The 232,352-nt window shown below is 38.9% G+C and overlaps 2 protein-coding genes across 3 annotated transcripts; both read right to left on the reverse strand.

The window, feature by feature from the left end:
• Window positions 1–5,084: 5,084 nt before the first annotated feature.
• Window positions 5,085–28,688, reverse strand: PYGO1 (pygopus family PHD finger 1). 2 transcript variants are annotated; one of them, XM_057724311.1, is made up of 4 exons: window positions 28,326–28,688; window positions 21,369–21,481; window positions 12,904–12,989; window positions 5,085–11,852 (listed from the first exon to the last, which is right to left on the reverse strand). In XM_057724311.1, exons 2-4 carry the CDS (start codon window positions 21,457–21,459, stop codon window positions 10,728–10,730), a joined length of 1,302 nt encoding a protein of 433 aa, XP_057580294.1. In that variant the 5' UTR covers window positions 21,460–21,481; window positions 28,326–28,688; the 3' UTR covers window positions 5,085–10,727. The 2 variants fall into 2 exon arrangements, with proteins under 2 accessions (XP_057580294.1, XP_057580295.1); XM_057724312.1 differs by lacking the exon at window positions 21,369–21,481.
• Window positions 28,689–49,115: 20,427 nt separating this feature from the next.
• Window positions 49,116–172,742, reverse strand: PRTG (protogenin). Its single transcript, XM_057722400.1, has 20 exons — window positions 172,643–172,742; window positions 170,130–170,432; window positions 111,113–111,257; window positions 109,972–110,105; window positions 108,411–108,548; window positions 107,989–108,147; window positions 107,210–107,369; window positions 106,180–106,427; window positions 103,939–104,103; window positions 99,984–100,289; window positions 99,066–99,254; window positions 65,954–66,049; window positions 65,117–65,303; window positions 64,314–64,441; window positions 62,908–63,078; window positions 55,502–55,684; window positions 53,992–54,112; window positions 52,016–52,181; window positions 50,069–50,173; window positions 49,116–49,575 (listed from the first exon to the last, which is right to left on the reverse strand). The coding sequence occupies exons 1-20, from the start codon at window positions 172,740–172,742 to the stop codon at window positions 49,171–49,173; spliced, it is 3,609 nt and encodes a 1,202-aa protein (XP_057578383.1). The 3' UTR covers window positions 49,116–49,170.
• Between the last annotated feature and the right edge of the window lie 59,610 nt (window positions 172,743–232,352).

The following is a 232,352-nucleotide window of genomic DNA, read 5'->3' on the forward strand; positions in this document are numbered from 1 at the left end:
GAAAGAAAGAAAGAAAGAAAGAAAGAAAGAAAGAAAGAAAGAAAGAAAGAAAAAAATAACTTTCCAAAACAGATAGATCCAGGCCCAGATAGGGGTTACTGGTAAATTCCAAACATTAAGGAAGAAATTATACCAATTCTCTACAATTTCTTTCAGAAGATAGAAACAGAGGATATACTTCCTAATTCATTCTACAAGGGTGAGTCAAAAATTATTCGCACTCCAGTTGTATTAAAACTTCTGTTGGCCTGCACTGTCTTATCAGCACTTTCTGTTCAAGGCTACTGTCTCCCCGGTCACTGCTATGCAGGCGTGAGCCTGTTACATCAGTTCATTTGTAACTGAAGTGCGAGCAAAAATGAATGCCCCACTTGTGATCTGCATTTCAGAGCAGCATGCAGTGATTCGTTTTTTGTGGTCTGAGGGTGTACCTGGTGCCGTTATTTATTGAAGACTGTGCACAGTATGGAGAAAGTGTTTCATCTTGAAGAAGTGTGTATGAATGGATGGAGACGCTTATTGAAGAGCTGAAGACTAAACTTCGGATTAAATGCAGAGGACTGCTATCCAAGGGTGTTGTGATCTTGCATGACAATGCACGTCTGCACACTTCTGCCCACACTGTTGACACTCTGCAAAAACTTTGTTTTGAGGTGTTAAAGCATCCTCCCTATAGTCTTGATATTGTTTCATCGTACTTTCACCTTTTTGGTCCTCTGAAAGCAGCCCTACGCAGATGAAGATTCACTTCTGATGAAGAAGTGAAGACAGTGGTGCATTTGTGGCTCACTGCTCAGCTTAAAATATTTTTTAATGAGGTAATATCATTTTTTGACATAATCTCCTTGCTTTTCAATATACTTTGTCCATCTGTTAACAAGTGCCACAACTAATGGGCCTGCGCTCTAGAGCCCTTGAGCCACAACTACTGAGCCCACATGCCACACCTACTGAGCCCTCATGCTGCAACTACTGAAGCCCGAGTGCCTAGAACCTGTGCTCTGCAGCAAGAGAAGCCACCACACTGAGAAGCCCACATACCACAACAAAGAGTAGCCCCAGCTTGCCACAACTAGAAGAAAGCCCTCACGCAGCAATGAAGAACCAACATAGCCAAATAAATAAATAAATAAATAAAGGAAAAAATGGTATAAAAAAAACCAGAACAAAACAAAAAGAACAATGAGATACCACTACTAGACACATATTAGAATGGCCAAAATCCAGAACAGTAACACACCAAATGCTGGCAAGGATGTGGAGCAAAATGAACTCTCATTCACTGCTGGTGAGGATGCAGAATGGTACAGCCATTTGAAAGACAGTGGACTTCATAGGTGGTGAAGTGGTTAAGAATCCACCTGCCAATGCAGAGGACATGGGTTTGATCCTTGCCCCAGGAAAATACCACATGCCACGGAGCAAATAAGCCTGTGCACCATAACTATCGAGCCCATGTGCCACAACTACTGAAGCCCATGCACCTAGATCCTATGTTGCACAACAAGATAGGCCACCACAATGAGAAGCCCGTGAACCATAATGAAGAGTAGCCCCTGCTTGCCACAACTAGAGAAAGCCCATGTGCAGCAACGAAGACACAACACAGTAAATAAAATAAATAAATTTATTGGAAAAATAAAAGAAAGATAGTTTAGTGGTTTCTTGTGAAATGAAACATACTCCTACAATTTGATCTAGCACCTCTTGCCCTACCAGGCTCAGCATTCCCTTTTTTATTTCTTTTTTGCACTTATTCTTTAACTCACTTTTAGTTTACTTATTTTCTGTCTCTACAGAATAAAAACTTCATGAGTATAGTGATTTTTTTGTTTGATTTACAGTACTGTTATATTCTTAGCATTTAGAATAGGGCCTGACACGTAAATAACACTCAACAAATGTTGAATGAATGAATATCTACATATTTGGTTGCATAATTTTTATTTTTATTCTTTAGTTTACTTTTCAGGATCCTGAATTGTATTTCTCTTAAAGTCTTTTTCAGGCTATGCTGTCATTTTCATCTTGAGTGGATTGAAATTTTTAAAAATGTTGGTTGGCTGTTTTTATCATTAGTTTTCTTCATATGTTTTGAAATTTTGATTTACAGTGGGGTTTTTTCCTTTCATTTTTGTTTCTTTCCTCTAGGTTCATCCTTTCCTTTCTAGCAGTTTTAAGTTGCCTCTAACTTGTGTCCTAGGGACTCCAATTCAGCCAAGTGTTATATGCTAATTTACTGTTTCAAATTCTTTGGTGATACTGTACACCAGTTACCAAACTGCAAAACTGTGCACTTCTGCCACTTTAGCCCTATGAGCTAGAGTCCCAGGTGTCAGCTGGATCTAGGTTTGCTTTTTAACCTTTTTTCACATGTGGGGCAGCAGTGCAGAGGAATCCCAGCTCCCTCCAGGCTTAAAATGGTGCTGTTTTTTGCCATTTTTCATTCCTGTTATTTCTGTCAACCAATAAAAAAAAAATCAGTTTCACTAGAAGCTCATCAATTTTATTACTTTTAAATAAAATAAAATCTTTTACCTTTTAAACATAAAGAGATTAAGCATTTAAATAAATCATTTAAATATTAAATCTTTTACATATTATCTTTTAAATATCCTATTTGTGGCCCTATTATTCCTCTCTAGTGTTTATTTTCTATTTTATTCCCTATTCGCTTCTTTATTATTTCCTTCCTTCTACTTTCCTTAGGATTTCTTATTCTTTTCTTATCCTCTTGAGATCAACACTTAGCTCATATTTTGGGCTTAAAAATTATCTAAAGCTATATATTTCCCTTTAACTATTGTGTTATTGCATCTCTTAAGTTTTAAAATGTAGTAGCACTTTAGACCTCATTACCCGGCCAGATTAGAAATTTTGACTGCAAAATTCTGCTTTGGACTCAGAGTCAGGCAGGATGCTGCTTTAGTATAGCTTATGCTTTTTTTCTTTATTTCTTGTCCTGCGATATATTTATGTAGGTTTTGAACCCAATTTTATCTTTTTATTTTTATCATTGCTATATGTTTGGAACAAAGGGATACCTCAGAGCATCATTTTATGTTATTTGATCAGAAGCCTCTGTACATCTTTTCTCTTTCCTACAACAGATAAGATACATTTTTCCTGTTTTTGTTTTCCTTCCACACATTTAAATAAATCTGTTGTGCATTCAACAAATTTTATCTTGATATACTTTTATTGTCACTTTAATTACTTCTAATACCAAGTTGCATCAACTAATACATTCACATTTTACACATCCTCTTTTTACTCAAGGCACCTGATGGTTGTTTCAAACAAACTTTGGATGTCTTTTCTAAACCTAAATTTATCATTCACACAAGTTTGTTCTTAATATTGCTACAGTGGTGTCTCTACTTCAGGGATCACTAAGCTGCTGAGATTGTAGAACCCCTCTCCAATTAATTTCCTATTAAAAAAAAACTGGAGTCCTAATTTGTAAAAATAAAAATAGACATATGTTCACATTTTCTTAAGGAAACTCAGGACTCAGTGTTATGTATACATGTCACAGGAAAAACAAGTTGTATATAGTAAGGCCTGTCCAAAAATACTGGTTTGCTCCTCAGTATAAAATTAAATTCCTGGTAAACTGTAGGCTATTGCCCTGCTTAATGTTTCCTGGGACATCTCCTACCCAAAGCCAAGACTGTCACACCTACTTATCTCGATGAAAGTCAAGCATTTAAAAAACAGTTATTTTTCTCTTTAAAAACTAGCTTTATTTAAAAGAATCTGAAGCATAACACTAATAGGAAACAAACTTACAATACATATTGTTCAAGAAAGCCTGCCATACATAATTTCTACTAATAATAGATCTACATACTGATAAATAATATTCTTTATGCAATGCACAAATGACATTTAGCATGATCCCTGAAAAGAATGGCCAACAATAACACGAACTGTTTTGATAGAACCTCTACACATCTTACTACTTACCTAGAGAATAAAAACTATAATGTAGAAAATAAGTTAAACTCCTCCAATTTTAAATCCTAGCATGATTTTAAGGAAGAAAGAGAAAGGATATGGAGGAAATTATGAGTTAAACATCTTAAAAAGAAAAATGAGAACTGGCTTATCACTATGTATAGTAATTATTAAAAAGTATTCAGAATTGTGAATTATTTGGTTTAATATTTGGAAGCCCTTAGACAAACTATCCATCATCTACTATATTCAATCAGTTACCAAGCCAATTTTATTTCTCTGAAAACTGTAACCTGTACATTAACCACATAAAGAAAATAAATAATTTGGGGGTAACCTAGTCATTTCATACTTAATTCAAAATTTTCCACAAAGTAATTCATGAATCATTTAATATGAATACTTCTTTAAATCTCTATGATTCAAATAGAAACAGACCCAGTTCTAAAAGACTGTATATGAAAATACTAGAAAAAAAAATTTCTAACACGTAAAACTAAATTTTTAATACAAAAAAAGAAACCCACGAAAACACTGGGCATTCAAATAAAATATAATGGGATTATGACACGGTATGGTATCTGGTATTTTTTTTAATTTAAGGAATCAAACTTATTGCTATGTCAATTCTATCAACAGCTGACAATCAAACGTACAAAATGTACCACAGCAACCATGCCAAAAATGATGCTGTATAGAGAGACCATTAGCATAACATTGATAGACAGTAATCTTGTAATATACATCACTGATATCATAAAACTTTGTTAATTCAGGATAGTTTAAACTGGTAAGTCTAAAAATTTGAATACTTTAAAAAGATATGCAGTTAAAGCACTCATAAGCATTTTTTTTTTCTGTTAAGCATGTAATTTCAAATATACAAATTTGCAAGTATTATCTATTATAATCTTTTGGGTACTTGGTTTAATGAAAAAAGAATGCTTTTAAACTAATATTCTGAAATAAATGCCTCTAAAATGCTTAAAATTTTTCCAAGATTAAACATTTTTCTTTAAAATCTTGATTATGACTTTTATTAACAGATCCTTCCATCAGATAATACAAAGTAAACACCATTCAAGTCTTGTATCAATGGTTACAAATTCTAAGTAAATTAGAGGAGTTTTACGGTATTTTAATAGTTCTTAATAAGTGAAGATTAATATTACTATTTATTTTGGTTATGGTGGAGTGAATGATATCCTTTTTGGTTGGAAGACATCAGAGTAAGTTCAAAGTCTGATATATGATTTTAGTGAAATGGGCTAAAAAAATCTAACATGCACTGTCAATTAATATAATTCCTTAGTAAATCATAACTGTAAGAGGAAGATAAAATTTTACGATGTATTTATTGTATTATGAGTGCTATGAATTGCCAACACCAAATTTTACCCCCTCCCATTTCAAAAACATCAGGCCATCTATCAATCCATAAATATTGATGTCTACTTCATAGAGTAGCTTAAACATACCAGCATAAGAAATAATTAGTATTACACAGTAATTTCCTTTGCCATAGGAATAAATGTTGGACAAAGTCTGGAAACATTTTATTTTCCAATTTGAATTACAGTAATTTTGCCACAGATCACAGCACTAGTGCATGTGTTACTTTAAACATGCTCTAAGAACAAAACAAAAATTTACTGCAAAAATACATGTCACCAATGTGGAACACACTCAGATTTGTATAAAAGTACTGAACTAATATCCCAAAAAGAGGTATATGTAAGCAGTACATAAGGAAGAAATAGTTTTAATATGAAACAGTCATTTAAGTCACATACATCATGATAAGAAGCAGGACTTTCTTTTATAAAAGGTATTTTAACTAACAAGCAACATCATCTACACCACCTACAAAACAAGAAAAGTACAGGTATTTAGAATAAGTTTTAATATAATTACAAGTAATGTTTTGACAAAATATGACAAAGATGAAGCTTATCCATTGGCTTTCATTAAAAGTTTTCGATGAAAACTTTCTTCCCTTTATTTGCCCTAGAGCACTTGTCTTGGGAGACACCAATGCCATCCCTAATCCCTTTACTCCAGGGGTGCCTCTAAACTCCCATCACTGTACCAAGAGTTGGAAAAATACACATGACTTCTATACTGCTTTATTGGATAAATAAAATAAAGAAAAAGGGGAAGTTGCTAAAATTTGGAAATGAGAAGAAAATCTCTGAGTTCAGAAGTAGAGGAAAATAAATTGTGAAAAGTCTCAACAGTCTAAAAGAAACTGGGAAGTACTCTCAAGAATCAGTCAATTTGATAAAAATACTGCTTCCCATGGTGCCTGAAATGTAGTCATATTGTTTGAAATCTAAGATATTAAAGATTCATTCTGAATAAAGTCTTTAAAAAAGAAGAAGTTTAATCTAACTTTCTTCATTATCTTTGTTCAGATCTTGCTGGAAAACACTTTCCCCTTAAAATCTAGTCACCCACAGCCAACAAAGAAATGAGAATTCTGATTAGAGGAAAGATGCGAAAATTTGAAGTACAGAGCATCCAGGAAGGGAAAAGGCAAGTTGGTTTATATAGCACTCCACTGGAGAGTTTAGGATGTAAAGAGGGCAACCGGAAAACACTCATACTAAAGAACTTAACCTTCCTGAATCAAATCAGGAAAAAGGAACGACCTCTGCTTCTTTCTCCTTCCTACATTTGATTGGTTCCCTAAGTAAGACTGAGCACTCAGCACGATTCTATTGGTTAACTACACAATGGTGTAAATAAGCCTTTATGAGCTTCCCTAAGAATCTAATCATCTTTTACAGAGTTCTAAACCACTATTTACAAATGAACTTTGGGAATCTGGATGCTTTTAATTAAACTTTTTTAAATTAAAAAATCTTAAATAGCACAAATGTTCATGCATATGAAACCTCTATACACTGCAAAAAAGAAATCCAAAAACTCTCGAGCTCCCTTTAAAAATCATTGCTTATATATGTTTTTACTATTAAATACAATTATTATAGTATGTTGGATAAGTACCAGCAGTTCGTTCAAGACAAACAAATTTGAAAGAACATTAGAAGAAAATTCCTGATATTTTATCTGGATGATTAAAGTCAGCAGATATCAGGGTGACCTATTATTGAAGTTTTTTTCCATACCACTAGGCAGAGCTGGGAGTCTAAACACACACACATACACACACACAAACTGGATTTCTTTATACTGTGTTCATCTATGAAGAATAAGCACTGGTACAAGAAAATCTTCAGTTTCATGTACATAATGTTCTAGTTTGGATAACAAGAATCCTAATAGCAGTACTCTAAAGTATTTCACACAAAAGGAAAACACTGATCACAAATCTAATTCTAAGCACTCTATCTGAAGAATAATTTCTTTTTCTTTGACAAGCTAAGCTGTTTCTGTATTAGTGCGTCCAGTAGCATCTAGAAGCAAGTGGATCAGGAATTGTCTAGTTAAATGAACAAAGCAAGTTATGAGAAGGTAACTGACGTTTTAAAACTTTCTACCAGTAATCTAGCCATGGTGAGAGAGTCTAGTTGCTGATAGCCAGGTTGAACTTTGGCAAAACTTGAAAGTGTAGGAGAAACCCCAAGATTTCCTGCTCAATTGCATGTATGTGTGTCTTTGTGTACATATGTGCATATGAGATGAGGCCTTTCAGTGAAGGAAAAGGATTACACCAAAAAACGTTCGATGCTACTGGAAGATTATGCCACCTGTGTGTATTTCTTTCCCTCATTAATATTTTTAAATGTTTAAGGCAGCTCATCACTTGTCTTAAGAAAGCCATATCAATTCATGTAACAGCCTTCTCTGAGTCACATTAAGCAAATTAATACCTGGCCATTCTTATAGTTCATCACCTTCCCTACCCAAAAGCCTCTAGGTAACTTTTGACAGTGTTATGTAGAGACAAATGTGGAACTAGTAAGAAAATTAATTCAAATACATGAAAACATTCATCAGCTATGACTATAGTTTGTCTATGATTCATTGTTACAATCAACCATGGGTTTTTCTTTCGAATATTTAACAGATTCTTATTTACGTAAGGTGCTTAAGACCTAAGTACAAGAATAAAAATTCACTTGTTTGTAAGTTTTTAAAAACAACTACTTGGAAATGGAAAATAAAAGAATCACATTATAAATAAAGGATTTTAAAACTAAGTTGGAGAAGTTATTTCATTTTCACAAAACAACTAATAAAACTGTAAGCAACAGAGGGCTTCAGAAACTGCACAATCAGTTTTAGCAATGAGTACAACTTGAGTACTACCGTGTAAAGTGTTAACTGCTGAGGACATTGGAAGGTTTTACTCAGTATCTAACTGTATTCAGTCACTAAAAAAAAAAATCACGATCTGATGCTAGAACTAGGCATATAGCATACAGTGCATCATATTTTAAAAATCAGCACTCACTGGGATTTCAAAAACAACATAATTAGGTCCTTAAACATTTAGAAAATTAAGTATCTTTAACAAAAGCTACAATGTAAGCAAAATGTGACCTTCAAGTATGCTACTGAACACACCAAATGTCAAGAGTCAGCCCAAACTACTGCATTTTAACCTGCTTCAACTGGTAAAGTTTTCATACAAAGGAGTACCTAGTATTAGAGTTTATATCATTTCATTTCCTAAAATTATAAAGATATTTATCTTACAACTATATTTAAAATATTTTGTACTCACCTCTAACTAGTCACAGGTAAATTGGAGAATACCTTATATTACCTTGTACCATATGAAATTGCTATTTTTGTAGGTCAAAATTAAAACACTATTTAAAAAAATAAGTTTTATTCAATCAAAATACACATCATGAGCATTAATAATTTTCTTCTAATAGGATATTAAATATTTCATTTTTATAAAATTCATCATTTGCTAGGCTGTATAAATTGTTCAAATCCTCCAATCACTGTTTCTCAATTGGAGAATATGTAGTTTCTCAGAAAAAGCTCCAAATGATGAAAACTATGCCAGTTCACTGGATAAAGTTCTGGTGACTATGCTGGAAAGAAAAGAATTGAACAATTCAATTAACTTTGCTTTAGTGGCTTGTGACATGTGACGCCAGTGCTGTCTGTAAAACTGTGGGTTCATGTTTATTAACCAAAGGACATATAATCAAAATTTTCATGCATAATTTAAATTTCTTGGCAATACTGCTGTTGCTGTCATTTCACCAAGGTTTAAATGGTAGTAATTATCCCTTTTGCAGATCACCACATAGTCTTCAGAACTTTTTTGGTCTCAAGAATAATGATGGCTCAAGTTTGGGAGCTTTACCAACATCCAACCATTGTATTAATTGCTATCAGCTGTTGTACAGAATCCTCTTTTGCAGTCACAGGTTTTGATCCACTCCAAAAACGGGTTTCTATCGTTTTGAATCTTAATAAGTGCACCTCCAATTGTCTCCTTTCTTAATCATCTCTCAAGAGAATACTTTCAAGTCCACTTTTACACTTTTCCCAGTCACAGCATAAACTCCTGTCTGCTGCAGGGCCTCGAATTGTTGTAAGCTCTCATCTTGGCTCTTAATCCATCTTTGCTTAAAATGGGTTTTGAACTCCCCTGAGGCTCATTTTTAAATTCAGATCCCCAGAACGAGATTTTTCAAACCACCATCGAGTAGTTCTTTTGTTAGCAGAGCCCTCTAAGGCCAAATTGATGTTTCTACCAATCTCATTTGCAATATGTCCCAGTTTGAAATATTAACTATTCGCAATTCTTCTGAGGATACTGTATTATTTCTCTGGAGAACAACAACAAAACAACTCAATAATCAAAGAAAGTTGAAGAGTGAAGAGCAAAACTGTCATATTTCTAAATTGCACAACTAAAAACATCCTTTATGACAACTCTACTAATTGTACTCAATTTTCAACTGATTTAATGTTAGCAATTTCATGTGGTACAATCCACAAGTTAATCAACAAATACTTATTGAACATCTACTATATGCTAACATCTGTCTCATATCTGTACAAACAGACATCCTGGAAAGACTGACTTGATAATATGAAAGTCACTAATTTCAAGGACCCTAGTAAGGGAGGAATCTGGTGTCATAGTCTATTATTTTTAAAATATCAATGAAAATGTATGCTTTCCTCCATGTTTTAGCTACATATATTCTTTCTGAAAACATGTTAAATGGATCCTCAAATATTTTTTGAACTAAATGTTTAATTTGATATTGCCAATGTTCAGCACTAAAATACACTTGACCCTTGAACAACTTGGGGGCTAGGGTTGCTGACCACCTCACAGTCGAAAATCTGCATACAACTTTACAGCTAGCCCCCTCCAAAACCATGGTTCCCCATCATGAGATTTCACCAGTCGTGGATCAAATAGTGCTATAGTATGTGTTTACTGAAAATCAGTGGACCCATGCAGTTCAAACCTGTGTTGTTCAAGGGTCAACTGATACATTTTTCAATGATTCTAACTTTTAAAAGTCAAAACTTGCCTACGTTTGCTCTATATTATCTTGAAGCTTCAAGAGGCTTTTATGTTTATGATTAACAACTAAAATTTATTTGTCTAGTACTTTCTAATGCACCCCCATATATTTAAGATAGCAAAGACAATACAAAGCTTGTACTAGCAAGGAAGTGGAGTATTAATAAAAACTAAAAGGTAAATAATCTTTTTGGGTGTGCATTTAAAAAAATAATGTAAGACATTAAAATCCTGTGTCACTGAACCTCTGTAACACACAGGGGAAAAAAAACACTGTAATTAATGCCTGTGATTAAGCATCACTGCCCACAGCAGGTGGAGCAAAAGTTTCTCTAGTGCGCATCAACTGGACATCTTTGTCAGCCATACAGGTATCACAGCCCCATACTGCTGATGCTTCTGCTGTTAGGAGGCCATAAGCTGTTTCAGTCATTCCAGTGCAGATCCGATGAAACCATTTCTGACAAGAGGCTTCACATAAGATGGCATCCTGATCATCATTCACTTCATTTGTACAAATTCCACACGGATACACTGGGTCAGAAGAAGAATGCCCATGACGGCTTGGGTGGAGAGAGGATTTATTGCTTTTCTCAGTGGTGCATGTATCTGCAGCACCTCTAGGTTGTCGTGGCTTATTCTGTGTTCCGTTTGCATGGTTGTTGTTTGTAGCTTCAGCGCTACTTGAACGGCTATTCTCTTGATTTACGACATTGTTTCGATTAACATTTTTTAATTCAATATTACTCTGATTCACTGTGTCATCCATATTTAAGTGAGGTGGATGAGCAGAGGAATTCTGATTAGTGCTTTTGGTTGCTCCTTGACTAAAGTCTTGTTTTGGGGGTGGTGCTTTTGCTTGACCAAAAGTGTTTGGGGGAGGAATAAAAGAATGATTAGATTCTAATGGAGAACTAAAATTTGAATTATTTCCAGGGACAAAGTTAGATGCCAAGTCAGGGTTAGATACTTGGCTAGCATTCTGTGGAGGAATTTGATTGAAGTTTTCAGCAGGATTTTGTCTAAAATGTTGATTAGGCATGTTAACATTCTGACTTAGTGCATTATTATAAGATGGGTTTCCAAAGCTTGAATTATCATGTGGCCCAAAGTTAAAAGCATGAGGTCGATTAAAACCCATGCCCAAAGGATTCTGAGGAAATGGGTGTGGCTGATTCCTGAGTGAATAAGGACCACAGTATGGGGAAGACATTCTTGGAGGAACGTGAGGTGGCATTCTGAATGTGCTGTAGCCTCCAAAGCCAGGATAACCAGGGCCAAGATACGGATTTGACGAAGGTAGTGGTTTATAGGAAATAGTATTGTAGTTGTCATCAAATGGATTAGCAGCCACTAGATGGTCAGAATTTGGATTTGGTGGCGGAGCATACTCAGACAATGGAGAAAAAGAAGGCCCCTGAAATGAGAATGTAAAATATATGTTTTTGATCAAAGAACTTATAAATGTTAACATTTATGAACTTAGTTTTAGTTAAATTTCTTTTGAAGTGTTACAAAAATTTAATTCTTCACTTGACCTTTCAATTCCAAATGATGTTTATATTTAATTATATTGAATGATAAAAATGTATAGCTTTCTTTCATTTTGTAAAGGAAATAAGGTATGCTTTTTTTGAGCTCAAATCAATTGTTACAAAATCTCGAAGTATCTAGCCTTCAAAAGAAGCTTCATTACCATAACTGTCATTTAATATGCTTGCCTGTAACTCTAGAATCTTTCACTCAAAATTTTAACTAAAAATACCTTTACACCTCCAAACAGTCATAAAATTAAATAACAGTAAAAAGGATCTAAATTTTTTTTCCTAGCTTAACTTCAGGGAGTAGCTATTAAAGTATTCCTAAGGCGCTAAGCTCTAGGCCTCAGACTGGAAAAATAAACTGCCAGTTTTAGTCACAACTGCAAGTTTAACAGTGTGGCCAAGATAGAAAAAAGTTATCTGTACACACTTCATACTTACTTGCAATCTTTATAATAAAAAAGATTGCTTCCAATTTACAGAGGCTAAAACCAAGAAAGTCTGTATTTATAATTGTTTATTACAACCAAAGGTTAGGGACAAAAGATGATTCCACCATGATTGCTTCATGATATGTACATACTACTGATTTATTATAATAATTGAATATTACTCCAGGTTAAACTTGTGTCCATACATTATTAAATCTTTTCATAGAATTACAGGCATCTATTCCTTTTAAACTAGATTTAAGAATAAGCATTTTAATTTATCTGCCTACACTTCTTTCTTGCAATATTCACTCTAGGTCTACAGTCCAATAATAGCAACTAGCTGCAGAGTTAAAAAAAAAAGAATTATTGAAGAATTCACTAATAGGTTCTGAATGAAGACAGGAAAAAAAACCCCATGACCAAAGTTAAATTTACTTCATAGCCTGATCATATCAGTGAAGAAAAACTGTTTTTAAAGAAAATGCCAACTTACCTGTGTGTTTGTCTTGCGTTTTTTCTTATCTGGGCTTCCTAGTTGTACACCTGGTCCTCCTAACCCATCCAGTCCACTATCACCACCTAAAAATAAATAAATAAATCCAGATAATATTTCTACTTATAAGTAAAATGTTAGATCTCTCATAGCAATATCTATTATAGCTACATGTTAATATATTTTCTATTTTTATTAGGTAAAAGGAATGCTAAGCTTTTATTATCTTTGTTCTTCAAAAAGTCTTCCCCATAATCTTAGCCAGAAACAGTCACTCACCTTTATTCCCACAGCATTTTTTATTATTCAATGAAAAAGTAAGTCTCCATCCCACCCTCAAACCTTCAGTTATCTGGTTTCCTATCCCTGAAGCAATCACTGTTACTAGTTTCTGGTCTATCTTTCCAAAGATAATCTAGATAAATTCCAGTATATCTCTGGGGAGTACACAAACAATGGTATGCTTAGTATTGAACAATGGTCTGTACCTTGCTTTCTTACTTGGAAATCATCCCATGTAATTACATACAGAACTGCTCCCTTTTCTAATAACTGAGTAGTATTTCACATTATGAATATACCATAATTCATTAAACTAGTCTCATCCCTGCTGATGGATATTTTGGTTGTTTCCAAACCTTTGCTCTTCCGCAATGAAAATCCATGTATAAATGTCTTTACACTCATGTAAAAGTCATTCCTAGAACTGGAATTATGGCATCATAGGTATGTGCCTTTTAATTCTGAAAGGTATTGTCAAAATACAACAATGTATGTGAATATGATTTTCTCAATATGATCAAGCAAAAGCCTGACTGTGAATCTAAGAAGTTAAAAAAAAAAAAGTTTGCCAATGGAATTTTTTTCCATTAAAAAAACACATTTTTTGTTACAGAGAATTCTGAACATATACAAAAGCAGACAGGATAAAATTATGTAGACATATGTAGATACACATTTGTAGTAACATATAATACAGATTTGTAATAGATTAATAAATAAATCCAATGAGTTGACAGGGAATTATAGAAGACTTGCTACATGTGGATTCCGAGAAAGATATTTAAACTGAGATCTAAAAGATGATAAGAAATCTCTCATGTGAAGAGCAGAACAAAAAGCCTCTAGGCAGAAAGAATAAATAGAAAGGAGCTTGAATGTGTCTGAGACATTTAAAAGAGGCCAGTGCATCACAGGACTCTGGAGAGTGCCTTTACAAGAGGCTGAAAAGATAGGCAGGGACCAGATCATTTTAAAGTGTTATGGACTGAATGCCTGTGGCCCTCCACAATTGCTATGTTGAAGTCCTAAGCCCTCATGTGATAGTATTTGGAGGTGGGGGGTTTGGGAGGTAATTAGGGTTACGTCAGGTCATAAGGGTGGGTCCCTGTTATGGGATTAGTGGCCTTATAAGAAGAGAAAGTGACCTCTCTCTCTCCTCACCCCCTCCCTCCCTTCCTCCTTCCCTCCTCCCACATGCATACAGTAGGAAAGTGAGGACGGGGCAGGAAGATGGGCATCTATCTACAAGCCAGGAAGAAAGCCCTCACCAGGAACTGACAAATTGGCTGGCACCTTGATCTTGGACTTCCTAGCACCAGACTGTGGGAAAATAAATTTCTGCTGTTTAAGCCACCAAGTCCGTGGCATTTTGCTATCGCAGCCCAAGCCAACTGGGACACAGAGCCTTACAATTTATGGTAAGGAATTTGGATTTTACTTGAAGAACAGTGGATAGTCATTTAAGGATTTTGAGCAGGAAAGTAACACGATTTATGTTTTTAAAAGATTACATTAACAACTGTGCTGAGAATAAATTGGTGATGGGAATGGGGTAGGAGCAGGGAGACCAGTAATGATATCTTTACAACAGTAGTTCAGGAAAAGAAATGGTACTTTTCAATAAAATGCAAAGCAGATTTCTGTAAGAGCTATTAGGAGAAGTTTAAATATTGTGGAGGTAAAAAACTATGACAAATAATAAAATTTTAGTAAGAATTCTGGATGTTAAATTAATATTTAAACATCAAAAGCTTTCATATATACAAACTATAACCAGTTAAATGATAAAGCAGAAGAAAAGCTTTTATTTACAGGAACAAAACTAAACTAAAATAGCTAGCAATGAATTTTAGAAATGCACAAGATCAGTATGAATAAAAACTTTTCAAAAGCCCTATTGAGGGCAAAAGGGGAAGACTTCTAATAAGTGTAAAGGTACTCTCTATTCTGGCTAGGCATCCGGAACAAAATAGCACTGTTTTTATTTAGCTCACATATTATCCCTGATAAGCTGGTAGTGCCCTCCTCAGAGACATCAGCACCAGGTGTTTGAGTCCCAGGCCCACAGGGCCCATCCTCCAACCCCGTAGGCATTCAAACCAGCCTAAGCAGCAGCCCCTTCTCAGAAGCCTGAGTTTAAACTCCACAGGCCCTCTCAACCTCTTTCCTATGCCCTTCAGCCTTAAGAATGGTAGCTGCTTCCCATGGTTGTTACAGCTGTAAAAACTTTAGTATCCTATTTTGCCAGTGTAATATGTTAACAATACTTTATATCAAATTCTTCCCATTAAAAATAACTGGTATGGTTTCTATTTCCTGACTAGACCCCGACTGATACATATTTCAAACCCCCCAGCCCGAAAATATTATTACTCCTAAATTAATATCATTCCAGACATTTAGCTTACTATCTACCTACCTACTTTTCCTACTGTGTATAAAGAGTGATAGTAATACCTTTACAAAGTGGGATATTATTTTTTAAATAAAAGCATTAAATTTTAACTTTATTAGAATTTAATAAAGGAAAAAGAAATGTTAAACTGAAGAATATGCTAAATGTTTCTTCACCAAAAGAGAAATTTTTGAAAACAATTCTCTAAGGCTAAGAAAAGACATCAAGGAAAACATTAAGTTGGAGAAATTATGGTTTTTCCTTTTTCAATATTTAGATATTGTCAACTGACTTCCTGCTTTGAAAGCTGAGAATAGTATAGTATCACAACTTACACTACTTTTTTCCTCCCTAAATTTAGCAGGGTATTTTTTATCTCTAGATTCAATTCTTTATTTCAGGTAAATTTTCTTTTCTCACATCTTTGAATACTTTTTTTCTGCTCTATTTGTTGAGTGCTCTATTTCAGGGGTATTAATTACCATTATGCTGGGGAGATTTTTACCTCCCATATGTATCAGCTCATCTGACTACTTTCTTTGTCTTTTTCATCTGCACTTAACCTGATTACCTGAAGTTTTTCTCTTATGTAACGTAACTGTTAATTATCTTTATTCTGTACCTAATTTGTAATTTATTTATTTTTTCTCTATATATGTTGTTTTAGTCAATTTATTTCCTTAGGTCTGCAATTTACCCTTCTTCTCATTGTGTTTTATTATAATTTTGTCTTCGAGCTCTTATTTTATTAAGTTCTACAACTTGAAGTACATGTGAGTTATTTCCTTCTGTCCTGTAGATTATGGGTTCTTCACCTTCTGCATGCTGTTTCTCTTTTTCTTTTTTGTGTTTGTTAGTTCATTAGTTTGCTGTGTTTGCAAAATCATCATGCTTTTATTTTCATCTTGTAACTTTGCCCAGACCTTTTGATCTCTGATTTAATGTATATGACTTTGACTCCCTTTTATTCACATCTAAGATTGTTTGCCTGGCTTAGATGGTTTGCTTGTCTTAGGTGGTATGCATCTATTGAGATAACCATATGATGTTTTTCCTTTACATTACTTTAATGTTGAAACCAGTCTGACATTCCTAAGTTAGTAAGCCCAACTTAGTAATTTTTATATGAATGTTATATCTATGACTCGATATGCTAATATTCTCTTTATAACACTTGCCTATATTAGTAAGATTAACCTGTTGTGTTTCCTTGAAACATCCAGGCTCTTAATTCTAAGATTTTGTTAAATGCACATCTACCTAATTGGAGGGTGCAGTAACCTATTCACATGAGAGGATTCCCTTGGTCCTCTGACTCAATTTGTTTTTTTTTTCTTTTAATATTTATTTATTTACTTATTTATTTGGCTCCATCAGGCCTTAGTTGCAACACGTGGGATCTTTGCTTGCTTGCAGCATGCAGGATCTAATTGAACCCAGGCCCCCTGCATTGAGAGCTTGGAGTCTTAACCACTGGACCACCAGGGAAGTCCCTTCTGATTCAGTTTGTATCCCTGAAACCTTCTTTTCTGTCAGAGAAAGTCCTTTAAAAACAATAACAAAACCTTTCTCTGTTTCACTCATTTTTTTTTTACTCAAAGGAGAAGACTACTCATTTAATTTGCTTTTCTCCAGACTTGTGAGAATTCTCAAAATTCTGTAAATCAGCAACAGCTTCCAATGGGCAGGATTGTTTTAGAAGCCTAAAACAGTGATCCAGATTTCACCCTATTCTAGATTTATGTTACCAGGCTGTGCCACTTCCCTTGTTTGTTACTATTGCTGACATTTTGCTGTTTTTTAAAACCTGTTTTGGTTCATTTCACTTGAAATTTAAGAAAAGAATCTGTAAAGTAGCTTTGTTCTACTATCTTATCTTAGAAGTTTACACCTAACTGTATCTATGTTCCTTCACTTAATCTTCATAGCAAACCTATGAGGAAAATCATCCCCATTTTAAAAAAAGAAATGGAATTGTAAAGGTAGAGATCATACCCCTGGTAAAAAGCAGCTCTGAAATCTAAAACTAGGATTTGTTTTCTTTTGCTTTTAGGTGTACAATTTAGTGAGTTTTGAGCATATTCACCGGGCTGTAACCATCACCACTATTTAATTCCAGAACATCAACACCCCAAAAAGAAACCTGTTAGCTATATAACATGTGGCTTTGTGTTTCGTTTCTTTCACTTAGCATAACATTTTCAACATTCAACCATGTTATTTTATGTATTAGTATTTCATTCTTTTTTTATGGCTAAACAATATTCCACATTATGTTTATCCAGTCGTGAACATCTGGGTTGCTTCTATTTTGGAGGGACTATGAATAATGCATTTATGTACACATTTTAAAATGAATATATGTTTTCAATTCTCTTGGGTATACACCTAGGAATGGAATTGCTGGGTCATATGGTATCTAAAGAGATACCATTTTGAGGAAATGCCCAACTGTTTTCCACAGTGGCTGCACCATTTTACATTCCCACCTCTAAAGTATGAGGGTTCTAATTTCTTCATATCCTCCCCAAGATCTGTTTGTTTGTTTGTTTTTTAACACAGTGACTCTAGTGAGTATGAAGTGGTATCTCTTGTGCTTTTAATCTGCATTTCCAAAATTACTAATGATGTTGAGCATCTTTACATGTATTTATTGACTATTTCTTTATCTTCTTTGAAGAAATACCTATTCAAGTTCTTTGCCTATTTTTTGGTTAGATTATCTTTTCTGTTAAGTTTTAAGAATATGTTAAGGATACTAGAATCATCAGGTGTAAAACACAAGTTTTTAATTTTGATGAAGTCCAATTTATTTATTTTTGCTTTGTTGCTTGGTTAAAACTAGGTTTATCTACTTTTAAGATAGTAATTTGCCTCCCTAAAATCTTATACTGTCTTCCTAAGTGACCCACAAAAGGCAAAAATTGAAACTTCTGGTTCAAACTAAAGGAACTTCTATCTTAGTATAATCTATAAAAAACACTGAATCACTATGTTGTACACCTGAAACTAATATAATATTGTAAACCAACTATATTTCAATTAAAAAAACTATAAACAGGGAAAGATATTCATTCATTAAATTAAAATATAATTGTGACCATTAAATTTTTTTAAATAAATAAATAATAAAGGGACTCCTATCTTTTAATTCTAATTTGACATGGTAATCCTATTTGAGTAAATGGTAAGTAAAGAACTAAGAGAGAGATCCAGCCCACTCCTCAGGTCATTTATTCACAATCAGATGGTTCAGGAATGACTCAATTACATACCAATGTACAACTTGCAAGAGCCTATATAAAATGAACTAGAGTTCACAGTAACAATTCGTATGGAGTTTTCCATAACAGTATACACTAACATACTGAACAGAGAAATGTGTTGTTCTTGAATCTGAATACCTAGAAATTCTGTGGAAAAGTATCAGTAATAGGCTTGAGGTCAAATAATAAAGTGGCTATATAAATAAACAAAAGGGCCAAACATCAAAGTCCTGTCCTTCCTAACATTTGTTACGGGTATTTCATTATAACAAAACTATAAACAGAAAAGGGTAATTCTTAAAATAGTTATTAACAAATTAGCCTCTAATCTAGAATATATAAATTACCACTCACAGCGTTATTAAGGCTACTGAATAACTGTAATTTTACTATTAAGATGCTGTAATTTAAAGATGTACAAATGTACTCTTAATGGTTAGCATCTACCATTTCTGTTCACTTTCTAAAACTAATACTAATTGCTGTTATTTACGATACGGCAAAACTCTTACATTTTGGAATCATTTAAATAAATTCATTATTTTCAAGTAATCTGTAAGCAAAACCACCTAAAATTCTTGTTTGAAAATTGAGTTTTATAGTATTAATTTAAGACTAATATTTCCCTCCATAAAACAAATCTTCAAGTTCCCACTCCTCTCTGTTGCCCCACTTACTGTTCATCTAAAAAGTTAACTATGTAACATTTCCAGTGGCTCTGACTCTTGGCCTTACCTAGGTCCTTCCCACTGCTATCTGTAATACTGGTGATTCTGTCATCTCCATGATGTAATAAGTAATGTTAGATCAGATTCATGGCCATCGGGGCTAATTAGAATATAACTTACCAAGAATTTCTGTAATTGTAACTCTTTAAAAATGAAGTGCAAGGTCAGAATCCAGGGGAGGGGAATGTAGTGGTTATAGAGCCAGTTATTTAGGTTACCTTAATAAGTTCTGGTAGCAAAGTGTCTCTCTATCTGCTCTACATTATCTGCTGTGGCTAACTCTGCAAGGTAAATCATAACCATTCAGCCAGAAGCTGAGAGCTGTGGGGCACAGAATCAAGAAAAGGGGAACTTCCAAATTTTGTTGTAACAATGGCTATTCTGATCCTTTTGTTAATATTTTAATTTCTTCATCTCATCTCTTCACTCCTACCTGCCCAGTGCCCTCCGAATGCACAGGGGAAGAGAAGTGGGAAAGGGTGATATCAACAATAGAAAAAGAAACCTCTCTCATCTTAAGAAAGTTAAGGAATTATATATATATATATATATCACCCTTCATTATGCCAATCAACCTCAATTAAGCACAATAATACTTTACCTCTCTTTCATCCTTTAATTTTCATCTACACCTGGAAGCTTAACTTGTTTCTCTCCTTATAGTCTTAGAGGAGAGTCCAACCTATTAAATGATGCAAATTTTTCCCACATAAAGATGCTACAAATTAATGATTTTTTGATATGAAATCCATTTAGAAGTAAACAGCCATTTCTTCTATTTGTAAGTATTTTTTATTTTGTAAAGAGTGGATTATTTACTTTAGGCCTTTTATTGTATTTTTTTTTTTAGGTCTAGTTACAACTTCTTTATTTTTTTCTATTAAAGACTCAATCTATTTTGGCCCCAGGTCCTTAAAAGGGAGCGAAGGCATTATTCTGTACACTAGATAGCACTGTGCCTTTTATATATTTAAAATTTTCCTTTATTAAACTCACTTTATTCAGAATAATGGTTTGCTCTGTGATAGTTACTGTTCTCATAAGTAATGTGACTGCATTATTTAAAAATATTTTATAATTAGTATTTTCGTTTAAAAAGACTTGCTTCATCATTATTGCAAATAAGTATGTATTTTAATACGTGTATGTATTGGTGAAAGTATGTATTCTAGGCTGATTAAATGACTCAAACCACATTTGTTTTCCCCCCAAATTCATATGTTGAAATCGTAACCTTCAATGTAATGGTATTAGGAGGTGGGGCCTTTGATAGGTAATTAGATCACCTGGGCTCTACCCTTATAAAACAGACCTGGGAGAGTTCCCTTGCCCCTTTAGCATGTTAGGACAGAGTAAGAAGACTGTTGTCTATGAACCACAAAGTGAGTCTTCATCAGACACCGAATCTGCTGGCACCCTGATCTTGGACTTTCTAGCCTGAATTTTAACAAATAAAATGTCTGTTGTTTACAAGCCACCCAGTCTATGGTGTTCTGTTATAGCAGCCCAAACGGACTAAGACAGTGCCTAACACATTGCCTGGCACACAGTGGGCACTCAATTACTAGCTGTCATTTTGCTTTCCTTTAGAGTAAACTATACCACTAGCGCACTTCATTTCAGTTTCTATAGTATTTAATATCCTATCAAAATATCTAATAGCCAGCAGTGTCAACACAAACAGTGGACACTCAAATACCAGTTTTTCACAACAGCACACAAGTCTAGGATATATCAGCTTACTCTATCATTTACTATGGATGTGAACATTTTAGCTAACAGCTTTATCTTTACCTGAAACACATACTTCTGTAATGCTGGTCTCTACCATAGCATGGAAATATTGTGAACGTGAATATAGCACTGTATGAATTCCATCAAGCATCTGACAAAACGGCCTTATATGACTGAAATGAAAAAGACATTATTTCCTTTCAGAACGCAAGGAGAAAGTGTCTGCTATGCGATGCTCTAAACCTAGATCAATCTGGGCATGCAATAAATATTAAATTCAGAAAGCCATCAACATAAGCGATTTAAAGTTCCAAATATCTGTGGTTCTTGTGCCAGCTGTTCTCCCCAAACTAATGATCTTTGCATTACTAAGGTGCATGAGGTTTAGGGCTGCTCACAAAGGTAAAGCTTAGAAGGGTGGGTGGATGGTGTCCAAGTGTGAAGCTGACTCTATAGAATAATACCTCTAATAATGGGAGCTCTCAACGGAGCTGATGCTTTGAGGATGAGTATCTTACCAAAGTCAGGAAAAAAAGAGGGCATGCCTAGCAGAAGGGAAAGAATGTGCAAAGAAAAATTTAAAGGCATGAGAGATCATGACAACACCTAGAGAGGAAATATGAATATTTCAGAACTGGAGCATGGGAGACAAGGGAGAGCATTTCATGGAATATGAAAAATGGAGGACTAAGTGGTAGGCCTGGGCCAAATAAAAATATAAGAGGTTTGAATTGAGTTAATATAAAAAGGTTGGATTGAGTTAATATAAGAAGGTTGGATGTTTGTCCTAAATGCAATGGGGAACCAATGAAGAATTTTACACAAAAAGAGTTAACATGACTAAATTGTGTTTGGGGAGCACTATGGCAACGGAACGTAGTGGCTAAGATGTGGGGCCCTAGAATTTAAGCTCTAGCTTTGCCACTTAGTAACTGGGTAAACGTGAATATGTTACTTATCCACATATTACTTAACCTCTCTGCATATCAATTCCTCAACTGTAAACCTAGAATGATAATAACATCTAACTTACAGGGTTATTGACAGGATTAAGCAAGATGACCCATTTAAACTAACTGGGAAGTACTCAATAGATGGTAGTTAATTATCACCATCAGTAAGTAGCAATGTGGAAAACGGGTTAAGGAAGACAAAACGGGAGGCCACTGAAACCAGTGACAGGGTTACTGTAATAATCAAAGAGAGAAATCTGAACTAAAGAAGTGTTGTGCAAAGATTGAGGAGATGATGGGTTCAGGACATACGAAGGAGACATAATCTAGGACTCTGGGACAGTGCTGAATTGCAGTGGGGGGTTGATTTGGGTCGCTAGATACAATGATGTTCATCAAGTTAGGGAATATGGGAGGAAGAGCACGCTGGAGGTCTCACAGGTAGTCACCTCTCATTCTACCTGCTAACAACGAAATCCATTTATCTCCCCCTCACAAATTTACTCTTCCTTTTACATATCTGTGACACCATTCTCTCATGTTTTTCTCTCTCCGGCTACTCCTTTGCATTCTGTTTTTCAGTGTCTTCTTTTCCCTTTTATCTCCTAAATGTTAGCGTTCCCAAAGGTGCTTTTCTCAATGCTTTTCTCTTCTCACTTTTCACTCTCTTGGGTGATCTCATCTACTCCCAAGGCATCAATTAGTATTCACATGTTTACTGATAACTGCCAGATCTCTATTTCTGGCTCAGACCACCCGGCCTCAAACCACATATATCCATTGCGTACACTGGAACATCCCAAGTGGGATATTCATTCCATGTGCTGAAAACCAAATTTGCTTTCCTAACACTCTGCCTAGCCCTTACATATGGGAATTTATAAACAAAACAAAACAAAACAACAGAACTCTCCAAATCCTTTCCTTTAGGCTTTCTCTCACGGGCTCTTTCCCTCAATTCTGTGACTATGTAAATTATGCTTCCTCTTCAATATTAATCCAAATCTTCCATACACTCCTCTGATCAAAACGGTCTATATTTTTTAGTACAATCTACTTAGTACAGACATTTCTGTGTTATTATGCCATTCTAACATACATGCTTACCTCACCAATGTCATTTCTAACTCTGGTTAAAAGCATTTCATGTGAGGGAGGCACAGTCTTTTTAAAGCAAATAGCTACGTAATCACTTTTGCCTCATGAATAGTGAAATTTCTACTTCTACTAAAGAACTTCATTTGTTCATAGTCTAGACGGAATTATCTTGACACTATATACTGCTCAGCATAGTTTTGATATGAGTCATAAAGTCTGCTGTCAATTTCTTCAGGAAAAATCAGTAATAAATCAGACACAATTGTACTGAAAACAAATGTGGCATTTATGTTAAAAAAAAAAGCATTTCATCTGAAATGAATGCTTCAACTTCTTCATCTCCAAATTTGTTTTTCTTCCTTCATTTTCTTTTTTTTCCCCCAAGACGAATTCTTTATTTGCATCCTTGATGCTATTCCTTCTCTCATATGCAAAAACCTTATATATGAGAGTAGAAGCCTTGTCTGTCCCATGCCCAGCTTCCACAACAGCAAGTGCCTAGCACATGGTAGATATTAAAAAACATAACAGGGCAAGAATAAAGATGCAGTTGTAGAAAATGAGAACGGACTTGAGGACACGGGGCGGGGGGGGGGGGGTGGGCCGGCAAGGGGAAGCCTGGACGAAGTGAGAGAGTAGCATTGACATATATACACTACCAAATGTAAAATAGATAGCTAGTGGGAAGCTGCTTCATAACACAGGGAGATCAACGCGATGATGGGGGATGACTTAGAGGGCTGGGATAGAGAAGGTGAGAAGGAGCCACGGGAGGGAGGGGATATAGGGATATATGTATAAATACAGCTGATTCACTTTGTTGTACAGCAAAAACTGGCACAACAGTGTAAAGCTATTATATTCCAATAAAGAGCTTAAAAAAAATAAAAAAATAAAAAACAAACAAAAAATAAAAAACATGTACTGAATGCTTTATTAATGAATTATCCTCTTTCTGCTGCTTTTTCAGCTTCTCCCATCTCCCTCTAAATCAGGTTCTTCTGTTTGTCTACTACTATGTCTGTCATTTTTCAAGGGAGAAAAAGTAAATAAAGAGAAGCCATACAAACTTTCTCTTGGCTCTCTTTCCCAGCTATTGGCTATGTCTTTCCTACTACCACCAAGCTTCTTTTAAATCACATCTTCACCACTTAATATTCACTACTTTGAAATGTGGTTTTCTCCCAAAAGTGCCTTCCCAAAATCATCAACTTCCTAGACCTTTTTATCATCCCTCATCATCCTTGCTACTCTTTCTACATCATTTAAAACAAAGGAACACCGATTGCTTCTTATAACTCTCCTCTAGAAGGCCTTCCTTGATTCCCTTAAAGACAGCTTATATTTCCTTTATTTACTGTAGATGATCACAGCACTTACCACGCTGTTTGTAACTGATTACTTATTTGTCAGAATCCCAGAATACACTAAAAGTTCCTGAAGACAGGTGTTACGTCTTCTTAATCAACGTATGCTCACTGGCACTGTAAATGCCCAACAAATATTTGTTGAAAAAACGAATAAATACTGTCATCAGGTCAACACCTAACAGTTCTAAGAATACTGGATAATGGGAGTGTGGGTTAAAATAAGGATGACAGGTAACAGTCTAAGGGAAAAGGGCAAGAAAGTGGTGGGGGGGAGGGGTATGGACAATCTGAAAGCAGCATAAAGATATGAATGAGTCCCCTCATGTATTCACTCTTTCATTCGTTTGGTATTTACTGTGAGCAAGGCAATTAGCGAAGAAACAGATAAAGATATTATACCTATCCTCATGGATCTGTCTTATAATCAAGGGTTGAGGGCTTGCTGGTAGTAAGAACTGGTAGGAAACAGGAGTAAGATATTTTGCCACTAAATAGCAACTCTGAATCTAATATTAAAATATCAGGACTAGTTTGGAAAACCACCAATCAGCTTCCTCCAGTCTACTTACCTTCGCAATCTAGGTCTACCAGCAACAGTTCTCAAACTTTAGTGTACATAAGGAACACCAGGGGAGCTTGTTAGAGATGCAGAGAAAGCTCTCAGAAATCCTAATTCTGTGGGTCCAGGAAGCTACATTTTTAATAAGCATCCTAGGGGATTTCGATGCTTCTGGTCTACAGAGTATACTACTGTAAAGCCCTTAGTCATTCACGTTGTCATAATTTTACCATATCTGAGTTACACCTATAATATTATTTTCTAATAATGCCTTTATTTTTTAAAAAATATTTATTTATTTAGGCTGCACCAGGTCTTAGCTGTGGCATGCGACATTTTTAGTTGCAGCATGCATGTGGGATCTAGTTCCCCAACCACGGATCGAAGCCCAGCCCCCTGCATCGGGAGCACAGAGCCTTACCCACTGGACCACCAGGGAAGTCCCAATAACTCCTTTAAATTTAAAAAGATATATAGGTCTCTCTCTATAGACAGATATATGTAGATATATCTATCTATTTATCTGCATCTTAGCCTAAGCAAGAGATTTAATGACATGTTTTTCATAATACACATGAAATAAATACATAACCATTAAAAAGTCTTACTATATATTATATATATTATGAATTATGAATATATATATATCAATGGATGAGAAACAGTTTGAGAAGCACTGTTCAAGAGATTATGCTCTGTAAACACCACATTCTACACAGTCTGATGATATAAATTATAACTAAAAGCTCCAGGGCAGTGAAGTTCAGCAGATTTGTGCTTCAGAAGAACTCATGTAGATATTCTGGTACCTTTATGGATTATAAAATAATTTTAAAATGTTTTAAAAATTAATGTTCTAATTAGTACAAAATGACATCATAAAAACCCCTCTTCTTATTGCCTTTTTAATTTAAAAAAGTGCTTTGTATTTTATTCTGGTACTTAACTCTCAGAATATTCTTGAGCTGACACCTGAGTCAACTCCCAATAACTAAGGCATCAACCTTAAAACCAGCATTTGTAACAAAACGAAGATAGATCTGTGGTCTTGACCCACAATAAAATACCCATTAATTTTATTTAAAGTTACATTTGGTTAAGATTGATAATTGAGTTCAAAGGTATAAACTTGATTGAGCTTTTTTTTCCTTCAACCCCAAAGTAATTTATAATAACAGGCAAAATAACATGACAAACATATCAAAGAAATAACTATCTCAGAAAGGTCTATTCCTTAAAGGGCTTTGGCAATTCATAACCACAAAGAGAAAAAAAAGTTGAAATAGAAAACCTTCACCAAATGAAAGATTGCGCTGATATTAAGCCTGTAAAAAACAATATTCTGCTCTAAATTGTTCTTGCTTAAATGGCTAAGAAAATCTCTAAACACTCTCTAAATACTCAAGTGATGTTATTTGGATATCACATTGTCACTGTGTCACAAGTCAGTTCTACAGATTTAATCTCCAGTCACAAGGAACAAAAACATAGATGAATGACTGTGGTCCTTGATCTCTATATCACTTAAGTCAATTGGAAATTTACCTTACTACTTACTGATTTATAAAGCACTTTGCCCTATTTGGATGAAAGGATTATTACAACAACCTAACTAGCCTCCCTGCGTTAGCCCTTATTCTCTACAGTTTACTCTCCACACAGCAGCCAGTCAGATCAGTCACTCTTCTGCGTAAAACTACCCAGTCTCTATCTCTGAGTAAAAGCCAAAATCTTTTAAATGGCTCACAAGACCAACACACACTCACCCTATCCTTCAGCTCAACTCAGCTCACATTACTCTCCCTTTGATCCCTCACAATAATAGCTTCTTTGCAGTTGCTTGAACACACTAGGCAAATTCCAGACCCAGGGCCTTTGCACTTGCTGTTCCTTTTGCCAACACTGCTCTTTCCACACATATCCACATGGCTCTGCTCTATCACCTCCTTTGGGTCTTTGCTCAAACATCATCTTCCAGGTGAGCCCTCATATGTAATTGCCACCTCCCCACCCCCATACATATTTTCTAACCACTCTCCCTGCTTTGATGTTCTCCACAGCACTTACCATTTGACATTTTATACCTTTTATTTGTTCTTCATTTGTTTACCCCAGGAGAGTGTGCGTTCCTGCTGGGTGAAGATGGTCTTTTGCTTTGTTCACTCTGGTATCCCAGTGCCAAAAACAGGGCCGGGCACACAGCAGATGTTCAATAAATATTTGCTTAATGAACAAACAGTATTACTTCAACTTTGGGACTTTCAGCCTTAACCCTATTGAAAGCTGGAAACAAGAGATGGAGGATACTCCCCAAATCTCCAGACGGCACTTGGTGTCTGTGAACTTACGTGCATTATCTTTTGTCTGGCACATCGTTTCCTCTGATATTTCTTAGTAAGGCAGCGGGAAAATTCCTAACTAGTGTGCAAGGAAGAAGCAAGCCGACCGTGCATAAAACTGATTTGGGGCGATTTGATTCTCATCCATAAGCCAATAGAGAAATCCTTTTGAATGAATATAGTTTCTCCTCTTAAGCCTAAGGAAAATAAGCTGTATGTCTGTTGCCTTTTGGAGGGTGGGAAGCGGGGCTGGAAGAGACGCGAAGGCCCGGCACACCTTGTGCAAGAGCGTCAACTCTAGTGCGATCCAACTTACTTTTTTTGGGGGGGGGGGGTATCATTCGTGGTCTCTGCCCGGGGGTGTTTCCTTCTCACCCTCTGAGCTGCCTATTGTGCTGTGTCTGGCCAACGAGGTAAGGTGGGTGAGGAGCGGGATATGAAGGGATGCTGAGTGCAGCTTCGACTGCCTCCTAACACAAAGTCGGGGCGACCAGGGCTCGGCGCGGGGGGTCTCGCGGGCGAGGGGTCGCCGGGGCCGCGCGCCTCGGACCGCAGCCCGGGCCCCGGGGCGCAGGCGGGACGCGGGCTGCGCGGAGTTAGGCCCGGACAGAGCCCCGTGGCCTCCCGGCGGCCGGGCACGCGGCCCCCGCGCGCCCCGCTCACCCTGCTCCCCTCAACCCGGCGCCCTTCTCGGTTACCTCGAACTCTCTTCAGCGAAATGGGATCCTTCTCCTGTTCTGCTGACATTACAGACCGCAAAGCATGACTTCCCCCCAGGCCGCGGGAATTCGGTCTCTTTGATGCTGCGGCGGCGGCTCCTCCTCCTCCTCGCGGGGCCGCTGCGGCTGAGAGGCGAGCCTCCGAGCCGAGGCGCGGCCGAGGGCGGCGGGGACGCGGGCCGACTTTGTAAAGTTTGGGAGGAGGACGAGGCCTCGGGGCGGCCGGGCGGCGTGCTGGGTCCGGCCGGGCTCAGCGGCGGCGGCGGGGGCGCGGCCTGGGGGCGGCCCCCCGCCCGGGGCCGGCGTGTGCGGAGGACGAGTGCGCCGCCGCCGCCGCCTCCTCCCACTCCTTCTTCTTCGCCGCCGCCGCCGCCTCAGGAGCCGCTGACAGGGGAGGCGGGAGGCGGGCGGCGCGGCCCTGGCGGCGCACTCACAGCGCCCTCTGAGGAGGAGGTCTGCGCTCTCGCCGCTCCCGAGTCGCAGACACAAAAGCCCCCAGCTTGGAGCCGCCTGCAAAACCCGCTCTGGGGCGGGCGAGGGACGTGGCGCGGCCCCGCGGCTTCCCCGCCCCGAGCTCCCCAGCCCCGCGCGGGGACGGACTTCGGGGGGCGGGGGCCGCTGCCTCGTCCCGCGGCGCCTCCCGCCGCTGCCGCCGCGCCTCGCGCTCCGCCTCGGCCCAGCCCCCACGGCCCGCGCGCGCCTCTCGCTCCGCGCGGGGCTAGCGGGCCCGCGGCGCTGGCAGCCGGGGCGGGCAGTGCGCGCCGAGGGGCCGCCCCGCCCAGCCCCGCGTCGCCAGGCGCCCGGCGCTCCCCCGCCGCCACCCGGCCCGAGGACGCCCAGCTCCGCGGCCGACGCGCCGGGGCCGGGCTTCTGCGAGGAAACGGCATCTCCGAACTTCTTCGGAGGCCGCAGCAGGCATCTTGGCCTCGCGGCCAGGGATCTGAAAGAGGAACGTACGAGCCGAGCAAACTTTGTACACGGGAGCTGGAGAGTTCTCGGCGGGCAGGTGGAGAGCCAGATTCCCTGACTGAAGTGTCTGTGGTCTGGACACCTGTTTGTAGAATGCCCCAACTGCAAGTTTTAACGACCTGACTCTTCAAAAAAGAGCGATGCGGAATTAATACAAGAAAGGAGGGTGGTTGGATGCGGTGAGGCGCCTGGACCTGACGTAGACGTTGAATTTTAGGAGAAAGGCCCCCCCCCCCATGTGATTGTAGATTGTATTTGGTTACTCTCCACATACATCATTTAGGCTGTGTGACCTGAGGCGACTTAGGTAACCTCTCTGAGTCTCAGATTTTTGATCTTGAAAATGCAGTGGGGCTACATCCCTGAGGTCTCTTCCAGCTTTGATATTCTTTGGCTTACTTTCACGAAACTGTTCTCCCTGTTTGTTAGGTTTCCAGTTCTCCTACTAAAAGGATTCTGTAGGTGCAGACTCTAATCTTCAATCAGACGCGGATTATTTTGATCCAGAATCACTGAGAAGCACTTATTAGTCATATGAGGGCTTAGAACTAACTACAAACAGGAGTCTCTTCCTTTCGGAGACAAGACCCGTAGAACTCACTCACTTGCACATATAATGTCAGAACAGATGTAAACATGAAGCCAGTGTACAGTCTTAAGGGCTGCGGGACAGACAAGCACCACAGCAGAGGAATCAGCTTTAAATGACAGGATATGGTGTGGCCATGGGAAAAATGTTACCCTTTCTCATTTAATAAGTTTGGGGGAAAATTCCTAATTTGAAGATTCAGACTAGGATAGGCTACGGAAATTTTTACAGGAGGCAAGTCTAAGGAGAGCCCTGTGCCCCACCCCACCCCCACCAGGGCCCAGGACTAGAATGCAAGCTCCAGGCAGGCAGGAATTTTATCCGGTCCACTCTCCTTTGCATCTAACAATGACTGGCAAGTGTTCACAAAAATTTTTGTTGTTGAATGAATGCATGAATAACAGACTGGAAGTGGCCCTTGGTCAACTGGATTGACAGAGTTTTGGTAAGTGATAAACTCATGCAAATGCTAAGTATTGGATCCTCACTCTACCTCACAGGGTCGTTGAGAGAAGATGTGAAAGCACTTTGAAAATATCAGGCAATATGGAAACAGAGTTTTATCATATGAACCTTAGTGCAAGAAAAGTGGTTGAGAAAAATCATTGCTAAGAGATTTTGAATTCTTTGTTGTATTCCCTAAAGCTGGAGACTCAGAAGTAATATCTAAATGAAGAGAAACGAATTGGCCTCTTTTTAATGATTCATCGAGAATAAAAAGACCATCTTACTTAGCCATGGGTTTTTAGATCCTTTTGACTTCCAAATCCTGAGTGCTTGCGACATGTCAGAATTACCTGGAAAGCATTCTGAAATTTCAGATCCCCAAGGCTCTCCTCAGACATACTGAGTCAGAATCTTTGGGAATGAGATCTAGCAATGTCTTTAAATGCTCTCTATCTCTAGGTGATTATAGCAAAGAGCCTCGTGCATTATACTCCTTATATTCCCAGTGTAACAGAACTCCTAACAAAAATATCCCTTCGCCTTGCTGTTGTACTCTATCCATGGGTCTTAGATATAAGTTCCAGAGTTAATCTTTAGTCTCTCATATGGAGAGATGCAGGTAAAGCTATTGTTGATGGGCCTACCCCTCTATTTAAAAGTACATGTTCAATCATGCCTAAACCACAGTTCAATGCACAGCTTAGGCTAGAGCAGGGGTCAGTAAACTTTTTCTGTGAAGGGCCAGATTATAAATATGGATTTTGTAGGCCATGCGTTCTCTGTCACAACTACTCAACTCTGCCATTATAGTAGGAAAGCAACCATAGACAATATGTAAACAAGTGGATGTGACTGTGTTCCAATAAGACTTCATTTATAAAAACTGTGCTGAATTTGTCCCATAGGCTGTAATCTGCTGACCCCAGACTAGAAACTAGATCACGTAAAGGACTTTGGAGCTCAGGGGACAGGCCTAGGCTGCAGATACAAATAAAGGAGACATTACCTAAGACTGGATAAACTCACCCAACACCAGTGAGAAATGAGAGCCAAGAACAGAATCCAGGGAAACACTGATATTTTAAAGGGTGGACTGAAATAGAGGAGCTTGTAAAGGAGAATGAGAAGGAATGAAAAAACAAACAAAACAGGAGTGTTAGGGCAATCAAGAAAAGGGAGAAATGATCAATATTATCACATGCTGGAGAAAAGAAATACTGATTTCTATCATCACCATCTTTGGCCTGGAATCTACTCAACCTCCTTGTGTTCTTATATTAATATTTTGAAATACTTTATAGTCTTTGCTTTTAATATTTTACATCTCAAATTTTACCTGTTTATATTGTGGAAGGTAGCATAGTGGAGCTTTTAAGCATAAAGACGCCATTATAAGTTGGTTTAGATTAAAACGTAAACTTTTTTTTTCAGAAAAAAAAAATTCTATAAACTCTGCTTTCAAACTTTTAAAATCATAGATTTGTTTCAAGTTGAATAAAAATAAAACCCAATTCTAGATATTTGGGAAATTTGCAACATGGGTTTGAATGCTTTAATGATATAATTGAAACCATGGTCAGTTTAGCAACCTCGGTACATTGGTCAGCCACATCCAGGAGCCCTTTGTTAACAAATATAGATGAGCTATTAAAAGCCAATTGTCGATGGAATCAAAACAGCACACTTTGGGGGGACTGTTTGTTCTGTTCAAGTCAGGATTCAATCAAAACACAAAAATCATATAGTAAGTTGAACAGTGTAAGTTTAATCAAAAAATTATTAACTACCACAGGAGGTTGCAGTAGGGAGGGATTGGATAGTAAGGAGTAAAGAGAAAAAAATATGAGAAAAGCAGATATAAGGAGGAGCTACTACCCTTAAAACTGAGATAGAGCCCCCACAGAAGAGGGCCCTCCCTCTCCAGGCTAAGACCCTGAACTTATTGGAGAGTGTGCAGCCGTGTACTCCGAGGGGGGTGCCAGAGGAGGCTGCTGGTCCCTGGGTGCTGCCTGTATTGCAGGACCCTGGCACTGGATAAGTTGCCAGCACTGCAGGACCTGGACACTGGAAAAGCCATGCATGCTGCAAGGAACCTACCAAGAGGAGCAATTGGAACAGGAAGAAAAGCCCCTTCCTCCTGTAACATCTCTCCAGCACCCTCTGCTGAGAAAGTAAAACCTGCTGCTTGGCAAAGGAAAAATAAAAGGTTCAGCTTTATTTTTGGAGAATAGGCAATAAAGGTTAAATTGGGGTTGAGAGGCAATTAATTGATTTTTGACACAATAATAGTGTGTACTTTAGGCTAGCAAAGCTCCCCAAGTGACCTCATAGTAACAGCACCTTTGATTGTGGAAGATGCTGTCATAAGAAGATGACTTCCAATGTTTTGCTGTCTTGTTCTAAATGTATATTTATTTTCTAGGCAATGAAATATGGGGCAAAGTTATACTTCAAAATACCCTTGAACTCATTTTCTTTAGGCTCTTATATCCTATCCATCACCAGATTCCTAAGTTTTACCTCCTAAATATTTCTCAGATGTGTCCATTCTTCTCTTTCCCTACTGCCACCACCCAAGTCTAGCCATGATCATTTGTCTTTTTCCTAGACTAATACAATAATCACTCAATAGTTTTCCTCCATATCAGCCTTAAATTCTACTCAATCCATTTCCTGCTCTGTAGCTAGAGTGTGCTTTGTTTCTTAATTTTTAATTTTGAAATAATTACAGTTTAACTGGAAGCTGCAAAGAAGTATACAGGGAATCCTGTGCATTCTTCCTTTATCCTCCCCCAGTATTAACATCATATACAGCTATAGTACAATATTAAAAACCAAAAATTTAAATTTTAAAGAAATTGACATCGGTAAGATCCACAGAACTTATTCACATTTTACCAGTTATGCAATGCATGGGTGTGTGTATGTGTGTGTGTGTGTAGGTCTGTGCAATTTTATCACATTTATAGCTTTGTATAACCACCACCACAGTCCAGTTACTTAACTATACTATTAGCATAAGACTCCCTGATAACAAGACTCTCTGGTGTTATCTTCTTATAGCCATACCCATCCACTCCCCTAATCCCTAACTCATCAGTGGCAGCCACTAATCTATTCTGCATTTTTATAATTATGTTATTTCATGAAGGTTACACAAATGAAATCATGCAGTATGTATCCCTTTGAGATTTTTTTCATGTAATATAATTTCCTTGAATGTCATCCAAGTTATGATGTGTGTCAATATTTTGCTCCTTTTTAACTACTCAGTAGTATTCCATGGTATGGATGTACCACAGTTTGTTGAACCATTCACTCACTGAAGTGCTACATGGGTAGTTTCTACTTTTTGGCTCTTATGAATAAAGCCATTATGAACATTTATGTACAAGTTGCTGTGTGAAAATAAGTCTTCATTTTTCTTCTGGGAAAAATGCCCAAGAATGCAGTTGCTGGGTTATATGGTAAATCTATTTTTAGTTTGAAGGAAATGCCAAACTATTTTCCAGACTGTGGAGTGCTCTTTTTAAAACACATATCTCATCCTGTCATCATTTACAAAAAACTCCTCAATGGCATCCCACTGCTATCATTAATTAAGGCTAGATTTTTTTCCCCCCTAAACATAGACTATAAGGCTTATACAGTGATTTCCACTGACTTCTCCAACCTCATCCTGTACCACTGCCCTTACTCTTTATGCTCACGGGCCTTTTAAAAGTTTCCTCCGGGGACCTCCCTGGTGGTCCAGAGGTTAAAACTTTGCCTTTCAATGCAGGGGGTGCAGGTTCGATCCCTGGTCAGGGAGCTAAGATGCCTCACAGCCAAAAAACCAAAACATAGAACAGAAGCAGTGTTGTAACAAATTCAATAAAGACTAAAAAATGGAAAGAAAAAAAAGTCTCCTCCAACATTTGCCTGCCACAGGGGCTTTGCAAATGCTGTTTCCTCTTGCAGGAATGCTCTTCTCCCTACTCCTAGTCTAATTAACTCAAACTCTTATCTTTCACTCTCAACTCAAGTATTTCTCTCCTCAGGGAAGCCTCCCTCTAGTCTACTTCAGATTCTGTTTTTTCATGTTCTTTCCGTCATCACTTCTCTCTGTTTGAAACTACATGTTCATTTCTGTGGCTATCTGATTACATTTTGTCTTTACCTCCAGACGTTAAAATTCATGAGAACAAGGGTTGTGTTGATTTTTGCTTATTATTGTCTGGCACATATTAGGTGCTCAATAAACATTTTTTGGAAGGAATGAATGAATTATATACTTGCTAAGAATTCAGTGTCAAAGTCTTAACATTCTATAATTTTGTCTATCAATTATTTAAGATATAGTAACTACTCTAAAGCTGGGGGAGAAAAAGATACATTAACTACTCATATTCAAGATGGTCAACTAAGTAACAGATTCTTATAGCCAAAAAAAATTTCAATCGTACAAAGTTAAGACTAATATATTCTGAAATATATTATTTCAGACTGAGCCATTTTCTAGCTATTCCTACTGGATAATTGTTATTGAAAAATAAAGAAAATGATTGATAGGGAATTTGTAATTCTTTTAAAATATTAAGGATGCTTGCAAGACAAAAAAGGGACAAGTGTCTATGTAGCTCTTCATGATGATCATTGTTTGTCACATGAACTCGACATACCCTTTGCAATAACCACAGACTTGAGTTTAACATAAGCATCAAGAAAGGCCCTCAGAATCTTTCCTGGAGCAGCATGGTTAAAACATTCATGGTTAAGTGAGGTGCCTCCAGCGGGGCACCTGTGTTTGATCTTTGATTCCAAAGACATAGTGAGTCACATACTTCTTATGTGACAGCTTATGTGGGAGTTTTCCCTTGTTTTGCTCTGTTTCTTACAGCAATGGGAAAAGAGGCAGATTTTTTTCAGGATATAAATACTGCCAGCATAGGCAGACTGCAACACTGTGGGTGCCTGAGAAATGTTTTTAAGAGCATGTGGCAATGAGCAAGATATATGCATATTTGTGAATGAAACACAGCAAGGCAGGACTACCTAAGAAACATGACAAATCTGGGTGTTAAAACAACAAACTGTAAATATGGAACAATTGGCATTTTATGAAATCTCTTAAAAAACAGAAAATGTGCCAATTTTAAGCCTTTTTTAGTGTATGTGTGTATCGGGAGGGAAAGATTGGGAAAGAGGAGACAAGATAATGACAACTTAGCACAGTAACATTTCTCTGAGTTCCCCGATTTTTTTGTACATTCAAATTTTTTATGAAGATATAGTTTATATATCATAAAATTCACCACTTAAATATGTGTGATTCAGTGTATCATATATTCACTTTTTAGTATATATTAGTACATTCACAGAGTTGTGCAACCATCACCACTATCTAAATCTGAACATTTTCATCATCCCAAAAGGAAACCTTGTGCTGGTTAGCAGTCACTCCCTGTTGCACCCCTCCACCCACCCCACCGCTCTAGCCCCGGCCACTACTAATCTACTTTCTGTCTCTATGAATTTACCTACTCTGGACATTTAATTTCATATAAATGCAATCATACAATACATGGCCTTTTGTGACTGGCTTCTTTCCCCTTCATAATGTTTTCAAGGTCCATCCATGCTGTATATGTATCAGTGTTTCAATCCTTTTTATAGCTGAATAATATTCCGTTGTATGAATACACCAGAACACTCACTTCTTAACTTTTTAAATTTTAAATTATTTTCAAAATTACAGAACAGGTACAAGAATAATAAAAAGAACTCATATATATCCTTTACCCAGATAAAGTAACATTTTGCTTCATTTGCTAATTTGCTTTCTCTTTTTTGTCTCTACACTCACACATTATTATTGTTGCTATTATTACTTTCTGAATCATCTTCTGAACAATCATGCCCCTCTACTCCATACTTCAGATTATATTCCCTAAGAATGAGACAGTCTCTTACATAATCACAGAATAATGATCAAATTAAGGAAATTTATCACTGATAAAATACTATTATCTAATATATTGTCCATATTTAAATTTCACCAATATTCCCAATAATAGCCTTTATATCAGTTTTCTTCCCCCTGATCAAAGACCTAGATTGCATTTAACTATCATGTCCTTTTGGTCTTCCTCAGTCAGGAACAGTTCCTCAGTCTTCCCTTGTCTTCCCTTGTCTGGGAAATGCTGATTTTTTAGAGTACAGGACAGTTGTTTTTGTGAATGATGCTCAGTTTGGACTTGTCTGATTTTTTTTTCAGGATTAGATTGATTATTGCATTCCTGGCAGGCATACGGATAAGTGAGTCTGTGTCCTACCCAGTGCGTCACACCAGGAGGCACGTGATATCAATTTGTTTTATTATTGGTGATGTTAACTTTGATCACTTGGTTAATATGATGCCCAATAGATTTCCCTACTATAAAGACATCATCACTGTAAAGTTAATGAGTACTCTCTGGGAAAATACTTTGAGAGTATACAAATATCCCTTTCCTCCTTAAACTTTCACCTACTAGTTTTTGCATTTGTTGGTGATTCCCACCTCAATCAGTTATTACTGATTCATAGTTGCAAAATGGTCATTTCTAACTCTGCCATTCCTCTATATTTCTCACTTGGCATTCTAGAGTAAGAAAGAGGCTGCCTTTCTCCTTTTTCCCTCCCTCCTTCCTTTCTTCTTTTCTATCAGAATAAACGTATTCAAGGGGTTATAATTGTAATTCATTGTTCATTTTAATACTCAATTTGTTCCAGATTTGGCTAGTCGGGGCCCCTTTGGGTGACTCCTATAATCTTTTGAACATATCCCATAATTTCTTGAGCAATTACTTACTTTCTGATGCAACAAGATGTTCCAGGATCAAATACCGTCTCTGGCTCAGCCCGAGAATTAGCAATTTCCCACAAGGAGCCCTGGTTCCTTCTAGTGGGACATGGTATTTAGAAAACAAACTCTGAGTGCTTGGTGTGTTCATTGCCACTAAACTGTCACTGCTTATAGACACTTTTTGGGGGGAAAAATGCAGTTTCATATGGTGCAACTAAATATATTAAATCATGAATTAATATCAATACATATGAATGCCCTTAATTCCCAATGAATTTCACATGGTTCTTCTTTGCCTTTACTGCTTCCCTTCTTGTATCTTTCTTCTCCTAAAATGAGAACCCTAGCTCCCAGGGTTCCCATTTTTATTATAGGTTTTGTTACAAAATAAGCAAAATGTGAAAGCACACGTTTCATTTCTAAGTTCAAAATTGTATTAACAATGCATACGCACTATAAGCATGTGCAGTCGTGCCCGTACACAGTTTGAAAGCATATGGTCATTAATTTGAATGAATTTTAGTCAGGGTCTCTCTCCCCAAAATGACCACCTCACCACTTGTTGCTCCACTATTATTTTGATGTCACTTCACCGTGCTCTCAGATTATAAAACTACTCTGGTTTTAAACAGTTATCTATTAACATATATCTTACCTATCTCTAACAGCTTTATAATTGGTTTATACCTTACACAGAAGGCTGAGCTGGAAGGAACTGGAAGTGAAGAAGGGTGAGAGAGAGGTAAGGACTGGCCGAAGTCAGGGAGGGTCTAATAGAATAAAAGGCTGTTTACTGTAAATATAGCTGCAAATTAACACTGGTGTACAAGTATTTGTTTCAGTCACTGTTTTCATTTTTTAAGGTATGAACCTAGAAGTGGAATAGTTGGCCCATATGGTATAGCTTTTTGTGGAATCCAAACTGTCTTCCACGATGGCTGCACCATTTAGTGTTCCTACTAGCAATGTGTGAGGTTCCAATTTCTCCACATCCTTGACAGTACTTATTTTCCTTTACAATTTTTTTTTGTTTTTATTATAGCCATCCCAGTAGATGTGAAGTGCTATTTCATGGTGGTTTGATTTGCATTTCTCCAGTGATTAAGGATGTTGAGCATCTTTCCATGTGCTTGTTAGCCATTTGTATATTTCTTTGGAGAAATGCTGAGCTGTTTGTATATTTTGGAAATTAAGCCCTTGTCAGTTGCATCATTTACAAATATTCTCTCCAGTCCATAGGTTGTCTTTTCATTTTGTTTATGATTTCCTTTGCTGTGCAAAAGCTTTTAGGTTTAGTTAGGTTCCATTTGTTATTTTTGCTTTTATTTCTATTCCCTTGGGAGACTGGGGTCATTATGTGATGTGATCATTACAATCAATTTCAGAACACTTTCGTCTCTCAAGAAACCTCATACCCAGCAGTGGTCATTTCCCATTCACTACAATCGTCCAGTCCTGTGCAACCACTAATCTACTTTCTGTCTCTATAGATTTGCCTATTCTGAACATTTCATACAAATAGAATTATACAATATGTTGGGTTTTTTGACTGCTTTCATTTACTTAGCATTTTAAAAGTACAGTATATATCAGTACTTAATTCCTTTATATTGCTGAATAACATTCCATTGAGTTAATATACCACATTCCATTTACCCAGTCATCAGTTGGTGGATACTTGGGTTGTTTCCACTTTGGGGCTGTTATAAGTAATGCTGCTCTAAATATGCCTGTACAAGTTTTTGTATGAACATGTTTTATTTCTCTTGGGTATAAATCTAAGGAGTGGGATTGCTGGGTCAAATGGTGACACTATATTATTTTTGAGGAACTGCTATTTTCCACACTGGCTACATCATTTTACATTCCTACCAGCAATCTATAATTATAAGGGTTCTAATTTCTCCACATTCTTGCGAACACTTGTTATGATCCATCTTTTTGATTACAGTCATCATATTGGATATAGAGTGGTATCTCATTGTCTTTCTGATTTGCATTTCCCGCTCACAGTTGTTTCTTTCCATATCTTACTTGTGTATTATATTCCCTTTCCCTAAAGTACATCCTTTATAGTTCATTTAGCAAGAGTTGTATGTGTGGTAAATTCACTCAGATCTGTATCTAGAATTGTGTTTACTTAACCTTAACATTTAAATTATAGTTTATCTGGGTACAGAACTCCACACTGCAGTTATTTTTCTTTATGATGTTTTGAAATACTATCCCACCATCTTCTTGCTTCTTTTATTGAGAAATCTTCTTAGTGCAATCAGTTTATCATTTTTCCCCCTCTAACTGCCTTTAAGTTCTTCTCTTTTGTCTTTGATGTTCTGCAGTTCATTAAGACATCTTGATGTGGATTTATTTTTATATTTTTATTTTTAAGAAATATTTATTTATATTTGGTTGCACTGGGTGTTACTTGCAGCAAGCAGGATCCAGCTCCCCTACCAGGGTTTGAACCCGGGCCAGCTGCATTGGGAACACGGAGTCTTATCCGCTGTGCCACCAGGAAAGTCCCTATTTTTATATTTTTAGGCTGAGGTTTATGCTTCCTGAATCTGAGAATTTCATAAATTAGTCAGTCATATTCTTTTCAAAAATTGCTTAGCCTTCATTCTCTTTCATTTTAGAATGACTGTCAGATGTATGTTGAATCTTCTGTTGATCACTTTTATATTTTCTATTTATCTATTGTACTGCATCCTGGATAATTTCCTCACAACTATCTTCCAGTTTTAGAATATTGTTTCAGTGTAGCTGATATGCTATTTAACAGATTTTCAAAAATTCAGTGACTATATATTCCTTTAATTTCTGGGAATTCTACTCATTTATTTTTTAAATGTACTTGTTTTTGGGGGAGGGTTTTTGTTTTTGTTTTTTGTTTTGGCTGCATTGTGGCTTTGTTGCTGCACGTGGGCTTTTCTCCAGTTGTGGCAAGTGGGGGCTACTCTTCGTTGTGGTGTGCAGGCTTCTCATTGCAGTGGCTTCTCTTGTTGTGGAGCGTGGGCTCTAGGTGCGCAGGCTTCAGTAGCTGCGGCACTCGGGCTCAGTAGTTGTGGCTCGCAGGCTCTAGAGCGCAGGCTCAGTAGTTTGTGGTGCACCAGGTTAAGTTGCTCCGTGGCATGTGGGATCTTCCTGGGCCAAGGATCAAACCCGTGTCCCCTGCATTGGCAGGCGGATTCTTAACTGCACCACCAGGGAAGTCCCTTGTTCTCATTTTTATAAGTATGTGGTTTGTTGTTCTCTTATGTTTCAATTCTTTCTTTCATGTTCTCCACAGTCAGCACAATGTCATTTCAAGAAGTCACTCTTCTATTTTTCAGTTCCCCTTTCATCACCCAAACTGGGAGATTTTTTAAAAGATTAGAATTTAGCTATCTTACAAAGCTTGTTTGGGTCATATTTTATCTGTTATTTCTACATTTTTTAAGTGAAAGGTTTTCAATATTTCTTAACCATTTTTTAAAGAATATTAAAAAACGAAAATTTTAACCTGAATTAGAAATGTGTTTATCTGGATGACCCACAGCTTTTAGGCTATTTAGTTCCTGAGGTGAGCAATCATCTACTGGAATGGGAAAATTGTTACTTTCTTATTGCTATTCAGTAAATGCCAAATGAAAACAATTCTTAGATGCTTTAAATAGGCTCTATTCCTATTGCTTGGAGAAGACTCTATAATCATCCCACCCCATGATATGAAAGCCATCATTCTATAAACTTAAAATTTTCATTCTCTATCACATAAAAGAAAAGTGAAGAGTAAAAGAAAACTTTTTTTTTTTAACTAAGGAAAACTTTTATTTAAAATGTGCAATCAATCAGTATTTAGACAGCAGTTTCATAAACATTTTGGCATTTAAACTTTTATTCATTTTTGGCATGACCTGTAGGATAGTATATAAACTACCCTGGGAGGGGGAAAGTACTAGGCAATATTTACTATGATGCTAGAAAAGGAAAACAGACCCACATTATTAAGCAAAATATGTTTTAAGAAGACATTAAAAAGGTACATTCAAAATCAAGGCAAACATTTGCTTTCTTCATGCAATGGAGTTCACAGAGCTGATCCCCTGAGTCAAGTATAAAATTAAAATAGCTCAGCTCTAGAGTCCATTGGCTGGTCTGCAAATGCTGCCCTTACAAGAAAATGGTATACAGAGTGAAAGGACCCAGAACACCCATAATACGAAATCATATAACTGGCTCCCACACTTTCATTTAATTCACATCTTCAAAGAAAATAGAAAAAAAAATCACACATACACAGATATAAAATTTTGTCCAACAACAGCAACAGACAGACAAACTTAATAAATGTCCTCTAGCTACAGATAGGCTAAGGCAATGTGTGTGTATTCAGGCTTTGCAAATTTCTGTAACAGGCTCATGTTGCTAATCACCGGTAATTATTTTCATTTGCAAACAAAATAAAGAATGTGGTAGTAGGGAGAAATATGTTTTAGGTAAAAATTTTAAGTATTTTTGTTGTTTTATTTAAGGACAGTTCTGTAGAAAAAGTAACTTCTGTAACATAAATTTTTAAAGATACAGTTTATAAATTAGAACTGTATCTACATTCCATGAACTACTTACAAGATATAAACCTGAGTAAATCATGAAAGGTGTTCAGAATCTCATGGATTATACCAAGAGTGATATTGGCTGGTTTATAAAAAAGTTAGGGAAAATATTTCCTTTCTCTAAAAAAAGATGATAATCATAATTCTTGTCAATAAGCCTTAAAGGTTGACTTGAGTAAACTAAAAGTAGGTGCCAGTAGGTGTTGCCCTAAAATTTATTCCAAATAGTTTAAAGAAATTTGGAAATGCTCCATAATCTTGAAAAAGTAGATCTGTTGGAGAGGAATCCTAAAAATACACCTTTGTCTTACCCATCTACCCCTCTGAGAATATTTGACTCTCTCCTTAAATCTTTAAAAGCCAAGATATCAAAAAAGAAAGGACTTCAATTAAGATAAAGTGATTTCACGGTTATCACTCTTGAAAGCACTGTGAATTCCCCTGTTCATCCTATAGATTTACCTACATTAAACATGAGTGTTTAAATCCCAGTCTACATCTTTAATCCGCCCCCACTTTCTTCTGTTAGTTTTTTTGGTGCATATACAGGAAATGCAAACATTTTTCATTTTAGCACAGGCAAAATGTATTGGAAAGGCTGCCCTGTAAAGCAAAAAAGAAAAATCTGTTAAGATATGTTTCAACAGCCTTACAGAAATGACTTTCAGATTATAATTATCTACACTTTCAAGTTTTCAAAGTACTACTGCTTCATTCTGCATAACACAGTATCCTCATTTCATGGAAACAAAAGGAACAAAAATAGGTTAAGAACTTCCCTACCAAACAATTCTCAAAATGGTCAAGGACTAGAATTTAGGCGTGCTAAAGACTAACCTTATACTTGTTCTACTATATGATTCTCCCTCAGCTTTGCTCCCTCCTAAATTAATTAGGTTGAATTCAAATATCAGCTATGCTCTTCAGATCTAGCAAGAAAGGATGACTGCTTACACATCTGGCTTTCTCTAGTTATTAAACTTCTATTTAGATACGGGGACTACAGAAAAATTACAAAAGATAAAATTCAATCCTGAACACCTAGTCTAATAAAGAAATGCTTGAACGGATAAGGACTCCAGAAACTATGCCTACCCTGTTTACTGCAACTCTAGGCACAAGCATCAGCTTTCAGACACAGTTTTGGCTACAAGAAGTTGAAGGTTTTAAAGGAGGAAAGAAGGGAGGTTAGGAGATGACAAAGAGTGAGTTACAGCCCAGCCTTCTAAATTTCTCCTATGAATAATTGAATGTAACAAAGACAGACTTCTCTCTGTTGACTGGCTATGACTGGGTGGACAGGTTGCGCTGACACAGTGGAAGGCACTATGAGCCTAGGTAAGGAAACATCATGTCTTAGCTGAGATGATGTATCACAGTAGAAATCCTATAGACGTTGGAGTTGGACCAACTTAGGTTTGTATCTTGGCTAAGCCACTTACTAGCTGTGATCTTTAGCAAATTAGACATTTTAAACCTGTTTCCTGATCTCTAAAATGGGGATAATACTTGCTTTGCAGAATGTAGCAGTGTGCAGGGATGGTGCATGTGTTTGGCGTATCACAGTGAATGGTCTTATCCCTTCCTAAGGAGCAGAGTCAGAAGTGGCTGAAAAATGACCAGCACTCTTAACCTTACTCAGAATAATCATCACGGTCTCTACCCCATGATGGAGATAGCTTTGTTTCATTCGTTGAAGAAATGCTGAAACTTCGGGTAGAATTATAAACTATCCTTCAAATCTGAAAGAAGTCTTGACATGATCCAAGAATCAGAACAAACTAGAGCTGCAGAATCTAAAGCTTTCTAGGAAAAGGGACAACTGAAATCATAGAACAACATGAAAGACAAAATTTCCTAGGAGTTGTGCATGCCGATAAGGTTAAGTGGAGGCTCTTGCTAATAAGGCTGATGGAAAATCAAGAGGCTATCAAACTGAAAACCAAACAGTGGCTGGTGAAGCTGAAGAAATAAACCCGATTTAAAAGTCAGAAAAGGGTGCATGTTGCAAAATGTTTTCAAAAGAAAATGAAGAATGAACTTAAGCCTTGTCCTGCTTATCTACTCTGAGTTCCTACATTTGAGGTCTTTCCCCCAACCCTACCTCAACGACATAATCACTCAAGAGAAAAGGAGAAAGCTCAACTTTAAAAAACAGTTTTCAAAAATATCTAATAAAATTCCATAAAGTTAGAGCCAAATATTAGGAAACTTTCTGTTAAACACATAGAACTGAGATGTTAATTTACAAAGCACATATTCAAAAAGTTTAAAGCTAAACTGTTTCTGCAAGTGATTTAGAGAGAAAGTTTAACGTATACATTTGATAGGCGATAAGCCAAGGTTTTCATAGCTTTGAAATTTTGAAGAGCACCAAGGGGCACATGGCTTCACATTTCCAATCTCTGTAATGCTATAGACATTTTATAGAGACCAGAATTCTATAGAAATAATGTATCTGTTGTAGACAAAAGAATGGCCACCCACAGAAGTGCATGCCTAAATCCCTAGACTCTGAATATGTTACCGTACAGGGCAAAAGGGACTTTGCGGATGTGATTAAGAATTTTCAGATGGGGAGAGTACCCTGGATCATCCAGATGGGCCCCTTCTAATCACATGAGTCTTTAACATTGGAGAACCTTTCCCGGTTAGGGTCAGAAAAAGAGATATGAAAATGGAAGTGGGGTCAGAGAGTTGCTATGTAGCTAACTTTGAAGTTAGACAGTGTGGTCTACAGTTTCTACGGGCCAGAAAAGACAAGGAAACGAACCTTGATTTTATCCCACTGAGACCTGTGTCAGACTTCTGACCAACAGAACTGTAAAATAATAAATTTGTGTTGTTTTAAGGCCAACTTTGTGGTAATTTATTACAGCAGCAATAAAAAAAATACAGTACCTGTCTGGTAAAAATGCAAAACTGTCATGTTAATCTTAAACACCTTCAAAAGCTTACCAAGGGAAACTGCCTGAGAAGATTAAAGCCTGCAAACATACACAGTGCATTAGCCTGTGATCTTATGTCCTGAGCATAAATCAACTTCACACAGAATTCTATGTATGTGTTCTAAATATCAATAAAAGTCATAATTAGACAACTGGTTGTATGTGGTGATCTCCAGAACCCTCTACTCTGTGCTCACAGCCCACAGAAATCATGACTACTAAACCAAAGCAATTTTAACAAAGACCCATGTGACAAGCTGTCAGAAACAAAGTCTACAAAATACATGTTTAATCTTGCATCACAACTCTTTCGATGTATTGGAACTTTTTTTTTAACATTCAGTATTAAACATTTACATTCAATGACATATAAATGTATGTGTGAATTACTACAGCCACTGCTGAGGTGGAACCACATCTGGACATTCTAGCGTTAAAAAAAAAACCAAAACCTTTCAAATCATCTTCTTTGTGACACTCAATTGTTTCCAAAGGTGTCTTCATGGACTTGAACAATGACCCTGAGTCGTCAACATGAGCACGTTTCTGGCATTATGTCCTTAATGAAGCCAAGACAAACCAATGCAAACCACTGTTCCCAATGTTGGCACTGCTCTTGTTTGAAGCAAAGGCAAATAAAAAGCATTACACTGAGGATCTAATTTCCCTGGTGTGCCAAAGCTGATTTTTTAAAGCCACTTAGTGGATAAAGCTGTGTCCTTACATTTAGGCTAATCAAAATATAAAACTCCAGATTTTTGTTTCACCCAAGTTTCCATTAAAGTTTGAAATACCAGGCTCCCTTGATGCAATTAAAATATTTCAATTTATGGACAACTTCAAAGAGCACACCTATCAAAGAACAGCCACTTAAACAGTGATATGATTCGTTTCCTTGTTATATCCCATTGCTCCCCAGAGATGAGAACATTCCTATTATTAAGGGACCACCCTCAAGCCTTCAGAATTAACCAGGTAATGCTTTAAGCAGGAGGAAGACAGAACAGGCTGATTCAGGGGTTGCCATAATAATGCTCTGCAATGGAAAAGCCTGCAGATATTTCTGTTGACGTCTCACACTCACGGCGCTTGGGAAAGTATCACATCATTTGGCAAAAACATCCTGTGGCTGAATCAGCAGACTTAATGGAAAGTCCCTATGTATTATGCTATTTGTATACAGAACTGGGTTCTGGAGAGACAAGTCTGGTTGACATAAAAACAAGAAACAACAGTTTAACGTACAACTAAATCTGCCTATATGCGGAGGTAACCTTAAATATCTTTGGTTTTTTAAAAATTTGCTGATAAAAAGTATGTGAATTAAAACACTGATAAACACCAATATACTTGTACTGCTTTTAATTATGTAAACTTAGCCCTTTGATATCTTTTGCTATGAAAGCTAGATTTCCTATCAGCCTCTAAATAAATTTATTTCAAATCTGCTCATCTTTACTTACTTACAGGCTAATCTATATACTTTAATGCTCTTTGGTATGAAAATACTGATGAGCAGTATCTTGTAATATTTGGCATAAAAATGACATGCATGTATTAGTACTTACAGCAAATAAGTCTTTGGAAAAGAAAATAGTTACTATTTGCATATTAGCCCCTTCTGAGTGAAAATACCATGAAGTAATACCACTATGAGATTTGAATGAGAACCTTCATGTTTTAGTTACAATTTCAAACTTAAGACTTCAAAGAAGCTAGCTTTGGCCAAGTAAAAAAGTCTTTGGTGTACACTCAATATCTTATTCAATGAGACCAAAATATTTATCTTTGGTGAAAAGATTTTTTTTTCTTTCCAACAAGTAGTTTCAACAATTTCAAAATACTTTAATACTGTATTGCTGAAGATTTACTTGCTGGAGAAAAAAAAATTACACTTGAAATTCTTTGGAACTATCTGCAGGTAAAAAACTTATTTTAAATGCTCTGGTAACAATAAGGTAGTTAAAATTACTAGTCTAATTAACTACAACAATCAATATAAACCCTATTATTCTGGGTTAGTAACTACTTGTACAAGCTTCATACCTATAGATGTTTCTAGTTAATTCAATTTGGGGGAAATCAGAGTCAAATTTTCGCTTTCTACTGAAAATTCTTTGGTAACAGGATTATTATGAAAAAATCTTACATAAGAACAAAATGAAAAGGTGAAAGAGTGAAAAATGTACTGGTAAATAATTAGCAAATAGTTACAACCTAAAGATCTACAGTAACTATGGGCCTACTCATCAAAAACAAAACAAACAAAACACTTTCCTTAAGGACTTCAGATTATCATTCCAGGCTTTTAAAATGATTCAAATTAATAAAGTCCTAGGCACAATGGATGATGTTTCAACTTTAGATTCTGTTTGCCTTTTAACAAAAGTTAAAAAAAATACAATGAACTCATTGTACTCCTTAGTTTTAGATACTGATAAAAGTTGGCCCCACATACTTCTACTTACAAACCCCAAAACGCCATACATACCCTGTCAATTTGCCCATGCTTCCATGAGGCAGCTCAAAAGTAACAAAATGTTCCCTGAGTACAGGAAAAAAAAATAACACTAGAATAAGTTTAAAAAGAGGTAGTATAAACAGGAGCTATAAAGGCAGGAGCAGCATTTTTCCTTGCCTCAGATTGTTCACCTTAAAGCTCTGCTTTTTGTTTTGCTATGAAGCCCATACTTAGATAACTAAATGGGGGACTGTGAGTTTAGTTCAGAAGTGCATGCTGGCACTTAAGGTTGGTCTACTTCTGAACACATCCAATTTGGCACAAAACGACAGATTGAAAAACAACCCAAAAATGTTATGTCATCAGACACTGGGACAGAAGATGATAGAGGTGGGACTGTCATCCAGTAATATTTTTTTGACCTTAGGACACCATTTAACACGACCCCTCCTCTACAAACAAAAGATTTCAAGGGGGATACCAATTCAGATTCCTTTTAAAAAGAGGGTCAAAAGTCATTTCTGGATAATTTAAGGAAAACTTTTAAAAGGATAAGGGGGTCCCCTCTCTACCATGTGTTTAATTTTTTATTGTCTCTCACTGCTGAGCACATAATAGGTAACTGTCTCATAACTGCCAGAAGGCCTATTCTACGTGGCTAGGTAAACAGTTCACTGATTTCAAACCAGCAAGAGGATTAACTCACTCCTGGAGTTAGAATTCCTCATTCACAGCACTGACACTGAAGGAAGATTAAACAAAGAGTACCAAATTCTCTTAAGAATTCAAGAAAATACAAGCAAATTGGTAGAGCTCTGAATACTTATCCCTAATACTTATCCCTAAACAAAATCTGCATGAAAACAAACCAAAATGCTTTGATAAAATACTGTATATCAAATAGTTATTGATAAAATCCAAGAAACTCTTAAGGCAACTTTTTGTACTCTTATCTTGAACAACTTCATGAATATTAAAAAGGTATAAGGCAAAGAACTTCATAATATATAATGAAGGCACTGTTACCATGATAACCTCAAGTTCATTTTACTGTCTACTGCTGCATTTATCTTCATTATCAATATTTAATGAAACTTCTTTACCCCTTTAAGCCAAGCTGGGATTAAAAAAAAAAGACAAACCACAAATCTTAACCTGTTCTCTTTAAATGTCTATTTTCTGCAAGGAGTTTTGCAACTAATCCTGGAAAGGTTGGGGATGCTTTGCAAACTAGACAGTGCAGCCTTTGGCAAACTGCCAGGCAAAGGGGCAGGTAGAAAAGGCACAACTTCTAGGCAGGCTGAGATTTGGGATACAGCAGATAAAGCACTCAGACTCTAATGCCCACAATATAAGGGCCCTAGACGCAACAGGATTCCCTGTATGCTAATGAAAAGTTCTGCTCTCGAGAGAGAGAAACTGTTTTTGTTTCCCTCATTCAGTAAAGTCAACAGCCCCACTTTTCTCTGTGGTTTGAGGTCTCACAGCTGGAAGTGTTAAATTATCCAAATCATACAGAGGTCATAGTTGTTGTTTTTTAAATCAGAGCTTCAGGTAAACATTCTTACTCATCTACCTATATGACTCCTTTGATCACACACATTACACATACAGCAATGAAAACAAAATGCTACTAGGAAGTATCATAGGTTATGTAGCTAAGATACACTATCACAACAAACGAGGTAACAAAGTTGCCTTCTGAGTTTGCCACCTGGCAAACTGAGGTAGATAGTCAGCAAAGGGGCTTTCAAAAGTCTTCCCTTTGCTCCAGTGATACATTTCACAATCCAGTCAAATATCTTGACTGTCTTTTCACATTGCTGACAATGAAACATTCAAAATACGTGAGCTTAAAGATAAAAAACAAAACACATTCAAAAAAGGTGAAATACCCAGTAAGATATCAAGATTTTCACAAAAGGCTTTGGCTCCCTGTTCATTGTTCTTCGAACAGACTTAAAGGTGAGAATACCTGGATGCGGCTGTCTAGACTGGAAAATCCTTTTTATCAAAGCAGAGCATGGCAGACGGTGGCTGAGGAACTGAAGAGGGAGTTTGCTCAGCATCCGACGGTACTGCACGCTCTTCACACTTTCTCATCAAGGGATCCCCACCCAGATCACTGCCAGTGAAGGGACTGGGGGTCAGGGGTGTGGTACTTATAACTGAGGACAGATGGATTTCATCATTGGACTCGTGGGAGAACCTTCCAGAATCCCCAGTTTCGTGGCTGCCTTCACTATTCGCTGAATGCTCAGTATCAGTTGCAACACCAAAGGGTCTTGGGAAGCTGGCTGTCTGACCTGGGGAGCTGGGGGAGTCTTCATCACTGATTAATACGGTAGTGCCTGGCTGGTAAAAGCAGACCGCTTGAGTAAATCTTCTTTGAGGCTAGGTAAAAATACATAAACACCATCAGTGATAACAGAGTGCTCTTAAAAAATAATAAATCTGGTTTTGCATATTCTATGTATTCTGAGATAACAAACTGACTGAGTACATGGGTGAAAGGTCCATCACCCTGAAGGAATTTTCTAGGCCAGTGGTTCTCTGAGGCGCGGGAGCACATCAGAATTACTAGGGCAAGGGACGTGTCAAAAGGCTCTTCAGTGATGCTGATGCAGGCTCCGGACCCATTCCCTTTCTCCACTGCCCCCCAGCACCCACTGAAAACCACAGCTCTGATTACTATTCCAATTGTCATTTCAGTCATCAATCCCCATGGCTTTCCATAGTCATGCCCCAAATTAATAAAATCACATCCAGAAAGAACACAGAAGTTAAAAAAGAAAAAAAAAAACACTTATTTACATTTTCCTCTTTTTGAAATTATCATCTCATATACCATGAGCAGCAAAAGATTTTTCCCATTTAGGTGAGTTACCTGCTCAGTTTTTATCTTCTTAGAATCTTGGAAAAAAAGCCATTTTTTCTTAGGGTTGTTTTTAATTATAGGACCATAGCTATTAATTATCAGGTCGGTTCCTCCCTGGAGATATAAAAGGGGAAATAGTACATATTATAGATTTCAATTTATTACAAGTAGTACACAAAATTTTTAAATGTTAGAAGAAAAAAATGATCACAGACATTATTATTTCTTCTTTTACACAAGCAGCACACAACAAATACAGGGCATGTGTTAGTGATCAAAAAGATATAACAGGCTTATTCCTAAGAGAGCTATATATGCTGAAATATTTGGGGTGAAGTCTAATGATTCCAAAACTTATTTTCAAATGACAGGGCAAACAAAAATATAGAGAGAGAGATACAGAAGTATGAAAAGATACTGACAATTATTTGTGCATTTAGTAAATTTTTTCAACCTTTCCACATGGTTGAAAAATTTAAAAAGGATTTCGGAAGAGGAAAATGGACCCATGTACGCTTGACAAAATGGCAGCAGACAGGGGATCAGCTCTTAGACTGACCCAAGGGAATTCAGAGTCATGACCTCCAAACTGGCTTCTCTGCTGCGCTTCAGGCCCCCACTCTGTTCTGTCTCCTTTCACTTTAGATTCTCCCTCTTTTTTCCCATGTCTTCCTCCTCACTTCACATCTCCTCAATCCTTTCTCATGTCTAGGTCTCATGTGTAGTAAGTAATAATAGAATGATAGTGTATTTTGGTATTTTCTGTGCTTATTTAAAAGTTTTAGCTTCTAATGTTCTAGGTTAATTTGAAATAAATTAAATGGCTTACATTTGTATCAGAAAACAAAAGCTAAATTAAGTTGCAAACAAAAAAGACAACAGGACTAGCAAAAATCTATTCACCATTATTTATCCATGATATATATAGTACATAGCACTGTGCTAGATACATGTAAATTATATCTGTTAAATATAACTGTATAAAATTTAATATCAAAATTGCCTGAAAATGTGTTATATTTTTGGTATTCTAAATTTTGGGAAAAGGTTGGGGGAAAAAGTTTATAGCAGGATTTGGCAAACTTTTTCCGTGAACAGGCAGACAGTAAATGTCTTCGGCTTTGCAGACCACACATGGCCTCTGCTGCATTTTCTCCTCTTCCTCCTTTTTTGTCCCCCCAAAACTACCCTTTAAAAATGTAAAACACATACTTAGCTCAGGGATGTCCAAACAAAAACAGGCTGTGGGCTGGCCTGGGCTGGGTTATAGTTTGCGGATACTTGATTTATAGCACATTGGTTGTGAGGGCTATTATAATAATGCACAATATCTAATGCTGCAATGCGACTAAAAATAACTTTCGGTTGCTGTTCACAATGCTTATCACTGTACTATTAACACACAGAGTGGAAAGGACATGAAGTAATATCCTCCGATGACATCTCTTTACTATATCCAACTTCCCAAGGCCATAAAGGGAAGGATCTTGAGACATTTAGATACTTCATATTTTAAAAAATTTCAGTCATACCTGGAATCTTCTGATGCTCCATCTAGTTCTAAAATCAAGTAAACTAAGTTTAGAATGGATTAATAAAAAACTGTCCATCCAGTAAACACAGAACAAACCAAATTATAGGAAATATGGACTGATGAACTTGGTGTCTTTATTTAAGACATCTCAGCTCCATATAACCTGAATGAATTGAATTTATGCTGCTTTTTCATTTTTTCTTTATCTTCTTCATCTTTGACTCTTTTATCTATCCCTATCTTCTTTTCCCCAAATATAATATGCAAGGAAGGAACTGAGTGAAACGGTTTCACATTTCACCATGTGGAATATGGACATAATATATTCTCAACACACAATTTTTTGCTAAGATTTTACGCATGAAGAGAAAACGAACAGTGGGAAGGATTACGCAGCACGACAGCCCCTCAGCTCAGAGTACCTTGGCATCAATGAAGCTGTTTGGCATGATCATTGGCATTAAGGACTCTTCATTTTCTAGAGCTCCTTCCAGGTTCTTTCCTACTTCATTTCCACTGGCTAGGGAGGCACTGGTACGAGACAACTGTTGAGTTCCATTCTGTGCCGTCTTGGAGGCAGTTGATTTCCTGAAATATTGCAAGAAAAGGAAATCTTCTAAGTCCACAAGAAGAGTGAGACAAATGTAACATATTTGGTCAAATCTGGGAAGTTCACAACTTTGCAAACAATGGAGTTCCTTAATGCTTATTTCTCAGATACCTCTAGAAACGATTAGATTTTTAACTCCAACTCACTGCTGCAAACTTTTATGATGTCAGAAAGCTTCTTTATTTCCTTTTATCCCAATGTCTGTTTATATAAAATTACTTTTTACAAACACTTAGTAAAAACCTTAATATTTACAAAGTACTATTATTATTGTTGCTTATTTATAATTTATGCAGAAATGTTTTAAAAAATTTACATGTTCTTCAGATCTGCAGGTTGTCACACTAACATAACAATTAATGATGACAAATTTATAGTAGCACTTCTGCAAGATTTGGGCATCACTAAAACAATGTACATAAAGATTTCATTAAAAAATTCTCGAAGTGAGAAAACTGGACAGTAACACTAACCCAGTTCCATATACAAAAAACTTTAGCACTAACTCTTTCATTAACATGTTTTCTGAGTGTGTTTCTATATACAAGTACCAAAAACATAGAATACACTCTGAAAAACCTATGATAATGGAGAGAGTCTAGTGAAGGAGATTACCTAAAAATGATGTGTATCTGACTTTGATTTTTGTTAATTTAATAAAGAAACTTAAGAAAATAAACAAAAGCAAAAGTCAAAATATAAAAGGTTAGAAACAGTCAAGTTATTACTCAGCCATAAAAAGGAATGAAATGGAGCTATATGTAATGAGGTGGATAGACCTAGAGACTGTCATACAGAGCGAAGTAAGCCAGAAAGAGAAAAACAAATACCGTATGCTAACTCATATATACGGAATCTAAAAAAATGGTACTGATGAACCCAGTGACAGGGCAAGAATAAGGATGCAGATGCAGAGAACAGACTGGAGGACATGGGGTTGGGGGGTGAAGGGGAAGCTGGGACGAAGTGAGATAGTAGCATAGACATAGATACAATACCAACTGTAAATAGATACCTAGTGGGAAGTTGCTGTATAACAAAGGGAGATCAACTCGATGATGGGTAATGCCTTAGAGTGCCAGGACAGGGAGGGTGGGAGGGAGTCGCGGGAGGGAAGGGATATGGGGATATGTGTATAAATATAGCTGACTGACTTTGGTGTACCTCAAAAACTGGTACAAGAGTGTAAAGCAATTATAGTCCAATAAAGAGCTTAAAAAAAAAGAAAGAAACAGACAAGTTCACTGAATGCTGAGAATTTAGCTGAAGTCAAAACCACAGATAAAATTGCCTGACAAGAGTTTACAGAGAACTAATCCCTAGTTATTACATTTGTTTTAATCTATGTCTGGAGAATCCCAACCACATGTCCTGTGGTGGTGAGGGTAGAGCTCTCAAGTGACTCAGACATTTCAGGCTACTTAAATATGAAAGTATTCCAGGCAGTAAGGAATCCTCTCAGTCAGCAGATACATCATATTGTGTGTCATTTTTTAAAAAAAACCAAAGGATATACTTTGTGTTTCTCAAAATAGCAAGGAAATGAGGAAACTAGGTCCTCATTTAAGAGTATTTTGTTGGCACAGTCGTTTTTTTCAAATGGTGAGAGAATAATCTTCCAAAGTGAGCACATCTCGATAGCTGTAAGAACAAAAGTAACAATACTTCCATTTTAAAGTGGAAAATCCCAGTTACTCTAAAAGGCACTTGATTTCGATTTGTTTCTGTGGTTACTGTAATTTAAATGTTTTTTTAACCACCTCAACATCTCTAGCAATGGAAACACACCTGGCTTTACTTCGGTATATCAAGATGAGAACACAGATGAGGATGCAGGTCAAGGCTATGCCAACACCTACAGCAATGCCGGTCATTGATTTTTGGTCCAGATGGTAATAGCCTGAATAAACTAGAAGGGGAAACACATGAACTCAGAATTAATCAGAAAAATAAATGATTTCATATCATAATTCTCCGATATTAGCTTTTCAATAACTTGTTTTCCTCTCATAGGAAAACTTTTGACAGTATCTGTGTCTAAGCAAAAAAGACGTATTACTCTTATCAGTGACCTTAAAATTGGCTTCTCTTCTCATTTTGAAGATTCTAAATGAGTTTCATATATTACATTATTATATCAAACATGAACATTAGTTCATAATTTATAATGCCAAAAGGCACAAGGCATAGATGTCCACTGATGGGCCAAAGGGTAGCTTTCATGTCATATTACCTTAAAAGCAGATCTGTATATTGAAGATTAGTTTTCCATTTATGTATTTTCATTTACATAGCAGTGCTTCTCAAACTTTAATGTGCGTAAGAGTCACTAACTAGGGGATACGTTAAAATGCAGATTTCTGATTTTCACAAGGCCTGGGGTAGGGCCCACAGACAATTCTGCAGCTCCTGGGTGATATTCACGCTGCTGGTCTCGCGGCACTTTGACTAGCAAGGTATCTGAGAAGCGAACGTGAGCCTTGCGCTTGGCTTCCCCTGATGATACGGCAGCTACCGTGGCTACCTCCTTCCTGTGCTTGAACTGACTGCCCTGCCTTTCTCTTTGTTCCTCTCTCCTTCCCAGTGTCCCCCCCTAAACACACACAGTACTGAATGCCTATCCTCTGAGGAACTTACAGCCCTTAAATCCTGCCCTGAGTTCATCTGGCATTTCTTCCACGTGAAGCTGTCCCTGCCACACACCCCCATCGCCACACAGGCTCACTCCCCCAGAGAGGAGGAAAAGGAGGTGTCTAGTCCTCTGTCACAGGGGACCCCAGCTTCCTTCAGAACAGAAGGATGATGCCCTGGGTAGAGTGAGAATGGCTCTTTAAAGATATTTTTTCCAATTGCTTTCTGGAGAGAAAAAATTCTTTCTCTGCAAAGACTGTTTTTTGTTTTTTGGTGGTGAAAACTCTTAATGAAAACCATGCTCTTCTTAGCTTGAACATCACAACCACCACTGCTGTTTATTCCCACAAACCTCCCAGGACACCTGCTCCCATCGGTTCACGGGTGGTGTAGCTCGTCTGTCTTGGGGGGTCACATAGCTGGGAGAAGTGACTGGGACACAGGGGTCTGAAAACTGCAGGTAACTCTGAGGCAAGTGTGTCTCCTTCTAGGAGTGCAGACAGAGCCATGCAGCTCCACCGCACCAGAGTCTCACCAGCAACAATTCAAGGAGCTGAGTGTGGGTTTACGGATGTGGTCACGGTAGAAGCAGAAATAAAGCACAGGGGAGCTGGAAAAAAATGGGTATTTTCTTAAGGAAAATCAGTGATTACGGCAGTATACAGACCTTTGGCGTCAGCAGAATCTAAACGCTTGGGCCTCTGATTTGATTCAGGAGTTTCCTTTGGAAGTACAGCCAGCTCCACAGAATTTGAAAAGGGTCCTTCTCCTACCTCATTGGATGCAGATATCTTGACAATGTATATATTTCCTGCCACCAGGTTTTCTAGCAAAGCCATGGTTATTGCCCCTATAAATATACCAATTACAAATTAAGAAAACATTATCTTTTATTTATTCAATCACACAATCATGGTCCTTTGTTTTTTAAATATTTTTCTAATTATAAAAGTAACACATTTATTGTAGAACATCTGCAACATAAAGATAAATGCAAGTAAAATGACAGTCTCCCCTTGTTAACATTTTGGTGTATTTGTGTGTGTGTACATGTATGTGTGCACCGTACGTTTGATTACATATTTACTACATGCATTTTTATATCCTAGAGTTTTCATCTAACAGTGCCATGCAAACTGCCCCTATATAAACCTTCTCTGTAATTTTGTCTTAAGAGTAGCTTGTAAAAGCAACATGTATTTTTGTTTCGACACATATAACCACTTATAAGGTGAGTCAAAAAATATCCACACACTGGCTGTAGAACTTCCCCAGCCAGAGTGCGCATAATTTTTGACTCACCCTCGTGTGTGTGTGTGTGTGTGTGTGTGTGTGTGTGTGTGTGTGTGTGTGTGTGTGTGTGTGTAAATACACACACACTTTTTTTTTTTACCACAAGAATACATAAATGTATATATAATGTTTTACTCTTTACATAGGTATGGATACAAATAACATTAAAAACATTTTATTATGGAATACTTCAAACACAGGTAAAGAGAAAATGACACAATGAACTCAGATTCAACAATTACAATTAGATTTAAAAAATCCAATGTGAGACTCTTTTTTTTGTGGTTGCGGGGGGGGCAGGGGTAGGGCACACACCTTATGGCTTGCGAGATCTTAGTTCCCTGACCAGGGACTGAACTCAGGCCACGGCAGTGAAAGTGCTGAGTCCTAAGCAAGGGACCACCAGGGAACTCCAATGAGATTCTTTTTTTCTTTCTTTTTTTTTTTTTTTTAAGAAATGTTTAAACCACTTAGGGTATGATAGATGATATTGTTCTTATTTGTTAAATTAGAAACAACACAATTATTTCTGAAAGTATGAATATGTTTTTCACCCTCCTAATCATTATCTAAAGTTTCTTGAATATAAACAGGCAAGAAAGGACTTTGCTGGTGGCTCGGTGGTTAAAAATCCACATGCCAATGCATGAGACATGGGTTCAAACCCCAGTCTGGGAAGATCCCACATGCTGTGGAGCAACTACTGAGCCTGAGCTCTAGAGACCACGAGCCACAACTATTGAGCCCACGTGCCACAACTACTGAAGCCTGTGTGCCTAGAGCTCATGCTCCACAACAAGAGAAGCCCATGCATCACAACAAAGACCCAACGCAGCCAATAAATAAATTAATTAAAAAATAATAATGATACACAGGCAAGAAAATGCCAAAGTTATGTAGGAACCTCAGAGTGCTGAAGGCCTAGACCCCAGATTAACTATCAAAATTATCACCAGCAACCCGGCGAGCATCTACTTCTCTCCAAAAGTAATCATCATTTGAATTTATATATATTTGGTATTGAAAAGTATCTTCTATGATGGCATGACTGCCAAGAAGGACTCCTACTTGGACACTGCTATTTCTTGAGGGGTCTTTCTGCTCTTGTCCTGCCACGGCACTGAAGTATTTTTCTTACAAAGTGACTCCCACCCTAAGAATTAGTCCTAATGTTAACAAAGCAGTCATAATAGATACTCAGCCAGGAAGCTGTTCCTGCACTACATTTGTGGGTGGATGCTCAAGGAAATCCAGCTTCCCTATGGTGATTTCTTCTCATTTTTTCCTGACACAGGGAACCCTTAGAATAGTTTCGGGGAGCTCATAACAGCTTCTAGCTGTCATCACCGGCTCAGAGCTGGTGACTCTAGCGCACTTGCTACAGAATATTTCATTATGCAAGTGAAGTAATATTTCATTATGCAAGTGAAATGCGGGGTGATCTTAGAGCTGAGGTCATGATTCAGAGCTACCTCTGCAGGTCACATGGTGGGAGGCAGCCGAACCCACTGACGCGGTTTGTTTTCATGTGCTCTGGTTTCAGCTTGGCCTAGAAAGAGTGTGAGCTACTTGAGTACATGACTGCTGAATAAACAAACTGACCCCTATTTAGAATTAGGAAGAGTCTTTCCACTGTCCACTGTTCTCAGGCAGGTGAATTAAAAAGCAACCATGTATTGTGATGTTACAATGAGCTAGAAGGAAGAACATTTCAATTTCTTCACAAAGAGACATATAAATAAATTGAGTTTCCATTTTACCATCGAATACTTTACATTTAATTTTAGAAAGTATTTGGCAAAACCAATCACTACCTGAAATTAAAATTCTTTCACTTAATTTAAACGTTACAAGTGGATGAGCCGTGTGTGTGTATGTGTACGTGAGTACATACACTCCCCCTCTCCCACAGAAAGTCTTCCTTCAGACAAAAAAAGGAAACTATAACATTCTGGTTCTCCTATGAGCACAGTTAAACAAGTTCCCAAATATTAAAGTGATCTGACTGTGCCTATATTCTCTCAACAAACAAGTCTCAATTCCAGTTGGTATGATTATTTCAGTCTAGAGCCTTTTACATGTGTGTGAATCTTTAGTGAGACTGGAAGTTTCACAAACCAGACAGTGTAACAGGCTCAGCGTTGGATCAATGTTGATCAAATCCTGGCATGTTACCAACTAAGTAATTTGCAACTTGGGGCACATCACTGAACTTTTACTTTCCTCATGGGGGCAATAATTCCCACCTCATATAATTATGATAAGGATGAAATAAATTATCATGGACAAGTGTCTGACACAAGTGAAAGTAAGTTTTCCTCCTCTCATCTTCCCTCTTCCCTTTCCAGAGGACAGAAAATTTTTTTCACATTTGAACAGCTGAAGGTGGGCAGCATAATGCTTTGCACAAGATAATTCTCAGTAAACACCAACTGAACTCATGCTAAAATATGAGCCATTTGTTACCAAAGGAATGTTCATTTAAAATATAAAAGCAAAGGGTAGGATTTTGCAGTTGGAGAAAAGCCCCAGTATGCAGTCTCATACCTTTCTCTCGTCTGTCCACACTAAGTGACTTTTTTTTTTCAATTCCACAGTCTTAACTTCGTCTCCATACTGATGACTTCTAAGTTATACCACGAGTCCATATCTCTCCCACGAACTTAACCCTCCCACTGCTTACTCAATCTCTCTACTTGGACATCTAAGAAGCATCTCAAATGTAACATGTTCAAAACCGAACTTTTGACTTCCCCCACCAGTTTTGCTTCTCCTTTTTCTCATGCCCCACATCAATCTGTGACAAATCGAGTAGACTATTCTTTCAAATTATGTTCTAGTAGCTTCTTATTAGCTTCCTTGTTATTATTATCCCTATCCAAACTCACATTAATTCTCATACAGACACCTGCGTATTCACTGGTTTCCCAGGGACTTCCCTGGTGGTCCAGTGATTAAGACTGTGCTCCCAATGCAGGGGGCACGCGTCAGGGAACTAAGATCCCACACGCCGCTTGGCGCGGTTAAAAAAATAACAAGGTAAATAATAAATAAATTTTTAAAAATAAATAAAATATACTTTAAAAAAATAAAAAAGACAAAATAAATAAATGGTTTCCCAATTTCTACTCTTACCTCCTTATAGTCAATTTTTCAGGTAGGCTGCTAAGAGGTTGTTGAAGTAATCTTATCAAAATGTACATCAGATCCATGTCTTCCGTCCCTCTTAGAAAAAAATCCATGGTCCACAAAGTCTGGCCTATAAGATCTTCCCTTGGCTACCTCCCCACCTCATTTCCCACTTCCTATTCTTCCCCTCACTCTAGCTCCCTGGCTGTCTTGTTGTTCCTCTAAAATGCCAATCACACTTCTGTCTCAGCACCACTGCACTTCCCCCAGATATCCATATGGCTCTGCTCAGATGTCATTTCTTTCAAAAGAACTTACCTCACTACCTCCACCACTTTGTTCTTTCCCCTGTTGCAGTTTTCTTCATAGCACTTATGACACTACCAGAATATTCATATGTTTGTTTGTTACCTGAGATGTAAGTGCCAATGAGAAAAGGACATTCTTTTGTTCACTGTGGTATTGCCAATGTCTAGAAAAGAGCCTGGCACACAGTAATCCCTCAATATTTAGTAGTCCAATTTATTTGGCAAATATTATGTTAAATGGATTCCTTTACTGAAGGACTTTGATTTTCAATGTCTATCTCTAATAGGAGGAAATGGTATATAATGTTTCTCAAACTTATTTAGTTATGGAATTTTTTTCCTTTTGAAGCAGGGCACCTTTATGATCTTGGGAAACTAATGCCATGAGGAACAGAGTCCAGGAACTGCTGTAGTAGAGCATAATTTCCTACAGTGCCTTGTAAATTTTAAAATTATTGAGTACTGTGTGCTGATTTACAGCATATCAGGAAGGTAAAGGCTGTAATTTCTGACCCACTTTAAATTACACACAAGCATAAGTTCATATCGCATTTCTGCTAAACCATTTTACCATGTCCCATTTTAGCCACAAATACGTGGTCACCAGGAACACTTTTTAAATGTGCTAATAAAAAAAAACTCTTGTTCCACTTGGCAATAAATATGTGAATTAATTATACATATAAATAGGCATAAACATAATATGTATGGAAGATTAAATATATATGAAAGAGATACTGATATTCTTTCTCTCCCCCCAATTTTTCCACACTACTATCTTTTCCAAAAGTTACCCTGATTAGATACTATAGACTACTTTTTTTTCTTTAAATGCCATGTTGTATTCTTTGCTTTTTGTTTAGAAGTGGGCAACTCAAACTCTTTATATTTTTCTCTCTGAAAAAAAGTAAACTCAATTGCTTTTTACTTACATTGTTTATTTTGTTCTCTATGAATTACTAGCATTAGCTATGAAAAAGGTTCCCTACGTTTAACAAAAGACAAAAGCTTTTCACTCATATAATGTTTCTTAAAATTAAACAAGCAGCATAATGGCAAAAATAGATTTTTCCCCCCCCACGCACTATTATATAGTTAGAAAGGCTCACATAGAAGTAAAAACCTGTAATTACAATTCATTTCGCTATTGGGCTATCAATGAGGCAAAAATGTTGTTTTCTGGGCCTTGTCTAAAACTGACAAATGAATGTAATAAAAAGAACCAAACCTAAATACTGTTTCTTTTTAGGCAGATACAAATGAAGAGCTAAAGGAAGTTATGTGCTCATGAGATCAAAATCCTTTTATCAGTACTTACAAATAACACTCATTACATCAGGTTAGTCACTTGGTCCAATGTGGTGTCAATAAATCATTTTGGAATTAATTGATGAAAACAGAATTATATACTTCAAGAATATTGTGGTCAGCTGTAAGAGGAAGAGCCCTGCATAAATTACACCTTCATCTCTCCGTACCTGAGGGCAGCCCCTTCTCACGCTAAGTCTGGGCTTGCCTGCGTGATAGGTTTGGCCAGTGGGATGTTAGCAAACGTGAATCAGGCAGAGGTCTGCAGAGTTCTGTGTGTGGGGCTTCCTCCCTCCCTGCCTGACTCTGGAACTCTCTCGCTGTTTTTATGCTACCCGCGCTATGCTGAAACGCCGAGATGATTACAGCCTCAGGAGTGACCTCGGGAGACACCAACAGAAGAACTGCCCAGCTGGTCCCAATCCAAACTGCTGACTCATAGAATCGAGCAAATAAAACGGCTGAGTTTTAGAGCGTTTTGTTAGGCGGAAATAAATAATGAATAAAATGCAAAATTGTACTGCTGGCAGGTACTTATTACTTTCCAGGCTGTTCAGTGACTAGGAAATCACTAGTGGGGCATCTGCTTAATGAAACATATGAATATACAACTATCAAAACTCCAGCTATCGTTACAATTTGTTTATTTTACAATTACAAAAAGTGCTATATATTAATTACATCCACACAAGTGACCTTAGAGTGTATTCTCTTAATTGGTAAATAGTCCCCTTAAAAGGTAAAATGTATGTGGAAGTGCCTGACATTGTAAAGTGTTTAGAATATGTAGATGGCCAACAAATTTCCTTCTCAAAATCCTTCTTAAGCTTTTAACTGCTTGGAAAACAGTTCTTTTCTTAGCATGCATGTCTGAATTTTAAAAGTATCAAGATCAATTATATTTCAATAAAAAGTTTAAAAAGTATCAAAATAATGAAATTATACTATTTATGTGATGGCCCATCCAAAAGTTGGTATGAGGGACCTGTCCAAATGAAAGATTCAAAAATTTCAAAAGGGCAGCATGAAGAATGTTAAGTTCTAGAATAGCTTTTCTTAGCCAAAATAAAACTAGTATTAGGCTTCCCTGGTAGCACAGTGGTTAAGAATCCGCCTGCCAATGCAGGGGACATAGTTTTTGATCCCTGGTCCGGGAAGATTCTACATGCCATGAAGCAACTAAGTCCATGCACCACAACTACTGAGCCTGCGCTCTAGAGACTGTGAGCCACAACTACTGAACCCATGTGCCACAACTATGGAAGGCTGCAAGCCAAGAGCCTGTGCTCCACAACAAGAGAAGCCACCGCACTGAGAAGCCCGTGCTTGCCACAACTAGAGAAAGCCCATGTGCAGCAACGAAGACCCAATGCAGCCAATAAATAGATAAATTAATTAAAAAAAAAACTAGTATTAAGAAACTTAAATTCAGTGTTCCTAAGCCCTAATCAGATTTTCCCTGTACTTAAGTGAACCTTAATATTCATATTGGTCAATTTACTTGCATATGGACCATCTTAGTAGCTGTACAAAGGTCTTCTCCATTAAACCAGGTCTTCTTCCAGTGTTTGCTACTCCAGTGCAAGACACACAAACACTAGTAATTATCTGTAACAATTCTCCCTTCTTTACCTTCTCTAGCGACCAAGTCCTATTAACTTTACCTCCTTACTGTCTTTCAACCACCCTCTCCTTTCCAACTCAATCCTCGCTGCCCTAACCTGGGCTTATCATCTCTTTCTTGGACCACAACAATCACTTCCTTGTTACTCTGCATTACTCTTTCCCCTGCTCTTCCTCTACCAAACCTCTTCTATTCATAAAACTCAGAGTGATCTTTCTGAAGTATGAATCCTGCTCATGCTTACAGTATGTCGATGGCTTCCCTGTTCTTTGAACAAAACTAAAATCCTTAATCATTTATTACTTCATAAATATAAATTCAAAACAAACTCTAGATTCCTCTTTCATTTTGTTTCTTTATCATTAATAACCTTACTTTTCATGCCTTTTGGTAAACTATGATCATACATACCTTCTCGGTGTAGGACCTGCCACTCTCCTGCAATCCAGGCCTTCCTGGATGCATACAGGATAGTGTAGCGTGTCACCACAGTCTCTGGGCCATCAGGAGGTTTCCAAGAAACCAGGGCAGTGTCATCCTCTATCAAAGTCACTTTTACTCCAACTGGTGGGCCTGCTGGTGCTGTGGACACATGCAGAAAATACTGTATTATTAGGAGAAGATGGTCATTAAGTACTCAAATACTTGGATAGGCACAGATAAGAGTTTGAAAAACCAGAAACTACTATTAAAAACACTTAAAATCACAGCTTTTACAGATCATTAGTGATAATATCAAAATATGATTTTTCTCCTTTTTACCTGAAAGCTAATTTCATTTTTATAATGTTTAAAACATTAAAACAATAAAAAGGAGGTGGCAGATTCCTAGATGAGGAAGTACGAAGTCAAATGTTGTCAGCGTTTTTAGGGCTGTTCATATTGTTTTGCCACAGTGACAACTAGGAAGGTTTACAGTTCCACCAGGGCACCTGTGTATTACTCACCCTATTAGGTATTGAATCTAAACTACATTTCTTCCTAAAATGCATAGAATGTATATTTCACCTTATCTAGAAAGCTACTCAAGAAAATACTTCTGAGACTGAAACATTCAGTTATTCTCCAAAACGTTGTGAATCAGTGAGTTTATAGAACAGACTTTAGACTAACATCTTATATCTACGAAAGGTAGTGAAGCCTTGGGATTTTAGTTGACCCATGTTCAATATGATCTAAAGGTATGAAGAGCTGGTTTTAGGCACCACATTATATATGGAATACTGCCAAAACCAGAGCAAAACAGCCCAATACTCACTTAAATAAGTATCCTTTGTTTTCTCTTAGCATCATTAAAATAGAGCTGCAATGGTCCTTAGAAAACATCTACACCTTCACCCTCAATCCAGAGAAAGAGAAATGCAGGTTTAGAGACATGAAATACTTCAGCAAGTGCTGTAGGTAAGCTACAGAATTGGTGCTCAATCAGGTATCCTCTACACTGCACCATGCACAGCATCAAGCTACGTCCACAGCAGGTTCTAATGTGGGCTCCTAACATCATTAAATATGTTACCCACTTACTTCCATTTCAAATTACTTGGGTGCAGCCTTGCAGAGCCACCTGTTTCGAGAAAAAAGTAGCACCCCCTAAAGAGACCCTAACGTTAAGCCCACTTGCTTGTGCAATACCATTGAGAGGAAAAATGTTTTTACTATAATAAAGGAAAAGAAACTTCAAAAGTTAAGAAACAAAAATACATACATGTAGACTGGTAGGTGGCAACCAGGGTAGTATCTTCTTCAAAGTGACATGTGTGTGTGCGTGTGTGTATGTGTGTGTGTGTGTATACACATATAGATGCTGCTTTCTTTACCTTCTGGAAGTGTAGAGTGGTAGACAACCGGGCTCCAGGGACTGGAAAGCTGATCCACATGCAGTCGAACAGCAAATTCATATTTGGTGTTTGGTTCTAGACCTTGAACCAACATGTGAGTTTCTGATCTATAAGGAGTAATAAAGTTGTTAACTCTGGTAGCACACTGTTTCTAAAAGACTGTATTTCCATTCAATACCAGTTACTGTTATTATTTATTACCTCCTCATTTTCTTAAAAAAAATGCTTTGAGATTAAAAAAAGCCATCTAATTTGACTATTAAAATGCTACATTTGATATTATAGAAATAAGCCTAAAAATTGTCTCTCTGAGAGGAAACTAGGAAATTGACAATATAGAAATGTCCCAAATCAAAGGGATTTCCTCTGAAATACCGGAAGTCAAATCATTCTTTTAAGGCATAATGATGGGTATCTTTCTAACTATAACCTAGCAAACAGAATAACTAGCTTTATTTTTTGACGCCAGCATGAAAATTGTCTTGCTTCTTTCTTTAAACACGCTAAGTTTAGCTACTTGAAAGTCTTAATAGTTTCTTGTCTAATCTTGTTGCATGAGGCTGGGGAAACAAACAAAAAATCATTTATGAAAATAAAATTTTAAAAAATGTGATTTTCAGAACTGAATATGGTAAAGATGCAAAATTGCCTGCCATCATATAAGTAAGACAAGCCCTGAGACAAATGCTTGCAGCTGAAGCTCAAGCTGGCCAAGACGGTAAAGAAGGAAGTGTGAGCGGGGAAGAGAGCAAAGAAAACAACCATTAACAGAAGCTACATACGTTTGAAGGTATAGAACCAAAGAAGCATTCTGCAGGCCAACAGGGTTACAGCGGATGGTGTAGTTAATTATTTGGGCAGTGGTGAACGCAGGCCTCCTCCAGTGCAGGAAGATGGAAGATGAGGTGTTAGCCTTCGCATAGAGATGGTGGGGTGGTGGTGGAGGAGGAACCATGCGATCACGAACAGCTATTGAAAAAGACAATGTTAATTTACCGCATGGTGTAACATTTAATGTAGAAAGTTGGTAAAATCATAACACCCCACCCTTTAGGTCTTTCTTCCACCAGAGGTTCATAGTGATCTACAGATATATCATTCAAACCTGAGCGACTCTTCCGAGTTAGAGAAGGAATCAAATGTTATCAACACTTAGAATGTAAAACGGAAGCACAGAGAAGTCAAGCTACCAGCCAAAGACATTTAGAAAACCAGCAATAGACTTAAAACTAGACTGACATCCTCTTTAGTAGCAATAAAATCAAACAGCTCTCAGTAGCAAAAGAACTAACAGCAAGTGGAAGGAAATAATTAGCCTCAAGGTTAAGGGAGAAAAAAGAAAATTCAGTGTATGTAGGTATTCAGGGTTATTTTCCCAGTTAAATTTCTAATAGCCTCTTGCATGCAAAACTAAAACAGGTTCTTATAATTACATACATCTCACTTAAATACTTACTGAGTATGTACTTGTTCAAGATACTATGTTAGGTATCCCGGAGGATATAAAAGTAATAAAACCACCAAGGTATCCAAGCAGTAATGAGACAAATTTAAAGAAGGAAGAGGAGAAAGAGTATGAGTCTTACACAGTGAAACAAGCTGCTAAAGCTCTTACTTACACACACATCCCGGAGTACTGACTGTTTGATCTGCCTGGTAGCCATCTTCTATGTTGCTGTAAGCCAACAGTCTCACGTGATATTTTCTTCTTGGGTCTATAAAGAAACCAACAGGTAATAATTAGGTCCAGCCCTCTAGATAGGAACCAAGGTTCTACAGCCTTTCTAGATTTTGGTTTAAAAAATCCTCTGAATGCATAAGAGCTCTAAGTAAAATGAAAATTTTCTCTCTCCTTGTTCTACACAATGACTCAGCAATTCACCTTATAACATCGTTACTGTGACTATCTACCAATTAATAAAATTTTACTTTATTTAACCTTACTTCAAACAATAACATTACCACCACTGTTCTTCCTCCTCTTCCTCAACTGATCAGACATAGACTTTTGATTTTAAACGTCTTGGGCTGCCTGATGGATTCTTTACAAATGGTTATGCTACATAGAAGTTTTCAGTTTAGTTATTTGAGGGTAGTTAACTTAAAAGCATGGAAATTAGACTGAGATTGTTTTCCCCCTAAAAGGTAAGAATTACAGTTGTCATTCTTTAGTACCTTTGAAAATGTCTATAACCACATGTTATTTAAGTTTATTTCACAGTGTGCCCTGTCCACAAACCTACATTTTCAGTTAAGAGCTAAATTTATCAAGAAAGATGAGTTGGAGCTCCCTCTACTGGTGTTCATTAACTGTAGCAACACGGAAACTAAAGTCCATCCCATATATTTTAAAATAAAATTTTTTTTCAGGTCTTTGAGGAATTAAATAGTTACAAAATTTAAATAATATACTTCAGAAGATATTCAAGAAGTTTAATGATATAAATACATTTCAATGTGTTTATAACATTTAACCATACAGCAATACTTGCTTAAGGCAAAAATAAATATTACTCAGAAATAATGTATTCCTTTTTCCCCCCAGCTTCACTGAGGTATAATTGACAAATAAAATTTGTATATATTTAAGGTATATAACAATGTTTGATATAGGTATACAGTGTGAAATGATCACTACAATCAAGTGAATTAACAGACCCATCACTTCACTAGTTACGGGGGGGGGGGGGGGGGGGTGTGTGTGTATTGAAAACATTTAAGATCTATACTCTTAGTAAATTTCAAGTATACAGTACAGCATCGATAACTATTGATATAGTCACCGTGCTGTACATCAGATCTCCAGAACCTCCTCATCTTGCTTAACTGAAACTTTGTACCCACCTCCCCAGTTCCCCTAGCCCTGGCAACCACCATTCTACTCCTTGCTTCTATGAGTTTAATTATTTTAGCTTCCATGTATAAGTGAGACCATGTAGTATTTGTCTTTCTGGCTTATTTCACTTAGCATAATGTCCTCTAGGTTCATTTATGTTGTGCAAATGGCAGGATTTCCTATTTTCAAAAAGCTAAATAACATTCCATTGTATATATATGCCCCATTTTCTTTATCCATTCACCTGTTAACAGGCATTTAGGTTGTTTTCACACCTTGTCTATTGTGAATAATACTGCAGTGACTATGGGGGTGCAGATAACTCTGAGGTAATGATCTCATTTCCTTTTTTAAATTAATTAATTAATTTCTGGCTGTGTTGGGTCTTCTTTGCTGCACATAGGCTTTCTCTAGTTGCAGCAACCAGGAGCTATTCTTCATTGTGGTGCAGGCTTCTCAGTGGGTAGCTTCTCTTGTTGAGAAGCACGGGGCCTAGGTGTGCAGGCTTCAGTAGTTGTGGTGTACGAGCTTAGTTGCTCAGCGGCATGTAGGATCTTCCTGGACCAGGGATCGAACCTGTGTCCCCTGCATTTGCAGGCGGATTCTTAACCACTGTGCCACTAGGGAAGTTCCTCATTTCCTTTTGCTATATACCCACCCAGAAGTGGGATTGCTGAATCACATGGTAAGTCTATTTCTAATTTTAATGCATTTCTATACTATACCTCATTAAATAATAATAAGACAAACACATACATTAAATCCAAGGAAACGTCACAAGGGAAAATAATCATCCTTAATAGACACATTGAATGTGAAAAAAAAAACCTTAGAATAATATAATAAAAATAGTTCTAGATTGAATTCAAACATTTAAAATCCAAAAGCAAGACGTGAAGTTTATTAAATTCTACAATGTAATTTAAGAATTTGTGTAAATATTTTTGAAACAGATATATTTTAATATAACTAATATTAAAATGCATTAAAAGGATGTCCTAAAATATAAAGTTTTTATTTCTATCTGTTTTAGCAAAATTACACAAGAAGAAAAATTTATACAACTTAGAACATTTCTGTCCTTTCTAGATAGAAAGGTAGGAAGACTAACAACATTTGACCATCCCATGGAAAATACTTTTTAGATACATTATCTTATTTGAATATCACAAAACCCTATAAGACATGAATTATTCACATTTTATGAACTGAGATACAAAGGTGTTAAGTAGCATGTCCAATGTCACACACGGCTGAACCAAGAACCTGTGGCTATTTCTATGACAAAGTACAGGGCCTTTAAATTTATACAGATACATGTGCCTTTGTCACAGCAAGTAAGTATGTCTCCTTATAATGAATTTTAAAACAGAAATGTTTTCAAACTTTTATAAAACAGTTATCAGAAAACATAAACACATTTGAATTTCATCACCAAAATGACTCCTAACATTCAGCACTGAAATTCTAAGATTCAAAAGGTTTCTGTTCAGATCAATGTCGACTTAATTTGAATCTGTTTTCTTCTTTCTTTCCTCCTATTGCTGAACTCATTAGTCAACTGAATCCTGAGTTCCATGTTGCAAATTCTCCCTCTGAGTGGGTACAAACGAAATCCAATTGGCTCTCTGCAGAAGTTCTTCAAACATATTTCTTTATTCTTCCTCTACTCAATCGGAAGAGTACCTTAGGAAAGCCTCCTGAACGTGAGGTGTTATGCCAGGAATTAGGAGATATGGAAAAGGAAGAATGAAACAGAATTTGACCAATGTAGCTCACACTCTCAGGGAGCCAGACACGGATACAGCCAACTCGCACAGAAAGCTGATTTTGATGAGGGTTATGAGCAGAGGTAGAGAGAGTAATCTTTTTTTCATTATGCAATCAACCAACACTTCATAAATACCTCTCTGGAATGGTTATTTATTTATTTTTAGCCCGAAAATCGATCCTTCGTTTTTCTCTTCTTCCTCTTTAAAAAAATGAGCTGCTTACACTAAATTTTAAGCTCAGAATTAACCTTTATTTGTTGTTGTTGATCAGAGAGAAGCAGCTTTTATGTCCTAAGAACATGAGAGAACAGAGTTGGTTCCTTACTGTGCCCAGCACCTGGCTATTATGCACTCAGCACAGACGTCAGTCAGCAAGCCCAACGCGAGAGGCAGCTCTTCTGACGCCCACCTGGAAATCATCATTCACTAGCCACAGCAACCATCTCCAGTGCTGGGCTCCTTCCCCTGCTAGTTTACGTGAGGTCAGGAAAATGCAAACCATCAGGCAGGCAAATCAAGTACACTGAGTGCACGAGTTTCCTTTCTATCCACAGGCAAAAAAGTAAAATATGAACCAGGATAATTCTGGAAATTATTTTAGTAGGAAAAAAGTAAAATTACAGGACATACTGGTAAGAAAAGTAATGTAAAGGAAAGGGGAAATCCATTTGTTCATGTGATCTACTCTTCATGCTCTATAAAGAATCTATTTTAAAAAATAAAAAGTGCTAGGTTGGGGGCCAAGCTCAGCCCTGGGCCACCTGCATTTGCCATGTACTCCTCTCTCTTAGGCTTTAAAAATAAGACTCCAATTTTGAAATCTAGTCACCGCATTATTTTGGTTTCTGAATCCAGAGACCCCAGAAAAACTTGGCTCATTTTGTTCATAAATTTGCTAGAAATTCAATTTCATCTACTTTTGTAAATTTAAGAGGGGACCCAAAGACCAGAGCCCTCAAATAATATTAAGATGAGCATTGCCAGGCAATGAGTTACCAGCTAAGAAAGAAAACAGAGAACAGCTGCACGATTAACAAAATTAAAGATACAGAGTAAAAAAATAAAGTTTAGGACCAATACATTAAATACAGTTAAAGGCACAAATAATGTACCTCAGCAAAGTACCACAAATCTTAAAACTCTACAGTTCTGCAAAGACCCCCCTGACGCATAAGGGACAAAAGCAGAGACTCAGGATCAACGCTGTGAAATGCCACAGGGAACCAGTTCCCAGAGCCTGTTACAGCCCTTCTTGAGTCAAGCACTGCCACGTATGTGGTGCTTGGTTACATGAGACTCAGCAGACTTAGGCTATGTGGTTTAGGGGGAAACCAGCAGAGTCAGGAAGAGCAGCCACAAAGAACAGCACAAGCCTCCTCAAAACCCAGCAAACAAAGGAAAATGAGAGAGGGGAGACAGTTGGTCCCAGTTCCTTCAAAACTCAACACAAGGGGCATAAAAACCACTCCTCAACAGGGCTAACTTCTTAACGGTCCCAGGGGTGACAGTTTAAGTTAATGTGACTGAGGTCTCAGCCAAATTAGCCTGTCGTTATTAGGAGGTCAACCTTGGCCAAAAATGAAGTTCCTCTTCCTGAAACACTACTATGGCTACAGCCTTCTTATTTATTTGTTTGTTTGTTTATTTATTTATTTATTGGTTGTGTTGGGTCTTCAATGCTGCGTGTGGGCTTTCTCTAGTTGCGGTGAGTGGGGGCTACTGTTCGCTGTGGTGCGTGGGCTTACTGTGATAGCTTCTGTTGTTGCGGAGCAAGGGCTCTAGGTGCACGGGCTTCAGTAGTTGTAGCACATGGGCTCAAAAGTTGTGGTTCATGGGCTCTAGAACGCAGGCTCAGTAGTTGTGGCGCACAGGCTTAGTTGCTCTGCAGCATGTGGGATTTTCCCAGAGCAGGGATTGAACCCACGTCCCCTGTATTGGCAGGTGGATTCTTAACCACTGTGCCACCAGGAAAGTCCCTATAGCCTTTATCTTTTCTCCACTGGCTCTAGCACCTGCCCCACCTTCTTCCCTTTCTTTCTTTTAAAAATTAATTAATTAATTGGCTGTGTTGGGGCTTCAATGTTGCACAAGGGCTTTCTCTAGTTGCGGCGAGCAGGGGCTACTCTTCATTGTGGTGCATGGGCTCCTCATTGCAGTGGCTTCTCTTGTTGTGGAGCACAGGCTCTAAGCACGGGGGCTTCAGTAGTTGCGGCACACAGGCTCAATAGTTGTGGCTCACGGGCTTAGCTGCTCTGCCCCATGTGGGATCTTTCCAGAGCAGGGCTTGAACCCGTGTCTCCTGCATTGGCAGGTGGATTCTTAACCACTGCACCACCTAGGAATTCCCACCTTCTTCCCTGTTTCACTCTCACTACCAGTTCTTCTACTTGAGTTTGTTTCACATAAGGAGGAATCAGAACCAGAAGTCTGGTTGGCCAAGAAAGAGTTCACAGGTATCAAATACACATTTATCAAGTGCCTACTAAAAGCCAGATACTGCATGGAAGACTTCAAGGATTAGGAAATTATAACTCTTGCTTTTAATTTCAACCTACCAAAGGGGGCAGACTGGGAAATGAATACTTTGCATGTACTGTTTACCAACTGTATAGCCTTGGGTAAGTTTCTTCATTTTGTAAGCCTCATTTATTTTCATTTGGAAAGTAGAGATGTAATCCCTTACAGGGATTTTAACAGTAGTAAATGAAATCATGCCTCCTAAGGACTCTGCACAGTTCCTATAATCAGTAAACACAACATTGCTATTGTTATTATATGAGTAAAGTACTGCCTGGGAGATCAGAAAAGGCACTACCAGAACTACGGTACACTTAAATTTGGGACTCATCTTTGTGAAGGCAAATGAATATGAAGGCTGTTTGTTCATGCAAGCAAGGTCTAGAATCCAGAATATCAGCAAATTAGCAATTAGCAGACACTGAAGCTGAGCTCTAACTGCTCTGTCCTCATTACCATTCCCTGGTTTGTAGAGCAGGCACAAGCTCTTAAGTGTGTGTCTGAGTTGTATACATGATTGAAGGGGCTGTGTTTTGTGTTTATGGCTACGAAGAATGCTTGCTGTTTTGGCAACCACGTCACATGGTGTATAATCCGCTCAGTGTCAAATCCACCCTCACCCATGTCTTCCATATTAATCTCATCTGCTAACAAAGAAATGACCAGATGATGATGAATGCTTTAGAAAGCAACTTAATAGATTTCTTTCCTAAGGGAAGAACAGTACATTGCTTCACAAAAATGAAACATGGAAAAGTTTGAGGACTAGCATTAGATACAGCAAGCAGACGGACACAACAAATTAATTCATTGCTAATAATACCAAGTTTTAACAATTAGGTGTTTATTACCTTCAGTGACAACAACTCAGAACAAGAAAAACGAAGATCTATAAAATGAGACTCCTTTTAAAGATGCACACAGATTAAAACTGATTAAGAACCTGTCTTAATTCCATTCCAAGAGCATATGATTTCATAATAACAGTGCATTAACTGTATCTTTGTGCAAAATCTTCAGTAACCTAGTAAAAATTTTTGGTACAATATAACTTTTTCACTGCAACATGTTTCCAAAGATCACAAAACAAAAAAAACCCCATGCCTTCTTCCAGGGTTTTACCTGAATAACTTGCGTTTCTCTTTTCAATCACTAGATGGCATCTGAGTGCCTGTAAGGAGAGTGATGACTCATCTAGCTATTAAGGTGAGAGCTATTCAAACACCAGCTGAAACTGATGAATGAGCAATTCAAAACAGGTATGCATGAAATCAGAGAATGCTTCAGCTCCACCAAATTAAAGACTTCATGAAATGCAAAGCTGTGGAAAGGGAGAAGGGCTACCTTGGATCAGTGTTTGTCTTACATAGAAATATTTCACATGAACATTAAAAACCCTGTGAGTGAGTATTGTTTTTGTCACCTGTCCTGTACAGAGGAGGATCCTGAGACAGAAGTAAGAATCCTCCTAATGACTCAGCACTGCTAAGAACCTAAGAGACAGTTTAGCACAGGGTTAAGGGATGAGATGTCAGACAGACTCCCTGGATTCCAATCCCTTCTTGGTCAATACTGTGTAACTTGGGAAGTTATTTTCTCTCTCTTTACCTTGGTTAAAATAACCTGTAAGATGGGTATGATGATAATAAAGCATCTATCTCTTGAGGTGATGGGAAGAGGATATAAACTGATTCACATAAAGTGCTTAAAGTAGTGCCAGTGTATAATACCATCAATAATAATAATAACCAATAAAAATAATATACAGATAAAAATATCAATAGCAATAATATAATTATTAGAAGCATCTCAAAACTCCTAATCCCTCCTCCCTCTCATGTAGAAGGGCAGGATGGCATAATGGTAAAAGGATACACCCTGCAACCAGATAGACTACTTGGGTTTGAACTGAGTTTCCTCTTCTATAAAATGGGGATTAAATGAGTTTATATATATAAAATACTTAGAAAATGTCTGGCACTGAGTAGGTGCTTTTTAGTTTAGTTTATTTTTTGTTTTGTTTTTTGGCATGTGGAATCTTAGTTCCCCGACCAGGGATCAAACCCGCATCCCCTGCATTGGAAGTGCAGAATCTTAACCACTGGACCGCCAGGGAAGTCCTGAGTAGGTGCTTCTTAGTGCTAAACAAATAAATGTAGAGGAGGGGGCTAGTTTGAAAATTGGGGGATTTGGATTTTAATCTTGGATTTAGTAGCCGTGTGACTGCAAAGGTGGTCTCCTGGAATTCAGTTTCCTTGCCTTTAAGATTAGGAAGATGAAGTATATCAGTTGCTCTCAAATTTGTTTAGGTAACAGTATACTGGGGGAGCTAAGACAAAAGTACAAATAAGCACCATGCAAGACAGGAGTGACTGCTGCAGAGATCTGTTGAAACTCTAAGGGAATTCAAAACAGGGAAAGGTTACTAGTAGTTTGGGGGATGGGGAGGACTTCATGGAAGAAATGCATTTGCGCAGAATCTGGCCTTCTAGTAAGCATGGGGAAGAGACTGAAGCCACGTGAAGAGTACAAGCAAAGGCTCAGGGACAGGAATACATGGATCAGGGATGAGTGACAGGGAAGAGCTCAGTAATGGGTGCATAAATGAGGGTCACAAAGAATAGTTGGGCTAGGGGTAGATCTCAGAGGGCTTTGAGAGGCAGGCTAGGCATTGTGGATTTTATCACAGACACACGGAAAACAGCTGACTAAATGAGATGGTTGAGAGAAGGGATTAATGAGAAGAAAGTAAGGAAGCTCCCAAGTTTCAGCCTGGGCTGACTGACAGAAATGGAAGAGGAAATGCTTGGCGGAGCCAACGACATGCCAAATCAGAGATGCCAGAGGAGCATTCAAGTGGAGCTGACCAGTGGGCGATTAAAAGCATGGGCTGGAACCAGCATTTAGGGTGGAGAACCACATTCAGCAATCATTTACACAGAGGATGGGGTGCCACGGGAGAGAAGAGACAGCAAGGACTAGAAACCTGAGGGCAAGAAGGAAAGTGGTCTTAAAGGGTCATGGGGAGAACCGGGAAGGTTGGTTGACAATATCCAAAGCTGCAGAGAAGTCACTGAGGGTAAGAATGACATCTGGTTATCTAGGTCCTTTAACAGAATAAATTCATTAGGAACAGGTGAGGTTAGGGGTAGCAGAAAACATAGAGTTAAGGAGCAAGGAAGTGGTGGGACGTCAGAGGAAGAGCTATTAAGGGGAATGAAAGTGCATTATCTGATGATGTGTCCCAAAATGTTAACAGTTGTATCTACATGGTAAAACTTTCAGTTACTTTGCTTCCTATACTTCTACCTGTTCTACAATAAATATGAATTACTGTGGTAATAATAAAATGGAAAAGAATTGTTGGGAAAAAGTGTTATCTTTTTAAATAATTAAATAATTAATTTAAGCTGCACTGGGTCTTCGTTGCTGCACGCAGGCTCTTCGTTGTGGTGCCTGGGCTTCTGTAGTTGCAGTGCACAGGCTCTAAAGACTCAGGCTCAGTAGCTGCAGCACACATGCTTAGCTGTGGTATGTCGGATCTGGGAGCTCCCCAACCAGGAATCAAATCCAGGCCCCCTGCATTGGGAGCCTGGAATCTTAACCACTGGACCACCAGGGAAGTCCCTTGATTACTTAGATTTTTAATAAAGATTTCTTTTCCACAGGACCTCCTAGGCGGTGCAGTGGTTAAGAATCCACCTGCCAGTGCAGGGACATGAGTTCGATCCCTGGGCCAGGAAGATCCCACATTTGGCAGAGCAACTAAACCCATGTGCCACAGCTACTGAGCCTGTGTGCCACAACTACTGAAGCCCTAGTGCCTACAGCCTGTGCTCCACAACAAGAGAAGCCACCTCAATGAGAAGCCTGCACACCACAATGAAGAGTAGCCCCACAGACAGACAGACAGACATAAATTTATTAAAAAAAAAAAAAGATTTCTTCTCCCCTTCAGCTACATTTAGCAGGGTCTAAATGAAGCACATTAGGAAACTAACTGGCAATAGAAGGCACATCTTATCACAAATTAGCATCTTTAGTTCTCATAGAAGGAAGGAAGATTAGGTATTATTTTCCCACATCTTATAAATGGGGAAATTGAGGCACAGAGAAGTGTGGAGACTTGCCTTTGTTTGTGCAGCTGTGGTAACAATAAAATGGTTGTATTTCCTACATCTTATAAATGGGGAAATTGAGGCACAGAGAAGCGTGGAGACTTGCCTTTGTTTGTGCAGCTGTGGTAACAATAAAATGGTAAAGAATTGTTGGGAAGATGTGTTATCTTTAATATGCCCATAAGCTAGCATGCACTTACATGCATTATCTTCATCCTTGCAACTCAGTAAGAATTATTATTTTAATCTTATAAAGATACTTCTATATAAGTGAACTAGCTCTGCTTTTAAAATTAACCATTTTTCTATATCAAATACCCAAAAATCTATTTCAAACCTCTTTGGTTCTTTAGTACGCTAGAAATAAGTTGGGCTCTAAGTTTACTTATTATATCTTCTATAATACAGAGTAGGTGGGTTTTTTAAAACTCATTTTCATTGTCCTTCAGCTTCAATTCTGTGCTTCTGGGCCTATGTAATAAAGCCAAGGGCCCTATAATTGCTGATATTTAAGAAGTCAGGGAGCAAAACATGTGAGAACGTGTAAAGTTAAGAGAACAGACTCTCAAGAATGTCATCCTCTCCTACTGAGTGGCTTTATAACTTAAACCCTTTTGGGGGGCCTGTTGTGGATTTAGGTTATCTCTGAAGCAGGCCCTGAATAAGTGCTAATGTACATTCAAAGTAACAACACATTAGAACAAAAAGCAGAATAATCAGAGATTTAACCACTAAGAAATAAAACTTACTTTAAGGAGAAAACATGTAAGAGTTCCATCCTTTTGGATTTTGATCATTGTTCCATCCTTACACATCTTTAAGATACAAAAGGTAAAATCTAAAAGGCTCACTTCATAGGAAGTTCCCACACCATAACCTTTATCCAAACACTATGAAGACTCAGTGTTCTCTGACTGGAGATGAACTCAGATGGTAAAACTGATGGACATCAATTCAAACTTTATGGATTCTTTGCTATAATACCGACATTTCTAGAAGTTAGGCTTCCTGGAAAATGCACAATAGAAAACTATTATTTATTTACAAAGTACTTAGCTGTGGACCAATAATAAGGATAACACTGGGGTCATGAAGTCCAAGCCTTTGCTTCCTTTGGCTGCTGCTCGTTGGTGAGGCTTCAGAAGACTTGAAAAGAGCCAGGCCAGAGTGGACAGATCAGGGGTAGATAAAATTAAGAGAAACCCTGAGATCAGGACCATGAGAAAACTTTTAGCCCACAACAGTGAGTCTACCTCTGACATAATTTCTATATTCAAATCTCATAAAGGCTTGGTTTTATTCCCCATCCTTTTAAGGAAACTTTTTAGGTGATGGGAAAAATATTCCTCCTAGGACCAAAAGAAGGTAAAGTAATCACATCTACTTTGGGAGAGTCCCCTGCCACCTGTTCAACTTACAGACATGGAACATGCTAGAGTAGTTTAATAAAACATCTTAAGAGAACAAAAAACGTTACTTTAAAAATCACTATGTGGGAATTCTCTGGTAGTCAAGTGGTTAGGGCTCTGTGCCTGCATTGCAGGGGGCCCAGGGTTTGATCCCAGGATGGGGAACTAAGATCCCACATGCCTCGCCACAGCCAAACAAACAAAAAAACCACTATGTACTACTTTAAATTACTTACTTAAACCACTGCCAAAGAAAAGCTTTGCTTATATTAGCAACAAAGTGTTAACAACAATTGAGACAGCCTCAAAGCACTAAAAATAATCAAGTAAATTAGAATGTATATGCAAATGCAATCTAAAACCATCAATCTGAAAATCTGCTGCTATATGAACTATGAACATTGGACATAGGAAACACTCAGAAAAAGTGAGAAAGGTGAATTCTGAGGGATGAAACCTAGTGTCTTGCCAAATGTCCATTTTTTAATTTAATCTTTTGTGCTACAAGGTTTTGTGTGAGCCTTTTCAGGCCCATTGTTCCCCTGCAGTTCGACTGTAGAGCTCCTTGGCCTGGCTAGCCAGGGTGACTGCACTGCCCCCAAGCCTGTCCTTCCAACACAATACCCCCAATATAATTATTCAGAGAAGAGGCCAGCAGTACAGACCACTGTGACACCTGGGTCATGGCCTCTGACATAGAATCTGGGGCCAGACCAAGTCTGGTCCAGCAGCAGAGGAGCAGGAAAAATGCTAAGGGGGATGGGTGGGAAAGGAAAGCAGAGTGAAATACTTTAAAATGGTATGTTTAAGCACAGTAACAAAAACACAAATCACATTTGAACGATGTGATTTGCTTTCAAGCTATCAAAATGCTAAGACTAGTTCTTCTCTTCTTTCTAAACCATGTTGCGATTAGGAGACCAAGTCTCTTCTAAGAGGGATTTCTTTGTCTTGTGTCATCGGACTTATGTTTAGAATGGAAAAAGTTAGTTCATGATGGTTGAAAAAAGCCTTACATAAATGTGCTAGTATGCTGATTTAAAAGCAAAGGTGTTTTTAGCTAAAAGCATGTAAATTTTACTTTAAGCTGAGGTTAAAAATTCATTCTCCTTTTGTTTATAAACTGAATTTTTGTACAGGATTATTAATCATAAACATAATCCACTTTGCTTGCATTATAAATTTAAAGAAAGTATTTTTTTAATGATCACCATGCCAAAATGTTATAAATCTATTCTGTAGTAATCCAGAATATCTGAGTGTAAAACAGACAGAATGGGAGATGGCGTGGGCAATCTCCTACTCTCCCAACTTTCCCTATGTGTTCTGTAGAACAGCTCTCTATGGAAGCTGATGGGAGAATATTCGTCTAAACCTGAAATGACTCAATCCCTTTTGTTCTGCCCCCCAAGGGCCTTAAAACAAATAACACCTCTCACTCCCAGTAAAAACATCCCCTCTCCTACTGAGTTTAGGATAATTTGGAAGAAAGTTCTTTGTATGTGACATTTGAGAATTAGTTTCCTACCAAAATAAGTATATTGTTAACCTCTATTTTAAAAACCTTCCTCAAAAGACTGGGATTGTTTAGTAAAATCCAGAAGCATAAGGCTTTCCTAATTATATTGTGTTCACTAATACTGTGATCATGTTATTTCTTTTTTGATCATGTGGTTTCATTTTTATACATCCATTAGGCTTTTTTTTCTTTCAAGACTTAAAAAAAAACCATTTTTTATTTTTGACAGATATACTCCTTAGGGTTGTCTGGATAAAAAATATTTAGGGTTGAAGATTTCTACTTGAACATTGCCATGAATGAATCTGATTTTCATCCAAACACTGAAAAACAAATCTGAAAGTGATATTGGAGGCTCCAACAAACACAGTTTTCAATCTTTTATTTTCTTTCCTTACGGCATTCCTTTCCTTTTGGGAATCCCAGTGCAAGAAAGGCACCTCTGTGGTCTAATTTTGTAAGATGAGTGGCACTGCCACTGAGTCTCTCCTACCGCACCATCAGTGGAATTATGCCCATGGTCAACAGTTCCTATGGGTTGGGGAGGAGAAAAAGAAAGAAGACTCCAAAAGAGCAGGGGCATAACTATCTTAAAATTGATAACAGCTTTATGTGAAGAGTGCTAATAATGCTGGTCCACATATACATTCCTGAGTAATTTAAAAGTGAATAAAATAGAGCAAGTGCTGATTATAAGAATTTTTAACAGAAAAAACATGTTAGAATGGGGGGGTGCATTTTAAGAGGCTATAAAATTTACAAAGGAAGTTTATGTAAAGTCGTTACCTAAGAAAATGAAATAAATTCCTTTGATTATGTTGATATTTGTATCAAGAGCAATCCTTACCCTAAAAGCATCCAAAGTACTTGACTTATGCTACTATACTTGGCTTAGCATTTGTTTAAGTAGCTGCTCTGTCTGCCAACACACAGACACTGTCTGTCTGACATACATCACTGCCTTACAAACAATATTTTTGTAGACTGACAGAGAGAGCCTATTCATGACAACCAAACTTTCCCTGAAGCCATGAAATAAATTTCCTTCCAGGACTAACATTTCTCCCTTTCACTGTCATGGGCCCACCATGCCATTTTGACCTTTTTGTGAGGCAACATGAAAATACCATTTATCATCTCCTGAACCACGGTGACTTGGTCGGAGGTGCACAGTTTCATGGCAAAAACATCTGTGGTTTGATAACCATTCCTCCAAATCTCAGCCCTTGGCAGTTAAAAGCATGCTTACAAGATGGGAGAGAAGCAGGTAGACAGCCTGAAACCAGTCTTAAATTTCTTCTCAAGTAGGAAATGCAAGCTGGTGAAATATCAGCTTCATCAATCATAGTGATAAAACATGACTGCATTATTTATTTATGCCTCCTTTAGAACTCGCAAAAGCACTATATTACAGCAATTTATTTAAACTTTGCTGAATGTATCACTTTGAAATTGATTTTAATGTTAGCAGATAAGAGAATTCTGGGAGTTCTTTGATACAAGCAGGTGCAGGTCATTACCATGTTAATGGGTTATAAACAGTCCACTCAAATTCTATATAAACCTTAAATCTTTTAGGTACTGAAAGACACTGGAGATGTCTGGGGGTGCTTGGAAGTTATTCATTATAACTTTAAATAATTTTCAACACATATGAGAGAGAATCTGAAACAACTGGAGCATATGGAGCTAAACTAAAAACAGTTTCTGAGAAATAAAATATTCAACAGAAGATTTAAAGTTTCTTATATCAATCTCAAATATATTATTATAGGAAATTCCCTGGCAGTCCAGTGGTTAGAACTCAGCACTTTCATGGCTGTGGCCCAGGTTCAATTCCTGGTTGGGGAACTAAGATCCTACAAGCAACGTGGCTCAGCAAAAAAAAAAGAAAAGAAATATATTATAAACAGCAGTTTATAAACATTTCATGGATAGAAGAAATATTTAGTTGTTTAAAGAAATAATTTCAGTTTTTAGTTCCTCAAGTGAGCTTTAATTGGAAGGGCTACTGGATAGTATGAATAAGAAATTGATTTTCTGTATTTTATTTCTCATTAGGTAAAATTATATTACAATGTATGCCGATTGATATAGCTTTTAAATATCCCACACATCACTAGAAAATTGTTTTGTATAATCAGTTGTTATTTCAGAAGTGCTGTTGTTTTAACCATGTGCATAATCATTGTAAAACCACTGCTAATTTGGAGGAACTGATTAATGATTAAACACACAGCACAGGGCATTTTTAACCTTTTAAATTATTTTTTAAATATTTTGATATATTTTCCTTATTTCTTATTCTCTTATTTGTATGTGCATATGTTCAAGTATACACATAAACTCACACTTTTTATTTTTTTGAATTATCAGTACACTTCACACCTAAATACTTGGACATGTTTCCCCTGGGAACAAGAACACCCTCTCCGTATAACCACAATACCATTATTACATCCAATAGATTTAACGACACAATTTTATCTGATATATAGTCTATTTTAAAATTCCCCACTGGTAATGTCCTTTATATTCACCGCCCCCCCCCCAAATTCCTGAATCCAAATGAGGGTCACACACTGCTTCTTCATCTACAATTGTTCCCTGTCCTTTTCCTATCTTTCGTGACAATGACATCTTTAAAGAATCCAGCCCAGATGTTTCATAGACTGTCTCACATCTGGATTTATCTAATTGTTTCCTTATTGTTAGATTCAGACTAAATGTTTTTGGCAAGGATGTTACACAGGTTAGACTATGACTTTAATAGAGGGATTTTTTATTAAGGGAAATAAAACTTAAAATCCACATTTTTTTTGTAACTGCAAATTTGTCAGATTTCTTGTTGAAGAGCAATTATCATAGTTTCAAAAGCTTTCCCAATTCCAGAATAGTGTTTTCTTTGTGGCCAATTTTATCTCTATATCTGTTTATCTATATTTATCCATATGAACGTTTGTACTGAACTCTTGCCAGACAAGACAATGAAAAGTATGAACATGTTTTTAGGGTTCTTATAAGATTTCTAGAAATATCTGGGACTTTATATATAAATAATGCAAATGCAGATCTGTTTCCTTAATTCTCAGTGACTCACACTGGAATGCCAATATGTAATATACGCAGCCTGGAAATAGAGTAAACCAAGATATCAGGGCCATAAAGTATGCAATTCAGTCAACATGGGACAGAGAATTAATATGATTAAAACAATCACTGTAATTTCTTAGAGTGGGTGTGTGCATAGTAAAATGGGCCTTTTAAAAGGAGTGTTTCAAATGTAGTTTCTATAGTTTTGCAGGGTCAGAATTAAGGCCCATCTGCCATGATTTTTCTTCTGAGACAAAAGGCCATTTTATGAAAAGAGTGGGAGTGTATTCAAGAAAGGGAAACCATACTAAAAATCATCATACTTGGTCATCCAGATGGAGAAAGGTGAAAGTTCAAAAAAATTATTTTAATTGTTTCCTCCGTTAATATCTCTAAGTCTTCCAAAACCCTGTAACTTGTTAAACGATTCTAGAAACCACAGGAATCTTATTTCCTTATTATCTTAAGTCATTGTCAAGCATAATATGGTTTTCAATACATAGATTCATAGAGACTCTCCAACAATTTGAGCATAGAGAGTTTTTTCAGAGGTACTGTATTTTGGGAATTCAGTTAGTGTATTCAAATCGTCTAATAATTAAAATATCCTGTTTCCCCCAGCTAACAGTGTTTGTGGTTTGCTTTGGCTGCAAGGAAGCTCATAGCTAAACTCATAGGCATTTCTAGCAACTGTACATTATCTTACGGCATGCAATAAAGAAGCTGTTGTCTTGCTTTCACTGACTCTTTCTATTTTGATTTATCTTTGCTCCAATTTCTTCATCTAAGTGTAGTCAATTAAAATATACTTTACTGTTTTTTCTCATTATGATCAAATATACATTTTTTACAGAAAATTTATATAACTCAGATAAGTCCAAAGAAGAAAAATAAAATAGCCTTAAAACTAGCAGCCAGCAATAAGCACTGTGAGCATTGGTTTTTGTTTTTTTCATTCCCTTTCCTATCCATATGTATCCATATTCAGTATATTTTGTGTTTCATAACCCACTTTTTTCAGCTAATATACTATGGACAACCATTCCTATCATTAAATATTCTCCTAAAACATTCCTTCTAATGTCTACATTTCAAATTGTATGTACCGGGTTTATTTTATTAAACCTCTGTAGCTGAATATTTAGGTTTTCTCCAGTTTTTCATAATTATAAATGATCCCATTCACTACAGCGAGCATCCTTGTGGTTAAATGTTTGTACAGGTTCATAATGCTTTCTTATGACAGATTCTATTGATGGAGTTGCTGGGTAAAAGAGTGTATATCACTCCACTCCCTATGCCTAATTAACCCCAGAAAAGCTGTGTATCAATTTACACTCCCACTATTAATACGAGTGTTCTTTAATCCCAAACACTTACTAACACTGGGCCTTTTATCACCTATTTCTTTATTTTGTTGAATTTTGTGTTTCTGTATTGAGTTACTCCAAATCTTTCTTAAGAAGGAAAGCAGGAGGTATATAAATTTGAAATAATGACTAGCTAGATATATTTACACAATTTACCAGGGAAGATGTATAAACTGTGATAATCAGGCAAAATGTGGTGCCTATTGTCTGCACAGGTTTCCTAAGTTATTGTTAACATCCTGGAATGCTGAGAAAACTGCCATTTTCACCTTCAGCTGAAGCAACTGCTCTAGTTTCTACGACAAGGTAAGAGTCGACGGAGTCACCTATCTTGGCCAATTCAAGAAGCCCCCACTTAACACAGGACAGCTTACATTCTGGGATGTTATACAAAGTCTTTGACGAGTTCAGACATCTCAGAATGGAATAGAAAAGTACAATTTCAATACACTCTGTCAGGATTATGTTATCACAGCAGCTTATCCAAATCAACTGATAAATCAAGTTGTTGAGATAGGAAACTATACCAGCATTTAGCCTGTTTTGATGATTAGTCTATGACTGTGGTTTATGCCATGGCTCCTCTAAGTCTTTCATTATCCCATCAGGGTCCTTCACCTAGTTAACTTCTATTATCCTTTAGATATCAATTCATTACCAGTTTCTCAGGGAAACCTAAACTGACCCCCACTCACAAACTATATGGTGTCCCCTATAACTTATAACTCCTATGCTTTTCCATCACAGCACTTACAAAAGCTTGCAATTATAATTTATATGGTGATTTGATTAATGTCTGTTTCCTCTTCTAGATCGTAAAGCTTCATAACTGGGATAGTTACTTAGAAATAATCAATTCTCTACCTTAGAATAGTAGTCTCCAAATTTTTTCATTTCATCCTTCATTAGTAACTTTTTTTCAGGGACTTGCCTGGTGGTCCGGTGGTTAGGACTCTGCACTCTCAGTACCGAGGGCTCCGGTTTGATCCCAAGTTGGGGAACTAATATCCCATGAGCAGCGTGGCATGGCCGAAAGAAAAAAAAAATGTGTGTGTGTGTGTGTGTGTGTGTACATACACAGAACTCTTTTCTAGCAAGCATCCTCATAACATATACACGTGTGTGACTGTCCTATTATGTACATTATGAAACATACATACAAAAATATTTTTAAAGGCTAAGATAAAAAATACTTCCCTCCAGTAATGTCTATCTTGTAGCTCCCCTCCACCTCATGGTGTGTATAATTAGTACAAAGCTTAACATTTCATTTGCATTAACTAAGTTTTTTTAAGAACAAGCTTACAACAAAAACCAAACAAAACCCCCAAGTATAATTACTGCTATGCAGCAAATGTTTTGTTCTATCCACCCTGAAGTTTCTTTCATGTGCTAATGTGATATTTAAAAAACCTCCTCGCCATTAACTTACTTAGATCTTTAAAGACCTCACACATCTAAAGATTCTTTACATTCACCAGAAACTTCCAGAGTGGTCTGAGGGTTGATATGTAGTATGATTAATGGATAGTATTGATTTAATTTCCTACAACAAGAATTTTCCCTTTTGTAAGGAAAACTGTTGTTTGCAGCTCATGTCAAGCATTTTACCATGCTTACAGATTCTTATTTTTAAATAAGGAATAGCTTAGTGAAGTTTTTCCTTCATTCATAAAATTACCACTGGAACGTTCTGGCCTATAAAACAATCAAGAGCTGATTAATAATTATGAGCGTCTTCCTAATACCAAGGAAACATGGCTTTTATTTGTTACCATTTTAACGAGGTCTTATTAGCACATGTAGAAAGGAAGCAGAAAATAGAAGATAAATTTAATAAGTAAACTTCAAAATATAAATACAAAGTGCTGTAGAGACTACTGGGATATTTTAGGAGAGAGATACATAAAGATTCAGTATAAAGGTATTAGTTAAATAATTATTAAATAGATGTGAACATCATTAGATAGTAAACTATTCAAGTTTCTTCAAAGATCTTAATCTGAAGTGTCATTTGGAATGAAGTTAAAAATTCTTTTTCTGTGGGGGAGGGACAGATTGGGAGTTTGGGACTAGCAGATGCAAACTACTATATACAGGATGGATAAACAACAAGGTCCTACTCGATAGCACAGGGAACTATATTCAATATCCTATGATAAATCATAATGGAAAAGTATGAAAAAGAATGTATATATATGTATAACTGAATCACTGCTGTACAGCAGAAATTAACACATTGTAAATCAACTATACTTGAATAAAACAAACTTTAAAAACTACTTTTTCTGGAGACAAACAGTGGGACAAATTTTGTTCTCATATACTTTTTATATTTGACATCTGAAGAACAATTTGACTACTTAATATACAAAGAGAGAAAATCGGTGATTCCTATTCTCAACCATATTTCAATAGTGCCTGTTTTTGTTTTCGTTTTTTAAGTTTTCTGTTCTTTTGCTTTTCCTAAAGAAAAGATATTTCAAGTGTAAATTTACTTTGAGGGAGCCAGCAGGAAGGGATATTTGCTGAAAGTGAAGGAAACAGAGAAGGACACTTTGCCTCCAGCATCTCCAACTCTTAACTCCTCTAACATCAGACCCCAAACTTAAGTGACATCAGACTCAAAAGTGGAAACACATCACAATTGGTATTTCACTTTATAGACTGGTTAAAAAAACACTGCCACTTGAAATAATGGAACTTCCTTATCCTGCTTATTTTCCCCATCTCCACAGGGGCCTTACTTTATTTAGGGTTCTTTTCAGTCAGGCATGAAAAGTGAGGCTCCACAAGTACTGTAAATCTTTACCCAGCGCCAAAGGTCAAAGGGTTATCTGTGCTATGCAGTTTTAGGGTAGATGATTTTCTTTATTCTTTTCTTTCTTTCTCCCCCCCCACTTTTTTTAAGAAAACAAAACATATGCATATGAAACACAGCAAGCTAATTTAGGTACTGAAAGAGTTCCTCTTCTACACATGAACTGCTTTCTCAAGAAAACTACTAAACATCAACTTTTCAGGCATTTTACAAAGAGAAACCAGATGCAACTGAGTCCCCCTCCCCGCCACCATTGTCTGCTAGAAAACTTGCCACACAGCTGCTAAAGCAGTAAAACAACTTCAAACCTACAAAAGTGATGACCATTTAGGCAAATGCATCAATTTCATTCTTGGAAAAAAAACAACTCTGCTTTATCTTTAAAAAAAACAAAAGAGTAGCCTTTTTTTGTTCACAAATTACACCTCGCTTAATAACAAGACAGATGTTTTTCACAGAGCTTTTCATGTTTTAGAACATTTCAAAAGGTGATGACTATTCAAGACTAAGAATATAAAAGTCCAGGAAAAACTATCAAAATTCTTTTTTTTTTATAAATTTATTTATTTTATTTATTGGTTGTGTTGGGTCTTTGTTGCTGTGCACGGGCTTTCTCTAGTTGTGGTGAGTGGGGGCTACTGTTCATGTGGCACTCGTCTCAATAGTTGTGGCTCATGGGCTCTAGATCGCAGGCTCAGTAGCTGTGGTGCCGGGCTTAGGTGCTCCGCAGCATGTGGGATCTTCACCATCCAGGGATCGAACCCATGTCCCCTGCATTGACAGGCAGATTCTTAACTACTGCGCCACCAGGGAAGCCCCTCAAAATTCTTTTCCCAATTATTTTTTTGGTTTTGATATGGAAATTTGAACCATAATTTTTTTCAAAGATGGAGAAAAAATATTTAAGAAAATACAGGCATTTATTGCTGCCTTCCTTCTCTCTCACCAAAACAAAATTTTTAAAGTGAGAAGTAAAATTGTTGAGTGTAACATCCCACAGGGTGCAACTGATACAATTCTGATACAGTACAATATACAGCACAAGAGTAAAAGGCATTTATTCTTTCAGGGGGCACTGTCATTTTCATGCTCTTTGCAATCCTCTGAATTTAAGAGGGAGAAATGCAAATTTTAACAGTACTGCTATTGCAGTCAACTGAGTTTACAAAAATAGTTACAAAAAAGACTTTCACATACTGAAGAGTACAAAATATCTTCTGTGATCTGCTACAAGATACAATTTGGAATTTGCCAACTGCATTTCTCCCATAATATAGCAGTAATGATTTGTGTGATCCCTTTTGCTTCTTTCTTAATCAAAACTCCTCTTTTGCAGCAAGTAAAAGAAACTGATAAATGTTTAGAATTGCACCAAATTAAGAATATAAATATGACTCATCGATATGGAAAGAATATAGAAAGAATTTCAGTTTCCTAAGGTCTATGAAGATGATTTTAAGGGAAAAGGCACTGAAAATGACAACTGAGAAAATGAGAATGTTCAAAGTTTCACATAGTAGGAGAAATTTCAGTAAGGTTTGTTGGATGTGTCCCACTTTCCTGAAAGTTACCTAATGTCTTTCATTCTAAAATTATGCTGACAATGGTTTCTTCTGCTCAATTCTTTGCAGCTAAGACAAAAAGATGCTGGGTCCCTTGGAGCAGGACAGCATCAGTGCGTAGGCGTAACGCTGAACTGCACACCAATGTTTTACCATCTCCTATCTTCTGCAATCAAAACCATATATTAAGCTGCTAGAGACATCTCCACCAGAACACCAACCTTTCCAATCCAACATGATCAAAACTGAACTTAATATCTCCCACTTTACCAAATCTGGTCTTATTCCTGAAAACTCTACTTCAATTAAAGTATCATCCAGCTTCTTCCTTACCTATCTATTTACAAACAGCTAATAATTACTGAGCATTTACTATGTACCAGTGCGCTGTGTTGAGGGTTCCGCATGTACTAGCACACTTAATCCTCAACATCCTGGACATTGTGCAAATTGAGGTTTGTGGACGTGCAGTAACTTGAAAAAGATCACACCCCAAATGTGTGGAGAGCTAGAATTCAAACCCTGCCAGCTCATCTCAAAACCCTCAGTCTTCTATTTTAAATTTTAAAACTGACTTTTTGGGGGTGTATGGTTCTATTTAACACATGCACATATTTGTGTAACCACCACCACAATCAGGAAACAGAACAATTTCATCACATCAAGAAACTGCTGGTGCTGCCCTTTTGTAGTTAAATCCTGCTCCCACCCCTGATCCATGGCAATTACTGATCTGCTCTCCACCCCTATGGTTTTGACTTCTCAAGAATGTCACATAAATGGAATCATACAGAATGTAACCTTTTGAGACTGGCCTTTTTCACTCAGCATAATGTCAATGATATTCATCCATAAACGACTGCAAGTAGCCACATAGTTCATTGCTTTTTATTGCTGAGGAGTAATTCAATTGTACTGATATATCACAGTTTGTTTATCCACTCACCCACTGAAGAACAACTGTTGTTTCCAGTTTGGGGGTGGCTGGGGGAGGACTGTGAATTGAGCTATACATTTTGTGCATAGGTTTTTATGTGAACATCAGTTTTCATTTTTCTAGGGTGAACACGTAGGATGGGATGGCTGGGTCACATGGCACAGGCACATTTAACTTCATAAGACAGCACTGAGCTGTTTTCCAGAGTGGCATTTTGTATTCCTACAACAATGTATACGAGTTCCAGGTGTTCTGTATCCATGTCAGCACTTGTCATTGGCAGTTTTGACATTAAAAAATTTTTTTTAGTCATTCCAACAGGTATGCAGTGGCACCTTATTGTAGTTAAATTTTTTAGATTTGTATTTCCATAATGGCTAGTGATATTGAGCATCTCTTCATAGACCTCTTGGGCATAATCCCTATATATGAATGTCTCCCATCAGGCCCACATGTAATCAGTCAAGCTCTAAGCCCGAAAAACTTCACACCTGCCTTCTCTCCAATGAACTACTGTCTTAGCTTATCTTACTATTTTAGATTATTTCAACACCCATTTTATTGATTTCCTGTCTTCAGTAGCCCCATCCGTGGCCCATGCTCAACGCATTCTCTAAACCTATCCTCTACGATATGACTACCAGTTACCTGTCTAAACAAGCCATGTCATTTTCTCACGTAAAAACTTGATGGCTCTGCACTACTTACAATGTAAGACAAAGACTAAATAATTTATCAAGGTACACAGGGTCCTTAAAACATGGGCCCTAGTTAACCCATGGTTTTAGTCTTCACAACTCCTACCCATGCAATCCATGTTTTAGCCATAGCAACCAGCGAGGCTACCTCTTTTAATCTTTTTGTTTTTGCACATTTTAAGCTCCTGTAATTGGAATAATTTCCCTCCATTTCTCTACTGGGCAATTTCTCATCATATAGTAAAATTAGTCATTTATCTTCTGTGCTTTCAGAATACTCTGACTACACCTCAATTTTGTCTATCAGCACATCTTGCTATGAACACTGATAGGTCCCCCAGGCTGAACTTAAACACGTGGGCGGCAAGCATGCCAGCTTACTTTCAGGTTCCTTGTGCCCAAGCCAGTGCCTGGTGAGTATGTGCATTCAATCCATACACACTAATCTTTAAATTTTAAAAATAATGGGAGTAATGGAGAACACATACATGGAAACCTCTGAGAAAAATGCATACTGTATTGATGCTAGAATGAGAAAATTTACATTTTTAATTGGTACTATCTTCTAGGCGCTGTCTTCATGAGGAGTTAGGAGAAGAAAGCACAGAAGTCAAAATTGCATGTTGTGGGGATGGTTTCAATCTTGCAACTTATTTGCTGGTAATTAATTTATACTAATTTAATGGTAACTGCAGCCCATTATCAGTAATTTCTAAATGGAGTTCAACTGATTTGCAAGGCCAAAAAGCTTCTGTACTACAAGCCTTCTAGTAGGGCCCAAGAGACCAGTTCCAAGAAAGTATAGGAGCCTCTTCACCTGAGACCTATTGAGTTCCATAAAACACTGTACTCACTGTACTCACACAGTGCTAATGAGGGCTTTCCAAACAGTACAGCAGATCTTAGAGCCATGGTAAAGCTCAGTGATAGCTGAGTGGGTTAAAAAATGTTCTCCTTTTCAGTGACTACTAAACACTCCTGGCTTCATGCTGTGGATTTAAAAAACAGTTTGTGGTATAGGTTTATGGAATCCATGGCTATGTTTCCTTTATTTCTTTAATCACTTAAAAACACAAAATTTAATTAACTTGGCACTATCACAGTTACCTAAAATGAGATGACCAAATCAAGATTAGACTTTCTCAGGGGACAGAATATGTCATTAGATTTATGACTGGATGCCTCCTGAGAGTTTACTCAACCAAAATGAAGAATAAATTAAAACACTTTAGCACAGTTACAGAACTGGCTTAACAGGAGGCATAAGCCAACAGTCTAAACACCTTCCACTTACATGTTAAAATAGTAGTTTTCTTTCCAGATATGAGATCAATATTACCTAACACTTTGTAGACAATTTTTGAAGAGAGTCTGCACAGTGAAATTTGCTCATCTGGTGGATATTATACTATACAATGACTGTAATCCCCAAAAGCTGAGTATAAAGTGATTTAAAACAACAGAATAAGCTGTTTTCTAAAGGAATTTTAATTTACTATTTGTGTACATGGAAACTGCCATGCACAGTAGGGACTAGAGTAAACTTGGAGTACAGACATTTATAACATCTCTGAATCAGAAAGTGAAAAGAAAGTTCACAAAACCTCTTTCAGGGAAGAAGCAGTTCTGAGCTGCTTTGTGTCTCATTTTTCTATATTATATTCTACACACTGCAACAGAAAGATATCGCTAAACATAACTCTAATCAGGCCACTTGCTTGCTTAAAATCATTTAATGGTTTCACACTGCCCTTAGGGTAAAGCCCCAATTCCCTCATATGCCTTACCAGGTGCTGGCCTCTAGCAGGCTTCTCCAATTTCACTCTGGCCATAGTAACACTGCGTTTCCTCCAGAACATGGTCTCCCTCACCTCCTGGTCATCCCACATAAATCTCAGCATTCCCTGAGTATTTCCTGGGCTCTGCCCTCCCGTCTTTGTAAAGGTAGATTTACCCTGAAGCTATGAAGCTTAACTTTCAGAGCCCTTGACCTTCATGGGGTCTATTAAAGACACTGTACCTACAGTGTATTTTTATATTATTTTAATTTATTTTATTATATATTATTTTATCAGGCCCCACATAACCTGTATCTGCCCCTGCCCCTTTGCCTGGCTAATCCTAACCTTCATTTACATCTCAACATAAATGTTATTTCTTCTTGAAACCCATCCCCATTTTTGCCCTGAAATAGGTCAGAGGCTCCTGCCAAATGCCATAACAGCAATCTGACATCCACTATCAAGGAGTTCATCACACCTTATTTTAACTGTTTATTAATTATCATTCTTCCTCCTAAGTTCCCCAGATGCTATGATCACGTCTACATTAAATATGGCTGTGTTCTAATGTAGGGACTGCCACATAGTGTGCTTGGTAAATATCTGAGAATGAATGAGTGAATCTGTGAATGAGTACTCAGTGGCAAACAAAATTTGGGAACAAAGCGCCCAAACTAGAAGATTATACCTGAGAGCCTGTGATTCATCCACTCCTTGGGTGTCTGGGAAGAAATGTACTAACTGAATGATGCTACTCACCAAAGGCCATGTTTTTCTCCATGTGTAAGCTGAGAAGTAGGGGAAGTGTGACTAGAAACAAGATAAGCAACAAAAAGGGCAATAAACACGGACTAAAGAGAGGTTTAGCAGTAACAATGATTAAAAACTATAAGTGATCTGACAATTAAGACACTCAGCAATATAGGAACCTAGAAGGCACAAAAACAAATTTCTGAAAGATTTCCAACAAGAATAACAAATTAAAGCTAAGAGTTATTAAGTTATAAAGAATTAACTGGCTATTTAGGAAAAATATGACTAGGTCCTCTAGACCAGTGTTTCTGCTTTAATGTGCATACTAGTCACCTAGTAATTATGTTAAAATGGAAATTCTGATTCAGTAGCTCTGGGGAAGGGACGGGGGAGCCTGAAAGTCAGCATTTAAGTAAAACTCCAGATTATTCTGCTGATCCTGGGACCACATTTTGAGGAGCAAGGACTGTCAAGTCTACACCTGGAACTGGCAAACCACAGTAACATAGTCTACTGCCTTTGGGTCACCTGCCAGCTAAAAATGGTTTTTATATATTATATTTGAGTGGTCAGAGAAAAATTTTAAACAATATTTTGTGACACGTCAAAATTATATGAAACTCAAATTTCAGTCTCCGTAAATACAGTAAGGCTTTTTTAAAAAATATATATTTTTATATTAATTAATTACTTAATTTTATTTATTTATTGGCTGCGTTGGGTCTTCATTGCTACACATGGGCTTTCTCTAGTTGCTGAGAGCAGGGGTTACTATTCATTGCGGTGTGCAGGCTCCTCATTGTAGTGGCTTCTCTTGTTGTGGAGCATGGGCCCTAGGCACGTGGGCTTCAATAGTTGCAACACATGGGCTCAGTAGTTGTGGCTCACAGGCTCTAGAGCACAGCCTCAACAGTTGTGGCGCACGGGCTTAGGTGCTCCGTGGCATGTGGAATCTTCCCAGGGCAGGGCTCGAATCCATGTCCCCTACACTGGCAGGCGGATTCTTTACCACTGTGCCACCCAGGAAGTCCTACAGTAAGGCTTTTTACTGGAACATAACCAACACTCATGCATTTATGAATTTTCTATGCTGCTTTGTGCTACAGTGGCTGAGTTGGATACTCGTGGAACAGACCATGTGGTCCACTGTATTAGTCTGCTTAGGCTGCCATGCCCAAACACCACAGACTGGATGGCTTAAACAACAGAAATTAATTTCTCACAGTTCTGGAGACTAGGAAGTCCAAGATCAAGGTCTGGCAGGAGTCCATTTCTGGTAAGAGCTCTCTTCCTGGCTTGTAGACAGTCTCTTTCTCGTTGCCTCATATGGTGGAGAGAGCACTCTGGTACTTCTTCCTCTTCTTATAAGGGCACCAGCCCTTTTGGATTAGGGTCCCACCCTTATGACCTCATTTAACATTTATCACTCTCTCAAAGGCTCTATCTTCAAATACAGTCACGTTAGGGGTCAGGGCTTCACCATACGAATTTGGTGGGGACACACTCAGTTCGTAACACCCGCCTAAAACATTTACTATCTGGCTCATCACAGAAAAAAACTTGCCTAGCCCTGGTCTAGGCCCTTGCTCCTTAAAGTGAGCAGAAATGCAGAAATTTCAGGCTTCACCCAGACCTACTAAATTTTAACAAGGTCCCTGGGTAAATTCATACACATGTTAAGGCTCAAGAAGTAGTGGTTTCCATATCTAATGATCATGGTAAGTCATATGGGAAAAAAATTTTTTTTTAAATACAGATTTTCAGACTCCACCCTGTGAGGAGAACTACATTAAAAACAACTACAACAGCTAACATTTGCTGAGGATTTACGATGCAATTTAGAATGCAATGTTAACCCTTATGTGTATTATGTCATTTAATCTTCCTAACATTCTAAAATAGCTATTATTTTTATTATTATTATCCCTATTTAAAAGATTAGCCAAACAACCAGGATTTAATTTGTTAATACACTGTGGAGCTTGTAAGTTAAACCTAGGCAGCAGACTTGAAACTTTGTCAACTGACATTTTTCTTTTAACCATCAGTGCCACGTGCCTCCTATAATTGAGCATTGTAAATGACGTACCATGGGAATGACTGACACCATTTGGGGTCACAAGAGGATTCCCAGAAGAGTTAAGACTTAAAAGCTGGGCAAGATTTTTTCCAAACAGAAAGAAGAGACAGGTCTCTAATTTTGTCCAGAGAGTATCAAAAACATTTAAAAATGGAAGATTACCTTTCATCCAAGAAAAAGAATTTAAGGAAAGATAAACAGATGATTAACTGTAACTTTTGTATAGTTCTTACAGTTTCATCAACCTGCAAACATTCTATCTTTAACTAAAGATAATTGCAAATTGGCAAATCAAAATCTTTTTTTTGTTTTGTTTTAATGTAACAGTACTTTTAGTAATGGGATTTTTTAGAAGTGGATGCTCCATTTCTTTTGAGGTATTGGTTTTTTAAATATTTTTTTTTTAATTTAAGTATTAAGGTTCTAAAATGTGGTCTGAATATCCATCACATTTGGCATTGTTGGATACTACAGAGATGGAAATTTTCAAAAATTTTTACCTCTTAGTAAATTAGGAATAAATAGTTCAGTATTCCCTAAAGCCTGTTTAAGTTTCAGCATGTTTTGTCTTGATAAAAGATTAAACACAACATAAGAAATGATAACTTAAATATTTAACAGTGAAGGAAGTGAAATACAGTACTTTTTAAATGTTCCCTTTGTTCTAATTTGTACTCAGTCAATTTTATGGCCTACATAGTGGGTGGTTTCCAAAATTATTCCTTTAAGAAGTCTACTGACTTCAGTTAAAGGAGCTTATTTTGTAATTATTTGAAAAGAAAGAATGAAAGAATGCAATCAGATACTGTTCAGAGCAACTATTTCTACTAATAGTGAAAATTAACTGTGGTAAAGCACAGGAAGAACTGAAGAGAGGCAAAAAATGTGAAGTTATATTCCCAAGGATCTTGCCTGTGGTAAATGACAGCAATAATGTTAATGGAGTTTCTACACCAAACCTAAAAATGGTCTGTTAACAAATAAATGCAAAGTGATCTCTTAGAAACCAGCGCTGCTTTATGAAGTCAAAGCTAATCTGGGCAGAATGCCTAATGATATTTCTGTTGTTGACTATATGTTACTTCAGCATAGAAGAATCCTGGCATATAATGACATTTGAGCTGACAGTCAATATCAAAGCACCAGATTATCTGAAATAAATTTAAAGCTAAAAGTCAGTATGGAACTATATACCTGAAATTATTCACAACTAGGAAGATTTTGTTAAAAAATACAGCGTATTTTTTTGCTCCACCTTAAGTGATGTAGTCAGAAAGTTGCAGACCAACCACATTATAAGGATTTTCACCTGTAGCATACTTCCAAAGAATTTCTGAGTGTTATGGAAGGCTTCCTTGTGTGAGAGGGGTGAGGGAACACAGTCTCTGAAAAGACTTTGGCTTGCTTTAAAACGCGACTTCCATATTTTGTAAACTGAGTGATTCTAATTGTCTTCAAAACAAAATCGCTATTATAGTAAGGTTCACAATGAACCCTCTCTGATCAAAGTGGTCTCCTTTATGCCACAAAATCTTGTTCTGCCTTGACTAAAGGAAAGATTACAACTTCCTCCAGCTATATCAATTTGGCTCACCAGTGCTAGTTCTCTATTTTCTTTCATGAGATATGTAGCCACACAATCAAATCCTACTCTACTGTAGTGAAAGATAACACCCAGAAATCTGACTCAATTTTACCATGCTTCTACACAAACTGGCTAAGGGACGCTAAAATTACACCATTAACCAGGGACTGTTTCTTCAGACTCTTACTCCAGCAGAAACCGGGAGTTCTAACTTTAGATTTCTCAAAAAAAGATCTGTGAGTTTTGAAGGTGTGATTTTAAATATTTTGGATCTTTACAATTGGTGCTAAATAGCATGCTCATTAATCATGCTTGTTGTGAAATTTAATAGCACAAATTCTTTGACAAAATAGAAACTAAAGGTTATCTAGTATCAGTGTCCTAAATGCTAAACTAACAACAGCACCATCTAAATAATTCCCCCCTTTCACTCTATTCTACACAGACAAAACAATTAAGAACAGTTTCTTAACAATCAGCTTATGAAAACTGTCCTCTTGTGATCAGAAACTCTAACTTCAGAATATGAAGCCAATTTCTGAAATAAAAAGACCAAAAAAAAAGAGGAACAAATTATTTCAATCAGCCTATTACCAGAGAACACAAGCGTGCTATTAATTTTGCTTTAGTTTATTGTGTGATGAATGAAATAAACATTTTAAAATCCTATTTAAAACTGAACTAAACACTGAAAGAGCCAAGGAAAAAAAACTAAGTGGGAAAATAATCACTACAAAGATACAAGATCTTGAAGAAAACCGCAAGCCACAATTTAGAACAAATCACATAAACATTAAATCACAAGCCTAGTGCTTTTTATTCACTCCCCCAAAGTAAACCACTTCCAATAAAATCAAACTGTATATTTTAAAATCATTAAACTAGAACTAGCAACATCAAAATATTTCCATTGCTCTGCCAATATTTATATTATACTAATAAAGACACAAGAATCTTTTTAGCCACTTTAAAAAACAAAACACTCTACATCTCAGGGAATAGAGCTTTGGGCATTTAGTGTAAAATGTTCTAAAGTAACTTACATTATTAAGTAAAATTAAATTTAATTAATCAGAAATTTGGGAGAAAATTAGACAAGTGAGTCAACTTAATCTTTTGGCTTAATCCTTGTTTTAAGCAGTGGTCACATCTGTTACATTTTTTTAATCTAGTGCTACAACGCCTTACTTAAAAATAACTTAAAATGCTTGTTAAATGAATTGAAATATAGAACTCATTCACCTCTTTCTTTCAGAAACAAAGAACTGTATGATTGCTAAGGAGAATGTGTCCCAATAACACACTTTTTTACTGGAAACTAATTACCAGAAGTGGAAACAAAAAGGGCATCAGAAAGGGGAATAGTATGAAAATGAGATTTTGAGACATCAGTTTGCTACTCAAATTGACACTGAATCAGCAAACAAAAGCATTTAAATTTCATTTCCAAGACCACTTAGTAAATCTAGTTCCGGTCAGAGTATCTTTAATGTGCAAAAAGCTCAGTAAAAGCAAGTATTCGCCATGTAAGACAAAGATAAGGTTCCCTTAACCTACTGCCCTCTAGACACATCACACGCTGTTAAACAGGCAGCTACCGCCAGATGCTCTCGCTAAAAACGGTCACAGATGGTCAGTATGGTCAGCAGAACATACTGCTCACCAAACAGCCAAAACTAAGAAGGAAAGGAGTGAGAGCTGCTAACACTTGCCTGCTTAATGGGTTCAACCCATTCGCTTGCTATAAGCTTGGCTAGGCCCCAAGAGTGACCTTCTAGAAAAGGAAGATGAGACCCTAGGGCTCTCAAGATTAGAAGTCATCCTAAAGGTGAGCTAGTCAACAGCTGCACAATGCTTGAATCCACACAACTGCATCCCTGCCTGTCAGCCTATCCAGCCTTGGACTTCAGGGGTATGGAAAGTGCCATCTAACAAGAAAGCCCTACAGCTGTGACAGAGTCCTCTGCTACCCTGCACTGCATTACTCCAGCCACTCAGTCTGACTTCAGTCAGGAAACATGGGGCTATTTTAACAGACAGGGTATACTGACTATAACAAAATCATTTCCTACTTTTATGCACTATAAAATGATTTTAAACTGAATTACCCCAAATGGCATATGCAAAGGATTTTATGACATAAAAACACAGGCAGTAAATATATGCAATTTATTTTTAAAACAGAAGAAGAAATAAAGGTTTATAGGATTGGGAGCTATTATTCAGAGAGTACAAAAAAATTTCAACAAAAATCAATGGATCTTCATATATATGCCATCTGTAGAAAATTTTAAAATTTTAAAGAATTGTTTTTAATTGGCTAAGTTTTAACAAAATGTTTCTCTAAACTCTTCACAAGCACAGAATTATTTTGTTTTTTCCTAATAAATTATTCATCTATTTAGAATAAGCTACCTATATGTTCAAGAAGACTGCTCTAAGAATCTTGTATCTTCAATGTATGTATACCTCCTTATTAATGAAGAAATTAGAGGTACTGAATTTGACGTATGATTTTTCATCAAAAATTATCTCAAATCCCATTTCTTACTTGATATTGACTAAAATTTTCTTGATTTAATGACATCCATATGGAAAGGGAGGGCTCCCTGAAAAGGCATGGTTAGAAATAAATGCTGCTGAGTGGTTGACAGTAGATTGGGCTAACGTCATCTGAGTATCAATGGCTTAAGGAAGGTCACCCTGGAACATATGTAACTTCTCCCCATCCCTTATAAAGCTGCGTGACAGGGATCAACTGTGAAACTTATTTAACCTAATGCAGATTCAATTAAAATCCAACATAACAAGATTACAAGCAAAACGCCATCTGGAAAACTACAGCAAAGAACTGGAAGATGGGGTTCTGTGTCCCTTGGTCTGAAAACAGATTCCCACCACTGCTTCTTACTGCACAGAGACTCGGGTCTAATGCTGTTCTCACAGCTCGTGCTATGAGGCCAGGGGAAAAAAAAGGAAGCAGTTCCCAGTGGGACCACTGTGCCTCTTCCCTTCCTGCACTCCAAAAGGCAGTCTGCTACAGGGAAAGCTAGAGTGCTTGTAAATTTCCAGTATGTGCATGAGGTGCCGTAACAATCCGGTAGGAATTTAGCTGATGATCATAAACTTGCTGCTTTGTGCTTAAGGGTTAAAAAATCTACTCACAAGCAACAAACAGCTAAGCGTGCATTCTACACCGTGAGTATACTCACACATTCACTGTAGTTAGAAGTGTCCTCACTTTCTACTAAACATGTTTATATCATGAAATCCTTTCACTGTGCAAAGATAGGATGAATAGGGAATAAAAGTCTTTCAGAACTCTGACGAACTCAAACACAAAATTAAGTGCTTCTTCTTTAGTGTTTCAGAGTTAGAGCTACATAAAGTAAATATTTAGTTACATGGCTTATACGTAAGAGCATCATTTTGTACATAATTCATATCTTTTACATATGCAAAATAATATACCTACACAGCACTCGCAGGCAATTTCTAAGTTAAACTTAAGTTATTGTGTATTATCTGATCATTTGGTTATATTTCTAATTTTACATTTCTATTCTACAGCCACCATACAGTCACAAGAATTGATTCGGATCTCACTCCGCCAGGTGTGAACTTTAGAAAGAAAATCAGATGCCCAAAGGTGGGGAGAAGACAGAAGGATACCCCAGTTATTTGACATGGTGCCACTTCACTCACAATGGTGAGTCAAGGACCAATCACTGATTTAAGCAGTAGAATATACACAGTGATGTAGTAAAGTCAATTCTTTCCTTTCTACCATTGAGTCAGTGCTTCTGCCTTATATCCAGTAACTTTCTTCCTATTGGTCAGGGAGGAAGGAAAAAAGGAAAAACACAGGACAGGTTCTCACCCAGGCCACTGAGTGTGTAGAGAAGGCCGCTGGTGGCTAAGAAAACGGGTCCGTTCTCCGGCTGCCCTTCCTCTTTGTAGTACAGCTTGTAGCCCTGAATGGCTGCTGTGTCCTCAGCATCTTGCTGCCACTTCACAGAGATGGTGGTACAGTTCAGAGGCTCCAAATGTAACTCTGGAGACTTAGGGGCTAGAAAAATTTACCAGATGTGTAAGAAACTTGTAATTCCCATGAAAACATTGGATCATATAGATCTCTCTGTTTTAAACCAACAGTTGCATAAAAATTCAATTCCGACAATTATACTTTACCTCAGTATTAAAAATTCCACAATGATATTAAATTTTGAGGCAGAATTAAAAATATAAAATACTTCCTAAAAAACTAAGTTATATAAATAAGAACAAAATTATTTTTGTGTATTTTAAGCTTTTTTTCAAAGAAGAAATGTTTTTCCTAATTGTGACCATCCAATATACCCCTGTGATAGAACAGGCATTATTATTAATCACTTAACAACAAGAAGCCCAGTCACGTTACATTCTACATTAGTAAAAGAGGTGGGTCTGGAACTTCCTAGTATTATGGTCTTTCTATTAAACTCATGATTAAAAAAAATATGGCAATGATATTAACTAGGTCTCAATATATAACTTCCGGCAATTCAATTTGATTTGGACTCATCTGTCCTTGAAGGATCTTCTAAGTAAACATACAGTAACCAAAAGTTTTACACACTAATGAGATCCATGTAAAAAGCAACTACTCAAAAAAAAGTTTAAAATTTTTTTCAAGTAAGCCCATGATTGATGGAATATTTTAATTCATAAGACAAAATTTTTAAATATAAACCTAAGTTGGATAAGAAAAGAAAAAAGAAAAATACTGTGTTATTCTTCCTCAATAGTCAACACTTACCTTTCACGCTTGTAGCTTTGGGTGTCCTGTGTGAGGTCCATACTGAAGACTCTCCCAGCCCCACTCTGGTGGCAGCAGTAATCCGCACCAGGTAGACACTATCAGGTTTCAGGCCCTCCAAAAGGTACTCATGAGTGGTCCCTGGGAGCTCCAAAACTTGGACAGAGTTGTCAGTACTCAGGCGGAAGGACAGGCGGTAGAGGACCACCTGGCCCCGCCGATACTTGGCTGGGATTGGCAGCCAGGAGACGAGAATATCGGTGGGACTTCGACTTGTCAAACTAATTTCAGGAGGTCTCAGGGGAACTAGTCATACAAGAAGATAGGTTGTTTATAAATATTTAGAATCAAAATTGTCAGTTAGCACATCAGTATTTATTGAAGTTTCTTAACAGCAATACATCACATAATAAAGGAGAGATACTTTCAGCCCTAGCTGAGGTTTCCAGTCAAGCAGAGCAAAAACCAGAAAAAAAAAGAAAAAATAACGAGGGAGGATCTGGTATAGAGAACCAAAGAAAGCAAGATTTTCATTGTTATTGTTGTGACTGTTCTGATGCTGTCTGGGATGAATATGAGCTTACTTAATACTCACACAAAATAGTGAAAATACTTCTCAATAACCCTACCAAAATGCCTTCAAACCAGGAAGAGAGAATCAAACAAGAATGGAGAAGCTGAGGACACCAGGGTTATAACCTGACAAATAATTTCAAGTTTTAAAGAGTTGTATTTTAAAAATTAGTGTGAATTCCTAATTGTAATATATGGCACTTAACATGAAAACAATGTTTCTCCTGTAAATAATCTGAACACAACTGGCACTCCAGGAAAATGAGCCAAGTATACTGGGAGTCAGTCTAATATGAAGAGCTAAAATGGGTTCTGGACTTAGCTTCTGTGTAACTGAATCCTTGTTATATCAATTACTACTGTGTGATATCTTGGCCAAATTAATTTCTCTGTGTCTAGGTTTCTTCATATACAAAATGGGGATGAAAACAATAGCTTCTTCTACAGGCTTTCCTACCTTAAGTATGGCAATTATTTGTCTAACTGCTCAAGATGAAAACCTTGGTGCCCCCTTGACTCCTCCACACACTCTCCACATTCTATCCTGTGACTCTACTACTCACACGGCCACCCCCTCAGTCCCTGAACCATCACCCTCAGCCTGTTTTGTTGCAATAGCCTCCTGACAGATTTCCCTGCCTCTGCCCTCATCTCCACCATCTAGTCTCAACACATTTACAGTTAAATTGCAAGTCAGAACTTGTCACTCTTTTGGAACAGATCTGTTCCAAAAAATGAAAAGATGAACTGTCCTGCAAAGGCTCCAATTTAGTGCACTGCATATTACCTAAGACTACCTCTTAACCCTTTTTAGTGTGTATTAGTTTTTCTGATAAAACATGCATACAAAAAACATGCTGTATGAGTTCTACGCAAGCCAACAAAGGATTATAGTAGCTAGACACATGGGTGATGAGGCCCAAGACAGACAAGTTTCCATGGGGGAAGATGAGGGAACCAAGAAAAATATGAGCGGGTTTGGGTGTGGCAGAACAAGTTTAGGACAATGAAACATCTAAGTTAGAGGAGAGGGTAGGGATCACAAGAGTGATAATCCTGAAGCACCTCTTAACAATGTTACAGTGTTTTTCCAGCACCATCTTTTTCTGAAACAAGCACAATACAAAAGTCAGATTTTGTAAAGGGATTTAAAAAAAAAAAAAAAAAAAGCCAAAGTCCTCATTGTGGATTCATACAAAGCCCTATCTACTTATCTGGTCGGCTCCTCATTCACTCTGTGCCTCACCTCCTACTGTTTTCTGCTTGTTCCCTCCAGTCCAGCCTTGCTCGTGCTTCAGGCCCTTAGCAATTTCCATTTCCTCTCCTGGAACTCACATCCCCTGGTCATCTCCCCAGCCAGCTCCCTCGTCTTCATTTCCTTCAGGACTTCAAACGTCACCTATTACATGAGGTATCTCTGTCTAAAGCCTGACTCCCTTTCCCTGCTTTTTTCCCGCTTCTCCTCAACACTTAATACTAATATAGTATATCATTGACTGTTTATCTTATTTATTGTTCCTCTGCTCTTTCTCCCACAATAAAAGTAAGCTCCACAGGGTATGGGACAATTTTTGCCTCTTTCATTCACTAGTAAATATTGATTCACACACAGCAGGTACTCAATAAATATTTGTTGAATGAATGAAATAACAGGTAGGAAAGGGAAACCAATCAAGCATTTCTGAGTCCTTTATGTGTATGAACACATGAATTCTCACAAAACCCAGTGAAGAAAGTACCACTATCATTTCCACTTTATAGCTTAGGAAAGTGAAGTACAAAGAGGTCAAATCACTTACCCCAGGTCACAGAGCTTGTAAGGGAAGAAGTAGACCTAGAGCCTACGTTCGTATCCCCTACACCCTACTATCTCTTATATAACAGTGGTTCGTCCATCACAGGGTTATGCAGGGATTCAGTGAGAGAATGGAGGGAGGGTTTCAGAACAAGCGGTGGTAAACACTCCAGAAGTGTTAGCTGTATCTGCTGCGCACCCTAGGAGACCCACACGTCTCCGTCTGAGACGTGCAGGCTGAGGAAATGCGGGAATACTGATGCAGAAACTTGAAAAGCAGTCTGAGAAGTCTGTATGTTATCCAGAAAACAAAATGAAATTTCATCAAACACAAAAAGTTGCAGAATAAGGAAAGGTGTAAAAGGAGAAAAACTTTGAGATCACAACTTAACTGGAATTGGCAAGCTTTAACCAGGAGCTTGCTATGCTAAGACACATTTTCTTCAAGGGTATGGGGGAATACATCTCATACACCAAAGAAACCCAGATCAACAACAATCACCAGCCTGTGTTTCACCTCAGATACGCATGTCAGAGGTTGTGAAATGTAATGAGATAACTAGAGAGGTCACGGTTCACTCTAAAATGGGACAGACTCTTCAATGAAAACCGAAATGTGGAATTCAGCAACCAGATCAATGATAAATTCTTCACTTAGTAGAAGTCTGAATTTATAAACATTTAGACAAGTAGCATTATAGAGATATAAGAGATGTGGGACCACATGGACAAAGAAAAAGACTTAAGAATCATCTATATAAAAATGTTTTGAAATCTAAAGGGGGACGATTTCTGGAGGACAAGAAAATATTTGCAAAGGAAGAACAGTATAATTAAGTATATGTTAAATAATCCCCTTTTCACACTGCAGGGTACAAAAATGGGCCATGGAGAGGCCCTGAAGAGAGAGGTGAAGAGTCAGAGGAGAAGAATCAGTTCTCTAGGACTATTTTAATGGGTAGAACTTCCCACCGTTATATAGAGTATATGGAGGCGGCCCTCAAAAGGACAGCAACTCAATTTCTAACCCCAGGTAACAAACTCAACAAGTAATATTTTCCTCCTTAAGCAGAATAAGCACAATGTATCTAAAAATTAACTGCTATCAGATTTTATAAGACCTTTTTAACTGACAAGTACTAAATTTCATAAACTCCCAGTTTCAGAAGTCCAGTGCCTCTGACCTCCAGTCATTACATGCACTCAATATGTAACTGTCATGATATTTATTCCTGCCTAGAGAATCTCACACTTTGCTCTACTCAGTAAAGAAAAAAAAACAAAACAAAAACCCTGCAATGCATTTACAATTTAAACTAGGCACCTGAAGAAATACAATGACAATTTTGTTATTAAAATCTGTATTATGAATTATAAATGGGAGTGCTCTTTATCCTCACACTGTTACTGCCAACAATTCAGAGTAAGATTTGAAAAGGTAAGTTAGCCTGCTGGTTATCACATCTGTTTGTTTGTTTTTTTTAACCAAAATCAGCATACTTTCTCTAATTTAAAACAAATATTCATTGAAAGTGATAAAACATATTAATGTTCATGCTTAGATGACCTAGAATCACATTATCTTACCATCCTCTAAAGTGTTCTGTGTCACATGGTCGGACATCTGGCTGGCTCCCATTGGCATATACGCCACAATGTAGAAGGTATAATTGCTGGCAGGTTCTAAGTCATCAATAATATAATGAGTTGTGTCATTTCCGATGACTACTTGATACTCTTCATTGTTTAAACCTAGATTAAGGAATCAGTGTCTAAAAATTATGAATATTCAAAATAAAATTAACAAGACCATTACCATGTTCTCTCACTATGAAATCCTGCTCCTTGGATCTTTCTGTTATCTTTTGTGACCCTTTAAAAAATGTGAATAGGAAGGTTTTTATTTTCTAAAAGTAACCACGTCTTGTTACAAATTACTAGTTTGAATTTTTCATGAATAAATCAAACTGAAAACAATTAATCTTCTCTTAACCTCATTTAACATCTAGTCAAAACCCATAGCAGAGACAATGTACAGCAGTAACACAACAGAGTTTAACACTACAAAATGCTGTAGTTCATAACAGTGTAAATTTTACTTGCTTAAACTCACGGTTTCCTTTTCGTTTTAAACATAAACGGAGAGACAGTAGGGAATGTAATGGCTCTACTCTTTATAAAAACAAACCAAACCAAAAGTTGTCCTGGAAAAGATCTCATTTTGCCCCTAGAGATTCTATTAAATTTGACTGACACAGGTTGTTCTTTTATTTATGTTGAAAGGAAAAGACCTGGGAGGCACAGAATGTGCTTCAAAACGTTTTGTTCCACAATGAGGTTTTTTTGCCCCCAAAGAGGAGAAAACTTCTCAGCAATTCTTAATAAAATATGCATGGCAAGGTATAGAAGAGGATTTGTCTTTGTGGGATTTAATTCCTACAGAGCAAACTTGTAAAGTGGAACAAGAGCACTGGCAGCTACTGTGCTTTGTGAACAATTCACAGTAAATGCACGTCAACTTAATCAAAACTCTCTAAGGATGGAGCCCCTTCTCTCCACACTGGATTTATAAACAAAACAGAAGGCAAATTCCACTATTAAGTTTTCCCACATTTCTGAATTAACTTGATAGCATTTTAATTAGACAAGATTACAGGCATTTCACAACAGACTGGCTAATGGCTCGTTAATTAGGAACTGCATAGTACGATTTCTGACCTACGAAACAAGGTCCTTGAGTTCGAATTAAAAAGCCTTGTTCTGCCTTTGAATAGACCACTGAGCTGCATGTGGAGGCTCTAATGAAACAATCATAAAAGGGAACAAGAGTGGTCTCCACCAAAACCCGCATTCCTTTCACCTTCTTAACTCACTAAAAAGGGAATTAACATACTCCAACATGCTCAGTTATCAGACTTTCATTCTTCTTGCTACCACGACCCCTGATTTAAATTCACAATACTCCTTTTCAAAATACTACTTCAAAGTACAAAAAACAAACAACAACAAACCACCTGTTTCTACAGACAATTTTATTATAGCACCATTCTCTGGATATCTGAATTTGTTTGGAATGTCTACCGCATAAAAAGTAGGCTGGTTTTGTGTACAACTAAAATCTGTAAACCTCTGCTATCGTTTCCATGAGAAATCAATAGTGAAATCTATAGGATTTATAACTGGTTTTTTCTTTTCCTCTAAATTTTTGCCAAAAGAAAATATAAGGATAAAAAAGATTCCAGAAATGGAACTGAATAAAAATTTTGAGACATTTGATTTCTACTTTTATATAATAAATGAGATATCAATAAAGAATGTCCTGCTAAATTTTTAGAGAGTTACAGGAGATTTCAGAAAATATTCAAAATATATAAAATCATATTATGGGGAATTTGAAAATGTTTATTTTTCCCCTTAAAAATAACATGCTATAGTGACTGTCATTCACCTCATTATTTTATTAAGCAGTTACACCATTGTTCCTATGTAACTGCATACTGAAATTGGTATATTTAAGTCTTAGGTAAGGAATTTATATCTTGGCTAAAATGAAATTCATAAGTACACCATTCTGTAATTTTTAGCAGGCAGAGATGGTACTTATTTCTAAACAGAAAATCTCAAACTATACTCACATACATAAAGTATACAACAATACAAAATTTAACAAAAAACCGATATACAGGTGATATAGTAATTATTTTATCAAAAGAGGTAAATGTCACAGAACTTCAAAAATATTTTGTGGACTATGTGAGATATCATTTATATCGAAAACAAATCCTTGACAGTAAGCAGCACTTAAAAATAAACACTCATATTGCTTACCTTCTGCTTTCATGTAGTGCACAGAATAAGCGATGACTTTGTCTGAATTATAAAGTGGCCTCTCCCAAGCTAAAAGGATGGCTGAACTTGACATGGTTTCAGCATGCACATTATAGGGAGCACTGGGTCTGTCTTCTGACATTACTACGGTCAGTCTGGCTCTAGATAAAATAGATCCTTGGCTGTTCTCAGCCATGCACTGATATATAGCATCATCTTCAGGAATAATCTGGTTAATTACCAATTTACTGAGGAAAGAAAAAAATTATTTCAATGAAAATTCTATGGATGACATAAAGTGAAGCTATTACTAAGTGCACTCAATTTTAAATAACAAGTTACTAAAAACAAAAAACTGTGTAACCAGCCCTACTAAAAAAAAACTATATGAATTACTCAAAATTACTCTTTTCTGAGTCTATATAAGTAAATACTTGTGATATCCAAATCCTGTTTGCTCTAGGTAACAGCTTAATCTCTTTTAAAAAATTTGGCTTTTATTAAGAAAGTATATTCGTCTGTAATAGCATCTAATTTGTATAACATTGCAATGTTACATAAAATTCAAGTCAACAAAAATGGTCAAAAGTTTTGTTCAACATATGAGAATGACACAAGAAGATTCATGCTTCTACTAATAAAAGAGTTCTTAAAATCATTAAGTTTGAACTGTGGAGGAATTCTTAGAGACTTAATTATTTCCTTCTAAATTCATCACTTAATGGAACAAGAAACTGAGACTCCAAAGGGTTTAACATGCTTGCTAATAACTTAGCTGGTGGCTTACCAGGACCAGAACCCGGGTCTGGGGAACTGTTCCAACATACATTTCATTATAATCGACCACTTTCATGATCCACATATAAAATACAAAAGGATTTTTGGCATACTGATATTATGGTCTTAATTTCTTATTGATTTTACTTCAGTTTAAAATACCAAGATAATTTAGGTATCATAACCATTTCACATAAGAATTACTAAAGCCATTATATTTTATCTAAAATAGTAGCAAAGTGACTTAGCCCACCTGTTGTACATTTTAATTCTACCATTTGAATGTATCTTCCTTCCGTTTTTCAACCACGACATTTTGGGTGAGGGAATTCCTTCTGCCTGACATACAAATCGAGCAGTGCCAGCTCGAGGCCTCGTTAAACTTTCTGGCCATTCGACAAATGAAGGAGGAGCTATTTTTAAAGAAAAAAAATATTTTTGTGGTCCAAACAGGAATGATACAGAATCAAGCAAGAGTACAGCAAGTAACACAAGTTCCATCCCTGAAAATATCTGACATTCTGAGCTTCCTGTCTACACCCAACATTTATCTATCTTTCCAGATGCCTTTTCTCTGCATTGGTCAATTAATGTCCACTTCCCCCAGGCTTTTCCCACTGACATCATCTATACAAACACACTAAAAATATGTTTGCCATAATCCTAATTTAACTAAGCCCAATATACAGCCACTTGTGAATGCATGGAGACAATTAACAGGTTAAAATTTTAGACTGGCCAATGGGTATATAAATTTGTAGCTGGGTGAGAAGGAGATAAAAAGGAAGCGTAACTAAGAAGGACCATAATGTTATAAAAGCAAACATGATGGTAACTTCAGAGTGATTCTAGTTATATTTTAACCCTGGGCTTTAATTTCCTCTTAAAATTCATCACTGGATTACAATATTTCGTATTGACTTTCATATCAATGCTACAACATTCAAGAAAAGTGGAAGTAAGCTACAGGATAAAATAACATTTTACAAATGTTAAAATGTAAGATTCTCCTGATTGCAGAAGAAAACATACCTAATACAGTTAAAGTTGTCATGGCAACTGTAAAGTTGCGTGTGCCTGGGGTCGTGGCCCGACAAACATATACTCCAGCATGTTGCAGCCTGATGTCAGATATCATGAGATTACCATTTCCAAGTACCCGAGTATTAAAGACATCAATGGACTTGTGATCTGTTCCAAAGAGAATACTTCAGTTAAAACAATGTAACATATGATCTAAAATTTGTCAAAAGATCACCATCCAAATGATCATTATCATAAAAAGTCTAAAATTTTCTATGCTAAAATATTTCCTCTACACACTGAAATACCAGAAAGTTAAAAGCCACATAATTGCCAAACATGTGTGTTGTACATAAAATAAACATGTTATCAGTTTCACCAGTATGAACAAAGTTGAAGGAAAAGACTTTTTTTTTCCTAAGAAGACTTACCAAGACGGCTCCAAGAAATGATTGGTTTGGGATTTCCCGTGGCCACACATTCTAAAACAACAGTTTGATGAAGAGATGTTGTTATGTTCTGTGGCCCTGCTATAATGGTTGGTGTGTGGAAGGATCTAGATTCTTTACCTTTGAGAGGGAAAAGGCAGGATATAAGGAAAAAATATAAATAAGACATAATAAGTGAAATGAGTTAAAATATCTATTCTGAAGTTATTCACTTTTTTCTTCTAAAACAGCTTTATTGAGCTATAACTCAATCACCTGAAGTATACAATTCAATGGTTTTTAGTACTTTCAGAGTTGTACAACTATTGTCACAAACAATTTTAAAACATTTTCATCACCCCAAAAAGAAACTCCATCCTACCAGCAGTCACTCCCCAATCTCCTGACTACCACTAATCTACTTTCTGTCTCTGGATTTGCCTATTCCAGACATTTCATAAAAAAGAAACCATATATTATATGGTTTTGGGGGACTGGCTTTTCACTTAGCATAATATTCAAGGTTTATCTAAGCTGTAGCATGTACCAGTACTTCATTTCTTTTTACTGAATAATAATAATAGATTAATACTTAATTAAATGGATAAGACACATTTTATTTATCCATTCATTGGCTGATGGATGCTTAGGTTGTTTCCATATCATCCACTTTTTGCTTCATACAAGAAGCTAATAAATACCATGTAAAATTAAAACATGGCATTAAAAATTTAATTTCAGTCTCAATGTTTTTTTAAAAAAATTTTTATTCTTAAAGGATTCTTTTAGGAAGTAATAACTCGCGAAGAGCAAACATTCATATGAAGTTCAACAATGTCTTTAGGCCTGGTTTTCTTCTACTACTTTCAAGTAAATTTAATTATTAAATCTAGCATCTATGTATAATTCCATTTTAATAAAATACATATTTCTTTCTTCATGTTCATCTCTCGAGCTAGTTTCCCTTCTAACTATATTCACCCACAGCAAAATATATGGAAGTATGTGCACGTAACATCAACAATGATAATCTCTGGATATGGAACTGTGGATATTGTAAAATATATCTTTGTGCTTTTCACACTGTTTAATGTAAAAAATTATTTTACTTGTATAAACGTTACTCTTTATAATAGCACATGCATCATTTCTATAAATGCAAATTATAATTTTTTTTAAAACAACAAACAGAAAAACCCAAACTGGAAACAAACATACTTTTATTGACAACAGACAATTTTGGTAGAAACAGATGACTGTTACTCTTTTTTGAGCTTTTTTGTATCTTATATCTTTTTTTTTTGTATCATATCTTAAAAACAAAAATGAAGTATTCACAAAACAAAAATTCAATCTTTCTTAAAGATGTTGACACTGACATATAAAACAAGTTAGTTAGAGAAAGAAGTTTGCTTAAATAGATAAAAATAATCATTTTCCAAATAGATTACAATAAAATTTAAATGTAATCAAAGTACTACTTTATGGCATAATATTATAGCCAGAAAAGGAAAATTCATAGCTCGGCCAATTAAAAACTTAAAAATCAACTTCTGTGGGGTACCTGGAATCACTGTGAGCGAGGCCTCCATACTTTTACGTCTGTGGGCTACAGTAGAAGCAACACAACGGTAATTTCCAGCATCCCTTTGGTCAACATCATAGATCTGCAATACTCCTGTTGGCAGTGCAGTTATCCTGTCATGAGAAGAAAGATGATTAAACTCTTTGTAGCAGATTTTATATTTTAACATATATTCTATGATAAGACTTGACATACTTAACCTTTTTAAAGTGCCAGATGCAATACTTTAAAGACTTTTAAAAATATTAACTTGATTCAATTGTTTTCATTTGGGTTATTACAATTCTTTAAAACATAAGTCATTATGCTGTATGTGATTTGTGAAATTTTCAGTGTAATTTTTACACAGAATATCATTTGACATTATAGCTTACATTTAGCTAACTGGTGATCTAGAGCTTAGTATGATGTTTTCAAATTCCTGAGTTTTTGCCTATTAATATCTATGTATTCGCCAAGATATATTTGAACGTAAGTTTTTTTTTAAAGCTCTTCCTTGAATAACTTTGTCCATCTTAGTGCTCTCTACCATTTCAGCAAATGATTTTGCCTACTAAGGAATACTGCTACTCATCAGAACAGGAATCAAACTTTTGAAGTTGCCTCTGAGTTCTTCACCCCTAAACTCTGACAATCTTCAGAGCACTAGGTATGTGCATACACACGAGTGTGAGTGTGTGTGCGTGTATGTGTGTGTATAGTGTAGAGGGGGTTGGTAAGCAGAAGGCAGAGATGGAAGCGGGCAACCACCACTGCCTCATGTATGCGAGGGCCTTACACCAGCACTGCTATTCCCAGCAGTGAAAGTGTATGTTTCCTAAAGCCTTGGGCTGCCATCCAGGTACTCAGGTGGTCTCATGGTTGGAAAAGATGTTTAAGGGAAGGAACAAAGCACTAAGGTAGAGTATCTGAATTCTGATATGAACCAAAAAATCAGGAACTATGCCCCATGTACCAGAGACTGATGATCTAATTCTTTGCCTAAGTTTGAAATGTCTTTAAGAAATTGGTTGTTACCATAAACGAAAATGAGCTCCACAGTGGTCTTTCCCCACATACAGTTTTATGATGAAGTCCGTGTTACTCCTGTGTCATCTTCAAAGACAAAAGCTGCATTTACCTGTCCATAGTTACAGGTAGAGTTGTCCGATTTAATTCCCATGTTATGACTGCAGGAGGATTTGATGAAATCTTGCATGCAAATCTAGCAACTCCACCTTCTTGGACCTCAATAGAAATTGGCTGAACTTCAAATGCAGAAATAGCTATAAGATAAAGTTCATCAAATTCAGAGTAAGTACATGCATTATCATACTATACTTGGAAATAACATTATGCTAGATATTATTTATCAAACTTGAACTCCTACCCAGACATAAGACCAACTCAACAAGCACAAAGAGGAATTAAGGAATAATTATAGAAATACCACTGGGTAGTTGTCCAGCTAAAGGAGTCTGGTCTTTCCCAAAATGGAATTCTCAAGAAACTTAGATCTATTTCAGAAAAAAAATTAACATAACTGAAACAAAAATAAGCAATTACTAGCAGTATGTAATGATATGCTAAGCTGTGCAGTGCAAATCTCAAATACTATTGTATTTCAGAGAAGAGGGAAATCAATAAAGACAGATTAGTCAAGTAAAAACCTTTTACAGGGATTGGCTGTGAACTGCATTTTGAAGAACCCATTGGGTTTAGATGGAAGGAGGGAAAAAGGACATTCCAGGTGGAAGGAGTAACACGAAGGCAAGCACAGAAATAAAAAATATGCAGCCTGTGTTCACAGGATTGTTAGGAAGCAGCCAGGACTAACTATTGTAGAATAAACCAGATTAAGGGTTCACGGAAAAGTGGAAGGAGAGTAGAGATAAAACAGATTTGTACCATGGTACAAATTAAGGCACCACTGAAAAGTTTCGAGCAAGGGAGTGTCATGATAACAGTAGTATCTGGGAAAAATTAATCAGGTATTGTCAGATAGGATGGATTGAAGAAAAAGAGCCGTAAGTCAAAAGACCAACAAGTTGTTTAAATAAAAATGAAAGAACTGGGTGGTGGCAGTGAGAATGGAGAGATTCTACAGATATCCTAATGAAAACGGATACTGGAATCAAATGAGGTTGGTTTTGACGGAGCAGAATGAGAGAGGAAAGAGTGAAGACAAATGATGTGTCTGATGAATAAAAGGTACACAGACTCCAGACTATTTTTAGACTTAAGTCTTGAAGTGTTGACATTTTCTGGATAATTTGTCTTTACTATTCTAGACAAGCCTCCAGCAACTGGTCATCATGTCTATGGTTTCACATTTTGATGGAGTCCAGACTCCAGGTAATAGTATAGCTTGCCTTCCCTCTACTAAGTCTTCCAGGGTATAAAGAAAGGGCCCCAACAATAGTCTTATTCCCCATCCTCAAACTCCAGTTTAAAAAATATATATGCCTTTACAATTTACTAATCACATGAGAAATTATGAGGAAAAATAGAAGGAATAAGGGCTGGGCTTCCTAGGTAGCGCAGTGGTTGAGAATCCACCTGCCAATGCAGGGGACAGGGGTTCAATCCCTGCTCCAGGAAGATCCCATATGCCGCGGAGCAACTAAGCCTGTGCGCCACAACTATTGAGCCCGTGAGCCACAACTATTGAGCCCATGTGCTGCAACTACTGAAGCCCATGCACCTAGAGCCTGTGCTCCACAACAAGAGAAGCCACGGCAATGAGGAGCCTGCACACTACAATAAAGAGTAGCCCCCGCTCACTACAACTAGAGAAAGCCCACGTGCAGCAACAAAGACCCAACACAGCCGATAAAATAAATAAATAAATAAATTTATAAAAAAAAAAAGAAGGAATAAGGGCTAGATGACGTATGCCTCATTAGACTGGGAAGGGTAAAAGGTCACAGAAGACTGACGAATTCTGCCTTGGACTTGACTTCATTAATCTGTAAATGGATCATGGGCCTTTAGAGGTACACATATTCTTAGGAGTATCTACTTTCAAGAATGGTGGAGTGGGGGTAAAGTAATACTTTACGTATGTATGTAACAAAAAATTCCTACTTCTTCAAGAACAGTGGTTTTCAAAGTGCTGTTGTCAGTGGACCCACAAGGTCAAAAGCATTTTTATGATAATCATCCTTTGCCTTTTTCACTTTCATTTCTCTTGAGTATACAGTGTTTCCAGAAGCTACATGATGGGTGATAAAGCAACAGACCTAATGCAGTGTGAGAATCCAGCTGTCTTCTATTAAGCTAATTAAAGCGATTTGGACAAATGTAAAACAATGTCACGCCTCTCACTAAAATGTTTTGGAAAATACTTATTTTTCATTAAATGTGTCATGTTAATATGTAATTGATTGATGTTTTCATTTCAAAATTAATCAACATTTTAAAATTTCTAAGTTTCAATTTCTAATAATAAAGTATCAACAGACATAAATCTATATAAATAAAAACTCTTTGGGGTCCCCCAAAAGTTTTAAGCTTAAAAGAGTGAGACAGTGTTTAAGAATCACTATTCAAGAACACCAAACTTTCAAAATCAATACAGTTTTTCTTTTTAATTGCTTCTGTAATCACTTTCTAGGATGTTAATCTATTTACAAGCAAATAACAATGTAAGCTTATCTTTCATTTCATTAACTAAACTTTTGTCAAATACATTCATATTTGGGGGGAATTAAGACCTAAGTTTCAAAAAGTTTAACGCCTGCTTTATGTATACTAATTGCTCTTATTGATCCCATATTTATTTTTTCCATATGTGAGGACGTATCTTTAGCTTTAGTTGTCATTGATAATCCCATCTATATTCAATTTACAGACTTCAAAGTGGGAATTTTTATCTTATTCTTTCCCAGCATTTACCTCCCCAGATTGAAATATCTAATGCAATTTAATTTTTCTTCATAAAGCAGGAGTTCCTCCAACCCCATCTATTCGAACAATTTCTTCTTCCATTACCCCATTACAACGAATCAAGCACCTAATTCCATATGTTTTATCTCATATACATACATACGAGACATATCTCCACCTCTATCAATATACATCTCATATCTGACGTCTCTTCATCCCTAACAGTACTCTTTTTGAATCAGGCCCTTATCACCTACTGCCTGGAAGCCTTGCAGGAGTGTCTTAGGTGAGATCTGCCCTGACAACAGAGTTCCCTTCCAGAGTGATGATCATAAAATACAAATTTCATTTGTGTTGCTGATGAATTATTTAGTCCCTGCAAAACTCTGTCTCTTTGTTATTCAACCACTTGAAATTATGTTCCACGGACACTGAACTACTTATAATTCTCTGAATATACTTCATACCTCTTAGCATTATATGAGCTTTCCATTTCTTTCAAATATTCTGGGTCCCCTTGTCCATCTGATGAAATCCTATCATCATTTAAAGCCTAGTTCTCTTGTCTCAAGCTTTGGGAAGCTGTTCCTGACCTTCTTCTCTGCTTCTGTAAGACGAAGACCTTTACTGATACTTCTATCCCACAGTAATACAGTCACTTATTTACAAGTCCTTCTCTCATTCTTCTCTCTGAGCTCTAGGAGGGTGAGCAGTGGCTCACATTCTTTGCAGGATCCCTTAAGGCGATGAACGGCACACACTTGGCAAGAAAACAACACCTGTTGAATTAAACTGAAATTTAGAAACTCTTTTCCAATTCTATTAGGTCTTTAAACAAAGTAACCAGAAATGTAGGGAATTTCCCAGGTATAAATACCAAGGCTTGGGAAGAGAAGAAAATAATACTCTCTATTATTTTGTTTGCTATAACTCTAAAGGATCCCTGATACTTTCGTGCTATTATTTTTAGAGACAAATATCTGTCCCTCCTCCCAAAGGATTTTTATGAAGATTAAATAAACCAATATAGTGAGGCCTTCTTATATATTATAAAACTTTTTTATCAGTGTTGTGATTATTGAGAATAAAATAACTGCTCTGTTGCCTTGAGTAATTTCCCTCCAACCACTGAGGCACTTGAGAGTTGTTTTTCACTCTGAATCTCATCTAACAAATCAAACAATGACGCCTCTGAACCATTACCTTTTCTTTGAGCAATTTCCTCTTTATTTCCCAGACACATAAGTCTATGAAACCCCTAAGTTTTTTACTATAAAACTAAACTAATTTTGCATTTAGGTCAAATAGACTAGAACTTTGGAGTCACAAAAGTCTGAGAACTAAAACATAAATGGATGTATCCTGTAACACAGCAAGGGTACTTATTTATTTATTTATTTTAAGAACATTTATTGAGATACAGTTAACAGACAATAAACAGCATAAATTTAGAGTGTACAATTTGGTATCCCAATCTCCCAGTTCATTCCCCCCCAACCCTCCCTGCTTTCCCCACTTGGTGTCCATGTGTTTGTTCTCTACACCTGTGTCTCTATCTCTGCCTTGCATTTCCTCTTTCATAGTTGTTAGCATTTGCCTTATGCATTGAGGTGCTCCTATATTGGGTGCATATATATTTATAACTGTTATCTCCTCTTCTTGGATGGATCCCTTGATCTTTATGTAATATCCTTTCTGGTCTCTTGTAACATTTTTTATTTTAAAGTCTATTTTATCTGATACGACTATTGCTACCCCAGCTTTCTTTTGATTTTCATTTGCATGGAATATCTTTTTCCATCCCCTCACTTTCCGTCTGTATGTGTCCCTAGGTCTCAAGTGGGTCTCTTCGAGACAGCATATATATGGGTCTTGTTTTTGTATCCATTCAGCCAGTCTGTGTCTTCTGCTTGGTGCATTTAGTCCATTTACATTCAAGGTAATTATCGATATGTGTGTTCCTATTACCATTTTCTTAATTGTTTTGTTTTTGTTTTTGTAAGTCCTTTTCTTCTCTTATGTTTCCCGCTTAGAGAAGTTCCTTTAGCATTTGTTGTAAGGCTGGTTTGGTGGTGCTGAATTCTCTTAGCTGTTGCTTGTCTGTAAAGCTTTTGATTTCTCCGTCAATTCTGAATGAGATCCTTGCTGGGTAGAGTATTCTTGGTTGTAGGTTCTTCCCTTTCATCACTTGAAATATATCATGCCACTCCCTTCTGGCTTGTAGAGTTTCTGCTGAGAAATCAGCTGTTACCCTTATGGGAGTTCCCTTGTATGTTATTTGTCGTTTTTCCCTTGTTGCTTTTAATAACATTTCTCTGTCTTTAATTTTTGTCAGTTTGACTACTATATGTCTTGGCGTGTTTCTCCTTGGGTTTATCCTGCCTGGGACTCTCTGTGCTTCCTGCACTTGGGTAGCTATTTCCTTTCCCATGTTAGGGAAGTTTTCAACTATAATCTCTTCCAGTATTTTCTCAGGTCCTTTCTCTCGTCTCCTTCTGGGACCCCTATAATGCAAATGTTGGTGCGTTTAACATTGTCCCAGAGGTATCTTAGGCTGTCTTCAGTTATTTTCATTCTTTATTCTTTTCCACATCAGTGATGATCACCATTCTGTCTTCCAGGTGACTTATTCGCCCTTCTGCCTCAGTTAATCTGCTATTGGTTCCTTCTAGTGTATTTTTCATTTCAGTTATTGTGTTGCATATCTCTGTTTGTTCTTTAATTCTTCTAGGTCTTTGGTAAACTTTTCGATCTTGGAATCCAATCTTTTTTCAAAGTCCTGGATCATCTTCACCATCATTATTCTGAATCCTTTTTCTGTAAGGGTGCCTATCTCCTCTTCATTTAGTTGTTTTTCTGGGGCTTTATCCTGTTCCTTCATCTGGTACAAAGTCCTCTGCTTTTTCATTTTCTCTATCTTTTTGTGGCTGTGGTTTTCAGTTCCACATGACGAAATACTGCTGATACTGCTTGATATTGCTGTCTGCCCTCTTGTGGAGGAAGCTATCTAGGAGCCTCCTGTGTGCTTCCTGATGGGAGGGACTGATGGTGGGTAGGGCTGGGCAGGCAGAGCTCAGTAAAACTTTAATCTGATTTGGTGGGCAGAGCTCAGTAAAACTTTAATCTGCTTGTCTGCTAATGGGTGGGGCTGTGTTCACACCTTGTTGGCTGTTTGGCCTGAGGCCACCTAGTGCTGAAGCCCACAGGCTCTTTGGTGGGGCTAATGGCGGACTCTGGGAGGGCTCACACCAATAAGCACTTCCCAAACCCCTGCTGCCAGTGCCCCTGCCTCCTCGGTGAGCCACAGCTGCCCCCCCACCTCTGCAGGCAACCCTCCAACCCCAGCAGGTAGGTCTGGTTCAGTCTCCTATGGGATCACTGCTCCTTCCCCCTGGGTCCTGGTGAGCACATTTTTTTGTGTGCCCTCCAAGAGTGGAGTCTCTCTTTCCACCAGTCCCGTGGAGGTCCTGCAATCAAATCCCGCTGGCTTTCAGAGTCTGATTCTCTGGGGATTCCTCCTCCTGTTGCTGGGCTCCCAGGTTGGGAAGCCTGATGTGGGGCTCAGAACCCTCACTTTAGAGGGTGGACTTCTGCAGTATAACTTGTTCTCCAGCTTGTGAGTCACCCACCCAGCATTTATGGGATTTGATTTCAACATGATTGCGCCCCTCCTACCGTCTCATTGCAGCTTCTCCTTTGTGTCTGGATGTGGGGTGTCTTTTTTGGTGAGTTCCAGTGTCTTTCTGTCGATGATTGTTCAGCAGTTGGTTGTAATTCCGGTGCTCTTGCAAGAGGGAGTGAGCACACGTCCTCCTACTCTGCCATCTTAATCCTATCTCAAGGGTATTTATTTTTGGTGGTGGTGGTGGTGGTGGGGTGTGTGTGTGTGTGTAAAACAACTTTACTGAGATATAATTCACATTGTATGTGATTTAATTCCATAATTCACCCATTTAAAGTATACAATTCAATGGGTTTTAGTATATTTACAGAGTTTGTGACCATCCCCATAATCAATTTTAGAATATTTTCATCACTTCAAAAAGAAATCCCATATCCTTCAGTCATCACTCCCTAATCTTCCCATTCCCTCCCCACCCCAGCCCTAGGCAATCTTTAATCTAGTCTTTTCCCCCTCCCACCAGCTTTACTGAGATACAATTGATAAATAACTGTGTAAGTTTAAAGTGTACAATACTGTGTAAGTCTGAGGTCTTGATACATGTATATACTGGGAAATGATTACCACATAAGGTTAGTTAATACATTCATTAAATAAGAGTATTTCTTGATCCCACTCTGGTTTTCAGCAAATTATGAAGCAAGTACTGTATAAAGATTTTTTTTTTAATCCTCAAAACCACCTTTATACTTAACATGTCTTAACTTCTTGGTCTTTCCTGAACCAACTTGCTGGCAAAATGATTTTGCCCAGAGAAGACCAAGCCAGATATTCCTTGGGATTTTCATCAGTGCCGCTAAAGAAAAAGAGGGAAACACGACTCAACCATAAACGTAAGTTCCCTTTTCCTGTTGGTAACTCCTCTATCTGGGTGCTAACCCCATCCTCTGCCCTCGTCTGTGGGAACCTGATATATCTGTGTTTTTTTATTTCTCTCTCCTGCATATTTAAACTCTTCTTCTGACTCCTTCTTTCCGCTTATAAAAGTTGATTAAGGACGTCCCTGGTGGCGCAGTGGCTAAGGCACCACACTCCCAGTGCAGGGACCCAGGTTCAATCCCTGGTTGGGAAACTAGATCCTGCATGCATGCCACAACTAAGAGCCCACATGCTACAGAGAGGATTCCACTTGCTGCAACTAAGACCTGGAGCAGAATGAATGAATAAACAAATAAATATTTTTAAAAAGTGATTGTCTCTCAAACTCAAAACACAAAGAGAACAAAACTCCAGGCCTCTCTTTACAGCACGAATCCGTCGAGCAGCTATCCACTCTCTGTCTTCCCCATGGCATCAAAACTTCTCTAAAATATAGTCAGTTCTAGCTGTCTCCCCTTCTTCCTCTCTGACGTGATGCCTCAAACAGCTAATCTGCCTTCTTCCCCTATTATTTTATTGAAACAGAGTCTATGACATTATGTACTCCTCCTATTTCTCAGACTCCTTCCTGGCTTCCTCTCAGAGGCTCTCCCTCCTCCTCCTGCCCTCCCTTCTAGAGATTCTCTGTTCTTTTCTCTCTCCACATTCTCCTTGGGTGATCTCCCCCACTTTCAGTTTTCAACTACATCCCTCTGTTGCTTTGGAGTCCCCCAAGTACATCTCCAGCTTAGATCACCATGCTCAGAGCTTCATGCCTATGGCTCCTACTGCCGACTGGACATCTTCACCTGGAATTTACAAACCGTACTTCAAATTCATCATGTCCAAAATGAAATCATCTTCTTTCCTCCCAGCCTGTACCTCTACCTCAGTCTGTCACACCACTGTGCAGCAACCCACCTGAGCTCGACACTACTGACACTTCCTGCACTCTCTTCAATCAATCACCGCTTCCCACTGATTTTAACTCCTAAACATATATTAAATCCATTTCTGTATCCCTGTCCCAACATCTCTCAATGGAATCACTATAACAGTCTCTTGTCTGGTCTCCTTGCTCTTATTTCCCCTCTTACCCCTTCAAACACATCCTCCAGACATACAACAGTGCTTGATATGGGGTGCATTTGACTCGCAAGTGGCTTCCATCTATTAATTCAAATGCTCCTATAAGTCAACACATTACTGCTAAAACCACCATGAACAACACAATCTCACAAAGAATGTGATTCAATTTTAAATGCTGTCCAAAAGCACTGTCTTAATAACCCTCATTCTAAATCTTTAAATTGCTTAGCCTAATTACTAAAAAACTGAATGCACATATATATCTTCATTACATTGAAAGGAACTGATATTTTTCTTTATACTGATTACTTATTTTTAACTCTTTTTGACTGGGTACTTTCTCAATAAACGAGATTTGTCAGGTAGCTTTTAACAACGCCCTCCCTCCCCCACAAAAAGTAGTTTGGCAAACTATATATACGGTAAGCACGCAACAGTATTTAAACAATGTAAAATAGTTATATAAAAAAGTGAATATTTCTGCTATTAAAGGTATACATTGTAACTATGACAAGTTAATCTCCATGAATCACATACTAACATTAATTCTATTATCTTTATAATCAAATCATTCATTTAATGTGTAGTTAACCCATGCTGACAGGCTCTGAATCATGCAATAATTCATAAAAATAATGGGCCAGATTAACCATCTCCCTAATCCTGAAAAGGATTTTAATCACACTTATTTCAGAACTATTTTAGACTAAAGTAATCTTTTCTAAATTCATTCATTCATTCAACAATTGTTTATTCAGTGCCTAGTATGTTCAAGAGGCCAAGGATCCAAGGATGAACAAAACAGAGGCTCTACCCTCAGGGATCTTTGTCTAGCAACAGAGAAAGGCATTTTAACTAAATTACTATGCAAGTATACATTAATTTCAAACTGTGATAAATGCTATGAAGGAAAATTATGGAATATTATGAAAGCATAGAACAGAGGTTATAATAATAACAGAACTAACTATAGCTTAACATATTTTACTGAGAGGCAGCACATTAAGCACATTACATATTCTAGTTTATTTAATCCTCACAACTATTATTACCCCAGTTTTCAGTTCAGGAAAGTAAGACACAAGATTAGCAACTTGCTTAAGGTTCTGCATCCAGTAAGTGGTGAGGGTGGGATCTGAATCCAGGCTATCTCCAAAGCTCCCATGTAAATTCTCTTGTGAGTAAAAGCTTGAGATCCTCAAACTTTTTGTGGAAGGTAAAAATTATTGGTTCTACTTCACAGCAATTCTGCTGCTCAAACAGAAGTTTATACGCATTGGCTTTCTAGCTGGGTAAGAACATGTGTTAACTTCCCAAATTTCCAAAATAAATGACACCGTTAAACTCTGGTGTATTTGAATTTTGAAGCTATGGCTCTCATCTCAAGTAGGATTATTTCCATTCCTAGGAATCTGTTAAAGATAGGTATGCATGTAAATAAACTGAATCAGTCTAAACTTTGTTTAGGAATCAAGTATTTTTTTTTTTAATCTATTTTTAAAAAACTAGTTTACCTCATGGGAATATGAGCTATTCCTTTATCATTCTCCTAGGAGTTCTAAGCCCATGTACATTTGATCATCAGTCAAATACCTTTAGAGAGACAGTGCTTAGAGGTAGGGAGACCTGTTAAGAGGCCATTAGAAAGCAGGGGAGAGACCAGCAATGGGTATCAATGATGGCAGATGACAGGAATGGAAGGCAGGGCACATACAAGAGATGCTGGACACTGAACAACATGATGTGGCCACAAGGTGTTCAAGGGAAACAGGAGGAAAGACCAAAGTGGTTCTGAGGTTTCTGGCCTATTCACCTGGAAGGTTGGGGGATACTACGGTGCCTGAACAGTGAACATAGGAAGAGAGATCGGATGGACTGATGAATCAGCGTCACAGATCCTAGTTTGATGAGAATGAGAAGAAACTGGCCATGCTAAGGAAGACTGGGAAAGTATAAAATGAGGTCAGGGATTAATAATGTCAACAGTTTCAAATACCTATTCATCTTGATTTTTAAACTAATAGATCAGATGTTAGGCTGTTGTTAAGATATAAAGAAAGACATCCGTGAGTTTTTATAATAGCAGCCTATAAAAATAGCAATGATAACATGTAAAATTGGTGGAGGAAAGGATTTCCTACTTCTAAGGCTCTGCTGGAATGAGTTTAGGAGAAATAGTGTTTACTGTTTTCCCATCTTAATTTATTTTCATTTCTTGATGACAGAAGTTAAGGCATTAGAAAACTGAGTTAAAGGATATTAAGACTAAGGTACAATCTTAATCTTAGCTGGTTTAAAGGAAATCAGGAATAAAATCCAGTACAATACAGGGCATAATTTAGGTGATACAGGTGGTGCAGCAGCAGAGCCCTGAGGTTAAGAGTGCAGATATTAAACCCTAAAGATCTGGGTTAGAATCACAGCTTTGCACGCATGAGCTGTGTGCCCCTGAGAAGTTCCCCAGCTTCATGCCTCAGTATTCCCCAGTAAAATGGGAATAATAATAATACTTTATAAGAATATTATAAGAATAACATTAAATTATATATACATAAATATGAGGTGTGTATACACACACACACACACACACACACACACACACAATAATATGAGCAGGTACTTAGGCGCTGCGTGGCACCTAGTAAACTCCTAGCAAACTCCTAGCAGTGGTACTGGAAGTAGTAACAGTTATAGGATATCTTGCTATGAATACACTGGTTTTACTTTCAGAATGATAACTTAAAGACAGTCAAACAAAGGATGTTAGTGACCACTGCACAATAAAAATAAATTTTAAAGCCCTAACGAAGGTAGAGGTATTCCAAGATTTAAAATTTTCTTTTTTTTTCCTACTGAGCCAGACTATGGAGCTTTTACACAAAGGTACATAAAAGTGTAGAGAAACAGAAATAATTTTCCATTTTTAATGTGAATAGATAAATTGTTTGAAGAGGATAAAATCCCCTACTTCAATGATAAAATAATAGGGGCTAGATTACAAGAGGATCTCTAGCTGTGGAATTATGTATTTTGTACTTTACTTATATTTTTTTCCTACAAAACAACAGAATTAAGAAAAAGTAATGACATTTAAAAATAAATTTTAGGGACTTCCCTGGTGGCGCAGTGGTTAAGAATCTGCCTGCCAATGCAGGGGACACGGGTTCAAGCCCTGGTCCAGGATGATCCCACATGCTGTGGAGCAACCAAGCCTGTGCGTCACAGCTACTGAAGCCCGCGTGCTCTAGAGCCCACAAGCCACAACTACTGAGACCGTGTGCCACAACTACTGAAGCCTGTGCGCCACAACTACTGAAGCCCGTGCACCTACAGCCTGTGTTCTGCAACAAAAGAAGCCACCGCAATGAGAAGCCTGTGCACCACAGCGAAGAGTAGCCCCCACTTATCACATCTAGAGAAAGCCCATGTGCAGCAACGAAGATCCAATGCAGCCAATAAATTAATTAATTAAAAAATAAATTTTAATATGCCTTATGGTGCATGGATTGAAGGAAGAGTTTGCATACATTTTCTACCATTGCTCCACTACCTGATAAAACCCTTCATCCTGGGACCTCCCTGGTGGTCCAGGGGTTAAGACTCTGCTTCCACTGCAGGGGCCTCGGGTTTGAGTCCTGGTCAGGGAACTAAGACCCTGCACGCCGCTAGGCACGACCAAAAAAAAAAAATCCCTCACCCTTAATTTTTATCTGCCTTTTCAGTATTTTGAGCTTATCATCCTTTGGGTAGCTATCACCTATGATCTATGCATGCTTGATTCCCTCCCAAGTCAGTGCCTTCGATGTGAACAATGATGAGAAAAAGAACATCTGAATAAAGACCACTTTTCAATAAAAACATAAATTACACAAAAATTGGTATCAAAACTTAGAAACTTTAGAAGAGCATGCACAAATATAACAGTCAAACTTTGCTTCTCAGAAAGTATTTGTTTTTCTATTTAAATTTTTTTTAAGTGTGGCATTAAGCTGAGTAAACGAATACGTCCTTTACAATGAGTATTAGATCCCCTATAAAACTTTAGACAAACTATTTTCAGCATTATCAAAACATTCTGCACTTATTTACATGCAAAACTTCTTGTATTCTTATGCAAATCTCAATTTCTCCTTGATGTGGACTTCATTTCTGCCAGTTAGGTATGATTTTACAAGTCTACAGCCTTCTCGTGAAACCTGACCTCTTTCTTCCCTCCACAGTCAGTGCTAACATAAACCAAGAGCCCCACAAGAAGTCATTAAAGCAGTGCTGTTAAGAGGCCAGAGCTCTATAAAACAGGCAAGAAACAAGGCCTCAAGAAACATGCGCCCTACTCAAAAACAACCTTGCAAACACAATAAATGTAAGTGCCTATTTTATTTGTGACTTCCTCCTCTTCACCTGTCTACTTAATCATTTGCTTCTATGATTTATAGTTAGAAAAAAAGGATCAAACATGCTACGAGGAAAAAAATGCTAAGAAGAAATGTTCTCCAAACTTTTATTTAATCAGAAAGCAACATATTAATGTTTCCACCTTTGAAATGTATGACTATAAAACTAATGTGCCACTCATGCTTCTTAAAAGTTGCAAAGAATAAAATACTTAATACATGTTGATATTAAAACCAAGTAAAAATTATGAATACACAACCTGAAATGACAAGCCATCCAATAATTAAAAATAAAAGTTCACAAACTATTCCCTAATGTAAGAAAACATAATTTTCTTTTGTAAATTACATTTAAAATATTCTTTCACTAAACAGAAAACACTTCAGCTGGCGACAACCTGAACACAGGGTTTACACTGCTGGTGCTAATTCTGCACATCAGCCAGGGGACCTGGAGGCCTCAGCTGGTCCAGGATTGTACCAGTTGCTACTGCCCCAGCCCTCCCTGGGGAGGCCTAAGTGGCAGGGGATTGTGGCCAGTAGTCACGTTCCAATACTTCTGTGCTGTTTCCATGGCTCTAGGCCACCAATCAGTAGCTCTGGAGAAATCTATAAATAGGTCATCAAGAAAACAGAGAGATATCTATCTCAGACTCTCAAATGTCCATTTCTGAGTTAGTTGTGGAGTTTTATGTATATTAGCTTAAAGTTTACTTCTCTGAAACCGGTCTTTCAAATTATGCATTTGTCTTCTCCAGTATTTACTAATCAAAGCATAGTTATAACTTCTTACCTCATCAGGTTCAATTCACTTTGAGTCTTCAAACTTGAAGACTGACCTGCAACTGAACAGGAAGTAAGCAAGAGACCTGATCCAGCATTTAATCGAACCAGGGTAAATGATGCTTTACTTACTCAACCAAGGTACAAGTTTCAAACAGAAGTTGAAAACTTATTATAGCCTTAATATTAGCCAAGAAGCTATTTGAACTTTTTAAAAAGTTATTTTACAGAAAATATTCATCTGTTTAATAAAAATAATGTAACGTAATAATTACATCTTGGGTATCTATACTGAGTATGCAACAGCTATTGTATAAGTGGTTTATTACCCGACTTCTAGTGAACTTCGTATCCTGCTTGAATCTGTGGTAATTCTGACAACTAGATGCTGAAAGGTACACATTTGCTTTTCAAAAGAAATATTGAGATCAAAATATGTGTCCAAGTAAATATAAACAAAATAAGGGCTGGAAACTTTGTTAAAGGAGTTGGGAACCAGGGACTTTCAGAAATAGATGCTATATGCAAATTTCCCACAGACTATTTTTCAGTCTATTCCTATTCTATCCATCCTGAAAGACACCTTTAATAACATCTGAGAATTCTTTGCTTCTTTGATATTTTATTAACCCTATTCTGCCAAATGCCAGACTTGGCACTCCCTAAACTCAATTTCTTTGGCTGGAAAGAGTGACACAAAGCTCTTCAAGTCCCCACTGTCATCTGGGCCACTCGACGCTATTCAACAAGTCTCTTCTTAACACATAATAATTGGCTGCAGAAATTCTCTATCTTTCCAATTTATTTAAGTCCCTAGCCACTTTAACCTAAATTATAAATGAGTTTAGAGACAGGTCTTACTTGTCTGTATATTGCTAGAACAGTGGCCTGTATACAACAGGCACTCAATAAAGGTTTCCTAAGTAAACTCACTGAACCACATTACCACCTACGCCTTATTTACAACAAAGCACTCTGCCTCTTATCTCCCTGAGAAGAGTAACCTAATTTGGCTATAACACTCCCTGCTGTATAACCCTGAGCAAGTTACTATTTTTTTTTGGCCACACCACGTGGCTTCTGTGTGCAGCTTGTTCCCCAACTAGAAAGGGAACCCGGGCCCATGGCAATGAAAGTGCGAAGTCCTAATCACTGGACCGCCAGCTTACTCCCTGGTTATTTTCATAAACACATTTTGTTTTGTAAAATAGGATCCTTAAAAGAGTTTTTATGGATTCATAAGGTAATGAGTATAAAAGCACTTAGCACAGTGCCTGTAACATTAAAAGCATCTTGACCTACGTCTTATACCTTATGTAAAAATTAACTCAAAATGGCTCATAGAACTAAATGTGAAGTACAAAACTATAAAACCTTTAGAGAAAAACAGAAAAATCTTTGTGACCTGGGTTAGGCAAAGAGTTCTTACATGGGACATAAAAAACACAACCTATAAAGGAAAAAAACTGATAAATTGGACTTCCATCAAAACAAAAAAACTTCTGCTCTTGAAAAAAAACTGTTAAGAGAATGAAAAGACACGTCATAAACTGGGAGGAAACTTGCAAATTATATATCTGATGCAGGATTTGTATCCATAATATATAAAGAACTCTCAAAATTCAATAATTAGAAAACAGCCAACAACAATAACAATAAACCGGCAAAAGATTTGAAGACACTTTACCAAACAAGATATATGGATGGAAACTAAACACATGGAAAGATGATCACGTTCATCAGTCATGGTCATAGGGAAATGCAAATTAAAATCACAAGGAGATCCACTAAACACCTATTAGAATGGCTCAAATAAAACACTACAATACCAAGTGCTGATGAGGATGCAGGGTACCTGGAACTCCCAAACATTGCTGATGGGAGTGCAAATTGGTACAGTCACTTTGGAAAATAACTTGGCAATTTCTTATAAAACTAAATACACACTTACTGCATTCTTACCTTAAATATTTATTTACTCAGTAGAAATGAAAATTTATGTTCACACAAAAACCTGTATAACAGATCAACCAGTTTGCAAGGCAGAAATAGAGACACACATGTAGAGAACAAACATATGGACACCAAGGGGGGAAAGCAGGGGCAGCAGGGAGCAGGGTTGGGGTGGGATGAATTAGGAGATTGGGACTGCCATATACACATTACTAATAAGAAAAAAAATATCAAATTGTATGCTTTAAATATATGCAGTTTATGGACTTCCTAGGTGGCACAGTGGTTAAGAATCCGCCTGCCAATTAGGGGACACAGGTTCAATCCCTGCCCCAGGAAGATACCACATGCCACGGAGCAACTAAGCCTGTGCACCACAACTATTGAGCCTGATCTCTAGAGCCCGTGAGCCACAACTATTGAGCCCGTGTGCCGCAGCTACTGAAGCCCATGCCCCTAGAGTCTGTGCTCCGCAACAAGAGAAGCCACCACAATGAGGAGCCTGCATACCACAATGAAGAGTAGCCCCTGCTTGCCGCAACTAGAGAAAGCCCGTGTGCAGCAACAAGGAACCAATGCAGCCAATAAATAAGTAAATAAATTTTTAGAAATAAAAATAAATATATGCAGTTTAGTGTATGTCAATTATATCAATGAAAGTTCTTTACAAAGAGTAAAAAATTTTGTACAAGAAAATTGATCAAAGATGTACTCATAATTGCCTCAAATGTAAACAACTGGAATGTCCTTCAACTTCAACTAGTGAATGGATAAACTGTAGTAAATCTATACTATGGACACTACTCAGCAACAAAAGGAAAGAACTACTGAAGCAATCAACGACATATTGGGTTGGGCAAAAACTTCATTTAATAAATACATTGTTCTATAAAGCTCTTGGTGAAAATGAAAAATATGTCTTTTATTTGTACTTAAAACCAAACGAGCTTTTTGGGAGCCCAATAAAAAATCTCAATGCACTGTGCTAAGTGGAAGAAGCAAGACTTAAAAGGCTACATAATGTATAATCTCATGTATATGACATACTGGAAAATGCAAAATAAAGTAGCTACTAGGAGTTAGGAGGAGGGAAGGGTATGACTACATGGGCAGCATGAGAGGTTTGGGGTGATGAAACTATTCCGTATCCTGACCTTGGTAAAAGTCACACAACTGTGTATATGGTAAACATCATAGAACTGTGGACCCAAATAATTAAGTTTCACTGTATGTAAATTAAAAAATAAATTTCAAAAAAGGCTATGTTCCTTATAAAACAGAAAAACTTTCGTCTAATTTTCTAATCACTTTTAATAAAGAATTAAGAAGTTAAGCAATTGACAGCACATATACATTTTAAATGCCAATTCTTGCAGACCATCTTCACTTCTTCTGTGAGGATGTACCTGATGTTCTCAAATAAAACTATAGGACTCTTACATACTCCCAGGAGTTTGGAGTATCTGTTTGTCTCACTGTTTTATAAGCTCTACTTTCTGCTTCTACTCACAGGATAGAACCTGTCTTTTCATCTTTATATTCCTAGTATAACACCATAGATACAAGGGCCCTCAATACATACCTGATAAACACACGAATAAAATATGTCCTAGAGTACATATACATTCAATTCAGTCACCACCGCCTTCATCTGGAGTGCACACAGCCAGCACAGCATAAGGGTGTGCACAATAATAATCTGAAGGACTACAGGATGCTGAACCTAAGTTTACATTATCTTTAGAATAAAAAGTATATAGAAAAATATGTATCCTAATAACGAGAAATGAATCTATGTTCCTGAGGAACAGGAGCAATAAGGAACCTACAGTCCTCCTAACCCTCCACCTATTGAAATGGTGGGAGAGCAGTGACACCTCTGCTGAGAGGCTAGAAGAGTGAGGAGTCAGCAAGGCAACACACACACACACACACACACACACACACACACACACACGGACATACACCTGAACAAACAGCCTTTCCCAAGTAGTCCAACCCAGCTCCCTGCCTCTTGATGCCGGCAGCACACTGCCGACTGCAAGTTTTGCACAGACCTTTTTCACAGGCTGTTGAACCAGCATATCCTGCAGACACTTGTCAGCTCTAGGTCCCCTGGCATTCTGAGCCCATCTTGGGGAATTTCATAATATTCAGCCTAACTCAGATTCCATCAGGCCAGGCTTGAAATTATTTAAAATTTGGTCCTGGAACCAACTGGCCTGATGCAAGGTATCTTACATGAGAAACAGATTTTCTAGATTGACTACAAGGTTTTGGAATTCTTGTTTGACCAAGACTGCTGAACATCTGAGACCTTCTTCAGGATTAAACTGCCCCACTGCATGCTAAAATAAAGGTGCAATGTTTTGCACACGCATCTGTGCCACGTTTGCACTTCCACTCTCCTAAAGCAGAGGTAAAAAGAGTTATCTGAATGAAGACTTTCAATGTTGAAGTCACAACCACTTCTGGCATCCTCACCTACAGCTAATGTACAGTTTTCTTTAGCTGCACCTTGACTTATGTTCTACCAAACTGATGGTGGCCCCCCCGCAAAGAGATCAGCAGTAAGTAGAAAATAAGAGGAAATCTGGGTGGCTTCTCAGGACCAAATCATAAAGAACACCAGAAGCAGATGTGGAAATGTGATGTTATAAGAGAAAGCGTTTGTCTTGGTAGGGATTTAAGGAAGAGATTAGGAAGAAGGAAAAATCACACACCGAGGCAAATAAATAGGAGCATGCAGTTAACGGGAAAAACCCAAGAAAATAAAAACAGATTTCTATAATTGTTAAACCATCATAAAATTACTACTAACATTCCTTGTCTTCCATTCTAGAGCTGATAAAATGAAAATAAACCACTATTCACTTTGCCTTTCATATTTCCCAACTGTCCCTTAATTTTGAGTTAAATTTTTGTTTTTAAATAATCAGCCTCCATATGGTACTATCATAATTTAGACAGAATCCTGTTAGTTTGGGGATAGAGTCTGATCTCACTTTGAAAGACATCCCCAACTGGGATTTTCCTCTTCTCAAATTATCTGTCTTCCCAGCAACAGTGTGTGGTCACAGAGTGTATGAGACATGCTAATGCATTTATCAAGTGATTATTCTTGGCCCCTCTGCTGGCAAAAACAAGCAGGAAATGGTACAGAAAAAACATGCATAGTAAGCCACATTAACCAGCTTCAAAGCTGTTCAACTTGTGTGGCTCCTATGAATTCAAGGGGAAGAGAAAAAGTGCTGCTGCTTTGTCTTCTCCAAGACCACTTCCCCTTCAGCATTTGCCAAGTGATTGCCTTATATTGCCTAATCCAAGAGATGCCTTTCTTATGCCTTGTTGTCATTCCATAAAGAATTAGTTCTGCTTAATAGCTCAACTGTGCAGGAAGAACATTCCATGCAATTTTACACTTTACATCAGTCAGAGAAACAGAAGGATAAAAAAAGCATTAAGAAGAGTGAAGTTTTGTAACAAAATTCATGTCACTTAGCAACTTCATCCGTGTACAAATTTATAATGGGAAAAAAATCACAAAATCCACCAAAATTAAAGCTGAAATATTCCTATTAGGCTTACTTTTGCTTTCCCAAATGATTATCTAAAGGACATTTAAAACAATTCAAGAATTACAGTGTATTAAATTATTTGTTGATAAACTTTACAATATTTTTTTCCACTGTTGTTTTATATGTTCCTTTCTCAGATTACAAAAGGCCTAGTTTTCCTTTCTCTTTTACATATAATCTGACACTCAGTGGATATTTAGTAAATGCTTATTTAACATAATGCAATCCATTAAAGTCTACATAATCACAATATTTTTTAAATAAATTTATTTATTTATTTTATTTATTGGCTGCATTGGGTCTTCATTGCTGCACACGGGCTTTCTCTAGTTGCTGAGAGCAGGGGCTACTCTTCATTGTGGTGTGCAGGCTCCTCATTGTAGTGGCTTCTCTTGCTGTGGAGCACAGGCTCTAGGCACATGGGCTCAATAGTTGTGGCTCACAGGCTCTAGAGCACAGGCTCAATAGCTGTGGCGCATGGGCTTAGCTGGTCCGAGGCATGTGGAATCTTCCCAGAGCAGGGCTTGAACCCGTGTCCCCTGCATTGGCAGGCAGATTCTTAACCACTGAGCCACCTAGGAAGTCCCATAATATATTAGATTAATTAAATGGTCTACATATGAAACTCAATTCACTTCAGAGATTGGGATTGCCATATATACATTAATAAAAGAAATCAAATTGTATACTTTAAATATATGCAGTTTATTGCATGTCAATTATATCTCAATATAAGTTCTTAAAAAAAAGAAACAATTCATAAACTGGGAATCAATCACTATGAAATGTCTGGGTATCTCTTTCATCTTCTAATAGCTGTTAAAGACCAAGCCTATTTAGCTGATTACAGAAAAAAAATGTATACACACACATCAGATGATCTTGTTAAAGTGAATTCATAAAGGGGACCGTGAGCTCTAAGATACCTGTCTATAACACAGTGGAGTCTTTTAATGACACAGTAGCTCACTTTTTTTTATTAGGCTTGACCACACAGTACTAAAAGGGAGAGAAAACAGAATTAATCTACTACACATTTTATATACATCAACTTATTCAATATTCATGAAAACCTTAATAGATAAGTAATATTACTTCTACTTACAGGTAGAGAAATATGTTCTGAGAGGTTAAGCCACTTGCTCAGGGTCAGGGAATGAGTAAATAGTGGAGACAGGAGTCAAAATGGTGCCTTTTTTTTTAAAATTACACACAACCTGCAGCCCTAGAGACACAAGGAGTCCACAGAAGGAGTCCGCTACAGCACTTCAGAGAAGTAACACAAATCTGGCCTTGTGAGTCTACTCTCCCAGTAGGAAACAAGACGTCCACGCACAGAAAGACAAGCAGTTTCCCTTCCTCCAATTTGTTCTCCTATAAACCTTCCTAGAAGTAACAGCAGAAACATATTTCTCCAGCCTTCCAGTTGATTGGATGTTACACCACTCTCAAAATCATCAGTGAGGACTTTTGGATCTTCTGTCAGGAATTCTTTCTCTCTACTTATTTTTTAGCAACATCAGTTTAATTGTACATTTTTTTATCCTACATTCCACATTATTCTCCAGTACAGACTTGCCTATTCCAAGTAAATCCACCTGCCATTCCTTAAAGAACACTCAGAATCTAAGAACACCACACTGTTAAAGCCCTCCATAAAAGTACAACCCACAGGATGCTCTAACATCCCCCAGCCATCAAATCAAGACTGAGAATCAGGGAAGGCATCACAGAGGAGGTGACATGCAAGGGATTATCAAGAGCAGTCCCAGCAAAGGGTAGAGAATGGGCAAAGGCACAGAACAGGAGGGCATAATGAATTCAGAGAACTGAAATTCCATGCGACAGGAGTTTAAGACATGCAGAAGACGCAGAGGGTGAGGTAGGGTGGAGATATGGAGAGACAGAGCAGTAAAGGATGCAGCTGCAGAGCAGGGAGGGACCAGATAACAAAGAGCCTTGCCTATTTATGCTCTAATGCTTTGCTACTCTTAAGTGTGGTCCTTGGAAAAGCCTTAGAATTTGTTAGAAATACAGAATATCAAGCCCCACTTCAGACCTACCAAATGCCAATCAGCATTTTTTAAAGGTGCTCAGGTGACTTATATACACTTAAAATTTGAGAAGCATGGCTCTAAGCACCTGGGTTGCATTTTGAAGGCAATGAGAAGCCAGTGAAATATTCTAAGCAGAAGACATTCATGGTCAGATTTGAAAGCAATATGGGAAATTAACTATGAGAAGCCAAAAATGCAAATATGGTTTTTTTTTTATGGTGTACTTCCTATTGGATTCTGATGTTTGAGAATGGTTGTTTCATAAAAATGCTTTCTACTTTTCTACTCTCTTTTTCTATGTTTGCCAGGAACTGGGGAGTAAAGGAGATAAGGGAGAGGTTGGTGAAAGAACACAAACTTTCAGCTATACAATTAATAAGCTCTGAAGATCTAATTTAGAACCTAGTAGCTATAGTTAGTAACACTAAATTGTATAATTGAAATTTGCTAAGAGGGTAGAACAATGTTCACACACACACACACAAATATATGAGGTGATGGATGTGTTAATTAGATGAAGGGAGTTCTTTCATAATGTATATCAAATCACTACGACATGCACTTTAAATATCTTACAATTTATATGTCAATTATATCTCAATAAAGCTGAAATTTAAAGAAGTGCTTCCTTACCTATACAGAGGCTCCCAATGACAGAAGGAACATTTAAAGTTACCTCAAACACCAAGAATGCACCTTCTGCAGAACAAAAACACCATATCCATATATAACCATATCCAACTAGTGATTTAAGTCAAATTTATGCAACCATGTTCCCTAAACAGTTTCTTTAATTGAAGCTCTTATTTGGCTGTTAACAACCTTTGAATTATTTGGGTAGGGGAAATACAGTCTGTATTTGCTGTTCACAAACCATTTTTTAAATGAAGAAACCATACATTCAATTTTTTTTTTTTTTTTTTTTTTGCTAAATTATATGCAACCTTAAGCTAAGAAGAATAAAAGCACAGAATTCTGGACCACAGTCATTTCAAAATCCCCTATAATGTGTTCAATAAGTCAACTCAAAACAGTGCATAGTTTATAGAAATGGGGTCAAAGAAACTTGCAGCTCACATCTCATTTGTTGTCAAGTGTCACATTCACTCAAGCAAAGGGAAGTTAACTGATAAAAATCTGCTTTTAAATGCCTGATATTGACAGCGGAGAGAGCCAGAGCCCCATTTCTTTTTGATGGCTTACAATGAATGTCATAGAGAGGATTTTGTACTTGAACATGACCCTGCTGAAAAAGACAAGAAAACTGATTTTCTTAATAACAACAACAGCAAAAACATAGTTATGTGTTTGACTACGTAATGCATCTTTTACAGTGACACAAAAAATACGATACTGCTACCCACATTCAGTCCTCACAGCCCTCTGGTCTAAGATTGATATCCCAATAGGACCATGACCCTGATATAAATACAATTACATTCAGAGCCAATTGTAAAGCTGGATTGCCCAACTTGGTGTGGAGTGCTATTCATAGCCTAATGCAAATTTTCCGCGTGGCTTAATAGAGACCCGAGTTTCTTTTAAAGAAATGACCATCAGTGGCATCAGGTAATTTGAATGATTTTTGGACATATACCAGTGGCAGAGGTCACCAAGGCAGTGTTTTTCAACCCCTTCTATTCCACGATAGGCAGCCCTTTAGAAGTTTCCATTCCCACAAATATGAATTTGCTGATAGAAGGAGTCTGTGGGTATTATCTATGGAAAGGTGGAGTAGGACAGCAAAGAAAACTGAGATAAAAGAATTAGTGAGAAAGAGGGCAAAGAGAAAGAACAAAATGGAAAAAATACAGGGGAAAATATTCCATGACAAGTAAAAAGAAGACAATGAGAAGGAACAGATCAGGAATGAATGGTGCAAATAAAGGGAAACAAAATTTTAAAACAAAGGGATAAATCATGGCTCTGCCAATCACTGCTAAACAATTATAACAATAGCTTCTAGTACATTTTAATTTGTTGACTGAGTACTGGAGCTGACTATACTAGTATATATGCCTAGCCAGGATTATTTCAAAATGATCACTGCTGGGGCTGTGAAATATATATTTTTTTAAATTCTTGGTTATCTGGGAAAATGAGTAATTAACAGAACTACAGAATTATTTTAAGCTGTAAGAGACCTCAAAGATCGTTAACTAAATTTCTTTATGGTTGTAGTTATGGATGTAAGGACATAACAATGATTCAACAGTATCAAGAAAGCCAATAACAAAAATAAAGTGTTTGTGTATTACATGGGAAAAAAAGTTAATGAACAATTAGTGCGCCTTTAATGGGATTATAACCAATGGCAGCTTCTTAAAAAGTTCAACATATACCTAAAAGCAACCCAGCCATCTCACTCCTAGGTATCTAACCAGGACAAATGAACTTGTCCACAAAAACATTTGTACATGAATGCTCACAGCAGCTTTACCTGCAAACAGTCCCAAACTGTTGGAAAACAGCCCAAATGTCCATTAACAAGTGAATGGATAAACAAAAGGTATTATATTCATACAAAGGAATACTACTCAACAACAAAAAATGAACTATTGATATACACACAACGTGGATGAATCTCAAAATATTTATGCTGAATGACAGAATCCAGACAAACCGAAGGGTACACATTACATGATTCTATTTATATAACATTCTAGAAGAGGAGAACTAATTGATGGTAACAGAAAGCAGATGAGCGGTTGCCTGCAAATAAGGGAGAGGGATGAATGACAAAATGGGCAAAGGAACTTTTGGGAGTGATGAGCATGTTCATTATCTTTATTGTGGTGATGCTGCCATCAGTACACATTATGTCAAATTCACCAAATTGTGTACTTTAAATATGCACAGTTTATTTTGAATTAACCATATTTCAGTAAAATTTTTTAAAACTGAAGGGAAAAAAATCCTGCACATGTGGACGTACATACATGTTTGTAAATGCATAGAAAAGGGGGCCATACCACACAGCTACGGGATCTTACAGAACAATCTACATATCCATTAACAATGACTACCTCTGGAGGAATTAAGAACTTAAATTTTCTCTATTATTTCAGTATTCATGGTAAGCATGTATTATTTTTGTAATGTCAAAAATAAAAGCAGGGGATATGTGTATAAAAACAGATGACTGAACCTGATGTACCACCCCCCAAAAAAAAATTAAATTAAAAAAATAATAATAAATAAATAAATAAATAAATAAATAAAATAACATCTAGGGGATGACAGAGCTACTGAATTTGGATCCAACAAATGACATATTTTAAGGTGGTAGATGATGAGTTCCACAGCAATAAAATGTCAAGGTGCCCGTGGGCATTGAGTTTCTGGGTGATTACACAATAAAACCATATTTCAAAATGTCAAAAAAAAATTAAAAAAAAAATAAAAACAGAAATCAGTATCCTCAAAAGCCTTTTAAAGTTCCAGAAAGCCCTATTCAAAATCACAAACATTTCCACCAGTTTCTTCATTCTCAATGGTCAAACACTATTTCTTATTAGTTTTAATGATAATAATCTACTTAATTACATTTACCATAGCAATGTCACTCTATACTTTTCATCATACATGTATAATTCATTAACTACTACATGAGTTAAACAGGTCTATTTGCGAAGTGTTACTCGTAGGACATTTTCCCCCATGGAACAGTGTTCGCTAACTCCAAACCACTAAAATTACTCATATTCAGTTTGTCTTTTTCTGAAGGATGTGGATCTGGCGTTCTGTCTTAAAAGCCTCACTTTCTGAAAATTTAGGTTGCGATTATAGTATCTAGGATTTAATGTTTTCTTGATTTAGGATATTTACCACAGGATGTTTAATTACTTTTTTTTAATTTTTATTTTTTAAGAACTTTTATTGAGATACAATTGACATACAATAAACTGCATATATTTAAAGTGTACAATTTGATATATATTTTTTTCTTATTTGTAATATATATATGGCAATCCCAATCTCCCAATCCATCTCACCCCAACCCCCCTGCTTTCCCTCCTTGGGGTCCATATGCTTGTTCTCTACATCTGTGTTTCTATTTCTGCCTTGCAAACTGGTTGATTTGTACCATTTTTCTATATTCTGCATAAATGCATTAATATATATTTGCTTTTCTCTTTCTGACTCACTTCACTCTGTATGACAGTCTCTAGGTCCATCCATGTCTCTACAAGTGTCCCAATTTCATTCCTTTTTATGACTGAGTAATATTCCAATTGTATATATGTACCACATCTTCTTCATTCATTCATCTGTTGATGGACATTTAGGTTGCTTGCTTCCACGACCTGGCTAATGTAAATAATGCTGCAATGAGCGTTGGGGTGCATGTGTCTTTTTGAATTATGGTGTTCTTTGGGTATATGCCCAGCAGTGGGATTGCTGGGTTATATGGTAATTCTATTTTTAGTTTTTCAAGGAACCTCTATACTGTTCTTCATAGTGGCTGTATCAATTTATATTCCCACCAACAGTGCAAGAGGGTTCCCTTTTCTCCACACCCTCTCCAGCGTTTACTGTTTGTAGATTTTCTGATGATGCCCAATCTAACCAGCGTGAGGTGATACCTCATTGTGGTTTTGATTTGCATTTCTTTAATAATTAGCGATGTTGAGCAGCTTTTCATGTGCCTCTTGGCCATCTGTATGTCTTCTCTGGAAAAATGGCTATTTAGGTTTTCTGTCCACTTTTTGATTTTTTTTTTTTTTTTATATTGAGCTGCATGAACTGTTTATATATTTTGGAGATTAATCCTTTGTCTGTTGACTCATTTGCAAATATTTTCTCCCATTCTGAGGGTTGTCTTTTCATCTTGTTTATAGTTTGCTGTGCAAAAGCTTTTAAGTTTCATTAGGTCCCACTTATTTATTTTCCTTTTTATTTCCATTACTCTAGGAGGTGGGCCAAAAAAGATCTGTGATTTATGTCAAAGAGTGTTCTTCCTATGTTTTGCTCTAGGAGTTTTATAGTGTCTGGCCTTACATTTAGGTCTTTAATCCATTTTGAGTTTATTTTTGTGTATGGTGTTAGGGAGTGTGGTGTCAGGAGTGGGATAAATACTTTTAATTTGTCCTTAAATCACTCTTCTATTTTTAACAGATGTAAAGGTCTTCTCTAAGGACCTATAAGCTAAAATGTTACACCTCTTTCAATGCATTCACTAAATTCCTGATCAATTTAAACATGTAGATTATCTAATCTAATCAAAATTCTCAATCAAAAATATAGTAGGGGCTTCCCTGGTGGTGCAGTGGTTAAGAATCCGCCTGCCAATTAGGGAACATGGGGTTTGAGCCCTGGTCCAGGAAGATCCCACATGCCATGGAGCAACCAAGCCCATGCACCACAACTACTGAGCCTGCACTCTAGAGCCTATGAGCCACAACTACTGAGCCCATGTGCCGCAACTACTGAAGCCCGCACACCTAGAGCCAGTGCTCCACAAGAGAAGCCACCGCAATGAGAAACCCTCATACCACAAAAAGCAGTAGCCTCCACTTGCCACAACTAGAGAAAGCCCATGCACAGCAACAAACACTTAACACAGCCAAAAATAAACAAATAAATAATAAAAAAATTTTTTTTCAAAAATATAGTAAATCCTCAAATTTTATCTATGACACAGTGGGAGATAGAAGAAAAAGTGAAACCTCACACCTGCCCTCAGTAGACTTGCCTCTTCCCCTCTAAAACGCTATATAGTAGATGTTCTTTTTAAATATGCACAAATAAACAAAAACCAAAACCAAAACAAAAAGAACAGAAGCTCAGAAAGAAACAGTGAATTTAGATCCACCAATTAACAGCTATGCGACTTTGTAAATTACTTAATGTCTTTACGTCTTAGTTTCTTAATCTATAAAAGGGTGAGAATTTTACTTCACAGTGTCATGGTGAGGATTAAATGAAATATTCTATATAAAGGATTTAATTCTGTCCATCCCTCCCCACTCCTCCATAATGTTGATTAGTTTACAACTTCTGTCTTCCAGCTCCTCTTCATCCCTAGGTACCATCAGCTTACAAATATACTCATGCCTTTCCTGACCTACATGCATGGTCTCTTGGTCTTGCTTTTGTCTCAAGCCCTCTGCCTTTTTCTCACTTCACTCCTCTACCACTACATCTCCTACTCAATTCTCAACTCCACCATGACCATCAGTGATGAACCAAATGGCTTCTCCTCAGTCCTCAGCTGACTGAGACTCCACAGCATCTACAACAGTGGAATTCCCTCACCTTCAGACTTCCTCCTTTCCTGACTCCCACATCACTATTTCTTTTCTCCTTCCTTACCCACTTTGATGACCCTTCTTTCACCCACTCCTTAAACATAAGGCTGTTTCTTCAGCCCTCTTATCTTTATCTTTGTACACTACACTCTTTCCTTAGCAACCCTACCAACTTCCAGCACCTAATCTGTTAATGACTGCTAAATCTATGTATTTCTAGGCTTCAACTTTTCTCTCAGAAAATCTTCAATTCTACCAACAATATGGCTAAATGTCTCCATCGAGATGTCCCAAAGATACCTAAAGCTTGGTATGACAAGACTAAATTCGTTCTCCTTCTCACTCATTCATATTGTTTCCTATTCTTTCCCCTTTCTACCTCTCCCCACCCCCTAATACTTTCTTTTTGCCTACCAATCCCATCTTTCTTTCCAATCTGATTTAATGGTGTCACCATCTAAAAACAAAGCCGTAAGTCTTCAAGTTATCTTCGAGGGTAGAGATCAACAAATCTTTCTTCCCACACTTTCTTTCATATCCCTTCCATCTGTAGTATACTGATTGTGAAAGTACCTGAAATTCTTCACTCTTCCAAATCCATGCTCTTCCCATTGTAAAGAAAAGCTCTTATTCCACCCCTAGAATCTGGGCTGCCCTTGAGACTTGCTTTGGCCAGCAGGATGGAATGGAAGTAACAGCATGCTAATTCCATGCTAGTGCCTTGAGAAGCTTTGTGTGATTCCCCCCACTCTCTTGGAACTTGCCAAGACATGTGAACAAACTCAGCATAGCCTGGTGGGTGATGAAAAACATGTGGTCCAATCTCTCCCATTATTCCAAACAATAGGCAGCTGTACTGGCTGAGATCATCCTAAATCAGCCAGCACCCCTCCTCCTAGCAGACCTGCCAGCTGATTATAAACACAGGAGTGAGCCCAGCCAAGATCAGCCAATCATGGCTCATGCCAGCAGAGCCATCCACCTGATTGGTAGACTTGTAGGCAGTAATAGGTATTTACAGTTTTAAGCCATCATGTTAGAAGTAGTTTGTTAGATAGTGCTATCTAACTGATAAACTTTCTTTTTTGCTCCCATGGTTACTCATGCATCCATCTCTGAGCTGACTATTGGAAAGGTGCCATATTGCTTTCCTTGTTTCGTCTTTCACCCTATAATCATTCATATTTATACGTGTATACATATTATAAAAATAATTTTAGTAATTGTGTGTATAGCTATGTATACTTGTATATATATGTGTATCTACATATCTATGTGTATATACACAAAAAACATCTGCTTAGTGAATGCAGATATAAGTGATAAAAAGTAGGTGACAGCTCTCAGATGAATGTTACACAGAGGAAGGTTCATAGAAGGGAGAGATCACAGTGAGATGAAACGGTTAAGAAAAAAGGTAGATGATTCTAGATATGACTTGAATTGGGTCAAATTAAAATGGAGCAGTGAAGGCATTCTCAGGCCTCAGAGTAACCTCTTCAATCACACAAGTCATCCTAGCCTTTTTTAGATCAAGTGAATAACCTCACATGGAACCTTTTTTCCCTATACTAATAAGTCTTTGACATAAGAATGTGAACACTAGAGGGTTAATGAATCAATCACTGGCAACCCACACTATGGTCAAGATGCTGAAATGAAATGCTTGGTCAGAGTTCACTGACCACTGGTCAACACAGACAAAGACCCTGTCTCAAATAATAGCTTTAGTCTTCAGAGAGAGGGGGTTGTTTTCTATACTAGCAAAGATTTTCCAGAATGCAGCTTTGCTATATGTTTCAACCAAATCCACAAACCTCAGGTGGATTTGCTTTCTTTGGATATTATAATAGCTAACTTAAAAGCAGCTGATTCAACCTCTAATAAATTGTTGATCCAATTTGATCACTAAGACAACCAAAATAATGGTTCATGGTCTGGTCATTATAATTGCGCTATCTCCCAAACTGAATTAAACATGTGGCAATTTGATTGATAACTCAAAGGCCATGCTGAATCACTTTAAAGACAATTTTGTGCCAAGCACAGTTATGGCTTTAATTTTTCAACATATATCAGGGTAAATATTATTTCAGATTATTAGTATTCTTTTGTATTATAAATCTTTATGCAAATTCAGGTTACTTTCAAGACAGAAGAACGAATGTGAAAAAGACAGCAAACATAAAATTTTAAAATAAGCTGTCAAATAACTTAAGCAAACAAAATATTTACAGTAATATAAGATAATCTAATTTCAGAAGACCACTAATAGGACACTTTATCTCTGACAAAACAGGGAAATGTATTTAAAACCACTAATCTAATGATTGTTTATTCAAAATATTTCATACATATAAAAGAGTAATGTAAGTGCTTTGAAAATAATAAGCACTGATGTACATTCCACCAAGCTTTATCAAATATTAACTTCATCATATTTATTCCAGAATTTTCTTTAAGAACATAAAACATTACAGATTTGGTTGAAGCCCTTATATACCTTTCTCTGATCTGATCTTCTACCTTCCTTTCCCAGAAGCAACCTACTAACCTGAATTTAGTGTTTATTAGTCCCATGGATATTTTACACTATCACTAAATATCTATGTATTTATAAACAAAATATGTACATTCTGCATAAAACTTTCAATCTATATACAAAGCTATCATACTCTATTCTGTAATTCATTTCTATGCTCAACTTTTTTTTGCCATTTATCCATATTGAGGTGTATATATAACTAATCATTTTAACTGATTTATTTCACTGTATATAATATGCCATGGTTTATTAACCATTTTCTTATTGGTGGATGTGTAAGTTGTTTCCAAGTTTTTATTATTACAAAGGATGCTTCAAGGAGCATTCTTACATAAGTCTTCTTATGTACACGGGCAAGAGTTTTCCTGTGACATTTACCTGGAAATGAAATTGGTAATTCAAAGGCATATAACATTTTCAAATTTCCCAGATATTGCCAAATTGCTCTCTAAAATCGTTCTACCAATTTAGATTACCGTCAGCTTTCTTTGCCATCATTTGGAAATATATTTTTTTAAATAAATAAATTTATTTATTTATTTATTGGCTGTGTTGGGTCTTCGTTCCTGTGCAGGCTTTCTCTAGTTGCTGAGAGCGGGGGCTACTCTTTGTTGTGGTGCACAGGCTTCTCATTGTGGTGGCTTCTCTTGTTGGGAAGCACAGGCTCTAGGAGCATAAGCACAGGCTCTAGGCGCATGGGCTTCAGTAGTTGCAGCACATGGGCTCAGTAGTTGTGGTTTGTGGGCTCTAGAGTGCAGGCTCAGTAGTTGTGGTGCATGTGCTTAGCTGCTCCAAGGCATGTGGGACCTTCCTGGACCAGGGCTTAAACCCACGTCGCCTGCATTGGGAAGCAGATTCTTAACCACTGCACCACCAGGGAAGTCCCTCATGCGTTTTGATTTTTGTTAATCTAGTACATGTAAAACATTATCGTTTAAACCTTTTTTTTTCACTTCCCTGATTTCAAGTGAGCTAAGCATAGTTTCATATGTTTATCAGCTGTGAACTGCCTCCTGCTCATATTTTTTCCACTATGATGTTTGTCTCTTTCCTCACCGATTTATAGGAATTATTTATACATTCTGGTTACAAATCCTTTATCATTTAGACTCACTGCACATATCTTATTTTGGTTGTGGCTTGTCATTTTACTCCTGGTTTATACAGTCTTTTCAAAACTCAAAAGTTTAAATTTTTAAAAATTTAATAAAATTTATTAATTTTTCTTCATAGTTTAGGGTTTTTTGTAAATTATTTTTAAATCCTTCTGTATCCAGAACTAAGGCCAAGCCTAAAACTTCAGGCCACATAACCCTCTACACTTCTATTTTGGTCTCCATAGACATTTCTCTTGTTTTTGAGCCAGGATATATCTTTCAGTTTTCTATTCATATATTTAGCCTATCATTGCTATGCATATGGAGCAGGGAGAATACGCCAAAGCATGAGCTCACTGCCCCATGATGACAAAAAGTTATGCTTCTTCTTTTTTTTTAGTAGAGAAAAAAGCTTTAGGTAAGGTTAAGTTTCTAAATAAAGACTATTTCCCCTACTTATGCATCATATAAGCTCTGAAATATTATGTTTCAGGTGTCATGATCTAGTCCAGATCCTGACTATTCAAATCTCTTAACCACTTACACTTAAAAAATAAACCTGCACAAAATAGCTTTAAGAAATGATACACATTTTTTTCCTACTTAAAATATGTTTTTATGCATCAAAATCGAGCAGCAGTTCCTTAAAGAAATATATAAACATCTTTTGATGTTCCTAAAGTTTAAATCTGGAAACAATCTTTAAAAATCTCTGTGCTTAGGGAATTCCCTGGCGGTCCAGTGGTTAGGACTCAGGGCTTTCAATACCGTGGCCTGGGTTCAATCCCTGGTGGCAGAACTAAGATTACCGCAAGCCATGTAAAGCAGCCAAGAAAAAAAAAAACTCTGTGTTTAGTGAATTCAAATGGCAACCCCACAATGGAGACTAGGGAGGAAAACACATTTAGAGAGTTCCTTAACTTCTCAGGAGCAGAGCTTTATAATACACAGAAGAGACACTATAATGATAATACTGAATATAATTGTAATTTTTAATCTAGTAATTTATTTTTCATTTATCCAAATAGTAAAATATTTTTCATGTTGTCTAACACCAAAAGCAATTACATATCAGCTGTCTTTATACATTTATATTATTTAGAAATGAACTTTTACGTAAGGTATCTATTATTTAATTGAGGCTACGACAGGCTATGAGCTAAAACAAAATATTTTCATCCTAAGACCTCAGTGCCAAAGCATTCACATTTCTTTCCTGTCTCATGAATTAGTTTCCACCATATCCATGGCAAAATCATAGGAAAATAAATCTGAGGTTTTCAGGCTAATCAGGATATTTTTCACTTGCCTACATGGATAAGAACACTTTCTTTAGATAATCCCAACTATGTTTTTAATTGACTGATTCATTGATTCCATACAGAAATCTATTAGACTATTAGGAATTTTATCCCTTATCCCTAAAAGCAAGAGCATGAAGTTGGGAGCTGACTTGGGGCCTTGCGAGTATTTGAAGCATTCATAAAAGTGACCTTAGGGCAACTGCAAGCCCTAAAGGATGCTTTTAGTGTTTACAAAAGCCACAGGAAGTTCCTAATCTCTTTTTCTTTAAAAAGAGGGATAAATGTCTTTGATTTGGGATTGCAACATCCAGGGGCCTCTGGAATTATCCAAAAAACTCTTTGAGTACTTGGGATTCAAACTGGAATAATACCGTTTTTAAGGTCAAAAAGTGCTCATCTTTAAGCAAAAAGGCAGTGAAAGAAATCAAAAAACAATTTAACTACTGTTGGCTTGGTCTATCAATTAACAGTAACTCCAAGTGAGAGAAAAACTAAGAGAGAAACTTTGTGATAAAACATTTAGATGAACAATTTATTTCTATCTCAACTGGCACAAGCTGGAGAAGAAGGCATACATAAATTATTCAGCAAGTGCATGGCTATTAAAATGCTCAACACTTGTTGACATTAACTTGTTTTTTCAGATACACCCAAAAGCTATCATACAATTAGAACATAGCACTCCGCATGAAAGTAAAAATTATTTTCCACCATGTATAAATGAATTTGGCCTGATGATTAGCTGATTCTCCAAATAAAATTTTATATCAATCATAACAGCCCTATTTGTTGCTAACCAAGAGCGAGCTTTTATTCAGAATAAACCACCTATGGGATGAAGAATTACAGTTCCTTTGCCAAACACATAAGCTTTTCCTACCCTCCTAATCCTTGTAACTAAACTAGTAGTTTGCCCTTAGTTGCATGAGAGGCAAGGATTCACTGGAGAAGTTTTGGAATTTCAAGAGCATTTCAATAGGGTGTTGCAAAATCTTCATAATATGAAAATCATCTTAAAGTCAAGGGCTTAGAAAATCTACTCTTGAAGAAAACAGTATAATCTAGTTTTTAATTTTTTTCTAAATGACCAGACCACTAGGAAGAAAAGAAAATAATTTCTTTCACCTCTCTCTTTTTTTTTTTTTCTATTTAGACAAAACATACAAAGATATGAAGAACTCTTAGGATTATAACTGCTAAGTCTATCACAGCATAGAAAAAGTAATTTTAAAGAAATATATATAACAAAAATATAGATTACATATAACACTGTATATACTATATATAGTGTGTATGTATGCACAGACACAGACACAGACACACACACACACACACACACACAGGTATACCTCATTTTATTGCACTTCACTTTATTGCACTTCACAGATGTTGTTACTTATAAATGGCAAGTTTATGGCAACCCTGCACTGAGCAAGTCTATCGGTGCCACTTTCCCAACATTTGCTCACTTTGTATCTCTGCGTCACATTTTGATAATTCTCACAACATTTCAAACTTTTTCATTATTATATATGTTCTCATGACCTGTGATCAGGGATCTTTGCTGTTACTGTTGCAAAAAGATTATGACTTGCTAAAGGTGCAGATGATGGTTAGTGTTTTTTAGCAACAAAGTATTTAATTTAGATAGGTACTTTTTTTAGACATAATATTATTGCACACTTAACAGACTACAGTACAGTGTAAGCAGAACTTTGCACTGAGAAACCAAAAAATTAATACAATTCGCTTTGTTGCGCTACTCACTTCATTGCAGTGGTCTGGAAATGAACCTGAAATATCACCAAGGTATGCCTGTGTATCTTCATAAAATCTGCTAATCCCTAAAACTCAAGTTGCCATTATGAAACTGAAAGGGTTTTTTATTCTCCAACAGGATTCACGTCTAGTAATATCCTCATGTGCACAGTGGTGTGCCAGCTACAGTAAAAACTGTGGTTTTAGCTACATGATACCAAAACATCTCGATGAAAAGTGGAAAATCCAGTCACTGATGCAGGAGCTTTAGTTATATGACCCAATTAAGCGATGGAAACATTCAAATTCCTACCTCTTTTTCTTTTTTTCTGGCTGCACCTCAGAGCTTGTGGGATGTTAGTTCCTCAGCCAGGGATTGAACCTGGGCCCCCAGCAGTGAAAGCATTGAGTCCTAACCACTGGACCACCAGGGAATTCCCAAATCCCTAACTCTTTACTGGCCCATCCTGATGTCATGGAGACCTGGCTTTTATAGGAAAGTGGAAGATGTATATATTTAACACATGTGAAATATTCTAACACTTCAAACTGAATGTTTTAACTAAAAATATAAATTATATTTCCCATAAAGCAAAGGACACAAAGAGGCATATTACAACAAACCATTTCCTATTGAAAACTATCAAAATTTGGGTAAAGCGGAATATTATCCTGTAGTGGAATTCTACTAGTAGTCAGTGATTTCAAGCAGGCGCTCTCCTGCTGATTTATGGGCCATTTCTTTCAAGCATGCCTCTCTAGTAATTCTATGCAAGAGAGAAAAAGCAAAAGGCCACACTGAAGGTTTCTGGGATTTGCCATCTGAAAGCTTTTATTCTTCCAAAGAAAGAAAGTTATGACCTTTGACACTGTGCTATGGTGCCAAAGAAGCTGCTCATAAATGTATGTCAGTAATGAAGCAGAAATCAATAATTTCATTTAATCTAGTGAACTATTATATAGTGGGACACAATACGTCTGAAGAGCCAAATGTCCTTCTCTTATTAACACCCATGCTGCTGTTTCATTAAGATGAAAGTTTTGTTTCCCTGTTTTGTATTTTTAAAAATCATTGTAATTTTCACTAACATATATGAAAAGTGTTCAGCATTTTAAAGTTAACATGAAATCCCCCTTTTTTTTCTTAAAAGAAAAACTCTGTAAAAATTTATTCAAGTTTTTAATGCAATATTTTCATTTGGCCTTCTCAAATACAATGGATATACTATGTTTATAATGATAGGCCTCTTAAGACTCAAATTACTTTTCATAAATAATTTCTCAAACATATATTATACATATGTAACTGGTTTTATAAATATACACGCTTTCAAATCAGTATCTTAGTTGGGCTGCTTATTAAAACTGAATAACTGAACTACTCAGAAAAGCCACAGTACACGGTACATAATAGTACAGGGGTTGTGGGATTGATTGCTTTCCTTGTCTTAGTTGGTTTTCTAAAATATTTCAAATATATACAGGTTATTGAGAAATGGTTACATTTGTTATACCACATGAACATTATCTGCAAAGTTGATATCAGAAGATAAAGAACAGGGAGGTTTGTTTAAAAATCAAGCTTTCCTTCTCGAGCTAAAATTTTAGAAGTGTATATTTTGAGGGAACATCAGTTTAATGGATGACACAGAGAACTTTAATAAACAAATGATGAATGGCTATTAATGGTTTCTATATACTCACCGATTATTTTTAAAGAGCATGTTCCCCAAGGCAGAAATGTATATATATTATAGTTATTTCAGATAAAATACAATAGCGAGGGACTTCCTAGGTGGTGCAGTGGTAAAGAATCTGCCTGCCAATGCAGGGGACACGAGTTTGAGCCCTGCCCTGGGAACATTCCACATGCCACAGAGCAACTAAGCTCGTGCGCCACAACTATTGAGCCTGTGCTCTAGAGCCCACGAGACACAACTACTGAGCCCATGTGCCACAACTATTGAGCCCATGTGCCACAACTATTAAAGCCCACACGCCTAGGGCCTGTGCTCCACAACAAGAGAAGCCATCACAATGAGGAGCCTGCACACCACAATGAAGAGTATCCCCTGCTGTCAGCAACTAGAGAAAGCCCATGTGCAGCAATGAAGACCCAACGCAGCGAATAAATAAGTAAATAAATTTATTAAAAAAAAATACAATAGCGAAATTGGGAGACTGGGATTGCCATATATACATTACTAATAAGAAAAAAATACCAAATTGTACACTTTAAATGTATGCAGTTTATTGTATGTCAATTATATCTCAATAAAAGTTCTTAAAGGCAAAAAAATACAAGAGTGATTTAACCATTTATACTAGTTAAACAACTTAGGACTTCCTAGGTGGTGCAGCGGTAAAGAATCCGCCTGCCACTGCAGGGGACACGGGTTCGAGCCCTGCCCTGGGAAGATTCCACATGCCGCGGAGCAACTAAGCCCGTGCGCCACAACTATTGAGCCTGTGCTCTAGAGCCTGTGAGCCACAACTATTGAGTTCATGTGCCGCAACTACTGAAGCCCATGTGCCTAGAGTCCGTGCTCCACAACAAGAGAAGCCATTACAATGAGGAGCCTGCGCACCACAATGAAGAGGAGCCCCCACTCTCAGCAACTAGAGAAAGCCCGTGTGCAGCAACGAAGACCCAACGCAGCCAATAAATAAATAAAATAAATAAATAAATTTATTTAAAAAAACAAACTTAATTTTCCGATAATAACCATGATATTGATAAAAAGTTTCAGGAAAATGTAAAATGGTACTATTTTGCTAAATCACAGCACAATAGTATTATTTATAATTCAAAAATAATGTTGGACAATACTAAAACAATGAGAAATTATCCCACTGTTAAGGTTTAGGAAAAAGTCTATGTCCCCGAAACACTGTGCTTGTTTTCACTCTTCCAAAATGGCTCTAACATTTTAATGACCTATTAATAGCTTGGAACAAAGGGTATTTTTCAAGTCTTGTCTTACTGAAACTCTTTGCTGCATCTGATGTTGTTTTATAAACTCTTTAAAACTTCCCCCTTGCTTCTGTAAGCTTGTATTCTCCTGGTTTTCCACCTATCTTCCTGACAGCTCTTTTTTGTCTCTGTTGAGTGCACATGCTTCTTGCACTGCATACCCATCCTGCTCAAAATTTCCCATGACTTAAACTCCATCTAAGTCCTGGTGATGCTCAACTCAGTATCTTTAGGCCATGCCTCTCCTGACTCCCAACTGTTCTCCTGGATCACCTGCTAGACAGCTCCACACAGATATCTCACAGATACCTAAAATGAACATATTCCAAGCCAAACTCATAATCTTGTTCCCTGTATTAGCTCCTCCTCCCGTGTTCCATTTAAGTTGGTGACACCACCACTCATCAAGTGACCCAAACTAGAAATATTGACATCATCCTGAACTTCTCCCTCTCCCTTATTCTCCACATCTAACAGGTACTGCTGATTTTTAATCCTAATTATATTAAATCTGTCTACCCATCACCCCCTTACTAGTGCTCCAGTCCAGGACCTTAGGTGCTCTCACCATGCTCACAGCCTCCACCCCTGTTCACCTGACTTCTGTCCTCACAGACTCCAGTGTGACCAAACTAAAACACAAACACAAACACAAACTGGCCAGTCCAATCCCCTGCATCATTCACAGGTTAAATTCCAGGTTCCTTAAAAGGGCATGTGGTTTATATATACATGAATCTTTCTTTGAGTGGATCCTGCCCACATCTCCAACTCCATCTCTGGGCATCATTTCCTTGAAATTCATTCTCTAGCAACACCAAACAGCTTATTATTCCACACATAACATGTTGTTTCTTACTATTGTACCTTATTGGACTAATCACCTCCATCATCTAACTAAAATCTAGTTTTCCTTTGAAATTTAGCTTAGGTATCACTTCCACAAGCCTCTCTCCCTAAGTGTCTCCCACCCCCCCACCCAGACTTGGTAATGCCATTTAGAAGTATTTATAGAGGTGAAATGCTACAATGTCTGCAACTTACATTTTTAGAGAGAGTGAAAAGCATGAAGTAAATGTGGCAAAATTTTAGTGAAGAGCTAAGAATCTAGGTGAAAGGTATTCACGTGTTCATTACACTATCCTGCCACTTTTCTACAGATTTAAAATTTTTCAATATAAAGTTGGAAAAAATAATATTACATATGCAACTCTACCAAAAATATACTCTACTACTGCACAACCATACTGTGCTAAAAATTATTTATGAATTCCTTGCTCCCACTAACCTATCACTGAGATCAGGGACTATTTTTATAATCGTGGCATTCTCAGAACCTAGCAGAGTAGGCTTTCAGTCAATATTTGTTGAAGCAATGAATGACAATGCCAAGTCAGAAATAAGCCTAAATGCACAATTCTCAACAAGCCAGTTAAGTGCTTTAGTGTCTACAATGTGCTCAGCATTTTCTTGGGTGCTCTGGCAGTGGAAGGGAGTATAAGTCAAGGTCACCGAAAAATCCCATTAACTGAGACTGGGCTGAAACAATGAAGAAAGACAGAAATGTAGTTGTGAGGGATGCTGAAAAAGAGAGAAGAGAGTTAGGAATATACAGAGGCGTGAAGTTAAGAAGTTAGGAATTAAGTCCTCAAAGATCAGGTGTGTAGTTTCTGAGGTAGGAAGAGATTCTTCAAGACTCCATCCTTTTCATTTCCTACAAAACAGTAGACTGAGTAATTACAGATGCTCTCTCCCACTAAAACCACATAGAAATGCTGTACAGAACATATTCAAAACAACATCACCACCATTAACAAAATTTTAAGGGCGAGGACAAAATGGTAAACTTTGGCCTGATGCCATGATGGTCAACAGGTGGCTATGGCACTGGAAGCTTCTAGGAAGAGGAAGTGGTTTTGTTTCATCACAACATAGTTAACTGAGACCTGAGGCTGAAATCCCAGAAGCACCTGAAGAAACAGTCAGTAGAAAAACTCACCCACCAGTAAGATTAGCAACAAGGAGGCTTTATCCTAGATGAGAAGAAATGTTTCCCATAATAAACATAAACCCCTAGCCTTTACCACACACCACTGTAGAATATAAAATTATACAAATAATGTAGAGCAGCCAAGAATATTCCCAAATTGGTCCATGACCAGTGAAATTGTGGGGCACCAAATAGAAAGCAAACACTTCCATAATATAGGATATATTAAGCCTTAGTGAAGATGAGCTCATAACAGAAGATTACAAGTCACATAAGGAAACTGCCCTAAGGAAAATCACCAGACATACAAAATGAGGAGTCTGGAACCTCAAAAACTTGATATAACTGTAAAGTTGAAGAAAATTGTAAGATAAGAATTTAAAATGTTTAAAAACTTGAAAGAAAAGACAAAAATAAAAGCCGTAAGGGAAGAATATAATGATTTGCAAAAACCAACACTGGTGAACAGAACATAAGGGACACGTGGGACACCACTGAACAGATCATCATATGCACTGTGGGAGTCCAGAAGGAGAAGAAAGAGAGAATGGGAAACAAAGAATATTTGAGGAAATAATGGCTGAAAACTTTCCAAATCTGATGAAAACCGAAGAAGTTCTATGAACTCCAAGAGGTTGATTTAAGAGAGATATGCATATAAATATATTTACAATCAAACTGCTGTAAGACAAAGGCAAACAGAAAATCTTAAAAACAGCAAGAAAGAAGAGACTTGTCATGTACTTATCATTCCTCAATAAAATTCACAGTTAATTTCTCCTCAGAGATGATGGAGGTCAGAAGACAGTGGAATGACATAGTTAAAGTGACAGAAAAAACTGCAAACCAAGACTGTATATCCAATAAAACTGTCCTTCTGAAATGAGGCAGAAATTAAAACATTTCTAGATAAACAAAAGCTAAGGAAGCTCACTGCCACTAGACTGGCCCTACAAGAAATGCTGAAGGACATTCTTCATGTTGAAATGAAAAGTAACTCAAAGCCACAGGAAGAAATAAAGATCTCCAGTAAATGTAACTAAATAGGAAAATACAAAAAGTCAGAATTAATGTATTTTTGGTTTGTACCTCCACTTTTTATTTCCTATATAATTTAAAAGACAAAAGCATAAAAGTAATTATAAATCTATATTACTGGGCACATACCACAGAAAGATCTAACATATCACAATAACATAAAAGGAGAGACTGAGCTGCATAGGAGCAGAGTTTTGCATGCTACTAAAGTTAGGTTGGTATCAATTCAAACTGGATCACTATCAACTTAGAATGTTAAATATAATCCGTATGGCAACCACAAAGAAATATCTAAAATATATACACAAAAGAAAATGAGAAGGGAGTCAAAATGGTTCACCACAAAAAAAATCAACTAAACACAAAAGAATACAGTAGTGGAGAAAATGAGGGACCAAAAAAAAAAAAAAACACATACAAGACAAAAAATAATACCAAAATGGCAGAAATCCTTCTTTATCAGTAATTATATTAAATAAAAGTGGATTAAACTTTCCACCAAAAGGCAGAGTTTGGTGTAATGGATTAAAAAATGATTAACTAAATCCCGATCAAATTACCAATGGCATTTTTCACAGAACTAGAGCAAGAAATCTTATGATTTGTATGGAAATGCAAAAGACCCCGAATAGCCAAAGCAATCTTGAGAAGGAAAAATGGAGTTGGTGGAATCAGGCTTCCTGACTTCAAACTATACTACAAGGCCATAGTGATCAACACAGTATGGTACTGGCACAAAAATAGAAAGGAAGATCAATGGAATAGAATAGAGAACTCAGAAGTAAGCCCTAACACATATGGGCACCTTATCTTTGACAAAGGAGGCACAAATATACAATGGAAAGAAGACAGCCTCTTCAATAAGTGGTGCTGGGAAAATTGTACAGCAACATGTAAAAGAATGAAATTAGAACACTTCCTAACATCATACACAAAAATAAACTCCAAATGGATGAAAGACCTACATGTAAGGCCAGACACTATCAAACTCCTAGAGGAAAACATAGGCAGAACACTCTATGACATACATCAAAGCAAGATCCTTTTTGACCCACCTCCTAGAATCAGGGAAATAAAATCGAGAATAAACAAATGGGACCTCATGAAACTTAAAAGCTTTTGCACAGTGAAAGAAACCATAAACAAGACTAAAAGGCAACCCTCAGAGTGGGAAAAAATAATTGCCTATGAAACAACGGACAAAGGATTAACCTCCAAAATATACAAGCTGCTCACGAAGCTTAATACCAAAAAAGCAAATAACCCAATCCACAAATGGGCAGAAGACCTAAATAGACATTTCTCCAAAGAAGACATACAGATGGCCAACAAACACATGAAAAGATGCTCAACATCACTAATCATCAGAGAAATGCAAGTCAAAGCCACAATGAGATATCATCTCACACCGATCAGAATGGCCATCATCACAAAATCTGGAAACAACAAATGTTGGAGAGGGTGTGGAGAAAAGGGAACTCTCCTGCACTGTTGGTGGGACTGTAAGTTGGTACAGCCCCTATGGAAAACAATTTGGAGGTTCCTTAAAAAACTACAAATAGAACTACCATATGATCCAGTAATCCCACTCCTGGGCATATACCCAAAGAAAACCATAATCCCAAAAGAAACTTGTACCATCATGTTTATTGCAGCACTATTTACAATAGCCAGGACATGGAAGCAACCGAAATGCCCATCAACAAATGAATGGATACAGAAGATGTGGCATATATATACAATGGAATATTACTCAGCTATAAAAAGGGATGAGATGGAGCTATATGTAATGAGGTGGATAGAACTACAATCTGTCATACAGAGTGAAGTAAGTCAGAAAGAGAAGGACAAATATTATATGCTAACTCACATATACAGAATCTAAAAATGGTACTGATGAACTCAGTGACAAGAACAAGGATGCAGATACAGAGAATGGACTGGAGAACTCGAGGTATGGGAGGGGGCGGGGGTGAAGGGGAAACTGAGACAAAGAGAGAGAGTAGCACAGACATATATATACTACCAACTGTAAAATAGTCAGTGGGAAGTTGTTGTATAACAAAGGGAGTCCAACTCGAAGATGGAAGATGCCTTAGAGGACTGGGGCGGGGAGGGTGGGGGGGACTCGAGGTGGGGGAGTCAAGGAAGGGAGGGAATACGGGGATATGTGTATAAAAACAGATGATTGAACCTGGTGTACCCCCCCCAAAAAAAATGATTAACTACATGCTATCTTCAAGAGAGTTATTTTATATTCAAAGAAACAAGCAGGTTGAAAGTGAAAGAATGGGGAAAGTTATTCCATGCAAATAGTAACTAAAAGAGGGCTGAGGGGCTATACTAGTATCAGACAAAATAGACTTTAAGTCAAAAACTATTACAAGAGACAAGGGAGGACATTATATACAACTAAACAGGTCAATTCATCAAGAAAATACAATTATAAACATATGTGCACCAAGCAACAGAGTCCCAAAATATATGAAGCAAACACTGACAAAACTAAAGGGAGAAATAGATAGTTCTACAATAATAGAGACTTAAATATAAGACACTCAATAATGGACAGAACATCCAGACAGAAGCTCAATAGAGAAATAGAGGATTTAAGGAACACTATAAACCAACTAGACCTAATGAGACATATGAAGTCACTCTATCCAACAAGAGCAGAACATACATTTTCCCCAAGTATACATGGAACATTCTCCAGGTAGACCACATGTTGGGCCACAGAACAAGTCTCAATACATTTTTAAGTATTAAGTTTATACAAAATATTTTCTCCAATCACAATGGAATGAAACTAGGAGTAAAAGCACAGAAGGAAAACTGGAAAACACATGTGTGGAAATTAAATAACACACGCTTAACCAATGGGTCAAGGAAGAAATCACCAAAATAAAAATTAGAAAATATTTTGAGACAAATGAAAATAAAAATACCAAAACTTACGGAGTTTTGGTGAAAGCAGTGCTCAGAGGGAGATATGTACCTGGAAATGTGTACATTAAAAAAGAAGATCTCAAAATAATAACCTAAACTGTATCTTGAGGAAATAGGAAAAGAAATAAATACGAAATCTAAGCTAACATGAAGAGGAAAATAATAAAGATTGAAGTGGAGATCAATGAAATAGAGAATAGCAAAAAATATATATTCACACACACACACACACACACACACACACACACACACACACACACACACACACACACACACACACACACTGGAGCCAAAAACTGGTTCTTTGAAAAAATGAACAGAATTGACAAATCTTTAGTTAGACTGACAAAGAAAAAAACAGAGAGAGGACATAACCAAAATAAGAAATGAAAGTAGGGGCATTATTATTGACCTCACAAAAAAAATTCTTTTTAAAGAGTATAAGAAATTTATCTGTGCATTCATTTGCCTTGTTACTTAGATAATAATATTAACTTTGAACAGTGATGACTTTGTTTCCTTATTTCTAATTATTTTACTTTTAATTTACTTTTGATGCCTTATTGTGCTGCTTAGGACTTCTAGTAAAATGTTCAACAGAAGTGGCAATGGGGAGCAAGTTTTTCTTGAAATGATCATAAAAAGAAAGCATTAAATTTTTTTTCCTGAAAAAAAAAAAAAAGATTATAAGAGAATACTATAAACAACTATACACCAACAGATTAGGTAACTTAGATGAAATGGACAAATTCCCAAAACATACAATTTATCTAAATGACTCAAAAAGAGATTGAAAATCACAACAGACACTAAACAAAGAGACTGAATCAGTAATAAAAACCTCTCAACAAATAAAAGTCCAGAAGCAGATGCCTTCGTTGGTGAATTCTCCAGATATTTAAATTAAAATAAATTCCAATCCTTCCCAAATTCTTCCAAAACATAGAAAAGAATACTTCATAACTCGTTCTATGAGGCCAACTTTAATATCAAAGCCAGGAGACATCACAAGAAAAGAAAATTATAGACCAATATCCTTATGAATACTAGATGCAGAATCTCAACAAAGTACTAGAAAATTGAATTCAACATCATATTAAAAGGACTGTACTGACCAAGTAGGATTTATCCTAATGCAAAAGTGGTTCAACAGAAGAAAATTAATCCGTGTAATATACAACATTAACAGAACATAGGAAAAAAACTAAATGATCTCAACTGAAAAAAAAAAGGCATGTGAAAAAAATCCAACTTTTCGTGAAAAAACATTCAGAAAACTAGGAGTATAAGGGAATTTCCTCAACATGATAAATGGCATTTGTGAAAAACCCACAGCTAACATCACACTCAATGGTGAAAGACAGAAAGCTTTTCATACACACACACGCGCACATATATTTTTGGTAGAAAAGTATTCCATTTTTCAGTTTGCTTTTTTTTATAGTAGACTCTGAATAGCAGGTAAAGAAAATATTCTTTCATAATGTATGTGAGGTAAGTTTCAAAAGAGGTTAACAAGACCAAGATTTGCAAAGACAGAAGGAAACATTCACTGAGGTCCCATTTCCTAGTTGAGTATTAATTCTACAACTCCTACTAAAAAGCAATCAAAACCTAAGGTCACTAGGAACGCAGCCTCTTTTAGAAAATACAATAAAAAAACTACACTAAAACTCTCTACAGTCACCCAATTCAGACACAAAATGTGAACATCTGATTTACCTGATAGGTGATATTCTCCAGTTGGTAAGGGTTATAAGGCGTCTGACAAGTTCTGCTTGAAGTAAACCTTGTTAATACCCTGTAGATACCACACATTTCCCACCATATGCTGCAGACCTTGCAGTAATAATAGCCATATTTCTGCTTTGAGAACTGGAAGCAGAGGTTATTCAACATATAAGTTCTAGCCAGAGCACTTAGATAATAAAAAGATATAAAAGGCATCCAATGGAGAAAAATAAATAAAACTTTATCATTCACAGATGACATGATTGTGTGTGTGTGTGTGTGTGTATCATTCCAAAGAAAGTGTAAGAAAGCTACTAAAGCTAACAAATGAATTCAGAAGAATTTCAGGGTACAAGATTGACACATATAAAGCCACAGTGTGTATATACACCCATGATAAACTATTCCACTTACAACAGTATCTAAAAGAATAAAATACTGAGAAATAAATTTCACCAAAAAGATGAAATATTTGTACACCAAAAACTGTAAAATATTGCTGTAAGAAAATAAAGACCTAAATAAACAGAAAGATACACTGTTCATGAATTAGAAGACTTAATATTGTTAAGATATCAATACTACCCAAAGCAATCTACAGATTTAATGCAATTCATATCAAAACTCCACATTCTTTTATGTAGAAATAGAAAAGCCAATCCTAAAATTCATATGGAATTGCAAAGAGCCATGAAAAGCCAAAACAGTCTTAGGAAAGAAGAACAAAATTGGATGACTCACATTTCCTGGTTTAAAAACTTACCACAAAGCTACAATAATCAAAATAGCACGGTACTGGCATAAAGGCAGGCATATAAGCCAATGGAATAGAACTGAGAGTTTAGAAACAAATCCTACATAACTATGGCAAATTGATTTCAACAAGGATGCCAAGTTCATTCAATGGGGAATCAACAGTCTCCTCACAAGTGATGCTGGGACAATTGGATTTCCATGTGCGAAAGTGTGAAGTTGGACTCCTATCACTGGATGTGGCAATTAATTCTTAGATATAATATGAAAAGCACAAGCAACAAAATAAAAAATCAACTGGATCTCATCAAAATTAAAAACTTTTGTGCATCAAAGGATATTATCAAGAAAGTAAAATGACAAAAATAGAGAATTGGAGAAAATATTTGTAAATCATATAATTTATAAGGGCTTAATGTCTAGAATATAGAAAGAACTCCTACAACTCAACAACAAAAAGATCAACAACCCAATTTTTTAAAATGGGCAAAGAACTTGAATAGATATTTCTCCAAAGAAAATACACAAATGGCCAATAAGCACATGAAAAGATGTTTGGTGTCTCCTCAAAACATTAAATATAGAATTCCACTGCTAGGTGTATGCCCAAAAGAATTGAAAAGAGGGACTCAAACAAATACTTATGTGCTGATGTTCACTGTAGAATTATTCAGAATAGGATAAAGATGAAAACAATCCAAGTGTCCATCAACAGATGACTAGATAAATAAAATACAGTATACCACAAAACAGAACCTTATTCAGCCCCAAAAAAGGAATGAAGTACTGACACATGCTAAAACATGGAGCAACACTGAAATTATTATGCTAAGTGAAAGAAGCCAGACACAAAAGTCCACATATTGTACGATTCCATTTTTATAATATATCCAGAAAAGGCAGCTCTACAGAAACAGGAACTGGACTAGTGGTTCCGGGGAATAGGGGAGGGGATAATTTGGAGGTGTAGTGTTTCTTTCTTGGGTGATGGATACAATCTAGAATTAGATAGTGGTGACAGATGCACAAAACCTACTGACCTATGTACTATGTGAGGGTGAATTTTGTGGTATGCGAATTCTATCTCAATAAAACTGTTATTATAAAAACTATTTCAATGCTAGATATAGGCTGTCACTATGTCCCTCTTCCTACAAGAGATACTAATGACATACATTCAATCATTTATCTAAAACTCAATCTTTTGGGGAGTTCCATGGTGGCCCACTGGTTACAACTTTGCACTTTCATTGCTGAGGGCCTGAGTTTGATCCCTGGTTGGGGAACTAAGATCCCACAAACTGTGTGGCGCGGCCAATAAATAAATAACTAAATAAAAAGTAGTTTTCATTAAAAAAAATGAATCTGTTGATTACAAGAGTCTCACTCCATTGGACGTTCTTCAAAGACACACTGAAAATCACTGCTTTAGATCAAACTTCCATTTGGACAGATATATCAACAAACGCTGAGCCTCTAAAAGGACAAGAGCTCGATCTCCCTACACTGAAATTACCCACAAGAAAAGAAGTTCCATGAAGTGTTAAAGGACTGATAAAAATATAAACACGTTAGTGATTCTATTTCAAAATCACCTATTCACTACACCAACAACAAAAACAAAACCTTATACAAGTACACTAAAGGGTAAGTTGCACAATGATAAAATGTTTTTACACAAATATTAAGAAATTTAAGATGTATCTTCAACCTCAGGGTCAGTTCCATTCCCATTCACTTTTCTATATTCTGGATCTGATGAGATATATTTGAATATAGTAAGATACTTCCACACAACACACAAGAGAAAATCTTTAAACATTGCAAATTCATGACTAGAATTAGCAAACCTGAGTTCTGGTCCCAGATCTAGTAGCTGTGCCCTTGGAGAAGGCAGTTTTCTCCTTCCAGCCTCATATTTATTATTTGTAAAATAGAAATTTCTAAGACTACTAATTGTCTATATTCATGCTAGAGAAAGGCAGAATGATAATGCAAGTCAAATTTGGAAGCAAGGACTCTCTACTGACTACAAGATAAGTTTCATGAACTCTTAAGTTTCTCTCTTCAAAATATTCACAGGCAGTATCTAAACAAGTGTTTAAAAGTTTGGAGATCAGTGGAAAATAATAATGTATTTTCTTTGTCTTTTATTTTATTTTCTAAAAATTTCATCCCCTTTCAAAAGTTGTCTAACAGGAGAAAACTTTGATTAGTCACTTTCTTTCTGTTCTCATAAAGAATGTTAGAGTGGAAACCATAAAACTCCTAGAAGAGAACATAGGCAGAACATTCTGACATAAATTGTAGCAATGTTTTTTTGGACCTGTCTCCTAAAGCAAAGGAAATAAAAGCAAAAATAAACAAATGGGACCTAATTAAACTTAAAAGCTTTTGAGCAGCAAAGGAAACCATGGACAAAATGAAAAGACAACCAACTGAATTAGAGAAAGTATTTACAAAAGCTATGACCAATAAGGGATTAATATCCAACATACATAAATAACTCATACAACTTAATATCAAAAAAACAAACAACCTGATTAAAAAATTGGCAACAGACTTGAATAGGCATTTTTCGAAAGAAGGCATACAGATGGCTAACAGGCACATGAAAAGATGCTCAGTATTGTTGATCATCAGAGAAATGCAAATTAAAAACCCAATGAGCTATCACGACACACCTGTCAGAATGGCCATCATCTAAAAGAACAAAAATAACAACATTGGTGACGACGTGGAGAAAAGGGAACCCTTCCTTGTACACTGCTGGTGGGAATGTAAACTGGTGCAGCCACTGTGGAGAACAGTATGGAGGTTTCTCAAAAACTAAAAACGTAACTACCAACAGACCTAGCAATTCCAGTGGTTAGTATATGTATCAAAACAAAAAACAAACAAAAAAACCCAAAACAAACAAACTCCCACTAATTCAAAAAGATACATGCACCCTACGTTCATAGCAGCCTTATTTACAACAGCCAAGATACAGAGGCAACCTAAGTGTCTGTCAACAGATGAACAGATAAAGGATATGTGGTATACATACACACAATGGAATTCTACTCATCCACAAAAAAAAGAACAAAATTTTGCCATTTGCAACAACATAGATGAACTTGGAGGATATTATACTAAGTGAAATAAGGCAGACAGGGAAAGACAAATACTGTATGATATCACTTACATGGGGAATCTAAAAACTACAACAAACTAGTAAATATAACAAAAAGAAACAGTCTTACAGATATAGAAAACTAGTGTTTACCAGTGGGGAGAAGGAAGTGGGGAGTGGTAAAATAAGGTAAGGGATTAAGAGGTACAAGCTACTAAGTATAAAATAAATAAGCTACAAGGATATATTGTAAACACAGGGAATATAGCCAATATTTTATAATAACTATAAATGAAGTATAACCTTTAAAATCTGTGAATCACCATGCTGTACACCTGTAACATATAATACTGTACATTAACTATACCTCAAGTAAAAAAATAAAAACAATGGTGGAGTTGATTCTAGTATGGTAAGAAAATGATCACTTTTCTACTGACCAACTGTGGATCCACTTATAATTTCTCATTGTACCATTTGCTAAGCCGTAAAATTTTCTCCCTAAATATCAGAGCTTCCAAGTTGACATCTGGTAGACTGAAAATTAAACTTAAATTTCACAAAGTTTCTTCTGTCTATATACTTTTTTTTTTTTCAAGAACTTTTATTAAGATACAATTAGCATACAATAAACTGCATATATTTAAAGTGTACAATTTGATTTTTTTTTCTTATTAGTAATGTATTTATGGCAATCCCAATCTCCCAATTCATCCCACCTCCCCACGCCACCCCCACCACTTTCCCCACTTGGTGTCCATATGTTTGTTCTCTACATCTGTGTCTCTATTTCTGCCTTGCAAATCAGCTCATCTGTACCATTTTTCTAGATTCCGCATATATGGCGTTAATATATGATATTTGTTTTTCTCTTTCTGACTCACTTCACTCTGTATGACAGCCTCTAGGTCCACCCATGTCTCTACAAATGTCCCATTTTTGTTCCTTTTTCCCATTGTATATATGTACCACATCTTCTTTATCCATTCCTCTGTTGATGGACATTTAGGTTGCTTCCATGACCTGGCTATTTGTAAACAGTGCTGCAATGAACATTGGGGTGCATATATATTTTTGAATTATGGTGTTCTCTGGGTATATGCCCAGTAGTGGGATTGCTGTGTCATATGGTAATTCCATTTTTAGTTTTTTAAGGAACCTCCATACTGTTTTCCATAGTGGCTGTATCAATTTACACTCCCACCAACAGTGCAAGAGGGCTCCCTTTCCTGTCTGTATACTTTCAAGTATTAGTTATCAAAGATTTCTAAAAATGTGGTAAATCATCCAGGTAAAATACTTACAAGCTTTGAAGAAATCATATTCCATCACTGGGATAACATTAATAATCCTTGGTGAAACTTTTGGTATTGCTTTACTGAAATTATTTTAAAAGTACTACTAGGTCAGAGCATGAAAATATGGCTTTCTTAAACATATAAACAGTGAATTCTTTTTATTAAGAAAACAGTGAACACATTTAGCTGATAAAATCATTTAAGAAAATTTGTGATCTCCCTTTTAAAAAGAAATACCAAAATGCAATACCAACATCAAAGCATTTTTTTCTTATTATGTGTCCAGTGTGAGGTCAATACTTTAATCAAAATTACTTCAAATCCAATCAGAGGGACTCAAGCTAATTCAGTCTGAAAGCTGGGGGAAAAATTAAACCTTCTCACTCTTAACAGGAATTGGTGGTCATAGTGGGAAGCCAATATAATCTATTTCTATTAAAACACTAATAACATTAGCAAAACTCTCAAGATGAAATCAGCACTATTTTTTAAACACCAAGTCAATAAACATTAGAATACACTATTAATTATTAGTAGAACCAGATACATACTTGTAAAGTTATACCTCTCCTACACTATGTCAACCTTCAAAGCAGCACCCACTATTCTGAACTGTCCATTCCCAAAGTAATTTATTTTTCTAGACTCCTAAAAATAGTACTAGTTCAAATTATCAGTATTGGTCCAAGGCCTCCCTGTCTCCTCCAAAAGCAGCTCTTCTTAAGGTCCATGGCAAGAGTATGAATTCTTAAAAGTATCAAATTAAGTAACTGTCAAGCTATTTTAATTTTAATTAAATAAATAATTTTATCTTTTTCTCAATGACTTAAATGGTTCTCTTGCAATGTAACTGGACTCAACTTTAAAAAATATAATTTATTGGCCATTTACTTAGAATTACAATAACAGAATTACAAAACTAAGGGCACTGTGTTGCTCAATATCCATCCCTCCTCCCTTCTCCCCCCAGGTACCTATCTTTACAGATAAGACAAGTATCTGTCCAGGATCTGACAAGGATCAGAACGATGAAGTGGTCTGTCTAAAGTCATGTAAGTCACCAACAACAGAGAAGGCATTAATGCCTGGCTCTTCTGCTTTTGTGATTTTTTTCTGCTTTCCCACCACACCCCTCCCAGCCACTTAGTAAAAAATACAGCAGCACTAAGAGTATCTACCAGCTATTGGAAATCATCAACTTCATAATTTCCTTATGAAATGACTACAAGGACAAGAAAATAAGAACTCAAGAACATTAAAATTCTGTTTTGATCCAAACACAGTTTTCCTCAAATATAATGAAAGTGTGCATTCTTCTCCTCTATTTTGAACTAACTGATAATTTGTTCTACTCCAAATACTTTTTTGGCAGAGAACACACGGTGCCAAAAACATTTAGCCAGACTTGCTCAGCACTAGAGTCACTCATTAAAATATTCTGCTTCCTCCTTCATCTATCACAGCTTGCCCACTTGAACCACCAGTGACTAGTGGCCTCTATAGGCGACTAACTCCATGTAGCAACAATCCTAACTTTTACTAGCATAAACAGCTTAACCAAAAACGGAAGCACAAAGAGTGATATTCTGGGAAAGGGAAAAACTATGAAGTCCGCGCCCACTACTACTAAGTAATCTAAAACAAATATTTCAATAATAGCCACTCAATTTGCCTGTGACTTTCTATGTACTAGTTAACATACTACAGTGTCTGACTCTTTTTTTCCCTTTAGTCACCCCTTGATGCCCTTGCAAGATGCTACCATCTTTACATCATTATCTGCAGGAAGTTAAATTGCTTCTGCCCAAAGTAAGTCTATGGTATCACTGAATTAGCTGAAAAGATTTCTGTTAACCATTCACCCAATAAACCACCTACCACACAACAAATGTTATTCTCTTGGCTGTTAATCTCACACAGTTTTACTTCTCACCATGCAGAGCAACACAAAAGATGTTCTCTAACATTTACCACACATGGAGATTTCCCATATTTCTTCAACTATGGTGTCCAACACATCAAGAAAAAAAAAGGTGCTACACAAATATGGTTAAATGAAATTTGCATTTATCTTAGACTAGATATCCCCAAGAAAAGATCTAAAATACTGAAATCAAAATGAATGAACCTACATAAGGGTAAACTCTTAATAGCAGTTTTCAACACACTATGTGTGAGAAGGGATAGAAAGGCATCACTCCAAATTAGACAAACAACAACCCAAACATATTTCTTTATCAAGCTTCCTTGACAATACTTAAAAATAGTACGTAGGGACTTCCCTGGTGGTGCAGTGGTTAAAAATCCTCCTGCTAACGCAGGGGACACAGGTTCGATCCCTGGTGTAGGAAGACCCCACGTGCCAAGGAGCAACGAAGCCTGTGAGCCACAACTGATGAGCCTGTGCTCTGGAGCCTGCGAGCCACAACTACTGAGCCCATGTGCCACAACTACTGAAGCCTGCATGCCCGGAGCCCGTGCTCCACAACAAGAGAAGCCACTGCAATGAGAAGCCTGCACACTGAAACAAAAGTAGCACTCACTCACTACAACTAGAGAAGGTCTGCTCCTGGCAACAAAGACCCAATGCAGCCAAGAAATAAATAAATAAAATAAATTTTAAAAAAATAGTAAGTAGTTCTCCAATCAATAAATTTAACATTGCTAACACCAAAAAAAAAAAAAAAAGTTGAATATCAAGTTAAGATAGGAAACAGTTAAAATAACTAATGGCCCAGTATCACCTGGAAAGAAGTTTTCCACTACTTTCAGAAACATCAGTGGTTCTCAACCAGGGGTGATTTTGCCTCCCAACACATTCTTTTGTCATCACAACTAGGAAGGGGTGCTATCAGCATCTGGTGTGTAGAGGCCAGGGACGCTGCTACATATCCCATACTTCACAGGTCAGCCTCTGCAGTGAAGAATTTTCTAGCCCTAAATGTCAATTGCACCAAGGCTGAAAAATGTAATCCACAGCTCAAAAATTTTTATTTACTTATTTATTTATTTGGTAAATGTTGGTGGAGTGTAAGATCTATTCTGAGTAGTACTAAAAAGACTACAAAACAATAAAAAGTCCATTTTGGAGGGTTATCCCAAAGGAATGATTTATTTAGAGAAAGTAGTCTATATAAAGCAATATCATTAAAAAAAAAACTGTCACACTTCTAAACAGGGATTTACTACAGTTTCATAAAGCAAACATTTCAAAGAAAATTTTCTTTCCATCAGTCCTAAGAACTAAATCCAATGAGGATACAAATTTGAAACCAGGACCCTGAACAATGATTACATTCTCCAATAGTTACTTGATTAATCTAGCCACTACAAAAGCTAAAGTTATGAAATACATGTATATATAACACAAGAAAAAGGCAAACCCTTGAGAAACTAAAAACAACAAAAAACCCCAAACATTTGAAATTCATGCCTTCTGCTCAGTCTATAAGAATTTGGCTTTTAAAGCTCATCAAAACCAGTTTCTGAGAACCAGAGGTTAAAAAAAAGAAAAAGGAAAAAAAAAAAAAACAAGGAATGTAAAAGTCAGGAAAGTATTTGTCAGATTAGTGTCAGAGACCTTTGTGAGGATGACGCCTTTATCCTCTGCAATACATATCCCTAAAGCGGTTCACTTGCTTCAGAATTATAGCCACTAAAGGTAATTTGGTACATTTTTACCTTTTTTGTACATCACTATTGTCAACTGTTGACTGTGAACTTGCTCTGTGCAGATTACCATGTTAGGATAACTTTCAATACTGCTTCAATGATTACAACCGTATCTTCTTTTTCCTCTCATTTACCATGATTTTCACCAAATGATGAGTTTTAAAAATGTTTTAATAAAGAGTCTGAACACTACAAACTCTCAGAAATACTAAAATAGCCCTGACTGGGATTTCCCTGGTGGTCCAGTGGTTAAGACCCGGGCCCAGATTCTATCCCTGGTCAAGGAACTAGATCCCGCACGCCACGACTAAAGATCCCGCATACCACAACGAAAATCCCATTCGCTGCGATGAAGACCCGGAGCAACCAAAGAAATAAATATTTTTAAAAAATAAAAAAATAATAAAATAGCCCTGACAGAAAAAACTTAATTTGGGGTACAATTTTTAGAATTTCTCTTAAAACATATCAATAATCAGAGCTGCTTTTAAAATTCAACTATAATTATCAGCAAAATGCCAGTCTTAACATGATTATTTTCATATTAATGGTAATTGCCAGTTTAAAAGCTGAATCAACCCTGAGGACCTCTGCCTACGAGAGATAAAAATCATCTCTCAAAACTGTAGTCAAGAATATTAGGGTTTTCAAAAAAAGTAACCTCAAACGCATTTATTAATTGAAATATTCCTTCAACCTAACACCCTGATTAAGAGATTTGTTTTCTGCTATTCTTTTAGACCGCTCTGGACTTCATCAATAGGCCCAGCTGCTAAATTCAGGAGCAATGACAACAAATGCCTAGGCAAACAAGTGCTGAGAGTGAGGGCCTTTCTTTAGAATAATGAGAGCTAGTTGACACAAGAGGGCCATACCAAATGCCCTTTCAAAATTCCATTAAGAAGCTGGACAGAAAGAAAATAAACAAACACATTTATACATCTTAAAGCAAATTATAATTCTATCCCTCAGTGGACCCTGCTTCACTGAAAAATAAAAAATCCAACAACTCTGAAAAACAGTGAGATAGTGTTACAGGTTTCTGAAGATGAGGAACGATCCTCACTAATCAAGTGCAAAGTGGGAAAAACTGGTTCCATTGCCCAGAGATTATCAGGTACCTGATAAACTTTTCAGGTAGACAGACTTTAAGCACCAAGTTTCACTGTAAATGAGCCTGTAGAACTACATGTGCTTTTACTTCCCTGACTTAACTTATACAATTTTAAGCCGGTAAATTTTTAATTTAAACATGTACTTTTGAACCATACCCCCTTCTCTATAAAGATGATTTTTCTGGGATCCCAGAAAGCACCATCTGAACCTTATCTACAATGCTGGCAGATTGGCCTCTCTAAATATCTCAGTCTGTCTTACTTTTCCAAAATCAAACAACTTTGACTTTTGTGTTAGCACTCTTGAGTTAGGGCAAGTAACCATTAACAGCTTGATTTCACGTGAACACGCACACAGGTAAGACACACTGTCCTTTACAGCATCTACAGATCTCAATAAAAAGTGACCATGAAGCAAACTCTTGCCCATCTTTGGTCCGGCACCATTAATAAAATTCAAAATCTAGGCTAACAGTCTCATAGTCCTTATCTTTCTCTTTTCAATATACCACCCATTCTCTTTTCTTCCTAACATGACTCTAAATGTTTTCAATATAGTTTAACTTCACATTTTAAGATCAGCTTTGAGCTATAATTTATATATTACTCTTTAAGATAGGAATCACCCTCATTAATTAATGAGTTTTTCATTAATCTCACCAAAAAACCTCAAGTTTCTCCTCAACTTAAAATAAAGTGATAAACATTTTATTCATGGAAAACAACCTACATCCTTTTAAAGGAAACAGCTACTGCTACATAAAATTACAGAAATAGACCCCCCCCCCAAACAATTTTATGGATGCTAAAACTAATCTCAAATTTTGGGGAGAAAAATCCATCATAAAGTTATAATAATTCCTACGGTCTTCCAGCCACAAATGCTCATTTAAAAAATTATTTTGCACCCAAGTAAACAGTCCTGAAAAACCCAACAAATGTAAGCCAGCTTTATGTTCTCTTCACCTCTATCTTAAGACTTCAATTTCCACCTTTTATGGAAAGGAAATAAACAACCAGCTTCCTGTTCAATCACTAGCTTACCGCCAGTCTTTTACACATCACAGAACACAGCCCGCCTCCTCCTTGCCTTCTCTCAAATGTCTCTTATCTTAATTTAAACTTGTTGAAATATGAGACCATTTTACCACACTAATGCTTTCCTACGAAATTTATCTTACTTATTTCAACATTTAGAATGCAAGAAATGTCAAGATGTCATAGATTATTTCTTACTCTTAAAATATTTAAATTAAATTATTTATATAGTGAAGACTTAGCACCTATGAAAGTGAACATCTGATCTGCCAAAAGTCAAAATTACTGAAATTTATAGGAAATGGTTTAATCTTCTGTTCTTACTATTGTATACAACTAGGAAAGGAGCCTTCCACGTTGCTCCCCTTTCTATTCTAATTACATGAAAAAGTAAAATGGCTATCAATAAAAAGGATTAACTTTTTTTGAAAAACTAAATATTACTTTAACCCTATACTTTCCTTTAAAAATGGGATGCCTAAGAAAAACTAAGTTAGACAAATTCTTTTGTGCTTGGATGAACAACAGGAAAGCAAAGCCTCCAGGCCTTTGGGGAGGAACCTTGTCCCCACAGCCGGCTCTGATGTGCCTGGGAGATAAGGCTCCACAGTGACACTTAAGGAAAGGCCTGTTCACATTTGAATTTCTGCATTCCTCAAGAACAATTCGTGGCAATAACTAACTTTGCAGAAGAGCTACATGAAAGCTTTGGCCAATGAATGAGGGTCATCTGCTCTTTATCACAAGGGTAAACCTCATCCTGGCCAGTTTCTAACCTTTTAACCCTGTGAATTCCTAATTTACACATGAATAATGGAATTCTTGCCTAGAGTGCAACTTTCAACTTCTAGTTCCTAAGTTTAGAAACCAAGACTTGATTGCCTGTGTTAAAAATCTAAAACTTGCACAGATTAAAGTTTTAGATTTCCAGGTGCTGTACTACTTATTATACTTTAGAACTAAAAGATATGCTTGCTGACAAAATCCTTGACCAGAAAATAAAAAGAACATACTTGCACCCTGCTGCTATCAATAACTAGGAGAGAAATAACCTTTAAAAAAAAAACCCCACAAAAACAGAATGTCCACTTAATGCCTATTCTCTTTCTATTTAATATGTATAACATCTTTACTCTGAATACAGGATAAAGTCATCTGAGCCTATAATGTCATTGGACATTGCTTCTCAGATATCAGAACTTTGTGAATTTCAAATCACTAAGAAATTCCATATTTTAAAGAAAAATCTAAACCCACTATGTATTTCTTATTTTATATCTATTACTGAGTGCAATTTTCCAGCAAAGCACCTCCTCCAAATTAAAAATGTGTGCATATGAAAACTGTGTTCCTATAACTAACATAATACAGTTCATATTTAACAGCAAAGCAATGTCCTACATAGGTTAACTGGAAAGGTTTTGATACTTAAAACATGAAAACTACTTCACCTTCAAAATGATTCACATCTAAGAAAATATTTGTCATTCATAATTTTTATAAAGATACAAAATCTAAAGCTTTCAAAAAGCCAATACTAACATTGTTTCACTGTTACTAACTTTAAACTTTATTTATGAAACCTGAAAGCTCTGTGTGTTTTCAAAGTATTTCTGAGTGCCCTAGAATTGTCAGGCTTCTAAGGAGGTCCTGGAAATACCACGTGGTCATGACAAATGCTTCATTTTTCAAAGCCTATCGCCTCCCCCGTCCCCCCACCTCCAACACCTTTCCATCCTGCCCCTCTCCTCTCTAGTGAGGTAATACAAGTTACAGTTCCTGGATATGAAAACACAATACCACAAAACCAAAATGGTAGAAAAATTACGACTCTACAGAACAGTTTTACATTAGACAAAAATTAAATGAACAGGACATAAGCATAAAAAGCACACTATCCTGAAAACAATACTGTACTGAGAAACCATTACTCAACAACAACACAAAAAAATGATTACTGGTCAATGATCACAGCAAAAAAAAAAAAGTTTATCAGACGTTCTCTCAGGTTTATACTATTCTGGGGGAGGGGGACTAGAATTGGAAACCTCCACTTTTCTGACATAATTCAATACAAAAATATCTTTGTTTGCAATTTATTTTCCACTATTAACTATTATTCTACAAATAAAATAAATTACTAAAATGAGGATCGCATACATATGACCATGGTCTGTTACAATAAAGTCACCTGGGAAACTCCAACAAACAGTTTCCTGAATTTCAACTGTGGAGACCCTGAAGATACTATTTCCTAAAGATTATGACTTTATCTCAAGAGCTGCCTCCTCCTATTGTTCATCCCGTAAATGATCAATTTGTAGGTTTGGTACAAAATCTATCTTTTGTGGATGAACAAAAGCTTATAGCTAGGATGCCTGTAAAACTATTTTTAAGATACAGTTGTGTTGTTTTGTCTTAAGATTTACACTGTCTTTTTGTAATTGTGAATGCTGGATGTTTTATCACCTGAAGAGGTGGAAAGCCTCAGTAAAAACAAGCAGTTCTCTAACTCTCCTAGGCCCATGTTTACACGCAATGGTTATCAGGGCAACCACCAAGCAGTGGGTCACTTGGACAAATGGTTGATCTGATGGGGTTGTTAATACAAAGGAAATCATTAGACAGCAAACTTTATGACAACTGGAAAAAAATGGGCAGATCTGGTTTAAGTCCATTAGGCATAATATGGAAATGGCCTTAATCTCTTTCTCTCCCAGCAGGAAAAGCCTAGGAATACTTCAAAGGCTTGAGAGTTACTGACCAATGCCCTCTCTTTCAATTAAAAAGCAACATGGGTGATCTTAAAGCAGTCAGAGAAATGGAAGGCTGGGCTATAGGAAAGATTTAGCACTTAAGGGCCATCTACAAAGCAGAAAAAGTTGCTTGTGATTTTCAAATTTTAATTATTAATTTACAAAAATGAGGTTTTAGAACAACTTTTGTTGTGTTGGCCAAACTTTTCACCCAACTCTTTTCATAGTTTGAAACACTTAAATTTACACAAAGCCACCTCTACAGGTTTTGGTGTTCTAAAACCTAATGTGACTTTTGTTCTCACTCATTTGAATTTATATATATATTTTTTTCCCTCAGATTTTTCTTCATGCCTTAGTTAGTATCAACTACTATCTCCAGGAAAATTCTCAATGTTTGTGTGATTTTTCAGTTTAGCATGTTAATGAATCGAGAAATCATCAAAATGTAGCAGTGAAAAACGTCAAACAATCAAGAACTTAAGCACTTACTTGATAAGGTAAGATGAGCCTTTTGACTAAGAATGGCTCCATGTTTGTTCACAGCCAAACACTGATAAAATCCTTCATCAGAGGGCTCTCCTCGCTTGCCTTCCACCTGGCTGATGTATAAAGAGCCGTTGAACAGAACCTGCATCCGCTTATTTTCAGATACTTTTGCTCCATTTTTCAACCAAGTGACCTTAATAGGAACTTCTCCATGAGCCTGGCAATCTAAAACGACGGGGTCCTTTCTTGTGACAGTTATATCCTGGGGTTCTTTTATAAAAAACAGTTCGCTAAAGCACCATACTCCTACAAGGAAAAGAGGGGAAAGGCATATCCAGAATTATAGGTGTAAAATCATTTCTTAACACACAATTGTAAAACACATATTCAGAGTGTAATGAGACAAAGTTTAACAAACCGTATTAGTTAACTTACAAACACCTTAATAAACCAATCTAAGTTTCAGCAAACCTTTTCAACACATCAGAGATCTTTTTACAACATCTTACACTAAAAGCATAAGGAAGATTTCAATAACTTATCCCTTTTAAGAATTCTGTTCTTAAGTGCCTTGCTAGAGTTTCAAAATCATCAGGAAAACTCTTGGGCACAAGCTGTTTGCTACTTTTACAAGCTTGTCAAAAAGATCTTGAACAGAGTAAGTCGTAAAAGTCTAATTTTACAAGAAATCATTAGCAAAACTCCAACTCTGTGAACAAGCAAGTTTATTTCCTAGTCCCTTGAAGAGTTTTTGAAACCCCTGGCACCTACTCCTTTGGGAAGTGCGTTTATCTTTTGTGACAAATTACAAGTTTGCACTTTTATATCTGCCCTTTTACGGCAAGGACTCTGTCTCTTCTCCTTCAAAGAGACCCATTTACTTAATTTCTGCAGAGTATGGTAGGTATTTAAAGGACAAACGGTTGACTTTGAAAGGTTGGTAACTCTTGCTGCTTATACTCAGTGGGTGATCGGATTAGGAAACTTCTATTTCAATTTTTTTTAGAACTACCAACTGTTGGAAAAAAACGCGTGACTAATTGGTCCTTACTGTCTAATAGGGATAGGAGATTGCTTAATCAACCAATACACACTTTTATCAGAGCAGAGGATAGGCTTTATTCTAAACATACACATCGTCCCGGGTCTCCGCCAGGATAAAGCATCCGATGACCAACTAATACCCTGTCACCTCCTGCATTTAGCGCAAAGGTCAGCTGAAGTCTTGCATATTGACCGGGGCCGAGTAGAGTATTAAGGGTTTAGGGGCGGGGGGCATTTCGTCTTCCTTCTCATTGTCTTGAATTCATGAGTACCAATTCCCGGGACTGATCTCTGTTTCTCATGAAGGCAGGTCCTCCAAATCTCACACACTAGTCACGCTCCCACGCCCTGGCTGCCGACTTCTCCTGATGGATGCCCAGGGCAACGCGAGCGACCCTAACAGCCCCGCGCAGCGATGACCACTCCGGAAGGCGCCCATTGTGTTTCCGAGTCACATCTGACTTTGATCCTTTTCTCATGCTAATAGAAAACTAACTCCTCCAGGAAGAAAAACAAACAAACAAACAGCACACGCAAGTCTGGGGGTTGTAACCTGTAAATAAAAAACAACAACCCATTCTTCTGAACACCTCTTCTCTCTCCCCCACGGCCCCCCCGCCCCCACTTTACACTTTTTAACTCTTTGGAGATAAAGCAACACGGCAAAAGAGAAAAATTAGTTCATCCAAATTTGCGCAACGCTAACCTAGAGTTCGGAGGGACCTTCAGATTCGTACACACCTCAGGCCCTGCCCCAAAATACCTAGCTGTGAGAAATAAATCCTATTTAGATATCTTCCTTCTCAGCTTCGGGACCCTTCTCCCTCCCCGCCGGGGCACAAATGGGCCACAAAACTTCCACTCCTCTTTCCCATTCCACCCCTCCCGTCGCCTCCTGGTTCCATCCGGATCCGGGAAAGTGGGGGCACTCAGGGGTCTGACCTGGGCGCTGAGTTCACCTATTCTTTCCCCCGCCCTAAAACGTGGGGAAGCCCCCACTGCAAACAGCGGAAGCCGCGCGGAAACGCGGCGCCCCCTGCGCCGCGAGGCTGCCGCTAAGGAAACAATATAAATAAAGCCACGTGCGGCCGCTGCGGCCCCGGCGGGCGGCGCGGAGCCCGGGCTGGCCCCGAAGGCGAGGACGCGGCCGGAGCGCGGACAATGGCGCGAGGAGAAAGGGGCGAGAGTGGACAGCGGGCGCCGGCCCGCAGCGCGCGGCCGGGGGGAGCGCAGCGGGGAGGGGCGGGCGCTGCCAGGGGCGCCCCCCGCCGCCCGCACCCCCGCGGAGCCCGCAGGCACCTCGCGCTCCAGCGGCGGCTCCCGACTGGCTGCAGGGAGGGGGCAGGCACCGGGGGTCAGCGCCCCCGCCAGGGACCCCGCCGCCCCCCCCCAACACACCCACTCGGTCGCCTCCTTCCTCAGCCCACTCGCGCCCGCTCACGCCCCACCGGCGGAGAAAAGAGCGCGCTCACCTGGAACGCGGCCCAGGAGCGGCAGCAGCAGCAGCAGAAGCGCGCCGAGCAGCATCCCTGGCGGCCGCGGCCGGGCGAGGGGTCGCAGGGAAGGCGCCATTCAGCGGGGCTGGGCGGGCATGCTCCCCGGCCGCCCCGCGGCCGCTGTCCGCCTGCCGGCCCCCTCCCCCGGGCGCTCTCCGCGCGGCGGCCGGACACGCGCAGCCTGGGCTTCCCGCTCGGGCACCGGCGTGGCGCGGCTCGGCGCGGCCGGCGGCTGGCCTCTGCGGGCGCGGAGAGGCCGGCGCACGGACACCCGCTCGCAGGAGGCGGGGGGCCCGAGCGTCCGGCCCGGGGGCGGAGTGAGGCGGCGGCTGCAGAGGGCGGGGGCGGTGGAGTGGACAGCGCCGCCGCTGCCGGCCTGGGGACTACTTTCTACATCTGGCCCCTGGTCTGGGGAGCGCGAGGTCGGCGCGGCCGCGGAGGGAGACGCTGGGAGGGGGCCCCGTGGCGGCCGGGTCGCGGCCCCGGGGGGAGGGGTGGGTCCGGCCGGACGATGCACCTGGGGGTCAAGCCCCGGCTGAGGGTCTCCGGCCCGCTTCCCCGCTCCCTCTGGCTCCCCCCTCCCACCTCCCCGCCGTCGAGGACAGAGCCACAAAGGCCCAGCCTCTCGGCCCGGCCGGGCCTGCCCCCGGGCCCCTCTTTCCCCCCAGACCACCCCCTCCACCCCCTGGCTTGTTTAGGATTCGGGGAAGGAGGAGGCGGGGTGGGGGAGGGGTGGTGTTGAGAGACGTGGAAAGGCCGGAGACTTCTCCCCTGATGGCCCCGGCCCATCCCCCTCCTTCCCTCACACGCGGAGGCCCTGTGGAGGGAAAACTATTTCCCACTTCGGAGGTTTGTCTGCCCCACTGGAGGCATCTCCGGGAGATAAGCCCCCCACATTTGGGGAAGGTTCCTGTCTTCCCTGCCCCCGTCAGATGCGGCTTAAAAACATCTCTGAAGAGTACCCTGAAATGAACAATTCTCGTTTGGGAAGACGTTTTATCATCTCCTTCTCAAGTTAGTCAAGTTCTTTAATTCGTGAGAACTGTGCACACGAAAGGCCCTGTCCTGGGTGTTGAGGCCAGGTGAGAGTTCTGGATTCTCCGAGCTGGATGTAGGGGACTAGGCGTTGATAGACTACGTGGTTAGAAGTTAAACTGACTAGGAGAGACGCAAATGTTGTGAATTTGTTCACATCTCTTAAAATTAAGGATCCCAAGAGGAGGTAAAAGGTACATTAAAAAAGGTAATCAGATTGCTAAACGTGTGGATCATGGAGAGCATTTACATGTGGATTAGCGTTTCCTAATCCGAAACTAAATCTATGGCCATGATGAGGGCACAGGCTAAAAGCTAACCTTAATGAAAGCTGCTGACAGAAGTCTAGCTTTTGTCACTAGGACATCAACACACTCACAGCCTTTAACATGTTCCAAAACTCCTCCTTATGAGGGGGAAAAAAAAAAGGAGGGGGAATCAACAGTTTTAGAACATCTGCTGGGAGTAACCTTCCCCAGAAGCTTACTATAATAGGGATCAGTCTAACAATTTAAACTTAACTGCATGTAATACCCTGGGCTCTATTGCCTCGGAAAGCTTACTTATAATTTAGATGAATTTCAAGTATTTCTAAGCATCAGAATAAAGGTTCATGGAAAGGGAAAATGTTTAGAGGTAATAAAATGAAACATTTGCAAGGATGTTTTAAACATCTGATAAATCAAATATACACAAAATGATATTCTTAGCTGTGTGCCTACTAAACTAGATTTTTTAATTGTATGACATTCTTCTCCCTCTGACTGCCCCTTCTCCCGGTTCCCTTTCAATTAATCCTAAGTGCTCATATTTCCTGGATAAGAATTGCTAATAAGATGCTTTTATGCTCTCCTTTTTGAATAAATCAGAAGAATAAAGGCTGGGGGAGGGGAGAGATAAGCTAAAAAGCAAGAGAACTTTTTTTTTTTAAACTGTCATTTTGCCTGTTCTTTAACATTTCAATTAGTCATAGGAGACTTTGATTCTCGTAAAATGGTTATGGACCTTGACTTGTACTGGAGAAGAACATAGCATTGCATCTAATGTGAAAATAATATAATACATATGATATATATGATACATATATGTATGATGTGATGAGGTTAAACAACCCTAATTAAACTTTTCTGATATATTTACTGTCTCATGTTGGGCAGCAGTAAACTCATCCTGATGATGTAGTTATACCATATTACATAAAATTTACAGTATACCCAAGGTCACTTGTTAGGAAGTGGTAACTGGAAACCAGAATCCATGCCTTCTGATTTGTTTGGTGCCCTTCTATTGTATAATCCTTTATGTCTTTAAGCTTTTTTTTTTTTTTGCTTTCATTTTTTCTTTCTCTTTCCTTCCTTCTTTCCATCCTTCCTCTCTTCCTCTCTCCCTCTCTCCCTCCCTCCCTTCCCTCCTGTTCCTGTTGGCTTCAGAATTTATAGCATACCTCTTTAAATAACACAGTACATGCCTTCTTGGACAGTTACATTTTCTTTCATGTATAATACTTGTCATATGTAGTAGGCTGCATAAGCTACCTAAGGGCTTGTCACCCAGTTCTCAAATGCCCCACAGATTCCACCACAGTGCCTTGCATATTGTAGGTAACACTGCAGTGGCTAAGGGCATAGTTTTGAGTGTCTGACAGACTAGAGTTCAAATTTCAGTCTTATGTAGACAAGTTATTTATGCTCTCAGACCTCGTCTGTTTAACGGGAATAGGTATAATACCAATGGGGTGCTGTGATAGAATGCATGGAAAGTACTTGGTGCATAGCTCTATAAATAATTGCTATTATTATTTTGAGAGTAAATATTCCCAGTAGTGCCAAATCTGTGTCCTTTTAGAGCGGGTTTAATTTTGCAGTATCAGGTTTTTAAGAGTCAAATCTGATTAATTTGTTTGGTGATTACACTGATGGTGCCAGTAATGACTTACCGGAATAGTTCCTAAGCTGGTCCTGAAAGAGGTAAGAAATGCCTAGGTGTTTAACCTAGTGTTTAACCCAGAGTTACTCCCTTGACGGAAAAAAACCTCATTGATATAACCAACTACCTAAGCCCTATTTTGCTTTCATATTCTAAAACAAGGACAATATTTTCAGGCTGAAAAGGGTAGAGCCTATATAGTTAAAAGAGAACTGAAATCTGATGATGGTAGTTAAAAAAAAAAAAAAGGAATCAGTTTTCTCTAAATAAATTAAAGACTCCTAGCCTTTTGGAGGGAAAAATGACATAACTTCTCCCACCAAATTATGGAGCTGTGCAAAATGATCTTCCAGCCCTCTGGCCTCTAAGCATTATCTGGTTCTATGGAATCATAGGGCCATTTGTATATGCTTATGAAGCACAGAGAAGGAGAAAACGCAGCAAAAGTCTGGAGTTGTTCAATTTGTTGTTCTGGAGTTGAGCTCCTGTTATGTTCGCCAGGCCCTGGATGAGGATCACATGCTATGATCTTCATGTGATTTGAGAAATCACTCACTGATAAGCTTAATATTTGCCATCAGAAACATTCTGAAATGGATTATTTTTAAAGTGGTAGTAACTCTTCATGGGATTGAAAAATGGTGTGGCTGCTATGGAAAACAGTGTGGAAGTTCCTCAAAAAATTAAAATAGAACTACAGTATGATCCAGCAATCCTACTTCTGGGTATACATCTATAAGGATTGAAAATAGGATCTTGAAGAGTTGTTTGCACACCCATGTTCATTGCAACAATATTCATGATAGCCAAGATGTGGAAGCAACCTAAATGTTCATCAGTGGATGAATGGATAAAGGAAAATGTATATAGGTAATATATATCATTACACATATGATGAAATACTATTCAGCCCTAAAAAAAGAATGAAGTCCTCTCATGTTCCAGAACATGGATAAAGCTGGAGGGAGCTGTGCTAATTGAAGTAAGTCAATTGCAAAAAAGATAAATAATGCATGATTCTAGTAATATGAGGACTCTAAGGTAATCACATTCATAGAAACAGAAAATAGAATGGTCGTTGCCAGGGGTTGGAGGGAGGAGGAAATGGGGAGTTGGTGTTCCATAATTATGAAGTTTGTTACACAGTCTGTTGTACAATAATGTGCATGTAGTTAATACTGTATTTCACACTTAAAATTGTCAAGAGTAAATGTACATTATGTGTTCTCTTTTTTTGTAACCACAGTTTTTAAAAAGCAGGTTGAAAATGTACAGTAAAGGCAATGATGGTAACAGCAAAGTGAAAGCCCATGCTTGCTAAGAATATACAGATCAGGATAGGTCAAGGAGAATGGAAAAGCAAGACACATCCTGATTTCAACAAGACATTGGACCACCATATTTTATGATATGAAGGAAGTTGATTGGATATTAAGGGGATTGTGCAAAATAACATTTGACTGAAGCTACTCACTCCCACTCAAAGGCTCCACTTGCCAAGTTTCTCTCTGAAACCTTTTAATCTGTTCTGCACTCAGTATCTCCTGCCCATGTTCCGGCTCTCAGTAGCTCACATCACATTAGAATGGCCTCTGAACAGACTTCCCTTCCCCCAATTTTCCAATCTTTCCATGCTCCAATCTATTTTTATAGTGACTCTATAGGTTAATTTGCCTGTGATCAAGTTTTTCTTCTGATTAAAAAACTTTCACTGCCCCCTCATGGCCTGTAAAATGCCAAAGTGTTCATTAAACGACAAACTCCTCAATCTTAGTGGCCCCCTGATCTGGCCCCAGTCTCCCATTACAACTTTACTGTCACTCTTTTCCTGAATGTACTTGACACTCAGGCCAAAGTGAACCATCTGTTGATTGCCCAGTAGCACTTGAATTGTCCTGACTCTGAGCCTTTGCAAGAACTCTTCCCTAAACCTAGATTACTTTCCTTACCCTTCAATCCACACTGTAATTGAGACTTTTCCAAGTATTGTCTATAGGGGCAGCACAGATATTATTTTGCCTGAAATCTTATAGTATTTTTGTGGCACAAAACATTATATCACTAGCATTTTGTGGGCACAAATCATATCCTATTCATCTTGTGTTCCCCATAGTGAGAAGGACACTGCCTTGCAGCTAAGAGGAGCTGAATAGGTATTTGTTGACTGAAGAAATAATGAATTAGTTTACTGAAATGCTGATTAAATAGATGGAAAGCAATTAGGAGAAAGTTCCCTGGAAAAGTAGTGCAAAGTCCTGTACTTGGAGTTGACCTTGTCTAGACTGCATTTACTACTGTTGGCTTGGATAAAAAAATGCAGTGGACACATCTTAATTTGCATGTAACACAATGCATAACTAATGTGTTGCATGATAGAATAAGAATTTTTTTCCAGTCCTGGTAGCTGTCCTCGAAGGTGGAGGTCCTGGGGGACTCTTCAAGTGAAGGTTTGTTTATAGTACACAATTTCCAAGGGAACTGAAGAGAGTCAGGAAATGGGAGCCAGAAGAAACTCATCAGCGACTGGAACTGAACGGGCCATTCCAGGGCAGGAAAGAGGAGGTGATCAGGGTTTATAGCAGAATAGAACACAGAACATTTAGAACTGAGGTCAGGGACTTCCCTGGTTGTCTAGTGGTAAAGAATCCGCCTTCTAATGCAGGGGATGCAGGTTCAATTCCTGGTCAGGAAACTAAGATCCCACACGCCACGGGGTGACTAAGCCTGTGTGCCACAACTAGAGAGCCCATGTGTCACAAACTACAAAATCAACGTCCTCTGGAGACCTCACACCACAACTAGAGAGAAGCCTATGCACCACAACAAAAGATTCTGCATGCCTCAACAAAGATCCCACGTGCCGCAACTAAGACCTGACACAGCCAAAAATAAATTGATTAAATTAAATTAAAATAACTAAATATTTAGAACTGAGACGAAGAGCACTGGGCATCCCCTTGCATACACACGAGCAATAAGAAGAGTCTTGAGGAACTGCTGAGAGCTGGCCACATTCACTCACTCAACAAAGTACTGAGCATCCACTGTGCTACATATAGACATTGATAAATGTTGCCGATACACTTATCAGAAAATGATGCAGATACTGAATATTGTGATAAAGTCTGCAATGTTCATGATCATTTGAGAATGGAATTTAAGGAGCAATTTACACTCTCACGGAGGATGAAATGGGAAGGGAGGGAGCATGCTACCAAAAAGTGTGAAGGGTCTCAGATTTTATCCTGCTTGCAAGCTAACAAGTTAGCCTGCTACCATTTCGTGGATACTGGTAGAAGACACAAAACTCCTGTGTCAGAGATGAAGGGCAGCATATTACTCATAGCAATAGCAGAAGCCAGAATACCAGCAATTTTGCATCAGTTCCCTAAGCCTCAAATTCCACAGAGCAGCACAAAGAGGACCAGGTGTCCCCTGAACATACAGTTGGTTATATTACAGGAGAGGAGCCCTAAGCTTTAGGAACCCAAATCTTTTATACTGGGTAGGAGGCATGCCTGCCCTTTGCTCCAGAGGGAGACACTATCTCTGTCTTCCATGGCTATCTGCTATACAAGCATCCTTGAAGAGATAGTCCACCACAAAGTGCAGCTGGTGTCTCTCTTTCAAGATGTGCAGAAATGCAAGAGAACCATCAAGAATTGTCTCCTAATATGTCCTTGACTGTGGAGCTGATATCTGCAGTGGATCTTGAAGGTGAGTGGAAGTTTTCTAGCTGGACTGGGTTGGGGCAAGCCTTCCAGAGAGAACGGTATGAATAGGGCACTGAAGTACAAAAGATCACGTTATATTCAGGATACTGACCTGTAGCTATAGGTCTGTACAGCTGGAGTACAGGCTACATTGGAGAGTGGAGGGAAAAAAGGCAGAGCTGTGCCAAAAGAGGCCTCATTCCATGCTAAGGAGCTCAAACTTTGTCCAGGGGGTCATAATTTCCCAAAAAGCTGCCCTTTGGATGGGTTGTCGGTGGTGCACTTTGTTCTACGTGTCCTGTGCCAGGTGCTATAGCAGTTTTATCTCACTCAATCCTCACAGCCAGATAGGCTAGGTATAATATTACTGTTCTCATTCTACAGATGAGCAAGGGCTCAGAGAGGCTAAGTAGCTTAGTCGGCCTCACAGGGCAGATACATGACAAAAACATGATTCTCCTCCAAGTCTGCTTGGCTCAGCGTCCTTGTTCTTAGAGCTCTGAGTGTCTTGTGAAAAGTAGAAGGGAGAGAGGAGTAATAGCTGGAGGTGGACAGTTAGAACTACGGACAGATCTAACAAGGTCCTTTTTACTCGCCAGGATCTGTGTCCATATTTCTGAAGCTCTGAAATAACACAACTCACTGGTTCTTACTGACACACTCTCCCTCCTCCTATCATAGTCCACCTGAGGCCACCTCCTTTTTTCTCTGATCTACCTGGACCAACCTGAGGCCACCTCCTTTTTTTTCTGCTTTACCTGGACCAATAAACACACACAGTTGGTACAGCTGGGCTGTGTGATAGGTGAGAAACATCTCCCTTATTTATCAAGTAACATGGAATTTAACTGAGATAAACATAAACTCGTACTTTCTGGTTAATTTAATTGCACTTGATGGACGGAGTCAGGGTTGGTCATGGGGAAACACGACTTATCTGCAGTTTGTGAGAAAATGACCTTCAGGTATTGATCACAATGGAGACAGCAACATGTGTGATTGCAGTTGTGCTAATGCAAACCTGGGTTGTGTTCGTAGATGCGTATTGTCCAGGACAAGGAAGGTTTGGTCTCATTATATGTCACTTTGGTCTCACTAGGTCTAGCATATTATCGTCATCTTTGAATTCTGCATTTTAAGAGTCAAGGCCTAGAATGTAGGCAGAGAATAACCAAGAGGGTAAATGTTTGGAGGCCAAAATAATATCAGCCATAGCAATAGCTAATCCATTCTACAGCGGTTAAAAAACTTACGCAGGGTCTTACAACCAGTAAGTGACAATGCAAAGTTCAAAATTGGGCTTGCGTTATTGCTTTGTGTATTTGTTTCCTTAGCCACATCGAGTGGGCTTTATCATTAGGTTCATATTTGTCTTTGATCATGTTCAAAAGTCTGTAGTGAACAAGATTTAATATCAGCTGAACTTTTATTTCAGGAGTTTTACTAAGAAATGCACACATGCATGAACACATGGCAGTAAGATGCCTAAGTATAACTTCTGGCACCTGCAAGTTAATCGTTCCCTCCTCATCAGCAATGAGCTTGTCTTCATGTAAGAGCTCTATGCCCAGCTCTGCTTGATACAATTTCCAGGGAAGAAAGAAAAACAACCAGAAAACAGAAAGTTTGAGGATGCTGAAGGGAAGTGTAGTGAGATCAACAGGAAGAGGTGAAAAAAAATGTTTAGACCAAAGATGTAAAAGTTGGGGAATAAATTCACAACATAACTGTGGGATTTAGAAATTCCCCATCTTCCAACCAGTCCTGCTGCAGTTCTCCTAAACCACTAAAGAGGTTTGTGTTCTTACTCATGCTCTGTTTGGTGGATGAGAAAAAGAGAAAAGTGTTGGTGGTGGGAGGGAATGTTGTGTACTAAGATATTGGCCCCAACACCTTCATGCTTCATTAGAGGCACGCCAGGGGTCTAAAGGGACTTCAGCACTCCATTTCTAGACACACCCATGCTAAGCTTTTATTTAGTACTTTCATAAATCTTTTATGACTGTCCTCAAATAGTGCACCATGCCTCAACACCTTTACGTAGCACCTAGCAAAGTGCTTTGCACACAATGGACCAGGGGGTCCCCAAATTTCCCAAGGGAGGAATAAACTGCTCTTCACCTTGTCCCCTGATGAGTTGAGTGGTGCTGATAGTCTCTAGTCAGTGGTTGGTATGTGTATGGTGGTGCTGATGTGGAAGTAGGGAAAGGAATGTAGTTCACAACTGAAAACCTCTGAATTGTGTCCACCCCACCCCCAATTCACCTGGCCAGTGTTTCAAGCCTCAAGCTTCGAGAAATACTAAGCTCTCTCCACTCCCTGCCATGGGAAATATTGATGACCCACGTAAAGAAAGAGATAGAGTGGCAACTTCTAGCCCATAATTTACTGAGTTACATTTTATGAACCAATAATTTTCTTGACCAACCCCTCAAAGACCTCTATAAATTGGTATTTAATGTCTCATTGAAAATGCATTTTGTATCAATGGGAAATTTCAAGCCTGTCACTATGTATTGGTTTGCTGTTACTCCTTCTCCTATCTACCATAAATAATAGCATTAGTGGTATTTAGTAATTTCTGTTTACTGTTTGCTGGGTGGCTGTATCCAAATGGTTCACCAGCTCTATCTAGGAGCTCATAAACCTGTAGACCCTTGACACTAAGCACACATTCTTTCAGCTAACGAACGTGCAGATATATTCTCCAGTTTGCAGATTGTATGGCTGTCATTGGCAAGGGATAGATGCTATGTGAAGGTGATTAGGGGAGAATAGTTTTAACGACTATAGACATAGAATCTTTAAAGCTAGTGTAAGATTTTAAAAGATTTTTGAATCCCTGCAAGGTGTTTTCTAGACCTCTTGTCTACAAGAGTTAGAGAAGAAAAGGGAAATAAATGCAGGGACACATATAACCATAAAAATAGATTACAATTCATTTGCTTTGGCTAGCACTTTTCAGAAAATTTATATTCTGCAAGTTCAAATTTCTTATTAAAATAACTAAGACTGATGTCTACCAATAAAGATCCATTTTATAATGTAGAGCAACTTTCTCTTGTAGCGTTTTTAGTGATAACATAACTGCAAAGAGTCAGTAGTCTGTTATCTTTTCATTTTCCAAAATGAAAATGTATGACTATATATTTTGAGAGTGGTAGGTAGATTGATTACATGTGCTGACAAAAATTGATCCTCCTTAATTATGAATGTTTTAGGAATTAGAAGAGATTTTAATTTTCAAGCTTGATTCTTGAAGTTTCCCTTAGGTTTGATATCTACTAAACAATCATATTCCCATTATACTGGTCAAATCTCCTTTATCACTGATGGCAGCAGCTAGTGTGCAATGGTACCCTGACTACTTGCTTTCAGTTCAATGCTCTTGCACTATGAGGAGTGTTAATTTCTTCAAAGATTTCACAATGGCTCCTTCACAGCCTTTGAGGGGGCAAGAAATCCTTTTCTGAGTCCCATAGAGGTTGCTCTGCTTTATTACCTTAAATGGAGAGAAGGAGAGAGGAGCTGCCCTTCCTTTTTCCATCTTTTCTTGAAGAATCTGACTTAGCTCAGGGGAGTCCTGATTAAAATCTCACGGTGTGTTTTCTAAGGCCGCCCCATTTTCTAATAGGGTAGAGGGAAGCAGAGGAAGAACAGGGACAAAAGGAGGCCTTCCCAGGCCACCCCATTTAAGAGAATATCTCATTCTCCCCTACTGTTATTCTCTGTTCCCTTACCCAACTCAGCAATCTTGCATATATATATTTTTTTATTTTTTAATTTATGTATTTATTTTGGCTGTGTTGGGTCTTTCTGCATGTGGGCATTCTCTTCTTGCCAGGAGTGAGGGGCTGCTCTTCGTTGCCATGCATGGGCTTCTCATTGTGGTGGCTTCTCTTGTTGTGGAGCACGAGCTCTAGGCATGTGGGCTTCAGTAGTGGCATGTGGGCACAGGAATTGTGGCTCTCGGGCTCTAGAGTGCAGTCTCAGTAGTTGTGGTGCACGGGCTTAGTTGCTCTGAGTCATGTGGGATCTTCCTGGACCAGGGATCAAACCCGTTTCCCCTGCATTGGCAGGCGGATTCTTAACCATTATGCCACCAGGGAAGTCCCCATATATTTATTTGTGCTCTATTTATTTATCCTCTCTCCCACTAGAGGATTTTGTCTGGCTTACAGCAAGCTGAAGATTTTCTAGCATAAAGTGAACACAATATCTATTCAATGAATGAATTAGTGAGTTTTGTAGATATAATCATTTCATCTGTTGATAGTTTAATATTAATGTCAGGAGAATATTGTTTGAAATAGACTTTTTTTCTCTGATTTGAGATCCTATCATGTCAATATAAAATGCTCTTTTCGGGGAATTTCTTTCAGGCAACTATCTTAATCAGCATTTGGTTTCATTGGGCAAACACATACTCAGGCACTCTGTTGGAGGCTGAGAAAACCAAGATGAAATGACACAGCCCCAAGTCTCATAAAACTCACATCATAACTGTGGAGACAGACATATAAACAAATGCTGATAAGGCTCTGTGATACGTGTTATAACAGCAGTATATAACAGTGCTGGGGGTACTGGGCTGGGGAGGAATGTGTTTAAGTGGTGGAGAGGATAATCCAAGACAGGATATAATTTAAAAGTTATTAAAGTAACACATGTACATAAAGAGTCATGATGAGAATGAGCAGTTCTGTCCCCCTGTCGTGTCCCCGCCCCCGCAATCAGAGCCTCCTCCTCCAGCCTGGGCTCCTGATTCTATTAGCTGCTGCATAGCTCTTGTCCTGGGACTTTCCTATCTAGTTCTCCAGAGTTGGAATCATGTTTCCTGGATCCCATGTCTTCTTTCTTGCTTATTCCTTTATTTTGGTAAAGCATATCTGGTAGTAGATCTCTATGAAAGGGTGCTTGGGAGGTATTATTTGAGTCCTTGAATACCTGAAAATGCTTTTGTTTCACTCTCATGCTTCACTGACAGTGTGGCAAGATAGAATTCTCAATTGAAAATCATCATTCTTCAAAATTTTAAAGGCATTCACTGTCTTCTGGCATTATTTTGTGTTGAAGAGTCTTTTAAATTATTGTGATTCCTAATTCTTTGAATATGGCTTGATTTTTCTCTCCAGATGTTTTTAGGATTATCTCTTTATCCAAGGTGCTGAGCAATTTCATCATGTGACTTGGTGTGGATTTTTTTTTTAATTGAAGTATAGTTGATTTACAATATTGTATTAGTTTCAGATATACCACAAAGTGATTGTTACATATATATACATATATTCTTTTTTCAGATTCTCTTCCATTATAGGTTATTACAAGATATTGAATATAGTTAGTTCCCTGCACTAAACAGTAAATCCTTGTTGTTTATTTTATATGTAGTAGTGTGTATCTGTTAATCCCATACTCCTAATTTATCCCCCCCTTCCCCTTTGGTAACTGTAAGTTTGTTTTCTCTATCTGTGGGTCTGTTTCTGTTTTATAAATAAGTTCATTTGTATTATTTTTTCAGATTCCACAAATAAGTGATATCATATAATATTTGTCTTTCTCTCTCTGATTTATTTCACTTAGTATGATAATCTCTAGGTCCATCCATGTTGCTGCAAATGACAATATTTCATTCTTTTTTTATGGTTGAGCAATAGTCCATTGTTTACATATACCACATCTTCTTTATCCATTCATCTGTCCATGGGTATTTATGTTGCTTCCATTTCTTGGCTATTGTAAATAGTGCTGCTATAAATATTGGGGTGCATGTATCTTTTTGAATTAGGGTTTTTGTCTTTTCCAGATATATACTCAGGAGTGGAGTTGCTAGACCATATGGTAACACTATTTTTAGTTTTCTAAGGAAAGTCCATACTATTTTCCATAGTGGCTACACCAATTTACATTTGGCGTGGGTTATTTTTCATTTGTTATTCCAACAACTAGTGGGCTCTTTCTGAGTTGCAAATGTCTCAAGAGAAAAAAACAATTTTACTGAATTTTATCAGCTTGAAAGTTTCTCTGATCATGACTTCAAAAAATTAAAGAGAAAATTGTGTTTTGAATAGTTATTTTCAGTTGTTTGACTAACTTACCTCAACTTAAAATTTTTGTAATAAGAAAGAGATTTCAAAAGTGTTCTTTTCTAAAAAGTAAAATACCATATAACAATGCCTTCCATTTATAAATTTCTATAGTTTATTAAGTGTTTTCACAAACTTGATCTCATACAATATTTTACCAGCTAATCTGTAGTATTTTTTAAAAGATTCATCACAGGGACTTCCCTGGTAGTGCAGTTGTTAAGAATCAGCCTGCCAGTGCAGGGGACACGGGTTCGAGCCCTGGGCCAGGAAGATCCCACATGTTGTGGAGCAACTAATCCCGTGTGCCACAACTACTGAGCCTGTGCTCTAGAGCCCTCAAGCCACAACTACGGAAGCCCATGTGCCTGGAGCCCGTGCTCTGCAACAAGAGAAGCCACCACAACAAGAGAAGCCACCGCAATGAGAAGCCTGCTCACCGCAACCAAGCATAGCCCCCACTCACCACAACTAGAGAAAGCCTGCACGCAGCAGCGAAGACCGAACGCAACCAAAAAAAATAATAAATCTTTTTTAAAAACTTAATTAAAAAAACTTCATCACAAAACAGTGAATAAAACTCATTTAACATTTTCTTTCCTTTTTTCTATTTCTTAAAGAAATGATAGGTAGAAGTCTAATTTTCTTTGATCAAGGATCAGTTTAGCATTTTCTTTGCTCTAGATAAATTAAAAGAACAAGTTAATGAAAAATGGCTGTCTGTTGAAGAATGTAAAAAGTGAGATAAATAAATTAGATATGGGAATAAAAAATCCAAAGAGAGAAAAAAGACAAAGAATGAGTAATCTATGAGAAGAACCAGGCTAATGTTTTAGAAGACATACAAATTAAAACAAAATGTTATACTTTATGTTCTAAGGTGATAAACAGGTCTAACTTCATGGGTTTGTAAGGGCCCGATTTGCTGAGAGAGGATTATTCACCACTTTCGATGCCAGTCTCGGATTTCACCACCAAAGAAATATCTTTTGGTCTTCCATCCACTCTAAGGATAGAAATATATTTCTTGCCTCACTCTTAGGTTTAAGACTAGTAGCCATGGTTTTCTAAGTTATGATGTGAATACTCATAAGAACAAAACAAAAATTCAAACTTTTATTAAACTCATGTCTCTTTCACTAAATTATTTTTGCCTAATGGGGCTGTTTTGTTGTTTGTTTGTTTTAGTTCAATAGAAATCCAAGTCTTAGGTTACACTGGCCCCCCCCAAAAAAAATGTGCTCATGGTAACTACTACACTTCACCTGACTTGGAACTAACTGTATACATAAAGTTTTCTTTCCAAATTTTCACTTTTAATTTTATAGTCACTGTAGTTATCCAGAGTAAATTCTCTACTCTTGAATCAGACCACTTGATTTCAAAGTCTGTTCCTTCATAATATTGGGCAGGTTGTTTAATCCACTGAACTACAGTTTCCCTACTTGTGATATGTAGATAATAATTAGTACCTATATCACAGAATTGTTATAAAGACTAATGAGATAATATATATATAAACAGCTTGGCAGAGTGCTGGCACACTGCAAATGCTCAATAAATGTAAACTATATTGCATTTGTATATATAATGTGCAACAGAGCTCCATGTTCAGTCAAGCATTTAATATTCCAAAAGAGCTCACTGGAACTTCCCTGGTGGCACAGTGGTTAAGAATCTGCCTGCCAGTGCAGGGTACAGGGGTTCGACCCCTGCTCTAGGAAGATCCCACATGCCGCAGAGCAACTATGCCCGTGTGCCACAACTATTGAGCCTATGCTTTAGAGCCCATGAGCCACAACTATTGAGCCCATGTGCCACAACTATTGAAGCCCACATGCCTAGAGCCCATGCTCTGCAACAAGAGAGGACACCACAATGAGGAGGCTGCACACCACAACGAAGAGTAGCCCCCGCCCGCCGCAACTGGAGAAAGCCCATGTGCAGCAACACAGCCAATAAAATTAATTAATTAATGTATAAAAAAGGAGCTCAGATTTTGTTCTCAGTGAATATAACGAGGATTCTTGTCTTATAAAGGATCAGAAAAATATCTGATGCAAGCATTCCTCCCTGTGAACTATTGGAATCAGTACACAGGTATCCAATTCCATGTCTATAATGACCAAGAAGTTTCAAATAGGGTTACTCACTGATGTGTAGGGTATATTTATGTGCATCTCTTCTAGATAGTGATGTTGCATGTAACAGTCACCTTAGTTTATAAGAATTTGACTAATTTGACTCTAGACTAATTTGTTAGATATTTGTAGCAACTGTTACCAAATAGGAAGGAGCTTCACATAAGGAAGGCACTGAGCAATTAATGATATGAATTGATCAAGTTTTGTTTCTGCATGCCGTTTTGGTAGGCCCCTGTTTTACGTATAATAAAGAACAATAGCTGCTGTAAAACTCCACAGTTTAACACAATAAAAGTTTATTTCATGCTATGCTACATCCAGTGTAAATATTCTTGGTTAGTGGATGAAGATCCACACGGTCACTCAGGGCTCGAGGACCCTCTCATCTTGTGGATCCACCATCAGATAGGGCTTCACAGTCCTCTGCTGAGGCTCTTACAACAGGCCAGCAGTCTGAGAACGAGAGAGAGTAGAGGACTGTGCAGAAGGTGTTTATGGACCAGTTCTGGAAATAGGATTCAGTGCAGCCCATTTTTCCATTGGCTAAAACTCAACCCCATGACCAAATCTTTCTACCTGGGGTGGGTAGATATAGTCTATATGAGTTCCCAGGAGCAAAGAAGATGGGTTTTAATGAGTGTGTGGTCTCTGCCATAGCTCAGTTCAGAAAGAAAGCCAACAAATACCCTGGAAGAGGAAGAAGTCAACAAGACATCATGGTCTGGTCAGAGGAAAAGTTTTGTAATCTATGGTCAAAGCAACACAGGAAGAATGGTTTTCAGGGGCAGCATGCTTACCTGCTGGGTAACATGGCTACATTCCTTAACCTTTCTGAACCTGAGCTGTCTTGGTCAGTAAAATGGGGATAGTAATAGTATTTATCTTTTAGGGTAGAAAGGATTAATGAGAGAATGTATGTAAAATTCCTAGAACATAATAAACACTCAACAGATATTAGCTATTATTATTATTAAAATGTTAGCTATCATTATTACTATCATTACTACTATTAGGACATTTTTAAGTCCTAGGAAAAAATTGCTACATAGTTAAAATGTGTTTTTGTTTTTTTCTATTTGCTCCTTTTGTAGCCAGTTCCTAGTGCCATCCAACCTTTTTTCCTTCTGCTTATCAAATAACAATTGCCTCATGTCTATTAGTTTTATTTCCTTTTTGATTTAACAACAGAATGATCCAAGAGAACAGGACACAAGTGACCACATCTTTAATGACCCAGCTAAAGAAGTCACGCACCATTACTTCTGCCATAGTCTATTTGGTGTGTAGACTAACCCTGACATACTGTAAGAGGGTCCTACACAAAGACTTGAATACAAAGAAACAAGAATCATTGGGAAATCATCTTGGAAGCTGGCTATCCATGGTCTGCCTTCCTTGCCCCCAGTGTTTGCTTTCTCACTCACATGCAAAATATGTTTGCCACCATCCAAGGCCCCCCAGAGTCTCGTCCCAGTGGTAAGGGGCAGCACCCTTACGTTTCTTAGAAGCCCATTTTTTTTTAACTGAAAGTTTCCCTGAGGCACCATCTTGAATTTTTAATGAGGTTTTAACAAAGGATTCTACAGCAAACTTCATCTTTGTATATACCACATTTTCCTGCAAATGCCTTGGATTTTATGCATATTTTCCTCTGGAAACTCCTTTTCTTGATTTTAGTATCATGTGTCATCTGGAGATGCTGCGCATTTTCAAACCCAATAATTCCTGGGATCTTTCTGTTGAATAGTCCTTTCTTTGCCTTCTCTTTCTCCTCTCCCATTTTCCTGAAGTGGCAAAGGGAAACCAGTGGCACCTGCAATACTCAGCCTGGAACTCTCTTTAGCACTTAGTTACTTTGATACCTTACTTACTTTCCTGTTGCCACAGGTGACATTGTTGCTAAAATTTCTGCCACTGCTTAATGAGGACCCCCTTTCCTCCAGTTTCTAATACAAATTGCTTAACTCTCCTCTAAGACCTCAGTGGCAGCTTTCTCAAAGGCCACCAGGCTTCAATGCACAGTCTCTTTACAGCCCTTTGGGCTTTTACTAACGCTCTCCTTAAAGTACTTCCAGGTTCTTCCCATTGTTTGGTTCCAAATTTCTCTCACATTCTAAGTTTTTTATTTTGGCAGCAGCCCACCTTGAGGCATCAAATCTGTATTGCTCATCTATTGGTGCATAGCAAATTATACCGCCTCCCCTAATTTAGTGTCTGAAAATAACAGTGAATGTTTTTTATCCTTACATTTTCATCAATGTGTTATTTTTGTACGGCTGTTGTATCAAATTCCCACAAACAGTAGCTGAAAACGACAGATTTATTATCTTACAGCTCTGCGGGTCAGAAGTCTGACACAGGTCTCCCTGGGCTAACGTCGGGGTTCGGATGGGCTATCTTTCTTTCTGGAGGCTCCATCAAGAATCTTTTTTCTTGTACTTTCCAGCTTCTAGAAACCACCATGTTCCTTTTCTTATGTTCCTTTCTCTGTCTTCAAAGCCAGCAATGGTGGCTGAGTTCTCACATTGCTTTGCTCTGACCTCTCATCCCTTCCTCTTCCATGTTTAAGGAGACTTATGATGACATTGAGCCCACATGGATAATCTCTCCATCTCAAGGTCAGAGGATTAACAATCTTAATTCCAACTGCTACCTTGATTCCCATGTGCGACGTAGTAGTCCATATTCATAGGTTCTGGGGATTACGCATGGACATCTTGAAGAGGGGGTCATTATTCTGCCTAGTACAGTGGATCAGAAATTCAGGAGCATCTTAACTCAGAGTTGCTCATGCGGTTGCACTCAGGATGTCAGCTGGGCTTGGAGGATGCAATTCCCAGGTGACTCATCAAAGTGATGCTGGTTCTTAGTGAAAGTTACTTTCCATATGAGGCTCTCTTCTGCTGCTTGCAAGTCCTCAAGTCATAACTACTGACTTCCCTCAGAGTGAGTGATCCAAGAGAACAAGGCAGAAGCAGCAATGTCTTTTACAATCTAGCCTCAGAAGTCACACACCAACACTTGTACTATATTCTAGAGATCATAGAGATGAATTAATACAAAGGTGGAAGAGACTACGTGTGGGTGGGGGGGGATTACTTGTATAGTAGGTGAATACCCCTGTATTGGGGGGCCATAGTGGAGGCAGGCTTACCACACTCACCATTTCCCTGCCCCCAACATACTCCCGTGTGTGTTCTCGGCCCTCTTCTGAGTCACTCTACTCTTCCTTTCACTCATTTGTTCACAAGTCAGTTTCCGTTTCCCTCATATTGAGTCCACTGCAGTCAGGAATTTCACTTTATTTCGTTCTGAACCCCCAACATCCAGCACACTGTGGTTGGATTAAATTTAGTTAAGGGGAAAAGGTCTGAGGGCCAGAACTGGGAAGCCAAATCCACTCTTAGAAGGAAGCCTTGCTGAATTTGGAAGGTACCTTACATGAGTTGGAAGACTAGCCAGAGGGAATATTGCATTGGTAAATCCCTTAAGTAATAAGATATCTTTACAGTAAATGTAAGGAATTTGAAGCCTGGGAACCAGGTATAATTTTTTGGTTTTGTTTTGTTTTTTTGTGGCTGTGTCAGCCTCGTCTTGCGTCTTGCGGGATCTTATTCCCTGACCAGGGATCGAACCTGGGTCCCTGGCAGTGAGAGCATGGGAGTTCTAACCACTGGACAACTGGGAAATTCCCTAGGTATAGCTTTTGATTGTTCTCCTGCCTTGAAAAAAAATGGAAACTTGAGTAAAATTGAAACCATGCTGAATACCTGAAGTCTTTTAAATTGTCTATTTGCACACAGAGACCCCTCACTCTAAACAGGTAGTCCTTGATCTTTCAATATTTGACGGTGTGATGAGAATAACTGATGATTGTTTACTTAGGCCCCCATTCTTTCTCTCTAAGCATCTCTATGCACCAGAGAGACTGTTGACAATTCTCCTCCAAAGACAAGACTTATCTGGACCCCTAAAATTTAAGTTTCCAGCCATCCTGTGCTCTCTCCGTCTGAAATAGCAACATGAACGTTTACAGGGACATACATTATGTTTGTTCTCTGAGTGTCCCTGTGAAATGTAACCAGTTTTCCAAATTGTGTATTAATGTAGACTCTCTAAAGAGTTTTGTGTTAGTGACAATTACTGCAGCATCCTGTGGGTTTCAGATTAGACAGCTTGAATTTCCTAATAGAAACCAAAGAGACTTTGGGGTAATATGTGAATTCAAAGAATCTGCCAGTTTCTGGCCAAAGGGTGACCCCTGTAAAGACATATTTGTTAGTTGTGAGTGACAGAGGTTACAGAGCCAGCCAGGACCATTTCTAAAGTGTTAAGCTGACCTTAGGTAACAAGGTCACGAGGTCGGTTGGGGTCAGGATTGGTGGAGGAGGACTCTTTGCCTTTTGTGGAGAGCTTTTGAAAGGCTTCAACTTTCTGTCCCTCCCTCTGTTCTTTCTGGTCCCTCCCTGCTTGACCATTTTCTGAAAGCCAGCATGATTTGGAAACTGACTCACTGGATGACCTCCCCAGCCTAGGGGCACATGGACAACCAGATGCTGGTGTTCAAATCTCTTCCTGTATGGCAGGGTGGCCAAAGCCATGGAGACTGGACATGGGGAATCTCCCATCCCTCATGCTATTGATATAAAAATCATTTAATATCTTGGCATTATTTCCCTTTGGCTTCTCTGAGTTTATGAGTTTAAATTGGTGTCTTTGATGATCTTGAGTAAGTCATTCAACCATTTGGGGACTCAATTTTTTCTCAGCAACAAAATTAGAAAGTTGGACTGTACGATGTATTCTTGCTTATTGTTATTCTTGCTTTTATTTTGTTAGTCTGGGTAGTTAAAATGCCTATGCTTTTTTTATTCCTGATAAATAAAGAATTAAAGACAGGGCACATTCTCTTTTCCATAATCTCTAAGAATGAAGACATTGGATTCCTCTTGTTCTTGCAAATTATTCTTTATGTATAATTGTTTGTATTCTAGAAGGTGGAGTAAGACATTTTGAGCATCTTTCCCAAGTGCTAACCCTTTGCTTTCAGTCCCAAACTACTTAAGGACTTTAATCTAAGTTTCTAAGACTCTGCACACAAGATATGCTCAGCATATGATTTTATTTGGTTTCTCTGACATCTAACTTGTTCATTGCTTATGTTGTACTTTGGACAATGATTTCTTGTTAAAAGAACTTTGCCTTTCCCCCTTGTGAGCATTTTAAAGCACATTTGGACAGACATCTTTCAAAGAGGAATTCAGTGAATACTCACGTATAACTTAACTGACACAGGGACATTTCCTCCCTGTTAACCTCTCTCCATCAATTTGAAAAGGAAATCAGCAAGACCTCACCACGAGTCCTCTCTACCTCTGCACTTCCTCTTTGCCTTTCTTTTGAAAATCTGCTGGAATCTGGGCCTGACTTTTGAGTATTTTCCAGGCTTCCAGCCACAGTGATCTCAGCTCCCTGAAACCACAGTTGCCCCCAGCGTCAGGGTCCCCCTAGAGAAGCCTGCTCCAAAAGTTGGAAGTGCAGAGCCTTCCCCCCCGTCCCACACACACACCCCGTGGGGTTTGCCTGTTGAGGACGTGGGCAGGCCTAGGGCAGTTCTGGCTGCCAGATGCTCATCTAGTTGCTTCCGCCCACATTTTAGGAGAAAATGACCAGGGGAAGAAGAGGAAGTGATTGTGTTAATGATCACGGCCTCACAAAAATCTAGTGTATATGCTGGAGGAACAGAATATGGGAAGGGGAGGCCAGGACACCTGATGGGGAAACTTGGATTTCTTTCTGATTCAATTCAAGAAATATTTATATGAGTAAAAACCGATAATGTGAACAATGGAGATGGAGAAGAAACAGAAGTAATACAAGACGTGGGCCCACAATCTATTGGAAGAGGAAGACAAGTTACATACAGAATTTAAATACAACCACATAAAGACACAGAATCACTGCTCACGGGGATAGAAAGGAGAAAGGGAGTTATTCTGATGGGAAGACTTCCTGAAGGCTTCATGTAGGAGGCAGCATGTTAGCCTGGTCTTGAAGAATGGGTATGATTTAATGAACAGGTTTTGCTAGGGGGACAGAGGTCATGGAGTATATTCCAGAAAGAGGGAAGAGATAACAGCTGGAATGAAATCCTAGAGGAGGAAGCAAATGGTGAGAGGAGCACAGGTAGGAATGAGTGAGTAGGTTCTTTTTTTTTTTTTGCTATCTAAATGAAGTAATGGATGCTCACCAACTTATTGTTTTTTTGGTTTTGTTTTTACTCATTTATTTGGTTGTGCTGGGTCTTAGTTGTGGCACATGGGTTCCTTAGTTGCGATCACTGGCTCCTTAGTTGTGGCATGTGAACTCTTAGTTATGGTATGCATGTGGGATCTAGTTCCCTGATCAGGGATTGAACCTGGGTCCCCTGCCTTGGGAGCACTGAGTCTTAACCGCTGTGCCACCTGGGGAGTCCTGAGTGAGTAGGTTCTTGAACAATAGTAGTGTGAAATTGTATTGAGGAAGAGAAATGAAATTATAATAGCTGGATGAGGAGCAGGAGGAAAATACAAAGACAAGATCACTTTAGAGGCTTAGTTTAAAATTATTTTTGTTTAAAAAAAGGAAATAAAATGATTTTTGTTAAGAAAAACAATACGTTCCTGACAAAAAACACCTTGGATGATACAGAGCATCTTGGAAAAATCCTAGTCATTTAGACACTATTAGGGTTAGAGTAGAGGGTGAAAGATAATACTCCCATATGGGATAATTTTTATATTTAGGATTATTGTAAGGATAAAGAAGATAATTTAGGTTAAAAGCTTAATATTATGCCAAACCCCTACATGGTAGTTTATAGTATTTAAAATTTTATGTTTATTGCTACCATTATAGTTATATGAAACTTAAGTCCAAAAAATCAAGACTTAAAAGTGCTTGGCCCTGAGAAGGGAGAGAAGAGGAAAATATCAAAACATGACCCTAAGGATTTAGAGAATAGAAGTGCCAGCGCATTAGGAGTGATGCTAGCATCTGGGACATTTAGTCCCCTGTGGACCCTTCCTCCAGCCTTGTGCTCTAAGCTAGGCAAACTTCTTCAACAGCAGGAAACCACTGCTGCTTCCCTATCAATTTCCTACCCGTCTCTAGGCCCTGGGCCAATGCCGGCTCCTTCCCCAAGGCTTTGCCCTCTCGCCAGCCGGAATGCAGGAGCGTTTCCTCCGCGCACTCACAATATGTTGCCAGTACTTTGAGTCTGCGCATGTTTGGGTGTCTGTCCCCCCACTGGACTCTTTTGGGTGCCTGGCAATTAGTGGGTGCCCAAGAAGCATTTATTGCAATAAAATGACACATAGTGAGTTTAAAATTTATTATAGTTCATTTTTTTAGGTGGGTGTTGGGGATAGTCCCCAAACCTCAGATGTGTAAAAGAAAGTAAATTTACTTTTCGATGAATCCTATTCCCTCAGGGTGACAGAAATTTAGGGGGACTCTCCCACTTTCACTTGGGCCTGGGTGTGAGTCCGGGAGGGCTCACAGACAGCATCCTGTACTCAGTCTTCCTTCTACACAGCTCACAGCTGAGCTGTCTCTTGTTCTCTTGCCTCTTCTCTGCCTCAGAGGCTCAAGGGAACTCATTCTACCACCCTGGCGCCGTGGGGGGCCAGCTGCTCAGATGCTCCCACAGCCATACCCGCTCTGCGCTGGGCTACCTCTGGGGTCTTCCAGAGGACAAGGGGACGCGCGTCCTCCGTTCTCAGCCTGTCCAAACCCATCTGCTGTCTTTCTCACCATGTCCCACCACCACACCCCAGGCCCAGTTAGAAGAGGCAGGCAGGGCGCTGGCCTCCTTACCACTGTCCTCCAACCCAGCCTGGACTTTCCTCTTGACTCAAACTTGCTCTGATGTGTGCATCAGGATGTTTGTTGTTGTCTTCTGTGTTCTGAGCAGCCCTCCAAGGCCTGAACTTTTAAATGTCAAAAGTTTTTCCTCCACTGATTAAGTCACGGAATGGCCTTTGGTCTAGCTGCCTGATTAAGGGCAGAGTGAGGGGGTAATGGGAAATAGTGGGATGTAGGAATTTTAAACACTTCAACTACAAAGGCATCTGGCCACGGGGGGCTCGCGGTAGAGAAAAGAGAAGCGGAAATGCAGATCTGGGAATCAAAACCATAGAGCGGTGATAACAGAAGCTGAGGATGAATCTATTTTCTCCATGTGTGTCTAAGGGGGAAAAAGAAATCAGTCATTTTTTGAATTAAGCACTGTGCTAATTACCCCTAAGGGACAGACAGGAAGCTTGCAATTTACTTATGAGAACCTTTCGCACTATGGCCCCAGGCTTCTTCTGTAGCCTCTTTTCTCACCACTGCCTCCCTAGCTTCTCAGTTCTATGCCTCTGCCAGGATATTCCCTGAGGCTGGAATGCCTGTGAGGCTCTCTTCCTCCTCTTTCCCAGTCCTGCAGACTGATCCTTTAAGAAGATCAAATGTTTTCTCTTGAAAGCTTTCCTGCTGCCTGCAGCACTCTTCTCCAGGAGCTCTCTCCTGGCCCGCATTGTACCAGGAACCACTGACCTGTGAAACAGCTGAGGACAGGGTCTGACTCCACCCTCAGCACCTAGCATAGTGCTTGGCACATGGTGGATACGCAGTAAATAGGTACTAACTGAATGGGGGAATTACTTCTACATTGAAAGCTGCAAGTGACACAATAATAATGACGTCTGAGCAGTCAACAATAGTAACAGTAATGGCCAACATTTGTTGGGTGTCCCCGATACTGTTCTCAGCACTTTACCTTCACAGCCTTATTTAATCTGAACCACTATCCTGTGAGATAAGCATAGTTCTTGTTTCCACTTACAGATGAAGATGCTGAGAATCAGAGAGGTCAAGTTACCTGCTCGGGGTTACTTGCCCAACCCTAAGAACAGCTGCTAGCCTCAGACTAGCTTCTTAATTCCTCTGGACTCCAGTCTCCTCAGATGTAAATGAGAGCGTTAGATTCTGTGATCTGCAAGATCATCTACAGTTTGGAAAATCTGTGACAATAGTCAGGGATATGATTCAAATGCAAGGCACGTAAATGGTAAAACAGTAAGAGAGGCCTTGCCCTTTCTTTCCCCTTTTTAAGGCTGTATGACTCCATGCTGCCTTGTACCGGTGAGGGTCTGCTAAGGACACACCCTCTAAGGTGGTCTCGGGCACCAAATCTTCCTGAACACAGGCCAGGCCAGCCATGATGTCTCAGAGAAGAGGTGGGGCCCTCTGAGATGGCAAAGTGCAAAAGATCGCTAGGCAGGGTATGGGGTGAAGAAACGGATCGGTGGAGGTAGACTCTGTCTCCTTTGTCCCCTTAGTGTGTACACATCTAGTTAGTGAGTCTCATCCATCCTACCTGCCACACAGCTTATGTCACTCTCTCTTCCTCCCCACTGTCTCCATCTAGTTTGGGTTTTAAGAACTTCTTTGATTTGCTTCAGGGACCTCCCTAACCACGCCTCCTCTTTCTAGTTCATCTTACACCAAGTTGTCGAATTTACTGTGTTCATCAGCCTGGTCCCACAACTCCAGCTCCCCCCTCCCTGGTCCCTTCCCATTCTTTATCCTTCACGTTCTGGTCCCAAACTCTCCACATTCTCATTTCCATCCGTATATGGGAAAACCACCCCACCACTGTCTGTGTCTGTTGAAGCCCTCTTAGACCTAGTTCAATGTCATTTGCTTTTTTGAAGCTTTCCTGAATATTCACAAGATTAATCTCCCACAGCACTTCCTGGTGCCTCTGCTTTAGCAGAGGATCACAGCCAAACTTGTATGTAACGTTATGTTTGTAAATCTGCTTCTGACTGGCTGTGAGCCAGTTGAGGAATCCTGTGTTTTCACACTTCTCACCGAGGCCGTACCAACATTTCACCTAGTGGGCGCTTGGTAGCTTTGACCTCGTGAAAGAATGTAGAAATGTCTAGGCTGTGTTCATTGGGGTTGAACAAAAGGAGCCAACACTGTCTATGTTAAACTAAGAACAAGAAAGTATAGGGTCTGTTTTGCGGAAAGCCAGATGTCAGAGCTGGGTAAAAGGAAACTGGCAGTGGTTCCTGCAGAATTTTCTGCTCCTGGGCTTCCACTCTGGTTACTTGTGTTTCTCTATATCCTCTTGTCCATCTCTTCAATTTTGGGAACAGGGGTTTGCCCTGTGACCTCAGTTCTCTGATGGATTTAAGAAGAGTTATTAATTTTCAGTTCGTTTAACACTTTTTCTTTTTGTATGGACAGGAAAGATGACTCACATGTAGGACAGGAGACTCTGTAGGATCTACTTTGGAATAAGAATCAGGTGATAGGTTCATTTGTGTCATATTTTATTTTCTTTTCTTTTTTTTTTTTTTTGTGTGTCATATTTTAGATTCCACATTTAAGTGACATCATATGGTATTTCTTTTTCTCCGACTTACTCGGCTTAGTATGATAATCTCTAGTTGCAACCATGTTGCTGCAAATGGAATTATTTTGTTCTTTTTTATGGCTGAATGGTATTCCATTATATATATATATACCACACAAATGAACCTGTCTATGAAACAGAAACAGACTCACAGACATAGAGAACAGACTTGTGGTTGCCAAGGGGGAGAGGGTCGGGGGAGGGATGGAGTAGGAGGTTGGGGTTAGCAGATGTAAACTATTATATATAGAACGGATAAACAACAAGGTCCTACTGGATAGCACAGGGAACTATATTCAATATCCTGTGATAAACCATAATGGAAACGAATATAAAAACAAGAATGTATATATATGTATAACTGAATCACTTTTCTGTACAGCAGAAATTAACACAACACTGTAAATCAACCGTACTTCAATTAAAAAAGAAAAAAAAAGAATCAGATGAAAGGAAGGAAAGGACCCAGGACATCTCTGGGTGCTCGTGCAGTTGGATGTTGATCTCTCAGGAGTCGGGCCATTGACGTGACTTAGCCTCATCAAGGCCCAGGATCCCTGGTCTCTCGCTTCCATACCTCATGTTCTAGGGAGGGACACAAGGGGGGATTAGCACTCCTGGACTCATCAGCTACCGCTAAGGTCACTGGGTCACAAAGCGTGCATGTGGCCTCTGGGACCCAGCCGTGCAGGGTGGGACCACTCCTTGGAGGAGGCGGAGTCTTGGTGAGCTGTGCGGAATCACAAGCAGCATCGACCTCACAGTTAGAGGTCCCTGTCTGAAAAGTTTGGCGGCAAGGAGAAAGAATAAATTAACCTCTAGAGGAGGCAAACGTTGGGTAAGAGAAGAGCTATTCATGACCGATCTCCAAAAGTTGGAGAATGAAAACAAGTCTTTGTTTTAAAAATAAAAAATGTTGCTCTCATTCTTAGTAACTTAGTCTCCTGTGTTTTGCAGGCTGGAGAGGTAGAGGCTGGAGGGGGTAAAAGTATCTGCAGCAAAGAAGTCGATCTTAAACCCACTGCTGATTTGGATCATATAATTGAAGAATCAGTCGTAATAGAAAGGGAAAATAGGGTGACAGTTGGGAGGAGGCTGTAAATTCCATGGATTTTTCTCTTTTCATGTTGGTGGAAACGTGAGGGTGTGATTGAAGTTAAGTCAGTCAGTAGGATGAGAGCAGGGGGTCAAGTGAGAAGCGGTGGCCGATGGGGTGGAGGGGCACACTCTTGGGCTGGGGCATGGCTCTGGCCATCATGGCACATCTGAAAGCAGATCCATAGCTGGCAGGACTTCATGGAGTGAAGAAAGGATCAGAGCTAGAGCTGGGGTGGTGGTTATTCTGTGTTCAAGCAGAAGAAAGACATCACCATCCCTTTGGGACCACGGGGAAGATAGTTTTGGCTGCAAAGGCAGGCAATGTGGAGCCCAGAAGGGTGGGACAGGGCTGATCCCATACTAGCTGCACCACACTTTAATCTATTCTCTCTTCCCTGATGAGTAGTGTTCCTGGATTAGTTTCCCAGGGTTGCTGTAACAAAGTATCACAAACTAGGGGGCTTAAACAACAGAAATTCATGGCCTCACAGTTCCGGAGGCTAGGAATGTGAAATCAAGGTGATGGCAGGGTTGGCTCCTTCCAATGGCTCTAAGGGAGAAACTGTTCCACGCCTCTCTCCTAGCTTCTGGTAATTTGCTGAGTCTTTGGCGCTCCCGGCTTTTAGGTGCATCACTCCAGTCTCTGACTTCACCTTCACATGGTGTTTTCCCTGTGCCTTCACATGGCCATCTTCTTATAAGGACTCCCACTCTAGTACAACACCATCCTAATTAATTACATCTGCAACGACCCTATTTCCATATAAGGTCATATCCTGAGTTATTGGGTTACATTCTGAGTCATATATTTGTTTTGGGGGGCGGGGGGGAGGACACCATTCACCTAATTACAGTTCCCTTCTTATAAACCAGTAGACTGGGGCTCAGAGAAGCTTCATGCACGGCCATGGTCATCCAGCTTACGAGAGTCAGAGGTAGAATTTAACCCCATGCCCAACTCCAGTTCTGAGAGGCTCTCGTCTTCTCTGCGAACTGAGGGCTGATGAAGAGGAAGTGGAAAGTTCAGCTGAGGTTAGCAGCAGTCAGTGTGGACACTGAGCTTAAGAAGTTGTGGGAGGACTACGGGCAGGTGGCCAGGGCTCGATTGAGCCGGAGGACATAAAATTCTCGTGGCAGGTCTGCACAATTGGTTGGTACATTTTAATACCTCACAATATATATGCACCTTGGGATGCAAATGGCAGTTCTGGGAGTTGAGAAGTCCTGCTCCAACTTCTGGGGAAAAGCTGATGAGTGCTATTTTTAGAGCAGAAGGCGAGACAAGAAAGCTCATGACAACAGCAATAATTAACATCTCCACAGTGCTTTACAGTTTACATAGGGTGTTCCTGTGCAGTACCTACGACCAACTTTAATCTACTGGCGAGGAAAGTGAGGCACAGAAAAGTAAAATTACGCGCCCTCTTGAAGACCTCCCAGATGGTGTGGGGGAGCCGACAGGGTTTTATCCTACTCTCTTTCCACAGAATCCCCTTAGGTGTCTTTTCCACAGATGATACCTGAAGCGGTGACAACGAGGAGGCATCACTGAGAGAGCACAGGGTAGAGAAAAAAGAAAAGAGGTAGAAAGCCTGGTCCACCAAGACCATGTTTTGACATCACGGAAGAGACAAAGGCACACGTGGATTCGCACAGGACAGAATCAAGGGAGAAAGGAATGGAGATCAACAGCAACAGAGGCTGGGGGTAGGTCAGAGGGATGAAGACGAAGCACATGTCACAGGATCTGGAAATGCGGAGTTCACTGGTGACCTCTTCAAGGTTGCAGGAGAGCGCTGGGAGGAAGCTGGAGTGCAGGGGGTGGGGTTGAGGAAACGGGAGGACGAGTGGCTCCATTTTTCATTCAGAAAGTTTGGCAGGGCAAGGGAAGAGAGAACAGGCTCGTAGCTGGAGGGCACAGCAGGACCCAGCAAAGGTTTTTCCAAGGGGGAGGGAGGGGGACCTGTGCATGTCTGGAATACATCTGATTTCAAGGCTGGCCTCTGTTTCCAGATGTGCCACAGCCCATGGTGAACACAATAACGTCTCCATCTGTCAGCCGAGCTGTAGTCCTTCTGCTCCCACAAAGGCTTCCATGTTTACTAACATATGCTATTCATTTCATTGCATTGTAGTGGACAGTATATTGCCTGACACTTGTCAGAGGAGTCCCCCCACTGGATTTATAATGACATCACCATTCGGCACCATTTACTGCAGACTGACCAAGAGCTCGGGGTTTGAAGTGAGACAGACCTGGGTGTGAATATGAGCTCCACCAGCCAGGCGGCCTTGGGCCGGTTCTTGTCCCTTAGCCTCAGTTCCCCCATCTGGACATCAGGAGTCAAATCTATCACAGAGTGTTGTCGGTAGCATTAAACGAGCTAATTCGTGCACAGTACTGAGCACAGTGCCTGGAACATAAACACTCTGTCCACGGCAACTGCCAGGAGACCTGGGTGAAGCAGTAAAAGCGATACTACGACTGTCTGGTCTGGGGCATTTGTGCTCTGCACCTCCACGCTGTCCAGCAATCGTGCACAGTCTCCTTTCACCAGGATCTTCTTTAGATCAGAGACTGAGGGGGCTGAGCTGGCTCCAGTCCGCACCAGAACACACCCCTCCCCCACTCATTCCTCCACTATCAGGTCGGCCTGTGTGTGGGGGAAGAGAGATCTGAGTCCTTTTCAAACGGATCTGAGATGAAGGGGGGAGGGGAAGGAAAGAGGAGAGAAAGAAGGACACCAAGTGAAACTCTTTGATGGAAAAAAAAATGCCCCCCCAACACACATACACACACGCATTTGGTTTCTCTCCGTCCTGTCTGTGTCCAAAGCCTTCCTTTCTGAGGCCTTGGAGACAAAGATAAGAGCATTCCTGAGGGCTTTTACTCTGATACGTAATAAAAATAGTAAAATCAAACTGAACACTCACAGCTCCTTCTTAGCCTATACAATTATGAATGGATGAGGTACTCGGAAAAATGACAGAATTGTAAGAAATTGTGTACCTTTCAGAAAAGCTCTCTGTTTGGGGGAATCGGTGGGGTGAGGGGCGGAAAGATGAAGCGAGGGCAGAGCTGCCGAATAGCTGCAGGCCAGACTGCCCCAGAAACCCAGACAAACATAAACACATATCCATGCCCACTGCGATGCTTTCAAGTTTTCTCAGCTCTTCACAAATACCACGTCTCCTTTGATCAAAGTTTCTTCTGAAGACGGAGGGGGAAAGATGGAACAGGCTTCCTGCTGCTCTCGCCCCATTTTATCTCACTGAGACCCACTGCTGATTAGGAGAAGGCCACTTGGCCGGGGAGCCCACACATCTCTGCTCCTGGAATGCGCCCGCTACAGTACTCTCCGCTGTCAAGGGAAGAGTGATTGCCTCTCCGGAGTGTGAAGATAAACAGATTTCTCCGTCTGCAAAGCTTGTTCCCAGCACCACCTACCCACCCCTGCTCTGGAAGGACCCTTCTGGCCATCCCCCCTGCTTTAAAAACAACCCCAAATATGACTGCTCTGCACCTAGTCACACGTTCTCATCATCTCAGGATCCCTGGGGACCAGGGGAGTCAGCGCAACTCAGGCTTTTAGGAGGTGGCAATTTTTAAACAAACTTTGGTTTAAAAATAGGTGAGCAAAAGGGAAAACGGGGAACTGAGGGGTATTAACATGCAGTGGTTCTCTGATGTTCCAGTTGCCGCCTGAGAACAGTCGGAATTTCTTTCTGGGGGACTCGTATGGATCTTGCCAGTATGTCTCCGGGAACACCTGTTCTTGTCATCGTTAAGCTGGCTGTGGGGACTCCCCTGGTGGCGCAGTGGTTAAGAATCCGCCTGCGAATGCCGGGGACGCGGGTTTGATCCCTGGTTGGGGAACTAAGATTCCCACATGCACACTCTAGAGCCCAGGGCCCGCGTACCACAACTAGAGAGAAGCCTGTGTGCTGCAACAAAAGACCCCACGTGCTGCCACTAAGACCCAGCCAAATAAATAAATATTAAGCTGACTGTGGACCCATGTCTTCCCAGCAGCCATTTCTTCCTCCATCAGAGGAGGAGTCCCTGAAGCCCCAGTACATCTTGTTTATTTGTTGTATGTGATTCAGTAGCAAGGGATGGGAGTGAAGAGTGATTACTTCTGGAAGGGATGTAAGTAGTCATGCAACTATATACTTAGAATAGTTCAGTAAAAAAAAAAACCGGACATGAGTATTTCCATCGGTGAATAATCGTGGAAGGTGGAGCGGACAGGGAGCAGTTTGGTCACCAGACGCCATGGATGGGCCTGCTTTCACAATTCTTCTTCCTTTCCAGGGCAAAAGCAATCGGCTTAGTTGTCAAGACAGTGACAGTTACCTACTGGTGTGATTTGCAAGCCTGGATTTAGCTTTTCGAAGGGAAGGCCCCACATAAATCGATGGATAATGGATTCACACATGCAAATCTCACGTCTGGTGATAGGAATGAAACACAGAAAAGCACAGCCCCGGGCCAGGTAGGCATGTTAAACCGATAACCTCTCAGAATAGCCAATCGGGTCAATAATCCCCCAGCAGCAGGTAACAAAAGGCTGCTTGATGAGTTGCAGACAGAGCTCCCCGCCAGAGGCCCCTAATGGTCAAAAGTACATTCCCTGGTGTCTTCGTGCTTTTGTCCCAGCAAACCCTTTCCAGGCCTTGTGGGTTCCCTTCTGGCGCCAGCTCTCCAGGCAGGTGAGGGAGGGAGCGAGAGGGGGCTTTCCTCTCCCACTGCAGCAGGAGAGCGGCTGCCGGGAGGGAGCAGGAGGAGCCGGGGAGGAAGGTGGGTCTGACTCTTCCTTGAAGCTGGGTCCCTGGGCCGTGGGCGAATGGCTGTCCCCAAGGAAAATGGAGAATGTTTAGTACCCTCAACTCAGCTCCCCAGGGCAGGCAAGACAGCGGGCTTTGGGGGCCTGGGACCCCTTCTACTTGGGCTCCTAAGAAAGGAACAGCTTTCTGTCCCATCTCAGGCAGGAGAGGAGAGCACCAGCCCCTCAGCCAAAGTTGTAGGCATGAACGCTCCGTGCTGGCATCCACACGTGTGTCTCCTCTCCTTCCCACCAGCTCTTCCACCCCCACACCCATCCTTGAGTTCTTGGCTTGAATTCACCTCCTTTCCGTACCTATGTGAAGCTGCCCCCTCACACTTCCCCTTTCCTACGTAATCTCAATCCCTTCCTACGCCCAGTCTGATTTGTGATCTGTTTGTATGCTTGTCTTCTGGAGACCTGAGGGCCCCTGGGGTTGGGAGGACGTCTGGCTGGCTGCCCTGGTTGCTACTGCTACGGATACAGCATTAGTGAATGGAGAAATGAACAGACCATACCCAGGACATTCTCCAAAGTGCCCCTTGCATTGTTCCAAAATGTTTTCCTCCTTTTCAGCTGACATTCACAGAGGGTCTTCTGTGTGTCTGGTGCCACAGCGGGAAGAAATGCTAACACGTAAATGCTTACCACGGGCTAGTCTCTCTGCAAAGCACTTTCTAGTTACTTGTTTAGACCTCACAACTCGGTGAAACGAGCATCATTATTATAATCCCCATTTTCCAGAAAAAGGAAGCCGAATTTACGTGACTTGCCTGAGATCACACGGCGAGTGAGGGGCAGAGGCAGGACTAAGACCCTGCGAGTCCATCTGCGGAGCCCACACCCTGGTTATACTCTCGACCATTCCATAGCAGCCAACGGGGGCTCCCCCACGAAGGGTGTGTTCACAGGCTGGAGGGGCTCCGGTGGATGCACTACTAGGCCAGCAAGGACATTCTAGGTAAAAATAAGGGCACCCGTTTGCTTGGAAAGGCTGGTTGCCACCTCTGTTTCGTAGGCTATCAGTCAGAATGGCGAATAGCTTGAGCAGTCCCCTTCAGAAATCCCCTCCCCTCAGACTTTAATACTGAGAGAAAGGCAAAGTTTATGACAATTCACATTAAGATGTAAAAGGCAAACGGCTTAATTTACCCTCCTAACTCCTAGAAAGGAGCCTGTTGACACAAAAGAGCCTCTGAAGAACTTGAGCACGTTGTGGGATGAGAGAAAGCTGCCCCGGGCTACACAGATAGGTAGGTATCTGCAGACTCGGCTGCAGTTACAGGAGAACCAGAGAGCAGGGATAGGGGGCAGAGGGCTGTTCTCCCCGGGCCCTCACACCGTCTTGCAACTTGCCACAAAGGGGACCCAGTTCATAGGTGTCCCCTTCCCACTGGGGCTCCCTAACAGGGTCTGACCTCTTATACTTTCTGCAAAGTATTCACCTTTATTATTCCGTAGGATCCAAACAAACAACCCTGCAATTAGATAAATATGAAAGAAAAAAAGACAGGAGCATCTTTTCCTTTCAGAAAATTGTGCTAACACATGGATGGCCGTAGGAGTGATCAGGTGTTACCCTTGGGGTGAGGATGGGAGTGGACACTGCAGGCTGGGCAGCAATGAGGAGGAAGTCTGGGTGGGTAGGTGGGCTATTTTATGGAGGGTCTTAATAGTCAGGGAAGTGTAAATGCTCTGTTGAGTGTCTGAAAACCTTTGGCAGTTTCTGAACTAAGGAATGTTCTATTCATGTATTCATTCAATTTAACAAAATTGTAGTCACAGGTGTCACCATGATGAATAAGCAGTTCCTGTGCTATGTGATCTCTCAGACTGGTCGAGGAGACAGGCGTATAAGCAAGTAGCTGCAACCCAGCTGCACAAGTGCGCGTGCAAAGGAATGTGTGTTAGCTGCGCAGGCACAGGATGGAGGGCTCAGTCTTGGGGAGGGGCTGTGCTGGGCTGGGTCGGATGCTCCAGGAAGGCTTCCTGGAGAAACAGACATCTGAACTAAGTCTTAAGAGATAAAGAGGTGTCCACAGCAGAGAAAGAACTATAAGTATAGAAGTAACTGATGGTGGAGGGCCGGGAAGGGGCATTCAAAGCAGAATGAAAAGCATTAGGTCCAGAAGTAGGCAACAGCCCAATAATATTAAGGAAAGCCAGTCTGTTGAGGTTATGATATGGGTATTTTGAGAAGAGAGAGTAGAGAAAGAGATGATGGTGAGAAAGAAAAAGAGGTTAGAAAGTCTATTGGGGGGACTTGCCTGGTGGCTCAGTGGTTAAGAATCCATCAGCCAAAGCAGGAGACATGGGTTTGATCCCTGGTCCAGGAAGATCCCACATGCCTCAGAGCTACTGAGCCTGTGCTCTAGAGCCCATATGCCGCAACTACTGAAGCCCACACACCTAGAGCCCGTGATCTGCAACAAGAGAAGCCACCACAATGAGAAGCCTGTGCACCGCAACAAAGAGTAGCTCCTACTCGCCACAAGCCTGCACAGCAACAAACACCCAACACAGCCTAAAATAAATAAATAAATAAATAATAAGTCTTAAAAGAAAGTAATTTCCTTAATTAAAAAGAAAAAAAAAGAAAGGAAAGCCTATTGGGGGTACTTCCCTGGTGGCACAGTGGTTAAGAATCCACCTACCAATGCAGGGCACAGGGTTCAATCGCTGGTCCGGGAAGATCCCACATGCCACAGAGCAATTAAGCCTGTGCGCCACAACTACTGAGCCTGCGCTCTAGAGCCCGTGAAGCACAACTACTGAGCCCGCATGCCACAACTACTAAAGCCTGCGTGCCTAGAGCCTGTGCTCCACAACAGGAGAAGCCACCACAATAAGAAGCCTGTGCACCACAACGAAGAGCAGCCCCCACTGGCCACAACTAGAGAAAGCCTGCACACAGCAATGAAGACCCAATGCAACCAAAAAAAATAATGATAAAGTTCTAAAAAAAAAAAAGGAAAGAAAGAAAGTCTATAGGGAGCCTGATGGTGAAAGGTCTTGCTGTCCACATCAGGGTTTGAAGCTAGTCCCAGACTTTCTCCCACGGCTTTCAGTGGATACCAGTTCCCCTCAGTCTGGTAGAACACTTAACAGACTGAAGGGGTCCTGTGGTTGAAAATGCTTAAGGAGTCCTTGACTTAGACAAAGTTAGGGTATCTTTTTTTTTATCACTTACTGAATTTTCAGAGTCTAATATATTCTGAGAGGGTTTTGTTGTTATTGTTTTGTTTTGTTTTAGCATGAAACACAGTGTTTTATTGTATAGGTTAAAAGCATTTGTAAGATTTGATAAATCTTTACTGGGTAGTTTATAAGGCAGGGTGCTCCAGAGAAAGAGAACTGAAAGGATTTGTGTGTGTGTGTGTGTATGGATAGATGGAGAGATACATAGATAGATAGATAGGTAGATAGATAGGTAGGCAGGTAGATAGATAGATAGGTAGATAGGTAGGTAGAGATTGATTGAGATTGAAGGAACTGGGGCTGCCAAGTCTGAAGTCTGCAGAGCTGGTCAGCAGGTTAGAGATTCCGACAGGAGTTGATGTTGAAGTCTTGAGTCTGGAGTCAGAATTCTTCACTCTTCAGGGGAACTCAGTGTTTTTTCTTAAGGCCTTAAACTGCCTGGATGAGGCCCACCTGTATTATGGAGGATAATTTGCTGTACTCAAAGTCTACTGATTTAAGCATTAAACTCATCTTAAAAAAGAAAACTTCACAGCCACATCTAGACTGGTGTTTGAGCAAGCACCTGGTCACTATAGCCCAGCCACACTGATACATGAAACTGACCAGCATAAGCACCCATGAGGTACTAAACATTGCTCTGGACACCGGAGGCACAGCAGTGAACTAGAGAGAGGAGGTCCCTGCCCCCCACGGAGCTTGTGTTCTTATACAAATATGAATGTCATTTCCAGGGTGAGTTGGGGGTGGGAGGGGCAGGCAGAAGAGAAGCAGGGGAGTACGAAGTCTGGGAAGTCAGACAAGGGACACGTGATAGCATGAAGGTATGAGGTAATGATGTTAAGATTGGAGTGGCAGCAGTGTGTCTGGAGTGGAAGGCGCAAACTGGAGGGGCGAGTGAATAGTAATTAGTGTTTGGGGCTGGACACCAACCCTCCATTTTACAGAGGAGAAAACTCAGGTCTGGAGAGACGATATGACACAAGTTCAAGATCTCGTGACATGTAGTGACATTCTTGATATGAAGCATATTCAACAGGTTTGTACTGACATCCTGGGGTACCCTGAATCACAGGTATGGACCAAATTTTAATCAGTGTGCATTCTTTTATATATATATAAAACTGAGGATGCCCTATTTGGCTATAATTGAATACAGCCTATTGTGAAAAATCAGACCAAGATCTGGTCAAATGATGGATAAACGTAGAATAAATTACCTTAACTTGAAAATGGTGGGATTAAAGGTCAAGTTACCTAGGTATTGGAATGTGTGAGAACTTTGCCTCAGATAAGCCTGTAGGATACTCCAAACAGATCAGATTATAAATGAGTATAGCCATCCTGGTTTGTTTTTCTGATGACCCAGCACCATCACAGGAGCAGGGAGAGTAGAGACTCCAGGGAAGAGTGGAGAGAGCCAGCAGTAAAATTCCACCCTCAACAGGCAATGAGTGTCCCACATCAGCCAAGAGCAGTCTGGAAAGGTCACCCTTGCTTCCTCCTGAGCCCAGCTGTGGCTATAACTTTATGACAATTAGCATTTATTCTGATTACATTTTGGAAGTATTTCTGTGGGAAGACAGCACCATGACATTTAGATATTGAAAAAAAGACTAGAGACTGAACTGAACTCCTCTTACTCCAGGACGGTGGCTACGAGATCAGAGAGACCCTGTGTTCCTGGGCCACTAGCCAGCCAGATGCAGGTCTTGCTGACCTAGAGCTCTCACTCTTAACCATTCTACCGCAGTGGAACCACGTGGGCTGTAAAGAGCAGTGTCCAAGACCCACAGCTCATAGACTGGAATTAATGCTAAGACATATCTATCTCATACTGTGGAAAACTGAATGGAGTCATCAAGAGTTCAGCATAATTCCAACTTCTTCTAGACACTACCCCTCATCACTGCAACTTCAGAGATTCTCCTCCCTATAACACACAGCTAGCATGTAGTTGCTACTTAATATTATTTCAATACGTGTTTGTTCCTTACATGTTGTTCATTGCATTTTTTCTTGCATTTTTGAATTGCTATTTAACTTTTTGCATGTATAGCTGGTTGTTCCAATTAGATTGTAAGCTAGGTCTCTGCTCTCAGTGTTATTCTGTATCTTATCCTTCCCACTGTACCCAGTACATAACAGGGCTTTGCCCAGTCTAACATGAGTGAAAGTCTTGTTATAAAACTCTCCATGGGCAGGGTCTCTGTAGTCACTCAAGGTCTCCTCCTCTTCTTTCCACTATTAGTTTTTTCAATTGGCCCATTTGCATGCCTGGATGCTAGAGGCTGAGCAGGATGGGAGGATGAGCAAAAGGCCAGTTCCTGCCCTCAGAGGGTGTACACAGAGCAGGTGACACAGATATGCTTATAATGAACCGTAACTCAGAAAGAGTTCCATTAGAGAAGCGCAGATAAAGCTCAGTACAGCATGTCAGAGGAGGGGGAGATTGTTTCCAGCTGTTGAGATCAGGGAAGGTGGCTTCCGGGATGCTCACTGTCTTATGCCACTCACCCCCATCAAAGAGAGGCGACCTCGGAAGACTTCAAAGGATACTGCTAACTAAGTAGATAACTGAGAAGCTGGAGCGCCTAGCCTTGGCTGTGTTCTTTGGAGTACTTTTGCATTTGCTTTATGCTGCAAAGTGCAACTCTGTTTTAAACATTGACTAGGAGAGAGCTCAGAGAGAAGAGGATGAAGAAACAAGCCCCAAATTTAGTAAATAAGTCAGAGGTAATTTTGGAAAGAAGTTTTAGAAGAGTGGTGAGAGAAGCAGCTAGATGGCAAGGACACAAAGTTAGGAATGCAGAATGAAGAAATAGAGACATCCAATCATTCGTTCGGCAAACATCTGACTGCCAGCTACAAGCCAGGCACGACGCTACACAGTGGGATTCGGAAACATGCAAAACAGTCATGATTCTCCTTTTTTGGAACTAGCAGCCTATGGGTCCTCTTTCAAGAAGACTGGGAAAATGTTATGTTAATTATACCTCAGTAATAATTTAAAAAAAAAAAGAGGAAGATCAGAGGAACCACGAGGAGCACTAGGAGGGTAGCACCACAAAGCAGTGGCGAGAAAGCTTGTTTGGTTTTGTTGTTGTTTGGTATGCAGATGAAGGAGATCAGCATAGACCTCAGGCTGAGAGGGGATAGAGACGGAGAGTTTGGAAGTGCCAAGGGAGGGAGACAGCTGAGAAAGCAAAAGCCCAGAGGAGGTGAGCATAACATGCTGCAGTCAGGCCAGCACTGTGCCAAGCACATCCTGTAAATGATCTCGCTGGATCCTTACCATAGCCCTATAAGGCAGCTATGACTGGAGATGAGGAAACTGAGGTGCAAGGTCACATATCAACTAGGTAGACACAGAGATGTGAAGGCAGGTCCAACTGCAAAAGCCAGGCTCTCGAGAATTTCACTGTTGCAAGGGAACGTGGCCAAGATGACATTCAATTGAGCCTAAAACTCACTTCAGCTGGTCTACATGGCAATGTTTTACAGTCTTCTGGGCCCATGTCTTCTTGAACCTTTTGCAAAGCTTTGAGCAGCGCAGCCTTGGGGAGGGGGGTCACCTTCCCCCACCTCAGGCTGCTCTGAGTCCATCTGCAGTAATGTTCTGGTGCAGATCCAACCCTGGTACGGAGACTGACTGCTCCCTCCTTGCCTCAGGCCCCACAATGAATCATCCTTGGGTGCTGCTGATGCTTCCTTTGGCAAAACCCCAGCACCCATTTCCCCAGCCTGCTCCTCTAGGTTCCTGCCGTCATGCTCTCCCCACCCACCCCAGTTCAGGCTCTAACCCAAAACAGTGCTGAGCATATAATAAGTGCTTCAGAAATGACTACCAAGTAACATTTTGCATTTCTATAGCAATCAACTTACATGGAGTATCAAAACAGCACAGGGGTTGGTCAGACAAACCTAGATTTCAATTTCCTTTTGGTGCCTAGAAGCAGGGTGACTCAGAACAAATTACTCCTCTCTGAACTTGTTTCTTCACCTAGGAAATGAAATGACAAAACCTTCTTCATACACTGTAGTGAGGACTGAATGAGAGAATTCATATCATGTGTTAAATGTCTCCTTCCCAGTGTGTTTCCAGTAAATGTTGGTTTCTTCTCACCTCAAACGCATTTTAATAGAGCACACCCCTCACAAGAGCCTGTACAATGGCGCCCCTTATCCTTATTTGACACTGCGGGAAAGTCGCAAAAAAGGAAATAGGGACCTGAAGCATCTTTCAGTTTGCCAGAAATCTGACTGGGTATGCTTCTCAAAATAGAAAAATCTATACCTTTTATACACTGTCACATAAGGCATTTGCACACCAGAAGTGTGACTTTAAGCAAGAGAAAGGAACTGCCTTTTGCAAGGACCCGGCATGCTATTGACAACATTTTTAAAAGCCGCTGGAAAGTCCTCTAATAGAGTTCATTTGGTGGTGGTGTCATGAGATGCTGATCTTAAAGTAGGGCTCATTCATTAGACTAGGAGAAAGCCAAAACCTCCACAGGGAAGTTCTCTTTCCATAAGCAACAACAGATGAAACCACGATAATGTTCTCACCCACACACCACCTGTTCCACTCTGCAGATGGTGCGGGGGCAAGAGCGGGAGGGAATGTTCTGGGATGTAGCAACCCCTGCCTTCCCAGCCCAGTGAAAAACAAGCCCCCACTGAAGTCTGCATGACACTGGACACTGCAGAACCAGCATTATGTCATCCCCTGTCTCACTCTGCCTCTCAAACCTTGAAAGACTTTCAAGACATGGGCTCTTTAATATAAATTTCAAAGACACACACAGCACTTGGTCAGTTAATAATGAAGAAAAATGACTTGCTCAACAAGGTCTACACCCCCATCCATGAGACCTGACGGTGTCTAATGTGATTTCTCTAGCAAACTAATCTGTTTAGCTCTAATAGAAGATTAATCTCCAAAATATACAAACAGCTCATGCAGCTCAATATCAAAAAACAACAAACCAACCCAATCAAAAAATGGGCAGAAGATCTAAATAGACACTTCTCAAAAGAAGACATACAGATGGCCAAAAAGCACATGAAAAGATGCTCAACATCACTAATCATTAGAGAAATGCAAATCAAAACTACAATGAGGTACCACCTCACACCAGTCAGAATGGCCATCATCAAAAACTCTGCAAACAATAAATGCTGGAGAGGGTGTGGAGGAAGGGAAACTCTCCTGCACTGTTGGTGGGAATGTAAATTGGTACAGTCACTACGGAGAACAGTATGGAGGTTCCTTAAAAAGCTAAAAATAGAGTTACCATATGATCCAGCAATCCCACTCCTGGTCATATATCCAGAGAAGAACCAAAATTTGAAAAGATACATGCACCCCAATGTTCACTGCAGCACTACTTACAATAGCCAAGACATGGAAGCAACCTAAATGTCCATTGACAGAAGAATAGATAAAGAAGATGTGGTACATATATACAACATTACTTAGCCATAAAAAAGAATAAAATAATGTCATTTGCAGCAACATGGATGGACCTAGAGATTATCACTTATACTAAGTGAAGTAAGTCAGAGACAAATATCATATATCGCTTATATGTGGACTCTAAAAAAAAAAATGATACAAATGAACTTATTTACAAAACAGAAACAGACTCAAAGACTTCGAAAACAAACTTGTGGTTACCAAAATGGAAAAGTGGTTGGGGGGGAGGGATAAATTAGGAGTTTGGGATTAACAGATACACACTACTATATATAAAATAGGTAATCAACAAGGACCTACTGTATAGCACAGGGAACTCTACTCAATATTCTCTAATAACCTATATGGGAAGAGACTCTGAAAAAGAATGGATACATGTATAACTGAATCACTTTGCTGTACACTTGAAACTAACACATCGTACATCAACTATATTGCAATATAAAATAAAAATTAAATTTTTTAAAAAAAGAACAGAGAGACACATTCTGCCTGCACCACTTCCTTCACCATAAATGAGGAATCATCATGTCTTTTCTGAATGATAAAATAATCTTGCATAGGGTCTGAAAGTAATTTTTTCCTCTTCGAAATAGATGCATCCTAAATGTTCAGCTGAGGCTGGTACCCCAGAGGAGAAAGTTTTGACAACCTAACACTCAAAAGGTCAAAACCAGTCCACATGGTAATTTGACTTAGCCCATTAAATTTCCAGCCTGCCAACCAGATACATATTTAGTACTCACACACATACAGAAGATAGGGTGAGCTGGAAGCAAAGACCAGATAATACATTTATATCTTCTACTTTCTAAAGCTTAAAATTATGTACTTCTTAAGAAGGAAAAGGTAGGAAAATCTATCTGAACATTAACTATTTCTGATAATCTTTTTTTCTCCCCATCCCCTTTCATCCTTCTCTTTCCTTCCTCCCTCTTCTGTTGAACTCTTGAGAAAAGTCAAAGAGTAGAAGAGAGTCAGGGAATTTCCATCTTCAATTCACTTAACAAACCCAGGATCGGCCTTGGGTAAACTTACGACTTTGGCCCTACTGGCCTTTAGTTCCTTCCCTGACCTGTTTGGTCTCCATGATGCTGATCCTGCTCACAGGAACCCAAGATGAGGAGGAAACATTTTCTGGGCCTCTCCAGCCTAGCCACTGCCAGAGGTCTGAGGCTGCGAAGTTGCATCTGTGATCTCCTGTGGCAATGAAGCAACTGCCAGCATCAGTGGCCATTTGGGCCCCCTGGATAGCGTGCAAATGGCTGTGGGTGCAATTCCGCAGCACGTGCTCCCTGGTATCTGCAGTTTTGCTTTTGAGCAAAGGGAAAGACCACAGTGGGGGAAGTTGGCCCTGCCACGTTTCTCTCTCTACCCCTTTCATAAATATTGAGGACCGTCCGTAGGAAGGTGATTTTGATTTGCTGGAAGCAAGCAGAAGAGGGGAGAATCCAGTCACACCATCAGCACCGTGATTTTAAAAAAGTCAGTATGGGGACAGCAGCTGATAAGCAAGCGCGTCTTCAGGCTCCTTTTCAAAGCTGAAGGGAGATTACCAAACGGTCGGCCGCATCTCTGCTGGAAACGTGAGCGAGTGGCGCCCCCTCCTGGCAGAGACGCCCTCCCGGCCGAGGCTGGGAAAGTGCGGCAGCCATTTTGTTGGAGGACCAGAAGGTTCAGAGCCGGAAGGAATCGCTGGGCTTGTTCCAGCCCAACCTGCCCTCGCTGTAGAGGAGAGGAAACCCAGGTCCGGAAAAGTGCCCTCACAGAGTCAGTGGCAGAGCTGAGGCACGAAATGAACCACATCTGTTGAATCCTTACCAAGGGCTGAGCGCTGTGCAAAGCGCAGGACATCCTCACAAGTCCATGAGGACGGTACGCTTCTCTCCCATGTTCCAGGTAAGAAAAGTGAGGGCAAGAAAGGCTCAAGAGATGGCGAATAAGTGACTCAGCTCCCCACCACCTTTGTGATACTTCCCAGCTGCCTTTCAGACACGTGGGCATCACACGCGACAGAGAACAAGCCCGGGCTCCAGCGTATCTGGAAAAAATGCTGCTAGTGAGCTGCGCCTCTGGCCCGGTTCACTGGTCCTGAGAGCCTGGATGGAAAGAGGCCGCTTCCCTGGGGAGGGAGGGGCGCTGGGAGCCCTGGAATCTCCAGGAAGCAGGTGGTTCCTGGGAAGTCAGTCAGGAACACTCATCAGACACCCTGTTCCCTCCGTTAGCTTTTTCATAAATGTCAGACCAGATTCTTATTTGGAAAATATGGTTCCTCTGTGGAACACAGTAGAAACTCAACAGATACTTGCTAAATGAATTATTCCAAAAGGGAATATGGAGACCATCTGCCCATGCAGTGCTGTAACTCTCCTTCTCTCCCTCCTAATCTCTCCTTCCCTCCCCCATCCAACATTCAGCAACCAACCAACTCCCTCCCCGCCCCCCCCCCCATCTCCAATTCCTTATTCGGCTTGAATGTCTCCAGGAAACTCACTATTTTCAGACGTGGCCATTTTTCAGTAAGTGCTTATCATTCAAATTATTCCTGTCGTCCAGTCCTGTTTCTCATCTGACAGTTGCCCTGCTGGTCCTAATTCTGACCTCTTGGGCAACACAGGACTATTCTCTCAAGTTTCCGTTGTTCCTTCCTTTCAGGTTAAATATCCTTGGTTTCCTTCAGGGTTTCTCAATAAGGCCTTCCTTCTCTGGTCATGTTGCAGCCCTAGAACTCCACCCTGCCTCTGGGCAGACTGGCTGCTGAGGACCAGGAACAGCCAGGCCCAGCACTCCTACCTCTGGACTAGTGAGCAAAACCAACCTGTAAAGCCAGCTCTCTGCTGCTTGCAACCAAACACTTTCCTAATTGATGTAAATACGTGCTTTGTACCCAGCTCTGTGCTGGCTGCTGTACTGATGCCATCTCCAATCATCAGGAAAATTCACTAACCATTTCCACCTCAGTGTTCTCATCTGTAAAATGAGGGTTCTGGACCTGATTATCTCTGTGGTCCTGTCCTATCTGATGTCAGCTCCATTGGCCTCACCACCAGTGGTCCTCAGCACCTACACTGGACTCTGAAAACATTTTTCTTCAGTGATTTACAGTCACAACTGTATTTAATTTGCATTTAAATATTTTCCTTCCTGGAAATATTTTTCATAATTGCCCTTTTAGAGGAGGGAGAGAGGGAGAGAGAGAAAGAATGGTTTTGCAGAATCTCTTCCTGCTGAGCTGGAGAATCCTTAATAGCCCAGATCCTCTCTCTCCTCCTCCCCCTTACCATTCCTCAGGGCAGTGCAGGAAGAAGCGCTCCCAAACACCAACCTCCCTCGCTTGGTGCGGAGAGCATCGGGAGCTGTGTGATGTGGGCTGCTGTCCACTGGCCACCAAGCCCCAGGGGGAGGGACCACACAGCGTCTGACATCTGATGAGCCTAATACAGTGCTGGTGACTAACGACCGCTAGAACTTCTCTAGGCCTCTCTGTGTTCATCTGTATGGAGGGGTGTGGGGTAATAATGATACCTGTCTAGCCTGCCCTGGGTGGATGCTTTGAGGAGTTAGGATTTTTGAACACGGAAACGGCTGCTTATGTCAGGGTCAATTTTAAGATTATGACAGCTACTCTTTCCATATGATGGTAATTTTTATGACCAAGATAATCATAATAACGATAATAATATCATTATTTGTTATAACTCAGAGCTATTAGATGTGGCACGTTGTCTTTACCTAAATATCTCCATGTGGTTCGAACATACGTTTATTTGTACAGTGACCACATTGACCAAACTGAAGAATACACAGAATTTAGAGCGTCTAATTCCTCTGGCACAAGAAGCATTTACTTTGTTCCTAAAGGACCTAATCCTCTGCCTCACTGGGAGAAACACCCTTTTAAAGTAAGTGGCAGTTGCCTGGCTATGGTGACTGGAGACACCACGATTTGTGACTTTTACTTCGAACTCTCTGAGGAGGGAGGGTTCAGGCTGGAGCGCTAATTCTAGCCCAGCGTCAGGGCTGTGCTGTTGAATTCCCCTGTGGGTAATGGAGGCAGGCACTACTCCAGTGGCTGGCACCGCACGGGGACAGTCCTCACAAGGCAGAAGAGACAGCAATGTTGTAATGGCCTTGTAACCTCTCCTTCGCTGTGAACAAGGTGGCCTTTACAGCTGCCCCCCAGAGAGACGAAACACGGGGCCGGGACTGTTTTGAATGGAAGGCTATAAAGTCCAAGCATTTAAAAAGGAGTGTTACTCTGTAATCACCGCTGCTATTTATAGAGCTTGCCCTGCTCCACAGGCTTCGGGCCACACAGAGAACACGTCTGGGAGACTGCCCTTACCAGCTGAGATTGGGGGTGATGTCCTAGAGGGACCTGCAGTTGGAAGAAGCCTGGGCTCTGTGATGCTGCAGTCACTCACACGAGATTCTCCAGGAAGGGGACCAGGGCTTTACCCAGGTTGGAGACTTGTGCTGCACCAAACCATGCAAGGAGGAAGGTGAGCAGACCAGGCGAGCCCTACCATCTTTGCTCTCTCTCATACACACAACTCTTGGAAGCTAGAATCTTTTCCCTTGGAAAAAAAATTTTTTTAAACTTTAAAAACTTTGAAGTGAGAAGGTCTCTCCTAATGCAATGGAGCAGCTCTAGAGTTGCCTGGATTTAGCATTTAGGGACTGCCCAGTGGACGGCTAGTTTCCTGCTTGCTCACCTGCTGGTTGACAGGCCTCTCCCATTCACACAATTTTTTAATCCCTCATTCTTAAACAGGAACAGAAATCCAAGGATCGACAGACGGTTCAAATTACAACATGAATGAAAGAGCCAAACAAGTAGAAAAATTGGCTCCAGAGGAAACAAAGGTAATTCAGGGAAGAGAACTTGAAAAAAAATCTGTAAATAATATCCTCAGAAAAATGTGAGAACATATCATGCCTTTAAAGCAAGAACAGGATGCTATTTTAAAAGGAAAAAATAAGAAAGAGGTCTTGGAAATTAAAATATGATTGTGGAAATAGATATTCAACAGAGATTTTGGAAATAAAGACAAGGAACTCTCTCAGAAAGGAAAATAAAGCCAACACACAAAGACACAAAAATAAGACATATGGACAGTAAGATGCAAACAAACCCGAACCACCACCACAACCACAACAAACCCCACAAAGACACTAAAAATGAGAGAAAAATACAACCAATCAAGGAGATCCAAACTCTGTCTTCAGTTTCTGAAAGGACAAAACAACAACATAGAGAGGAAATTGTGAAAGGAAGAATGTAAGAAAAATGTCTAAACCTGAATGATGTTACAATGTAAATGAGTTACATTATAATAAAAATAGGCCACTTAGTGCCTGGTACAATAAACTTAAAAAATAGATTCAGGGACTTCCCTAGTGGCACAGTGGTTAAGAATCCGCCTGCCAATGCAGCGGACACGGCTTCCAGCCCTGGTCCAGGAAGATCCCACATGCCGTGGAGCAACTAACCCCATGTGCCACAGCTACCGAACCTGCGCTCTAGAGCCCACGTGCCACAACTACTGAGCCTGCATGCTGCAACTACTGAAGCCCGCACGTCTGGAGTCCATGCTCTGCAGCAAGAGAAGCCACCACACTAAGGAGCCTGCGCATTGCAATGAAGAGTAGCCACCGCTCACCACAACTAGAGAAAGCCCGCATGCACAGCAACGAAGACCCCATGCAGCCAATTAAAAAAAAAAAGGAAGAATGAAGATTCTAAATGAGTAAAGGGAGAATAAAACAGAACATCAACAAAAGAACAAGAATCAGAATGACAATATCAACAGTAGATACAGGAAGACAGTGGGACAAAGTTCTTAAAATTCTGAGGGAAAAAGATGATCAACTTTTATATACCCAACAAAACAACCAGTTGAACACGAGGGTAAAGCCAAGGCATCTGCAGACATGTAAGGACTCAAGAGATTTATTTCATACCATCTCTTAAGAGGGAGTAAACTGAGGTAAAGACAAGACCTAGGAAATACTGGAGCTGGTCTAGGAGAGGCATCAAGGGATCCAGAGATTTCTTGAGCAGGTGTTTCCAACCTGAGCAGGAAGCCAGAAATCCCTGATATAGGTCTCCAGGGAAAATGAGGACTTAATACTTAAGTTATGAAGAGCTTGGGAATAATTGGGAATATGCTAAAGACAACTGATGGAACAGAAAAGCAAGCTACTGAGAAATTCCAGGACAAACAGAACGCTGCACAAAAAGAACTTCAGTTATAATACATACACTGTGTGACTCAGCAATGAACAGTCTTTACGTGAATCATAATAATATAATTGTTGCTTACTAATTTTCAGCTATTGGACTTAACCAACAGGCAGTTCAAGGAAGACTAAATTATGGTTTGAGAACAAAATGTAACCATTAGGAATCTCCAAAATACAAAGCTACAAGTTAGATGAACTGGACTAGGAGAAAGGAAAGAGAGGAAGCCAGCTGGAGGAAAAAGTAGGGATGTTGATAGGAAGCTAAGAAGTGTTGTCTCTAGAAGATGGAAGAGATAAAGTTATTGTTTTTATTTAAAGTTGTAAGTATGGCTGCCCTAGTCTGCCCGGCTGGTATAACAAAACACCACAGAATGAGTGGCTTATATATGACAGAAACTTCCTGCTCACATTTCTGAAGGCTGGAAGTCTCAGATCAGTGTGCCATCCTGGTCTGGTGAGAGCCCTTTTCCAGGTTCAGACTCCTCCTTGTACGCTCACATGGTAGAAAGGACTAGGGAGCTCTGTGCAATCATTTTCCTAAGAGCAGATGTGTCTACTCTCATGACCTGATCACCTCCCAAAGGCCCCACCTACTAATACCATCACCTTTGGTTAGGATTTCAACATGTGAGTTTTGGGGGAACACAGATATTCAGACCATAGCAATGGGTCCACAGAAAAATTGAAAATTGGAATATAACAATTCTGGGAGTTTATAATTGTAGGAGGTGGAATAAATGAGCTATATCATCTATCATAGCAGGAAATAGGTAAAGTGTAAAATTGGTAAATCAAGGAATAGAAGCAGAAATGTTTATACAAATGATGGGAAATAACTAAAACTTTGGGGGTAGAACTGAGGGTAAACATTTCAAACTACATTATTATCTTTGTATTTTGAAATAATTTTAAAGTTGTAAAAAATAGTACAAATATTTCCCATATACTTTTAATCCAGCCTCCCTCAGATATTACCATTTTACACTTTTGTCCTTCTTCTGTCCTAGGATCCCATCCAGGATCCCATCATTCAATTATTGGTCACGCACCCTTGGTCTCTGCCAATTTGTGACAGTTTCTCAGTCTTGACTGGTCTTTCATGAGTTTGACTTTTCTTAAATTAATTAATTAATTGGCTGCTCTGGGTCTTTGTTGCTGCACGAGGGCTTTCTCTAGTTGTGGCGGGAGGGGGCTACTCTTCGTTGTGGTGCGCAGTCTCAGCAGTTGTGGCACATGGGCTTAAGCACTCCGTGGCATGTGGGATCTTCCCGGACCAGGGATCGAACTCGTGTGCCCTACATTGGCAGGCAGATTCTTAACCACTGCACTGCCAGGGAAGTCCCAACTTTGACTCTTTTAAAGAGTTATTTTGTAGAGTGTTTTGTTGGGGGTTGCCTGATGTTTTCTCATTAGTACTAGATTGCATTTGGCAAGAAGATCATGAGTGATACTGTGCCCTTCTCACTGCCTCGAATTGGGGATACCTGATATCAACATGACTTACCCCTGGTGATGTTAACCTTGATCACCTGGTTAAGGTGGTGTCTGCAGGGCTTCTCCAAAGTTACTATTTTCCCCTCTCCAGGGAGATACTTTAAGAATATGCAAACATCCCATTTCTCTTTAAACTTAAGCATCCATTAGTGTGAGTCTTGCCTGCAACAGTTATTTCTGTGATGTTTGCCTAACTATGCTTTTTAATGTCTCAGTCTCCCCACATTAATTCACTGGAATTCTTTTGTGAGGAAGAGCTGTCCCCCGCACCACTGTACGTACTCAGTTATTTTTATCAGTATAGACTCATGGATATTTATTTTATTCTGTGGGTTATAATGCAGTGCTATCATTTTCTTGCTCAATTTGTTTAACTCTCACTGTTGAGTGCTCTGTCAGGTTGGCTCCTAGGTTCTTCTGAGGCCCCTTTATCAGGTTTTGAGAACTTGTTTTCTGTAACTGAGGGATGTCCCAAGCTCATCTGTTATTTTCCCTGCCCCAACATGGGATTCAACTTTTTCTCTAAGGAACCTTGGTTCCTTTTACTGGAGAAGGATGGACCCATCTATCTTTATATATATTATAAATAATGATGTGTTAGAATTCCTCCATATTTAATCCACCACTTCAGAGCCTCTTCTAGCCTTCTCCCTTTTTTGGCAACTTCCTTCTCACCTTGAGAAATACAGCTTTCAGTATCTACAGTATATTTACTTATTTGTTCAATCCTGGTGCATACCAATGGTCATTTCAGAATTGCTAACCCATGCCACCGTGAGAAACAAATATAGGAACTGGAGTACAAAATTTGTATATAGTTTGTCTTTAACCTTATAGTCTGCAACCAAAATATTTTTCTGCAAAGTTCTTTAGGTTGTTTCTTTTCTCCCTCATGCCCCTCAATGTAGTTACGTTATTTTCACCTCAGTCAGGTTCATTTTTTACTGTCTGTATGCCACATTGGGTTCCCCCACATCCTGGTTGATTTAAAGTGTTTATTTTGGGGTGGTTTGTGAAATGTTACAGTTCTGAGTCAGAGCTTCTAAAAAAGGTCTATAGAGAGAAGTGTGCTCTCTCCTTATCCCCACCACCCCAGTCCAGTTCCTCCCTTCTTTCAACCTCTTTCCCACTTACACCCTGTAGGGAACTGTATTTCCTAGGGCTGCCATGCAAAGTGCCATGAACTGAGTGGTTGAATACAATAGACAGTTGTCTTTTCAGTTCTGGAGGCTCCGAGTCCAAAATGGAGATGTTGGCAGGGCTGAGCTTCTTTCTGAATACTTTTGCTGCTTCCTAGATTCTGGTGGTTTGTTGGCAATCTTTGGTGCTCCTTACCTCATAGACGCATCACCCTTATCAATGCCTTCATCTTCACATGATGTTTTCCCTTTGTCTCTCTCTCCACATAGTCATCATCTTGGAAGGACACCAGTCATACGGGATCAGGGACTCACCCTGCTCCAGCATGACCTCATCTTAATTACATCTGCAATGACCCTGTTTCCAAATAAGATCACATTCTGAGGTACTGGGGGTTAGGACTTCAACATATCTTTTCAGTAATGGGGGTGGGGACCACAACTCAACGTGTAACAGTAATCTCTCTGCTTAGTTTCTGGTTCTCCTCATATTTTGTATGAAAGAACAAATACAGGTATATTTTCCCTATATCCCTTCTTTGTCACATGTAGGATAACATACAAAAGATGCTCTTTTGCATGTTACTTTTTTCACTTAATAGTGTATCCTGGAAATCATCAATTCTATGGAGAGCTCCCTCATTATTTTATAGAGTGCTTAGTATTCCATTTTCTAGATGAACCATAGCTTGTTCAGTCTCTTTTGAATGAGCATTTAGATTTGTAATTACCAGCAATGCTGCAATGAGTAACCTTGTACATGTGTATTCTCACATTGTTGGAAGTGTATCTGTACAATGTATTCCTAAAAGCAGTGTTGCTGTGTCCAACTGCTTATGGAGTTTTGTTAGGTTATTGTCTAACTCTCTTTGCAGTTTGCATTTTCACCAGCAATGTGTGAGGATGCCTGTTTCCCCATGGTCCACAGAAAGGATTATCATACTTTTTAATTTTTGCCAACATGATGGATGAGAACTGTATCTCAGTTGCTTAATTTGCATTTCTGAGTGGATTTGAACCTTTTTTAATATATTTGAAAACGTATCTTTCCCATTTTTCAATTGGATTTTTGGTCATTTGTCCCTTTTTAAAACGTTGAGATAGAATTCATACACCATAGACTTCATCCCTTTCAAGTGAACAATTCAGTGATTTTGGTATATTCACAGATCCCTATAACTATTAACAGAATCTGAGTTTAGAACATTTTTATCACCCCCAAAAGAAACCTTAAATCCACTCTTATTCTTCCCCATTCCACAGCCCTAGGCATCGGCTAACCAACTTTCTGTCCCTATGGATTTGCCTGTTGTAGACATTTCATATAAATGGAATCATACAATAATGTTTTTTTGTGACTGGCTTCTTTCACTTAGCATAATGTTTTCAAGATTTATCCATGTTGTAGAACGTAGCAATATTTCATTCTTTTTATTGAATGATATTCCATTGTATGAATATACCACATTTTGTTTATCCATTCATTACATGATGGACATTTGGGCTTTTTCCACTTTTTGGCCTTTGGGAATAGTGCCATTTATTAAAATGTCCATCTTTGCCCTACAATTTGAGATACCATCTTTAATGTCTCACTTTCCATATGTTTTGGGGTCTATTTCTGGGCATTCTCTTTTACGAGTCAGTGTGCCTCTTCATGTGGCACTACTACACTTTTAATTACACAGGATTTATAGTATATTTTAATATCTAGTAGGGCTAGTCATTTCTAGTAGTTATTTTTCAATATTCCTGGCTATTTATGCATCTGTTTTTGTTTTTTTTTTTTAATGTGAACTTCATTATCAACTTGCCTAAAAAAGCTTGTCGGTATTGCATCAGCTTTTTATATTAACTTAGGGAAAATGACATCTTTATAATGTTGTGTTATCCTATGCAAAAACAGGAGGAGTCTTTCTGTTTGTTCAAGAATAGTTGCTTGTCAGGAGTGTCAAATTATATTTTAAAATCACTTTTCAGTTACTTTAGGGGCTGTGTTGAGTTTTTAGAATGTTGATAACATGGAAAATAGAGACATGTCACATTCTATGCAGAAAAAGGACGAACATCTTGAATGCTATTATGACTCACAGAGTAAGTGACATTATAAAAGCCTATAGCCTGATCGCCCAGCGTCCTTGATGAAATTTTATCAACGTCAGCTGTAGAGGGAAGCTCCGGGTAGCCAGGAAATGCCAGAAACACAGGATTATTTTCTTTCTTGGATCTTCCTCTCAGAGCTCTGCAGGGAGCCAGATCTTTCTCACCTAAACCATAAAATTTCTTGGAAAGATAAACAGCATCTCCCTCTTGAAGGGGGGGCGGGGAGGGAGGCTGATATAACCAATAGAGTCAATGATCTGAGACAAAAACTTTCCGAATGAAGTGGAGAGAAAGAAAGTGTGCAAGGATTTGTAGGCAGGACAGTAAAGCCCTTGTAATAGAATAATCAGGCACTGCATATACTGCAGAGAATTTACACATATCCATCCACCCTTTCTACCCTCACGCACAAACATACCCACAGAGGACAGAGACTGACAGAAGGACTGATCAAGAGACAGAGAGCTAAGGTCTGAGAGGGACAGAACAGAGACCCTGGCTCAGCCACCGCAGCCAGCGAACTGTGAGCAAACCCCCTCCGTGAGAGGAGTGTCATGTTCTAAGCCCAAAACACCTTGATACATTAGATTTCCAATTAGTGGTAATGTTTACCTATTTAGGAAATTTTGTCCGTGGCTGACAATTGTTATTTTGAGAATACTGTTCACTGCACGTCCCACTCTAAGAACCTAATAAGGTTCTCTGAACACATGCGGAGCTCCTGCTGCCCTGGGCCTGGCTCAGGGTCGGACAGCCTGCATTCGGCTTATCCACCCCTATCCTTGCTGGAGGGAGGAGGGTGCCCGCCGGATGACCGACAGGCCCAGTGGAGGGGGCGCCTCCTCAGCTCAGCTGACGCTTAGGCCTAGTGAGATTCAGGTGAGCTCATTAGTCCTGGATACGAGGGTCTGAAGTTGTGCGAAGCCTGGGTCAGGAGACCACCCAGCGTGGCTGACCTCACTTCCAGATCTAGGTCTGCTCCTAATTTACTCTGTGACCAAAGCACACCCTTGCTGTGTCTTGTTTTATCTTTCTGATCTGTCAAGTGAGAATAATGACACGTGCCCCACCTACTTTACTGGCATTGAACAAAAGGAGACAATGGATGTGAAAATACATTAAGGAGCATTGAAAGTGCCGTCAGAGTGGAAGGGACTCCCTAGAGGGCTTCAGTGAACTCTGAGCTCCAGTACTTTTCAGTGTCCTAATTAGGAAGTGAGGGAACAATTAGATAATTTTCAAACATGTTTGTTACAGATTAAAGTATCCATTCAGTGGCTGAGTCACTGTTTTAACTACGGTTGTATGTATGTTAGATCATTTGAAAAGGGGTGAGAAATCTGTGTTCCACAGCTGAAAAGACTTGCAAGTCCCCATAACCTGGCAAACATTTCTGAATGAGGCCACTGCTGGCAGGGGATGCTGAGAAGATGGAGAAAGAGGTTGAGTCAAGGGAAAATGTTATTGTCACTGTGGAAACGATTCTGTAGACACTCGGAGAATCAGTGCTTGTTATATTGGTCCCTAGTTAAATATAATTAAAGAAAACCTCACATTTATGTCTGTCCCTTTTGGTATAAGCATATTTGTTTTCTGAGTTCATGCCCATGAATAGAAAGCATCTTTTTTTTTTTTTTTTTTTTTTTTTTTAGAAAGCATCTTTTGAGTAACTCAATACTCGGAAGTATTTTGTGGTGTAGAGATCTGTGAAATGCTTCTCCTACACAAAAGCCCCCAGCGCGATCTCATGCAGATGCAATCATTCCAGCAGTGGCCCTGCTGCGGCTGACAACAGGGCTGCGCACCCCTGGGGACTCCGCCCCGACTGTTTCTCCCCGACTCAGATCGATTTCAGGTCAACAGCCCAGGAAGACTCCGAGAGACTGTGAATATCAGCCTTTTCCAACCACAATCTCCCTTTTCAGGGCTTTTCCAAAAGCTGAAAGGGAGGTGTCCCTTTTCCTAACCTCCATCACTACTGAAGGGCCTCACCTTAGTCACTTATACTTTACTACCAACACACTTGGGGTCAGGAAACACTTGTCCTTTGTATTATAATTCAACCTTTTAAGTATGGAAGTGAAAGGTCTTATTTGCTGTTAAAATAATTTCAGTCATCAGCAAATAGGTGTGTGTGGGGGAGGGGGAGGGCGGTAAGGGGAGACACATCCAATTGCCCTTGAATCTCACCCCTCCTGCAAGGGAGGCCAGTCCCGAGAGGGAACTAAATTTCCTCGTTTGGGAGCTTTGGGGTCACGTAAGTCACGGGGCACAAGGATAGAGAGGAGGGACTTTCCTCTTCCCTCCAAGGCTGCCCTCTTACCTGCTCTCCCTCCAGGAGCTGCCACGGCCTCGTCCGGGTCGCCCCCCGGGACCACACAGCCCGCTCGCGGGTCTCACGTGCTCCTCCAGGCTCCAGGTCTCCTTCCTCTCCGCACCCGCCGCCCCGAGGTCTGCGAGCCCGCGCTCACTGCGCCTCCCTCCTCAGGCGCACCTGGCCTGTTTCAGGTTCTCTCCCGCCCTCGCTGCCCCTGGGGAGGTCCCAGGTGGTTCCCATCCGTGTGCCGGGGCTCCAGGGAAGAGAGCACGGCGGGCTCAGAGTGAAGCGGGCAAAGTGAAATGGGGCCTGGCTCGGAGACAGCTGGGAGCCCGGGTCATCAACCAGCATCAGGCTCAGGTGCGCACCGGTGTGCGGAGAGGGGGAAGGTCAGCACCAAGTGGAGGAAACTTGGCAATGATTCCAGGTCCTGGAATACCTAACAAAGAGCCAAGAAAAACCTAAAAGCTTGGAACACTACCAATCGTTTCATTTATAAACTTCCCCCAGCCACCACTTGTTCTGTTAAATACAAAGTATAATAAAATTAACTTAGCAGAAGTGATGTTTGATAATTTGGATCAGCTTTCTTAGTTTGCCGCATAGGTAATATGATCCCCTCACAGGGGTCACAACTCTTTGCCAATAACCTCCAAATCTTTACCCATCTTTAGCGCCACACTGCCTATCAGAGGCCTCCCCTCTGATGTCACCATGTGAAAAGTCCACAGTCCTTTTTGTTCCCGCGGCGGCGGCACCAGCACCCATCCAGGTGCCACCGTCTGGGTGTCAGAGTCGGTGTCAGCCTAGACCCCTGTCTTGCCCCTCTTGGTCCTCCCTGCCCAACAACAGCCGCACCTCTCTCCATGTGACATCTCAACCCTGGCTTTATATGCTACCATCTCTCACCTGCGTCCTTGGAACGCTCTCCACATTAGCACCTGCCCTGAGTTCTACCCCTAAATAGGGAGAAGCATTTACCAAAGCAATCACCTTCTGGCGTGTAACTTTTGAATAGCTTCCCCATTGTTAATCAGATTCCTTAGCATTGAACATGTCCTTTCACAATCAAACCCCTACTTTTTCTCTAACCCAATATAATCTCTTTTATTTCACCCTCTGGGAGTAACGCATAATTATCTCTGGTGAGTCTTTTGTTTTACTTCACTCTTTCTTTTTCACAGGCCACACGCACTGCTGAAAATGAGAGGGCTGGTTCCAGTTCAAAGCCTTTCGCCAGTCTGAGCGCTCAGCCAGAAGGTCTGCATCTGTAGTCTATTAACTCTTCTGATCGCATTTTGTTATTCTCCTTGCAGCAGAAAAAACAAACAGCTGTCTCTCCCACAGTCTCTGCCTTCCCCCCAGCGCCAAAGAGGCTCTCCCCCAGGTGACCCCCTGTGACCCCGTGGCGTTCCTTCCTCTGTGGTGGCCTTACCCTCCCAGTTGTCCCGTCTCATCGCCAACCTCCCGTTTCTGGCAGTTTCTGATAAATCACCCCATTCCCCATGCCCCTCATCCTGTTCTATAATGATCTTCCAAGGTCCTAGATCACTGGCTGCACACTGGGTGCTGGTTGCCAGCAATTGCCACGTTCGCTTCTGCCCGCAGCATCTGTGGCGTTCAATGTGGGACGCCTTCAGTGTCAATGTCGGGGGCAACCTCGGCTCTAGGGAGGAGGCTGCAGGTGTGACTTGGGGATCTGGCTTCTTCCCCCATAATCTGCATTAGATCTCTTCCAAGCCATCCCTAGCAAACAGAATCTGTGTGGAGACAGTGTGTTCACGGTGCAAACACAGCTCCCCTTTCAACCAGACCACTATCCTTATGCTCCTAAAAGTAAAATTTGGATTCACCACAGACTGGCGATCTGCAGTGCTGCTTAGTTTTTGACATTGGGCTCTCTTGGAGGAATTTCTTCCAGGACTCTGGAGCTGCCTGGAGGAAGCAAGCTAATTTAGCCCCTCTTCAGGTGAGCCACTAGTAGCAGCTGCTTCATTCCCTTCTGTGGTGTCGAAGCATGACCCAGGCCCACTGATTCCAGGGCTGTCCAGTACGTAGCACCAGCCCCCTGTGGCTGTTTGAAACCTGGCCACTCTGAATTGAGATGTGCGGGAAGCATAAAGTATACGCTGCATACTGAAGACTGAGATAATGAAAAACATAAATAACAATTTTATATTAATTACACAGTGAAATGTTAATTTAGATATGCTTCGTTAAATAAGATATATTATTACTATTACATTTGCTTATCTCTTTCTACTTTTTAAAATGTGCTACTAGAAAATTGAAAATTCCATGTCACCTGCATGTTACTTCTATCGGACAAGGCTGGACTAGACTTGACTCAGTCTCAAATGTCTTAATGTATCTTCCAAAGGCTTGCAGTATGTGCTGTGTGTTCCCTCTTTCCCATCCCTCACAATGCTTCAATGAGTAATGACATGTCTTGATGATAAACCCCAAATTCCTATCCACATTGTCCCCAGATGGCAATCGGGAAAGTATGTAAACTGATTCACAGGGGCAGCCACAGATATTCAGAGTTCTAGTAGTGACTGAGTTAACAGAACTTTTTTTCCCTTCTCACACTTCTTTTGAAGAAGTAGACAAGGATAAAACGTGACTGAATTCCTCATTGCTTCAAACCACACAACACCAACATTTATCCACCAGCATTACACCATTACAACACAGAGCAATTCTGAAAAAGCAAACCTAGTTGGCTACTCCCCCTTCATCATGGAGAATTTGGTCATCCCGTTGGGGCTATTTCATCGTCTTCAAGTCAGGAAGTTTGTACTACACTTGGGCTAATGCCCAGTGACTGAGTATTAACCAAGTCATTGATCTGGATCGTGTCTTCAAGTCTAGCATCCATGAAAATCCTGTTTGTTTAAACAGATTATCCTTAGCTCACTGTGCTTGTTGCCTCTTACTAATTGAAGAGAATATGCTTGAGTTTCTCATTTATAAAATGTATGTGTTAAAGAAAAACAACTCTCAGGAAGGCATGGGGTTTGCCTTGATAACAATTGATTATTTTTCATAAGAGAACTTAAATCAGAATCTGAATGATGAATTGAATATCCTCAACAGCCTACAATTTTGGCTTGAATCTCTGGGTAGCTTCCCAAGGAGAACACACTGCTCTAAGAGTTGTGTGTCGCTCAGGGCCTTTTAGGTACTGGGGCATCTGGGGGCCCTCCCTGCCCCTCTCCTTCTCTCTGGAGACTGACAGCCAGCAAATGATCCGCAAGTCTGGGCTGTGAACGGCTCTCTTTGCTTTCAGCTCTGTTTTGACTCGCACCCACGTCATTACCCTGAACATAACTTCATTGTTGATCCTTCCAACAAATAAAAAGAGCAGCGATGATCTAGTTCTCTGTATATAATATGGAAGCTTCTAAGGATGAGCTGAATACAATTTCAGGCTAATTCAACCTTGATGCCACTGAGAAAAACATAAAACACAAACCTGAGTAGTGACTTGTGAATTCACAGCTGTTGAAGTTGAATCATACCAGCTGATAGTAGCATTAATTTATCAGGCTTTTCACTGGCAAAGAATGGAACACTGAACTGTGAACTATAAAATTAGGTTCATTTAAGTGTTTTTCAAGCCGCATCTCCATAACCCATTGCCACCCTTTACTTTTAGGTTGTATGGGAGGTGGAATTTCTAGGAATGGCCCAAGAGCTCAAGGCCCCAGTCCCTGCAATCCATGAATGTGTGAATACTTCACTCCGGTGGCTGCCTTATGCCTATGGCGGAGTTGACTTCAACAAGGGGAGATTGTCTAGGTGGGACTGATCTAGTCCAGTGCGCCCTGGAAAGTAGAGAACTTTCTCCACCTGGTGGCAGAAGAGGATGCATGGGCAAAAGGAGGCATCGGGGAGGTTCCAAGCTTGAAAAGGATTCCACACACCATTGCTGGCTTGAAGATGGAGGGGCCAAGTGATAAGAAATGTGGGTAGCATGTACAGGTTTAGACGGGCCCCCAGATAACGGCAAGAAAATGGGGACCTCGGACCTCTAGCCACAAGGAACTGGATTCTACCAACAACCTGAAGAATCATGGAAGCAGCTAAGAGTCTGGTTGGTTGACACCTTGGTTTTGGCCTTGTGCGACCCTAAGCAGAGAAGCCAGCTGTGCCCATGTAGATTTCTTTTTTTTTTTAATGAATTTTATTCAAGTACAGTTGAGTTACAATGTTGTGTTAGTTTCTATTGCACAGCAAAGTGATTCCGTTTTTATATACACACATGCACACACACTTTTCATATTCTTTTCCATTATGGTTTATCACAGGATATTATTATTATTTTGGTCATGCCACACAGCATGTGGAATTTCCCTGCTCAGGGATTGAACCCATGTCCCCTACATTGGAAGCATGAAGTCTTAACCACTGGATCACCAGGGAAGTCCTATCACAGGATATTGAATATAGTTCCCTGTGCTGTACAGTAGGACCTTGTGTATCCATTCTATATATAGTAGTTTGCATCTGCTAGTCCCAAACTCTCAATCCATCCCTCCCCTACCTCCCCCTTGGCAACCACAAGGCTGTTTTCTATGGCTGTGAGTCTGTTGCTCTTTCATAGATAATTTCATTCGTGTCATATTTTAGGTTCCATGTGGATTTCTGACCAACTGAACTGTGAGATACTAAATGGGTGTTGATTTGAGCTGCTAGGTTTGTGGTCATTGTTATGCAGCAATAGAAAACGAATACACTTTGGTAATTTGCTGATTGGATTCTATAGCTTTCTTTTGTTGTGGTTCATAATCCACTGAGCTTATATGCTGTGTGGCCTCAGGTGAATTACTTGTCCCTTTTGAGCCTATAAAACCTGCCTCACTGAGTTTTTATGAAGATTGAATGAGACCCACGTAAAGTGTTTACTGCAGACCCCGGTGCTCTGCAAGATCTCATTCAGGCTCCTTCTCTGCGTGTGTATTTATATAGCTCCCATCGTCCCCTTAAACACAGAGCTTCCTGCGTATTACTGCACAGGGCCAGGGCTACTGTAGGTGCTCAATACATGTGCACTGGGTCTATATACAAACAATACTCATAAGATGGTCATATTCATCAAGTATTTATGTGTTGGGAAATGAACCTATTAACAGGGTATACAGAGAAGCTCGTTTTCAAGCTGCCTAAGTTTGTAGGCGAGAATTATGTAAACAAAGCATCAATAGGATCCCATTCATGCTACTATGTACCGAATGCCAAGGCCACAGCACCCTTCCGCTGGTCCAAGAAGGGGAGTGGTTCTGCAAGTGGACATTAGCAGGTGCAGAGAAGTTTTCAGTGATTAGGGGCTGGAGGGCAGCCTGGTTTGGGTGGAGTGCAGGGTGCCCGAGTTGGGTACAATGGAAGGTGGAACTCATACCTTAAGCTGGGGACAGACTGTATTTCACGCCAATGGGTTTGGGCTTCTTGCTTCTGGCTCTGGGGAGCTTTCAGAGGGTTTTTGGCAGCGTAACCTGATAAGATTTGTATACTAGAAAGGAAACACTGGTGTGGGATGGAGGGACTGCACAGGATGGATTGCAGATGAAGAGACTGGCAGAACTGAAAGAGGCAGCTAATTTAGTGATATTCTTTAATGCTCAAGAAAAATACATACGAATCTATTGAAGCACACTATTCAGAGTGAGGTGCTGAGATTCTAACACTTAGTTTAATATTCTTTATAAAAGGAATGTCTGCCCTGATGTTCAGCAACGCAAGGACCTCCTGTATGGGAGGCATGGTGCAGGCTAGCTACTGCCGGAGCTGGTGAGCACTGGAGGAATGGAAGCAAGGAGGGCAGGGATCTGGGCCCCAAAGATTAAAACTACAGTCTGGATTTTAGCAAAAACAGGGCTGGAATAGCACCCTCCTAGGGGTGACTGGGGTGGGGGTGTTGGATTCCCCCTTTTTTAAAATAAATTATTTATTGGCTGTGTTGGGTTTTCATTGCTGCACACAGCTTTCTCCAGTTGCAGCAAGCAGGGGCTACTCTTCATTGCGGTGTGTGAGCTCCTCATTGCAGTGGCTTCTTGTTGGGGAGTTTGCGGAGCACAGGCTCTAGGCTCAAGGGCTTCAGTAGTTACGGCACACGGGCTCAACAGTTGTGGCTCATGGGCTGTAGAGTGCAGGCTCAATAGTTGTGGCACAAGGGGTTAGTTGCTCCGAGGCACGTGGGATCTTCCTGGAGCAGGGATCGAGCCTGTATCCCCTGCATTGGCAGGAGGATTCTTAACCACTGCACTACCAGGGAAGTCCTGGATTCCTTTCTAACTGGAAAACTTCCAGGTGTCCAGAGGAAGGACCAAAAGATACTTAGTTCTGAAGTAACACTTGGGACTCCTTTTCTTATAGCAACAATGTTATAAATAGGTTCCATGGCTGACTTCTTGAATGAACAATAGCAAG

The sequence above is a fragment of the Hippopotamus amphibius genome, chromosome 2, assembly GCF_030028045.1.
Source record: "Hippopotamus amphibius kiboko isolate mHipAmp2 chromosome 2, mHipAmp2.hap2, whole genome shotgun sequence".
In the NCBI taxonomy this organism is placed as follows: Eukaryota; Metazoa; Chordata; class Mammalia; order Artiodactyla; family Hippopotamidae; genus Hippopotamus; species Hippopotamus amphibius.

Excerpts from the sequence above, each read along its gene's own strand:
- PYGO1 (XM_057724311.1), bottom strand. The coding sequence starts at position 21,459 with ATGCTTGATGGAATTCATACAGTGCTATATTCACGTTCACAATATTTC. Across the intron at positions 12,990-21,368 it reads TACAGAAGTATGTGTTTCAG|GTGGTGATAGTGGACTGGAT; the intron begins GTAAAGATAAAG and ends ATTTATTTTTAG. Across the intron at positions 11,853-12,903 it reads AACGCAAGACAAACACACAG|GGGCCTTCTTTTTCTCCATT; the intron begins GTAAGTTGGCAT and ends TTCTCATTTCAG.
- PRTG (XM_057722400.1), bottom strand. The coding sequence starts at position 172,742 with ATGGCGCCTTCCCTGCGACCCCTCGCCCGGCCGCGGCCGCCAGGGATG. Across the intron at positions 110,106-111,112 it reads CTACCTGTAACTATGGACAG|GATAACTGCACTGCCAACAG; the intron begins GTAAATGCAGCT and ends TTCTCATGACAG. Across the intron at positions 49,576-50,068 it reads AGAAGATAAAAACTGAGCAG|CCTCAAAGAAGATTTACTCA; the intron begins GTAACTCACCTA and ends ATTTTTACCTAG.